The sequence below is a fragment of the Silene latifolia genome, chromosome X (assembly GCF_048544455.1).
Source record: "Silene latifolia isolate original U9 population chromosome X, ASM4854445v1, whole genome shotgun sequence".
NCBI lineage: Eukaryota > Viridiplantae > Streptophyta > Magnoliopsida > Caryophyllales > Caryophyllaceae > Silene > Silene latifolia.
In genome coordinates, this window is record NC_133537.1 from 3403752 (window position 1) to 3673629 (window position 269878).

The 269878-nt window shown below is 39.8% G+C and overlaps 18 protein-coding genes and 1 long non-coding RNA gene across 29 annotated transcripts; 11 read left to right on the forward strand and 8 right to left on the reverse strand.

Annotated features, from left to right (window-relative positions):
* The first annotated feature begins 15844 nt into the window (after positions 1-15844).
* On the forward strand, positions 15845-19482 carry LOC141622291 (protein DETOXIFICATION 27-like). The gene is made up of 7 exons (XM_074438339.1): positions 15845-16228; positions 16698-17239; positions 17562-17648; positions 17739-17795; positions 18065-18422; positions 18902-18991; positions 19098-19482. Exons 1-7 carry the CDS (start codon positions 15926-15928, stop codon positions 19143-19145), a joined length of 1485 nt encoding a protein of 494 aa, XP_074294440.1. The 5' UTR covers positions 15845-15925; the 3' UTR covers positions 19146-19482.
* Positions 19483-26852: 7370 nt separating this feature from the next.
* Positions 26853-27560, forward strand: LOC141623101 (protein MIZU-KUSSEI 1-like). Its single transcript, XM_074439164.1, has one exon. It carries the CDS (start codon positions 26889-26891, stop codon positions 27558-27560), a length of 672 nt encoding a protein of 223 aa, XP_074295265.1. The 5' UTR covers positions 26853-26888.
* A 3035-nt stretch (positions 27561-30595) lies between these two features.
* LOC141622294 (RING-H2 finger protein ATL1-like) lies at positions 30596-32461 on the reverse strand. Its single transcript, XM_074438342.1, has one exon. It carries the CDS (start codon positions 32288-32290, stop codon positions 31052-31054), a length of 1239 nt encoding a protein of 412 aa, XP_074294443.1. The 5' UTR covers positions 32291-32461; the 3' UTR covers positions 30596-31051.
* Positions 32462-38331: 5870 nt separating this feature from the next.
* Positions 38332-52679, forward strand: LOC141622297 (homeobox-leucine zipper protein ATHB-5-like). Of its 4 annotated transcripts, XM_074438348.1 has the most exons (7): positions 38332-38468; positions 42070-42163; positions 44719-44785; positions 44874-44912; positions 45827-45864; positions 50937-51283; positions 51873-52679. In XM_074438348.1, the coding sequence occupies exons 6-7, from the start codon at positions 50945-50947 to the stop codon at positions 52377-52379; spliced, it is 846 nt and encodes a 281-aa protein (XP_074294449.1). In that variant the 5' UTR covers positions 38332-38468; positions 42070-42163; positions 44719-44785; positions 44874-44912; positions 45827-45864; positions 50937-50944; the 3' UTR covers positions 52380-52679. The 4 variants fall into 4 exon arrangements, with proteins under 4 accessions (XP_074294449.1, XP_074294448.1, XP_074294450.1 ...); XM_074438347.1 differs by lacking the exons at positions 44874-44912; positions 45827-45864 and having other exon boundaries at positions 44719-44815; positions 50900-51283; XM_074438349.1 differs by lacking the exons at positions 38332-38468; positions 42070-42163; positions 44719-44785; positions 44874-44912 and having other exon boundaries at positions 45821-45864.
* LOC141622299 (uncharacterized) lies at positions 39636-41245 on the reverse strand. Its single transcript, XR_012532926.1, has 3 exons — positions 40595-41245; positions 40155-40211; positions 39636-40037 (listed from the first exon to the last, which is right to left on the reverse strand). It is a non-coding gene; the product is annotated as an uncharacterized LOC141622299 (long non-coding RNA).
* A 4122-nt stretch (positions 52680-56801) lies between the features above and the next one.
* Positions 56802-57656, reverse strand: LOC141623119 (uncharacterized). Its single transcript, XM_074439188.1, has one exon. It carries the CDS (start codon positions 57654-57656, stop codon positions 56802-56804), a length of 855 nt encoding a protein of 284 aa, XP_074295289.1.
* Positions 57657-77637: 19981 nt separating this feature from the next.
* On the reverse strand, positions 77638-83308 carry LOC141622300 (uncharacterized). The gene is made up of 15 exons (XM_074438350.1): positions 82937-83308; positions 82069-82145; positions 81739-81897; positions 81424-81637; positions 81259-81345; positions 81011-81150; positions 80838-80918; positions 80433-80497; positions 79982-80157; positions 79765-79895; positions 79578-79665; positions 79250-79463; positions 79084-79175; positions 78496-78893; positions 77638-78004 (listed from the first exon to the last, which is right to left on the reverse strand). The coding sequence occupies exons 1-14, from the start codon at positions 83102-83104 to the stop codon at positions 78513-78515; spliced, it is 2073 nt and encodes a 690-aa protein (XP_074294451.1). The 5' UTR covers positions 83105-83308; the 3' UTR covers positions 77638-78004; positions 78496-78512.
* Positions 83309-86057: 2749 nt separating this feature from the next.
* On the forward strand, positions 86058-87815 carry LOC141622301 (histone H3.3). The gene is made up of 3 exons (XM_074438351.1): positions 86058-86160; positions 87034-87105; positions 87219-87815. Exons 2-3 carry the CDS (start codon positions 87034-87036, stop codon positions 87555-87557), a joined length of 411 nt encoding a protein of 136 aa, XP_074294452.1. The 5' UTR covers positions 86058-86160; the 3' UTR covers positions 87558-87815.
* A 1903-nt stretch (positions 87816-89718) lies between these two features.
* LOC141622302 (uncharacterized) lies at positions 89719-99842 on the forward strand. 2 transcript variants are annotated; one of them, XM_074438352.1, is made up of 15 exons: positions 89719-89997; positions 90112-90200; positions 91659-91725; positions 91844-91959; positions 92465-92531; positions 92618-92666; positions 93164-93249; positions 93424-93689; positions 93860-93915; positions 96159-96244; positions 96977-97069; positions 97158-97518; positions 97887-98404; positions 99013-99247; positions 99431-99842. In XM_074438352.1, exons 1-15 carry the CDS (start codon positions 89797-89799, stop codon positions 99685-99687), a joined length of 2547 nt encoding a protein of 848 aa, XP_074294453.1. In that variant the 5' UTR covers positions 89719-89796; the 3' UTR covers positions 99688-99842. The 2 variants fall into 2 exon arrangements, with proteins under 2 accessions (XP_074294453.1, XP_074294454.1); XM_074438353.1 differs by having other exon boundaries at positions 89739-89997; positions 97956-98404.
* Positions 99843-103947: 4105 nt separating this feature from the next.
* On the forward strand, positions 103948-106984 carry LOC141623137 (B3 domain-containing protein REM6-like). The gene is made up of 7 exons (XM_074439204.1): positions 103948-104124; positions 104198-104617; positions 104710-104975; positions 105729-105852; positions 105914-105994; positions 106084-106536; positions 106635-106984. Exons 1-7 carry the CDS (start codon positions 104026-104028, stop codon positions 106887-106889), a joined length of 1698 nt encoding a protein of 565 aa, XP_074295305.1. The 5' UTR covers positions 103948-104025; the 3' UTR covers positions 106890-106984.
* Positions 106985-107623: 639 nt separating this feature from the next.
* LOC141622303 (protein root UVB sensitive 4-like) lies at positions 107624-112594 on the forward strand. Of its 5 annotated transcripts, XM_074438355.1 has the most exons (12): positions 107717-108259; positions 109127-109273; positions 109463-109609; positions 110453-110515; positions 110594-110670; positions 110917-111022; positions 111111-111213; positions 111313-111467; positions 111562-111624; positions 111723-112064; positions 112151-112330; positions 112396-112594. In XM_074438355.1, exons 1-10 carry the CDS (start codon positions 107822-107824, stop codon positions 111963-111965), a joined length of 1542 nt encoding a protein of 513 aa, XP_074294456.1. In that variant the 5' UTR covers positions 107717-107821; the 3' UTR covers positions 111966-112064; positions 112151-112330; positions 112396-112594. The 5 variants fall into 5 exon arrangements, with proteins under 5 accessions (XP_074294457.1, XP_074294456.1, XP_074294455.1 ...); XM_074438356.1 differs by having other exon boundaries at positions 107624-108259; positions 111111-111207; positions 112151-112594; XM_074438354.1 differs by having other exon boundaries at positions 112151-112594.
* A 4253-nt stretch (positions 112595-116847) lies between these two features.
* On the forward strand, positions 116848-121974 carry LOC141622306 (uncharacterized). The gene is made up of 14 exons (XM_074438359.1): positions 116848-117126; positions 118102-118144; positions 118452-118573; positions 118662-118718; positions 118813-118947; positions 119019-119138; positions 119220-119355; positions 119427-119597; positions 119681-120034; positions 120117-120258; positions 120342-120501; positions 121048-121164; positions 121252-121378; positions 121556-121974. Exons 1-14 carry the CDS (start codon positions 117062-117064, stop codon positions 121796-121798), a joined length of 1992 nt encoding a protein of 663 aa, XP_074294460.1. The 5' UTR covers positions 116848-117061; the 3' UTR covers positions 121799-121974.
* Positions 121975-134612: 12638 nt separating this feature from the next.
* Positions 134613-138472, forward strand: LOC141622308 (putative F-box/kelch-repeat protein At4g22430). Its single transcript, XM_074438361.1, has 3 exons — positions 134613-136043; positions 137277-137629; positions 138173-138472. The coding sequence occupies exons 1-3, from the start codon at positions 134753-134755 to the stop codon at positions 138245-138247; spliced, it is 1719 nt and encodes a 572-aa protein (XP_074294462.1). The 5' UTR covers positions 134613-134752; the 3' UTR covers positions 138248-138472.
* A 1257-nt stretch (positions 138473-139729) lies between these two features.
* On the reverse strand, positions 139730-142079 carry LOC141622307 (NEP1-interacting protein-like 1). Its single transcript, XM_074438360.1, has 5 exons — positions 141646-142079; positions 140923-141101; positions 140436-140519; positions 140144-140311; positions 139730-140044 (listed from the first exon to the last, which is right to left on the reverse strand). The coding sequence occupies exons 1-5, from the start codon at positions 141797-141799 to the stop codon at positions 139922-139924; spliced, it is 708 nt and encodes a 235-aa protein (XP_074294461.1). The 5' UTR covers positions 141800-142079; the 3' UTR covers positions 139730-139921.
* Positions 142080-148520: 6441 nt separating this feature from the next.
* Positions 148521-156833, forward strand: LOC141622310 (DNA-directed RNA polymerase II subunit RPB1-like). The gene is made up of 14 exons (XM_074438362.1): positions 148521-148871; positions 148966-149229; positions 150175-150474; positions 150571-150729; positions 150819-150980; positions 151083-151303; positions 151387-151528; positions 151630-151965; positions 152068-152354; positions 152464-152722; positions 152810-155865; positions 156033-156104; positions 156305-156358; positions 156463-156833. Exons 1-14 carry the CDS (start codon positions 148788-148790, stop codon positions 156551-156553), a joined length of 5487 nt encoding a protein of 1828 aa, XP_074294463.1. The 5' UTR covers positions 148521-148787; the 3' UTR covers positions 156554-156833.
* A 641-nt stretch (positions 156834-157474) lies between these two features.
* Positions 157475-159694, reverse strand: LOC141622311 (thiosulfate sulfurtransferase 16, chloroplastic-like). Its single transcript, XM_074438363.1, has 6 exons — positions 159322-159694; positions 158681-158806; positions 158521-158594; positions 158167-158237; positions 157782-157835; positions 157475-157689 (listed from the first exon to the last, which is right to left on the reverse strand). Exons 1-6 carry the CDS (start codon positions 159561-159563, stop codon positions 157615-157617), a joined length of 642 nt encoding a protein of 213 aa, XP_074294464.1. The 5' UTR covers positions 159564-159694; the 3' UTR covers positions 157475-157614.
* Positions 159695-160635: 941 nt separating this feature from the next.
* LOC141622313 (serine/threonine-protein kinase STY8-like) lies at positions 160636-169490 on the reverse strand. 2 transcript variants are annotated; one of them, XM_074438367.1, is made up of 16 exons: positions 169077-169490; positions 168710-168827; positions 167175-167272; positions 166933-167058; positions 166746-166800; positions 166204-166314; positions 165569-165619; positions 165012-165175; positions 164814-164921; positions 164510-164583; positions 163623-163798; positions 162233-162328; positions 161428-161508; positions 161283-161336; positions 161061-161195; positions 160636-160976 (listed from the first exon to the last, which is right to left on the reverse strand). In XM_074438367.1, the coding sequence occupies exons 1-16, from the start codon at positions 169217-169219 to the stop codon at positions 160935-160937; spliced, it is 1632 nt and encodes a 543-aa protein (XP_074294468.1). In that variant the 5' UTR covers positions 169220-169490; the 3' UTR covers positions 160636-160934. The 2 variants fall into 2 exon arrangements, with proteins under 2 accessions (XP_074294468.1, XP_074294467.1); XM_074438366.1 differs by having other exon boundaries at positions 169002-169486.
* Positions 169491-170973: 1483 nt separating this feature from the next.
* LOC141622312 (ATP-dependent RNA helicase DEAH12, chloroplastic-like) lies at positions 170974-183254 on the forward strand. Of its 2 annotated transcripts, XM_074438364.1 has the most exons (4): positions 170974-171211; positions 171292-172206; positions 176113-179317; positions 181780-183254. In XM_074438364.1, exons 2-4 carry the CDS (start codon positions 171304-171306, stop codon positions 183009-183011), a joined length of 5340 nt encoding a protein of 1779 aa, XP_074294465.1. In that variant the 5' UTR covers positions 170974-171211; positions 171292-171303; the 3' UTR covers positions 183012-183254. The 2 variants fall into 2 exon arrangements, with proteins under 2 accessions (XP_074294465.1, XP_074294466.1); XM_074438365.1 differs by lacking the exons at positions 170974-171211; positions 171292-172206 and adding an exon at positions 175823-175887.
* A 1856-nt stretch (positions 183255-185110) lies between these two features.
* LOC141621152 (uncharacterized) lies at positions 185111-185920 on the reverse strand. Its single transcript, XM_074437844.1, has one exon. The coding sequence runs from the start codon at positions 185912-185914 to the stop codon at positions 185123-185125; it is 792 nt and encodes a 263-aa protein (XP_074293945.1). The 5' UTR covers positions 185915-185920; the 3' UTR covers positions 185111-185122.
* Between the last annotated feature and the right edge of the window lie 83958 nt (positions 185921-269878).

Here is a 269878-nt window from a genome sequence, read left to right on the forward strand (position 1 = left end):
CGGGCCTAGCCACGTCTTGTGATAGTCTTCTACCTTGATGGCTTGGTCGGCCTTCTTCTGGCGGCATCAAGCCAGGGCCTCCGCACTTGATGAGCTCATTTTCAAATCTCCCCTTGGGAGGCCTTTCATCGGCGCGAAGGCCGCCGAGTTCGGGATTAATCTCCCGAATCTGTTGGACCTTTCCGTCGAACCTCTTCATGTAGCTTCGTAGAGACTCGCCCCCTTCTTGTTTGATAGTTAGGAGGTCCGATGTCTCCACGGCCCTCCTCTTGTTGCAAGAGTCTTTGGGCTAGAAAGGCGTCCCTTAGGTCGGCGTAGTAGTACACCGAGCCGTCGGGGAGCCCCTTGTACCAACTTTGAGCCATCCCATGCAATGTCGTTGGGAAGACTCGGCACCATACTTCATCGGGCTGCTCCCATACTGACATGTGAGACTCGAAAGCCTCGGCGTGGTCGGGCTGGATCACCCTCCCCTTTGTATGATATGGGTGGCAACTTGAGCTTAGTTGGCACCTGGACTTCTAGGACGTAGGCGCCGAGGGGGCTGTCCGATCATATCGGACGACACGTGGCGATCGGCTCCTCGCATTCCTAGCCCGACTCCTCTCCTCGTAGCGGGAGGGACTCCTTTCCGACTCGGCGAGTCGGGCTTCTTCTTCTCCGACTCGATGGGTCGGACTTCTTTCATTCCTCGGAGTGGGCCTCGTGGGCTCTTTGTGGTGACGCGGTCCCCCGCGAGTGCGGTCGGGACTTATGTCCATCACCAACATTCAGGTTCCTCCGGTGTTTCAACGGGCCAACCTCTTCCGGTGCTCCGTTCAAGTCTCTTGGAGTCACGTTCGGGCCCTGGTCTCCTGGACGGGTCCCGCCGCTCTTGTCGGTGTGACAGTGTGAGTCGACGTCCTACCGATGAGGTCCAGGATTTGCTTTAGCAATGCCACGTCGACCACATGTCCCATGAGGGTGACTTGGTTGGTGGGCAGCGTCGCATCTGGTGTTATTGGCATCCCGGACTTCGGTTGGATTACTCCGCCGGCGGAGGGCTGTATGACTCCAGAATTGTTGAAGGTATCATCTGGGTGGAGGGGCTCGTCGGTTACGAACACCTCTTGTTCTTTTGACATCTTCTTAGCTTTTTGGGTGGGTTTTTGTTGTTTTTTTTTTTGTTTTGGGAATGAATGTGACTAGCTTCTAGTGTCTTCCCCACAGACGGCGCCAATTGTTCCGGGTGTAATTCCAGAGCAAGTATCGTTACCACCCGTGGCTTGTAGAATGATGTCTTGAGTTAGATTCTCCTTTGGTCTTATTCGTTCCTCTCGGCCTCTCCTGCAACAATGAACGAACTGAGGGCTTGGCTTTGTGCCAAGCGCACTCACTCCGACGCCCAAGTCAGTAAACTTAAATGTATATGTTGTATGCTAATTGGCTAGGAATATATTGTAGAGAGATAAGGAAGATTATACCGGATGAATAGTGTATTTAGGTTAAGTTGTGTATTTCTGGATTGGATCCCATCCTCAATGAAGGTTGAGTATTTATAGACTTCACCTTTTGTCACGTAGTGGCCAAGTGGCCAAGTGGCTAGCAGGTGGAAAGACTGATCTACCCCTCGGCCGAGGTTTCTATGGCGGGCCGGCGGGCCCTGCTGACTCACCGCCGAGGGGTCTTGGATGTGAGTACGCGAGTATGTGTCCCGGCTGGAAGGTTGTCATGCCGAGACCGGCCGACAGTGATGATTCTCATCGGCTAAATTTGTCTAGGTCGTTGACTTGCTGTGGACATCTTTGACCTTGCTCAATATGTTGACTTGGTCAGCGGTGCAGAATATGCCCCATCACATGTTATTATTAAAACATGTTAATTTTGATTGTATCATCGACATTTAATACAAGTTTTTCCATCATACTTTGCATAGTTGCACTTGTTATGTTAATGATTTCCAAATGCATTCTTTCAACAAAGCGTAGATTAATTATGTCGATTTTTCCATGCATGGCTATTTTAGTGGGTATTCACTTGTTTATTTGAATGGTTGATGGTGAAAAAATAGTACAAAGTAGTGGTTGGTTTCGTAAACACACTTTACTATATCATGCACGTAGTTTCTGATTTCGCGCTTCTCATTTTCATCACACAAACACAACACTTATTTAAAAAAGAAGAGAGAAATCACTCTGCCCACCAGTCCCCATCAGCCCCGCACACAAGCCCCACCATCGTGATCTCCACCCACCCACCCACGACCACACTACACCAACGACTCAACGACCACCCTTACTAACGTTTCCCCCATACATCCTTACATACAACCACTGTTGTAATACTCCATGTTAACCGAAGATTTTATTCGGGTGGGGTACCTCCTTGAATAGGTCCATTGATAGGCTTAAATGACTAGTGCTTATTAAAAGTATTGAAAATACTACCCATATCAACAAAATGCACTTTTTTTTTCTTGGTTATCCATGCGAAAGAACTCCACAGTTAAGCGTACTTGGGTAGGAGTAGTATTAGGATTGGTGACCTGTTGGAAAGATTCCTCGGATGCGCATGAGTGGGGACAAAATGCGTTGGAAAAGACCCGTGTTGATCCGTAGGCCAAGTACGTAGCTTGACGAGCTATCATAAGTAACCGCTCCCGAGACAGGGTATGGGACGAGGTGTTACAAGTGGTATCAGAGCAACTTTGCAGGCTGCGACCATGTGGTGAGCATGTGGTCAGGAGTACCCAGGTCACCCACATAGAGGGGAGGATTCTTGGCTTGGCTGCGGTCAGATGTTTCCAGGCACAACGATGACGTGGATGATTCAAGTGGGGGTGTGTAATATTACATGTTAACCGAAAACGTTATTCGGGTGGAGTACCCCCTTGAATGGTCCATTGATAGACTTAAATGACTAATGCTTAAAAGGATTGAAAGTACTACTGGGTGACCTCCTAGGAAAATTCCCGGGATGCGCATGAGCGAGGATAAAAAGGATTGTAAAAGACCGGTATTGATCTGTGGGCCAAGTACATAGCCTAATGAGCTATTATGAGTATCGCTTCCGACCTACGGTTTGGGCAGGGGTATTACAACGGTCATCACCACACTCACAAACCCTACACCACGTTACTACGAGCCCTGGATCCATGACCACCGTGACCGCCCCACCACCACTAACAAAAACCCCTGGCTTAAGCACCCCCGTCTACGTCCACCTTGTGCCCTATGTTCTCTACCTATCTACCCTACCACCACACTTTCACCGAACCACCACAAACTATAAAGAAACACAAATTACCCTAATCAAAGCAAATAAACCATAAAAATATCATACTTCAATTAGTAACACAAATTTAAACAAAATATAAGCCAAATTAGATTAATTACTTGCTTAATATGCGAATTAGGTTCGACTATTGAGAATTAGAGTAATTTGGCTAAACTTTGATTGGGGAAAAAAAAAAAAGAGAATTGTTGTGAATGGAAGGGGTAGTTTGGGAAAACAAATGGTAAAATGAGGGAGATTTAGTACAATGTATTTCAAATAGGAATTGCAAAAATATTACTTATGTCTCTAATTAATAAGAAAATGTAAATTTCATATCCCACTCTTTGTTTTTTGAGTGATGAGGAACCTGTAGTCGTTACCTTCAATACGCACTGGGTAAACCTCGGGTATATGTAATAGCTTGCAAACTACGTATACCAGGTAAGCCACCCGATGATGACAGACTCGAAGTTTAGAATGTATAGACTCAGGTGAAATGCTCCACAAAATTGCTCTTAGAAGGCTTGAACTTAGGTCCCTTGAAAATTTCACCCAAGTTTTAAGCACTAACCTCCTCCCTTGCGTACATCTCCTACTCTTTACTACTCTGTAGCATAGAAATTTGAAATTTGAAGGGTAATAATTTTACGATATAGGTTCTATTCTTTTCGGTTGAAAAGAGTTTAGTTGAAATGAATTTAATGGAGATGAAATGAACAGAGCTGAACTAAATAAAGTTGTCGAGCTCAAGTGAATGGAGTTAAAATAAGAGTTAATTTAAATACAGTTGAGCTGGATCGCACTAAACACGACCTAGTGTTTCAAGATTTAACTGGAAATCATTTGATCGTACAATGATGTGCACTGTAATACGTAGAGAAGCTTTGTTGCTAATCCGGGTTACGAAACGTCGTCGACATTTTTATAAAAAAAGACCATCACTATCCTTCTCATTCTCTCTACTCTATTCTCTCATTCTCTTTCCTCTTTCAACCCAACAGCAGCCAAACTACCACACCCACCGCACTACCGCCTCTGACCACCACTACCACAGACCACCACCACCACACTAACTCGCCGCACTCGCCACCCAGTCCCTCATGCCCTCTCTTTCAATCACTCAAATCGGTTCCTTTTCAACCTACGACCACCACCAACGAACAGCACCGCAGCACCAATACCGACCACCACAACACCAACACAAGTAAGTAATACACATCCATATCTTTTGTTTATTATGAAATAGTTTATGAAGAATTTGGTTTTATAAATTTAATTGGTTAATTTTAATTAATATTATTGTTGAATTCGATTGTATTGTTGTCGTCGTTGCTGGCTGGTTGTGTTGTCATTGCGTTTCTTGTTGCTGCTGTTGTTGTTGAAGGTCGTATTTGGTGGTTGTTATGGAGGGGTGATGGACGCTGAAAATCAAGGCAAGGTAAGGAGAGGGACGTTGACATTCATTGTCGTTGAGGGAGGGGGACGTTTAAATTCAAAGTCGTGGTGGGTGATGGACGTTGATATCCAACATCCAGGCCCTTAAGGGACGCCTAGAGTCCACGTCCATCCCTACTAATGACGCCCAGAAGAAACGTCCCAGGCGTAATAGACGTCCAGATTCATCGTCTATGGCCAGCCCAGACGTGGACACTCATTGTCTATTTCCATTGGAGACGTGCACATTCAACGTCTTTGTCCAATGAGTTCGTTCATATTCAACGTTTGTGTCCATTGGGGACGTGCAGATTCAATGTCCCATTCATACGAGAAAAAAAAATTACAATTCGATTCATTCTAATTTCAACGTCCACATTTTTAATCGATCCATACTAAGCAATGTACGATTCAACGATTCATACTAAGCAATGTCCGATTCAAACGAAAAAAACTACAATTCCATAGATTGTCGATGATTTAGATGGTTCGTTGTTTGACATTGAATTCGATTAACAAAGTCTTGATTTTTTTTTTTAAAGTTTGTACTTTGGGAGGATTTGTGAGAGAATAGAGTAGAGAGAGAGAGAGAGAGAGAGAGAGAGAGAGAACAAGGATAGTGATGATCTTTTTTTAAAAAACGTCGACGATTTTATTAGTAAATATTTATGTATATCCTTTAGTTATTGTATATATCTTCTAGGTATATTGTTTACATAGTTAGAGAGATTATCTCCTTGTATTTAGGCAATAGACTAGCATCTTGTACCATATATATTGCATAATGAAATGAATCCCAAAATCAGTATGCCCGCGATATCTTGAGCTGTGCTTCAATGTCTTCCTGTAACCCCGTATCGACACCTGTTGAAGCCGGATTGAAACTGAGTTCAACCGCGGGTCCCTTGCTGGCTGATTCCACGCTCTATCGGAGCCTAGCCGGGGCTTTGCAATATCTTACGATAACTCGACCTGACATCACCTATGCGGTCCAACAGGTTTGTTTATTTATGCACGCCCCTCGTGAGCCTCATTTTCAGTTTCTTAAACGCATACTACGTTATGTTAAGGAGACACTTGAATATGGTCTTACTCTTACAAAGTCCGTCACCCATAAACTCACTGCATACTTCGACGCTGATTGGGGTGGGTGTCCCGACTCACGAAGGTCTACTTCCGGGTACTGCGTATTTCTTGGTGATAACTTGTTATCTTGGTCCGCCAAGCGTCAAGCTACAGTGTCTAAATCCAGCGCCGAAGCAGAATACAGGGGTGTTGCTAATGCGGTTGCCGAAACTAGTTGGCTACGGAATTTGCTTTTAGAACTTCATGCTCCCATTTCCAAAGCTAGCTTAATTTACTGTGATAATGTCTCCGCTGTCTACATGTCCGGCAACCCTGTTCAGCATCAGCGAACCAAACATATTGAAATTGACATCCACTTTGTTCGCGATCAGGTACGCTTTGGGAAAGTCCATGTTCTCCATGTTCCGGTTGAATATCAATATGCCGATATTTTCACCAAAGGTCTTCCCAAGCATCTCTTTACAAGGTTCCGCTCTAGCCTTAGCGTCCGTCCTTCTCCCGCTTAGACTACGGGGGAGTATTAGTAAATATTTATGTATATCTTTTAGTTATTGTATATATCTTCTAGGTATATTGTTTACATAGTTAGAGAGATTATCTCCTTATATTTAAGCAATAGACTAGCATCTTGTACCATATATATTGCATAATGAAATGAATCCCAAATCAGGGAATTACATAATTTACATTATTTATCATGTGTATGGAAATTCTCTCTCGGCAACTTCAGGCAGCTGAGTCCAGACATCAAATAGTTGGCCTCAAGATTTCTCGGTATGCTCCGCCTTTATCACATCTGTTTTATGCTGACGATGCTTTTATTTCTTTGTAAGGCGGACGCCTGCTTCCTTTGACTCCATTCGGGATATTTTCCATGATTTTGAAGCTGCCTCGGGTCAGATGATTAATCTTCAAAAGTCTTTTATTAAATTCAGTCCAAATTCGCCAGCTGATTTCAAATCCCACATGACATCCATTTTGCGTATGAAAGCTGCTGATTCCTTTGGTACTTACTTGGGTGTTCCGGTGGACCTTCCTAAATGTAAGAAGAATGCTTTTCATGATCTATTGGACAAGATTACTACACGTATTTCGTCATGGGCATCTCTTCATTTATCTCAGCCTAGCAAGTTGGTTATCATTAACTCTATTTTGATTGGTTCGTTGGTCCATATTCTTGCCGCTGTTCCTCTACCTCTTTCAGTCTCTAAAAAACTTGACTCTTTAATTGCGGCCTTCTGGTGGAGTATGAGCTCATCTCAACGATCAATTCACTGGCTCTCTCAGTCACACTTACATACTCCACAGGATACGGGTGGTCTTGGTATCAAATCCGTGACCGTTCTGAGTCAGGCTTATCTCTTGAAGAACTTTTGGCGCATCCATCATCGACCTAGTGGTATTCTTGCTAAATATCTCGCACCCAGATATCGGAAGGATCTCCCTATTCCATCTCAGAAGTCCAAGATCTCACAACCCTCTTTGTCTGGCAAGGTCTTTGTAAAGTTGTTGCAACTTGCTCTGAAGCTATGGCATGGAAAGCTGGTAATGGCACTTTAATTAATCTTCTCACTAGTCAATGGGTACAAGGTCATAAACCAGGTGTTCGGCAAGATCAGAACTGTCAATCTATTGCAATCTCAGATTTGATTGACGCGAATGGCTTATGGCGAACATCTTTTATCTTTCGTATCTTTGACACTTTAACTGCTAAGGCCATTCTGGCCATGGAACCGCCCCTTCTTGAAATTGATGACTTTCTGTATTGGAAATACACTGAGGATGGCACCTATAATATACAGTCGGGCTACAAGTACCTTTTACCTAGACTATCACCGCAACCACCGCAGCGATGTGTCTTCCCTTGGAAATTGATTTGGCTCGTCCCGTTCTCAAACAAATTTCCCCTTTTTATTTGGCGCCTTGCCCATCTCATCATCCCAACGAAGACTGTTCTCGCCCATAGAGGTTTTAGCCTTGATACTTCCTGCCCTTTCTGTCAATCGGGTATGGAGACCCCTGAGCATTTATTCCGTTCCTGCGATGTGATTCAGCATGTCTGGAGGGCTTCGTTGCTTGGGATTCGATCTATGGCTAACTCAAATGTCTCTTTTATTAAATGGCTTGCTGATCACCTGTTGTATCTTTATCGTGCTTCATCCCCGGGGTTTGATGGTCTTTTGTATTTCTTTTGTGTCTTGCGATCCATTTGGCTCACCCGAAACTCCATTGTTTTTGAGAATGCTGTACTTTCGCCTATACGCATACTTCGGCTGGCAGAGACCTTGCACCGGTCCCACTTAAGTTTAGCTTCTCTCTACCATGAAGAATTTCAACCATGGCGAATTTCCAGCTTGGTACGTTTGTCTCCACCAAATTTGAATGCTACGTTCTCTTATGAGCTATTCATTTGCAGGAGTCCTGTTCAGAATGGATATGTGGCTTCCGTTGTCTCTGACTCTTGCTTGCCTAAGTTCTTCCACTTGCGTGCTTCCTCTCTATTCGCGGCGACCTCGTATGCTTTGCACCAGTTTATGATAAGTCAAGCGTCTTCCTTTGCTGATACCGCTTTTATCGTTTCCTCACAAAAATTATGTTCAGTTCTGGCTTCTCAAAAGCCCAGTCCCAATTGATGTGCGTAATTCCCTGCGTGGAATTCGTACTCTCCTTCGATCTCGGCGTAATTGGTCAGTTAGTTTAGCTACTGGTTAGTTTCATGTTGTATTTCTTTGCTCTGGACCTTTTATGTTTTCTTTCTTTCTTTAAATATATGGTTTACTTTTGTCGAAAAAAAAAAAAAAAAAATTTACAGATTTGTTACAAAACGTCGCAACCCCTTGCTAATTTTGTTCGGCCGTTCTAACAGATATGATTAATAACTGAAGCACTAATGCTATCCAGCTTTTGACAGATTTTATATTTAGCTTTTTATTCAATTTGGTGGTCAAGTATTAAAGCTTAATTATGTTTGGCAATCAACGCGAATGATAGAAATTAGAAACTACTCGTATGCAACAATTTTACCATATGTTTCAAATTTTCAATGACTTCTAATTGTACTGAATTTATGAATAAATCCATATATTTTGATAAATTTTCGAAGTTTAATTATGTGTTTTCAATCCCTCCTATTTCGTAATGTTAGAATATAAATCTCGAAATAGGCTAGATATATTGTTTCCCATTATCGATGGAAAAATGACATAGCGCACATCTCAATAGTGTTGGGTTTCAATATCACCCTTTGATGGTGGTCCTATCAAATTTCTTTCTATGGGGTAAACATAATCAATAAGTTTTCCTTGTGACAGTCACAAACTCTTTTTCACTTGTTGTCCCACTCGTATTATGTGAGAGGTCACAAGCTTATGACGAAAAGTGACCGTGACAAATGAGAACTTGTGGAACATAATACATGTAAGATAGTGATATTAAAACTCAATTTCACTCGACAACGCCATATCATTAGCCGCTTTCAAATATCAGAAATATAACTGAACTGAAGAGATGAGCTCATTACGCATGTGATTGCGCCTTTCAATTGTGAGCTGTGACGCCAACACTATACAATTAGAACGTACTTCTTCCAATAAAAGCCACTTCGTCCTTTACGCAAAGGAAAGGTAAAATCAAATGCGAGATGATACTGACGCTTTATTTCCACTTACAGCAATACTTGTAAGTTTAGGCCGCAAAATTTCACGACGCATTTTCCTTTATAGTATTGACAGTCTGACAGCTGTTAAGATGCATGTACGTAAAAGTTAACCCAAGTTATAAATTAAAACGATTTTATATCGTGAGATGGTCCATTTTCGTAAAAAAAAAAACTACTCTTTTAATGTTAAAAAAATTAGTTGTCATTTTTATAAAATAAAACAGTCTCGACTCTCGAAATGTAAAACCGTGTCAAATAACAAAGTAGGGAGTAGTATGTTAGCTTCGAAATAACAAGAAATTGCGTGGATAATGCTTCAACTTCTTTTTAATTTTTATTTATGCGTGTATGATTCTTCCAAATTAGAAGACTTCAAAGCGTCGATAAAGGAACAAGTGAACTACCTTTTGCCTTTTCCTTGAATTTTCATTTTATTTTTTTGGTAGTGAATAGTCTCGAAGTTTCCTACGCAAGTTTTGACGCGGTTAAGTTAGTTCTAGTATCATAAATTAATCAATTATGCGACCCATGCAAGCATGCAACTATGTAAAAATACGTCATATTATTGCTGGTAGTTGTACGTTTTGAGGGTAAGATGTCACCCTCGAAAAAGAGGTTAACGTGTTAAACCATTGTTTCGTAGTGCTTTCTTAGCTAAACACAATTGTCTTTTAACTTGTTGGATTTTACACTCATAGGGTAAGAAAAATGTTTGTAATATATGTTCTGTTTCGATATAATTATGTAGATAAAAGAAAGGAGCGTTAAAAAGAGACGGAATAAGTCATCTATATTATAGTTTGGAAGTAATTTTTGATCAAAATGTATTTAAAGTGGGTTTTAGAAAAAAAATTTAAAGAAGTAATTTTAGAAAACTGCATTTTAAAAGGAAACACATTAAAAATCTAAATACAGAAAGAATCAAAAGATTATTTCATTAAGACAAAATTATGTTTTACCACCTAATATGTTCCATTTTTTACAAATTACCACCTATTTTGTTCAACTTTACAAATAACCACCTAACTTTCATATTTATCCACACCAATCTTACTTATTTACATTCTTGTGACGGTTTTGCGTAATTATCAACTCGATTTCATTTTAATGACTTCCGATCAATTTTTCATGACCAAACTACCCTTACTAATACTAGTTACATATAATCCCTACTTAATTTCATACTCACTCACTCACATTAACCCAATTGAAACAAAACCCCAAACTTATCCAAAAAAACGTTATCTTGAATTATCACCATCATCTATCTTTTGACTCGATTATTACATTATTTTGTGGTGCTATTGGACATTTGGTGGCATTTTGATGGATAAAGTTGGATTAAAACGGCATTAACTTGCATCCTGTAAAATTAAGCAAAATCATTTTTTGATTGCTTTTAGAAAAACAGAAATGGTCACTCACTTTGAAATGAGGTTAGATTAGTGAAACCAATTTTTACATGCTTGGACAACTAATAAGCTGCTTGCTTAATGACTTATTTCATAGTGGTGCAATTGCTCAGAAAATTAGGAAATTAAATAAATCCTAGCTTGAATTGTACTCTTTCATCAACATTGAGACAACAATCTTGAACCATCTGAGCAAGCAGAACCATGCGGTAAGGTAGCCGAGGAGGTAGAATAAGCAGTTTCGGATGCACGAATAATGACTACAAAATCCAGAAATGTCGATGCAAACTACCAGTAGCCCAGAATAATACAAAAAGAGGATTAATGGTGATGAAATAGTATTTCACCCGGAAATCTAGGTTTGAGTGATAAAGATGAAGAAAAGGGGATAAATGAAGGAATCCCTAAATTGATTTCTAGTCATATGAGTGTATGTAATTGGGAATTGGGTGAGGAAGTGAAGTATATCTAATTAGTAAGGGTGGTTTGGTCATTTAAATAATCGGAAGTCGTTAAAATAAAATCGAGTCGATAATTACGCAAAACCGTCACAAGAATATGGAATAAATGAAAATGGTGTGGATATATATGAAAAGTAGGTGGTTATTTGTAAAGTCGAATATATTAGGTGGTAATTTGTAAAAAATGGAACATATTAGGTGGTAAATCATAATTTTTCCTTTCATTAAATATGAAATAAATTAGTTGATACTTTTAGTTTTTTCTTGATATATTTTTTCTTACTTAGACTTTTTTTTCCCCTTTAGGACACACGTTAGAAAAATCGTTATAAATATAGCAAATCACTCCCATAAGTTTGATACCATGTGCAATTAAACCCTTTATTAACTTATAAATGTAGCAAATAAGCCCCATAAATTTCTCTTAATGTACAATTCACCACATATCTTATTTTTAATAATGAAATTAATGAATTTTACTAAATTAAATATATTTACCATTATTAAAACTCAAAATTATTGATCACATATTAATCCTAAAATTCCTAATTATTAGATAGCATAATCAACTTTTTTTTTTTTTTTGGTGAAAAAATATTCATAATATGAGAATTTTTATTTTTTAGTGAAGTTACATGGCCAACTTTTTTCTAATCTTAAATTTGGTTCACATTTTTTTTGTGAATATGTAAATATTCTATTTAATTTTTAATAGATATATTTAAAATGATTTTTGTAATAGAAAATAATAAGTTTTAGTTAAAAACAATGATAGAAAAATTGATTTGGGCTTAATTGCACATTTTTGAAAACTTATGGGAATAATTTGCTACAAGTAAAACTTAGGGGGTTGAATTGCACATAGTACCTATATATATGTCACATTGAAATGTTTATAAAAGGAATGAAATAAAATTAATCGTATATGGAAGTTGGATATCAGCACAAAAGTCACTCACAGATCATTAAATAATAAATTTCCAAAATAAACAAGAAAACAACCAACCTCCAAGGCTCCAACTCATTACAGCGCCATTTGCCACGCTAAAAGTCGCACCATATTCTTCTAAATTTCTAATTAAGTTAAGTAATCACTTAATTATATATTCACATAAATAAATCATATACGTAATATATTTCTATACTCTCTCATTTTCTTTGCTATATAAACAATCACCTTCTTTTCCATACTCCCTCATCAAAACTCACAAACTCTCCTGAACACCAACCTTCAAAATTCAACCCAGTACGAGAGGAACCGCTAATCCACGCAAACTCGAAACCAAAATCATACAAATGGCATTCATAAAATCTCAAGTATTCATCATGATCATGGCATTGTTGGTTGCCACGTGTATCGCTCAAGCTCCGTCACCAACCCCCACCGCTACCCCGTCCACCAAAACCCCATCACCCGCACCCGCACCCGCAACACCCGCTCCAGTAACCGCACCCACACCCGCTCCGGTAACCGCACCCACACCCGCTCCAGTAACCGCACCCACACCCGCTCCGGTAACCGCACCCACACCCGCTCCAGTAACCGCACCCACACCCGCTCCAGTAACCGCACCCACATCCGCTCCAGTCACCGCACCAACCACGGCTCCAGTCACCGCACCCATCGTGGCTCCAGTTACCGCACCAACCCCGGCTCCTATGGGCCCAGCTGCGGAACCCGCGGCGGATACTACAACTAATTCCGCTGTAACAACCGCATTCGGTGGCGCAATTCTTTTCGGTGGGTTCGTTGCGGCTTTGTTGGTGTAGATTTTATATTTATTTATTTGTTGAGGTGTTATTTTCGGTATTCAATTTGATTTATTGTTTTTATTTTGTGGAGATTCTTGATTATACTAGAGTTTAATTAATGGTACTGACGCGTTATTTGTATTCGTTCTTTTAATGGATGGATTTTATTATATTCTTACGTATATGAGTTACTTTTACTAATAAAAAATAAAAATGATTGATTATTTCTCATTTTATAATTCTTAATGTATATCGCAGTATCGCACGGGGTTTAACAGTAGTTATAATTAAATTGTGGCTTATGTTTGTTTAGGAGATGTAAAGGTTTTGTTATCCGGGGCGGAACTAGAATTTGATGGTAGGGTCTAAACTATGATGCGGAAAATTTTAGGAAGCAAACTAACTCCTTCTAAATCTCTCCCCTTTCGTTCCCTTGAGATATACATACGGAATACACAATTAGGCGTTGTTCCATGTTTTACCTACGAATATTATCATGATGGTGTTAAATTCACCAAGGCAATACATGGTAAAAATGTAAAATGTATTATCAATGAGATACATGTTTAGTATTAATGAATTATACGGAGTACTATTTAGAGTGACCATTCGATGAATTAGTTTGATGAATTAGTTACATGATGAAGGGTTTTCTGATTGTTACCTCAACATGGTTATAGAGAGGATTCAAATTTGTAGGATGGTACTATACAAAAGACACTAGCTAGTCTATAGTGATGGGTCAATTTGGATAGTGAGTTCATCACTATATCACTATTTTGGAGGGTTCCATTTCACCGTCAAGCGGGTTGTGTTTGAGCCACCATTTCATTCACCAGCACGACACGAAGCCTTTCTCCTCTAGGCACGGTGGATCGACACGAGGCATGATCCACTTCCATCTTTAGGTTTGACTTTTTTTTTTTTCCTTTTAGCCGATACCTTTGGTGCCTATTGAATAAATCCTGGCTATATGTGATAGTCTGCAAACTACAACGTACACCAGATCAGCCATCCACATTAGGGGGCGACTTGAAGTCTAGAAGACATAACACAAACCATTTTGACCACGAGACTCCAAATTTTCAGACACATTGTTGATTTTCATTATCTAAATCTTTTATGATTTACTTGTCGATTTATTATTTCCGTTTCATTTTTAATTTCCCAAATATGAAGATTGGCCGGTTATCAGTCTAACTTGAGATTAGGGCCATTTTGCTATTACTATATTGGATTGGGCCGTTGAGAGATGTTCCAAAGTTTACCAATCCATGCAGCGACGAACACTAACTGGATAGGTCATACTTCACAACATGAAATTTGAGATTTGATTAGGGATTAGGGATGTCATTGGACAAGACAGGTACACAGTGAGTGTCCATATCCGCACCCACCCGCTACTCGCGAATGGGTGAAAGTGTGAAACTTTTAGAACCTCTCTACTCGTACCGTGGTAGACTATGTGAGTATCCATTTGCCTGCCCCACCTCATAGCAATTCTCATTTACTCGCCCATTTAGACCCAAGTAGGAAGCCCGTTTTAACTATCAGGTACGCAATGATTACCATACTCGCCCCGTCACCCCAACTTGGATGACACCCCTTTACCTGCTCCAATGTCCTAGTTTTGATGTATTTCCTATGCATTTCTTATTCTTTGCAGTTGTCCCACTTAAAGTTCCTCATCAAATTTTAGAAAATGACCATTTCAAAAAGTCGGACAAAATCACTTGTAAATTTCCTAATATAAGTTTTGTTTGATATGGCCAATGCTTTATACTTGCACTCCAAGTTGACTAGTGACGGCTGGTGACTAATTGACTATTATTTCTCCAATTTTTTTTAGTAAGCAAAACCTAACTTCTCTTCAAAAAATTGTAGAAAATCCCAAGATGCAACGAATATAGTACACACAAAACAACCATCCATCAAACATTAGAAACAAAAAAGGGATTAAACCAGGACACATTAATATTGTATCAATATTTTAATCGGTAAGTCTTTCTTAAGACGTGAACTATCAATCTTAAATCTAAGACGAGTCAAATATTACCCGTGATTGTAATAGCTATAAGTAATAACAACAAAACATTTGATATTTCTTAGGCCACATACCATATGATTTGGTATATACTTGACCCGTTTTAAATAAAAATTTATTTATTTTAATTTTAGTTTTGATTTCCACCGCATCTCAAATTGTACATATGGACCATATCTAGGCACCTTATTAATGACAAAAACTTTAAAAAATATGAAACATTAACATCAATGACCAAAGACAGTAACAAACAATTGCCGAACACAAACTTACCTTATTAACGTGCACCACGAGTCCACTTTTTCTCATGACCGCCCAATTTTATTTTTAGCTCTGTTTGACAAGACATTTAAAATAACTTATTTGTCTATAACATCTGAGAAATAACTTACTTGTCGCTTACTTGATCAAATTAACTTATTTTTACCAATATTAGTTACCTTCTGATTTGCCAAATATTTTTAATATAATTAGTTACCTTCGGCTCTAAATTTTAAACTGTTATTGAGCTTTTCAGGTTTCATTTATCTATTTAGGCTTCAGTATCACATCTTATATCGTATTGGTCCATTATTATGGTTCACATAATTGTCTTTATGACTAATAATGATTTGGCGATACAAAAGGTAGTGAGATATAAGATAAAACGCGTAAATGGGACAGAAAATACGCCATACTTCCAAGCACCTCTGCATCATGCATTGCGTAAGTTCATATCTTGTACTCTTACTACTATAAATAAACAACTCACTCCAATCACACATTTGTTTCTACTCTTTCTTCTTAAATTCTTACGAGTGCCAACGTAATTACTGAAGAAAGTATGTCTCCAAAACTAGATGACCAAAAAATTCCCTTGTTAAAAAACTATGACGATGATTCAGATAAACCTCTTCAACTGAAGCAATCATTAGAATATGATGACTTTAACGAAGGTGTTGTAAGAAAAGTATGGGTGGAATCCAAAAAACTATGGCATATAGTCGGACCGTCTATCGTCAGTCGTATCGCTTCTTACAGTATGTTTGTTATTACACAAGCCTTTGCTGGTCACCTTGGTGATCTTGAGCTTGCTGCTATCTCCATTGGGTGCAGTGTCATCGTCGGCTTTGACTACGGTCTTATGGTATTGTACATTCATTATTACTCCCTACATTTTCCCCAGTAGTCGAGTCAGAGTTATTTTGTGAAGAAAAATTTCAAATATAAAACTTTTAGTTTAAATTTTCGATTTTTGAAACAAGTTAATATGCTTTTTGTTTCAATTATTTGTTAACAATTAATTAAAATACTAGAAAAAAAAAGTAAACAAATAACCGAGAGATATGTAATTTGTTCAGCCCTATATCTTAATATGGGCTCAATGAATTCTTAGTTGTGCATTCATATTTCGAGCATGTTTGGTCTAACTTGTGAAAAATGAGTTTTTGTTTTTCAAGCTTAATTTTCTAAAAGTGGTTTTCAAAAGCAGAAGCACCAAATTGCTGCTTCTATTTTTATGGGCAAAAATGGTTTTTTGACCTAAACACACACTTCATATGTTACGTTTGAATTGGATTGGAGGGAGTATCTAATATACGAGTTGTTATGAGCAGCTAGGGATGGCGAGTGCACTAGAGACGCTATGCGGCCAAGCATACGGAGCAAAGAAATACCACATGTTAGGAGTATATATGCAACGATCATGGATTGTACTATTTGCATGTTCTATACTTCTATTACCATTGTACCTATTCGCGACCCCTTTGTTAAAACTGTTCGGTCAACCAGATGATGTGGCAGAGTTAGCAGGGGTGGTGGCTTTGTGGTTATTACCGTTGCATTTCAGCTTTGCGTTTCAATTCCCGCTTCAAAGATTCTTACAGTGTCAGCTCAAGGCCGGCGTGGTGGCGTGGGTGTCAGTGGTGGCATTCATGGTTCATATATTCGTGTCTTGGTTGTTTGTTTCGGTGCTCCAGTGTGGAATTGTTGGGGTAGCCATTACTCAAAACTTTGCCTGGTGGGTCTTGGTTTTCGGCCTGTTTGGTTATTGTGTTTGGGGAGGTTGTCCCCTTACTTGGACCGGGTTTTCTATGGAAGCGTTTACAGGGCTTTGGGAATTTGTCAAGCTCTCTGCTGCTTCCGGTGTCATGCTTTGGTACGCATCCCTTTTCCCTTTTCCCTTTTCTCCCGTTTATTAAGCCAGTCAATAGTTTACATTTACTTTATTTTCCCCTCAACAAAAGAAAGCAAACGTAAACTATTCACTGGGACAGGGGGAGTTTATGACGTCAAATCATCCAAAGTCAGGTGAATTCCCGATCATGGGACTCCAGCCATCAGCTTAAGCTTTTGGTTTTGGTTGAGATGGTTTTTGACAGTTTAAACATTTGATCTACCTCGGGGAGTCTGTATAGTTTTGGTAGTATGTTCATAATCATACGACATTCTAATCAGTTGCGGTTATTATGAGCATACAGCTTGGAGAATTGGTACTACAAAATACTGATACTGATGACAGGAAATCTGAAGAATGCCGAGATTGCATTGGATGCTTTATCTATTTGGTAAGGATTTGGTCTAGTACTCAAGTAATAACACATAAATCATCTCCCGGCATAACGCCTTTAATGTCTGAACGCGTCACTGTTTTGTAGTATGAGTATCAATGGATGGGAGCTGATGATCCCTTTTGCATTCTTCGCTGGTGCGGGGTAAGTGCTGTTATACTCCGTACTAGCCTAACTTATACATACATGTATAAGTTTTTCACTGGTCCATTACACTGTCTCTTCACTATCCATAATAAATTTAGACGCGACTTCTGAGTTGGCCTGACCTAAACAAAATCAGACTATCCTATTATTAAGGAACCAGAAATGACTCAAACCTGAAACGACAAAATGACCTGCACGGATAGATAGGTGACATACCGATGAATTAATGATGTTAAATTGACACACGCTGATATACTGATGTACAGAGTACGGGTAGCTAATGAACTAGGAGCAGGAAACGGTAAAGGAGCCAAGTTTGCTACAATGGTAGCGGTGGGCACATCAGTTGTAATCGGGCTCTTCTTCTTTCTGTTAGTTCTAATTCTACACGACGACTTTACATTCATTTTCTCCACCAGTCCGCCAGTAATTGATGCTGTTAGCCAACTGTCAGTTCTCTTGGCCTTCACCATCCTTCTTAACAGCATTCAGCCTGTCCTTTCTGGTGTTGCTGTCGGATCAGGGTGGCAAAGTGTAGTAGCGTACATAAATCTCGGCTGCTACTACCTGTTAGGCGTCCCTCTCGGAATCTTGATGGGTTGGCAATTCGATCTTGGAGTTATGGTAAACCTTATTCCACAGTACCCTCGTTTTTTCACAAAAAGCTTTGACCGACAATAATTCTCTGTTACGAGTTCAGAAAACGGTAATTTTTTTTTTTTTCAAACCAATTATCTCGTCAAGGCCCTGAATTTGAAAAAAAAAAAATCACTATTTTTTGAACTCGTAGCCGGTAGTTATGGTTGGTCAAAGCTTTTTTAACGAATAAACTTTGACCGACCATAATTCCCGACTATGAGTTGAGACGTCGGTGAATTCTTTTTCAAACTGAAGACCTCTTAAAGAGGGTCAATTTGAAAAAAAAAATTATTGTATTCTGAACTTGTACCCAAGAGAGATATTGACGGTCCAGGTTTTTTTTTTTGCAAGAAAAGATGAGTATATTTCATAAAATGAAAAAGTTGAAGGGTATACGAGAGAATATTCCTACGTCTTTTAAATGTTCAATTGTACATCTCCATTAATCTCGTGTACCGACACAGGGTATATGGGCCGGCATGATTTTCGGAGGCACTCTTGTTCAAACTCTTATACTTGGAATCATCACATATAGGTGTGATTGGGATAAAGAGGTACGAAATGAAAAATTTCTCAGAAAATACTTATATCTTGGCCGAAACTGATATTAATTTGAACTAACTAACTAACTATGATTGATTATTGGTTTACGCTTTGCAGGCTTCTAAATCGAGTTTACACGTACAGAAATGGACGGAAACTATCTAAAACTTAAAGTTGTCTTGGAGCAAAAGTTCAGAGTTTAAACACAAAAGTTAAAGGCACGTATGCACGATCAAGTGAATCCGAGACGGTCTCTTAAGAGACTTGTGGCAACAGTAAAAGGGCCGATTTCATCATTTCGAACATACGTTGTGTTATTCTGAATCCCAATTGAACTGGAATATGTGTAATACTCCGTATCATTCAATCTATATGTGCACAATATGAAGCCAAAGTTTTGTCTTACAAACTATCTGTCTTCTAAAGTGTAGTACAACCTAAATGTCAAATCGATTGAATGTTATTACTCTCTCATTTAAGTGATATGTTTACACTTCTTTTATTTCCCTTCACAAAATAAAAAAGGTGTAACCATATCACTGAGACAGAGACACATGAAGTAGTAAATTTGACTTAAAAATATATCAGATAAATAAATGACTATGATGATAAAAGAGAGTAATCCATCATAAAATGAGTTATCCATTTTGTAAAATATGATAAAAGTGACTAATCCATCATAAAAGTGAGTTATCCATCATAAATAAATGACCATGATAAAGTGAGTAATCCATCATAATATGAGTTATTAATTTCGTGAGAGGCATACTATTTTATAACTTAGATGTGTAGTATCCGTCTAAACTGAGATTTTGTATGAGAGCTTGATGCGATCCAAGGTAGTAATTCGGAGTTAATTGATGGGCTGGTTGTGAACACTCACGGTGATAGTCTGATTGTGGATCGTTGTTTTCAGCCTATGAGCTTCAATTATCCTTCCTATGTGAATTTGCTAAGTATGGTGCAAGAGAGCTGATTGTGGCACGTATTCCAAGGGAAGGACGGTCCAAGCTTCACGTTTTTATTAGTATTTTCAGATTATGTTGTTAGAATAAAATCTTAAGCTTATTTAGTAGTTGCCTTGATACATTGAACTTGCAGCATTAATGCTTGTAATCAAGTGAAGAGTGATTGCTCAACTCTTCACATTTTGGCTGCTCATTTCGGTTTATTTGAGGCTATATAAAGCCTTGAAGATTATCAATAAAATGATCTCAGAATTTTCAGAAAAACACTTGTGTTAAACTCGTTTCTTGCTTAGAAACAAAACTGATTTTGATTGGAACGCGATTCTAATTAAAATTCCCGAGTTGTTGATCAATAGGTCTTGGTCTCACTCACTTTGATCAAGTAATAGGTCTTACTTGTTCAAACACTGTCCCTTTTATTCACAAAAACCAGAACTGGTCGTACCTAGTACGTTTAGTTCACCAAAAACAGTCCGCTATTTTAATAGTTCTTGTTGTCTAAATCAAACAGTCCGCTATTTTAATAGTTCGGTAGGAGGGTATAATGTAAAGCCTAAGTATGAAGTGCTTCTTGGCGATATTCTTTCCAAATATGGAGACATAGGTGTTAATTGCTCTCAAACACGCATATTTCGATCCTATGGCGTGGAGCTAGTCTGTGAAATTACTCAGATGTTGATGGATACTAACTTTGTAGCTATCAAAGATAATGATGTTGAACAAATGATGAGCTATGTCGAGGATTTAGAGAAAGAAAATCTCGATATTGTGTGGCTTAAAGAGAGATTGAATGTAATACGCGAGGCAAAGCAGGCGTTTCAGATTTTGAAGTCAGCTAAAGAGAAAAAATGCGACGCTGAATTGAAAGCTGAATTTAAGAAGAGGGGTCAGCAATTGGAAGACTACAAGAGAGTATTGGCTGTCAAAGAAGTAGAAGTCGAAGACCTTAAAAAGAAAGTATTGGATGCTGAACGCGACTTTGTTACAATGAAGGATATGGTCGCCAAAGTGGACAAGCTGAAATCGGAAAATAGAGCTAAGCTTAGACATGCTCTGAATTTGGGATCATTAGGCCACGGTTTGATATAGACTTGAATCTCTAGTTCAGCTCCTAGGTCTAGCTCTTTAAATTAATTTGGTTAGCGTTGTTAACAATCGTAGGTGAAGATTGTTTTTGCATATTATTTTCGAATTGTGTTGATGAATTATTTGTTGAGTTTCATGAAAAGTTTCGACTTCTGGAGTTTTTATCCACCGTTTTGAGCCATTGTTATCTGGGTGTGATAAATTTGTAAATCTATCAATGGCTCAAAACAGTGGATAAAAACTCCAGAAGTCGAAACTTTTCATGAAACTCAACAAATAATTCATCAACACAATTCGAAAATAATATGGAAAAACAATCTTCACCTACGATTGTTAACAACGCCAACCAAATTAATTTAAAGAGCTAGACCTAGGAGCTGAACTAGAGATTCAAATCTATATCAAACCGTGGCCTAATGATCCCAAATTCAGAGCATGTCTAAGCTTAGCTCTATTTTCTGATTTCAGCTTTTCCACTTTAGTGACCATATCCTTCATTGTAACAAAGTCGCGTTCAGCATCTAATACTTTCTTTTTAAGGTCTTCGACTTCTACTTCTTTGACAGCCAATACTCTCTTGTATTGAGGTTGTGTATTGATACGAAATTTAAATATATATATAGATTTGCTATGAAAAAAAATTACATAAAATGTTTTTTTTTTGATAAATGCGCGGTTTTCTAGATAGATATATTAAAGAATCTAACTATTAGTAATAGTATTAACTTCAATCAAAATTTAATTATAAAATTTACTATTAATAGTGTTTAGTATTAAGAGGTAGAAAAAAGAAGGTTTAACACTTTTAATACTTGTCGCTTTTTATCAAAAAAATAACATTTTATGTAATTTTTTTTCATAGCAAATCTATATATATATTTAAATTTCGGCTATCAAAATTTTATACTTTAGATAGTATTCATAGTCAAAAATTGTGAAGTTGGACTCCGAAAAGAGAATGTAAGCTTTGGTTTGGAACTTTGAATGAGGGGGGAGTAAATGAAATTAAAAAACATGGCCCAATTATAGATAATTACATAATGAAGCCCAATTGTAGAGTAATTTTCATTTAAGCGGGAAAAATTGGAGATCTCTTATTCTTTTAGTATAAGGGGGATTAGTGTTTTCTGGGCTTAAGTGAGGAGGCGTAGTGTTGGGTTGAATGAAAAGTGTTACAAGTCATGTGCGGAATGAAAATGGGTCCAAAATCAATAAATGAAGAAGCCCGAAAGACTAGCAAGAGTAGCAACGGAGACCGTGGCGGATTTAGGTGGTTAGTTGAACTCTATTTACAACTTCTAGCTTTGGAGACTTGTTTATCCTTATTTTGAACTTAGGGCTTACTTGAAATTCAAACTTTGTAGAATAATTCCGTCCGGATGGTGATAGGGCGCCTTTGGGTGGCACCCAATTTAGGTGTCACTCTCTCACATGCATTCTTAATTAAAGGGATCCCCACCCACTTCATGTGAGAGGGCAGCGCCCAAATTGAGTGTCACCTGGTGGCGCCCTTTCATTTTCCATTCCGTAATACTTCGAAAAATTTAGTTCAGAGATAAATCATGCTCCGTATTAGGAAAGTTAGTTGCGGGGTAATAAATCCCTTGATTGAGACAACAAAAAAAAAAAAAAAAAGGAAATTCGTATTGTGATTGAGACGTTGGAGAAACTTGTTAGAGAGTACTTTATCTTCCCATTTTTCAATATATGTGAGGAGTATTTTATTGAAAAGGAAAGATAAAAGTTGAATGGAGGGAACTACTGCTTAAGACGAATGAGTGTCAAGTCATCGGGTCATGTGATATGCAAATATAAAAACTTATATATTCAGTATTTCACAAATTCTTGTACAAAGTCGTCTAACGTAATGTTCATTGCCTCTTGCAAGTTGATTGTAATGTTATTTGCACCCCACACGGCCACACAACAATTTTTTTTTTTTTTTTTTGACAAGTAAACACACAACAAGTTGATTGTAATGTTATTTCCTATTCAAGATCTTTTACATGCTAATATATATACGATTTTCATTCTCGACCACATAGTATATATTGATTTTTCTCCCTAAAAAGCAAGTAATACGTCGCCAAAAAATGTTGGACATTTGTATAGATACCTGACATATACATAAAGTTAATCATGTATAGAGGAAAAGTTGGTGGAGCCATGTGAAAGATTAAATTAAACGATGAAGCAAAACAACACTAGTGGAGAAATCCAGGCTAGAAAGCCAAAAGACATACAAATGATGGAATACTGTTTATGTTTTTTGGACATTTGTCATAATAATTTTATGTTTAACATTTGTTTGGTTTTTTTCCCGTATATGTTATGTAAAATGAGTCGCTTTTAAGATGACCGTACCTGACTGCCGACTACTTTTTTTTCTTCTAAAACAATGTATGCAATCGCGTAATGTCAGATCAAAAGCGACTCATTTACATGATATTTGTTGTCATTTATTGAAAATGAAGTTTTGAAATTCTTATGATATTTCAGTTTTATGATAAATTTCTCTTTAGTCCATCATTTAAGAATTTATTTCATAGAAATTTTCATTGACCTTCTTCCTCTATTATGTGGTCGTAGAGAATTATTCATATTAATTCTAAAACAGTAGATTGACCATTGAATATGCTCTTTTAGTGCGTTTGATAAATAATACATCACGACGACACATTGGGCGCAATCTACTATTTTTCATTATACTGCTAAGAGTACCACATTGTAATAGTAGATTCACTTATGCCGTCATTAACTCAACAAATTAAATTATGTGAACACTTTAATGATTAATCTGCTAACGACATTTATTAGTCAAACATGCATTTTAGATTTGTTAACCATATTCTGCTAATGTTATCTAATATTTAAAATCTGCTTCTGTTATTGTTAAACAAACCCTAATTGAATGAACTTTCAAGTCATAATCGACTTAATAGTAGTTTAACTTTTGTTGAAAAGCCTTTAAAATTAGAGAATTCTCAAGATCATTTCAATTTACAAGGGAGATTTATTTGCCAAACTTTCTCGTACTCCATACAAATCATAAAAACGACAAATAATTAAATTCTATGATACTGATTTTCCAAATTGTGAGCCGAACATGTTTAAAAAATTCTCATAAATTAAACATTACTCCGTACTTTATATTAGAGAACTTATACGGAGTATCATATTAATTGCTAAATAGTAAATAATCCGGATTAATGAACTTAGATTTCATACTGTATATCGTAATGTCTACATCGCACTGCGTCCAAACAAAAAACCTGATTATATATTTTCTTCCACAAGTTTACCATATTAGCATGAAGCCAAAATAACTTTAGAAAACTATTTTGCCTTTTATAATAGTCATTTTTCTCCTATTGTCGTTTTCAGTATGAAAAATGATAAGAGTATCTTCTCCGGGAACTGTGCATAAATTTGGAGAGTAGCTTAAGCTTGTTGGACAATAAAATGCCTGCATAATAAAAGCACGCAAAGTTGAAACACCAACAGACAAATGTTTTTGGAATTTGAGTGGCATATAATTATTTGCTACGCGCTTTAATTATTTTGCTACGTATTAGTTATTGTGTACAATCGATATAAGCATCCAGTGACAGATAAAATTGATTATTTTATGATACATAGTGATCATTTTATATTAAAAAGTGATTATTTTATTATAATAATAATAATAATAATAATATAAAAAAGTGGTTATTTTTTAATATAAAATTACCATTGTTTAACTGGTCGCATCGTACAACGGTCTTATGTACTCTGTATAATTTATAGTAATTTAATTAAGACATAGTTTGTTTGTATGGTTTTGGTCTCTTCTCTCCCTGTATTGCTTTCTTTTGATATTTATAAACATTGTGTGACCCTTTTTAAAGGGGAAAATCTAGGACTAAATTAAGCCACAACAGTACAGTTCAATGCATGTTAGGCTGTGTGTCATGGATTATAAATACTTAGACAGTATTTTAAGTTAATCTAATTGATACAAATGAATACAAGTGGTAGTAATGTGGTATTGTAAACTTTAGTAACTTTAATTTGTGGCATCAATTAGCCATTTGATTTCAATTTGAGATAACTCTTAATCGTACAAATATTTTTCATTTTTCTTAGATCGAAGTGGCAAAATCAACCTGATTTGAATGGTCGAATTGCAGAACCCAAATGTGATAATATGAAACCTGAAATGACATATCATATACGAGTACCATCCAATTTGTAAATGCCCTGATCAAATGTCTGATGTAAACCAGGTTTGCAATACGTTATTTAAAAACATGCTTAGTGTTCTGTATTAAAATAAAGGATCAATTGCCAGACAGACTTTTATAAATAAGTAATTATGTAAAACATTCTTTTTTTGGTCAATCTTACGGATAAAATCTCCTTAAACATTCACTTGATAACGACCCCAAAATAAGTGACTCATAGACAATCTGATCGAATGACCGGATAATCATAAACCCGAAACAAACTAGAAATCTCGAGCATTTATCCGCAAGATTGACTAAAAAAGAATGTTTTCCATAATTAATAAAGGACTATTTGATGACTGATCATATTTGTTTCCCCCTTTTTGTGAGGCTATGTCAAAATAAGGCTATTCTACGAGTAGAGTGATATATATAACCCGACTCAATTTGACTGAATTAATTAACCTGTGACAAATCCGATATGATTGACTCGTTTAATCACCGCTCTTCTTTTCCTATATATTAAAATTTCACCTACACTATTTATTTATTTATTTATTTATAATAATTTGTAAAAAAAGGTCAACAAAGTTGGAGCTAATAGAATTCATGTTTTAGGTTTTGCATGCCTTTGTTGTTAACAAAATATGGACATTAAAGACAATAATGATGGAAGTCATACTAGGAGAACTATGAATTGAAAGAGCTTTCCATTACACAAAGCAAACCTCCACTTTGAATAACTTAATTAATACCAAACCTAATAAAAGCAAGCAAAAGATGAATTAAGTACCATGATTTAAATAATCAACAATAATAAATAATACTAATAATCATCATTATTTGAATCATCATAATACAAGTGATTAATTAGTGTCAAAGATAAACTAATTTATTCTCATTAGTGGTCTAAGTAGATTTTCCTTTCATAAACACAACCAAGCACTATTACTTTAGTCTGACACGTCATAATAATGTTATTAAACATCACTTGGTCTTTTTTAAGCACTTATATCCGTTTTAAGTGCAAAAACAGTTAAATAATACCCTATATTGATGGATGGAACAAAAATTTATCAAGACATTTTATTTTATTTTGGTCATGTCTGGTAAACAGCATATTGAACGAAATTAGTAAATTCCGGCCTAATTAGTAGTTTGACCAAACAATCTACTATTTTAATATGTTTGGTAAACGGCATATTCTGATAGCATATTGGTCGGAATCTATTGTTTTTGAATAGCAGCATATTGCATTAGCATATTCACTTTATTCAAGAAATCATTCTAATTATCTTAAAATCTGCTAATTACCAAACACCCTTTTCCAATTCTGCTGATTTATTTGATAGGTAAACTTGCTACCGAAATCTGCTAACCGTATTCTGCTATCGTTATCCGCTATCATGAATCTGCTTATATTATTTGCCAAACAGGGCTTTTCTCATTTATTTATTTTACCCGTTTTATTGCTTACGACAAATATATCTGTCTTAAACCGTTAAACAAGAATTTGTGTAATAATATCTTAAATATTTTAAACTTGCACGTACAAACTCCCTATATATACATCACCCTCACTCCCTACTCCAAAGTACACCGTACACCATAACACCAACCTCCATAGTCCATAATACCTACTTACCCGGATGATGAGATCCACCCGTATCACCACCGATGTCACCACCGTCGAATGCCACAACCAAGTCCGGTCATGGCGGCTCCTCCGAACCATCATGGAACTCCTCATCCCCACTTGTAATTGCACCTTCGTACACGAAACCAACCATAATAAATCCTCAATAAGTCCAAACTACTCACCAACATCTCCGTCTTCCACAATTTTCACCGGAACAATCTTCGGTTGTAAACAAGGTAAAGTGAAATTCTGTGTACAACAATCAAACAATTCAGTCCTCCTCCTAGAATTAGCGGTCCCTACATCCGCCCTGGCACGAGAAATGCGAGGGGGGTTGTTAAGGATCGCGCTTGAGTGCACTAATGGAGCTGAGTCTCAACCCCTCCTCGACACCCCGGTGTGGAGGATGTATTGCAATGGGAGGAAAGTTGGTTATGCAGTCAAAAGGCGGCCATCAAAAGCAGACATTGAGGTGCTTAGGAGGATGAGTGGGGTAGTGGTGGGTGCAGGGGTGGTTCGTGGGGCCGACATTGGTTGTCAAGAAGATGATGATGATATTATGTACTTAAGAGGGAATTTTGAGAGGGTTAAGGGATCTTCTAATGCTGAATCTTTCCATTTTATTGATCCTGATGGTAATACTAATCAAGATCTTAGCATCTTTTTTCTTCGTTCTACGTAAGTTCTTTTGGAACCGGGCCTCTCAAATTCATTTGACAGCTCTGGTAATTATCAACATTTTTATTGACTCCTCTGGAAATTCATTATTAATTAAGGAAGGAGGAATAGTCAATTCGTCATCATTATTGCCACCTCATGTATGCATATATACATGACAACATGCAAACCACGTAACCAGGTTAGACAGATTGATGACGGGTGAAGTGAAGGTAAAATTTTCTCGATATTGTTTCGAGTGATGATCATATGTATAATTGTATATCAAATTTTTTGTGTATTTTTAGTCCATTTTAGTGAGCCGGATTGGGTTTGAATGGAGTAGCTATAGCTACAAAGTACAAACTCTTGTTTTAGTGTACTTTCTTTAGTACATACAACAATTATCTTCATTCTTTTTTGCTACCAAGGGAATTTTTATGTCCTTGTTTGGTAGTTTTCATTTTGGAGATAATTTGTGTATACTTAAAAAGGTTGCACACATGTTGTTGGCTTATGTATATATGGTCTACTATCCACATTTTGTATTTGTATATTGTTGGTTATTGACTGATTGTCAATGTGAAATCTCATTAAATTTTGACGATACCATATGAAAATGTTATATACTCTGTATAATCATTAACAAAAGGAAAACAATTTGTTATATTGAGGGTTACCCAATTCGCTCAAACAAGCTGCTAATTGCGAGTTCATTTGCGCGAATTACGAATTCGAATTACAACGAATTATGGTGTTTGGTTATAATTTTCTTTTAAGTGTACTTGATATATGTCCAAAAAGGATAGATCTTACAAAATTGACCCAACCTGAATAACTCCACCCGACATCCGAACAGAGGACCTGAATTTGTTCTGAACTCAAATTGATCTAACACTATATGACCCGACCTAAATGTTTATTGTTGAAAACTGATCGTTATCCCTAAATAACTTGATAATAACCAACCCGAGAATGATCCAAACCCAAATTGACCCGACCGACCCGAATTTTGTTATACTCGAAGATAAGTCGACCCAAACGGAGCCAACTCGAATCTGATCAACCCATCTGCCAGGTTTACTAAAGGATGCATGTTAGAAAAACGGTAATGATTATTTGAGAGTAGGGGTAATAACGAGCTGAGTCGAGCTCAAGCCTGGCCTTGCTTGGCTTCTGCTCGTAAAGTAAAACTCAGGCTTGAGTCGATCTCGAGCTTAATCAAGCTTAAAAAAATTGTGCTCGTTATCAAGCTTGTGAGTTTTAACGCGAGCCCGAGCTCAAATCGAGACTATATATAATTGTTGAATTTTCGTTTTTTTTTTCTTTCGATATTTTTAATAAGTCTCGAAAGTTATATATACAAATATATGGAAAATAAATAAGACATTTGATAAATGTGATATAAATATATATATAATCGTGACAAAATAAAGATATAAATGAGACATTTGATAAGTAGTATTATCTAATTATACAAGTTCGAGCTGCTCGCGAGCTGGCTTTAGCTCGGCTTGACTTGTTAAGCTCTGGAGTTAAGCCCAAGCCTGAGCCGAGCATTGACTGAGCTTTGAATTAACCGAGCTTACATTACACGCGAACAGTCTCGTCTCATTATCAACCGTACTTGAGACTTTGAGAGTATATTAAGAACACGCCTTTGAATCTTGTAGAGTAGGAGAACTTTCAGCTATGAAATAGCTAGTCTCAGCTTTGGAAAAAGAAACACCCTCAACTCTAAGTCTCAACCAATCCAACAACCACTCCAAAAACAGGATACTCTTTAATTACAACCTAACACATGATGTTTTAAGGTTGCCTATTATTGATCAACATAGCCGTTTAACAGGGTGTTCCATATATACAAGGCTCTAAATATTGTTGCAACATACAAATACAAAGTAGTAATCAAAGTTGTTGTACATTTAATCTTTGGTGAGTTGTTGAGAGGTTTTACATTTTGACATATAGAAAAACTGATTAGGGTTGTAATAAATTGGTTTACCGAACCCTTAGAATCGGTTCTGTCAAAGCTCTACCCAGACTAGGTTAAACAAGCTCAAAACAAACTTGACCAAATTTAAGCCAAACTCGACTAAATTGGAGACGGTGCCAAGCACAAGAAGACTTGAATTCAAAGTCGATCCGAACTCAGGTTTTAATTTTATAGGCTTAACGAGCTGAGCCTGAGCTCGAGATCAGAATTCAAAGCCTAACAAAGCTCGAGCTCTTATCGACTCAAATTAACGAGCTGAGCCTGAGCTCGAGATCAGAATTCAAAGCCTAACAAAGCTCGAGCTCTTATCGACTCAAATTACACACCTAGTTTTCCGTGCAATAACTTATAAACATGCAAGCAAGAATGGAGAACATTTTAGATTCCTTTTTAATGTTCAGTGAAGAAATGGGGAATAATTAGAATATCTGAGAGACAATTGAAATAAAAGATCAAGCAATGATGAACAAATAACGCGTATTAACAAGTCCGCATGGCTAACTGCTTCTGTGACGACTGATGAGAAATTGGATAGTAAAATCCAAAATTGGATCACCAAACAATATCTTGGTCATTCCTAAATCGCCTTACTTTGCAAGATTATCGGCCTCCTCATCGACACTGCTGCTAGTATTAGCAAAAGATTTTGAAGAAGCTTACCCTTGTTTGGTTAACAAGTTAAATCCAAGAAATTTTGGTTGCGTCTTGCGCAGGCTGATCGATAGAAGTATATGCACAAGACCGATCTACAAGCGAGTGGAGAGAATGTCCAGCACACACGTGGGAAGAGACCTCAACCAATTAAGAGGACGGAGAAATGAAGGGGGTTCAATTTCTTCCCTTCGCATTTCCATCGTCCTCCGTATGTATCTAGAAGGTAAAATGACAAACACAAACATACCAATTTGAGCAATCTGCAGTGCACGGACACTAACTGTCACTCGGGAATGCAAGAGCATGTTTCTGGCACTGATGACCTGCAAAGCTTGACAGAGGCATGTACAGCTGTTTGCATTCGGAACAGATAAATACAGTAGGCAAAATGTAATAAACTTCACATGAAGTGAAATTTGGATAATCCTCCAGCAGTTTTATACAATGTTTGATTTCTACTACAAGGTGATGCAAATTCGACTAATCTCACGAGAACTGGAACATGTAGGTATATTGGCAAAACTAAGCTGCAGCAATCAAAAACGAAACAACAGCTCAATAACAGTAAAACTGGTGGCTGACACCATCCTATTTTCATCCTTATACTGTGCCAAATTTCTGGCAACTCTATTTCGTACAAAACCTGCTTCATTCCATGTAAACTATACTTCCTTACATACCCCTACACATATCATAATGGGGTCGTAAGTCGTAACACACCCCTTGCTTCCTATATATGATGCACTGCCCTTTTCAGCCTTCGGCATTAGGCGTTGGACCAATTACCTATCAATATACTTATTGAAAGGAATTGAAGCATGCCTCCGTTATTATTACAAAAACACTAAAACCCAAGATCCCTGTATTCACAAGGGAAGTATTGACGCTTGGCTTTTCGTCCTTCTAAACGAAAATAACTTGCCACCAGAAGACATTGATCTCATCATAGAAACCGACCCCTTCTGCAACGAACTACCAATAGAAAAGCTTTTGTTCGTCAACAACTCCGACACATTACTCCCTTCCTTCACCACATTCTCTATGTCGAATTTCCCCTCTTGCACAACTGCACTACCACTACCTCCACTACTAGAACACCATTTCCCTTCATTGAGTTCATTCTCTTTACCAACCACCTCACGAATAGCAGTCGTAACAGCCAAAGCATTGAACGAAAACGACCTTTTAATAGGCTCCAAACCACCCTCCTCTTGCCCTTCCCCATTGACCTCATCCCCCTCGCCCACAACCCAACTAAACCGATAATTCACACCTAAATCACTCAAAACCCGAAGCTCTCGATTCTTCTTCAATATCTCAGCAATTCTAATCCCCTCCATAGGCATTTCCCCAACATCATCACCGCTTCTATACACATCACTACCACTACTCTCGCCCTCGTTTTCCGAACCACCTAGCTGATTCTCCTGTCTATAACTCAACCTCTCCGACCTCACCGCAAGATTACTCCCAATAAAACTCTCATTTACAACCGGAGCACGACAAACGGGGCAATTCTTATGCGATCGCAACCACGTATCAATACAATTCAAATGAAACGCGTGACTACACTTAGGTAAAAGCCGTAAATCATCACCTTCCTCAAATTCCGTTAAACAAACACTACAATCACTCCCTTCTGTTAACAAATTATCAATTTTCTTATACTTAAATGCGGTAATTGAATCAATTACCGATTGCTGTAACCCTACCGTCGTAATATGCCAAATCGGATGATCAACACCGACGGCAACGTCACCACCACCGTCACTCCCGCCGTTGTTGATCGAAGAGTTACCACTACGGCGGTTGCGACGGCGGCGCGTGAAGCGCCACCGTAGAATAATAGTACACGTGGTTAAAAGAAGGAAAGAGACACCGAGGATACATACAGCAGCGATGAGGAAGGGCGCCATGTGACTTTGCGACGAGGCGGCACGTGGATACGGCGGAGGCGGCGGTGGTTGTGACGGTGGTAAAGGTGGAGAGTAGTCGGAGAAGATACAAGTGTAGACACATGAGTTGGTGGTTCTGTCGCAGTCAGTCTTGATGCAGGACACAGTTGCGGTTTCCGAGGCCGCGGTTGTCGGTTTCGTTGTCGTCATTTTGGAATGGATCGGAATGGATTTGATTCGAGTTTTGAAACGTTATTTGACCGAGTAAATAATAAGAGAGTGGAATTCGGACAAAAGAAAAGAGAGGTGTCGTAACGAGTGAGGTGTGACGGAGTGTGTGGTTAGAATCAAGAGTTTAGTGCTTATTTTGTGTTTCTTAGGTATTTGCCGGTGGGGGTGGTTCCTTTTTTTGGATTTTACTATGTTTTTAATGTTGACTATTAAGCAACTAACTTATTAGGACAATTCCATAATTTGAATCATGATTTGAGTCTAATTAGTTAGGTATTTAATGATTGTTTAAACTATGCCAAGATCTACTTCCTCAAATTCCTTGTATTTGGAACTCGACATCTAAGATGGACGTCATTTAAGATAAACCTGACCTCAAATATGTTTTTTTTTTTTTTTTTGGTAAAATAGAGGGGGTTGAATCATGAATAAAACACTAGGTAACTAATGAACCAGCGGTAACAATCCCTTGAATGTCTTCCTTAAGATAACCCTAAGATGAGGAGGGATAGCATCAAAAATGATGGAATTGGATGAAGACTGGACAACCTCTTCAGAAATTCACGAAGAGAGATATAATAATCTAACAAAAACTAACCGAGTAAGAGCTGGTAATATGGAATTGGACCATACTGATGTTGGTATTGCGACCGATAATTAGGGTTGTGGTGCTTTTGGTGGAGATCCCGAAGTGAAAATTGTGAAACAGCGATTGGTTGCATCTCAGGTCAGCTACATTGTCATCCTTGTTTTGAACTCTGAATGTTTGAAAATAATAAGTAGCGAACACCATCCTATTATATATTAGTATTAAATGAATAATCTTAAATAAAAAAAGTCTATCTAACAATATAATAACGTCTTACCCAATAATTTGTTTTAAAAAGAAGTGTACCTTATAATTGATGTTAAAAAATTGTAGTTCATTTCAATTTGTTAGATACGACGAACAAGGCCTTATACAAAATCAATTTTGTGATTTAATAGGTAATACCAATTTGTCTCGCACGTTTTAGTATTGAAAGGTCCTAAAGAAGATATAACCAACCAAAAGCAATAAAATGAGTACAAAAACTATAAAATGATATACTAATAAATAAGTATGATAATTATGAAAAACATGTGCCAAATGAAAAAGACACTTTGAACCACAGTCAATAATAAGAAGGGTACGAAAAAGCACATAAGTAGGTACAAAAAAAGTGGTCTCTCAATAATTAGTGATATACCGTTTCTCCAAAGTTTTACCGTATGTGGCCCAATTTCTACAAATTTTTGATAGAATGTCAACTTATAGATAGAGATGGCAACGAGTAGGATCTGGACCGGATCTTATAGGATCCAGTTCCAGATCCATTTTACCATCGCGTATCCATATCCTACCCTTTTCCTTAGGGTCCGAAATTTCTTGATCCATATCCGGATCCTAAGGATTCGGATAATATCCATATCCGTCAATTTTCAGCAATACACTAAAGTACAAGTACACATTATACAGTACAACACTACTACTTGTCAATGAGAGACCATGTTTCACTCAAAGTGACTTTCCATTAGCTTCACTGGTTTAAAAACTATAGTCCAAAAGAAACAAAAAGTCTTAGAAAAATGGACGGAGGAGTAAGAAGCAACCGTTGAAGAAGAGACGTCGGAGATGGACGAAGTATATTGTGCCACAGTGGGAGAATACTAGAGTGATAGAGATTGAAAATTAAGGTTTTTAATTTTGAGGAACAAATGAACGATAGACGAGTTATATTAGCTATATAAGGAATGAGCTTGAGCCTAAAATTAGACTTAGAACAATTAGAAAAGGGTCCAAGGGTCGGATCCGGATCTCAGTGGTGGGATCCAGATCCGTACCCTCATACTCGTAGAAGGATCTGGGTCCGACCCGGATCCTAAGAATTCAAAATAATGGGATCCAGATCCGACCCTATGGTATCGGGTCTGGCGGATTCGGGTAGGATCTGCATCCAATTGCCATCTCTACCTATAGAGGTCCATTTACTTGCTTGAAAAGTTGAGCGGAAAATCTTTTAGTTGGCTTACACTTTTAGTTATAGGGGATGAACCACTTACACTACAAATGCTAATATATACTCTGCAGCTATGTATTTTCATGAGTTAAGAGTAGACCTGAAAAAATTGACCTGTCCTGAATGATCCCTCGAATAAGTCGATCAGAATCCGAATTGAAGACTCGATTATGATTCTAAACCTGAATTGACTTGACCCTATTCAACCTGACCTGAATGTTTATTGTCGTATATTTACTGTTATCCCATTATAATTTGGTAGCATCCCACCTAAAAATGACCCAATCTGAAATGACCTGGTACGACCTAAATTCTTGCTAACCCAAACCGTACCCGGGTTGACCTGATCCAACCCAAACCGGGTGACCTGTTTACAAATCTAGACTCAAAATGCTCTCTATTTCTTTCTTTCCTTATCCTCTCAAGTCTCAATTACAACTAATTACTAATGTGGATTTAAATTTAGGTAAATTTTAACTCTCTCTAGATTTCCTCTCTTCATTATCTAATTTATTCTGACTCGTTAATTTTAGTAGGGAAATTTCATTTCTCTAAAGAAACACAAAATCTCACTTTTATAGATGGGTCAAATATGTCAGCACTTTCATAATAAGATAAACAATAAGTAAGATAGTAAAGGTTATCTTATTATAAAAGTGGTGACATATTTAACACGTCTATATTCTTAGAGCATATACCGTTAAAAATGAGACTAATTGAGAAAGAAATTCCCCGATGCATAGCGCAATCAATATCTGACAAAATGGATCACAGTACTAGACTAAGTCAAACGTCAGTAAAGTCAAAATTCACCAACCCTTATGATATGAGTTGACTTCCTTATAATAATTGTTGATTCATTCGCAAAAAGTTAAAAGTAATTTACTGCTAATATTTAAGCATTTTTTTTATATTATTTAATGCGTCTTAAATTTAAAACGAATATTTATATTTTAAACAATAATTTATGAAAGTAAATAGCTTCTTACTGGCCTATTCCCTTGTTCTAGAAAGAAGTTAAATGAAGGTAAACAACAATTGAGGGAGTAATTACCAAAATTAAACTATGTTGGAACAAAGGCTGAACCAGTTTATGAAATTTCATATACGGAATTAGTCTGTAAATTTCAGTCCAAGTGTTGGTGATGTTTTATCAAAAATCTTCATAGCCTATCACTAAGACACTAACTCATTATGGAGTACATTTTATCTATAAAAATAAAGGAATATGTAGTTATGTTACTTATGTACTATAGAAATATGTGTTACAAAACTTACAATAACAAATTAAGGATATAAACAACAATTATTTTTAAAAATCGTATATTTAACTAATCTAGGGATAAAGTAATAGACAGTAATTTCGAAATGGACCAGAAACCAGAATCCTAAGAAGTAAGAACAAGTTGACAGTGATCGAACTAGAATTTTTTAAATTCCGATTCCATTCTAGTCCAATTTTCCGGCTTAGATCGACAAATGAACACCTCTACTTCGTAGTTTATTGTACAACTTGAAATAGTAAACAAATGGGTTATTTTATGAACATAATTCAGACTTCAGAGCATACAAATAAGAAGACTATACTTTAACTACATTCCCAAGTTTTTCATCAAGTGGACTTATTTCATTCTTGTAAGTTACAAAGTTGCTACGTATTTGTCAGCATATCCCAAACACGCAAGAAAAGTATTTCCTCTCAGCAAAAAATTCCTTCCTATGTGCGCCATTTCTTGCGTTACCCGTTTCCTTCCTAACCATTCCTTAACTCCATCAACCTCATCATAACACAACCAACATAATCAAACCCGAAATTCGATAAACAAACCAGAAAGGCGAAAACGACTTCAACACAATGTCGTTTGATGAGGGCTATGATATGTTATTAACCAAAGTTATACATTCGAATAAGGCCGGATTTGATCTAATACAGAATTGTGATTTACCACCTCCTATGAAAATATTGTCAAAATCCCCTGGCAATACACCAGTAATGAGTAACATGAGAAATCGCCATCAGAGAAATGAAGAAGGGGGAAATAGTATAGGAGTTATGAAAGCATTAAGGTTATCGCAAACGCGAGCGCGAGAGGCCGAAGCCAAGTATGCGTCCATAGCAAAAGAAATGGACTCGCTTGTGGTGGCGCTTATTGAAGATTCTATGAAGGTTTTTGGGTATAGACAGTTGTTAAGGTTGCTTGAGTTTCAAGTTTCTCAGTTGGAACAGAGGACGCAGTGCGGTTGCTGTGATTGTGAAAAGATAGCGGAAAATGAGGTGGATGGTGACGGAGATGATGGTAATAGTGGAAGTAATGGTGTGATTTGGGTGATGGGCTTGGCCTTTTGTTTTGGGGTAGCTGGGTTTGGATTGGCCATTGGTTGTAAATATTGTTTTAAGTCCCATTTTTAGATATGTGACTCGGAATGTAAATGACTTTTTTTTAACTATCATCGATAACAGTGAGAAATCTAAATATAAATGACTATAATATTGTAAAATTGTAGATGTATATTATTTATAAGTTTTTTTTTTTTTATATATATAATGTGATTAGTTTTCGCTAAACATTGTATCAATTACAGTGAGAATCCAAATATGAATAACTACGGTAGTGTATGTGGTGGTTTAGTTTTGGTGCTTATGCTAGAAATTATAAGAGCCAACTTTGCCTTAAAATGCGTACTAATAATATTGTGTTATAGCATACTAAAAACTGTACACGTATACAACTATGCATTTAAATATCTAATGATTGAATTGGAGTTAATTTAAGCGTTAAACCTAAGCATATGCTATTCACTAAAATTATTCGAGTAAATGTTGACCAAATGGTAGGGATGATAAAGTGTCAGTCTCTTACAACGATTTAAAATATTACCGAAAAATCTATGATTAAAGATATTTGTAATATTTATATGACAAACTAGCAGTCTCAATTCTCAAGTAAAGAATAGTATGAACTGAAAACTATATTCTAATTGTAATATGAATTGATTTTTACATATTATGGGAACTACCACTAGTAGTGATTAAAAATAATAATTCACTTCACAACGTTAATTGTACATGCAATTAATCAAGGCAAATGGATAAAATCAAATATACTAGCGAAAGCAAGTGACATCTAAAAAGAGGTAGTAGTACAAAACGACGTTACCGTTTGATAACTCTCTATTGTGTAAGATCGTAGACCATGTTTTTTTGGACTTAATTTCAGTTTAGTTCAATCTAACTCTATTCAGTTCAGTTCAGCTCACCTTTTCATAAATTAACTCTTACTTCAGTTTAGTTCAGCTCCATTAAATTCAGTTCAACTTTTTTCAGCCGAAAAGAACATAACCTTAAGATCTATACTAGAGCATACAAGAGGTTAATATTAAGGCGTTGTTTGGTAAACGGCATATTGGCTAATTTTTAGCATATTCAAGGATTTTAGCATGTTTGACCAATCAATATGCTAATTTTAGTGTTTGGTAAACAGCATATTGAAACAACATATTTGGGGTCAATATCTTTGTTTTACAATATCTTGCTTACCTAGCATATTGGTTAGCATATTGTAAAATAGGAAATTTTTCTCCATTTTACAAAGAAAACTAACAATCTACTAATCGTAATCTGCCAATTACCAAACACTCAAATTAATTCTGCTAGTTATAATATGCTAGTCAAACCTTCTGATAGAATTTGCCATTTATAATCTGCTTTTACAATCTACTTATGCTGAAATTAATCCGCTATTTACCAAACAGGGCATAAATCTCAATACCACCCACGATTCAGATAGGAAATTCATCTAACAAATCATCACCCATCCATCAATACAAATCCATTTATTTCGACTATTGACTGTCGAGATCCCCAAAGCCCAAAACAGTAACGAAGAATTTAGGCCCAAAACATCATACCCGCTTCAAATTCCCCCGCCTATTCAAATTTTTTACTCAAAATCAAAACGACGCTCGCCCTCCTCCCGGTGCCGCTGTCTTCCGTCCCGTAGTCTACAACAACTACATTTCCCGAAGCGTCTCAATGGCTCTCGCAAATTACCGGATAAGGGGGTCGGATATACGCAATCATGCTAATTGCCTTCCTAACTTCCTCCTTTTTCTATGAGGTTATCTCTTGACTCTTATTCTCTTCATTCCCTAGTATTTCCTTTTCTATCATTAGTTTATTACCATTGCAATTGCTAATTTGTTGTATCATTGTACGCAATTTCTTATCGGAAATGTGGAATATAGTTTATACTTTATAGTTGTTGCGTAACGGGAATTGATCGCAGTTTATTTTATTTATTTTTGAAAAAATTAAAGAGTAATATTTTGTGATACTGATTAAGGTATAATCTGATTGCATATTATTCATGTTTCGATCGTTTAGTACAGAGTATTGGTTTGATTTCGCTGTTCGTGCGGAATTTGTTGTATTAATCCCTTTGGAACAGTCTAGGGTTTTGTTAGTTTGTTTTAATTTGGTTTAGTGAATTACAGTAGAGCGTTCAATTGGTACCGTCATGGAAATTGGAATATAGATTACGGTGCTTTTGAACATATTTGATTTTCGATACTGTATAGAATCAAAACTATAGAGCTTATGACGAATTGATGATGTACGGCCTTGGTGATTAAGGTTATCCATATGTGTGATCTTAGTTATTGCATTAGGGAATCCGAGTTGTCTTTTTGTCGGAGTAAGTTTCAAGAGTGTAATCGGATATGGAGTGATGGTTAGGTTTGTTTGTGATCCAGACGAAGTGAGCACATAAATGAGCTACTGAGTTTCATTGAAAAACCAGCAGAGAGAGTTGTATAACTTGTTCATGATGGGGTAGTAGTTGATGCAGGTTGATATGGTGTGAAATCTTTGGCCTGCAAATAACGTGAGCAACAACGACAACATTACCCCATTGCCTTAATGGCTTTGGCAAATTACGGGGTAATGGTGGTTCGGAAGTACGCAACCTTACTCTTGTGCTAGCAACACAACTGACCCATGATGAAAATTGCGTCTAGAATTGCATCTAAGGCCTGGTACTTCACAAATAAAAGAAGTGCGTCCACTTTGGTGAGTTATTTGGCTTTATTCCATCATAATCTAGACCAAAGAATAATGAGTCTTTGACTCCCCCAAATAATGTGAGCATAGCTTGTTGTCAATGAAGTAACTCATAGCTCACATATGTGCTCGAGGCTTTATTTTAATGCACTTGATCTCAATTTAACTTTGGTCATTAATTAATTCGAATATAGGTAGTGTTGGAAACTAAAATTGATCCAGAGTAATATGGCATAGTTAAAACTTAAAATAATATCAAGTTGATTTGAATGCTTTCTTTAATATGACAAAATATTTGTCAAAGTTGACAGTATTTGGCCACTTAACACAGATTCAGCCAGTGTTGACTCATTACTTGAATACATAGATGAAAACTTAGCTAAGTATGTAACACACTAACACCAGAGATTCTATTTTACAATTGTGTGTGCTAGAGTTTCATTCCTCTTGAAACTTGAAAGGTTGATGACGGAGTCCTCAATTGCTGAGGTATTCTGATGCTAGAGCCTCGAATCTTTATGACAGTTTTTCAGGGAGGGGTTATAGGAAAACATAGCCCGGCAAGGTTTAGCACCGGTTAGTAGACCTTGTAGGCAGCTAGCTGTGAAGATTTATAATTTGTTTTCGCCTGCATTGACAGATTCAGGTAACATGTGTTTAGGATAAATCTTAGTAGAAAATGAACAGATTAAGTATTTCCTTATAGTTTTAAGTGTTTAACCTGAGCTAGTTGACTCTCACTTACCTAATACAAGTAGATCTGGGTTCCTTTCTCTCTTTGCGCTTGCGCTTTCTCACATACCTAATACAAATACAAATAGATAAGGAAACATTATAATTGAAGTCTGGTTACGGAATACATACTAATTGGCACAAAATAATATTAGCTTACATTTTAACATGGCTTCAAAACTTTACTCTTTAAACTCATAAATGAGAGACACTGAACCTAATAATTTTAAAATAATCTTGCTTGTTTTCTTAACTTCGTCATGACATGTGAATATGTGATGACTATTTCTGATGACTCTTAAAAGTTAAAACAGGAGCCTGAAAACCTTTACTAGCTCTCTGATCGGGTTGATATGCTGATTAAATATATTTTTGAAATTGGGTATATTTTTTTTCTCTGTTGTATTTTCAATCTTGACGGGTTAAAACTTAAAAGCTTTCAGAAGTACTTACGGATTTTAGATGACTTCACTTTCGGATGACACCATGCAGTCATGGATGGGAAGATACATTTTTTTTTCAAGTTTTCTGGAATGGAGAAGTGGTTATTGTTAAGAGTAATCCTTTATAAGATCGATAGTATTGTCTCATATGTGCAGTAGACTACAATACCATCTCAAGTGACTCGTGAGCTATGCTGAACTTGTTGCTCCAGCATCAGTGACATATTTAGATTTGATTGGACGAAGCTTATAGATTAATATATGCTCCTATGGACTTATGGTATATAGTGAAGTAGAGATGCTTATGGCATATAGATACGTCATCAAAGAAGCTTAGTTGATATACTACTGTTTCAGTGCATTGTGCCTTGAGAGGAGTCTAGCTCCACGAACTATTTCGGAATATGTTGCAATTATTCAGTTTGACTCAAGGATGGCTTATATTAGTGTCTTAGTTCATTAGCCCTTGAGGAGAGTCGAGTTCCATGAACTATTTATGGATTCAGGAAAATGTTTCACTTTATCAGTTTGATTATTCAGCTCCGTGGACCTGTTTGTCACGAAACACATTCCTCTATAAGTTAGCTCTCTCCTGTGGGGGATGATAGGGATATTTCAAGGCTGATTAAAAGTTGATTTATACTTGAAAAAGATTTGACAAAAGGCGGTCTGGCAAGATTCTGCTTTATTTATCTTTTATCCTGGCCTTTAGACAGCACTCACCAAATATAAAAAAAAAAAGTGAAAAGAGAAAGCTACCGTCATTGACGGGGTCGATTGTCTGTAAAGCTCAACACCTACCATAGCATTTTCTCACTTTGTATTCTTATTACTCTGTATTATTATTATTATTGTTGTTGTTGTTGTTTTGGTTGCTTTGGTTTACCTCACAAAGAAAGCCTGTATGTTTTATGTACAGTAACAGGTCCTGGTAGTCGACCACCGATAAAAATTAACAAACAGCTATCAGAACCTCTGAAATCATGAACTAGAACTGGGTTCTCTGAAAATCACTTGAGTCTTTATAAGCCGTATGAAGTAGCCGTTTTTTATCCCTCTATACCGTTCTTGATCCAATGTCGAGATAGGGTATGTTCGTTGTACCTTTCATGACTCGTTTAGGAATAACCAATTCATGAGGCGGTTGGAGTATCACAGGAGGACTATAATGTGTTCGGGTATTTGGAGTTCTTTCATGCCTCACTATCAGAATTTATGGTTTGGTCATTTGTTGCTTAATTTCAGTTTTTGCCACTTTATATACTTTTAGTAAGCTAATTAATGGGATTTTGGATCTTACTATAAGGGCCATGACAGATACCCACATGCATGTTGCTTGATGTACTTTAAAGAGTAATTGATCATGATACTTACCTAATCTTGTTTCCCATATTTGCCACATTTCCATTCGTGCATGGTCCTTACTAAAAGGTCTGATAGTACATGAACTTCTTAAAGAATACGTACTCTTTTGTTTTTGTGCAGGGCTACTTGCCTAATCAACTTGCACCTGCTGTCAGTTACCAGACTTACCACATTGTACTGGATGTGATTCTAATTACTAATTACTGCCTGGAAGGTATGAATCTATGACTTTTATGCATTTTGATAATATAAGATTACCCATGAGTCATGAGAGCTAAAGAGTCTAAGCATGTTGCTTGGGTATACGGTTGTCACCTCGTAGGTGCTTTTTTGTATTAGTCGATATTGTCTACGGAGTACTATTTAAAAAAAACAATAAGCAAGTTAAGCTTGAAAGGGAATGGAGTTAATGGGAGTAGTATCTCTTTTAAAAAAGACAATGCCAATATTTTGTTTTATTTTTTTCCGTTTGAACTGAAAGACGCCGAATCAAGTTGAAATATTTCATTCTTGTCGGTCTCGCTTTCAGCTAATGTTGCCTTTATGCTCACTTTCACACTGGTAAAAGTTATAGTAGCTGTTATGTGCCTTTGTTTATTGATGAATCAACGCCAAATCGACATCTTACCTGCTCATTATCTGGCAATATTCTACTTTCCCTTTTCCCCAAGATCATGGGCTAGCTCAAAGTTTCTTTTATATCTATTTATATGGAGGTGGTTGGATTGTTTACTTGATGATAACAAGTGTTACGTAGACTGTTTGCAATGTGTATAGTTGTCTATGTATACTCTCTTCTCGGATAAAGCTAATGATTATATGTGGGCTCGGTTTGGAGGTTTTTTTCATTACTAAATTATTGCTTATCTGTAAAAGATTTGGTTCTACTATAATCATTTTCGTCGGGAGATAAATGTTGCTCCATATCCTTTTCAATTACTCAAAAGGAGGGATGCAAGAAAAGATGGGGTATTGTTTAATATTGTGGATAGATTTCCTGCTTTAGTCAGATGTCAGATCTCATTTATTTTTTTTCCATACCGCCAAATTATGGTGCGGTTGGATGACCAATCCGTCACTCAATTGCAACCTTGTGATCAGTATTTGACAGACCGCAAAATACAATTATGTTTTAATGTCGTTGGTTATGGATTATAATGGAATAAATCAAAATTACCACTAAAGTGGTTACCGCTTCTTTTTTGTGAAGAATGATCCGACGATTTTGAAAATAATTTTTCATCTTGGGTCATTCGGAAAACAGCCTCTTTGTGTTGCTAACGCAAGGGTAAGGCTGCGTACATCCGACCCCCCTTTACCCCGCAATTTGCGGGAGCCATTGAGGCACTGGGATAATGTTGTTGTTGTCGTTTACCTCCATTACCATGGTACTTTTGGTCATTCTTTCATATTGTGACTGCATTTTGATGGTTTTGAATCTAGACTTAGCTTATCTTCACCGGCATCACCGCTGCAAATTTCTCTTTGTTACTCTTACCTGCAAAAGTCGTTCCTGAAACCATAACCACGACATGATACCTTAATCAATTATTGATTACATCCATTGACATCGATCAATTTTTCTCTTTTTGTAACTTTTTCCAAAGTACCCTTTTGAATTATTTCTCAATGAAGCTCATTTTTGTTTACAATACGTAATACCATTTTAAGTGGGGTGCTTTGATGTTTGTGAACTTCCTACTTCTTGTATGTAAGACTTAAGCGAGAATGATTCTTCATGTCTCCGACTCTTCTCTAGCAAGTTAATACTCCGTATTCAGTGTCATTATGCAAAGGGTAGAAGTTATCCCCTGCTCTCTGTACTAATCTTATTCATTACCATGTGGACTTGATTGTAGGACAAGATTGTGGGACCCCGATTTTTTGTTTGTTGCGAAGGGTGAATTTGTCTGTAGATGCAATGCTGAATAGAAAGGGATTTCTCAAGATGCCTTTCGCTTCTGACCCTACCGGAGTAATTAGGAGTATATGAAGCGCTGATATAATGTTGCGTAATTTTTTCTGTTCTCTTGATTACACATAGTAGGAGAGTATCTGTATTCCACATGCTCACAACACAGGAGTTCCTCTTTCAGTGAGCAGTAGACCAGTAGTTAGGCATTAACTTCCACGAACCCAGTTCACACGTGTCGCTGTCAGTTTTAAATGGCTGATTAGGGTCCTTTTGTTTTTCCAATTAGAAGTAAATTTTGGTGGAGGTCTACATGTTATGACCCACACCTGCATAAAATCCATTACTGGGCAGATCACCAACTTTCGAAATGCTTGCTGGTTTTCCTTATCGGCTCACTGATGGTGATTTGAGTTGCAAGCAGTTTGTGTAGACTCGATTGCAGATTTTGATCTATAACTTGAACCCAGAGCCTTTGAATCCTTTTAAGTTGGATTTGACCTACAAATCTGTTGTCTCTTTAATTTTGACGAGCTGAGACTTTTATTACAGTAGCATTAACTAGTTGCAAGCAGTTAGTACTAGCTTCTTCTTCTTAGTACAATTTGTTTATAGAGGAATTTATGACTAGTAATGGTAGTGTATGTCATTGTTGATGGGATTGTTGGTTTGTCCTGCTTATAATTATCAGTTTTTTGAGAGTGTACTACTTGTATTAAAGTCACTTAAATTAGAGATTAATACTCCGTGAATTTATTCAGGTTTTCGTTTTCGAATTTTCTCTTTCATATACTATTTCAGATACACCATCTGAGTTTTGTAATTACACAGGCTATATTTTTGTTACCATTGTGCAGAAATGGTCGGTGCTCGTAATATGGGGTTGCTAAGTTGAGATTTGCATAATACTCGTTCAGACAATAGGTATGATGAACTTTGTGTTAAGGTCTTGAAGTGAGATGATTCTTTTGCGATTATAACTACCATCAAAATTTTGGTTTTTTCCCTGTAGGTGATTGGAACATTCTCGTAATGCCAGACTCATCTTAAGGTGAGCCAACTAATCTCGGTCACGTTGACTTTGATTATTCCACTGCTACTGGTCAAGCTTAAAGTTTTGAGTTTCTAGATGAGGGTGGACTTGGGTGTGCTACCAGTCTACCACCTCACAATCCGTTAAAACAGCCTTTTGCGACTAGTGAGCATTCGCTAACCTTTCAGTATTTAGCTAGCCAATTGATATGTCGTGGATGCTCTCGTTTAATCAAGGATCACAACGAAATATATCAATTGGCTAGCTATCTACACATTACCCATGGTGACCGAAACTTCATGAATCTAAGTGAATTGTGATACGAGCATCAACTGTCTTACGTCTGAAATTGTGGGAAAAAAGATCAGGAGGTGGTCTTACTGAATGAGAAAAGGGTTTGTGGTTGATCTCTTACCACGTTTTAGCATCAGACGGTTTTATTTGAAATCTGTCGGTATGTATGGATAGTTATCGTTGTTAATGGTGTGGTTTAGTATTTGCTTATGTAGTCGAAATCTGGATCTTATCACATTCATTTACTAATTTAACACATCAGATATTGAACTTTTCTCATTACAGACTTCTCACACATCTCTTTCCGACTTAAATTGTCTTTGTATACCCAATACCTCATTGCCCGTCGTATTCTACATTGTCTCCCCTACCTCTTTTCGCACTGGTCCCGACTATCTAACCACAAGATAAATAGACTTTTCGTTAACATGGGGTCTCAATATTGAAGATTTGCTTCAACTTTTCTTGTTAATGGAGGATTCCTCTAAAATAAAAATGTGATGCATTGTACAAACATATAGAGTAGTTGTAGACTTGTAGGCTTGTAGCCTCGTGTCTCTCGTTTTCATCGCATTTTCTACATTAGGCTGAGCAAACTGACCTTTATCTGATGGGTTGAATTTTGCTTATTTGACCAGGACCTGCTTGCGTGCTTGTAGACAACCTTTCTTGACAGGTAAGCTCAAGCTATAGTTAACGCACTACCCACTCCATTGTCCTTGCACATCACGTTGATTTCCTTTAAGACGGATAGACATCAGTTTGTCATTTTTTAACCAGCAATTCTCCCTTGTGGTCACAATTTACGACGAGTAAATGTGACCACTTTTTTGATAAAATGTAGCCACTCAAGTACTGTTCATAAAATGTACCCTAAAAAAAATGGTCACATTTTATCAAAAAGTGGTCACATTTGGCCCGTCACAAATGTGAACATTGTTTGTGACGGAATAGTACCCGTCACAAGGGAGAATTTGCGTTTTTTAACCATTCTGATTTTTGTCTCATCCATTTGCTTGACCCGTTCTATTATAAAAGACGGATATACTAGTCTTAAACAATAATTTGAGATGTTTTTTATGCAGTTTTTGATTTGTATGTAATGATTTTTTCAAGATCAGCAGTTGAACTCTCTTAAGATAGACATATACGTCTTAAGTTTAAAATGGGTTTAATAACATCTCATTTAGATAGATGAGATAATTTTTTTTCTAGGCCATCTGCATCATTCTTTTGTTTCATCTGTTGTATATAACCCGTGGTTTAAGATGAATATACGTGTCTTAAATAAGAATTTGTGCAAAATAAAAGTTTTGAGTAGAAATTTGTTAAAGTAATGATAGTGTGAGACTTATATTAGACTAAATATATTCTGAAAAGCTAAATAATTATTGATACATAGGTTGTTTCCTGTATGTAATAATTTAGCTGATAAAAAAATGTTTAAAACTTTTAGGTAACTTTAATTCGTGTAAGGATCATTTCCGAGTTCATTTTATGCCTCTATTTTATAAGGAGTATAATATTTCTCCTCGACATCATACTTCATTATTTAAAAGTAAGAATATTAGATCGTTTTTTATAAAATTTGAACCGTTAGAGAAGAAATAAAGAGAAGAGGAAACGAAAAGGGCCTAAATTGTTTTAATTCTTCATAGACTAGGGATTATGTCATTTGGTTGATAGTGTAGGAATTTTATTTAATTTAAATTGTCAATTACTTAGAAGGAAGCAGGAGGACGTTGAAATTTCTTTGGAATTTAGAACGCTTACATTTTGCAATAAATATGACAACTACATAATTGTTGTTAAATTTTAAATTCGTTGGATTTATGAATTCCCACGTTTTATTGCAATGGATGTGAGAGAAGTTGTTTGATAACAATGGTGATTGATATTTGGCTTCATTAATCCGACTGTACCTTAAATTTCGGGTTAGGCATGTAGTGGGTCAAGTTTACATAGTAAACTTTGGAATAAGACTTTCAAAATTACGGAGTAATAATTTTTGTGTTAGATGGATTTATGAAATATATTGTGAAATCATTTTTTCCTCCGGGTTGTGTTCTGTTTTTTTAATTTTTTTTTTTTTTTATATTGATAGTGACTATTTTATCTAATACTTCCTCTATTCAACTCTACTCTACCTATTTCACTTTTGTACACTATTCACAATCGTGTGTTCAATTTCGATTTTCTCTCGATACGTAAGTGAAAATATATTTATGTGGGATCTTGTTTGATTCGTCTTTACGAGTATATTAAAAATATCTAACTTTTATATTTTTTGCAAATACGTAGCTAACGATATTTAACGCGTAAAATACGCGTTGGCAAACGTGAAAAAAAAAGTGGTAGAGTGGAGTTGAATGGAGGAAGTAACCCATTGTCATATGTTGGGCATTGTTCTTTCGACCTTAGGTGGACTATACCGGACAATACTGAACCATTAAAAAAATAATGAGTGTCCTTTGTGTCGGGTATATCAGTCCCAAACTTGTGACGGTCAAGTATCACCTACATGGGTAGATAAGACAAATATTAAAGTGCCTAGAAAATTACAAATGATTTGTCTTATTTATCCATGTGGGTTTTACTTGACCCGTCACAAGCTTGTGACGGATATCGGCCGTCACAAATGAGAATTTATGAGAATTTGTGTTAAAAAAAAAAAATTGAACTTAGCTAATTTAATTTGGGGAGTAATAAAGTGAACTGAAAGTGAAAATAAAAAATCTTATGAAAAAGATGCCGTTATTAACTTTTAATAATGTTAATTTCAAATTTATTATACTTCAAATCATGTGAAATCGTCTTACTCGATATGAGTATTTTCTTACAAATGGCCTGCCACCGTCCGCCGTTTGTTTACTATCAGGATACGCTGACGAACCCAAATCTTTGATTCTGTGGCTTTAGCCTAGTCATGTTAGCCGTTTCAACTGCTCAATTTTCTTTCATTTCCCATGTCTTCCTTAATTTTTTTTCTTTTCTTTTTTTTTTTTTTTTTTAATAAGGAGTATTTCTACTGATAGCCGGGGCAATCTCCTTCAGGGTACTGAAGACAATTTAATGGGTTGACCCCTCTCAAGTTTGCCTTTTTCATTCGCAAAAGTCAGGAATCGAACCCTTAACCACTTATTTAAGAGATAAGAGCCCTTACCACTCACACCGGCCAAAACACCGGCAAACTTTGGTCCCATGTCTTATGAATCTGAATTACCCCTACTATTCAAATATTAACCCAAAAAATACTAGGTCTCACGGAAAACCGTCTTAAATCAAAACCTCTGATAAACCCTATTACTTACTTTCTCTCATCCAAACCAAAGGTAACCCTTGCTTTTTGGCACTATTCATAGTTGTAGGGAAACTTTGATACTCCCTCTCAATCACTATAATGTTTCCACTTTCCCGAAACGGATTATTCAACTAATGTTCTCATTTCCTTTTTTGGTAACTTTTACTCTTATTTTATTCATTCTTCTCCCCTATCACCAAACCCCACACAACTCTTTTATTCCTATTTTATTACTTTCCTTTATGTTTTGGCCCCACAATTCTTTATTTAACTACTAATAATTCATCCCTCTCTCATATCACCAACCCCACACAACTCTTTTACTCCTATTTTAATACTTTTCCTTAAGTATTGTGTCCATATCAAATGGGAACAATATAGTGACTGGGAGGGAGTATTATTCTTAATTTATAAGACAAAATATAGTCATGTGAGATCTTGTTTGATTGAATGCTATAAGAATATCAATTTTTTATAATTTTTAATAATGTGTAACTAAAGATATTCACGTTGCAAAACGTGTCAAGTGTGATAAAACAACTGCTACCTTTGATTTGGATAGGATAAAGTATTTCTTATTTAAATCAAATATCAATACGTATGAACTTAAAACGATCTTAACCAAAAACTTATACCCAAAAAATATCTTCTGTTCTCACCTAAACACGCAGCTCCCAGTCTCCCACCTGCTATAGCCAGTCATACAAATTGCATTTAACTCCAATTTGAATCACATTTCATTTCCAAAAACCCATACCACCTAACCCTAGTAAAATTCTAACCATTCTCACTAACCCTAGTTGGGTTTATTTTATGACACTGATCTGTCTCTTAGACCATGTTTATCAGCTGTTCTTGCAGCCCTACTTAGACCTAGTTCTAACATTAAAATATTAATATATATTACTTAACCTACTTGCAAGACCTTGTTCTTGATTTTGCTATTTTATCAAGACCTCCCTTAACCTACTTAACATCACATATATTTTATTATAAAATCCTTACATCATAAATTTATTTTGATAATAGTGATAAAAAATATTTACGATTAGTATGAATTAAGTTTTCTAGAGAAAAAAATACGAAAAATAAACATATAAATTATATCCAAAAAATATCAAATTTGGTCTCTTTTTATAGGGGGTGAAAAAATATAACTGTTGGTAAACTTTTTTTTTTTAATATAAATTACTTGTGTAAAATATAGTCGTTATTATAAATTAAGAAGAAAATACTCGTTTAAAATTACAGCTACTCCTAGTCTCCTACTCATTACTCCTACCCATCTACTCTTGCCTGCAAAAACTACTCCTACACATTTACTCTACTCCTGCGTGTCATAATTCTATTGGTTTTCATTTTTTTTTTGTCTACTTCAAACAAGGTCTTCAAAGTGGTCTAGGAGGTCCAAATTAGACCACTTGGACCGTGTTTCTTCAAAGGTGTTCCAAAATTTTAATTTCTTTCTCCTTTTTTTATTTGTTATTTATTTGTCCTTATTCAAGACCTAGACCTACTTAGCCCAACCTATAAACATAGTCTTAGTAGGTTATAAACTTGGTCTTCTGCATTATTTTTGGCAACCCTCTCTTTTCTCCAACCTAAAGAAACAAACTTTTTAGAAATATTTTCTCCTACATTTTTTTTTTTTAGAATTAGAATTTTATAGAGTAATATTTTCTTTTACCTTGTGTTGAAGTAGCAAGATAACTCCTATAGTACATTACACTAGCTGTAATTTCTTACTTGGGACTTTTACTACTTCCATGTCTTCCAAGTAAGAACCTTTTGAAAAACAAGAAAAAATTTAACTTAAAAGGGACTGTAAACTCAAATGTTTTAACAAAAAACTTTGACGAACAAAAAGAGAGATTATTGTAGAATAATGAAGAGACTTTGTAGTTCAGATTCTCTTGGTGCCCTCATCTCCATGTGCCCTGCATCAGGTTTCCATCTTTGTAAATCATGCACTCATACATAAAGTCTTCAACTTTCTTCTTATAAAGTTTCATTTTTGTTTCACGGTTTCACCCGTTGGTCTGGCTTAATACCGTCTTAACTTAAAGAGCTTTCACAACCTTCTTTTATTTCCACCTCTATTTTAATCGAATGTGAGAGCCGGCTTAAGTTAAGACGGTCTTAAACAAGAAATTTTGTTGGTTCACTTGTACTATATTATTGATAGAATAAAGCAAAATGACTCGCTAAAGTAGTTGCGTGTCTTTCAATTGCAAAATAGCCGTCTTTCAATGCACTTCTTGACACAATTTACATCTTGGCCTCTTGGGTCATTCAAAGAAAATCGCTTTGTAATGTTAACACAGTGTCCAGTGATAAGACTGTATACATCCGACACCCTTTATTGGGGAGTTATTAAGGCACTAGTGGGGAATGTCGTTATTGTTGTTAGACTGTGTGATTGAATTATGGTTTGATGAATGATGCAGAGGAACATATGTACAGCAGAGAGTACCAATCAATGCTGGATGGTCTTGACGAAGAAGGGTGCTTAGAAGAATCCGGGAACAAAAAGCGACGGCTAAGCGTCGAACAAGTTAAGGCTTTAGAGAAGAATTTTGAAGTGGAAAACAAGCTTGAGCCAGAGAGGAAGGTCAAGCTCGCTCAAGAGTTGGGTTTGCAGCCTAGACAAGTTGCTGTTTGGTTCCAAAACCGGCGAGCCCGGTGGAAGACTAAACAGTTGGAAAGAGATTATGGTGTTCTTAAGGCCAACTTTGATTGTCTTAAGCATAATTATGAGTCATTACAGCATGACAGAGATTCCCTTCTTAAGGAGGTAAGCTTGCTCTTACTATCATAACTTTTGTTTTGGAAGAAATCAGAGTCTATAATGCCTTGTTCTTTTGGACTTATTTCTGTTGGGTTCATTTTATTCAGTAATTCAGTTTAATTTAGACGATTTCCGTCTAAAAGAACGAGCCCTAAATGGGTTTACGATGAGCTATTAGCTTGGAACTTACAGTAGTACCAGTCATTCGAGACACTTGAGTTTACTTGGCTTTTTATGAAAGAACACAAAATATCATTGAAGACGGCACGTATCCGTCAATTTGGAGTGACGTATACCATTTTCTCTCATAAATGACCCAAATAGAGGGGAGAGAGGGAAGCACATGGGGGTGCTCCCACCTTGTTCCCCCTATCCGTTTTATGAGTGGCATTACCCGTCACTTGCTCTGACCCGTCTTCAGCAAGACTTGCACATGAAAGAAATCCTTCTGTTTTTCAATTTTTCTTTTCTATTTTTTTCGCTTTTTGAGGTGTGCGTTTACTCTTTGACGGTTCTAAAGGATGATTTATGTCAGCCGACCCCAAATTATTTTGGGATTAAGGCTCTGATGTTGTATACTGTGATATTGATACAGATCAAAGAGCTAAATTCAAAACTGAATGAAGAGAACACAGAGAGCAACAAATGTGTCGAAGAAGAAGCTCCGATGAACAATACCAAAGGAATAGAACCAATTTCCCCGCGACCATCTTTAAGTGCAGGATCAGATGATGCACTGGTGTACACGAACCAAGAAGGGGTAGAAGATTTCAAAGACGGACCATCAGAAAGCGATTCAAGTGCAATCTTGAACGAAGACAGTCACAGGCTAAATGCATCCTCATTTGGTAGCGAGTTTGGCCAGAATGCACAGCAGCTATTACTGATGTCTCCGAAATCAACATCAACCGAATGCTTTAGCATCACAGACTCGAGATCAGAACGTTTAGGAAGTACCCGTAATGATACAAGTAATTTATATCATCCTCAATTTGTGAAATTGGAGGAACACAATTTTTTCAGTGGAGAAGAAACATGCAACTTCTTCTCTGATGAAGCAGCTCCTACACTCCACTGGGATTGCCCTGATCAGTGGACTTGATGTTAACCTATCGTTGCTGAAATTTACGATATTGCGGATTTCGAGGAATTCAATGAGACAGAAGACAAAACACAAACATCCTGAAGTGTAGTTCCCAAGGAAAATGGAGGTTCTTGGAGTTTGAGCAGTATCAGATGATGCACTTTGGTCTGTAGACAATGCTCTGCCATCCATACTGCTGATCACAAATTATAAAATTAGGGCGTCTTACCGTGGGAGACGGTTCTCTTGTTGGTTAAACACTCGTTTAGTATCTCTCGTGCATAACAGAAGTAACATCATAATATTCGACTATTTGAACTTCTCGAGGTTAAATAACGTGAAATGTTAAACTCATAATACGCGACTATTTGAACTCCAGAAGGTTTAACACAGTGATTCATTACTAATTTGGGACATGCACCGGAATTCGCACTAGATAGGCTCTTAGCCTCTTAATCTTTCTAACTTGTTTTTTCACATGGACGTCAATAATATATACGAGTAACAAAATAATGAAAAGTCGAGTTGAATTGGATTGAGCTTGTTGAAGGTGGATACCAGGGTATAATGGTTAATGTAGCAAATTCCCCTATAAAAGGTGTGACATTAAGACAATATAAAAGGAAAATGATGATTAAAGAAGAAGAGAGCTTTAAAAGACGAGCTGAAATGATTGAATATTCTCCATACATAAAAGCTCTCCCACATCACCACATGTATCAATGTTGCAATGTATGTGTGTGTGACACCAATTTTGTGTTTTGTGTTAACGCTGCTTCCAAAATACCCACAACTTACATGTTCGCTTTATTCCTCCGTTTTTACTCCATTTTTCTAATATATAAGGAATTACGGAGTATTTTATTAAAATGGGGTGAAAACAGTTGCGGAGGGAGTACAAGTGCTGCTCCAATTTCGTGCTAGGAGTATTTTTGTCTAAACATGGCGGTGTCGCGCAATCAATACTAACAGAGTCAATATTTTAACTCAACAGGGTAATACATTTCAATAAAGGCGAACAGGTTATGATATAAGGAAAATTCAAAAAGACTTTAAAAATTTCAATCTTTTTTCTAGTTTAGTCTTACGGAGTACGTTATAGTAAGTTCATGGCCCCTTTACTACTACAAAGCGTCTTGCTTGTGACGGGCTAATCCCGTCACAAGCTGAAGACCTCTCACAAAAAAGGAGAGGGGATAAGATGGGGCACCCCCCATGTGCTTCCCACTCACCTTTCAATGGGTATTTTGTGAGAAGAAACGGTCTTCAATGAGATTTAGTGTTACTACTATCTCGCCCCCCCTTAATCGTGACTCTGCCATTTCATTTACTACTCCTAGGCCCTAGCTCGGAGTATTTCGTTGACAACTAAATACATTCATCTAATAATAACTATTGCATAAGATCGTTATACTTTATATAACCAATCAAAGAACCGTCTTACTACGCTTATATTATTCTATAGTTTGTGTTAATAATGATACGACGCCACCTTCCCATATCCACCCATTATTATTGGGGTTCCCATATATTACGTGTGATGCACCCATTATTATTGGGATCCCCACTTATTACATGTAAGAGGGTGGCGCCTAATTCCAAATTCAGTTCGTCTCATTGAAGACGCCACTATCCGTCACAAGCTGAAGACGGATAGTGGCTCTCTCACAAAATGCAAGTGGGAGGGTAAGTGGGGGTATCCATTTCCTCTTCACTTGCACTATCCATTTGCATTTTGTGAGAGGGACACTATCCGTTTTCACGTCTTCAATATGAGATTTTGTGTTCCAAATTAGGCGCCAGACTAACTCATTTTCCTTCTAATAATACAGTTAGTCTTGCTGAAAACGGGTCGGAGTAAGTGACGGATAATGCCACTTACAAAACGGATAGGGAGGACAAGGTGGGGGCACCCCATGTGCTTCCCTCTCTCCTCTATTTGGGTCATTTGTGAGGGAAAATGGTATCCGTCACTTCAAAGTGACGGATACATGCCGTCACAAATGAGATTTTGTGCTAATAATATCAAAGGGTTGGATGGAGTGCCCGGTAATCTAGGGAGTACACTAAAAACTTATAAAAGCTGTCACTACCAATAATTTACACCATTTATTTGATTCCTTCTTTCACCTTCTTTACAAAAAAAAAATGGTGATTGTGATTGGTGAGAGGGGCATGTGTTGTGGGCCCTGCTTTGAAAAATGGGTATCCACTCGTCGTTGTCTTTGGGTCACTAGTCTACTATAGTTGGCTTCCGGCGTTTGCAGCCGGGAGCTTGTTTCCGACGGTGATGTTGATTTACGCTCTCTAATTCAACACATTAATTTATGTTTTTTCTTAGGAAAATATATAAAGGACCATTTAAGCTGATAAGAGTAATTCATTTTGATATATATAATTCCGTGATTTTGGACACATTTTTGGTAATATGAATTATAAGCATCGGTTATGAATATTTGTACGAAAAAAGATTAAAAAAAAAAAAAAAAAAAAAAAAAAAAAAAAAACTTACAAGACTAATGATAATATCATCCAATCTCAATATTGGGTCTTTAACCTTAAAGATGTGTGACAAGATACAATTTAACTTTGCAGATAATGTGTATACATACTTGCATTAAAACTAAATTAGACAAAGTTCCACTCACTTTCTTCATATAAACGTAATTTCTCTTTCTTATTCAGTATTTCAATTAAAATAAACAATTAATTATTGTAGTATAAAAGAGGCGCATACATAAGGTACACTCTTGTTTGTGATGGAGGTATTCGTTTTAGATACCGAACAGATCAAATAGATACCAAATGACAAGATAAATTTTCTCAGAAATACCAAAAATATTACCATGTGATAATATTTCAATCCATTGCGCAGAAAAAACTAATATCTCTATCTTAAACAAGACATATTCCATCGGTAATACAAGTATTACTTAAAAAGGCCAATTTGTGATTCAAACCTATCCATCATGAAAAAACAAATGGTTGCAATAACTTCACGAATCAACACAAGGATATTCGCACATAGTATAAATTACAAGATTTGGTTACATTGTTTTAATTGTTTATTCACAAATCCTCACTTTAAACGGATACTATCCGTCTAAAATTGTAGACGGATCAAATATGTTACCACAAGACTTCTTAATAAGACAGACAACAAGTGGGATGATGGGAGTTATCTTATTATGAAAGTGGTGACATATTTGACCCGTTTACATTTTTACACAGATATATCCGTCTACAATAAGACTAATTGTTATTGATTATGCAAGTTGGAAAACTTGATCACAAAGATTCTTTAAGCTTGCCTTGCGTAATTGTCCAATCACATACATCACGTAACGTTATTATAATAAGTATAAACTTTGGCCTGTGACACTGTCACACTGTCATTATTGTCCCTAATATTTTGTCAATTAATCATTGTTTAGCTAGCTTATTGGTTAACTCATAAGACCACCCCCAAGCAAGGTCAATTGGGGGGGTCAATTGGTGAAAGGTCACCTTAATCCACATTTAAGCAAAAGATTAAGATGACCCAAGGGTTGAAAAGGTGAGAAGAGGTCAATTGGTGACCTTTACTTGCTCAAATTGACCCAACAATTGACCTTACATGTGTCAAATTGTAATTGGTTACAATATTTAAAATTCAATAAAAAAAAGAAAATTAGTATATTAACATTAAAAGTACAAAGAGTATGCGGTTTTTTTAATGTATGCGGCTTTTTTAATTATGTATGCGGTTTTTTTAATTATGTATACGGTTTTTTTAATGTATGCGGCTTTTTTTAATTGCTCAAATTATGTATGCGGTTTTTTTAATTATATATGCGGTTTTTTTATTGTCAATGAAATCAGCTTTTCGATTATTAAATTTTAACTTTGTTATTTAATAATTTTTTTCCGAAGTGTACGTTATTAAATTAATGTTTAATATATTGGAGTACTTTTATTTTTTTTAAATTACAATAAAAATTTGTGTATAATTAGTTAGTAAATAATAATTGAAAAAAAGTAAGAGAGAGGTTTTAGTGGGGTAGATGGTAGAAAATGATTGGAAATGTTAGAAAGTGGAAAATGATTGGATTAATTGACCCAGGTAGTGACCTTTTGCTTGGGAGGGTGAACATGGGTCAAGTTAATAAGGAGTGATTAAGAGTAAAATTCTAATTGACCCGATTAAGTCGACCTTTTGCTTGGGGATGGTCTAAGTGTATTATAAAGTCATTAACTCACTACATTATTACTATATTAATTACTTTGTAAATACTTTGATACTAAGGTAGTTGGCATATGGGGTAGCATGCTTCTGTTTTTTCACGCAGCATTTTCATTGTTCATTTTCGGTCACAAGGTTTATATGTCGTTTATGAAGAATGGTACTCATAATCAGAGTTACAATTTTTTTTTTTTTTTGACAACAACAAATAGTATAGCTTACATAAGAGCTTCCTGAGCAAGATTATGAGCTATCCTATTCACTCCCCTAGGACAGAAACTAAGAGAGCAACAATGAAAATGAGACGCAATAGACTTAATGTCATGGATAATACAGTTGATAGATGCAATTGGCTTCTCTGCTCCCGCAGCCTGCAAAACCAAGTTAAGACAATCCGTAACAAGTCGAACATGAAGGTACCCCTCGTCCAAGGCCCATTTAAGCGCCATGATAGCTGCATATCCTTCGGCCTGCAGGGCAGAAGAGGCAAACGAACGAGCGTGAGCAGTATTCCTTAAGATCCCATTACCATCCAATAAACACCACCCCAAGCCAGCACTTCTATCATCCTTCCAAGCAGCATCACACTTGACGGTCCAAACATTTCCGCACCCAGGTCCACCAACAATCCAAAAGGGGAAGGAGTTTCTAATCCTCTTAGCTAACCCAAAATCAGTGGAGGAGTCCATCAAGGACGCTCTAAGGAGGCTAGCATCCTTATTGCACACAACCTCCTTCATACACTGAATGTCACCAAGAATAGAGAGAAGAACACTCATAGGCCAAGGGCGACGATTCTTGAAGACCATATCATTCCTGCTACACCATATTCTCCATAGGGTAGCGATTAGGGGGAAAATGAGGGAGTTAGGATCTGGGCCACTTAGGAAATAAGTAACCCAGTTAATGACCCAAACCCTAGCATCAATGTCCACTCCTCCCGTGATTTTAAGACCTAAAGGGCAGCCAAACCATAGAGCCTTTGCAAAGCTACAATCTCTAAAAAGGTGAGAAATAGATTCCACACAAGGAGACGAGCTATCACAAAGAGAGCAGGAGGATCGCCAATTCATTTTTCGTCTAAGGAATTTAACCCACTTTGGAAGGGCATTAGCCATAAATTTCCATAAGAACACCTTTAGTTTGTTAGAGATAGGCAACTTCCGAGCTTAGATCCGCAAAAAGCCACAATAGTTGCGGACATTCTAGAAAGATCGCAATGAGGTAGGACCATTGGTTAAGGCCATAAAGCGACATAGTATCCCGACTTGACGGTGAAAGCACCATGTTTAGAGAATTTCCAATAGAAGGAGTCATCCGAGGGTTGACACGGGATATAAGTTGCGAGGATTTTCTTTGCAACTCCCTCACCCGGATCGAAACCAAGAGAAGAGAGGTCCCACCTCCTATGACTATCATGAAGGTCACCAACCAATAACGCAGATCGTAGGAGCATCACAAAGCTCCCCACAAAGATCATGAAGACTATCACCCTCTATCCATTTGCTCTTCCAAGCATTAAGACGAGAAGAAGATCCAATAGTCCAAGCAATATTATTGTAGATAAGATCGGATCCCCAAACAAGGCTTTTAAGAGCCCAAGACGATGCTTGGGGAGCCTTCCAACGTGTCTGGAATAACATATCATCTTGAACACCAAGCTTGGGACCAATAACTTTACCGATAAGGCTTCCTGGAACACATAAGATTCTCCACGCAGATTTGGCAAGAAGAGCTTGGTTAAAGCAACCAATATTACGAAGTCCAAGGCCCCCTTCTCCCACAGGCCTACTAAGGAAATCTTTACTACACCAATGAACAGACTTATTAATTCTAGTTCCACTCCACCAAAAATGCACCATCAGAGACTGAAGTTTTGATGTTACACTTACCGGTATACGAAATACCGATAGAGAGAAAAGAGATAGCGAAGACAGTAATGTAACTAATAAGAGTCAATTTACCAGCCGAAGAGAGAAGAATGTTATTCCAGGAGGATAGCCTTCGCTTAGTCTTATCAACAAGAAATTTAAATAAATCCCTTTTCGAAGACCCAATACTCGTAGGAAGGCCAAGATAATTGCCAAGATCAAGCTTAGGAGCAAATTTAAACTCAGTCAAACACTTCTTAACCGTCAAAAGTGAGCAATTTGGACTAAAAAGAATAGATGACTTATCTTTATTAAGACATTGCCCAGATGCAGCACAGTATTCATCAATAATATTCATAAGAAAATCCAAATTCTCATAGTCACCACGGATAAAGAAGAGTGAATCATCCGCAAACAATAAATGGGAGATTTCCGGCCCGTGCTTGCAAATTTTAATACCCTTAATGAGATAGCTATCTTGGGCATAGATAATCATTTGAGATAGGACTTCCGTGCAAAGCGCGAAAATATAAGGGGATAAAGGATCACCTTGCCTAATCCCACATCCGGGCTCAACTCTATCCATAGGAGCACCATTCATCAGAATTTCGTAAGAGACAGATTCAATAGTACTCATAATAAGCTGAACCATAGAGCCCGGTAAATTTAAGTAGGAGAGCACCCCTCTTATGAAATTCCAGTTTAACCTATCATAGGCTTTACTCATATCAGCCTTTAGAGCCATCATACCCATCTTGCCATAACTCCTATGATTTATGACGTGAAGAACTTCTTGGGCAATGACAATATTATCTGCAATGCTTCTATTAGGGACAAAGGCACTCTGAAAAGGACTGACAAGATCATCCATAACCCCTTTTAATCTATTAGCAATACACTTTGTGACAACTTTCATAATAACATTGCAGAGGCTAATCTACGAAAATCCCCAACTCTCTCCAGGGCGAGTCATTTTTCGGAATAAGAACAATAAAGGTTTTATTAAAATCCTTAAGCACAGTACCAGAATTTAGGATATTGAGAGCTCCTTTAATAACATCATTCTTAACAATAGCCCAATACTTTTGATAAAAAGCTGCCGGAATGCCGTCAGGACCCGGAGATTTTAGAGGTCCCAATTGGAACACAGCCGCACGAACTTCATTATTCGAATAAACACGACCCAATTTGGCCCTCTCCTCCGTACCCACTTTGCGCTTAAGATTATCAAATAAGTAACCATACTTATTTAAGTAATCTTCAAAACACTCAGGCTCAGAATCAGAATTAAAGATAGTGGAGAAATGTTTATGAAACAAACCACCAATCTCTTTCATATCAAAGGTCCATTCATTAGATTCCTTCTTAATGCCTAAGATAAGATTAGCACCAGATCGTCCTTTAACCCAATTGAAGAAGTACTTTGTGCACGTGTCACCCTCACAATTCCATTTCAATTTGGTACGTTGACGCCAATAAGTGCCAGCAGCAAGAGAGAATTCCATAAGTTTTTTGTGGCATGATTCGTAATTAACAGAATCACCACCCTTCTCAATATCAAAAAGATAGGACTCGAGATTCTGATCAAATTCACTCCACTTTAGTCCCCATTCGTCCTTTTTGTTACAAGCCCAAACTCTAAAAGCGGTATTTATACGACGAAGTTTTTCCAAAAGAACATGAGGAGCATCACCCTTAACATATCTTTCCGACTTTCTTTAACCAGCCCATCGCATTCGGCATGATCAAAACACCAAGTCTCAAGCCTGTACACTTTCTTCTTAGTGTTCATAACCATATTTGTATCAAGGATTATAGGCGCGTGATCCGATATTTGAATAGGAAAGTGTTTGATGAAAGTATTTGGGAAGAGAGAAAGCCAATCATTGGAAGCAAACCCCTTATCAAGCCTTTCATAAATTCGATGTGGACTATCCCTATTATTGCACCAAGTGAATCTAGGTCCCTTAAAGGGGATATCCATTAGACAATGTAAATTCTTCCAATAAGTGAACAAGTTTGCCCCTCGAATCAATTTGTCACTGCCACCTAACTTATCAGAAGAGAACTCAACTTGGTTGAAATCACCTATAAGCAAAAAGGGTTTGTCGAGCGAATTAAGATGATGGGTAAAATTATCCCACACAAAGACCCTCTTAGAATGATCAGGTTCACCATAGACGCAGCAAAGATACCACATGCTACCCTTACACTGATTCACCAAGAGGATAATAAGATTACAACTGATAAATACACATTCTAATTTACAACTACTTTTCCAACCGACCCAAAGCCCCCCTTTTAAGCCATCAGCATCACATCCAACAGACTGAAGGAAACCCATAGGTCGCAGAAGAACATCAACTGAGAGTACATCACACTTAGTTTCAGAAAGGAAAACGAAATCTAAATTATTATGAAAAGACCTACAAATAGCTCTAATTTTAGGAATAGCAGGGGCGAACGGGTCCTTAAGACCCCTACAATTCCAAGCCAAACCTTTCATGGGGAACAATGAGGTTGAGACCACCGCACCCATGCCACCCAACAACATTGCCACACCCCGACTTCACCCTACCAAGCACATCTCATACACAAACCCCGACACCCGAAAAACACCCGTAAACTCCCGTAAACTGACTCAAGCAGGAACACCATTCTCAAACCATCCAATCCAACCGAGGCACCCAAACAAGACCACTCGTGTACAAAAGAGCCACTACTCCCAGATTAGCCAATCCGAAAAAAAGGAGGAAGGACCCGACGACCACCAAGACAACCAGCAGAGAAACCAGTCCAAAACACCATCAACAATCACCCACACCAAAACGGTCAAACACCCGAGTCTCGAAACTCAAAAGACACAGAAACAATAAGGACCCACATTGAAGCAGCAGGAGAAGGAGCAAGCGATGAAGACCCATCAACAAGACAACAAGGTGTACCAAGACACCACAGGGACACCCGAATCACCAGAGGACACCTCCCAGGACCACCGCCAAAACAAACAAAACGACCAAACGAACGGACGACACAGATCAACACAAGGGAAAGAGAGAAGGGAGCGAAAGGTGGGGGGAATGGGGGGATCACCTTATCAGACCCAAAAGACATCCGCTTGGGAGATCAGCAGAACCAACATAAGAGAGAACTTCATCAACAGGGCAAACAAACCAGGGATGGGGGAAATGGGGGGATCACCCCTGGAATGAGAACGAAAAGCGGCGGTGACAGGACAAGGTACCGGAAGAAACGGACAAACCACACTTAAACTTTAATCAGGAACATGGCAAAACCATCTTTTAAGATGGAAACCACAAGAGGACTCTCACTTAAAAAAGTCCCATAACTTTAAAAACGGAGACAATACTGCATTTGAAACCGATCATTTTAACCATCATTTTTACTTAACAAAGCCATTACTTTAAATCATCATTTTTACTTTATCAACACCACAACCCAACTCCGCCAACAACCGAACAAAGGATCCGACAAAACCCACAACAAACCGACCAACAAGGAGGTTAAAATCTTCAAGCAAAGAGGAACTCGAGACAAGACGCAAACGTAACCAAGGCAAAAACTGCCGCCATAAGAACAGAAAACAAGACCGTCGGAGGAACAACAAGGTGATGAAGGAGCTTCATAAAACGCATAAAAACAGGCTGGTTCTCAGAGGGGGCCAAAGACAAACGGTAAACCAAAGGATCGGACCAAACAATGACCCACAAGAGGCGGGTCAACAGAACAACCCGAAAAAGATGGATCAAACCTTCAAACCAGAAAAGCGGAAGGCCAGAAATCCGGTAATAAACAATAGAGCATGAAGAACAGGCCGTCAACGAAGAGAGAACAGGCCGAGCCGTCCCCGGCGACATAGCACAGGCCAAAGAAACAGTAACAGGAAAGGGAGAAACGGGAAGGTAAAAAAGAGAAAAGGGGGTTATGGGGGTATGAGATGTGACGAATCGCCGGAGATAGGCTAAGGAACCAACCTATCTCCGGCGATTAGGTAGGGGAAGCAGAAGGAGGGCAAGTGCGGATGATGGAGGCGGCGGAGCAGCGAGAGCTAGGTTAGGGTTGTTGATTTGGGGATTTATTTCGCTTTCTCTCTCTTCTCTCTCTCTACGGCTCGAAACTTCATAATCAGAGTTACAATTAATCCATCAATATTAAGAGTTAGATATCAAAGTTGGTTGGTGTGACTGGTAAGGCTCTCATCTCTTAAACAAGTGATCGGGGGTTCGATTCCTGACTCTTGCGAATGAAAAAATCAAACTTGGGAGGGATCAACCTATTAAATTGACTTCAGTACCTCGAAGGAGATTGCTCCAGCTGTCGGTAGGGGATACTCCTAGTCAACAAACATGATGGGGCATATTCTGCACCCGCTGACCAGTCAACATATTGAGCAAGGTCAAAGATATCCACAGCAAGTCAACGGCTTAGGCAGCCTAACCGACGAGGCCTGTCGGCCTGTCAGATGGGTCCCGGCCGGGGCAATCAGCCAGCCGGGGGCACACATCTGCGAACTCATATCCAAGACCCCTCGGCGGTGAGTCAACAGGGCCCGCCGGCCTGCCATAGGTCCCTCGGCCGAGGGGTAGATCAGTCTTTCCACCTGCTAGCCACTTGGCCACTTGGCCACTACGTGACAAAAAGTGAAAGTCTATAAATACTCCTCTACTCTCATTGAGTAAAGGATCCACAATTTAACCTAAGAATCACTATTCATCTGGTAATATCTTCCTTATCTCTCTACAATATATACTTCACCAAGTAACAACAACTTATCTTTCTAAGTTTACTGACTTGGGCGTCGGAGTGAGTTCGCTCGGCCCAAAGCCGAGCCCTCAGTTTGCTCATTGTTTCAGGAGACCGCAAGGAGGAGTTAACAAAAGACTTCATTCTACAAGCACGGGTGGTGACAAATAACTGCTCTGGAATTACACCCGGAATAATTGGCGCCGTCTGTGGGGATAGATACTAGAAGCTAGTCACATTCATTCCCAAACAAAAAAAAAAAAACAAAACAAAAACCCACCCAAAAAGCTAAGAAGATGTCAAAACAACAAGAGATATTCGTAACTGACGAAAACGAGTTCTGCCAAGATGATACCGTCCACAACTCTGGAGTTGCGCAGCCCTCCACCGGCCGGGTAATTCAGCCGGAGTACGGGATGCCAATAATGCCGGATACGCCGTTGCCCGCCAACCAGGTCACCATCATGGGACATGTGGTTGATGTAGCGAAACCGAAGCTACTCCGGACCTCATTAGTAGACGTCGGCTCACACCCGCCACACCGACAAGAGCGGCGGAACCCGTCCAGAGACCAGGGCCCTTAACGTGACTCCAAGAGACTTGAATGGAGCACTGGAAGAAGCTGGCCCCGTCAAGACGCCGGAGGAGCCCGGCGTGCGGTGGTAGACCGAGTCCTTCCCGCACCCGCGGAGGACAGCGTCGCCGCCGGCGGCACCGACGAGGCGCCTCGAGAAGTGAAAGAAGTCCGACTCGTCGAGTCGGAGAAGAAGCCCGACTTACCATAGTCGGAGGAGAAGCCCCACCCAGGACGAGGAGAGGAGCCGGACTAGGAATGCGAGGAGCCGATCGCCGCGTGTCATTCGACACGTGGTCGACACCCCTCGGTGCCTATGTCCTTGACACCGTCGTGCCAACCAAACTGAAATTGCCGGCGTTCACATATAAAGGGGATAGCGACCCCACCGACCATGCCGAGGCCTTTGAGTCGTACATGTCGGTGTGGGAACAACCCGATGAAGTCTGGTGCCGAGTCTTCCCAACGACCTTGCATGGGATGGCTCGGAGTTGGTACAAAGGGCTGCCCGACGGCTCGATATCTTGTTACGCCGACCTAAGGGACGCCTTCCTAGCCCAAAGACTCTTGCAATAAGAGGAGGGTCGTGGAGACATCGGACCTCCTAACTATTAGGCAGGAGGGGGCGAGTCTCTACGAAGCTATGTGAAGAGGTTCGATGCCAAGGTTCAACAGATTCGAGAGATTAATCCCGAGTTGGCAGCCTTCGCGGCGATGAAAGGCCTCCCAAGGGGAGACTTAAAAAACGAGCTCATCAAGTCCGGAGGCCTGGGCTTAGACGCCGCCAGGAAGATGGCCGACCAAGCCATCAGGGTAGAGGACTATCACAAGACTGGGTCACCACGCCGAGGTGGGCACCCTGTGAGAAGAAGAGCCACGGGAGGACAACCCGGATGAAAGACGCCGTGACAATAATAGGTCACGGTGCCCGATAGATCCGCCGGGTAGCGTAGCTCGGTGGGCGCCGGGAGGAGTTCGGGAACGTACCACCAAAGGCGGCATGTGATCACACCCCCCGGTTGTATCCGCCGCCGAGGTCTTCGCCCGAGCAAGGGCGAGGGCGGAAATGGGAAAGGCCCCCAAGCCGAAGGGAGACGGTGACACGAGCCAAGATCTTTGTGAGTACCACGGCCACACCGGCCACCTTATCGACAACCGCCGCATCTCGAAGAATGCCATTGAAGAGCTAATCCGGAAGGGGAGCCTCGGCAAGTATGTTGCCAAAGGCCAAAAGACTGAGGCCAGCGGATCAAATAAGAAATCCATCTTTGAACGGATAGGAGTGATCCATGTTGTCATCGGGGGCAACGAGAATGGAGGGTCCGCTCATGGGCACAAACGGCAGACCGAACGAGCCGTATCGGGCCATCAACTTTGTGCCCAAAACAGCGGTCCCCGCTTCCAACATCCCCGATATAACTATCGGAAAGAAGGACTACGAGGGGGTCATCGCCCCTCACAACGACCCACTCATAGTCCACTTGGACATATCCAACCACCTGGTCAAGAGGTGCCTCGATGACACAGCGCCACACGAACATCATGTTCGGGAGTGCTTCCTCAACCTCGGTCGAAAGTCAAGGACCTAAGCCCTTGCACGGTCCACCGTACGACTTCTCCGGGGCCGGCCTAGTACCCCTGGGGTCAACCAGACTGCCGGTGATGTTCGGCGAAGGGAGTGCGGCTAAGAATGTCCTAGCTGAGTTCGTGGTCATTGACGGCTCGTCCGCCTACAACGTTCTTATCGGCCGAGTCACCCTGAGCGAGGCCGACGCAGTGATGTCCATACGGGCCCTGACACTGATGTAGGTCTCGGACCGGGGGGAAGCGCATAAGCTCGTCTCCAAGGACGAGAAGGACGAGGTGGTCAACGTCTAGATATCTGCCAGAGGATGCAACATGCAATCCCTCAAAGCGGCAAAGAAGTCAGAGAAGGGGAAAAGCCCATCCTTACAACAGGAGGACGACCTCATGGATGCAACTGACGGTTAACTAGGAAGGTGTGCCTTTAATAAGCCGTTAGAACACTGACGATCTCAGAGAGTACCTTGTAAAATGCCGGAGGTGCCCAAGACAACTGTGGGTACCCCGACACATGTTTATATCTAATGAGGAATCGTCCAAGTTCTCCATCAAAGTGTTCATTTCCCAAATAGTCACTATCAGAAACAGGTACCGGCTCACACTGTCATACCGACAAGAGCGGCGATCATCATCAAGAAGCGTGCGCCGTCGCGGTCACCCCAAGTATTAGACGCTACGGCATCACCCCAAGAGGTAGACGCCGCAAAGCCAGCCACTCCAGTGGTAGACGCCACGAGTCATCATCAAGAAGCAGTGCACCGTCGCAGTCACCCCAAGTAGTAGACGCTACTAATCACCCCAAGAGGTAGACACCGCAGCAGATCACTCCAAGTGGTAGACGCCACGATACCATCATCAAGAAATAGGCGCCGCCGTTAGATCACCCCAAGAGGTAGACGCCACGGCGATCACTACCAAAGACGGTGATACTCGCCAAAGCGATCAACATTCCTTAGGAACATTAAACAGTTGAGATACGCATTTCTAGATCGCCTCGGCCAGCCCGAGGCGAAAACAAAAGAGGCGCTCAATTAATAACGTAAGAAGACAACCAGGCACGAAGACGAGAAAAGACCTCGGCCAAGCCGAGACAAAGTGAAAACGTTTACAGTTAAGATGCTCAACTACTAGCGCAAGAAGACAACTCAGAAAAATGGGGTAAAGACCTCGGCCAAGCCGGAGGCAAAAGAAACGAGCTCTTATTAAAAATGTTCAACAGATTACAAGAAATGCAGACGACGGCCGTCCCCATAAGGATAAGCCAAAAGACAACCTACCAAAGTTGTACAGAATACAAGGAAAAGAAAGGCAAAAGGTTACAGATATCAGTTAAGCGCCAAAAGATGGCAGGGAGGAAAGGCTTAATAATTTGCCCCCGAACAACTAAAGCTATCCGAGACGCCGGTGAGCTCGGTGACGACCGCCCGTCTCCCTATGCTGCTGTTCTTCGCTTGCCATCGGCGCGTTAGCAGCATCATCCTTAATTGGCGACCCGAGGTCGTCTCAAATATCTCGGCCTTCTCGTGACCTCGCCTTCATCCTCTCGGCTTCCTCCTTGGCCGCCTTAGCCTCCTCAGCAAGGGCCGCTCTCTCCGCGGCCACCTCTTCCTCCTTCTTCACCCTTAGCTCCTCCTTGGCCTTCTCCTTCGCGGCTTCCTCTTTAGCTTCGAGCTTGTCATCAAACAGCTCGTCAAATTTGTCCCACGGAAAGGAGCCATCCAGAGGAAAGAGCTCCTCAATCACTTTCTCCGGGCTTCTTCGGCGGATCCGTGATTGGCGCACATGTTAGGGAGGAGCACGGTTTAAAGTGTCTTAATGTCCTCCTCCCTTTGGGCGATAATAGCATCCTTGTTCCGGACCACCTTCCCCGGACTCGGAACAAGTCCCTAAATCGTTCCTCTGCGTGAAGTAAAGGTCGGCGTGCTTCGAACGAGGTCACGCATCTCCGCAGCCTTAGCGGCTTGGCCCGCCGCAGCCTCGGCTACGGCTCTCACAAAGAAGGACCTCCTTTTCGGCGTCCTCCCCGAGTTTCCTCTCGCAAGGATCGCCTCTTGACCCTCGCCCTTGGCCCTCTTCGCCTCCTTGTTACCCGCGTCGAGTTCCAGCCTTAGCCGCTCGAGCGTGGGGCGCCGCCATGGTCTCCTCTTGCTCCATAATGTGGGAGCCGGCTAGCTGAGCCCATTTCGCCAGCCTCTTACTTATTCTCATCCCCTCTGTCACAAGCTCGGTGGGGGGAACCTTCCGAAGTGGGAGATCGACGGTGACATTTCTATCACCCGTCTTCTCAGGCAGCTTCTCCAATTGCCGCACCGTGAGAACGGCGGCTGCCGACGGTTGATCTACAAAAAGTCAATTAAAACACCCGTGTCGGTATATATGGACGTATCGGAGAACTGTCATCGGGAACGCCTAATGAACCTGGGCTAAGTCTGGGCCACAGGATATATCCGTACCATGCTTGGCCTTCTTACTCGGAGGACGCATCTCCTCGCCAGCGATTAGCGGCGCATAGCAGAGCAGTATCGGCATCGCAGCAGGGTGGGCTCTTTCCTCTTACGGATAAGGGGAGATCCCTCCGCATCGGAGTCCCCCCCATCGGTAATGTCAACGATCTCCACCGTCTCCTTCTGGACTAAAGGGACGGAGGGTGGAACGTATGTCGACGCCATCGTCGTCGAAGATTTTGTTTTCCGCGTTCGGCGCGGCATGTTACTAGCAACCCTTGCCTGGGCCGCCTCCACATTCAGGCCTTTCGATTCCGATCCATCGATCATTCGGCGACGTCCTGCGATCACGGGCCAGAGCCTTAGGGTGCAAATCAGCAACTTTCTTATCCTTGTGCAGCCCCATCCTCCGAAGGATATCCTCAGACAGGTCCGGTCCAAAGTGATCTGCAAAGGAAGCAAAGCAAGAGTTAAGTAGAAATAAGTCAAAATTCAAGAAACAGAAACATTGAGAGCAGAGATGGGCCTCACGCCGACCCCACTCACCCTGTGCCAGGGCCGGTATGAGGCCGACATGGCAGAGCAGCTCATCCTGAAGGATGATCTGCGTCGGGGGGATCCATCTTTTCGACACCCCACTCTTGTCCGTCTCAAAGAGCCTCATCGCCAGCCTCTCATCCTCATTAAGAGGGACCTTGTCGGCGTCCATCTTAAGCTTTTTACGTTTAACCTATCTGTCATGCTCCGCCTTAGTCTCGCACCGCAAATTAACTTGGTGCTGGAAAGACCGGGGCAGCGGATAGTCATCCGGCACCTCAATGTACACCCACCGATCTTTCCAGTCTTTGCAAGAAGACAGCTTATCAACGGAGACGTAACCCGGCTCCATTTGCACGCTGTACCATCCGACGCGACCAGAAAATGACGGCCGCAGGTGGTGAAGCCGACGGAATAAATTAACCGTTGGGACCTCCCCCTTAAAGAGACAGAGCGACAAAGCCGACTATGGTCCTAATAGCCAACGGGTGCGGTGGGCATGGGCCGACGTTCATGGCCCTAATGATGGCCATAACGTAATCATTCAGCGGAAATCGGAGCCCGTACTCCAAGTGCCGGATGTATACACCGGTGCAGCCCGGTGGAGGACAACAGATGGCCTGACCCTCCTCAGGGATAACAATTTTGTACCCCCTGCCAAAGTGAAAGTGGCCCTCGAAAAATGTCTCGTCGGAACAACTGGCGAACTTATGGGTCCAGACACGGTCAAGGCGGACCTTACAAGCCTCGCCGTGATCCATAACGCATCCTCCCTCATCGGGATGAGCCCTTTCAAAGATCATCACCGAAATCGTCTCCGTCGTCATCATCATCATCATCCTCCCATTCCTCCAAAATTTGAGGATCAACTTCAGGAGAAGGAGACCTAGGGCCCCTGGACCTTAGCGGGATGGCGTCTAGCATCTCCTCCTCATCAAGACGCGACGCGGAATCCCCCGGCGTCGGTTTACTAGTTCCGAGCATCGCCAGAAGACATGTTTACACAAAACTCACAAGTTGAAAAGAGAAATTTGTTGGTTTACCTTGAAGAAAAGTACTAATAGGAGTAGTGACACTTTGAAAAATAGAAGAGAAAAGCCCTTGAAAGTCTAAAGAAAATTTTTGAGAAAATGAAATTGGTGCCCAATTTCAGGGATTAATTGCCCTATTTATAGGGGAAAGCCCATGAAGAAGGACCAATCGGGCTCACCCATGAAACGTCACCAATCAACAAAAGACACGTGTCGAACATGCAACCACGTGAATGTCAATCGTTGCAACGGTTGAATGTCAATCAATGCAACGGTGACAAGCGTCTTCAACACGCCCTTCATTTCTCTCTCGCCCTGTTCATCTTCCTCAACAAATTCCTAAGTATCGATCTCTCTCCGCCGGCCACATGATCAACCAAGCCGAAAGCACCGGCCTGGGGCAATCGAAACAACCTAAGCACTCTCAACCCCTGGTCTCGGCCGGCGTCGTTGCCTTTTCCACATCGGATGTCCATTACACAACCATGTGGAGGGGGGATATGGTACGGCATAAGCAGAGCCACGCCGAGGTAGAAGAAGCCGGGGCAGAAAATTTCGTCTTACGCAGAATATACGCTCAACGTACATCGGAGCCCATACCACGGCATAGACTACGCTGGGGCAAATTGATGGGGCATATTTCGCACCCGCCGACTACCAACATATTGAGCAAGGTCAAAGATATCCACAAGAAGTCAACGGCTTAGGCGGCCCTAACCGACGAGGCTCGTTTACTGTGTCGGATGGGTCCCGGCCGGGCAATCCCACAATGGGGCACACATCTCGCGAACTCATATCCAAGACCCCTCGGCGGTGAGTCACAGGCCCGCCGGCCCGCCATAGGTCCCTCGGCCGAGGGGTAGATCGATCTTTCCACCCGCTAGCCACTTGGCCACTTGGCCACTACGTGACAAAAAGTGAAAGTCTATAAATACTCCTCTACTCTCATTGAGTAAAGGATCCACAATTTAACCTAAGAATCACTATTCATCTGGTAATATCTTCCTTATCTCTCTACAATATATACTTCACCAAGTAACAACAACTTATCTTTCTAAGTTTACTGACTTGGGCGTCGGAGTGAGTTCGCTCGGCCCAAAGCCGAGCCCTCGGTTGCTCATTGTTGAGAGACCGCAAGGAGGAGTTAACAAAAGACTTCATTCTACAAGCACGGGTGGTGACAAATAACTGCTCTGGAATTACACCCGGAACAAAACAAAAAAAGAGTAAAAAAAAAAAAGAGTTAGATCGTGTTCTTTCTAACTTAATTTCAACTTAGTCCTGCTTTACTCAAATTAACTCTTACTTCAGTTTTATTTTGTACAACTCAAAAAATTAAATTCATTTCAATTCAGCTCAGCTCCATTCAGTTTATCCAAAAAGAGTAGGGCCTTAGTATTAAAGCTACATTTTAAACCCAAATAACGTTATCAAAAATTAAATGACTAGGATAAAAAAAACCTGATCAACGTTTAACTGTGTAAATAATTGATAAACTATATCCTTAATAAGTAACGATCTATGCAATGAAATGTGAACCATGAAACTTGAGTTAAAAGTATAGAGCTAAACAATTGATCATGTCAAAAGTTTGTATTGGTAAAAACATCAATTTAGTTACTTAGAGTAATACTAATAAACACGAATCACACATTTAAATTAGCGTAATATCACCCAATAATATTATATATTCTTTGTTTTTATTCACTCTGTTTCAATTAATAGTTTACATTTGTGTTGTTGTCTCCTTATAAAATAAAATAAATGTAAATTATTTAGTGGAACAGAGGGAATACAGTAATAACCTTTGAATACCATTTGGTGGATCTTGGTCCATCTTGCAATCGTTTAAGTCGTTTGAAATTTGAGCTAGGCTTCTACGGAGTATTTTGGATTTGCACCAAAAAAAAAAAAGTGAGCCAATCTTAACAAACATATTGGAAAAATATTGCAATTGGGCTGAGCAGGAGTAAAATTTCAAGCCCATCCAAACTCAAATATATATGGACTCCAGAGGAAAGATCAATTACTGGGCTCAACCGCACAAGTTCTTGTACTTCGGCCATGTTCTTTTGGACTTAATTTCAATTCATTTTAGTTCAGTTTAATTCTATTCAGGTTAATTCAGCTTCATTCAATTCAGTTTAATTCAGCTCATCTTTTCACAAATTAACTCTTACTTCAGTTCAGTTCAGCTTCATTAAGTTCAGTTCAGTTCAGGCTCCATTAAGTTCGGTTCAGTTCAGACAATTTCAGTTCAAAATAACATGGCCGAACCCTCTCAAAAACTACTACTCTGTACGAAATACTATGGATATAGTACAACTGTTGGTGTAATTTCTAAGCTTTATAACTAAATGTAATTCAAAGATAATACGTATAAACTCAGTTAAATTTGAGCATTAACGTCCAACAATTAAAATATACTCCCTCCGAATAAGTGTTTGCCCCATTTCTCTATTATATTAGTCTTGTATTTTAATGAAATGGAGTCAATGCTTTAATTCGGAGGGAGTAACTTATAAACCTTAAAATGTTTGAAAAAAATATACATTTGCTCAATTAAATTTAATATAATTGTACAAGGATAACGTATGTACGTCTGAATGAATAACCCCTTTTTTATTCCTAATCATTGTTTTTGCCATGATAATCCTATCGAGTCTTTTCGAAGAACGATCCTCAATCAACAAAGCGAACTAAAATGTTATAGATTTAGGGCTAGGAACACGATTGACATGAACTAAGCAAATTTTTCGTTATCTTTCAAGTTATTTTTACATTAACTTTTCTAAAAGGTATTTCGGATATTATATATATTTTTTTTGTTACGAATTAAATCACAAAGTTGATTAAGAGTTAGCTTAGATGGTAAGATCTCTTTTACTTCAATCATGATGCATGCGGTTATCTCGGCAGCCCCAATTGGGGTGGTTTACATGGTCCACGTGGTGACGCTGGAATGCCTGGGCCCGGGGGGAATAAACCCCTCGTCACCAAAAAAAAAAAAAGAAGTTAGGGGTTCGTTTTTTACCCACGACATAGTGCGCTCATTTGAATCACAAAGTTAATTAATGAAGACAATACTCGAATACAACACGATCCTAGGATTGCATCATTTTCCAAATTAAAATTTATAATGACTTTTAAACATTACTCCCTCCGTCTCGGTCATTGTTTTAACTATTCTTTTTTTGAATATCTCAGTCATTTGTTTACATTTTTATATTAGAAATATTTTTAATGGATAATTCGTCACTCAACAACACTCCCAAATGGTTCCTCTCCAATCTTCTCTTCGTTCTTTGTGTCACAATTAAAAATAAACAAATGAGCAGGACAAAGACGAGTATTTCGTAATCTACATTCATGTATGTGCTCTTTTGGACTGCATCCAAGCTGGCTGGAGCAAGATCAAGATTAAGAAGAATGTAGGCATGCTCGAACATGATAGCACGCTTCTTAATTGATTTCTTCTACATAACTTTTTTAATGCTTCAAACCAACAAATTCAACTCCTCTTATTGTATGTCCACATATATTCAGCTGGATTATTTTCGAGCTTATTTTAAAATTTATTTAAAATCGAGAGTACTCCATATTATGTTAAATTCAATTTCTTCTCACATTAACTAAATTTCCTTGCATTTGACAAATTAGTCAATATATTCAGCTGGATTATTTACGAGCTTATTTTAAAATTTATTTAGAATACGGAGACACGGAGTACTCCCTCTGTTTCAGTGATATGATTATACTTTTTTTTTATTTTGTGAGGGAAAAATAAAGCAAATTTTAACATATCACTGGAACGAAGAGAGTATATATTATGTTAAATTCAATTTCTCCTCACATCAACTAAATTTCCTTGCATTTGACAAAAAAAGGGCAGAAAGAAATCAAAGAATCCTAGATCTTATATACGACGGCGTTTCTTGCTTTAGCCAATTAATTAGTATTAGTAAATCTGTATTAGATTTCTTGATTTGTATACTCGTACCTTATATACGACGGCATTTCTTGTATATTCGAAAGAATATTTTCTTGATGGACGTCATAACTCATAATTTAACCTTATTATTTTATGGTCTATATACTTTATGGGTTTTTCTAATGTATGTTCTTAGAGTACACATTAATAATCTATATGCGGAAATAATAACAAGATAATCTCATTAATTATGGTAAAAATGAGTTTATTGTTGGATTATCTTGTTATTATTTCCACATATAGGTTAATATTAACGTGTGCCCTAAGGGCACACATTAGAAAAAACTCTTACTTTATACGCACTTCGCATTATAATTAGGAATTCAAATATTTAGGAACACAAAGTTAGCTAGCGTGTAGTAAAAGCTCGCATCTCTTAAATAAGTGGTCAGAAATTCGATTCATGACTCTTGCGAATGAAAAAGCCAAACATGAGAGGGGTTACCCATTAAATTACTTCCAATACATTGAAGGAGATTACCCCAGCTGTCGGTAAGGATAGTCCTGGTCAACACCAAAAAAAAAAACATATATGCATATTAGTATGATTTACTGATGATTTAAATACATCTGACCACAAGTAGGGTTAACTCAACCTGACCTAACACATTCTTAGTAGTTTTTATTTCGGCAGGCTAAGTGTGTCGGTCTTCATATGGGGGACCCGGGCTTGGTCGATTATTGGGACGGGCTTCTAGGCGGTTGGGAAAGCCTTTGGATTGTTGGCGTGACAGCACGAGTGAGCTGTGATGGCAAATCTAAGCCAAGTCTTTACAAACTTGGATCTAATTTGAGTCCATCCTTAGTCTAACCCGCTAAGATTTTTTACCCCTATTAAAATTAATTCGTGACTCCGCCACTATTCGAATCCACTACAAAGTAATTTCTTAGGTCATAACTTATAATTAACCCATTAATTTTTGCAACTTATACAACCATTTTGAGTCTATGACCCCCATAAAATAAAGAAGATCCAATGTTGGCAGTTGGCACCCTTTTGGATGATTTGCTTTCTTCAAATCCCAACACTCGTGGAGCAACAGAAGCAATGGCCCATCAACACGTGGACATCAACATCAAAGTTGGGCCCACAAAATTAAATACTCCGTAGTTTGTCTGAGTCAATATTATAAATGTAAAAACAGGTCTGACATGAACCACAATGCCAACCCGTTTAGGTCATATTTTGGGACTCTTGATTCTACATGACTATAACAACTCATTCTTTACTTTCCAACATTGTTGTCAACTCCTCAAAAATGTCCAAACAAATTGATGTACCCTTTCCAACAAATGATGTGTGACAAATAACTTTGGAGAAAAGTTTTTTCACATGTGTCGTTGCGTGGCGGATAGTAGCGGAAATACGGCCTTTTTTTCGGGGTCTCAGGACACTCGAAATAATTTTTTGAGTAGTTTGGTGCAGTTTTTAGATAAAATTAGAATGAATTTATATTTTCATGTAAAAATAGGTGTTCAATTTTTCTTAGGACCCTAAAAAGAAACTTTTTTTTTTGGACCTGATACTGTGGCAGAGTTATATGTTCGAGCTTTAAAATGAGAAAATTTTGAAACTTTTAGGTAAAATTTACGATTTTTTTTTATTTTACCTTATTGTATTCTTCGTTCACCCCTCATTATGTTTTTTGTCTCCCTAACTACAAATCCAGACTCCGTAGTATTGAAAGTTCAAAGTACCGTTTAATAATATTGTCACTTCTAATTCGTGGATATTTGTACGCCTCTTAAATAACGCATGAGATTTAGAATGGTAAAGCAAAAAAATTAATGTAATCTACTCATTTATTAATTAAATTAAGTTGGCTTTTTATTACATGATCAAATATATATGCACTTCGTAATATGTTAGATGCCAAGAGCATTTAGATCAATTGATCATAACCATAAGTCTTGGATTAAAGCCCTAAAAATACTACAATGTTAAAACTTGCTCCAATTCAGTTTACACTAAATGATTTACACTAAAAATCAAGTATGTTAGATTGTTAGGTCACTCATAAGTCATAAGACTCATAATTATGTTAGTTTGTAGTTTTGTGCTTTGTATTATTAAGTGTAAACAAACCATTTTTTAAACCTTTATTTAAAGTACTAATAACTTAACTAAAAAAAACTTTTTACTTTTGTTTTCAATAAATGGTTGTAGTCTTGTAGATGGTGCACCCCTTATTATTGAGATGCTGCTCAATCTTGGCGCCACCCTCTCACATACACCTCTTATTATTAGGGCTCCTTACTTATTGCATGTAATGCACCCATTATTATTGAAGTCTCCACTTATTATATGTGAGAGAGTGACGTCGAGATTGAACGTCACACGACGGCGCTAACTCATTTTCCATGGTTTATACTAGTATGCATTGTGTTGGTGGGGGTAAGCAACTAATGAGATAGATATACCTTATTATTATTATGACCATTCAAACAACCTTCATGGAACCACGTTCATAAATCACAATAATCCTCTTCTTTTTATAAAAGCCTCATTTACCAACCATAATTCTTCCTTTCCTACGTTCAAACACCACCATCTTTTTCACATTTTCTTCCTACAACAAAAACATCATAGCAAAACAAAAACATCATCATGGGTTATTCGGAAACAGACTCGTCAAATTGTCGACGACACCCAAATCATAGACAATCCCCTGGAGTTTGCTCATCATGCCTAAGAGAAAAGTTATCTAAACTCAACACTTCTTCATCTTCCTTCAATCCCAAGAAACCTTATATCATTTCTGACTCGACTTCACTTTCATCAACTCCTCCATACTCAGACACTTCCTCCACCACCACCACTACCACCACCGCTGTGACTGCAACGACTATCGGTACACGTAGATCACTGGGGAGTCGACACCGGAGAAACGGGTCTGAAACTTATGTTTCAGTAGGGCTGGTGTTGAATAATGGGTTGAAAAAGAGTAGGTCAGTGAGTTGTGCTCCTTTGTCATCAAGAAGTAATAAATTAGGAGCTAATGATGTAACTAATGAGAAATTTAAGAGTTGTGTTAATGGATGTGGTGAAGTAGATAAAGAAGGGATCAAGAAGAAAAATAATGGATTTTTGAAGAAATTAATTCATTCAACAAGTAAGAAGACAAAAGGAGTTTTGATGCATTCTAAGACCATGAAAGAAAGGTCTAATCTTTCTACATATAATAATAATAATAATACTAGTAATGCTACAAATAAATAATAATTTGAATTTTCATAATTTTAATTTGTTTGATAACTAGTTATTATATGCACTTTTGATGTATATCTAAAGAAAATGAGTGAGTAATATGATTGTGATTTCAATATTTTTAAGTGCTTTTTTTTAAAAAAAAAATCATTATTATTTATAATTAGTGGTGTAAAAGAACACCAACAATATCATGTATGCATGTATGGTTGCGGTCCAATCAATTATGATATGTATCAGCATCTGAGAGAACAATGTCAACTAAATTTTAACTGATGATTGTGACTCGATAATTGGTTTTATGTCTTAATTAGTATGTTAGCTAACATGGGAATTCACTCGTCGCCATCTATTACCTTGATTTATTAGGAGTCGTTTTTCCTCGTTGAATTCTTAGTTTATTTCGGGGCTTTGCCACTCATGTGCACGAAAAAAAAAAATGTAATAGTAATATATATGAAACATTTCATTTTAATTAGGCTTACATGTAGAAGTGCATTTATCTACATTGTGAATTTGTGATAAGGGCGTGTGATAAGATATCATATAAAACCATATTTTTAAGAGATTTTAAATATATTTTCTTAAATGGTTTCTTATCATATCCCCTTAAACACACGTTAGTAAAACTGATATATAAATGTGGAACAACAGCAAGTACACCGTATTTCAGTACTTCACAAGTACAAGGGATCATAATAACACACACGAGTACACTACATCCTCTTCAATCTTCATATATAGTACGATTTGCTGATGAACTAATATTCTTATGACCAATTAAATTCGCCAAAATTAAACTTAAATGATGATTGGACTCGAACATGTCCATTTCGATCTAATTGTTTGAGGGCCAAATCACATTAATAAACATAACCGAAATAATTGGACCCGTACGATGGACACGGTTTCTTGTGTCGATTCCAATTGCCTTTAATTTGGATCAAGTTGTTGCTTGTCGGGTGTCAACATTGTGAACCTAATTGTAGTAGGCCTAGTTCATGTGGTAGACCCACATGCACCTTTGTTTGGTCTCGAGTGAATGCATTCGACAATAACGACATATTTCCTCATTTCAAGTCATTTTCATACGTTTGTTCAAATAGCTGCACAATTACAATGTTGCAGTAGATTTGTTACAATATGATGCTCTCTCTTTTCAAATCGCTGCACAATTACAATGTTGCAGCAATTGATCTCCTATGGCCTATAGTGTAGAATCGGAAATTCGGAATAGATCATAAACCTTACTCATTAAAGGGTGATTGACCCTCTCAGAACTCCAGAGACCGGAGCTATACAATCTGATAGATAAACCATCTCAACCAAAACCTTAAGGTGATGGTTAAGGCCCAACAATTATATTTATTTCCTATTACAATCGTCTAATATACATTTGTCTCTAAGAACATGTCATCTTGGAATCCATTTTTGAAATAATGGTCAAAAATAAAAAATTTATCGTTTTGGGTCGGTTTTGAAAATATTTGTCAAAATGGTGTTCACGTAGGCTCGGGAATTCTGGACCTAAAACACGCCACTCCAATGGCGTGTTTATAATGAGTACGGAAAGAAACTTCATTAAAAAATGGACTAAAACAAACACGTCATTGGGAATGGCGGGTTTCGGGGGGAAACACGCCACCCCTAATGGCGTGTCTTATGTAATTTTTTTTTTATTTTTTTTTTTTCAAGTTCAGTCAGGTGAAGAAAAAAATTGTTGTAAAGACACGCCACTACTAATGGCGTGTTTCCTTCACAAAACACGCCATTAGTAGTGGCGTGTTTCAGGTCTAGAAATCCCGAGCCTAAGTGGACACCATTTTGACAAATATTTTCAAAACCGACCCAAAACGACAAATATTTTATTTTTGACCATTATTTCAAAAATGGACTCGTCATCTTGACATCTTGTTGCTACCACGTTACTGTTCATCATGTCGGTCATCACTGTATACATCGCTATCCACTGTTGGGCGTTTCAGTCTTTGGAATATTTCATCGAGAGAGTTGGAAGAGGACGCTTGTGAAAGACGCTCACTTTCTTGGGATTGTCGTAAAGGAAGAAATTTGTTGGAACCAAAGTTTGTCTTAATATTCTGGATGCCTGACTTCATCGTCTGCCATGGAGTGAACAAACCAGACGGTGTAGCAGTGCTATTATCTGCGAGTTTTGAGCTCAAGGGTTGTCGACTCTCTTCTCTGTACTTATTGCGGATAACCTCCCCGCTCCCTCTATTTTGACGAGCCTCTGAATTTAAATTTTTCAGCAGAGTTGTATCCACACCATCGGCTATAGTGTCGTCCTGAATTGTTTGCAGTTAGTTGAGAAATCTACTAGCCCTGTTCTTTTAGACTGAAACTGTTCTGATGTGAACTGAACTGAACTTATAGGATCTGAAGTGAACTTAAATTAAGTGACTTTTAAGTCCAAAAGAACAGGGCCAAGTACCGAGTACTAAACAAGACTGCAAATGAAACATGTTTACGGTTTACCTTCTCATTCGACCCAGACTCCACGTCTAAGCTTATATTGTCGACAATTCTAGCCAACGGTGCTCTTTTGCCTTGTTCAAGCCAAGAACGCTCTGCACATCAGTTTCAGAAATGAATTTTTGCGACATTACACGTAAAGATTAAAAATTTGGAGCAACAGTACTACCTTTTTGTAAGATAATCACTCCAGATGCATCAAAACCATCCATATCATTTTGTTCACGGCCAAACCTGAATCTCATCCAGCTCCCAAAATAACTGATCACTCGATCAAAGAAGTTGCTTGCAACCAGAAGTGTGTATATAACCATAATAAGGGGGTAAATTCTGTTGAACTTTTTCCCGAAAAAAGGGACCACGTCGTCTATATTTCCCATTCTCTAAAACATCAATTTCAAACGCGATTAAGGTCTGTCATAATATTTGACACTGAACAGCTCAGAATTATGTAATCCTATAAACGTGCAGCATCTGTCAGAAAATCTACGATTTACCTCCTCAAATACTGTTTTAGCATTCTGATCAAGGCAGATGAGGTTTAGAAAGTTGTAAGAGATTGGAGGGGCATATCGAGCAACCATCCTATCAAAAGGAAGCGATTATAGCTGACGTCAGGTCAATTCTTAACGCAGGTGACAGAATATTCATTTTCCGGAAATAGAGACTGAAGAAATGACTTACGAACAAATCATAAGTAGGCTGACAGAGCTTGTTTGTCTTGGTGTCAATGAATAGAACATCAGCATTCCAATTTTGAACAATGAATAATATGTACATATGCACATGTACATTAGCGGTATAAACGCCAACACCTGGCAAGCAAAGGCGTATAGTATTACGATAATTACTGAAGTGCTGACAAAGACGGTAAAAACGAGTACAGCTTTCTGAAAAATACCTGGACATAGAACTCCTGTCTTCTGACAGATTTGATGAGAATAGAAAAAAGAGAGAGATCAACTCCACTGGGCAGCAATGTCGCCTCCGCCAGAAGAACTGCAACTGACATGCAACCAAGAACGACTGCCAGAACTCTTTGCAATTGATTCCTCATGAAACAGCGCCATAATAGCTCTGAAAGAAGCAATCATTTCTCGGTTATATATATATCCTTTGAACAGTTGAAATTATTGTAAATGCTCTGTTAGTACAAGGAAAAACAAGAAACTCTTAAGAATTCATCAAAACAGTTTCATGAAAGGATCTTAATGAAAAAGGGGGACGAAGAACTCCATATTTCGGACAGCAAATCAGTACACCACAATCATTGCCAGCTAACAAAAAAAACCTGAAGATCAAAACCTCGAGTTAATTTCACCCTCTAGAGACATAGAGTAGACATTACTTACCAATAGTATCTAAGATAGACCCAACTGAGCCGGAATGACTGCCTCTCAAACTTGAAACGTACTTCCTGAAGGGATGGCACGAGATATTGTGAGTTGTGACGAATGTTAAACAAAAAGTAGTTAACGCGTGATTGTCATGTGCCAGACCAGCGCGATAGTACGAGTGACAGACATTAAAGAACTTAAACCAGTAAATTGGAAAATCTAGTCAGAGCATCCCTATACAAGTATCTAAAGACAAACCAAACTTTTCAACATAAAATATTGTTCACTACCATTTGATTTTAGCTATGATCCTCCCAAATGACTAAGAATTTCTCCAAAAAAATCGCGTGTAGGATGCAAAGTGAATAAATTATAGTGGCAAGCCAAATGAATGGAAAGCAAGCAGAAAAAGAAACAAACCATCCAGTTACATCACGGAGCTCATAATTTTTTATGGTGTCTTCCAGTTCAAGAGCCGCCAAGACATGCGTCATATATTCACTGCAAAATGAGAAAACAGTTAGAAAACTCAGATTGTAAACCGATCCTGGAGCACTAGAACAACATCTATCATTTTAAGAATGAGATCTAACCTCTTGTACCGATAATAATCCTCATGCGCTAGTCTAAGCTGACGCCTAAGGGTAGCCATTGATTTATCATCTTCATCATAGTCCATGTCGTTTTCTCCCAATCGGCCACCTTGTGGCTTGAATGATGGATCTTCTTTGAACTGATGTATAGAAGAGTCAGGAATAATCAAGCACAGAAGCACCGAGTTGGACTTATAATATGTAGACCAAAAAGAGGTTTAAGAAACGAAATTACAAATTTCCCATACCATCTCAGCTAACATTCCGTCAATGATTTCCATGTACGGCCTTAAAGGATCACGCTTTGACATTTGGTTCGATGTTGCTTGAGCAACCTAACAGAGGACAGCACGATGAAAAATCAAAACTTGAAAGATAGAACCAAATAGCTGACACAATCAGGCTGTACTCACCACAATTGCATCTGAATAGTTCTGATGAGCTTCATCCAGTTTTGCCGCCATTTTAGCGATCTTATGGGAAAATACTTTCTGCTGAAAAGTCCAATCAGCATTTTTCCAGAGGCTTTGTGGAATTTCACTTAAACCAAAACCAAGCAGAAATGCTCCGGTAACAAGTCCAAACGTATTTGAGCAAGCCATCGCAAAAACCAGAACACCACCATTCCTGTTTCAGACGAAAAACGTCCAGAGGGATCATGACTTGATCATGTTAGACAATAATTACTCCGTATTTAAACAGCAAATCATGAAAAAATTATGACGCACCAATCCCTGCGCATAGTAACAAGTAGAACGAGTCCAACAAGACCAATCAATCCAAGAGCTAGATAATACACCAGGTTCACATGCAAGCTTGTTTTAAGTCGTTCTGTCCACGTGAAGTCTCCAGCGTCTTCATAACCCTGGATAAGGGGGACGACAGCCCTGCTTAGAAAAATCACATAGTCTAAATACTCTGTACATAAGACTATCAACAACACTGAGATGCAATATTTTGCAAAACATACAGCTACAGTTTCTGCGCCAGCCACAACCGAAAATCTAGAATAGTGCGTAACACACTGAGACGTAATGTATACAAGCGTGACAACGTACCAAGTCAGGAAAAATGTGCTCCAATATGACAAGCCCCAAGATACAGAAATTACGTGATTGTCATGCCCACCAATCGTCTGCAAGAACATCAAAATTAAAATATTACTTCCTCCGTCCAGGTCATTTGTTGTCCTTTGGTTTTGACACAAAGACCAAGGAAAGGGGAGGAGGCCAATTATTAAATGACAAGTGGAATTAATTGAGTGTGAATGATCAAATTACTCATCAAATTCATTCTTAAAATAGAAAGGACAACAAATGACTGAGACACCCCAAAATGGAAAAGGACAACAAATGACCGGGACAGAGGGAGTACCATCTATGTTACTCCGACACTTCACTTAACTGTCGTGTCGCGTGTCAGACACATGTCGGTGTCCAACACGACACGACACATCGACACTTCAATTTAGACCACTAAACAGGAAAAATCACCCAAAATAGCCGTGTCCGACACGCCGACACGTGTCTACGTGTTTGAGTAACACAGGTTTTACCATCATTTTCAGGGTAAAATGTGACAACTTAACTTCGTAACATTTTGTTATTAAATAGTTACATTTGGTCCGTCTTATTTCAGACCGTCTAAAACAAGACTTTTTTTTTTTTTGGTGTAAACCGGGGTGTCCACCGTCGACAATAGTGTATAATCCTCTCGCTGCGGGTGCTCTCACGAAGAGGTAAACCGGAGTTTGCTTCATTCCCATAGACAGGGATCGAACCCTTGACCTCGTGGTTAAGGGATGAGGTGAGCAACCACCACACTAAACCCATTTGGTTTCTGAAGCAAGACTTAATGAACTATAAATACTGGTTCCGCAATTCCACGAGAGAAAAATACATTAACAAGAGAAGGGTAGTGACGTACCGTCCAAATATCGGCAGGGACGAGGATGATGATGGAAAGCGAAGAGAACCAAGCGTATCCGACGGTGAGGTAGACATAGAACGGCACGCGTGGGCCTGCAAAGTATTTGAGGGTTACAACGACCATCCCAATTGTCATCGGCAACGATAACAAATAGAACACCCACATCTTCGCCTATAATACCGAAGATGTTTTAGCCTAGTGGTTAAGACGGAGATTAATACACAAAGTTGGTGTGATCGCTGCAAAGATTGTGAGAAGAGAAAACAAAGAAGTCGTCTGAATAAAATGATAAATAAAGAAAGTGGCGGGAGAGAGGGAGGGAGGAAAGTCGTTTTGTAATACTGATTTCGTCACGCTATTGATTATTTTAACCCAAGTTACCGTAAATCTGACCCCCTATAACGCCGCCCGTACCGATTAACTAGACCCAGTCTTGCTGCCTATCTCACATTCTCACCTCACTATTTGTCTTTTGACTTGGTTTGGGTTAGTTGTTGTCCAAGGTTAATGAGTTAATTAATGACTGACTTCGGCGTGTCTTTTTTCAGTTAGTAGATTATACATCTGATGTACTACATCAGATGATATAGTTTTTGAGTGTTAAGATAAAGGTGTTGTTTGGCCTCGCTTATGGAAAATGACTTTTCCTTTTTAAAAAGAGTTTATTCACAAGTTACTTTTCGGAAAAGTTTTAGTTGTTTGGCCATACTTTTGTAAAAGCGGTTTCTCACAAAATTTACATGTTTGGCCTAATTACTTTAATACACCTTTTGTTTGCTTATTTGGTTCTTTATGTAAAAAGTAGAAGTAGAAGTAGTAAATATCTACTTCTCCTTTTGGAGGTGAATAATAAGTTTTTGACTTCTCAAAATCACTTTTAAAACTCTCTAATTTACCATGTTTGGCCAAGCTACTACTTTTTCAATTAAACACTTTTTAAGCTTGGCCAAACAGTAAGTTTTTGAGTTTTAATCTAAAAATTTTGAGTTTTATTTTAATTTTTTTGAGTTTATTTACTTAAATTTTAATCTCAAAAAGTTACATTATAACTCAAAAAAATTACATATAAGCTCAAAAAAATTTGATTTTTGACATTACAAAACTAAAATGTAATTTATACACTCTATATTACTCGAAAAAAATACACAAAAACTCAAAAAATCATTAAGTATGATGTAGTACATCCGATGTACAATCCTTTTTCTCGTCTTTTTTCCCGTTGATTTAGTCCGGGGAATGAGTTTTATTGAGGTTTAGTTAGTGTACTTTGACTCAACTCGGTTAAAGAGACGTTTAACTTGTATTGGGGAAAGAAAGTTAAGAAATTAAATTATTTAATCGAGCTCGAACTGATTCCGAGCTTTAACTTTCTAAGCTCGAAGAGTTCTCAACCGATTCTGAGCTCAAACTCAAACTTTAGAGCAAATGCCAAACTCACTCGAGTTCAAATTCAAATCGACTCAATTACATCCCAAAAATTAGTTGATTTTGTACCATATAAACACATAATCACTAAAAATGTACTTGAAGATGACCTGCAATTTGCATAAATTTAGGTATTTATCTTAGTTTGGAGTCTTGATGCTCTAACATTGAGCACAAATTCTCATTTTAGACGATAAATTCCGCTTAAAGCCTTCAGACGGGTTTTGTCACAATTTTTTATGGTAAAATGTGACCACTTAAACTGGGTCACATTTTGTATCATAAAAATGTTTACCATTTAAACAAAGTCACATTTGACTGTAAACGAATTATATATAACGGTCTGAAACCTTCAGACGAAAATGATCGCATGAAGGAAGACCGGTTGATTCATTGAGAACTGGGCTACCGTTTCTCCTAGGACATGATGGGCTCATGCTATATCAATATGCGAGCGCAACACAGTCAAGTTGTTCTTAATCATGGCCCAGTTTCAATATGCCTAATTGATTAACATTTTACAACCCGGAAAGCTGAACAGGTTACTGCAAAACATACCATTTCACGCAAGAAATATATGAAAACGTAGAACTCGTTTCACATAAAACCTGTCAATTGCAAACTAAAATTAAGAAACAAGATGTTCATCCATATAGCATGACTCAGTTACTTACTATACGTGTGCTTTTTTTTATTTATATATAGGATATAGAAATAGAAAAATAACGTAATATTATTAATCAAATTACGCAATTATAGATAAGTAGTGTAGTTTTTTAAAAACGAGACTCTTCTATGTAGATGGGTTTGATCGGTTTCATCAAGATGTTCTTTTATTTGCTCCTTGGTATGCCTTTATTCCTCGTAAAAAGGGTTTATAGGCGCTTCCAATTGTTGGTTCTCGAGAGTGAGTTGGAGAGTATTGATCGTAGTTATGTTATCCCGGACAAATTTACAAATTGTGATACGTTTATGTAAAAACATACCCCGTTATGCTGCATTTTTGTTCCTTTTATGTAATCATGATTATGTATGTGGAGCACTCCTTTTCTTCCTATACCGTATGTCTAACTCTTTGTAACTTTAATTTCTCAAATAAAAAAGTGATCGGATGATGAACAACGGCAATAGTACCACATTTGAGATTAATTCTACTCGTTTAAGAGAGAAACATGTGAAACGTATGTTTCTATGATGTAGCTAATTTATTTTGTCTTAACCCTTGAATTAGGCCAAAGTGTGTCAATGGGCAAGATCAGGTATCGTTTGATGGATCAAAAACCAGATAATATGATCCATTCACCATTTTCATTCACAGATGGTAAAATCGAATGCATACAAAATATTAAATTGATAAATGAAATCATCAAACTATCAAAGTATCAACGATGTAGTCGACAAATTTCATCGTCACAACTCACCACATTCATATTTCATACAAATATTATTATCCCATATATAAGACCGTCTCAGTCTCTCAAATAAGAATTACGAGTATAATTAAATTAAATTAAATTAAATTATGAATCTTAAAAACAGTGAACCACGATCCGCACAGAAGTTGCAACAACAAATCTGATCCGTCCACTTCATTATAAAAGAAACAACTTTCACTAATAATCACCGTCCAATCACACGATTAAGAAGCACACGGATCACTAATACCAACCGTCAGATTACCACCCTTTAGCCCTATATAATCTCTCCCAACCCCAACTAATCCAAATTTTTCGCATTCCCTCAACTTTAATTCTACACACAAAAAAAAACCTCTTTACCTTTCAAGATTTGTCCAGGTATATCTATCTACTACTACTATGTTTTTGTTAGTCTCTGTATCTCCATCTCGATCATTTGTTTACCTTTTTCAGAACGAAACGAGACTGAGGGAGTATATCTATTTTTTTCGTTCGGTCCAATTCACGATATTTAGTATAAGGTTGTGAATTGGACCGGACGGAGATTTGTGATTAGGTTTAAATTGATGTTTAGTTAATTTGTTGAATTAAATTGCTTTGTTTGAGTAGTTAGCTGTTTTAATCACTGATTAATTTAATTATTAGCTAGAAATATGTTGGAAATCCAGATTTTTGTCTGTAGTATTTTGAGATTGTTTGATTTCAGTGATGATTCCGATTTTTATAGCTCAATCAGTGTTTAAGATAATCGGTGTGATGCTTTCTTCGTTTCTCCGTTTCATTGAATTTTATACATTTTTAAATTATGCGATGAATTTTGAAAAATGTAAACAGTTCAATGGGAGGAGGAAAACCTAGTTTTTGCTGTATTTAAGTCCTTGTGGTGGGACCCTTGGCGCACTAGTTAAGGTGTTGCTTTGTGACCGTGAGGTCACGGGTTCAAGTCCTTGGAGCGGCCTCTTGCCAAAAAGGCAAGGGAAGGCTTGCCCCTATAACACCCTTGTGGTGGGACCCTTCCCCGAACCCTCCCCTAGCGGGGACGCCATCGTGCACCGGGCTGTCCTTTAAGCGGTATTTAATCAAAGTTAAACAACAGATTGAAGACGGTATTTTAATTGAAAAACAAATGATTGAGACAGAAAGAGGAAATTGTCAATAGTTAAATCTTTTACCTAATTTGGCGTGGTTTAATCGTATTTGTGCTGTGAAATGTAATTGAATGATTGTACATTTTATGTATTATTATTGTAGATGGCTCGTACTAAGCAAACTGCGCGTAAGAGTACTGGAGGCAAGGCCCCTAGGAAGCAATTGGCTACCAAGGTAATGCTCCGTTGCCTCCCTAACTTAATTATTCAGTGAAACTTACTCTGTGTAAGTTTGCGATTTGCGAATGCTGTTGTATTGATGATTCTTTTATGAAATTGCAAATGTAGGCTGCTCGGAAGTCAGCCCCAACCACTGGTGGAGTGAAGAAGCCCCACAGGTACCGTCCTGGTACAGTGGCACTGCGTGAAATCCGTAAGTACCAGAAGAGTACTGAGCTTTTGATTAGGAAGCTGCCATTCCAGAGGCTGGTACGTGAGATAGCGCAGGATTTCAAGACTGATCTGCGTTTCCAGAGCCACGCTGTGTTGGCCCTCCAGGAAGCGGCTGAGGCGTACTTAGTTGGTCTGTTTGAGGACACTAACCTCTGTGCCATCCATGCCAAGCGCGTCACTATTATGCCCAAGGATATCCAGCTTGCCAGGAGGATCAGGGGTGAACGTGCTTAAGCTAGCACTCGCTGTCTGCTAGTGTTTCTTACATGGACTAATATAGCAGTACTTTAATGTTGGGATTTAGGAATGGTGTAGTTGAATGATGGCGGCGGTGGTGTTTAATTGCAACTTTAATATGGGTGTAGTTGTTTCTGATTAATTGTGTTTTGGGATGTCACACTTATTCTGTGTCGAACGTTCTTTCTAAATTTCAATGTAAGCTCGACATTATTTCCGTTTTTAAGTCGATCAACTGTTGGTTTTGTAGTTTGATCTCGATGTCTTTCAGATTAGGTCTTGTTTGGATCCCTCTTCCCATTCAAGCTTCTAGTGTGAAACAGCAAACTCCTTCGCTTGGATCAGTTCAATTTGATACCATTGTACGAGTCAGAGACGGTAAGTTGGTAACCTAACCGTGGTGGTTCTTGGCCCATTTGGAACAACCATAATCGTGCTGCTGGTATTTCTAGTTGCCCTCTTCGTGTTCTTGTAATCCCCGCTGGTTATTATCCAACACTCTTTGGTTGATGCAGGAGATTCAAATAAAACCATCCTAAAAAGGATAAAAATAGAATTGAATTTGAATTCAAAAGAAACGGAGATCACCAAGCTATTTCATATAGGGAGTACTCATGAAGTGAAAGGCTAGGTCCTAAAAGTAAGACGGGTGTAAGATACTATTGCAGTTAGATTAGATGGTTGCTTATTGGATTGGATGGACTAGAGTCTAGAGTTACTCAAAACATTAACACAAAATCTCATTGAAGACGGCATATATCCGGAGTGATGGATACCATTTCCTCTTACAAATGACCCAAATAGAGGAGTTAGGGAAGCACATGGGGTGCCCCCACCTTGTTCCCCTATCCGTTTTATGAGTGACATTACCCGTCACTTGCTCCGACCCGTTTTCAGCCAGACTAACTAATTAATTAAATAGGTGGAGATCCGGATGTCCCAAAGATTTGAAATTTGATGAAAACTCACTTCTTGTACCTACTCGTATACAAGTAGAGGTGGCTTTGGTCATGACTCTTGAGTGCTTGGGCGAGCTGGACGTGTCATTATGCGCCTCGCTAGACCTGGACATGTCTCGTTGACGGGTTGGAGGCAAGTCGGGCTAGGTTGGATTCAGCGGTTTAGACGAACGTATATCAATTTATTTTATGTAGCATTCATTGATTTGGAAGGCTAAATAAAATTTAGGCTTTAGGGCCTTTTTAAAAAAAAAAAAATAATAACAGGTGAGAGGCTTGTCGACTTATAGGCTATATAGATTTAATTAGGATAAACGATTTGAAAAGGGGGAAAAAAACCCATCCCAATTCGGACAAATGACCACCTAAGTTATGACGGTCAATGTTCCAACTTAAAATTTGATTTCGAGGTTGCTTGTTACTTGTAACTTGTTAAGTTTATATAGTACCCCGCAACTATTAGGGTGGTCATGGATAGTTGCAAACTTGCCATGGTTAACGATTTAATTGTGCAAGTTCATTTTTTTCCTTTTTGGTTTTCTTTTCTTAAAACAACTTGTCTTAAAGTTAATTAATAGATTTATAATTTTTTATTTTATTTTAATAAGCTTATATTTTATATTAATGATTTGCATATTTAAAAATGCCAGTATTCATCTTAAAATGTTTGGTTATCAAAATAAAAATATATATTAAATGTTAACATCGAGGTACTCTTCTTTTGGGCTAATTCTATGTCATAGGACGGTTCAATAAAAGAGTATCCATTTTGTTATGTAGCCAGTAGATTTCAAATCCAAAAATAATTGTTGGTAGAGCTGTGAAACGTGGCGGGGTAGCCCGGGTGCGTGGTCGAAAAATGCAAAACCGGCCAGCCCAGCCCTCTCAGCCACTAGTGCCGGGCTAGTGCCACGATTTCTCCTGCCCTTTCCGGTCCAAACACAAATAAAAAAAAAAATATATAAGGCGGAGCTTAGCCCGACACTGGCCCGCTACTAAGTGAGCTGGACAAAACTGGAACCGCCATGGGCCCTGTCCAGCGCGGTCCTCATTTAGTGTCGTGCCCGGGCTCCACTTCCCCAGCCCGACCTGCCCTATAGCTCGGCCAAGCCCGCACCGGCCCGGCCCACCGCACACCCCTAATTGCTGGGTTGCAAATGTGTTATGGGCTATTATGAATGAATAATGAAGAGCCCATCATACATAACCAACCATTAACCTTCCCACTGTAATTTTTCCAACTGCATCCTCCCTCCATTTCCCAATTGACGGCGACGATGGGCGGACGAGGACGCAGCCGGACGCAGCGCAAACACTTCAAACAAGACCGCGAAAATGTCTGGAAATACTCCTCCAACTCCAATGCCGATAAAACTACCGACAACAATACCGCTGATAATAACACTAACAATTCTGAAAACAAAGTTAGATGGGACCCCTTCACTACTCACAACGCTGCTTTCGAGGTCTACTACAAGGTATACACTTATTCCGTTGTTTACTTATCGTCTATTCTCTCCGTCTCAATTATTTATTTACTCCCTCCCGGCTCAATCATTTGTTTACTTTTCTATTTTATTCCGAGTTTGCAGGAGCAAGGAATTGTTGCTCCTGAAGAATGGGATACGTTTATGGAGTTTTTACGCAAGCCTTTACCTTCTGCTTTCCGTATCAATTCTAGGTTTATTGTTCTTCCTTGCTTTGGTTTCGTTTGTTTCCTTTTGTTGTTTAGGGTTTAATAGTTTTCGATCATTTGTTTACATTTGTTCAAATTCTGTCCCACATAAACAAATGAATGAGACAGCTGATTTATATTTGATGTCTAAGGTAAGTTTCTTACATAGGCTGATAGGCTTATAGATCTCAGGTTTTATGGGAGGTTTTAATCTTAGAGCTATTTCATTAATTTATCGGAGGTTTTAAGCACGAATAAGCTTACGGGTTGTTGTTTTATAGCCAATGTTATGTGGCGGTAATGATGGTGATTTTTAGAGTGATGACCGGATAACTTTTAACCATTGGTTTCGATGAGGACATTTGAAAGGAAAAGAAAGGATGGAACGATTTCTTTTGTGTAGTTAATTGGGTGGGAGGAAAATGGAGGGATTCATTTTTTTTTTTCCCGTATGTGAAGTGAATTCAAAGTCCTTTCAACATAGGCGAAGATATGGAGGAAGCATGACATCGTTTCATTTTTCTTAACCCTCCCTCCTACAGTATCTGAAACAAAAACTTGCGTTTATTTGTCACGGGCTTGGGGTGGTACAATTTGGGGATGCCACAGGCCCATTGGTAGGTTATCACCATGGCTATAGGTGATTTTGTGAATGGATTACACATTCTGAGATGAACCATATGACTTATTTAGTCCTTGGTAATATATTGCGGTAATTGTAATGGGTTTGTTGGTAGCAAACTCTATTAAATCTTTATCTCTTATGACTAGTTTATTAATACTAAGATCTATGGTTGCCACTGGTTGGCAGTAGGCTGTCACCATAGGGTTAGCGATTTCGACATTTCTGATTTCTGATGGAATTTGTAGAGATTAGGCTGCTTGACCAGCAACATGGTTTTACGAATTTATGCAGTTACTTCTCCACTTTTAGAATCTCTACTAGTTTATCCGTGTGATTTTGGTATTGTCAGTCAATTTAATTTGATTTGAGCCTGACTACAACTATGACTACACACCTTTGTTAGTCAAAGACAGAGTGGAAAAACTGGGCTCATAATAAGTGTACTAGACATTTATGAATGTGAATTTGTGATATCGTCTGCCTAAAATATAGGGGAGGAAGTTACATAGAAACAGTTTAACTCATTGTTTTGTTTAATTGCGACTCTTTTGAGTGTTTTTTTTTCCTGAATTGTGCATAAGTTTACAAACAACCTTTCGTCAATTAGGACAATATAAATTAAGAGTTATGAACTCTTTCCTATATTTCTCAACCAGGGTGGCAACCTTTTCTTTTCAATCATTAATGAGAAAGGCCATTAAGCAGAGCGAAGCCATCTTATTTCGTAAATAAAGAATATGTCTGAAATATGATGCGTTCTAGACAATTATTTCCCCTTGCACATCTTATGTTATATCCTTCTTTTTACTGATTCTCTGTTCTATGCCTGGATTTTGCAGTAGCCAATTCTGCTCGGATATCCGCTCACAACTAGAAAATGACTTTGTCAAATCCCTTCAGACTGAGGTTGCTCAATAATGTTTTGTATTTGTTTCCAATTATCATAAGCATTACTCCAAACTGTTATTTCATGTAGTGTCTATGATACTTTAATTCCTGAACTTTGCTTGTTATTTTGTACCAGTTCTCTGGGGAAGATGAAGCTGCAGCCATTAGGCCACTTCCTTGGTACCCAGAAAATCTTGCATGGCATTCTAATTTTTCACGTAATCAGCTGAGGAAAAACCAAACACTCGAGAGGTGAGGCTGCCTTTTTTCTTTAAATCCATTAAAACCCTTCTAAAAATTGAGTCACAGGCAAAAGTGACTGAAATTGTTGGAGCGATACAATTGATTATGATATTATAGTTAAGCATTCTTTGAATTGTACTCCCTCTGTCCTGGTCATTTGTTGTCCTTTTTCATTTTGGGGTGTCTCAGTCCTTTGTTGTCCTTTCTATTTTAAGAATGAACTTGAGGAGTAATTTGATCATTCACACTCAATTTGTTCCACTTGTCATTTAGTAATTGACCCTCTTCTCTTTCCTTGGTCTTTGTGCCAAAATCAAAGGACAACAAATGACCGGGACAGAGGGACTATATTGTTATGAGAACTGTGGTGGATTGAAGTTTTGAACCAATTAAGGGAGTGTTCTGTGAAGTGTGAACAGAACAGGGTCTAAAAGCTATATTAACTTGCTGTATTGTCCTTTTTTTTGCTGATAGGATACTTTAGTATTTATGCCATGCGGTGGTGTATTTTCAGGTTCCATGAGTTTTTGAAGCTAGCTAATGAAATAGGGAACATAACACGGCAAGAGGCTGTCAGCATGGTGGGTTATTTAGCATGTCAGATCACGAGTGTTCTTTTTTGAAATATTTTGAAGTATTACACTGATTGGTAATTTTTATTAAACAGGTACCACCTCTATTTCTGGATGTACACCCAGATCATTATGTACTAGACAGTAAGCATGTCCTTCCTTACTACTAGTATGACCCCCAACTTATGTGGTTTTAAAGCGACCTCACCTTTTATTTCTCTTTTGTAATTTTTTGCATCTTTATGTTGCTAACACAAGGGTAAGGCTGCATACATCTAACCCCCCTTACCCCGCAATTTGCGGGAGCCATTTAGGCACTGAAGGGCAATATGGTGTAGCGAAATGTTTACTCGACGTTTACGAGTATCAATCCATTAGTTTAGGGAATTGACAAACTTAACTAATGAAGGGTCAAAGCATAATTAATGGTGTAGCAGTAAACTCAATTCTCACATGTTTCTTCAACAACGTGCTACACCATTTGATATGGTGAACTCACCCCTGGTTGTGGTGGTGGTTGTAATTTCTTGCCTCACGTGTCTTTGGTTATCTAAAACTCTTAACACAATCGGCTAATTGCAGTGAACCATTCCTATTGACGTCAGACATTTCACCTCTCCTATTTAACTTCTTATGTGCAGTGTGTGCAGCGCCGGGATCAAAAACATTTCAGCTACTTGAGATTATTCATCGCACAAATGAATCTGGCTCATTGCCAAATGGAATGGTATTGTTCTTTTATTTTTCGTTTCTTATCTTTCCTACTTGTGGACATTCTTAGCCTTTGTTGTACCATTATTTTGAAAGAGGTATTTTTTATGAATATATTTTTTTGGCGAGTTCCTGGATTTTGTGGTGGCAATACTTTAATGATTTTAGTTAAAATTCGCTTGTGCACCAGGTTGTTGCAAATGATGTTGATATTCAAAGAAGTAACCTTCTTATCCATCAGACAAAGAGAATGTGCACTGCCAATTTAATAGTTACCAATCATGAAGCACAAAATTTCCCTGGCTGCCGTCTCAGCAAATTTCACCACGATTCTTCCATCGTTGAAGCTGAAAATGGCCTAAGCATCAACCAGCTTATGTTTGACCGTGTCTTATGCGATGTGCCGTGCAGTGGTGATGGTACTCTCCGAAAGGCCCCAGACATTTGGAGAAAATGGTATATTTGATTTCAATGTTCTTTTTTGAATGTTTTTTCATAGTCAAACCAATAAATTTACATTTATTTTACCAAGAATTTGCATCTATGTAAAATTGCCACAACGGTTTGTCTTACTGGTTAATGTTCACATTTCGTTCATTTCCTTTCTTTGTTTGCCTATCTTACAGGAATGCAGGAATGGGCAATGGGCTACATTGTCTGCAGCTAAAGATTGCCATGCGAGGTAGCTTTTGTTGAGAATTTTAATTAAAATTGCATTAAGTCATTACTAAGAAAGGAAACGAATGAGTACAACGGAATGTGATTTTTTTTATTGAGTTTTTCGTCAAACACTATCTTAAGATTTACCCTAGTTTGCCGAGAACTATGTAACATTTTATTTGTTGTCAAACACTACCTATTGCTTACATAAGTTTGTTAAACACTGCCAGAAGTAGATTTCCGTCAAAAAAGTGCCAAACTTTGTTTATTGACTAATGGAATTACTTGCCATTGTAAATGACATTTAATTGCCCTCATTTTCTATCCATTATTATCAAATTTCTCCAAGTTTTACTATTAATACATTGTTTCCTTTTTTTTAACGCAATTGTCACCATAGCTATTTGCCTATTTATACCCTCAATTTCATTCTTTCTTTCTATATTTGTCCATCCTCACCTAGTACAAACCCTTTGTAACCAGTCATTACCAACTCCTCACAATAGCAATGTCAAGTCGCCCCTCCAAAGGCGGAAATGTGAACTGTGAAATAGCATTGTCCCTGAAATGGCATACCAACTAAGGAGATAATGTGAACTGTGAAGAACGAAAGAAGAGATTCTACTTCATTGGTCAACTCACTGATGGCGATTGTGAATTAATATAGGAGTTAAATTAGCCTTTACTAAATAGAAATTAAGAGTTGTGAGGAAAGAAGGGGAAAGAGATAAGAGACCAAAAGAAGATCTCAATTGTCACGTGATTCCGTTAGTTAATGACAGAAATTTGACTATTTTTAACGAAATCTACTTGTGGTAGTGTTTAACAAACTTTGGTAAATAGTAGCTGGTATTTAACAAAAAATAAAACTTTAGGTAGCTATTTGCAAACTGGGGTAAATTTTAGGCAGTGTCTTATAATTTATCACTAGTAAGACTAGTAGATTGTTTATAGCAAAACCATGGAAGGGTTTATTTCTTTTACTCCCTCCCTCTCTTACTGTATGGATTTTGAAACTAGTACCTCACCATCATCATGTATCCAGGCTCCATAAAGAGCCCTTTGAAGATCTGTTATTATATTTCATTTTTGCCTAGCTCAATAGAGTTCACTTTGATGGAGTTGATAATTTGCATTGTATCTCACATATACGCGCACACATACACATCAAAATATTACACACACACACGCAGTATTCATGCGCTTGCGCGCGCACACACAGTATACACTCGAATCCAGGAATAAACGATTCAACCTGAAAGGCTCCTGCCATAATATTAATGTCCTCAAGGATAAACAGTTAAAATATATTCTTTGGAGAAAAATGCTTAGGTTACTACAATATCACTCAACTGAGTCAAACTCTTAAGGGGGTGTTTGGTTCACTTGAAAAAGGTATGAGGTATGGGTTTAGAATGAGCTAAACCCATACTATGTGTTTGGTTGGCAAATGTGAGGGTTTCATACCCATACCTCAAACCCATGAGGTATGGGTTTCTCATACCCGAGGAGGGGGGTGGGTATGAGATTGATACCCATGGTATTGAAATTAAAATAAGCAAAAATGTGAAATAAAAATTATGGCATAATGTAAATCAAATCTTCTATATACTTATTTGATTGAATTTTTATTTTCATTATTTTATAATACTAAAATTTTCGATTAAAATATTTTATTTTACTGATTTTAACTTTTAATTGAACTCCAAACCCATACCGCTCAGAATTGAAACAAACGCATGGTATGAGGAATCAAGTTCCAACCCCATACCACCCAGGTATGATTTTTTATACCAAACCCATACCCATGCACGAAACAAACACTCCCTAAAGGCTCTTGCTGTCCTGTATATGACCAGGTAGAGGGTGGGGGAAGATTTGTGCTACCTTTCTCCTTTGTTGAATACACACGAACAGTATTTCTTGATGACTTGTAAGTCTGACAAGCCTCTGTCGGTTGGCTTCTACTCAACAATATAAAAACCGACGTACTTCATTTTTCTCTGTTATATCATACTCCAAAGACATATAACTGTGAACCGTTGGCTTTTTTTTCACTAAAAAAACCATTGGCATTATTGGAAACTGCCAAATGTTCCTATGCAAAAATGCCATGATAATATTTTTTCTGATCAAGATCTGTAAATGTTGCTGTCGTGGTTGACTTGTTTAGGCCTCCTAACAATTAAGAAGAATTCTTATTTACTTGGTGGTAAGTTTTTTGAGTTTGGTCTTAAGCAAAGGGTTTGTGGTCTCCTGAGACAGGTATCTCTCTGCTTAAAGTTGGGGGAAGAATGATTTACTCAACATGTTCCATGAATCCAGTGGAAAATGAAGCTGTAGTCGCTGAGGTAAATGCTCCTCCAAAAAACTTCTTTTGGTACTTTCTTCTCCTCTGAATTAAAATGATGACCTTAAATCATTTTAGGACTAAGGTTTTGCTGTTAATGTTGTAATGAATTTATTGAAGCTAGGTTTAACTCCTTCAAAGATGAAGTGACCCCATTGTCTTCTTTCCCTCATATTAGTCATATATCCATACAAGCACTATCAACAAGCATAACATTAAGTGTAACTCCGAGTTTGGTGAGAGGGACTCGGTCAGTGTTGGCCGTGAGTTAGTATGATACATAATAATTGGTAAGAGTCATATAGACAATCAAGTGTAGGGTATTTGATGTGAGGCTTTGTCCACCTTATTTTTCTTTGTGTGAGCGCGTAGTTGTTTATCTTTTTGGGGGCGAAGAAATGAGGAATAGATTTGTTGCCTTTCTGCTACCTCGTTCTTTTCCCAATGGAAGAAGTTTGTAGATGAAATTGTCTAGTGATCTCTTGGCAATAATTCTGAACTCTGATGATGATATATTATAAACGATTGTATATTTCCTATGTTACCTTTCCTTGTGTAGCTGATGCTTTTTACCTATCAGAAATCGTAAATGTAGCATTCAGCTCTTTAAGTTTCTCTCTATCAAAAGTACAAAAGGGGGAGATTGTTTGTAGTTGGTGGTGCTAAATTGATATAAAGTGATCTTCTGTTGTTTGTCCTTTGTGTACAAATATGTCATATTTTTTTTCTTCAGATCCTTCGAAGGTGTGGGGACTCTGTTGAACTTATTGACGTCTCTAGCGAGCTCCCTCAGCTTGTTCGTCGTCCTGGTCTTAAAAAATGGAAGGTAATCCTAAAAATCACGCTTCTCTGCTCCCATGATTACGTTAGTTGGATGATCAAGGCTATAAGGCATTGTTATCATGGACATGCAGGTCAGGGACAAAGGTCTTTGGCTATCTTCATATAAAACTGTGCCAAAATATCGAAGGCCCGGTATCCTTTGTAGCATGTTCCCTTCAGGGAGAAATGATGTTGATTCGTCTGAAGTTCTTGATGGTCCTGTGGTTGAAACATGTATTGGAAATGATGGGGAGATGGCTAATGATTCTGCTTTGAATCCAGCTAAAACAGATGCCGTTTCACCTTCTGAAGCTGATTCTCTGCCATCTTGTGATGTTGATGATGATGATGTTTCAAGTCTCCCTCTTGAGCGTTGCATGCGAATTGTGCCTCATGACCAGAACACTGGATCCTTTTTTATCGCAGTCTTTCACAAGCATTCTCCTTTTCCAGGTACATTTCCATGTCCATTTCCAATGGAGCCAAAGATCCACTTTTTTTTGGCTTTTGTGTATGATGAAAGAAAACATAATGGGCCAATAAAGTGTCCAATGTAGCTATTGGTCGATGCTGTTCCCAATAAAATTTTATTGTGAGTCATCTTGAAACAACTTCTTTTGTTTCCAACACAGGGTAATGTTGCGTACGTCTGACCCACCTGGCCACTTACGCTACCATAGGTGAACCTTTGATAGCTCCTCTGTGTTTCCAACACGGGTTTAAGTTGCTTATATCTGACCTATGTACCTTGCCATAGGCGGGAATGTTTGATGGCTTGAGGCATGAGGTAATGTTGTTGCAACTATTTTAAACTCCTGCAGTATTTCAAGAGAACGATGCAGGTGCCATTGAACCCATGGTTAATGACAATGAAGAACTTACTAAATTAGGTGTGGAAGATGCAAGTAAGGTGGATGATCTTTTAGAGACAAAATTATGCGAAACAGCCCCGGCAGATGATGCAGAAACAGATGCAACTTCCTTAGACAATGAAGCTCTGAAACTGGGTGATGATGGATCAGATGATCAAGGAGCTTCTGATAATAAGGAACCTAGCCCTGCAAAAGTTGGAATAAAGAGAAAGTTACAGGTCCAGGGCAAATGGAAAGGCGTCGACCCTGTGTTATTGTTTAAAGAGGAAACGGTTGTGAACAATATCAAACAATTCTATGGAATAGACGACTCTTTTCCGTTGTATGGTCATCTTGTGTCGAGAAATAGTGATACTGAGAGGGTGAAGAGGATATACTACATATCTAAACCAGTGAAAGATGTTCTGGAGTTGAATCTTTTAGCAGGACAACAACTTAAGATTGCCTCTGTTGGCCTGAAGATGTTTGTAAGTTCTCTTTTGCTTACTGTTCAGCATTTTCAATATTTAAGCTTCTATAGTTGTTGCTGTAATTAGAAACAGTATATCTTTCCTATATTTGTGAAGTATATATGAATCCCTGTACTGTAGTCGATTGGAACTTATAGAGGTATGAATTGGAATGGGTAGAGTCGGTCTGTAAATGATAACAAAGCTGAACTTGTTGAGATACATATAGAAAAGCCAAATATATACTTTAGTAGCTTGTCAGTGTATTTTCAGCTGAAAGAATTCTCCCACACGAGCTTTTTCATGCTGCCTTTCTGTTTATGGAATTAAAGGTGGCAAAACAGTCATACGTCATTGCACCCAAAAAAAACAGTCATACGTCAAATGAGGATGGTGATTTTTTAAGGTTCATTCAGTAAAATCAAACAGATGACCTGTCCTACTGTATGACCATTGTACCCAAGATCAAATGATCTTTTAGTGCTTTAGGGAGCATTTAAAGACCTAAAAATAAGAAATTAGAAGATGTGGAATTCTGGATAAATACAATGTCCTGTTTTGGTGGCAGAAACCGGCTGTAGGCGAATTCTGTCAATCTCGTATCTAATCAATTTGTAACGTTGCAGGAACGGCAGACATCGAAAGATGGCAACTCCTCAGCATGTAGATATCGCATATCATCAGAAGGATTGCCAGTGTTGCTCCCCTACATAACCAAGCAAATATTAGTTGCATCGCTTGTTGATTTCAAGCATCTCTTGCAGTACAAATCTATCAAGTTCGGTGATTTTGTTGATGCTGAATTGGGGGAGAGGGCTACCAAACTAGAATTAGGAAGTTGCGTTGTGGTGCTAAAAGAAGGTTAGTTGCTTCTTAATATTGTTTGTCTTTGTGGTTTTGTTGTCACTTGGTGAACCTGAGGATTGACATCCGCATCCATCTTTTTTTAATACTCAAGGGCAAACTTTAGCCTACAGATATTCATCATAACTAAGTAGAGGATTCTATTTTGTATAATCGCTAATTTTTCATCACTTGCTGCAGCTCACCAGGAAGTGTCTAGTCCTCCGAAAATGGATTCGTCAACAATAGCAATTGGGTGTTGGAAGGGAAGGTCCAACATCAATGTTATGGTCACAGCACTAGATTGCCAAGATTTGCTTGAAAGACTCGACACACGCATGGGAACCCCAAATGACCGTCAAACTGAATCCCACAATGTGGAAGCAAATGGAGTTGCTGCCACGAACGACATTGAGATGAAAGACGAAGGTACTACCCAGACCGACATGAATGAATAAAAAAGAGCTATGGTAGGAGCATAGAGTTGGATTTGAGCAATTGAGGAATTCATAAATTTTGTTGTGCAACTTGTACCATGCTGTAGATGTAGCAAACTAATTTATGCATGATGTTGCATTTTTATTTGGTAAAAGAATCTTCCTTTTCATGTGCATTTTGATGACGACCTTCTGAATCCCTTTGAATTAAACCTCTCCGACAGCAGTACTATCGGTAGCTATAAGTGAAATTAGGGTAAAAAATTCTACTCTCTTGAAATTTACAGCAAGTCTTGCTGATGGCAGACATATTTGGTCTTCAGCTGAAGACGGGCAAAATGTCACCCATTTAAGATGAAAATGTAACCATTTTAAGGTAAATAATTTTTAAAGCTATAATAGTTTGTCATTAAAATGGTAACATTTTGTAGTTAAAATGGCGACATTTGGCCCGTCTTCAGCTGAAGACCAAATATGGCTGCCATCAATGAGAATTTGTGTGAAATTTATGATGTTGGAGACGAATGTTCAACTAGGTTTTTAAAAACTGCAAGTCATAACTCTTAAGGAAAAAATTATTGGTAGTCCTGAGACAAGACTTACTCAAGACTACCAATAATCTACCCTAGTCTTGACAAAGTCTTAAGTTGAGTCTTGGAAATCCAAGACTTAACTTAAGATTTTGGGTGAGTCTCGACCCCACCTTAAATCGAAATTAACCAATGAGTGAATCTCATGTGTCATTTCTTTTTTGTGAAAAAAAGGAGTAAAGTGAAAAAGTAGAGTCTGAGGTGAGTCTGACGGATAATGTATAAAGTCTGAGGTGAGCGTGAACAATAAACAAATAAAAGTTAGTGGAAAGCTGATATGGCAGAGTCTTAAGACTTGTGAGAGTCTTACTGATAATCTCACCCTAAGTGTAGATGACAAATTAGTGCTCAATACTAATCGGGTAAACGGTAGATGACTTGTTTTAGACCCGTTTTACGCTTAAAAAGTTGATCTGTTAAACGGGTTGGACAGGCTGGTTACGGGTTTGGGTTGAAAAGAACGGGTTGGTTTTGGGCTAGGGTTTAAAAGAGTGGGTTATTTTCGGGCGGATTTCGGTGTGTGTTTCGGATTGGGTTATCTTTTGACATGTCTACTTATAACCATCTATAATAACAATTTGTATTTCAGTCAATAAAATGGATGTGCAAGTAGAACATGGATCATAAACTCATTCAGCATATTCTCATTTAAGACGTGCATATCCGTCTTAAGCTTAAGACCAGTTAGGTATACTCATGTGGGAGGAATAAGGCAAAAGCGGAATACATCGGGAATCACAAAATATTTATACTACTAGTTTGAAAGCCCGTACCTCGTACGAGTTAATATAATTGTGAAACCACCAAAATCAAAAGTATAATACAAATAAATTTCACTATTGTGGAGGTATTAATACAAACTCTTATAAGAGCTATCTAAGACAATCAGTGGTGGAGCCAGGGAGGGGCTAGCAGGGGCGGTCGCCCCCGCTGGCGTTCGAAAATTTCGAAATTTTTAGTTAAAATTTTCGATTTTTTTTGAAGCCCCCTTATTATATTACCGTTTCGCCCCCGCTGACTTATATTCTCGGCTCCGTCACTGAAGACAATACTTAAGACCCGAGGTAATAATGTCCTCTGTTGATTCTGAAAATTTGTGACACTGCTTTATCTGACCCGAGGAACTGTCTATATGATTTCCAGACAATTTTGTTCCGGGGCCCTGAAATCCCGAAAACCGTATATTATACACTTAAATTTGAGTCGTTTGGGAGGTCGTACTGGGTCATGTTTCTTTTCCTACCACTTTTTCTACCACGTGTCTAGGGTCGCTTCATGAGTTATTGTATTCGATTTTTAGCCCTAAATAAAAAGTATTCATCTAATTTTAAGGAAAACCCGATTTTTGTCCAAGACTCGTTTATCGCGTACCGGCACCCTCAAATGTCCTCCGTTGTTTCTGAAAATTTGTGTAGCTGCTTTATCTAACTCGAGGAACCGTCTATATGATTTACAGACATTTTTGTTCCGGGACCTTGCAATTCCGAAAACCGTGTATTATACACTTAGATTTGAGCCGTTTAGGAGGTCGTATCGAGTCATATTTCTTTTCCTACCACTTTTTCAACCACGCGACTGAGGTCGCTTCATGAGTCACCGTATTCGATTTTCAGCCCTAAATAAGAAGTATTCAGCTATTTTTAAGGAATACCCGATTTTCATTCGAGACTCGTTTATGGCGTACCGGCACCCTCAAATGTCCTCTGTTGCTTCTCAAATTTTGTGTGGTTGCTTTATCTGGCTCGAGGAACGTCTGTATGATTTATAAACATTTTTGTTCCGCGACTCAAAAATCCTGAAAACCGTGTATTATACACTTAAATTTGAGCCGTTTGGGAGGTCGTACCGGGTTATGTTTCTTTTACTCATAGTTTTTCTACCACGGGTCAAGGGTCGCTTCATGAGTTACCGTATTCGATTTCCAGCCCTAAATAAAAAGTATTCATTTATTTTTAAGGAGTACCTGATTTTCGTCCTATAATTGTTTATCGCGTACCGGCAACCATAAATGTCTTCTGTTGCTTCTTAAAATTTGTGTGGCTGCTTTATCTGACCTAAGGAACCGGCAGTATGATTTCCAGACAATTTTGTTCCGGGACCCTGAAATCCCAAAAACCGTGTATTATACACACTTAAATTTGATTCATTTGGGAGGTCGTATCGGGTCGTGTTTCTTTTCCTACCACTTTTCTACCACATGTCTAGGGTCAGTTCATAAATTACTGTATTTGATTTTCAGCCTAAATAAGAATTATTCATCTATTTTTAAGGAATACTCGATTTTCGTCCGAGACATGTTTATCGCGTACCCCGGCACTCTCAAATGTTCTCTGTTCCTTCTCAAAATTAGTATGGCTGCTTTATCTGACCCGAGAAACTGTCTGTATGATTTACATACATTTTTGTTCCGGGATCCTGAAATCCAGAAAACCGTGTATGACCTCGGACACGTGATAAAAAAACCGTGAGAAAAACAAACAGGGTCCGGTACGACCTCCCGAATGGCTCAATTGAAGTGTATAATACACGGTTTTTCGGGATTCCAGGGTACCGGAACAAAATTATCCGGAAATCGCCCAGAAAGTTCCTCGGGTCAGATAAAGCGGCCACGCAAAATTTGAGTATCAAAGGAAGACATTTGGGGGGGTGCCGGTATGCCATAAACCAGCATTCGTCGAACCTCGGATAATCGTGAAAAATGTATTAATACTCGTTATCCTAGGCTGAAATCGAAACGTTAACTCCTGAAATGACCTCGGACGTGTGATAAAAAAGACCGGGAGAAAAAGAAACAGGGTCCGGTACGACCTCCCGAACGGCTCAAATTGGAGTGTATAATACACGGTTTTTCGGGATTCCAGGGTACCGGAATAAAATTCTCCGGAAATCGCGCAGAAAGTTCCTCGGGTCGGATAAAGCGGCCACGCAAAATTTGAGTAGCAACGGAAGACATTTGGGGGTGCCGGTATGCTATAAACCAGCATTCGTCGAACCTCGGATAATCGTGAAAAATGTATTAATACTCGTTATCCGTGTATTATACACTTCACTTGTAAATATGCGGGTTATTCTCGGATGCGGTCATTTTCGGGTTAGGGTTGACAAGAGCGGGTTTTCAATTTATTTTCAGACAGGATTGGGTCGAATTTTTTAGATTGGGTCATCTTTTGACCAAATTTTGTACTATTTCTTAAATGAGTTGCCTCTTCTACTGGTAAATTTCAGTAGAAAGTTAACCTGCAGGATGCCTGAAATTCATGCAAACATTGTCACGTTTTCCCTTTTATAGAAGATCATTTTAATTGTGGAATCTTCATCTGATGATCACACTGCTTTCTAATTACTCCAACAGTCCCTCAGTAAGACCCATATACAGCCATACACAGGAGGGTAATACAGTAATTTCACTCTATGATACTCTTTCCTAGAGCAACACGTCTTGCCTACCTACATTCTGCTTTTATTTACAGACTACAATACACCACTGTACAGTGTACACTACTAATACAGTAATACATACTCTATCCGACTAGTCAATAGTTTACGTTTACTTTGTCGATAATTTACGTTTACTGTATTTTTTATCTTGCACTCTTACCCGCTTCCTTCCTGTAAAACATCACCTGAGGTATGTTACACAAATCGTCGTCATTTGTTTGCTTCATTTGTATGCTTGCGTTTTATACTCCTTCGATCCCAGTCGATAATTCACCTTCGTAACAAATAATTGTGACAGAGCGAGTATAATATTTACGTCTTTTGCTAGGAAATGGCAAGTTCATCTAACAAGGCACCCGAGTTCTTCACTGTTTTTCTCCCCGAGTTTTGCTCTCATCAATTGGTAATGATTTCCATCTCACTCCGTCTCAATCGTTTGTTCACTTTTGATTTAAATGACGAGTATTTGAATATTTCTAATTGATTGAATTCCTTTTAAGTAGAAGATAACTTCAGCGTTCAAGGCAAATTTGGAAAAAGAAGTAACAGGTGAAGCGATCATCGAAAGGTCCGATACCAACATGGTTTGGAAGGTTGATTTAGTCAAGGAAGGTGAAGATTTCTTATTCAAGAACGGGTGGAATGAGTTTGTGACCGAGAATGGTGTCACAATCGGCGAGTTCATGGTTTTTCAATATCACGGAAATTCCTGGTTTACTGTCGATATCTTTGGTACTGATGGATTGGAAAAACTCACCCCAGGAAAGCGGGCCCTGGTAAATGATGACGATGATGATGACGAGGACTATGATGTCGTAGATGAGACAGCTAAGGCAGTGGGCGGTATGAAGATAGTTGAGTCGAAGAACCGCTTTTCATTCATTGTGCCGATGATGAAGACTTATTTTGTAAGGAAAAGCATGGTTCGTATCATCGTCTTTACTCTTAGGTTTGTTAATGATGATTTTCGACATTTTTGAAGTACGAATAAATAAGCATTCTTGTTTACTTGCAGCACTTGCCAAATGAGTTTTCAGATCGGTACATTAAGGGAAAGGATGTACAGCGAGTAGAACTCAGGACCCCGGAGAAAAAATGGAGTGTGGATGTATCGAGTTATGTTGCTGGCAGATACGGAAAAGCTTATTACTTGTTCAGAGGGGAAGCCTTTGTGGATTTTCTACATCATAACCGTATTCAAGTTGGAGATGTCTGCGTCTTTGAGGCTCTTGATTTATCCTGTACCACTCTCTCAGTCTCCGTCCTCCAGACCAGTGGCCAGTAATATCTAGCACTAGCATCAACTGCGTGTTTGCAACTTCACATTTTATTATGGACTCCGTCTCAAGACTTAAGTTTCCTGTTGATTCCCTGCTGACGGCGGGATTAGTTAGAAACTGTAAAAGATGCCCAACAACATTAACTAACAACTACGAGATCAAACTTTCATGCATCATTTTGATTTCATTTTGATATTGGAATCTGTACGGATGATCTCCCTGCTTTATAATTACTCCTACTGTCCATTAGTAAAACCCATATACAGGCATACAGCAGGGTCAATGCTGTAATTTCAGTCGATTTATCATAGTCTTCCACATAGGCCTGCAATTATTTACAGACCACAGTATCACTGTAGCATTACTACTACATACTCCATCGGTTTACTCAATTACTCAATATAGTTTACATTTACTTTATTTCACGAGCGGAAATTAAAATAAAATAAACGTAAAGTATTTATTGTGACGACAGGGTACAAAAACCCTTGCTAGTCCATCTTAAACAAGAATTTGTCTACAAAGATATCTGCACTAGCTACAAAAACCAGTTTCACAAAAATAAATTTTCGACAAAAGATTAAAAATATATAAATAAATGTAAAGAATGACAGTCAAAGTGTGATTTCATATTTGATATTGTGTGCTGATTTACTGACAATTAAGTACAAATAGTACTGTGCAAAAACTGAATTTAGTTGTTCCTCTATATATACTGCATGTTTGTTATGCTCTCTTTTTATGTTTTCTGTAGTTCCTTGTCAAGTAAACTCCGAGCCGCACAAAACGTGTTAGCTACTGAATCATACTCCTTCCATCCCAGTCGATATGGAAATGACTGTAATAGAGCGAGTATAATCTTTACATCTTTTGAACAAGTTTGCTACGCCAACGCTGATTTTTTTTTTCTTTTTTCTGTTTCGACATTTTTTTTTGCAGATAAAAAAAATGGCAGGTTCGTCTAACAAGGCACCCGAGTTCTTCACTGTTTTTCTCCCTGAATTTTGCTCTCGTCAACTGGTAATGATTTTCAACTCGTTTTCTTTGTATATGAGTATATTTAAAGTATATATTCGAGTATTTATAATTGATTAATTCCTTTCAAGTAGAAGATAACTTCAAGCTTTGAGACACATTTGGAAAAAGAAGTAACGGGTGAAGCGATCATCAAAAGGTCGGCTACCAATGAGGTTTGGAAGGTGGATCTAGTCAAGGAAGGTGAACAATTCTTATTCAAGAAAGGGTGGAAAGAGTTTGTTAGCGAGAATGGTGTCATAATCGGGGAGTTCATGGTGTTTCAATACCATGGAAATTCTAGGTTTACTGTCGATATCTTTGGTACAGATGGATTGGAAAAGCTTAAGCTCGCCCCAGGAAAGCAGACCGTGATTTTACTGGAGGAATATGGCAAAGGCGATAATACAGATGATGAGGACTCTGATAATTTAGGTGGTACAACTAAGGCGGTGGGCCGTATGAAGATAAGTGAAAAGAGGGAGTCGACGAAGCCTTCTTCATTCAGGGTGCGCATGACTACGAGTTATGTTGCCAATTGCAGCATGGTCAGTATCCTCATCTTTATTCTTAAGCTTCCTAATGATGCTGAATGCTCTTCGACATTTTAAAGTACATATTAATTAGCATTTCTGTTGACTTGCAGCACTTGCCACGAGCATTTTCAAATCGGTACATGAGTAAAAAAGACGTACAGCGAGTAGAAATTGGGACCTCGGAGAAAATATGGAGTGTGGATGTGTTGAGTTATAAAGAAGATTATTATATGTTCAGAGGAGAAGGCTTTGGTGATTTTCTACGTTATAACCGCATTCAAGATGGAGACGTCTGCGTCTTTGAGGCTCTTGATTTACCCTGTACCACTCTCTCAGTCTCCTTTCTCCGCACCAGAGGCGACTAATATTTAGCACTAGCATCAACTGTGTGCTTGCAACTTTGCCATCTTATTATGCATCACAATTTCCTTGTAATTTCCACAAGCAGTTCTTTCTACAAGCAGTTTCCTTGTAATTTGAATTAACGAATGCAAAATTTCGCCTTCTGATTTTAAGCTGAAACAGTGAAAAGCCAGTAGAGTATATACAAGTTTGGTTCCTTGTAATTTGAATTAACGAATGCAGTTTGCTATGACCTAAGGACTCTATTAGGCTCGTGATAATTTGGCAAGGTATCAATAAATTTTCCGTCAAAATTTTTTAGCCCATATATATCAATAAATATTAGGATCGAGATGGATATTGAGCCTAATAGAGTCCATATATCTCATGGGATAATAAATAATAAGTTTGGTTACGCGTCCAAGTCATTACCTAATGCCTAAAACTGAGTTTAATTGATGGAAAATAAAGTTTAGGGTACACTTAGTGATAATAACAACAATTAGGGTACCAGGTATGTTTTATAAAGTGTAGGGGTACCATGTAGAAGTCGAAAAATTGCACAAATAACATTATACCTCCAGTGGTACAATAACATCATACAACCAAGTTATATCTTATCGAGCTTATGTGTAATTTTTTTGAGCTTTCTTAAAGTTAAGTTTTTTATGTTTATGTGAGCGAGTTCAGAAATTTTATTATTTAAAACAAAACTCGAAAATTTATTATATAGCTCATGTTACCCCGAAATTTTTACGGGTGGCGCCAAAATTAAGTGCCTCAGCTCATTTTCCATTGAATATTACCACAAATCAAACCGTTTAAACCCTAAACCCTAATTGCTCTTCACTGGAACTTCTATCTTGCAAGCATCTTAATTTCCTGAACTTTCCCTTCTTTATCAATCCCCTAAATCACAATCAAACCCAATATTGCAATTTCAATTCCAATTCCGATGCCATCATCAATATCAATACCCTCATCACCATCCCGATTCCTTCAATTTCCATCAAAACCCAGAAAAAATTCCAATTATTCATCCAAATTCAAAGTCTTTTCCTTCTCTCTAACCTCCTCTAACCCTGAATTCCAATTACCCTTTAGTAAGTTAAACAATTCTTCCCCAAAATCAATTCTTCCAATTGTTATTAAAAGAAATGGAAAAGATTATAAATATTATTATGATAATAACTCTTTGGAATTAGTTTGTGATGATTACCCAGATGGTTCAATTTCATTATTTCATGGTTTTGAAAATGGGTTTAGAAAATTTGTTGGGATTGTTGCAGATTTTTTTATACCAAAGAATGTTAGTCACAATTATATTGATTATGTTAAGTGGAAGTTCTTGCATCGTGTTTTTAGTTCTGCTCTTCAGGTTCTTGCCACTCAGGTATTTTTTTTGTACTTGATTTCAGTTCGGTTTAGTTTAGTTTAGTTTGATTCATTTTTATTCTTAGTTAAGTTTAGTTCAGTTTAGTTTAGGTCCTGTTCTTTTGGACTTAATTTTAGTTCACATCAGCTTAGTTTAGCTTAGTTCATTTTTGTTCTCAGTTTAGTTTAGGCCCCGTTCTTTTTTTAGTTAATTTTTGCTCCTTTATGTTCTAAGTTAAGTTAGTTTAATTCAGATAGTTTCAGTCCAAAAGAACATGACCTAATTGATAGTATTCCTAGTATTCTCTAATAGTAATTTTGGATGGGAGTAGTAATTAATGTTGTATTCTACTAAAGGAGTAGAAAATAGTTCAGTGATTGAGAGGGTGTTGTGGATTATGGAGGATCCATGTTTGTAATTTGCAGTGAGGTTTGTACTGCAAAATGTAGTCTTTAGTATTTGGTCAAGATCATTCATATACTGATGAATGTATGGTGTGGTACTAAGTGTTACATGAGCGTCTTTTATGATATTGATGAAATTAATCAAATAGGTATTGTTCTGTAGTACTGGATGCTATTCAAATTCTTGAATGTTGTTCCAAGTGTAATTGTAGGAACTTGGGTGACATAGAGGAACTTTGGTTTTTGCAAAAGTTATTCTTTGGCATGTTTTTATGCTGTAGTTTATAGATGTATATGTAATGTAGGTTTTTATGTTGGATTTGGTACCGCCAAATGACGTTGAGGGCGTCTATTGGAGATATTTAATTTTTAGTGAAGTTTGAATGTATGAGTTGTTAGGTTTTGTGCTCAAAGCTCTTTTATCGGTTTGAGTTTGCAATTCGGATTTATACCTGCATGCTCTGATCAGTTTGGTGAATAGGCGATGTTTCGGGCGATTGGAGTTGGGTATGCTCAGTCCCTTCCCTCTGCTGCTGCGCTGAACTGGGTATTGAAGGACGGTTTAGGAAGGCTAAGCAGGTGTATCTACACGGCTTGTGTTGGTTCTGCTTTTGATACAAATTTGAAGGTATGCCAAGTTTCTGTCTATGTATCCTATACGCCAAGTTTTCTGTCTATGTATCCTATGCATTTTTGAAAGAAAGAAAAAGGATATGTCGTCATTGAAGTAAAAATACAACGTAAAGGAAGAGTATTCCTCGTTTGATTTCATTTGAAGCTTATTACTTTTGTGGTCTTGTTTCTTAATATGTGGAAGAGAGTCAGGTTCGCAACTTCAGTTATGTTCAGCTTAAGCATTGGAGTAGAATTGATGACACCAGCTTTTCCAAACTGCTTCCTGCTGCTTGCATCTGTAGCTAATGTTGCTAAACAGATCAGCTTGGCGTGCTACTTGGCAACTGGTGTAATATTTCTCCCTCAACATCCTCCTGTCCTGTTATTTATATACAGTAAAAAAAAAATTCCTGTTATTTATATACAGTAATTTTTTTTTTCACGTTATTTCAAGATGTACATGGTTTAAGTTCTTTTTTGGATAGTTACAATTGTGCTTCAGAGCCTATTTTTTGAATTCACGTAATGCTAAATATGAAGATTTTCTTATTAGATTTTGCTGTTTACCACGATTTGCGACATAATTTTCCATGGTTTTTAAATTCTTGCTTAGAGCCTTTGCCTGCCTTTGACATATTCTATTGCTGAAACTAACTGTGATGCAAACACATTCGCTGAAATAACCTTAACTTTCTGGAAAATATGTGAAGTTCTTTGGCCCTTGTAATTGTAAGTTGTGCGTCTGAATTAACACCCTTCAATTAATGACTTCGATGTGAGTTTGATCCCTTTAGTTTGAACCTTCAAACATTTCACTCACAATCACTAGTCATTAAGAACTTTTCAAAAGTTTGTTTTACGAATCATCAGCTGCCTAACTTCCTGAGATTTGTCTAATGTTTTTGTCTTAAAACCCCAATTTACTTGATTATGTAGCAAAGCTTTTGCAACTGTTTAGCTCTCGGTAACCCAATTCAATTGCATTTATCTTTTTAACTGCATTGGCCTGCCCTTACCCCTCTGTTTAGAGGGAAAGCGAGGGGTACAAATTCCCTATTTTGGTAAACAAGTTGGTAGGTGTCCTTACTTTGTATCTTGAGTAGTTAAATATATGTATATCTTGCTGCTGTTTCAGACATATCCTCGTCATACTTTAGACTATAGAGTCATAACTCATTTAGTGCATTCACAGACTGCGGTTCATCGAAGTTTTGCACTAGCTGATAACGTGGGAGAGGTTTCAGCAAAGGCCCAGGTTGACTGTCAACTAGAATATGAAGTACTCTTTTTTGTTTACGCCCATATGTATGTTGATCGATCTTTTGCTTTTCAGATCCAAACAGTGTGCTTTGATACCCTGGGTCTTCTTCTTGCCGCATCTTTAAATCTAATATCCCGAAATAATCAAAGGTTTGGTTCCTATTCCGAGTCCTTTTTAGTTTTTCACCATGTGTTTCTTTTTCAATTTCCCTTGAAAGTGTCTTGTCATGATCAATCCAATATACATATTTTTTATGACTAAAGGATTACCTGGATTTGCCTCTGTGATTTGATCACGTGTATGGCGGCCTGCATTTAACTATATAAGGAGTAACTTCTCCTAAAATTTATGCACTACAAAATATGTTCGTAACTAGCTTACTGATGCGTATCCAGATTACAAGTTGGCTTGCCGTTTGTGGTATATCCCATATTCTCAGCTATTGACCTATGTGGAATCTACCAATCCCTGAAGCACGTGCATCTGCAGACACTGACCAAGGTTTACCTTTCAACTCATTCTAGTCTAACAATTTTATCTGTCTGCTTACCGAAGAGTTAGAAATTTTCTAACGAAACGTTATTTTCAGGATAGGCTTGAGATAATTCTCAATACATGGATTCAGTGTAGATATGTTCCATCGCCCGCTGAAGTAAGTAAGCTGGAAGGAATCAATCTTTTTGAAGGTAATGGTGAGTTAGACACTTTGCCGCCAGACACTCCTCTGCTTGGTTATGCCCAAAAGACTAAAATGTAGCTTTACTATTTTAATATTCACGAGATTATAACAGGCAGAAAGAAACGGACATGGCCGGTTAGAATTGGTTGTTTGGATCCAAAGAGACAGGTACCATTCTTGAGCATGTTGACAATGACATCTTTGAGTGCGGAGGATTACTATTTCATCTGCTTGGAGCCCTGTAGTGGACTAAGAAAATCTCAATATGTATGGTTCCGTTTATCATATATTACTTGGCATTATCGTGCATATATTTCCTATTCTTATGTTCTCGCACTTACAATTTGAGTACTTCTAGCAGGGGATTCTTCTCGCTCTAAGAGAAGGTGCTGGTATGAAGGATGTCATTATGGGAATGCTGCAGGTGGATATTCAACAGAGTACTCTATATTAGCTTAATTTCGTAGTCTTAGCATTCAGCAGATAGAGAGAGATCTGGTTCTCATCTGTTTGCCATGACAGGCTTGTTATATTCGCAAAGCGATCCTTTCACGTGGTGAAACATGGGCAAACATTGCTGAAGCATCTGATGTCTCTCACACAATTTCTAGACAATGGTTTGATTTGCTTCGAAATAGCAAGCATTCCGTCCAGAACGACCTAAATTTATTGCAGGATCAGATAATGAGTTCGAGTTGGGCTGCCAAGAATGTTTTGCTGAGCACCCAGGAACAAACTCGATTTGATTTTGTGGATGATAGATAACATGTAGGATTGATACACTCTTTCTGCTTACTCTCCCGAGATTTGCAGGCCGAACGCACCCACACAATTTGGCAAAATTCATGTCATTTGCAAATATAGGTGAGCTTAGCCCTTTTCACCTTTATTTAGAATGGTATGGAAATATCAAATATAGTGACAACAGTTGGTTACATTGATTTCTCCAGCAAAACGCCGCTGCAGTTGGAATGGAAAGAAAGAGGTGGAAGCCAGGGATTATATCCTCAAAACCTGCATAAGTGGCTTGGCATATACAATTACAAGAAGCATTCAAAGCGTTTAAGACAGTGTACAGCAGTACAGATAGGCAGAATTATGCCGAAGTAGCTCAGACATCAGAATCAGATGTATTCCCTGTGTCAATGTACTGCTGTGCTGTGCAGACCCTTCAAGATTTGAAATGTGAAGAAAGGTGATTCAGTGACGCCGATGATTACAGAAAGTCTTGTGTTTGTGTCGACTGTCGACGACTATTTCAGGTATAAACTCGTGTAAACATTTGTTTGTATTCATGTCAAATGTATATGATGCTTGATTAACATAGATACACATTCCGGGTTTCCTGCTGCAAACTAATCCAGCATCAAATACAGTTTTTTCATAACTAGCTAGTTTTGGTGTTTCCGAAATTGTTTCTCAAGGAGACAAGGAATAGGTTAGAGTGGCGCGACCATAGTTACCAAGAAGCATGGTTAGAAGGTAGGATGAAATTGGTGAATGAAACAGATAGATGTCAAACATATTTGGCAAATAGGCCTTTTCAAGGTAGATATACATACCTCTTACCCTAACCAAATTTATACTTACCCTTTGATCTCTCATTCCTCTTCTCCCTTAAAGAACTAAATTATCAACGTACTTAGCTAACTATGGAGTAATATTATAGTACTCCATATTAGCGTGCCAAGTTTTATACAGTTAATCTTAACCAACCTAATCATATATTTCCCTGTCTCTATCATTTGTTTACCTCTGATGAAAATAATTGGAACAGAAAGAGCAACTCCATTGAAATAAATAAGCTCTGCAAACACATGTTTTCATGTTGAGCTTAAGCGCTTTATTTCGATAACTATTTTTATTAGTGAACCATTTTGAGAGTATTTGTGACCAGTTTACTAGGAGCATCTCCTACAAACAGGCCTAGACCTGACAAAACGGGTCACTCGGGTTGGGTACGGGTCGGGTCATTTCGGATCTGACACACATTTCGGACCTCGTTGGGTTAGGTCGGGTCGCTTTTGAGTTTCGGGTCAATTGCGAGTGACCTGTTGTCGGGTTATTTTGGGTCAGGTTGCTTTTGAGTGAATGGCTAAGCACTTAAGTTAGTACTATTTTGATTAGGAAATACTATTTCGCAAAGTTAACTATTTATTAGGGATTGTTGTAACCAATGAAACTTTATTTTGATATATATTTTATTAATATGACTTAGTACTAGTCGTTTCGGGTCATTTTGGACCACTTCAAGTCATTTGGGATTGGGTCAATTATAACTTTATAAGTCGGGTCTTTTCGGGTCGGGTCAACATTGGGTCTGACAATGTTCGAGTCAGGTCTGGGCCGGGCCGGGCCGGGTCAATTTGGGTTCCGGGTCGTCTTCGGGTCAGGTCCGACCCATTTTGCCAGGACTACAAATAGCTAGAACCGTGCCTCCGGTTTGGTCACCGAATTTACAAGCTTTATTGATGGAATTCAATACAAACATCAAAGTATAGTATACTTGTCCATTCATATTTAGGGTCTTATTTTTTGCGAAGTGCGCACATGTTACCTGCCTCCAGTTTACTAAGCACTAGTTGGAAAACCCGTGCGATGCACGAGACTCTCATTATGATCATCTTTAAAATGTATGCTTAAGTTGATAAAAAAAAAGGTCTAACTATATTGAATCATTTGATGAAACAAATGTTCGTGGTTTGTTGTAGTTGATCACCTATGTTGCTTTTAGCACGAAAGGTTTGCTGTTTAATTAGTAGTAATCATATTATTTGTAAAACATCAAGCGACATAGTTATAGTACGTCGCTACTACAGGTACCATCAGTTTTTAATTAAATACAAAAACATGTCCATAAACATGGTGCAAATTACCTAAATGAACCCTATATAACTGAAACATACCTTTATGAATTTTCCAAATTATTTTAACCTTCAACAACTAAGTAAAACTAAACGGTGTTATGTAAAACAATAGGTATCATAATTATACTCCTTGTATCTATCATATGTGACAACATTAGTTATTAGTTTATAACTTCATTAAATCGTTGGGTGATTGAATAATTATAGTGTTACCGTTCTTATCGCACTCACTATCTGTTTTTAAGCGAAGTAGCCTTTAATTATTTACAATAAGACTATTATCCTTAAAAACTCTACGCAAAATATATAATATGAAATATATAGTTTAATAAATTTGTGAATTTTTTTTTTTGTAAATAATGTTTTTCGTGTGGCTTTGATACATGGGCAAAAAACATTAAAATGAAATAAATTTGATATTAGAAAGGTTAGGGGATCATGAAAAAATCTAATATTTAAGCCTTGTTTGCAAAACAAATAAGCTTAAGCTCATTCTTACCAAAAAAAATCATTTACTTTATTTTTTTATAAGTATTTGTCATTTGGTAAGTAACTTATTTACCAGAATAAAAGTAGCATGTGAGAAGAAATAAACTTACCTGTCTTTTTTTTTTTTTTTCTACCCTTCAATTTATAATATTCCTTTAATTATTTCTTTATTTAGACTCCTAATGTGTGCCCTTAGGGAAGACATTAGAAAAATCGATATTAAATATGGAGTACTTATTATGTCTTTCTATGCTATTTACCAATAATCAGCTACCTGTTAGTTTGCCAAACATTTTTTAGTGAACCGGCTAATTTATCAGATCCTAATTTTCAGTTCCTTATAAACTACTCACTTTGTTCCGATCATTTGTTTACCTTTTTCATTTATGGGCGTTGTCTCATTCATTGTTTTACCTTTCTAAACTGGGACTATTTTTTAAGGGTAATTTCATCATCTACATAACCTATTGTCCACTTGTAGATGTGAAATGTATTTTTGAGTGAATTACGGTCAAACTTTTCAAACTTTGATCTAGAAAAAGCAAATGAGGAGTTTTGTGTGTATTGTAGGGAGTAGGATATTAGGAATTTAGGATACTACTCTTAAACTCGATTAGTTTAAGATTAATTTTATTAAAATTATAACTTAATTTTGTTTATTTGAAATGTCATTTATTAACAAAATCAAGTTTCATTATCTTACATTGTTATTCAGCTCTTTATTTATAATAACAAAATGAGCAAATCCTCAGAAAAGAGTTTCAATTTTAAGAAACTGACTTCAAATTACTAAATATATATGTACAATCGTTTCACTTCTTAACCAATATATATGCAATTAGTTGTTTTTATCGTAACGTCAAACTTATAAGTTTGACCTAATTTATTACACTAAGGAGTACCTTATATTCAACTAATTAAATCCATATGAGATACCTCATGGTTAACCATTTACAAAAAAGATGTATTTCCACTTTGGTGGCCTGAGTTTTAGCCTAATTCCACTTTAGTGCATCGAGGTTTGCATAACTCCACTTTGGTGCCCTGATATTTTGACAATCCACTTTAGTGACCTTTACATAACATTCTTAGTATTTTATATGGAATACTTAAAAAATATGTTGAAATAACAAATTAACCATTTTTTTTTTCAATATTATGTTGATTATTCTATTTTGTATGTAGTTTAATCTCCAATTTTGCACTTTATTGCACTGAAAATATAATTAATTAAGATTAAAGTTGACTATTAAATATTTTAGGTCACCAGAATGTGATTAATTAAGATTAAACTTGACTATTAAATGGTCGTTCAATTGGTTTTTAATCTTATGTGAATATTATTGGTAATCTAATCATACACATTTGATACGTCATAGAAAGTCGGATTTAAACTATTTATGCCATCGTTGTAGTTGTTTATTTCTAATATAGTCATTATAGAAATTATTCTCATTCCACCGCCATTGTATAAGCCAAATGCTAAGTAAATGTCATTCTTTACTTCTTTTTTCTAATATGACATGTTACTATTTCCTGAATTATTTTTTTAAAATAAAAATTAGTTTTTTTTTAAAGTTTTTGTAAAAGATAATTACGTGTTTGGTTATAATTAACAACTCGAATCTTTATAAATCATTTAAATATTCAAAAAAGTTTTAAAATATAATTATCTTTATTACAACACGGGTTTCCCTAAGTAGTTAAAATCGAACAACTTAGATTTTTGACAATATTTTATATTTGTTAAAAATTAGGATTTTTTTTTTTCTCACAAAGAGTAATTCTATGTTTATAAAATGTAGGCAATTTTAACACTTTTATACGTTTATTAAATGACATTTTGCCTTATAAATATTTCTAAAATAAATATTCTTTATAAAGTTATTTTCCTATTATTAGATCTAGTTCTATTAGTATTATTTTTCTCATAAATAACGGATCTATTTCTAGTAGGATTATTTTCTCATAAATTATTAGATCTACTCCGATTAGGATAATTTTCTCATAAATTATTAAGAGAAAAAAGCTAGATCTACACTTATTAGGATAATGATAATAATTTTATATAAAACTTATTTTATATATAGGAATTCTAAAAAAGTTGGACTCTCTAATATCGCTCGAAAATTTTCTGCTTTATATATATGTATTGATTTGGGTAAACTTAAACAACAGGAAAGAAGGTATAATCGGGAATTTACCAAATACGAGTATTATTATATTATTACCAAAGTCCCAAGATATATGGCAGCAGCACTATAAAAGCCAAGTAAATGCATGCAAGTTCTGAACGTATATAAACATACATACATAAAACTGCTTCTGTTACTCTGTTATTCTTTCAAACTTTAATTTAATTTCATTATCTGTTACTCTGTTATTGTTTCAAACTTTAATTTAATTTCATTCTTCCATCATATCGAGTATCGACCTTCATACATTAACATCGTGGAGAGCGAGGTGATTATACATATTGCTGTCGACGGTGTGAAATTTGAGAATATGAAAAGTCTAACTTTCCTTGCTCTTCAGTTCTCCTTGCTTTGTTATTGTTTTGCAAATGTCCAGTAAGTTTTTATGTCTTCTTCATTTTTCGTATTATGAGATTGGTTTGGTGTACGATGACATAATAATTTACCAAGCCGAGAACTTGTGTTATACACAAACAAGTCCGTAGCAAGGGCGCTCACCTTCCTAGGCAATTGTTTAAAACAACGTAATTAGAATGCTCGAATTTTTCTCAATTTACAAATTACACATACATTACCCTGAAATTTTCGACTCTCAACTATAAACTCGAATGTGATACAAACCCGTATTAGTTTGTTTCCAGTAACTTGACAAAGCACAATCAGTAAGATAGTTGTGCAGTCCGATTATTCGATCTTTATGGTGAAAAGAGAGTATTTGAGGCGTCATAACAACTATTGATAGTTACATAACACACACACACAAAAAAAATAATAATAAAAAAACGAGCTCTTAAAAAAACTACTCCGTACGAAACTTTTTTCACAATACAGTGTATACTTTTTTTGGCAATTAGATTATTCCATTAATAAAAAGTCGTACAACATCTAGACAACTTATCTAGTGTATTAGATATGGAGACGGGAGTGTACTACTCCGTATTTAATATTAGATAAACTGTTTTTAATTAAATCGAAAAGTGAATTTCGACTTATTGATTTCTAATGTATACGATAGCTGTAATCGGACTTTGTACAGTAGTAGTATTAAAGATCGGTGCAAAAAATGAGGTGGACTAAATACGTTGGCATAATTCCAATGATCTCTTTGTTACTTCCCTCGGTAGGTGCAAGATTTACGGTCTCATCGACTTCTTTACGTTTTCATGCATTTGTAAAGTGTGTGTATTTTGATCAAACGTAAAGAACCAGTTTAATTTTCATCCATTCAAGATTGTGTCATTTAATTCTTATGTTTAGTCTGTTTTCCCCAACTTTTTAGAATTTCACTAATTATTATTATATGAGACGGTTTCATGATTACTGATTATCTAGTGTACGTTGGAAATGCAGGGAAAACGCACCTGCTGTCACATTGCATATAAGACACAAACAAGTGAGTAATAAATCTGTAGTATGATTTCTGAACTGTGTTATGACGGATGCAAGAAAGATATAATTAAGAACGTAATTAAAGAATACAGATTTAAAATGGTTCACTAACAAGTGAGTAAATCTGTATGATTTCGGATATGTGTGATTGTTCATTCAGTTAGGAATACATCACACATGTTAGAAAACAGACAGTCAGTCAATTTCGGAAAGATTGCGTCTTCTTTCAAGTTAGTCAGTCAGTTATGTTTTACTTTACTGTTTCTAGTGATCATCCCATGTGTTGAAGTCTGAATATTTTCGAGTTTCAGGTGGTAATAGACAATGGTATTCTCCAACTCACTATTTCAAATCCGGAGGGTTATCTCACTGCCATTTCTTACGCTGGTCTCGACAATTTACTTGAAACTCGTAACAAACCATCAAATAGAGGGTATACATTACACATTACACACTTCTCTTCTTTCACATGGCATTTTATCTCTTCGTAACGTCTTCTGTCAATGATTTTAATTACTTAGGTACTGGGACGTAGTCTGGGACGATACATCACATGGTTACGGAAGTATAACTGACTGGTACTGTATGCTGTTGATCAGCTTTCTGTTTCTCAGCTTTGGAAACCAATGTTATGCCTTATGTAACCGGCCTTCTCGTATGTATTAAGTACAGGATACTAGGAACGGACTTTGAAGTCATCGTAAATAATGAGGATCAAGTTGAGGTTTCATTTACAAGTAAATGGGGTTCAACCGCGTGGACTACATCAGATGGTAACCGCAGGCTTCCTATAAATGTCGATCGCAGGTATAATGCATTGCTGCCAGTAATCTGGTTTCAAATTTAGCTTGGGATGGATAACAATGATGTAATTTCAGGTATATTGTACTTCGCGGATCCTCTGGATTCTATGCCTACGCTATTTTAGAGCGTGAAGAAGGGTATCCTGCATCAAATATCTACCAAATAAGAACTGTTTATAAACTCGACAAAGACAAGTATGATTCGATTTCATCGAGATTTTATTTATAAGGCTGTGATAGAGGTGAAACTTAATAATTTCCGAAAAATATGGTCAGGTTTCATTACATGGCTATTTCAGACGACAGGCAGCGAATCATGCCTATGCCAGAAGATCGGGTGTCTGGTCTGCCTCTTGCCTATAGAGAAGCCGTGCTTTTGACTAATCCAATGGATTCAGATCTCAGAGGAGAGGTAGCGTTTTCTCTCCGTCAGCGTCCCTAGTAGTTAAGCCCTACACTGTGTCATGGACTCGTGTTTGACAGGTGGATGACAAATACGAGTACTCATCCGAATATAAAGACAATTATGTGCATGGGTGGATATCATTTGAATCAAAGATAGGTTTCTGGATCATAACACCTAGCAACGAGTTTCGTTCTGCAGGACCTGTCAAGCAAGATCTCACATCCCATGTCGGTCCAACTGCGTTAGCTGTGAGTGACTTTACAGCAAATTACATGCATTTTTATATTGGAAAAGTGAGTTTCTTCTATTAAAATTAAACTGTTGTGAATAGATGTTCCACAGTAATCACTATGCTGGATTAGACGTAACAATGCGATTTCAAGAAGGCGAACCTTGGAAAAAGGTGTTCGGCCCATATCATGTCTACCTTAATACAGCATCAGAAGGCATAGATGTACATACACTCTGGGATGATGCAAAACAGCAGACGGCGCAAGAATTAGGACACTGGCCTTCAGAATTCCCGATGTCAGACGACTTTGCTAAGTCTGCGCAGCGTGGTTCTGTATTTGGTCAGCTGCTAATGAGTCACAGGTACAGCTGGAAGACGCCAAGGGCTGCCAGTTCAGCTTGGATTGGACTGGCAGCACCTGGTGATGCGGGATCCTGGCAGACCGAGACTAAGGTTAGCTTTGAAGACGTGAAAATAGAAACTTATTAGCTTCGTTGATGACTTGATTTACTCGAATATGTTTTGATGTTGTCAGGGATATCAATTTTGGAGTCAATCTGACGAAAATGGACGTTTCCTGATAAAAGAAATACGTGCTGGTGTTTACAACTTGTACGCTTGGGTTCCAGGCATCATTGGCGATTACATATACGCTGAAAAAATCACAGTTACTCCAGGTTAATTATATTTCTATCTTCTGAATTCATATTCAGTAAAACATCAATGCGGATACAGAAAAATTTAACGGTCTGCTTGCTAGGATCTGCGATCAATTTGGGTGATGTTGAATTCGAGGCTCTTAGAAATGGACCGACATTGTGGGAAATAGGTTATCCAGACCGGTCAGCTCAGGAATTCTATGTACCTACGCCAAGTAGCATATTTGTAAACAAACTCTACACGGATAGTGATGTGAACCGGTAATGATCAACTCCGATGCCAAACCAAGTCACTCGTAAATATGCAATTGGGATATTCTCTCGTGTACCCCTCAACTTTTTCATTTTTTAAGATGTACCCGTCTTTTTTTGCAAAAAAAACTTTGACCGTCAATAACTCTTGGCTACAAGTTCAGAATACGATAAACTTTTTTTTCAAATTGACCGTATTTAAGTCTTGACTACAAGTTCAGAATACGATAAACTTTTTTTTCAAATTGACCGTATTTAAGAGGTCTTCAGTTTGAAAGAGAATTCACCGTCTCAACTCGTAGTCGGGAATTATGGTCTGTCAAAGTTTATTCGGTAAAAACGGTGATTTTTTTTTCAAATTCAAGGCCTTAACGAGATAATTGGTTTGAAAAAAAAAATTACCGTTTTCTGAACTCGTAACAGAAAATTATTGTCAGTCATAGTTCTTTTGTAAAAAACGAGGGGTACACCTTAGAAAACGAAAAAGTTCAGGGGTACACGAGAAAATATCCCTATACAATTTCAATTCTGAAGACACTGTTAATTGATAAACAGGTTCAGACAGTATGGTCTCTGGGAACGGTATGCTGAGCTTTACCCTGACGAAGATCTTGTATACACCGTTGGTGCTAGTGACTATCGTACAGACTGGTTTTTCGCTCATGTTACTAGGTAAGCCCCTATAGTCCTATACTAAGCTTAAATGACAGATTGACAGCGTGCATCTACGATTTGATCATCGCTATTCTTAAATTACAGGAAGCTTGACAAGGGTATATATGTACCAACAACTTGGCAGATTATTTTTCATCTCGACGACATAATACCTTCTTCAACCTACACTTTGCGAATTGCCTTGGCATCTGCTTCTAGGTCTGAACTGCAAGTAAGGACTTTCTATTTTAATTTATCCGTTCATTCAAATTTATTTGATGCTGACGGGATTTGAACCCAGGTCATGAGCACCACCTCTCATGATTTTACCAACTAAATCCTTTCTGTATTGTCGACAAATGGTGCGTACATTTAATCCCATTATAACCAATTTGATTGATTTGCTTAGGTTCGATTCAACGATCCGGAATTGAGCGTACCTCATTTCACAACAAAGCTAATAGGATCAGATAATGTAATTGCAAGACATGGTATTCACGGGTTATACAGGTTGTTCAGCATTGATGTTCGTAGTGACTGGCTTAGTATCGGAAAAAATACAATATTTCTCAAGCAATCGAGACATATAGGTCCGTTTGAAGGGGTAATGTACGATTATATTCGGTTAGAAGGGCCGCCACCAACAAAATGACCGTTTTTTAGACGGGTGATCCTCTTAGTCGTCATGTTGTTATGTACTTCTATTTATATTGTATGTACCTTTTTATTCTAATTGAATTATAGACTTTCGAGAAATGCATATAATTTAATGAAACACGTTCATATATATAAATGGAGACGAACCAGAAAAACGTTCAATCTTATAAATAGAACTTGCATAAATTGATACCTAGAGTAACTTACTCCCTCCGTATCGGAGCAGTAATGAGCTTACTAACATGATGACTACATAAATCCCCTCGTAGTAAATCCAATTTTAATAATTATAAGTTAATTAATGTTTTTTTTGTTTTAATAAATGCGTAATTGAAAAAATCAATCTATTTATAACTTAAAGGGTGTAAGATTCGGAACAAATTAAAATGCAGCAAATTATTTCGATTATTAATTTATAAAGCTCCATATACTAAAAAAAAAAAAAGTTGATCTTGATCATAATTTATTGTTCTATATTATTATGAGCTCTTGCAATACACTCGAGTAGAAAAAAAGTTGTATTGCTTGCGGAATTTTTGTTACAATAAATTATGTACAACAGTACAGGTATGTTTTTTTTAGACTTTCCACGCCTTCAAAATGTGAGTGATAGTTTTGAATCGTAAATAGCTTATATGGCAAGTTTTACGAGTCGCTTTTACTTATTTCCGATAGTTTTATAAGTATGATTATGAACGAATTTTGTATTCTGATAGTGTTCATATTATGAGCATAGAATCACTAAGGGAGTAAAATTGTCCTTATGAGTTTTAACAGAGCTGCATTTTTAGTGCTCAAACATGAGATATCTATGATATTCTGATTAAGTTAGAACATTCTCTTATTATTCGATTTAAGTGTTCATAGGTACAAGAAGATCGAGTTTATGATTTGACCTTAAGCTGATGATTGGGGTCTAATCAATATTTTAATATTACGTGTTTAATAAATGACATATTGAAACAGTAGATTGAGCTCTAATCTATTGTTTTCCAATATGTTACTCCCCCAGCATATTTACTTTAGTAGATTGTAAAAAAATAAATATGTCTATAATTTACACATGTATACAACAATCTATTAACCTAAACCCGCTAATTATCAAACACTTCTACTACTCAGTTAATTGTAATATACGGAGTACTAGTCAAGCATGCCAATCAAATCTGTCATTTGTAATTCATTTGACCAGCCTGCTTCTACTAATTATAATCTGTTGAATTTTTTGCTAATCTAAATTTGTAACGTTACCTAAAAGTTATTGATCAATACTCCAATCTGATATTTAAGACATCTAAATTTGTAACGTTATCTAAGTTATTGATCAATACTAATGGAGGAAACTAAACAAAATTAAAAAATGTCACAACAACAACAACAAAATTACAAGTGTACTCGTACAACTTGACAAGGAGGTATCTCAAATTCTAAGAAAAATGGTTAAAATTAGTCTAAATATTTGCTACCTTGAAATTTCTGAACATTAGTTCTTAATAAAGATGTTAAACTACAAGAAAAAATTTCACTATTCCAAAATTTCGTTTTTGATCCGGTGATTTATCTCTAACTGCACGTTGCACTCGTTTGATCATAAATAAAATTAAGGCCTCGTTCTTTTGGACTTAATTTTCAGTTCTGTTCAGCTCTCTTCGATCAGTCTAGTTCAGCTTCATTCAATTCAATTCAATTCAGTTCAGTTAAGTTATTCTCTTCACAAATTAACTTTTACTTCAGTTAAGTTAAGTTCAATTCACCTCCATAAGTTAAGTTTAATTCAGTTCAAACAGTTTCGGTCCAAAAGAACACGACCAGAGAGATATATATTTAGTAGTACTATGTATATAACAAAATAAAAATAAAAAATCAAATAAAATGGTACTCGTACAAGGAACTAAATTAACAAAGATTTATATTAATAAAGTAGGAAATTTGAAAATTTAAAACTTATGGTATGGAATTAACTTTTTGAGTTTTTGGTAAATTAAATATATATGTTTTGGTTGATTTTTCTTCCATGAATCCATTCATAGTAACGTAAAACTCAAATTTAGGGAGGTGGTTTCATGACCCATGTTTCCAAACTTTTTGTGCATTAATTACGTGCATGAATGCTTTCCTTTTTTTTCTATCTTTACACTTATAGAAACAAATACCATATCATAAAATTATATTGGCAATCATATAAGATTTCCTTCTAATGATCCCATAAATAAATATATTAATTTCACCTACCACCTTCCTTTTGATATATATGCACTTAAAACAAATAATCAAAAAAGCTATTTTAATTGATTATATTATATTATATTATATAAGTGTAATTCCTTGTTGTAAGATTGGAGGTCGAATTCTTACATACATGTGACTTTGTATGCTTCTTATAAAACCTTAAAATCTATGTCTTGATGTTTTTATTCTTTGTTTTCAATAAGGTGTTTGAAAGTGTAATCCTTCTCTTTTAATATTTATTTTATCTCGTATTTTATTTATTATCAGGGTTCGAGCTCAAAAAAAATTTCAAGTATAAAGATATGGATTATTGGAGGGGCCTTGGTACAATACTTTTGATTGTATATCAAGTTCATATACTCCTTGTTGGAGGTTGTCATGGTATACCCTAGTAAGTGTTTCATATTTACAAACATTATTTATTTAGCATGATAAGAAAACATTCAAATTGTATACCAATTTAATCATATAATTCTTATCGGAAAGATCTTACTTAATGTTTAAGATGGAGGTACATTAAACAATATATATATGTCTAAGTTCGAATTCTTACACCCCTAATATTATCTTGTCCTTGTGGCTCTTTTGACAACAATTACTTAAATGAGATAAACTCGAATTTCATATAATCGTTGCGTGGCAATCCTATTAAATTGAGCTAATACCATGTGATGTAACATGGCAGCGAGACGCAAAGTGAAGCTCCGGCGGAATCGGAATTAGGACACTCTCCGGTCCGGCTTGAAGTTAACTCACGAAACGTTTGTCCCTCTTACTCAACACTTGCATATTTCAATTAGTCTATCTTAAAACGAAGGTCTTAAAATTAAAACGGGTTACATGACATTCTACTTAAGACAAGCTTTTTTTATATATATTTTAGATATTTTGCTTTTTTTTAGCTGATATTTAGGTTTTGTTTTGGCAAAATAATTCAGATAGCTTATTTGACCAATATTTCAGCTACCTAATTTTTTAGTAAGTGTTTGGTCAAATAAGATACCTGAAATGAAATATTTATCTAGATTAGCATCTGAGATTTCAGATACCTAAAATAAGTTATTTTTCAGTTTTTACCCGTTCAATCTATAAAAATAAATAATTATTATATCCTTTTACGTCATTTTACCAAAAAATCAGCTATATTTTCAGCTAGTTTGTCAAACATTTTTTATATAATCAGTCACCTTATGGGCTACTAATTTTCAGTTACCTTATCAGCTACCTTTTCAGTTTTCAGTTAGCTTTTCAGTTTTCAGCTATATTTTCAGATTGTTTTACCAAACACAACCTTAAATATTTTGCTTTTGCCTTATCTACGATAATCCCCTCTTAAACAAAAATTTGTGCTTAATTTCACACTCACTAAAACTTTTCGTTTTTGAGTCTATATTTATTCAAAATCATCCCAAATATATAAGGTAGAAAATCAACCCAAATATATAATATATAATACTACCATATAATAAAAGTAGATACATATGAACTATGTTTACAAATAAAATGGGTAGGCTTATGGCTTATTACGAATACATGCATGGAATTTATTTGTCATTTTGTGTCACAATCAACAATGAAAAAATCACTGAAAACACATAAAATATACGAAAGAGTGATCTCTTAATAAGTCAGTGAGAAACCGTCTCTTTAATTTCAAGTTTGTGGTTACGATTGTCTTGATGGAATCACATTTCAAACTTGTCTCATCTATCCAAGTAAAGTGTTACTTCACCCATTTTAATCTTAAAAATGAACATATCAGTTTACAAGAGACCAACTTTCTTTAGTTGAAATTAAATGCATTTGTGAAAGATTTTTGTATAACAAATGCGAATATTTTTAAATATCTAAAAATTTTGTCAACATATTTACGTTCGTTTGTAAAGGTGGACTTCGTTCTATTTTAATTTTTAGTATTACACATTAACAATTCCAGATAATTAAAAATAAAATTCAAAGTTCATTTATATATTATTATTAGGTCTAATTGTTAAGTTTTTCATACATGACAATCTAAAATACCGTGCATTTGCACAACATCTACACTAATAATCACAATTAAGAAGAAGTAAATTTAAAATGCAGGTAGTGTTGGACAATGGAATACTCCAAGTAAGTTTTTCAAATCCAGAAGGTTTCGTGAGTGGTATACGTTACGGTGGTCTTGATAATGTCCTTGACACATCTCACAAGCCATCTCATAGAGGGTACGTTATTTCTATTCTTATTTGATCGGTTTTTCTAATATATGCATGTACATTTTAGAAAATAAAACCAATTATCGATTAATTAAATATACAGGTACTGGGATATTGCCTCAAGCGTTAAACTAGACGACGATGGTTCTGCTGAATTTGTGTAATTTATCCGCCTTTTAATCTGTTTTATTTACAAGCCAGTTAGTTACTGGGACGGAGTGAGTACGTATTATATTTAAAATGACGCATTTTATTGGATAATATTGTCACAATATTATGACGATATCGTGACGATATTATTACGACCTCCGGTGTATAATATCTAGACTAATTTAGTAGCATATTATCTTGTGATATTGTTACCATAATAGTAGGCTAACAATTAGGTAGAATATATATGGAGTTTTGTATATAAGCATGTGTATCGTATCAGTTTGATCATCAATACATACACAATCCTTTTTCATTTTCTTCTCCGTTCGTCGCTCTTCATGGCATCAGAGCATAAGTGAATTGATCTTGGTTCTTTAAAAAAAAAAAAAAAAAAAAAAAGGCAAAACAAAACAGAGTACTCTTTTTGCGATGACAGGAGGAGATGCAGGAAAGCAGGAATTCACCGCGGCTGAAATTCTTCAATTGCGGACTCTCTTGAACAATAAGGCAAAAGGTAGTCAGACACCCGTAGCAGGTACGAATAATAAAACTGTTAAGTGGTTACTCGATAGCGGAGCATCGCACCACATGACAGGTAGACGTGATCTGCTAGAAAATTTATGGAGTGGGAAAGCAGCTACTATTAGTCTGCCGGATGGGTCACATATGGTGACAAAGGAACACGGAAGTATACAGTTAAATGACAACTTTATACTTAAGGATGTCCTTTATGTTCAAGGGTTAAATTGTGATTTAATTTCCGTTCAACAGTTGATTAAAGAAAATAATTGTGTCGTGACGTTTTATGATAATCATTGTGTAATACAGGACCAATCTACGAGGATGAAGATTGGACGAGGTGAGCACAATGATGGGGTCTATTACTTCAATGGTGGACGAGAGCATACTGTGGCACGAGCAAGTGTGCGTGATGATACAAGGCTTTGGCACAACAGGCTTGGACATCCATCCGCTAGTATTTTACCTCTTTTCTCAAATTTAGTCGGTTTTAATTTATCATGGAATGATGGTGACATTTGTGACCCCTGTTGTCGGGCCAAACAAACTCGTTCGGTTTTTAAGTCTAATAATAAGAGAAGTGTCGAATTATTTGCTCTCATACATTGTGATATTTGGGGACCATACCATACCCCAAGTCTATCGGGAGCACATTATTTTCTTACTATTGTTGATGACCGAAGTAGAGGTGTTTGGGTTTACCTTATGCGAGATAAAGGGGAAGTAAGCCATTTAATGATTAATTTTTGTAATATGACAAAAACTCAATTTGGGAAGGGAGTAAAAATTGTGCAAAGCGATAATGGTACGGAATTTCTTTCCGGGATAATGAAAGATTACTACAATGAACATGGTATGCTTTTTCGAACTAGCCAAGTGGATACCCCACAACAAAATGGTAGGGTGGAAAGAAAACACAGGCACATCTTAGAAAAGGCGAGAGCCCTTCGTTTTCAAGGAAATTTACCGCTTGAATTTTGGGGGGAATGTGTCCTAACTGCTGCGTACTTAATCAATAGGACACCTACTCGTTTACTTAATGGCCTCACACCTTATGAGATTTTGTATGGGGAGCGACCTTGCCTTGACAACATACGAGTCTTTGGTAGTATTTGTTATGTCCATAATAAAGATAAACCAAAAGACAAATTTAATGAGCGAGGCAAGAGGTGCGTATTCTTAGGATACCCGCATAGCAAGAAAGGTTGGAAGGTTTACGATTTAAAGAAAAAGCAATTATTTGAGTCAAGGGATGTCATTTTTTACGAGCATGTTTTTCCATTTGCCAATGCTACTATAACGGATCAACATGAGTCTCAACAAAGAAACACCTCTACACCCCATGTATCCATTGTGGACCAACCCCACTTGTTTGATGACCCATATAATAGTCACGAAAATGAAGAAGAGGAACCTGCAAATGAGAAAGACACGAATGAAAGGGCAGGGACTAGTAATGAACAAGAATATGAAACAAATGAAATGGCTAGGGACATAGAACCACGGGATATAGAGCATGTACCAGGTGAACAGATTGGTCGAGGAGCCCGTGAAAAATTCGAGCCATATTGGAAGAAAGATTACATTTGCAAATCGGCCCGAATTATAGACCCCGCTGCAAGTGCTCACTCACTCCAATCGACATCGACAAGGAAAGGTACTCGTTATCCTATGGTTAATTACGTCACTACCAATTGTTTTTCTAACAATCACAGGAGTTACTTGGCGAAAATAGATGCGATTGAGGAGCCACGTAACTACAAGGAAGCTGCAAAACAGGCCGAGTGGCAGCTAGCCATGTCGAAGGAATTTGCTGCTTTGGAAGCAAATAAAACTTGGACAATTGTTGATCTCCCAAAAGGCAAAAGACCCATTGGATGCCGATGGGTTTATAAGGTGAAGTATAAGGCGGATGGATCTATTGAACGATACAAAGCAAGGTTAGTGGCTCAAGGTTACACACAAATAGAAGGTGTAGATTATCACGAAACTTTTGCTCCGGTTGCAAAAATGACGAGTGTTCGTTGCCTACTCGCTGTAGCCGTCTCAAAGGGGTGGTCCATTGCCCAATTAGATGTCAATAATGCCTTTCTTCATGGGGACTTGAATGAAGAGGTATATATGAAGATGCCGCCTGGTTTCGAGGTAAGGGGATCAAATAAAGTTTGCAAGTTAATGAAGTCATTATATGGGCTCAAGCAAGCTTCGCGAAATTGGTTTGCAAAATTAACGGAGTCATTAGGGAGGTATGGTTTTGTTCAATCTATGGCCGACTACTCATTATTTACTTACAACAAAGACAATATTTTCCTTGGAATTTTAGTATATGTTGATGACATGATAATTGTGAGTAATAATGAAGAAGCAAGCAACCGTCTCAAGGCTTTTCTTGACCGTAGTTTTGGCATTAAGGACCTCGGAAGGCTCAAATATTTTTTGGGTATCGAGGTTGCAACCGGGTCAAGTGGTCTATTTCTTTGTCAAAGAAAGTATGCGATGGATATTCTAAAGGAGGCGGGGTTAGAGGGAGCAAAACCAGTCGATGTGCCTATTCAACCAAACCACCAACTAGCTTTGGCCGAAGGTGAGCTTCTCCACGACCCAATGAAGTATCGACGCCTGGTAGGAAAGCTCATTTATTTGACAATAACGAGACCGGACTTGGTATATGCGGTCCACATACTCTCGCAGTTTGTTCATGCTCCTCGAAAAGAGCACCTAGACGCTATATTTCGAGTGATACGGTATATCAAGGGAAGTCCGGGAAAGGGAATTATCATTGAACAAGATGGTGATTTAACGCTGCGTGGCTACTCGGATTCCGACTATGCGAAATGCCCATTAACAAGGCGATCGATAACCGGTTATTTCGTGTCATTAGGAAAGTCTCCTATCTCATGGAAGGCACGGAAACAAACAACGGTGGCAAAATCGACGGCCGAGGCAGAATACCGAGCTCTAGGAGCTGTGACCAGTGAAGTCATTTGGTTGAAGTCGTTTCTCCACTCACTCGGAATAAGCTGTGACAAGCCGATTGAATTATTTTGTGACAATCAGGCAGCCTTGAGTATAGCAAAAAATCCGGTTTTTCATGACAGAACGAAGCACATAGAGGTCGATTGTCATTTCATCCGGCACCATATCATCAATAAAACCATCTCAACATCATATATACGAAGCAAAGAGCAAATCGCAGACATCTTTACGAAAGCGTTAGGAGGAGCTGCCTTTCGTTTTCTTCAGTCCAAGTTGGGCATTGGTTTACCAAGTGCTCCAACTTGAGGGGGAGTATTGGATAATATTGTCACAATATTATGACGATATCGTGACGATATTATTACGACCTCCGGTGTATAATATCTAGACTAATTTAGTAGCATATTATCTTGTGATATTGTTACCATAATAGTAGGCTAACAATTAGGTAGAATATATATGGAGTTTTGTATATAAGCATGTGTATCGTATCAGTTTGATCATCAATACATACACAATCCTTTTTCATTTTCTTCTCCGTTCGTCGCTCTTCACATTTTTATGAGCCTTATTTTACGAATGTATGTATTATTATGTGCAGGCTCGTGGGAGAGAGCTTTAGTATCGTAAGCTATACTTCCGAAAAGGTGGAGATTTCTTTCGTAGTTCCTCCGACTAAATCTGTTCCATTGCAAGTCGATAACAGGTATGCATCGTAGGCTCGTAGGCTCGTAGGCTCGTAGCACATGTTGATCAATATTTTCGCTTAGGGATTAATAATCAAATAATCAATAAACGTTTGCTTCAAATGTGTAGGTATGTAATGCTCCGCGGCAGCTCTGGATTTTACTCGTATGCCATATTTGAGCGGAAACAAGGATGGCCGTCTCTACAGATTGATCAAATACGAGCTGTTTATAAGCTTGAAAGCCGCAAGTAAGTTCTCTGTTATATTCCTGATCAATTCATGGAATATAACACCAGATGTACCAGTTGTACGGTGTAGAATCTGAGTTTTGTAATAAAGTATCTGAGTTCTATTTTAAAGAATACGAGCTTTATTAGATAATATCTAATTTCATCCATTTACACAATAAAAATATAACTTTGAATAAGCTCAGAAAAAATACACATAAGCTCAATTTCTTTTACCTTGGTTGTATAATCCTATTTATGCTGATATTACATTGTAAGAAAGAAACAATGTTTAACTTTGGAGAAATGGTCAGGTTCCGATACATGGCTATATCGGACAGGATACAGCGCATTATGCCATTGCCACAAGACCGCGAATCTGGTCGACCATTGGCCTTTAAAGAAGCTGTTCTGTTGACTAATCCCACTAATCGGAAGCTCAAAGGAGAGGTTATTCCCTTCTGCTTGCTCTTGGTTACCTCTATGATGCTACATTTCGATATCTGTGACAGTGAATAAAAGCTTATGTTGGGTTTGTGCCTTGATTCTGTTAGTCGCCACTTCGAACGACTATGTGGGAGTCTTGCTCGGTATCCGTATCTGTTATTGGGCTAGGGTCTGTCTTGGGACTTATTAGGTCATTCTGTATTAGGTTTTAGACAGTGTTATATAAACTCTCTAAACCTCTCCCTCGCAGTCATGCTTATCATACGTCTGAATTGTAATCTAAAAACTCCTCACATATCAATAAAACTCTCTCCCTTCTGCCCTGTGGACGTAGCTAACACACCGTTAGTGAACCACGTAAATCTGTGCGTTGCTTTCTTTATTGTTTTTTATTTGTCTTTCTTGTTTCTGTTATAACAGCATATATGGTGAATGTAGGTGGACGATAAGTACCAGTACTCGACTGAAAACAAGGATAATAAGGTACATGGGTGGATTTCCTTTGATCCTCCAGTCGGAATTTGGATTATCACACCTAGTAACGAATTTCGGATGGGTGGTCCTCATAAACAAGACCTTACTGCTCACGTTGGCCCCAATCTACTCGCTGTATGCACTTCGCTTCTAACTCCTCATAATTCTGCCTTATATTTTATTGAATAATTATAATAGTTGGGCATCAACCATCACCTTAAGGCTTTGGTTGAGATGGTATCAAGGCCACTGTGACCAAGAGGTCACGGGTTCAAATCCTGGCTGAAATTCAGCATATGGTACGAGGGGGCCTGTGCACTAACCACTCGAGTGAGGGGGCGTAATAGGAATATCTTCAATATATTTCCCTGATGTACAGTCAATGATCTGTAAAATACACTACAGATGTTTCACAGCATTCATTATGCCGGTAAGAACTTGAGCATGAGTTTCGCGGATGGAGAGCCATGGAAGAAGGTCTTCGGCCCATACTTTGTGCATTTAAATTCCATGCCTGGTGAGGCAGACCCTCGTACACTCTGGGAAGGCGCGAAAAATCAGGTAAATAAATAAATAAATCATATCCTTTCCATCCCTTGACGAGCAAACCAGATTACTTAATCATTATAAATATCTGTTTTGCTGTAAATCAGATGCTCCAGGAAGTCGAAAAATGGCCTTATGATTTCCCAGGGTCAATAGATTTTCCCAAGGCTGAAGATCGTGGATCGGTTATGGGTAGGTTGCTAGTCGACGATAGGTATGTATGTCCTTAAATCATTTTGATTTATACACAGGTATTATTAGTTTATTACCATCCTCATTTACTATATTGTTTTTAATCTATGTATTGTTCATGATTACATACAGTTATCGAGTAGCAATGCCTGCGGCTTTTGCTTGGGTCGGTTTGGGTCCACCTGGAGAGGTTGGCTCATGGCAACATCAAGTCAAGGTCTGTACGAATTTGAAGCGCGTGCACTACTCGATCTCATTTAGGTTCAAACAATTGACGACCACAAAAAAAAAAAAAAAAAAAAAAAAGAACTAATTAGGAGTTTCTCTTTTCGGATACTTGCAGGGTTATCAGTTCTGGACTCAGGCCGATGCTCAAGGACAGTTCGTGATTAAAAATGTTCGTGCAGGCAACTACAGCCTCTTTGCTTGGGCTCCTGGTTTTATAGGGGACTTCAAATTTTCGCAAGACCTTATCATCACACCAGGTATGTCTCTGTGCGCAACTTCATTGTCGACAGTCAATTGACACGGAGGTTGGATTGACTTTTGAATAACGGGTGTGAGTATTTCAGGGAAGCAAATAGAGATGAGGGATATTGTGTATAAGCCTCGGAGAAATGGTGCTACATTGTGGGAAATTGGTGTCCCTGACCGCACTGCAGCAGAGTTCTTTATCCCTGATCCATATCCAAACCTCGTCAACAGACTTTATGTACGAGATAACCAGGACAAGTACAGGCAATACGGTTTGTGGGACCGTTACACAGATCTGTATCCCAAACAAGATCTGATATACACAGTAGGAGTAAGTGATTTTCGTAAGGATTGGTTCTTTGCTCATGTGCTTAGGTATGTACACCCGAGTCGTCCTCAATTTTTTTCAAGGTAAAGTCGAATTCAATTCATGAAGTCGTGATTAAGCATTAATGTTTATTGTAGGAGGAACGGATATAGTTATGAGCCAACCACATGGGAGATCAGATTTCCCTTAACACGAGTAGCTCCTAATACTACTTACACTCTACAAATCGCTCTTGCTGCAGCTGCGCAGGCTGAATTACAGGTCAGACACCACTGCATCCTACCTTGGCAGCGTACAGAGATTAATGTGTGACGATACTAATAAATGATATGCAGGTTAGGATAAATAACCCGGACCTGAGATATCTTCCTGTTTTTAGAACGTTGCTGATAGGAAGGGATAATGCAATAGCAAGACACGGAATCCATGGATTGTATATTTTGTACAGCATACCGGTAAAAAGTTCATTACTTAAGACTGGAGATAACAGCATCTTCCTGACTCAATCTAGAGGCACTGATTTTACGCGTGGGTTCATGTACGACTACTTGCGTCTGGAAGCTCCGTCTGAAAATATCTAATCATTTTACACGACTTGAACTAATTATACTAGCTAGTCAGAAGGAAGCCGTGTTAACTGCTTCTTGTTTTTGATGGTATATGATTTATAATTATCATTAGCAGCACTAGCATACATACTCCCCGTGTTCATTCTAAGTAACATGCGAGGAGCTTCAGGAGAACGACGACATTTTGCAGTGTTTTGTAACTGCTCTTTAGTTAAGATGTGCCATGTGTGTGAGGATGTCCATATTCGACCCTTTATCAGGACGGACTCGTGGGAACTTTCGAGTCGCTGTCCGAAAATTTTGTAAATGCTGAATTATAAACGACATTAAACTTGTTTTTCCCGTTTCAAGCAGTATTGATTATCTCACTGGTTTTGGAAAGACAACAAAGTTAACTGACATTATGGCCAATATAGGTCATTTGTATTTTTGGTTGATCACATCCGTCTCTTTCGAGATGGTTTGAAAACAATCCGTAAGGATGAGATAGGTTTCGAGTTGCTAGACATGGCTCTATTGGATAATGTAAGAAAGTCTGTGCCTTTTCACAATATAAACAGCATAGTTATGTTTATCGAGCGTCAACCGGGTCGGGTCAATTTCGGGTTTACAGACTTCCGGTCAGGTTCGAGTCGGCTTATTTCGGGTTCAAGTTGTTTTCGAGTCAGCTATTATCAAGTTTTTTATGGATAATAATCGATGTGCAAGAATAAACATTCGAATTGCTTCACATTTTACGAGTTAAGCTAACCGATATCTGCAAAAGGGACCCAATTTAACATGTTACTACTTTCATCCCTCCCCAAGTTCACACAACTTGAAATTTACAAATTCACACTCTATAAAACCCTACTCAAACTCAAAACCCTAACCCTAACCCTGGACTAAAAAAATCCCCAAATCTTATCCAACAAAATTCACCTGAAAAAATGTCTTCTTACCACACCGAATCACCTAAATCTGTATTTGATAAACTATCCGACGAATTAATTACCGAAATCCTAACCCGTATCCCCTCGAAACCTTTATGCCGTTTCAAATCCGTTTCGAAACGTTTCAATTCCATAATTTCACAGCCCAGTTTCCTTCCCTTGTACGTTTCCCGCGCATTTTCCCCTTCCTGGATCATCCTTGACCGATTACCCGAACTCGCTCCCGAGTCGACTCACCCAGTTCGGTTTCAACTCGTTGATTGCCCAAAAATCTCGACTTCTGCAATAAACCCTAGCAAATTGACGTCCGACCTGGTTACCGACCTGGCCCGGTCCAAGTACCCGGCTGTAATACTCCATTCTAGTAACGGGTTGATCTTGATTAGCTTGACAATTAATCGTGACCCGCATAAGGAGCGTGAGAAGGATCCGACTAGTTTTTCGTGGCGATTCGAACAGGAAGCGTTGTATGTGGTTAACCCGATTACGAGTGAATGGATTGGGCTTCCGAAGCCTATTGCTGACCGGACACATGCTGGGTTTACTGCCCGGGTTGACCCGGAAACTGGGGTAGTGGGTAGGTTTATGGTGGTGGAGTATCAACCTGTGATCGGGTCGGAGTATGGGTGGTTGTTGTGTTTTGTGTCGGATACGGGTAAATGGGTCAAAAAGACCGCAAATTATATGTTGGATAGGCATTTTTGGAGGTCGGAAGGGGCGTTTGAGTTTGATGGGAAGTTGTTTTGGATTGATTTGAGTGTTGGGTTGATTACTTGGGATGTGAAGAATAATGATTATTTTAAGTGTGTAGAGAATGATGAGACGGCTGTGTGTCGGTTTATTCCATTACCAAAGGGGAGGTTGAAGCCGTTTAATGCGCCTGGGTTGCAAGATGAGAGGTGGGTTGGTGGTGGAGGCGGGTTTGTGCAATTTATGGAGGTGTTTAAGGAGGGACATTGTGTTTTGAAGTTGTGGAGGTTGAAGGATTTTGAGGTTGGTGGTGAGTGGAGTTTGATGTATAAGGTGTCGAGGGAGAATGTCGAAAGGTTTTTGACTTGTGATGGTGATTGTGGTGGTGGTGGTGATGGTGATGGTAGTAGTAAGATGCCTAAACCTTGTTTTGTTCATCCTTTTGAGGCGGATGTTGTGTATTTTGAGACGGGTGATTGTATTCTTTCGTTTAATCTTCGTACTCAAAAGGTTGGGAATGTTGATGTGTTTACTCCACATCAATATGTATTTCCATTTGTTCTGCCGAAGTGGCCTTCTCCCATCCCAAAACGTCTGTGTATGTGCCCATCTAGTATCTCTTAAACTTTTTTATCATTTGCTCAATGATTTTGACATTGTAATTGTTTGGTTGATGAAAAATAACTATACTTGGATCATCTCAAATTCTCAAGTGGTTTCTTAACTCTGTTGTTATGCCTACTTGGATGAAAATGTCGGACATGAAATCTTAGACAGGCCTTTTTTTTTGTGGAAAGGTGTATGGTTTCGTCTTAAGTAAAATATCTAGGCATTGTTTTGTGTATGGCATGTTGGCAATGTCAAGTGTTGAGCCTAACATAGGCTATACCGCTATAGTTGATTAGTTGGTGTTCTGAATTCATATTTTAAAGGATGATGGATGTACTCATGTACCCATGCTAGATGTTAAATTTGGAGCTTATAGTATAGAAATTGCTCTAAAATTGTTTTATTCTGCTTTAATACTTGTATTCCTGATTCGGCCGATCATAGGTTCGAAACTTCAAGTTCTGCCACCCATTCTGGTTTTTGCTTCTTATTCTGTACATTTGTGGCAATTGAACATTATTCTATAATGCTGATGGTTACATGTCCACGATTTTGTCTTAAGCTACATTGTCATGAATCATGATGTTTGCCTGTTTGGTAATGTGCATAGGTTGCCAATTAAACTTTTTTACTGAACAACACGGCGAATTATATCTCCTTGTGTGCATTATGTAGCCATTTCTTGAATTAGGTATATAGAGGGTGATTTATTGGCGTCAGGGACAGGTATTTGAAGCGATAGCCTTTTCTTTTAACAAGTATCTCAATGTTCATCAGGAAAAAGCTAGGTGATTATTGTGACTAGCCATACAAGTGTTTCGTAAATAATGTTAGAAGGAAATCAAGGAATGGATATTAATCTCAACTTTTTAAAATATGAATTTTTTTGTGTGCGTGTTACTTTCCTGTTGTTTTTCCTTAGATACCTTGGTTGGTTCAACCGAGATCTTTTATTCAATAGTTAAGTGAGAGCCTTTATCTTATTGTGGTATACTTTTGCTCCGACCCCACTCTTTGCTCCACTGACTGTGCTCGGATTGCTGGAGCGGAAACTCGAAATATAATGCCGGGTATAGGAGTAGGAAAAGTGGATTTTTGGTTAGCTTAGCACAGGAGGGTGATCATAGATCAGGAAGCAAGTCTGACCTTCACCTTGGGAAGGGACTGGTATCGTATCTTGATTATGAGTATGCCCTCATGTTCACATTATTGGTTCTTGCAGATGCGGCTTGTGCGAAAGAACAGGGGAATGAATGTTTCAAGAGCCGGGACTTCACCGAAGCCATAGAATGCTACTCTAAGAGCATTGATCTGTCACCAAATACAGCAACTTTTGCAAATAGGGCTATGGCGTATCTCAAGGTTAACAAATATGAAGAGGCGGAGAATGACTGTACGGAGTCCTTGAAGCTTGATGCCAACTATTTCAAGGTGTATTGGCGCCGTGCACTGGCTAGAAAAGAGCTTGGCAATCTCAAAGGAGCTTTGGAGGATGTCGAACTTGGGCTGAAGCTGGAACCGGAAAATGGAGAAGTCAAGAAGCTACAAGCTGAGCTCAAGTCCATGCTTGAGAAGGTTTGGCTTCTGCCTTTACACAGTACTCGTTCGCGGTTGTTCTTGAAAAGTTCAACATGGTTTTGAAACATGACTTTTTATCATTGGATTAGCCTTTTTAGAGTTTTTTAAACATGACTTTTTATCGAAATTTTTTTCTCTTAGTCTCCACGCGTGCATCGTAAACATGATGCTGATTGGCTAGCCTAATTTCTAACGTTTCTTTTTCAGAATTCTCTAAACATATTCTACGTCTATGAGTTATGACCTCTCACCCTCTTTTGTCTCCCTTTATCACTTTCATGGTCACCATAGCGATACTAATTGTCTGTTTGATTTTCTTTCATTGATAGTTAGGTCGACGTTACTAACTGGTGAAGTTCCCCACTTCATAATAGGAATTGGATTTTCGGTGTTATTGTTTGGATTCCCAAGGAAGTGAATGTCTTTGTTGCCAAGTTATTGTCGGACGCAAATAATTGTTAATTACATTAATACGCTTGGTTTGAGACTTTGAGCCAAATCCATTTTACCTGACTAGACCCCCACTTGTACTTTTGTCAGGTGTCCAGTGCAGGATCTGATTCTGGTACGGAAGTTTCTGCGTGTGGCATGGATGTGAAGGCCGAGGGTAACTAGGATGCGCTTGATGATTTCGATGGTGTCATTGCTTCAGCTTCACGATTGTCATGTAAGCAGCATGTATAAATGCTTTTTAAACAAATTAGGAATATGTCTGTGCTAATATTATGTACTTCGTCATCTCGTTTCTGGAGCTGTGTTTTGATGCAAGGCGAATGTTGCTAATTATGTGCGTCTTATGAACGATGGGTAGTGTTGCAATCCAAAGTTAACTTTGCATCAGTGTTTGTTTTTGTGTAACTCAGCGATAGTTCACCATTTTGAGTTGTTTGAAGAAGCCAAAGACTCATCGTGATTCTTTTGCTTTGGCATATGTTGGGGTAAAGCGAAATAACTCGTTTTGCCATATGCACTTCTCAGAGCGTGAAGTAACAGTCGGTTAATACTTCATACAATTCTTGACACAGCATCCATTAGGGCCTTAGTTAGGTGTGATCCGAAAGCAATTTTTCTGTTTTCAGTTTAGAGTTAAAATTGCATGTACACCTGAACTTTGCTCACTCCGAAGGCAGGTATATTCTCCCTTCCGGGGCACTCAGATGATGTGTTTGCTTCTTTGGAGCTGTCACCTTGTCGTTTCAAGCAGTATCGATTATCTCACTGGTTTTGTATTTTGTATTTTGTATTTTGTATTTTTGGTACATATCCGTCTCTTCAATATGGTCTGAAAGCAATCCGCAAGGACGAGATAGGTTTCGACTCAGGATTCTCACTGAAAATTCGAGCGCAAGGGAGTAGAGCCATACCCTAATTATTAGAGGTACATTGTTTGCAGGAAAAACAGGACATGCCTGTGGGCTGTGCCCTTACATCTGATTTTGTTATCCGCCAACATTCAACTCGGTATTAAATGCAATCCAGTATGGAGATGTGATGCACTGATGCCCATATCTGTTCTTTCTATTCCCATTTAAATCATTAATTCTTCAACCATATAAACCTATTTAAAAATCTGTTTGTCTGACAACATTATTTATTTTCTAATTTATTTATATTTATATTCATACCAATCTTGGTATCTACAATGAGGAACCTAAGATATTTTCCTTTATCCTTTCTTATTAAATTGGCTGAAGTGAAGTGCTCCATATTGTCATCTTGGAAAACCTAGCAAACAGGTCAATCGGATTGAGTTCAGATCAGGTCAATTTCTTTGCAAGAATTCGAGTCAGGCCAGGTCATTTTTGAGTCAACTGTTATCAAGTTATCAGGGGTAATGATCGGTGTGCAACAATAAACACTCGAGTCGGGTCAATTCATGTTACGGGTCAAGCTCAGGTCTAGTGTCGGGTACGGGTCGGACAAGGTCAGTTTTGCCAGATCTCCGCCTTCCTCTCGCTTGGCCTCGTTTACAATGTGGAAGAGATTTCGGACTCAGTTCAAAGTCTGTTCACGAACATCACTCATTGAGACGTCTCTCAAGTCTTGGCACATTAACAGATCTAGTAAGCAAAACATTTAAACAGAAACAGTGTCTGGTTTAGGACAATGCAAAACGAGGAGCATGATCCACTCTAATTTTTATATATGAACATAAAATCGAAGTACAAAGAGAACAAGCTATAAATTAATCTACATGGGGCTGTTATATAGGTATAATGAACAGAAACAGCACTCCAATTGGGTCAAGTAATGAAAAACGGGTCAAAAATTGTACAAGAAATGATTACATTACAGATCTCGTCTGCATAACGGACAGGAACCATGCTTCAATAGCCATTTGTCGATGCAAGGAAGGTGAAACATATGGTGACAATGGGGCAGACTTCGAATCGTCTCACCAATTTGGAAATCCTGAATTGCATCCAAGGCCAAAATAACATCGGTTAAACAGTCTCAGCACACGCGAAAAAAATTCCTTCAAGATAACATACAGTTAGTAAATAAGCAAACCTGCAGGCAAACGGAACAAGACACTTTCTCTCCCGAAGCATCCATGTTGTTCTCCGTTGTAATTTTGATCTTAGGTATCTTATCAACAAAATCACACGATAAACCTTTCGCACCACCCGTGTCAAAGATATTGGTTACTTCCTCAAAATTTGTTTCAACAGCGCCCATCTAACCCATTCAAAAATCACAAACAACAAACCAATCATAATCAGTATGTGCCCACATCTGATCTATGTGTATGTATTAGTCATATAATTTCCATGACTTAGCAAACATCGGAAATAAATGCTACCTGACTTTGTACTGCACTTAACATGGCCGGCCCAATTCGCTCACGTACAAGTCTACCACTCAATAAGCTTGCAATGACATCAATCTGCAAAGTCCACAAATTACATTCTAATTCACACAACCAAAAATTCTAACTAATAACCAGGAAAAGAATCAATGAATTCACACGAAGTTCATTCTTCGACACAAAGTCAGAATTGGATGGATCACCATACTGAAAATCTGAAATTACATTGTTCTTTCTAGCAGGGCACACAAAGTTGACAAAATAAAAACAACAAAGCGTCTCATTATAGACGGCGCATATCCGTCTATAGCTATAGACGGACCAAATATCCACCCACTTTAAGCAAACGGCGCATATCCATTTGGCCCGTTTTGCTTAAAGTGGGTGGATATTTGGCCCGTCTATAGCTATAGACGGATATGCGCCATCTATAATGAGAATTTGTGTAAAAACAAAGGCAGGACTCAAAAGTATGGAATACCAGGTAGAGAAGACAGCCAATGCCAGATTCATCGGATCGCCAGAGGACAACAGATGATTCAAAGACCTCAATGGAGAAAACAGCACCAGAGATAGCTCCAATAGCAGCTCCTCTTACGAAACCACTCTCCGTTTCTTGACCTATCAATGCTCCTGTCATTGCTCCTAACAGTGTCCCAACTGCATTCACACATCCCACAATTTCCTCTTCTTAGAATCATCAAATTATATTCTTAATTTCTCATTTCACAATCGAAAACAAACAACATCTAGGTAGCACAACACAATTATCTGTCAAAAAAAGCTATATCAACCTCTATAAGACCAACAAACCACTCTACCTCCGTCTCATTCATTTGTTTACCTTTTTTATTCTTTGTGAGCGATATTTTAATCAAAGGTAAACAAATGAATGGGACGAAGGGAGTATAAAGCAGTGGCGGAACTAAGGGGCTAGCAGGGGTGGTGACCTCCAAAATCGAAAATTTTGAAACTTTTAGTTTACCTTATTCAATTCAATTAATAATTTTCGCCACTAACTACAAATCCTGATTCCGCGACAAAATAACAATTACACTAATAAATTCCATGTACCCCACAAAAAAATATCTAAAGAACATGAGATTTAAGCATAACCCAGATCATAATTATGTTCTAACAAGCTAAAAATTAACATAAAACATAAAAAAGATTAAAACTTTGAATCAAGAACAAGGGATCAAACCTAGAGCAAAGCAGAATGTGAAGAAAGCAGAGAAAAGATTCCCAAGAATTGCTGAAACTGCAAAATTAAGAATTCCTTTAATTTTATCAGCCAAATTTGATAAAATTGAGGGAGAATTTGCAATTGATTGAGATGGGTATGCATAAAATTCCATCTTTTAAAATACCCAAATCAAAATAAATGGATTAAAAATAAAAAAAGTTGGGATTTAATTGAAAATAAATGGTGGGATTTTTAGATTGAAATGAAAGAGATTTATAGGAATTATGGAGGAAAGAGTAGAAGAAAATGAAAGAAAGAAAACTTAGTTGCTAAGAGAAAACTATGTACACCAACTAGAATTTATATGAATGTTAATTGTTGATTTTTTGTTGTTGTTATTCAATAATGATGTACGATTTGTAATTTGGTGTGTATTAAGGAAAGTATTGAATGAACAAAATCCCGTACTCCCTCTATTCATATCCCCATAAATAGGATTATACATCCAGTTGTACCATAAGAATCCGAGCTTACGTGTGTTCTTTCTGAGTTAATTTAAATTTCATGTTTTTAATGTGTAAATGAATGAACTCAATACTTTCTAATAAAGCTCATATTCTTTAATATAAAGCTCGGATACTTTGACACAAAGCTCAGATTCTACACCGTACAACATATACAACTGGTTGTATAGTCCATGAATTGTTCATATCCGAACCTATCATTCACATTTTTTGACATTATTTATTAATGAAGAGAAATTTCGATATTACTTGTAATATATAACAGAAAGTATAGTAAGTATAGTCATGCGCAATTTAGTTCGATTCGTTTGAGTAAGTATGGTAAGAATATCAAACTTTTATGATGTAAAATTAAGTCATGTGCGATCTGGTTCGATTCATTTAACTAAGTATAATAAGAACATCAAATTTTTATAATATAAATAATAAATTGTTTACGTCAGTATGTGATCATTGGTACGTTATAAAAGGGGAATGATGTGTTTCGATTCGAAGGGACTTGGTTAAGTAATCAATCAATGAATTAATTTTTGATTTGGTTGTCATTTAATGCTAATTTGGAGACAAGGGGATTACGTTTGGACTAATTTAAGTGTATGAGTTTTTTGGGTTAAGGACAAATGTTATCCTACAAAAATGTAGGATTTGTCATACCAAAAAAAAAATAAAAAAAAATTGTTTAGGTTGTGGGGTGAGCAAATAAAAATTTTGATTGGTTTTTTTTGGATATAATCAATGTCGTTTTGAAAGTTGGTTCAGAAGGTATGGATAATACTATAAGAGTTTTTATAAATTTTAAAATAAAAAACGAACAAAATGTTTTAAAGACGTAATTTATAGAGTTGGTTTAAGAGGTTGAAATGGGTTGCATGTTATGGTAGAGTATATATTCGTTCCCGTTAGAAGTAAAAATAAATTAGACTTTAGGATATGATCATATGATCAATGTCGTCATTTAGTTTTTAAAGTTAGTTCAAATGTATGGATAAGACTACAAGAGTGTTAACGAAGGTAAATTATAGAGTTGGCTTGAGAGGTTGATATGTTTTGAGAGTGTTATCGGTAACTGTGTGTTCATGTAAGAGAGAATTAAGAAATAAGATATTTTAATTTAATTTCTTTTATAAGAAAAATGAATCGTAATAACCCTCGTGACCAGCACTTTTAATCCTAAATTGCAATTATGCCTAAATAATCAAAAGTATTGTTCGTCAATTTTCCATTAAGAAAAAATGGTTTTTTTGAAAGTGAATTATCATAAAATTACGATAAAACTTGATATTGTTTAGATTATTTCTTTAAAAGGGAGAATGAGGGAAGTGTAAATAAAGTCGTTTCTTCAAATTTCTTAAATTTTTTATTGACATATATTCTTTCGTTTTCAAAAAAAAATATTGACACATTTTTTTAGTATTTTTTCAATTTATTTGTTGGAAAATTTACGGCACCAAAAATCATTGACAATTTAGAATTATTTCCAAAAAAATTACAACTTGATATTATTAAAAAATAGATGATAAACACGTAAGGTGATTTGGATATAAATGTGTAATGATTCTCCATACAAGGTGGCTCAAAAATATCTCCACATAAACAATATAAAATTCAAACTACATGATCTCACTCACCTAAAGCACATTTGTATAATGGTTTTATTATTCTTGCTTTCTCATCAAACAATGTCCAAATGCAAATCTTGACACCAGTTAGTCTTGCTGAAGACAGATCGGAATAAGTGATGGATACTACCACTCACAAAACGGATAGGGGGACAAGATGGGGGCACCCCCATGTGCTTCCCTCTCTCTTCTATTTGGGTCATTTGTGAGAGGAAATGGTATCCGTCACTCTAAAGTAACGGATACATGCCGTCTTCAATGAAATTTTGTGTCTTAACACATGCACAATGGAACTTGACCCGTGATCATCGTTGTACAATTTACTATTACATATTTACATTCTTCCCCTTATATTCCCCGACTCAACTAATTCTTTACATTTTATTTTATTAAAATACTCTTTATAAAAGATAGAAATGTACAGAACTTGTTGAGTTGGAAGGAATAATTGAAACGAAGGAGGTTTAAACTAAGAAGGTATTCGCCTTTGCGCTAACAAATTAAATAAAGCTCAAGCAAACAATTATAGAGTACATATTTTTGGTTCGGAATACTCACAGGTCACAACACAAGTTTTTACATTAGACAGTTAAAAACTAAAAATGTAGAGTATGGGTTTTGTATTTTTTTTCTCAAATTACTACGTATTTACAAATTTAAAACTGGAAACCAACAACTCGATAAATAAATCGTGTAAAAAGAAGAATAGTCCTCAATTAACTAAACTAGTTATCAGGAGTTGGCATTCTCTCCATTTTCCAAAAGAGGGTTTTATAAATGCTTTTCACATTCTATTTTATTTTCCCGTTATTTTTCAAGATGAAACTTGAATCGTTAGATCACTGCAAAATGAAATCGAGATCGTTGAGAGAAAATGAATCACTCAATTTTTTTTTTAGAAAATGGAGAGAATTCTAATTGGGCTTTCAGCGGCTTAAATCGAGTGGCTTGGAAATGAAATGAAGACGTAAGCATGGAGATGTAGAAGACACTACATGTCTCCAAACTCTGTTCCTCCACCTAATACACTTTTTTTCTTATTTTTTTTTATTTTTTCTCTTACTCTTTTGTCTTCTTCTACTGTGGGTTGAAATGAAAGGAAACCCAAATGTCCAAAAAAGGAAAAATGCATGGAAACCCAAATGTCTCAAAAACCAAATGTCCCACAAATTTCATAAACAAGTTGCTAATAAAAAAGGTTAGATCCAAATTAACAAAAGAAATTTGTAATTTTCGTCATGACTCATGAATATCACGTTTAAAAACGTCAACTAAGTCAGCTGATATGTGCCAAGTAATCTAGAACATGATCTTTCTCCTTCACCATTTCGACTCATCGAGAAAAGCAATCGATAAATTTAAGTTAAGATGTTAAAAGGGATTAATTACATGATGGTGAAAATGGATTGAGAAGTATAGGGTAACTAACTCGAAAACGAGGACTTTAAAACCCACAGAAGACTCATTTTCGGTGAAGGTAGGAAGGTTCTCTCTAGGAAAGTATGAGTATGACAATAAGGACTTTAATCCAGAAACTTTACCAAACACAATGAAAAGTTTTAAGTCTTTCTTTAGTTCCACATTTGGCTTACCCTATTTAATTTACAAGTTGACATTTCTCAATTTATATAAATAAATAAATATTCTAGATTTCGAGATATTTGATTTCACAGGTGGGTGACCTACCAAATCAAAACCTGGTGAGTTAGTGAATAAGTAGGAGATACCTGTCTCTAATTGTAGTCTGTATCTGATAGTAGAGCACTGCAGTGGGCTTCAGAGTCAAATGAGACAGTTGGGTGTCTGAATTATTGTCGATATCACAGGATCGACTTCCTACTCCTGCAAAGCTGTCATCTGCATGCTGAATGTGGATGCACAACATAGTTCAGAAGCAAATGAAAGAACAAAATGTCGAAACAATGAACCTGAAAAGAGAGCGGTGCAGTCATACGAAACATATACAGATTCAGAATGTTACCGATATGTTAGTTGAATTATCTACCCAAAAAATCTTCTGCCTTCTGATTTACATTATATAACTGAGAACTATTGAAGTTTGAGTATCCAACAAGAATTATGCGCGAAATCAACAAATACAGTAACATCAAAATTGTACGGTTTTAATGTTCTCAACTCCTGTCTCCTATTGGTTCACTACAAACAAAGAACCTTTTCCTTTTTACAATCAAAACAGACTCATAATTTATTGGGTGGTAGATACAACAGCTATTTGAATGAGAAGGAATTTGACCTGCAATCTGCAAGGGATGTGAAGAATGGTGAAGTAATTAACAAATATGATACATGAACATAAGTATCGATAAACATGGGCCGTGCTCTTTATCAGATTGCAATCAGGACTTCTTTAAACCAGAGAAGATGACATGACATTAGACATTAGGACTAATTTAAGCCAGAGAAGATGATCAGAGTTTAGTAATGTCGATCCTGAACAGAATGTCGTAAAACATAAGACTAGACTATTTCATCAATCAGTAACAAAACAAGCTTGATGGACACACGAAGCTATATCTCTAATAATATAAACTACGTATCTTTCTTGGAAATGTTCTCTTTTCAGTACCATTTAGGCCTCACTCAATTCTCGTAACTGACTTTTACACAGCAGAGAAATCCAACTTTTAAGGGGAAGGGGAAATAATACATGAAAAATTGAAGAAATAAGTGAATTCAGGAAAGAACGAGAGGGATACTCGTCTCTGTTGGATGACAGCAGCGCAAATGATAAGGCATCAAAACCCACGCAAGCAACGCCCATAAAACAGGCTGCGGTCATTTGGCACGTGATCCAACATGAGCCGTAAAATGCCAGACAACAATCAAATCAAATTCCCTCAATATTCCAAACATTCATTTACTGCAACTTATTTCTTACAATCATACACATTCAAGTCATGGGTAACTACTGGCTCATCCATGACTGGAAGTTAATGAACAATGATCAAAATTAAGAAACTTAATAGCTCAAAGGGCTAGCTACAGTAGGCATTGAGGTAATAGGCTCCTGAACAGATGTAAACAAGGTTCGATTATCAATCAAGCATCGCAAATTAACGAATAAGACCGTTGTACAGCGACCCTTTCATATGTTAAGCACCTCATTTATCTTAATCGATCGACCACAAATGAGGTGCTTAACATATGAAAGGGCTGCCGTACAAATACTCAGTAACATGAAATCAGCCTATGTCTGTCCTTTATAATAAGGACACCTCATTTAGTTCTGGCATGGTATTTGGGCTTTAATTAGTATTGGGCCTGTCTTATGATAAGAGACGGTCTTATCTAACAATTTGTGATCCAAATAATGTGTATCGTCCTTTTCTGTTTCATTTGTAAAGGAGGGAATGTATTTTAGTGCGTGCAAACAAGTCCTAGTTGATTTGGGCTTTAGTTCGTGTGTTTGAGCCTTTGAGGTATAGCTAGACCTGGTAAATGGGCCAGTCGGGTCGGGATTGGATTGGCTCATTTCTGGTATGTATACTCCGGATCACGTCATTTTCGAGATAATTATTATCAAGTTATTTTGGATAATAATCAGTATGCAACAATAAACATTCGAGTCGGTTTATATTGGGTCGGATCAATTCGGGTTCGAATCTTGAGTCCGAGTGTCGGGCCGGGCCATTCGTGTCGAGACAATTTTCTCAGGTCTACTTACAATCAGGTGTCGAGCCGGGTCAATTTTGTCAGGTGTAGGTATAGTTGTATAGGTGATAATTACCCAAGTCGAGATTAGGTCAAGTGATGTGAGGCATGTGACATAGAGTTTGAGATTTTCAATTTTTCTTTTCTTTTTTTTACAATGGGAAAAAATGTCACCAGGTAAACGTTAAGCAAAACTTATAATTATAATGATGAATATAAGAAATAAGGTGAACAATAAAAAAACAAGTATTACAATAAGTAAAGCTAACATAAGAATAATAATCTTCTTCATCTTGTGGGCAGCAATCGACGTCTCTACAATCTACACCTTTCTTCTAAAAACTCACAAGGCGTGTTGTGACTGCGATAATATAACAATATGAGATATATGGAATGTTTGACTCCGACAATCTATTCTTCCCATATTGACACTGACAAAAACAATCAACAATAAAATTCTCCAAGAAACTGTAAACTTTATATAAATTATTTCGACTCATCTAAATAAAAAGATATTTACTTTATAACAGGTTTTACAAACTTTCTTTTTAAAACCGTCTAATACGAAATTCTAAATCAAATGTATGCTTGGGTCTGGTTGACGTTGACGTTAAATTTTTTGGCACACAGACAAGTAGGTTAGCAAGTTTGGAATGCGTTAATAGGCCAGACTTTTGTAATATTTTAAAAAATGCCTACCCGTTTATTTTACGGGATGATATGGATTCGGTTTAATGGACGAGACGAACCATAAACACCCTGTAAAAATCAACTTTCAATTTAAGTTATGAGCTTATGTTTTCTCATTTAAATGACATTATAGTAATTTCAATTTATTTATTTTAAACGTAGCGAAGGGATTATATACTGTTGTTGACGGTAGACATCTCGGTTTACTCATTTTTTTTATTTTATTTTTTTAAACTTAATACAATGAAGATTAGTACAAATTGACAATGACATTTGACAATTGGATCGGGTCATCATTAATCGAGTGGAGGAGAATCAAAGTCGGTTTACCAAGGGTATTTTCGTCCAACTTTGTCTATAAATATACCACATACCCCCCTTCCTTCTCTTTGGTTTCTCATTCTTTCCAATTCTCATCCGCCGTCCTGATGAGAAAAAACTAGAGAGAAAAAAAAAACTAGAGAGAGAAAAAAACAGAGAGATTTCCGAGAACACAAATCCTTTCATTCTTTCTATTTCAATTAACTCACTATTAACACTAAAACCCCCAAAATTACAAAAAAAAATAAAAATAAAAAAATCTCAGAACTAATTACTTGAGATCATAACGAAGTTTTCGCTCGAATTAGATTAGATTAGATTAGATCGATAAACGATGGATACACGGTTTCCGTTTTCGCCGGCGGAGGTGACGAAAGTTCACATGATCCAGTTCGGTATCCTCAGCCCTGACGAAATTGTAATACGACCAAACCCTAGCTTTCACTTATTTAATTGCGAATTAATTTAATATAATTTATGATATATGATATGATATTGTGAATATTTTGCAGCGGCAAATGTCAGTGGTGCAAATCGAGTTTAGTGAAACGACGGAGCGAGGAAAGCCGAAACCTGGAGGACTTAGTGACTTAAGGCTTGGTACTATTGATCGTAAAATGAAGTGTGAGACATGTACCGCGAATATGGCGGAGTGTCCTGGTCATTTCGGTCATCTTGAGCTTGCTAAACCGATGTTTCATATCGGTTTTTTGAAGACGGTGCTTAGTATTATGCGTTGTGTTTGCTACAATTGCTCCAAACTGTTGGCTGATGAGGTTGCCTTTCTGTTTTTGCTTTTGTGTTTGTTATTACTCGTAATTACTACCTCCGTCCCAGTCAATTGTTTGCCATTCGTTAGTACTTGCTCCCCCTCCTGTCTCAGTCAATTGTTTACATTTGCTATTGAATTTACGCCTTCATTAATACTTGCTCCCTATGGCATAGTCACTTGTTTACCTTTGTTATTGAGTTTCCGGCTTTAGTAGCACTTACTCCCTTCATCCTGGTCAATTGTTTACCTTTGCCTTTGGACCTCCAACTTCATTGTTTGCCTTTGCTTTTGAATTCCGGCCTTCATTAATACTCACTCCGTTCCGGTCAATTGTTGTCCTTTGGTTTCGGCACAAAGACCAAGGAAAGGGGAGGGGGCCAATTACTAAATGACAAGTGGAACAAATTAAGTGTGAATGATCAAAATAGAAAGGATAACAATTGACTGAGAAAAATGGAATAGGACAACAAATGATCGGGGGGACAGAGGAAGTACTTGCTTCCCAAGTCTCAGTCATTAGGTTTACCTTGGTTATTGAGTTCCCGCCTTCGGTAATACCTACTTCCTTATTCCCAATCAATTGTTTACCATTGCTTTTGAATTCCGCCTTCAGTAATACTTGCTTCCCAAATCCCGATCAATTGTTTACCTTTGACATTGGATTTTCGGCTTCATTAGTACTTGTTTGCTCCGTCAATGTCAGTTGTTTTACCTTTGTTTTGTGTTTTTTTTTTTTTTTTTTTTTGCTTTCTATATAAAGGTAAATAAATGAATGGGGTGGTAAATTTGATTGTTTTTCCTCTTGTCGCAATCATTACAACTAATAAAAAGGTTAAACAAATGATGGAGGCATGTAGTATATTAGCTTATGGGAATATATTGGGAGTTGTTTGCTGTTTAATGTTGGATTCAGTGTTGATTGAATTGGTGTTATTACTAAATTTGGCAGGATGAGCACAAATTTAAGACAGCAATGAAAGTAAGAAATCCCAAAAACAGGTTAAAGAAAATATTGGAAGCGTCGAAAAGTAAAAGGAAATGTGAAGGAGGTGATGATATAAATATGGAAGGCGAGGATCGTGATGAGCCGGTGAAGAAAAGTCGGGGTGGGTGTGGTGCACAACAGCCGACATTCACTATTGAAGGGATGAAAATTATAGCAGAATATAAGATGACTAAGAAGAAAAGTGATGATCAGGAACAGCTTCCTGAGCCTGTCGAGCGAAAGCAGCAGCTTACTGCTGAAAAGGTTTGTTTAGAGGATGTTGACGTATTTTGAGAAATGTCGTGAAATGGGCTGAATGGTGGATGTACTAACGTAACTCACAATTTTTTTGCACTCCAGGTGCTTAGTGTTTTGAAGAGGATCAGTGACGAAGACTGTTCGCTGCTCGGTTTTAACCCCAAGTATGCACGCCCTGACTGGATGATTCTTCAAGTTCTTCCAATCCCTCCACCTCCTGTCAGACCTTCTGTCATGATGGACACTTCTTCTAGGAGTGAGGCAAGTGTCTGCTTGTCTTTCAATCGTTCTGCATCTTTGATTACATCATTGTGTGACTATGGTTTATTCTATCGTGTTTCTTTGTTTAGGACGATTTGACCCACCAGTTGGCGATGATCATTCGGCATAATGATAATTTGAGGAGACAAGAGCGGAATGGGGCTCCTGCTCATATTATATCGGAGTTTGCACAGTTGCTTCAGTTTCACATTGCTACATACTTTGATAATGAGCTACCGGGGCAGCCAAGGGTTGGTCCCTTCTTTTTGTGCCTCTTTTGCTAACTATTTGTAATAATTCTGTAGGGCCTTGTTTACGTGTAGAAGCAAGGCTGACTCTGTGTTTACTTTTAGGCTACGCAACGTTCAGGTAGGCCTATCAAATCAATATGTAGCCGACTGAAAGCTAAAGAGGGGCGTATTAGAGGCAATCTGATGGGAAAGCGTGTCGACTTTTCTGCCCGTACTGTAATTACGCCTGACCCAAATATCAACATTGATCAATTGGGGGTGCCGTGGAGTATAGCCTTGAATCTCACGTATCCTGAAACTGTAACACCATACAATATTGAGAGGTACCATCTTCTTCCTAGTTCCTTATATTTCTTTGTAGTTACATGCTCTTAGAACTCTCTTTTATACTTTCTTTCCCGAACAGGTTGAAAGAGCTTGTTGACTATGGTCCTCATCCGCCACCCGGTAAAACTGGTGCAAAATATATCATTAGGGACGATGGTCAGAGGCTTGATCTCCGTTATTTGAAGAAGAGTAGTGATCATCATCTGGAACTGGGATATAAGGTATGGATTTTGTACATGTGGTTGTGATGTTATCGGCTCAATCATTTTTTTTTTCCCCTTCTGTGTTTGAGATTAACCGACTTTTTTGCTGTTCAATGAAGGTGGAGCGGCATTTGAATGACGGGGACTTTGTGCTTTTCAACCGGCAGCCCAGCCTTCATAAAATGTCTATTATGGGGCACAGAATAAAGATTATGCCATATTCTACATTCCGTTTGAATCTGTCTGTCACTTCACCATACAATGCTGATTTTGATGGTGATGAAATGAACATGCACGTTCCCCAATCTTTTGAGACTCGAGCTGAAGTTCTTGAGCTGATGATGGTGCCTAAATGTATTGTATCCCCACAAGCCAACAAGCCTGTCATGGGTATTGTGCAGGATACCCTGTTGGGCTGCCGCAAAATCACGAAAAGAGACACCTTTATAGAGAAGGTAACATACTTTTGGACATTCTCTTTTATTCAGATATCATTGTACCGTAATTTAGTCTCCTTAATTAATTGCTTCCTTTTTGGTGTTTTTCCTGTTTCGCAGGACGTCTTCATGAATATTCTTATGTGGTGGGAAGATTTTGATGGTAAAGTTCCCCAGCCATCTATATTGAAGCCGAGGCCTATTTGGACAGGAAAACAAGTATTCAATCTTATTATACCAAAGCAGATAAATCTCGTGAGATTTGCAGCATGGCACCAGGAAACTGAAACAGGGCACCTGACTCCTGGTGATACCCGAGTTCTCATTGAGAGAGGAGAATTACTTGCAGGCACATTGTGTAAGAAGACTCTAGGGACTGGAGGTGGGAGTCTGATCCATGTAATCTGGTATGTAACCACTGCTTTCAAAATTTTGTTTTAAAAGAAATATGTTTCCTTTCTTGATGCTTATTATTTAAAATCATTTTAAGTCGTGGTTTGTTCGAATTGGATGCAGGGAAGAAGTTGGACCTGATGCAGCTCGCAAATTTTTAGGTCACACTCAGTGGCTTGTCAATTATTGGCTATTACAGAATGGTTTCAGTATTGGGATTGGTGATACCATTGCTGACGCTGCAACTATGGAAATTATTAATGAAACTATTTCTAAAGCCAAGAATGAAGTGAAAGGTCTGATCAGAGCTTTCCAGGAAAAACAGCTAGAGCCTGAACCTGGGCGTACAATGAAGGAGTCATTTGAAAACAGAGTTAACCAGGTATTTTGCATCATATGTTTTTGTGCTTGCGTGCTTGCTTCTCTAATCTGTCGTGCATATCTAAATACTGAAAAATCTTAATTATAGGTTTTAAATAAAGCTCGTGATGACGCTGGAAGTTTTGCACAAAAGAGTTTATCTGAGAGCAACAACTTGAAGGCTATGGTTACTGCAGGATCTAAAGGAAGTTTTATCAATATATCCCAAATGACTGCTTGTGTGGGTCAGCAGAATGTTGAAGGCAAGCGTATACCTTTCCATTTTATTGGTCGATCGCTGCCTCATTTCACAAAAGATGACTATGGGCCCGAGAGTCGTGGGTTTGTGGAGAACTCCTATTTAAGAGGTCTGACACCCCAAGAATTCTTTTTCCATGCTATGGGTGGTAGAGAAGGTCTAATTGATACTGCTGTCAAAACTTCTGAGACTGGGTACATTCAGCGGAGGCTGGTAAAGGCTATGGAAGATATCATGGTAAAATATGATGGGACTGTCAGAAATTCTCTTGGGGATGTTATACAGTTTCTTTATGGTGAAGATGGCATGGACTCTGTTTGGATAGAGTCCCAGAAGTTGGATTCATTGAAAATGAAGAAGTCAGAATTTGATGCAACTTACAGATATGAGTTTGATGCTGAGAACTGGGAGCCAGATTATATGTTGAAAGAACATGTGGATGATCTGAAAACAATTCGTGAGTTCCGCAATGTGTTCGATGCTGAAGTGCAAAAGCTTGAAGCTGATAGATTTCAACTTGCCACAGAGATTGCAGCCACTGGTGACAACTCTTGGCCACTTCCGGTTAATCTCAAAAGGCTCCTATGGAATGCCCAAAAAACATTCAAGGTTGATAACCGAGAAAAGTCTGATATGCACCCAATGGAAATCGTTGAAGCGGTTGATAAGCTTCAGGAGAGGCTGAAAGTTGTTCCTGGTGATGATTTTCTGAGTATAGAGGCTCAAAAGAATGCCACCCTCTTTTTTAATATCTTACTTCGAAGTACTCTGGCCAGCAAACGTGTCTTGAAGGAGTTTAAGCTAAATCGTGAAGCATTTGAGTGGGTTGTTGGTGAGATTGAGTCCCGATTTTTACAGTCTCTGGTAGCACCAGGAGAGATGATAGGTTGCGTTGCTGCTCAATCAATTGGTGAGCCTGCCACTCAAATGACTCTGAACACTTTCCATTATGCTGGTGTGAGTGCCAAGAATGTCACTCTGGGTGTTCCAAGGTTAAGGGAGATTATCAATGTGGCCAAGAAGATAAAAACCCCTTCTTTGTCGGTCTATTTGAAGCCTGAAGTAAGCAGCACAAAGGAGCGGGCCAAAAATGTCCAGTGTGCTTTGGAATACACTACTTTGCGTTGTGTGACACATGCCACTGAAGTGTGGTATGATCCAGATCCTATGAGCACAATAATTGAGGAGGATGTGGATTTTGTCAGGTCGTACTATGAGATGCCGGATGATGAGGTTTCACCTGACAAAATATCTCCCTGGTTGCTTCGTATCGAGCTGAACCGGGAGATGATGGTAGATAAAAAACTGAGCATGGCTGATATTGCGGAGAAGATAAACTTGGAGTTCAGTGATGACCTAACTTGTATCTTCAATGACGACAATGCAGAAAAGCTTATCCTTCGTATTCGTATAATGAACGATGAAGGTTCGAAGGGAGAAGTCCTAGATGAGTCTGCTGAGGATGATGTGTTTTTAAAGAAGGTCGCCGGTAACATGCTTACTGAGATGGCTCTGAAAGGCACTCTAGATATCAACAAGGTTTTTATTAAACAAGCCAAAGTCAATAAATTTGATGAGGGGAAGGGTTTCAAGTCTGAGACTGAGTGGATGTTGGATACTGAAGGTGTTAATCTTTTGTCTGTTATGTGCCATGAGGATGTTGATGCTTCAAGGACGACAAGCAATCACTTGATTGAAGTTATGGAAGTCCTTGGGATTGAGGCTGTCCGTAAGGCTTTGCTTGATGAATTGCGAGTTGTCATATCATTTGATGGATCATACGTAAACTATCGCCATTTGGCCATATTATGTGATACTATGACTTACAGGGGTCATTTGATGGCTATTACCCGTCATGGTATCAATCGAAATGATACCGGGCCTTTGATGCGGTGCTCCTTTGAAGAAACAGTCGATATCCTTCTTGATGCTGCTGTTTATGCAGAATCTGATTATTTGAGGGGAGTGACAGAAAATATCATGTTGGGCCAGCTTGCACCCATTGGGACTGGTGGTTGTTCGTTATATCTTAACGAGGAGATGTTGAGGCATGCTATTGAACTCCATCTCCCAAGCTATGTGGAAGGTTTGGAGTTTGGCATGACTCCTGCTCGGTCGCCCATCTCTGGGACTCCTTATCATGACAGCGGTATGATGTCTCCGAATTACTCGTATAGCCCCAATGCCCGCCTCTCACCATCGTCAGATGCCCAATTTTCACCTTATGTTGGTGGAATGGGTTTCTCTCCCGCTTTATCTCCTGGTTATCTCCCAGCTGCGTATAACCCGGGCTCCCCTAGCTATAGTCCATCGTCACCTGAATATAGCCCTGCCTCACCTAATTATAGCCCAACCTCCCCCAGTTATAGCCCTAGTTCTCCTAGCTATAGTCCCTCAAGTCCAGCATATTCACCAACCAGTCCATCATACAGCCCTACTTCACCGAGTTACAGCCCTACTTCACCGAGCTACAGCCCAACATCTCCAAGCTATAGCCCAACGTCGCCAAGCTATAGCCCAACTTCCCCGGCTTACAGTCCTACTTCTCCTGCTTACAGTCCCACTTCCCCGGCTTACAGCCCCACATCTCCATCATACAGCCCAACTTCCCCGTCTTATAGCCCAACATCCCCATCTTACAGCCCGACTTCCCCATCATACAGCCCTACGTCACCCTCGTACAGCCCCACATCTCCTTCATACAGTCCCACATCACCAGCTTACAGCCCGACGTCTCCAGGATACAGTCCCACTTCACCTAGCTACAGTCCCACTTCACCAAGTTACAGTCCTACGTCTCCAAGTTATAACCCATCAGCCAAATACAGTCCATCACTTGCCTACTCCCCAAGCAGCCCAAGAATTTCACCGTCGAGTCCATACAGTCCAACCTCTCCAAACTACAGGTATTCTTTGGTTCTGCTGGACTTCTATATCCCTTTGTTTGTTTTGTCAATGCTCTTACTGACCTACTATCCTGAAGTACATTTTCTGCAATTTTCTTAGCAGTAAATTTTTTCTAGGTTTTGTGGCTGTGTGTCCATCTTATTGTGCATTGTTACTTGTTTTTCAGCCCAACATCACCATCATACTCACCGACTTCACCGTCTTATTCCCCTTCAAGTCCAAGTTACAGTCCAAGCAGGTACTGTTTTAATGATCTGGCATTTCTTGTACTCTTTAGAACCTGGGTTATTTGTGATAAAAAAGCACGAGTTCTATAAACTGTCGGGAAATGACAGCAAGGTGGATGGATGCCTGTAATTTGGTGTATGACATTATATTTTTTTTAAAACACTGAAACGATTTTTGTTTTTAAAGTTATTGACATTGTTCTCCCTTCAGCCCATATAATGCAGGCTCAGTTCCGGATTATAGCCCAAGTTCTCCACAGTACAGGTAAAAATAGAGTTAATTATTCGAGTTTGTTGGTTGGTCACTTCTCACAATTCTTATGGCGCAATATTACGAGTCATTGACTATGCAATTTTTGATATGTGCAGTCCAAGCGCTGGGTACTCTCCAAGTGCTCCTGGCTACTCGCCGTCATCCACCAGCCAATACACTCCAAAGGATGATCAGAACAACCAGTGAAAAAATCGATAGATGGTTGGACAGGCACTGACCCAGTTGAACAAGGGTTTAGACTAGCCGAAGACTGATGCTTGTGTAATTGTCCTTTTTAGAGAAACTTGTATTTATTACTGAATCCCGGACTTTGTTTTCAAGTTTTTATTTTAAGTCCGTTGTGCAGCGATATTATGTCGCTGCCTATATTTGCTTTGGTAAAACTGGCTGGATCTGGAAATAAGAAATGTATAAGTGAATCATTTGCTGTTTCCATATTTATTGTAGAAAAACAATGATTCCGGAATCACTTTCCATTGTATCTCTAACTTTAGAGAATTACTTGACACGTTGAATAGGTTTTATAGGGATGACAACGAGTTAGGTTTATAGGACTGGGACTGAAACTTAGATTTGTGTCATTCATGTTAGATCTGGATCCGCATCCAAATGTGGATCCGGAAGAGTATTGGCTTGTAAGGGTTTATTTAAATCTTATTTATGGTGTTCGTTTCTTTAATTTTGTTAATATATTACTTTTTGTTTCCAAAATAAATTAAGAAAGACTCATGATAATCATTCGAGCCAATGAAATTAGCAAATCTATCCGTGGACGTATTGAAAATACAAAGCGTCTTGCTTGTGACGGGTACATTTTGTCACATGCCGAAGACAAGTTATTAGAACAATTTCTTAAGCTATAATAATTTGTCATTAAAATGGTCACATTTTGTTGTTAAAATGGCGACATTTGACCCGTCTTCAGCTTATGACGAAAAGTGTCCGTCTTCAATGAGAATTGGTGTTGAAAATATATCAAGAAGTAAAAACTGTAAATTCCGGTACTGTATTCAAGTGGGTAATGGTATTGCTCGCATTTACTGTCGGAGTGAGGCGGATTATGATGTTTGGGATTTAAGTGCTCACACCAGATGCATTTAAGTGTTCGGAAATGATTATTGAATAACTTAATTACAAGTGCGAGATATTTACATACTATTGCACGAATTTGAGAATGCTACTAATTTACACTTTTCGAGAAACTCTAGGCTTTCTCGTCGCTAATCTGATGACAGGAAGCTGTATAATCAAAGTTGTGCTGGTAACTGACTCTGTACCCAAGCATCAAAACCGCCTGCAATGTCCATGATGCCGGTATAACCCTGTCGCATTAAGTCATAAACTCATTAGCAGTCCGATAAGCTATACTAACAGTAACAGCAGAAAGACGAAACAGAAGAGAGGTTATACTAACAGCTGACAGAAGCTCATTGGCAGCCATGAGCGATCTCTTCCCGCTCTGACAACCCTGTTTGTAGAAGACATAATCAAGTCATGGACATTGCTTAATAAAATCCTTCATTGATTTTTTTTTTTGTTGACCAGAAGTATCCCTTCCGACAGCTGGGACAATCTCCTTCGGGGTATTGAAGACAATTTAATGGGTTAACCCTCCTAAGTTTAACCCTCCCAAGTTTAGCTTATTCATTCGTAAGAGTCAGGAATCGAACCCATAACCACTTGTTTAAGATATGAGAGCCCTTACCACTCACACCAGCCAACTTTGGTATCCTTACTTGATTAGAATGAACAAAATAAGAGAGACGAGAGCGAGTGCGAAAGAGAGAAGAAAGTCTCACAATTAAGATTTCATCATCTTTGTCAAACTGTGCAAACACCTGCTCTTTGAATTTAGAGTTCTTCGCCATCCCTGCATACCAAATCGTAGGATATATTAGAATGAATGAAATAAAAACCAGTCGAGTCGAGTCTGATCCAGTGGTGGAGCTAGGGGGGGCTAGTAGGGACAGTCGTCCCCCTAGCGGTTGAGTTTTTCGAAGTTTTTAGTTAGATTTTTTGATTTTTTTTCGAGTGTGCCTTATATTATTACCCATCAGTCCCCCTAAAATTTTTCGCACCCCTAAACTCAAATCCTGGCTCCGCCACTCTGGTCTAACCCAGAGATTACCTGCTCTGCAAATTAAGTAGATTACCTGAACCGACTTTGATCAAGTAAGGCACATTAACAGCACCGTACACATGCCCTGCGTTGTATTCTTCTGGGGTCCTACAGAGCCAGAAAATGGTATTACGCGGGATTGACAGGCTCGAAGTTTGGATACATAAGAGTATAATACAGAGAAGGTGGTGTACCGGACGTCCAAGTAGTGATGACCAGCCTGAAGAAGTTCGTGAGCTACACGCACTGGCACCGATGTGGGACCTCGAACGACTGTCGACTCCAAATGGGTTGCCGTGCCAGCTCTCTTCCAATTTCGACTACAGTCATAAATAATACATACATAGTTAAGACTAGCATTGGCGGAGCCAGAATCGTTTAACTGTGTTCTAATGTAATTGTTATTCATTTCTTATTACGGGGTCTTAATGACATAACATCTTCAAAAGAGAAATATTAAAGATAAAAAATGTCAATTGTCGAAAAGCTGTTGGGACCCTCTATGCCACTAGTTAAGAGTCAAGTAAAATTACATTCATCAAATAGTACAAATAATATCTTTCCACCAGTTGTATAATAGCATTATTTAACTGCATCAAAATTATCGAGCTCTCACACAAACTTATTGACTTATTTTACAAGTTATTGAGCTATTTTACGAAGTTATTGAACTTAATAATTATTATGTTAAGCTCAACAACTTTGTACCATAGCTCGATAATTTTATTAATAAAGCTCGACAACTTTGTAACAAAACTCAACAATATTGAATAAGTTGTATATATAACCAGTTGTATATTACATCAACTGATCAAATAGATAGATAGATAGATACCTGTTGGTGGAACGTCTGGCATCTCCTGGAGCAATGAAACGACATCGTACATAGAATTGAGATAGGTTCGGGTTGGGGTTGAGGCTTGATGGTACTGGTGTCACATTGGTACCGAAAGGTGTTGTTATTGCTGTCGCCGATGCTGCTGCCATTTTCAATGTTTTAATGTAGTTTTTGTGAAGGAGGAATGCTTGTAATTTTGTAAATTGAAATGTATAATACGCGGTAGTATTTAAAGGCATGGCTAGCAATTAAAAATGATCCAGAAAACTATAAGGCAGAAAATGAGAAAGATAGGGACAAATACAATATGAAAATGATTCATTGCCACGCCATGTACGTGTGTGGATATATTTTGTTGATCATTGTTAATAATGCAAGTGGACAACATTGACTGGACTCATACTAAGGCATCTAACCCTATTTTCTGGATAAGCATTCTTCACAATGATATTACGGTTGGTCTCTCTTGTAACGGGATACAAATTATGACCGAAAATATGTGTCTATTTTATCTACAAATTCTTACTTATCAGATAATCAGTGGCGGAGTCGGGATTTCCCAGGACGAAATAATTTAGCAATTTGAAAAAACTTTGGAAATTTAACTAAAAACTTCGGATTTTTCCATTTTCAGCGAGGACGAGCGCTCCTGCTAGCCCCCCACCCTTTAACTCCACCACTGCAAATAATAATTACTTTTCACATTTCCTCCGTCACAAATGAGAATTTGTCAAGATACGATAAAAGTGGCGTCGTGTTACACAAGGACACGATAGAGATGCGGTCATACGAAGTATATGAAGACACTCTAAATACGACGCTTCTATACATGCATAACAAGTCTTACTTGTAACGGTCACAAGATTGTGACGTCTCATAACCCCATTTCTTCAACATTATTTAAATCGGTTATGAGTTGTCATTTGTGATACATAATGAGAGGTGGATAAGTTTGGCTCTGAAGACTCAACCTGTCATCTGGATAAATATCTTGGAAGATGGGACTGCTCCCCATTTCTTCTCCATACCTTTTCTTATCATCAGAAAAGGCTTTAGGCCCATCTAATATACATGGGCTTCTGTCATTCACCATCTTTCTTCATTATCATCAGTTATTCAACAACTCTCATCTTGCATTTTATCAACTCACCTGGCAGCTCCTTACTAAATTCCAGACCGACGGACGCAGCCGCTGCATCATCTTCCTCTGCTTCATCTTCGCTTCAATCTTATTAGTTGCCTCGGTCAAATTCGAATGTGTCTAGGTTGATGACCGCAACATACATGACAGCTACAGACTCGGCATATTACTTGAAAAAAAATGGTGATGTTAATAGTTAATACTGAAATGACGATATTACAGAACAGAAATGGCGAAGCATTAATATACAGGTACATTCATACAGGGGAAAAAAAAAACAAAAAAAAAAAACTTTTTACAATCACTCTCACTCGCACTCTCTCTGCCTCTATTTGCACGGCAGGGGGGAGATTTCTTTAGCAGTTAGAACATCCAAGGAGGAAACCAGTTAAATTAGTCTCGTAAAATATGTACATGTCATACGAGAGAGACCTGCAGCAGTACTTGCGGGCCTACCTGAACAAGAGGTTCAATCTCGGCAGCTATCAGGTTCTTCTTTTACATCCTTCATCTGCAATGCGGAAAGCCAGGTCATGGAGGATAGGGTAAAATCTATGTAGGTGCGATTTCAAACTCGTCAATGCTTTATGCTTACCTCCTTGCATATTCCCTCTAGGATTTTGATGATCTCTGAGAATTCGGGCCTCAGATTGGGATCTTGGTGCCAGCATCTCCTTAACAATGCCGCTATCTTTGGATTAGTGTCATTGGGGATTGCAGGTCGGACTCCCTGCAGTTACATTCAACACTATATTATATTATCTAGTTATTTACCATATCTCCCTATTTTACATCACCGAGATGTTTGAGTCCCTACCTTTTGGACGACTCCTACCGCTGCTTGCAACGGGCTCCAGTTTGAATATGGTAGCTTATATTTTCAGATCACAAACATGTTAAAATTAACCAATGTCGCAATTTTCACATAATAAACATAGGAATTGTGAAACGCTCGTACTTACTTTTCCAGTGAGAAGCTCCCAGAGCACAATTCCAAAACTAAAGACATCGGCTTTATGGTCGTAAGGTTTATGACTGATGACCTGTATAGTGTATAAAATACAATCATATGAAGCATAGGACAGCAAGTAAATTATGGTTACTGACTACTTGGCATATAACATCTAATGCAAAGGAAGTTAAGGAACACAAGACCAAAAGAACAAAAAACCAGGGACCGATTTTCTCTTCAACAATTCAACATGATGGTGCCCCTCACTGCCACTAAACTTCTCTGCAGTCTCCGACTTACCTAGAACTCATCCAGAAGCCAAGCTCGAGAAGGAAGATAACATGGGAAGCATGATTTACATAAAATATCCATCTACAGCATATATACTCCTTTTTCCCTTCTGCGCATCTTAACTAAACCCCTGAAAAGTACAACCGACTTTACTCGGCCCAAAATCGACCCAAAACATAAAATGACTAACTTGTAACAAAAAGCTGACGGAGCCAAATGACTTTACCCAAAACGATTTGCCACCAACGACCCTCTATCATATACTTCGTATATGTTAGTACTTCACTAATCACTAATCTTCTTTGGCTACTAAATAAAATGATAGTGGTCGCTGATCAAGACTAAAATTGAAAATATATGAGAATCCGTTATGACAGTTGGACAACCAATCCACACCCAAATCAGATAGCTAGTACAATAAGGTTCTTCATGAAGCAATTAGGTAAGACTTCTGGTGCTTGAAACAAGATACTTCGGAAAAATGTGACTAAGGAAAATGTGAAAACTATATCAGTGATTAATACCTCTGGAGCCATCCATCTGTACGTTCCTGTCTCAGCCGTCATCACTCCAGGTTGCAATTGTACTCTAGCAATTCCAAAGTCAGCAACTTTGACAACCTATCAGAAATTCAGAAGCCACATTCAAAACAGAGTTAAGTACCTCACAAAGCTCACTTTTTTTATCGTCTTGATTCTTGAAAGTAGATAGATATACGACATACGTACAGTATGATCAAAATTGCAAAGGGTTAAAAATGCCCCCACTAATTCCTGAAATTGGCCATTTTTCCAGTCATGGCCTATTCTTAGAATTGCCTCATTTCTATATTGGGCATCTTTTCTGTTGATACAACTTAAATGCAGCATTTCCAGAGAAATAGAGATAGTCAATCCACCCGCATGGAATAAAGCACAAACTTAGCAAGCTTCAACACAATGGATTCAAGGAGAGCTTACCAGTTCTATACTAGCATGATATGATGATTATACAATACAACAATCAACAACATCCGAGCCTTAATCCCAAAATGATTTGGGGTCGGCTGACATGAATTATCCTTTAGAACCGTCCATGGGTGATCGATCGCACACCTCAAAATGCGAAAATATAAAAAAGTTTAATTCCGATTATACAATACTTTGTATAAATCACGTAATTCTAAGATGAACTACTAAAACTTCTTGAAACATCACCTATAGTAGACTTAAAAAGAATTCAGAACCAATAACTCAAGTCAATATAAGACATTCTGATAAAGGATATCGGAATTAAACTTTTGCCACAACTTTCTGCACCATATAGTGAACAGAAATCACTTTTTGTGGGGAATGGATGAGACATGCATGTCATAATCAACAACATACACAATTCCACATCTGAATCTCTAGTTCAGTATAAGACGATAAATTGAGAACACAGTTTTTCTTTCAGTCTGTAAATTGAGGGTAGCACACTGCAGACTCTCAATATGAAATTAAATTTCTTATTATTTTCCATGAAGCTCCGTCTAATACAGGTTCACGGCAGTTCCGGTTCATGTTAACCGACCCGGCAACCCCATACAATTTTGGCACTAAACTTTGGTGGCATTGTTGTTGCTCTACTGCTTCTATTAAATAAATTAATACAGATATGACATGCAGACATAGAGGCGTTGTTGTCTACTGTTTCTATTGAATAAATTAATACAGATGAGATATGACATGCAGAGATAGAGGGCTAACGCGTTGATTTTTGGAAAGGCAATACATTGAAATGGATTGAGTTCTACAAATATGATCTCTGTGTCACTCCATTCAAGACCAAATTGACAGTTACTTCCCCCTTTATAAATCTTTCTATTCTCCTCCAGACCCCGGTCGCACAAAAACAGCAAAAAGAAATCGGGGCGTACAGAGGGAGGTCACTTACTCCATTCTCGCCCATGAGCAGATTTGCACTTTTGAGGTCTCTGTGAATAATATTATTTTGGTGCAGGTAATCCATTCCTGAAGAGATATCTATTGCGGCTCTTAATAGCAACTGGAATTCGAGCACACGCTTTCTCTTATGCATAAAATCATATAAGTTTCCTTTTGGCATAAACTCTGAAACGAAACAAAGAAAACCGATGAGTCAGACAACAGCTGGGTTTCCAAATGGACGGAACTATATTTTGAACTCAATCCAACCTAGAAGCTTAAGCTAAAGTACTGCAAATCAACACTGGATAAATTTCAGTTAAGCAACCCCACACTTAAATTAAAGAAGTGCAAAGCTTGAGAAATTACACAATATTTGTCATTGCTTTAGCGTTTGACCATGACAGACAAGCGATAAGCATTCCTAATCTATTCAGTATATTATTTTCCATGTGTTTACATATTAGCATAGTAGCTACACCACTAGTGTGTAAAATTCACAGACGAGAATGCCCGCAATCAGGAAATGGGAGGTGACCTGAAGCGGGGTCCTAAGACTCGTGAGTGATGACAGTACTTTGAACTTTTGCATATAGAGGGCTGTGTGAAATGTGAGAAGCGCCAACACATGCATCCCGAGGCACAAACAACGACCATGAAGATATGACACATATATATCTGTCCAATGTAAGCCTGAAATAATTATTCCCATATTGGGTTTGACACAATTTACTTAAATCATTGGCCATCTGCCTTACGAGCAAGAAATGAAGATTAATTATGGTGATTAAGAGACACTCCAGCAAAAGAAAATGACCAAGCATTTTGGCCTACTCCAGCAAAAGAAAATGACCAAGCATTTTGGCAGGCCAAATAAATACTTTCAAAGTGTATTACCTGTTAGGAGAAACAAGTTGGGATGTTTTGTACATGCACCAATAAATCGCACGACATTCTTATGCTGAATTTTCCTACGGTAAACAAGGATTAATAAGAGATCTTCCTCAAAAAAAAGGAATTAGTAAGAGAGGCACCGACTAAGGAAATAACGGATATATGAGAACAGCACTCATATCAGAAGGGTAGATATGTTCATAAACAACAAGTTTTTGAGATTCGGAGAGCTCAGGAGGGTAGGCTTGGATAAGTATGGAATCTCTGGCTAGGGAAAGGTATAGAGAAACTTCATAAGACAATACACCTCATGATATTCACTTCCTGAAAGAACTCTTTAACCACATCGGCACTGACACGCTCGGGCTTCAGGAACTTGACTGCAACTTCCTGACCACAGTATGTTCCTTTGTAGCTGAAAAGTTTGACCATCAATAAGATGAAACTTGTTGCAAATCACAAATTTGTACATCACCTGCAAATTTTGCAATAAGAAGAAACTTACAGATCACCATGTGAGCCAGATGAAACTTTGCACCCAATTTTCAAGAGACTCTGATCAATATCAACATCATCATTTCTGTCTACTTCCTTCACATTTTTATGCAAGATAGTTCCTTGATGCTTCATACCAGCTCTAGCTGGTGAAATATATTGAGCTTGTGGTTGCTTCAGAAAGAAAAAGTTTCTAGATTAGCATAAAGAAACACCGAGATAAAGTAGATAGGACAATAGTAAGCTTCTGGCCTCTCAAAGAGAAATCTCTAGTACACATTACCCTGGCTATTTAGGACTCTGAGGTTATTGTATGTATGATGCCAAGAGCTCTATAATCTATAAATGTTTATACATTATGTTACTATACCTCCAAACTGCCATTATATTTCCTGCCAGTGTCATGTACTTGAGTCTTGATTAATCACAATGTTGCTCTACCAACAAAGCTACTAACATAGACTAAAAACACATGACAACATAATCCTTGCTCAATATCAAGAAGTAACAGTTACATGCACAACAAGACACCGATTAAATTAGAAAGAGAAACAACCAATAACTAACCTTCATGTTTTGTATTTCTTTTTCCAGTAAACTTTTTAGCGCCTCAGTCTCCTGTCAAAAACAAGCAAAATTTTTAATCAGATGAGACAACAGAAGAACTTTGCACCAGATCTTCCGATAGCTTTATGAAACTAAAGTTCCATATTCTATAGACACCCATAGACATTTAATCGTAAATTTAATGAGTTGCATTTTGAGAATCTAACATTCATAAAATACTTGTTTCAAGGTACAATGAGAACAAGAGCAAGAGAGTCTCAGTAATGTGAAGACTACATCTATACAAGTACAATTCTTGGCCACATAGCTATGTTAAGAAATCTGAAGAAGAATTGCAGCAAATGTTTAGCCTACAGTCTGACGCGCCCAAAGCTGAAATACAAGCAGTACCAACACTTGGCATTTGATGACAACTAAAACCCATTAACCATAGCTGTGAAGGATAAAATTAAAAATTCAGAGGCAACTAGGCAAGTTCTAAGTGTTTTGAATTATAATCAAGGTGTGAAACAGCAACCAAAAACATAACCCCGACCAGAACCATACAGACACTTAGTCGCATAAGGATATGTTCACAAAGCCATCCAATAACCATTTAGTATACCATTCCTATGAAGAGATGAACAGGATCATACCTCATGAGGCCAGCCATCAACAACGAAAACATCTAATGAGTAGCCATCAGTCGTGGAAAAGGCATGAGCCTCTAGAATGTTCAGGCTCATCTCAGACAGAAGTGAAGTCAGCTGGAGACAGGCCACATAATTAACTAACTAATACTTAAAAGAAAATCTAAAACAGAAAATAGAAGCATAATTTCATAAAATAAATTAGACCACTGAAAGTATAAAAAGGTGAGAAGCACCTTAGAGTCAACCACTCTATGCTCTAGAGATAAAAGTGAAAGAAGTACATAAAAGTCCACTAATTGTAACTCAAATAGGCCAAATAGCTCAAACTTGAATTAAAACAAGCTGCCCGACAATATGCAGCTGTTAAAGTTAAACAAGGTTTGGGTTGTTAAAATAACATCTAGCTAAATATGGGCAAGACAATTTATCACCCTATATTTAGTATAAGAAGGGTTACTAAACAAGCCTACAAAGGCAGATGGCAGATCATGCAAAATCCAAACACGCAGCAATAAAGAGAATCAGATTAACGAGTTGCCAATTACCTGCACTAGGAGTTTCGGCTTGTCAATGGTGGAAAAGGTGATTTCATGCATAGCCCTAAAGCACCACAATAAAAGAGCAATGATAGAATTGTGAAGTATATATCGGCAATATCGCAATATGCTGTATGACTGTGTCATGCTCTGTAGCCAAATGAGCACTAAATCCACCAGTTTAAGGGGCTATTACCTTGAGGATGATGAGGTGCAGTTATTTATGAAGCTATCTTGGTCTTCTGGGTTGGAACTTATGCCATGAACCTCAGGGTTTTGTGATGAACCAAAGGTCGGTGGAGGATGCAGGCTGGGTCCAACACTAAGAACAAACCAAGAAAAAAAAAACTCTATAGAATCCCGTACATAGTAAATAAAATCGAAAGAATAACATCAGTATCTAGAGCTAGAAAGTTAAGAAATAATCAAGATAAATACCCCAGGCTAGAGTTCTTGACAATACCCTGGCTACCTTCATCCGTAGAGGAATGAGAGTGAACAGTGTCATCAATTACCCTATTGGCGGTGGAATTTACCTGCAAAATTTGAAGAATCAACTCAGTTGGACACCCAAACCGAAACTTATACTTGACAAAACGTGTGTGTGTATCAAGGTGAGTCATGGCCTCATCATAAATTCTCTACAAACCTATAACAACAACACCATACCCGAAAATAGAAATCCTATAGCACTCTTCCACTTCAACAAACCCGACTTCAATAGAGGCAGTCCCAAAAATGTTGTTTTCATAGTATGTTTTTGCTTAAATGACGTAACTGGTTTTATGAGCAATCCAATGCCTCGTACAACACTCACAAACATCTCAATACAGAAGTTTTGTTGAAGCTAGTGAGCTAGTCACTTTGCAGAAGTATCAAGTGGAAAAGCAAACATGATCCAATTTTTTGAAAGGCTTAGGTGGTTTCCATCTAAAAGTTGCATTCACGTCAATTTTCAGATCAACTGGCGCAGTGACTGTGTATATTCAGTCTAAAAATCAACAAGCAACGTTTCTTCATTCCGGAAAATTTGCAAGCAGTTGTGTGACTCTTGAGTGTATTAAAAATGATACTATATGACTATTAAAAGTTGATTCCTGCTTAACCACTTTAGCATTGATAGCATAAATCTTTTGATTAAATAGTGAAGCCTTGTTTGGATTTAAGTCCCACTAAAGAGTAAAAGCTAGTCCTTGATTAGAACAGGATCATCCACTATTAAAAATGCTCTCTCCTTTATTCATCTACAAACAAAAAACGTGCTTACGAAATCAAAAATTGTCCGACAAACAGCACGATGCAGTTGAATCCCAAAAATTGATGGATTCCATTCCCAACATCAACCTGGTTACCTACTTTACCATATTCATCCTTAGTGGATAGTGACGCAGTTGCGGAAATTGCAACTGTCACTGTGCCACAGCTCAGAAATTAAAACGCATAGTTGAAAATATAATCAAAATGCAAATCAAGTCCGCTACTAAAATTAATACTCCCTCCGTCCCAACTCCCAAAGTCCCAATCAATTGTTTATTATTGGTGAGAGACACTTCAATCAAAGCTAAACAAATCATTGGGACGTAGGGAGTATAATCAACAATTACTCCAACAGACGAGTCGATCTTGAGACAACAGTGAATTATAATTAGTCAATGGAAACAAATGATTGAGACGTAGGGAGTATAATCAACAATTGCTCCAACAGACGAGTCGATATTGGGACAACAGTGAATTATAATTAGTCAATCGAATGATAGCTATTTCTTACGATAACAGTGAATTATAATTAGTCAACAGTGAATTATAATTAGTCAATCGAATTATAATTGCTTCTACAGTTCTAATCCTCCGTCTCAACCATTTCTTTACTTTTTTTTTACGTGACCGGTATTTTAATCAAAGATAAACAAATGATAGCTATTTCTTACGATAAATAGTCGAAAATTAATTACCGCGAAAAGAAAATTAATTACCTGAACAAGACGAAGGTCAAACGCAAGAAAATACGAAGGAAGTTGGTGAGCTTGCGACAATAATTTCATATGCGTCAACACAACTTCCGATCTCTCGACATTGACGTCCAATGCATATCTGTCGCCATAACATAACCGTAAATCAGACACAAACAAATAAATTTAAAAACCGATAAATTCTTAGGTACACCGGGTGTACCAGCTAACTATATTCAAACAAATAAATTTAAAAACCGATAAATTCTTAGGTACACCGAGTGTATTATTTACGGAAAATGCGATCAATCGAAACCTAGCAGGAAGACGGTTAAAGTGAAGCCAAAGGTGATCATGGAAGCCAGGGAGAGTGACGTCAGGAAAATCGGACCGTTGGAGACGATGAAGAACGTCATGGAAGACTTGCAGTTTAAGTCGTTGGTGTTGATTTTTGGTTTTCGAGGTTGAGGATGATTCCGGCATAGGCAGGATTCGACTGTTGTTACTACTGTTACTTTCATCGTCTTCCCCCATTTTTTTCCGTGTTTTTGGGGGATTAGACTTGAGTATTTGTATTTGTACCGACAGCTGGGACAGTCTTCTTGGGAATCGGAATGTTATTGTGGAGGGTGTGTATTAGTAGGGATTGTAGATGCTGGAATCATTTGGGATAGATTCTGGGGAGAGAGAAAGAGAGGAGGGAATCTGGGAAGAGGGTCTGCTGACGTGGTCTATGAATGATACTAGTGCTAAATTCAGTGTGTTTGTGTGTGGGCCCATTGTCCGCCCATGTCATCTCTTTTTGGCCTTTTTACCCGCCACCCGTTTCTTACGTTTGCATCATCTTCCACTTATGTTGTCGCTCAATGGATTGATTGACTAGACATATCTTCTGTTTAGAAACCGATCGGAAAAGGTAATTTAAACCTGAAGAGAGGTGAATAAAACCGAAAAGTGGCAATCAAACTCCGAAAAGGAAGGTGATAAGGGAATTGAAAATTAGAATCGATAAGGTAATTGATTATATAAAAAAATGTTTGCAAACTAACGAAAAGGAATCGATTTTGATGAAAAGCGTAAAAGGATATGATAATTATTTAATAGTATAGATTTGAAGGGTAAAAATGGAAAATCAAACCAAATCGTCGACTGAAATCTCAAATGCTACTCTAGGAAAGATTTCATTTCGCGTGAAAATTTTATTTGGTCAAATAAGCTACTTGCCAAACGCTTACAAAAAAATAAGGTACCTGAACTTTTGGTCAAATAAGCTACTTTGACCAAATCAGATACCTGAAATGTCTTGCCAAACGGAGCCATAATAAACGGTTCATTCAAGCTAAACTTGGTTTATTATTTTCTTATGTTGTCGCTCAAAGGAAAAGCCATGTTAGCACTTAACGATAAAATAGACGGTCTAGGGTAGATTGGCTACGGATGGGAATAACTAACTAAGTTTAAGGGTATAATTTGGAAAATGCCAGACGCAGGGGTACAGATGGGAAAAGTGAAAACTACAGGGACACATATGGGAAAACCTTTTTTTTTTTTTTTTGAGGTTTTCCCATATGTGTCCCTGTAGTTTTCATTTTTTTCAACTGTACCCCTGCGTCTGGCATTTTCCAAATTGTACCCTTAAACTTAGTTAGTTATTCCCATCCGTAGCCAATCTACCCTAGACCGTCTATTTTGTCGTTAAGTGCTAACATGGAATTGCCAACATGGCTTTTCCTTTCTTTTTTTTTTCTTTATTCCCCCCATTTTATTCAATATTTCCCTCCATAACTTTCCCCCATTACTTCCCATATATAATCTACTAATCCCTCAAATTTATTTCATTATTTCCCTTAATCCGGACAACAATTATGAATAATTAAGGAAAAAAAAAGGGTGAAGGATCCGGACAACAATTATGAATAATTAAAGGGGGAAAAGGAGGGTGGAGGATTTTGGAAGATTAATGAAATAAAATTGAGGGATTAGTAGATTATATAGGGGAAGTAATGGAGGGAAATATTGAATAAAATGGGGGGAATAAAGAAAAAAAAAAAAGGAAAAGTCATGTTGGCAATTCCATGTTGGCACTTAACGGCAAAACTGACGGTTTAGGGTAGATTGGCTACAGATGGGAATAACTAACTAAGTTTAAGGGTACAATTGGGAAAGTGCTAGACGCAGGGATATAGTTGGGAAAAGTAAAAATCATAGGAGCACAGATGAGAAAAACCCAAAAAAAAAAAATAAAAAAATCTCAACTTCCACAATCCCACCTATTCTTAACCTTTTTCGTCCCATTTAAAAAGGGTAAAACTCCTCATCATTACCCAATATACACTTAAAAAAAATTCCCCAAATTACTTTCCCATTTCATACAAAAATCGACTTCTCAACGCTTACAACTCATTGATTTACTCCGCTAGTAAATACTTCGTAGGCAACACTACACAATCAGACACAATTATCACCTGCCGAAGAAGACGACTACTCCGTCTCGGTATTCGTGTCCGTTTCAGTATCCGTATTTAGGTAAGCCACATTTTTCTCTTCCTTCTCCTACTATTTCCGTCACTATCTTACTCTTACTCTAACTCTCAACTATTTTGTAGGGTTTTGCAGTCATGTATGTCAGCAGACGCTATTCTAACGACACCTACGGTGACCGTCGTCCGGTCACCAACCGTCACAACTATAACCCGAACCCGCACCCGCACCCGCGTCCGCGCCCTCCGTATCGCCCCCAACAACGACCTCCTGACCCACTCCCACCCCCACCCCCACCCCCACCTATACCGGAACCCCCAAAAAACCAACCCGCCAATTTCACCATTGAACTTCGAGTCGGAGTCGGAGTCGGTTTTTCTCGTAGAAATGCAATTGTGTTGTTAATTAAACAATGCTGCACTACTCCACCTGACACATTTTGCTATAGGGAATCCGGTTCACTTGCTGGAAAGCTGTTTTTTACTGAATGGACCGCGGCTCTAAACGCTGTCGTTTTGATTTGGGAAACTCGTCTCGCTGGGTCACATAAGTTTACCCCTACCTTAGAATTCAATGTTACTGTCCCATCTGACGTGGATGAGCTTAATTCACGGCTTAGACCGGTTTTCTCCCGGTTTATTCAGGCTTCGCTTTCCTGTGAGGCGATGCTCAAGTTTGAGGCGAAAAAAAAGGGTTTGTGGGAGGAGATTAAGCGGATTTCCGAGGTTTTGAGGAAGCAACAGCCTATGAATGTCTATGAGGAGCTTGATTATAAGCGAAAGCGGTTGAAAGATGAAAAGGGTATGATTTTGAAGAGGATTGAGGAGTTTAAGGGTGCTATGGAGTGTATCAAGTGTTATATTCACGGTCATGAGCTTAATCTAGAGTTTGATGATCGGCCTCCTGCGTTTCGGTTTAAGCCGGGGTTGGATTGGGCCAAAATTTATAGCTTGGTCATGAGGGAGTGTCATAGATTTGAGGATGGTTTGCCTATCTATGTCGACCGTCGTGAACTTCTCAAACTTGTCCAACATCAGCAGGTATATTTACTACCTTTTCAGAGGCAATTTTACCTATCCAAAGTTGTTTCCTTTCTCTGACTTTATTACGCGATTATACTGCTACTGTTGCTGGTTTATAAATGCAGGCTGTAAATTTTCTAATGTAGTGCTATCTTGATGTCTTGCTTGTTCCACAATCGACACCGGGACCTATGTCTTAGCTATACAGTGTATCGTGTAAATTGAATTTATTTTTATGTTCTACTCTGTTGTAACGTCTAAGGCAAGCCTTTCTGTGGCTCGTTGTAATCAATTTGGGAAATTAGGAAGTATTGGAATGTAATTAGCTCATTAAACCTAAAAAACCGACCTTAGACACATGATTTTGTAATCGATTGGCTTAACGTTGGTATGTTGCTCCTCTTTAGTTTGTGCGCAAGTGGCACAAGGAAGAGAGAAGGTACACAGAAAGGAGAAGTTGGCTAGGTGGTGGGCGAGGATTAGATGGAGGTTGGATTGGTGGAATTGGTTGGATGAATAACAAAAGTTGAAAATGAGATGGCATGGGAATGTCAGGTAATTGACTGTCTGTCCTGCATCCAATACTTCCAAAAGTAAGAAGAAACGAGACTTGGGTTTAGGATGATTTATTCTCTCTTTATTTAACGAATTTGAAAAATTGCTAGATTTGCTGCTTCAGTAAAAATTTCAATTTTCATCACTGATAATTAAAATTCCACTGACATAGAGATTTACACTGTTTAATGCTTCCAAAAAGGTTGGTGTGAATCTTTTGTTAGTAACTACTCCTAGTATTGTTCTCTTTTATAGAAAGATATTAGCAATTCAGCAGCTGTTTAGGTTTTTGGGAGTTCTCATGAACATTAATTAGAATAGACTATGTCAAATGCTTATTCAAACCGCCACTTTATTTATTTGTAGTGTGTTGATATGGTTTTAAATTAATCAAAAATATATCAAAGGTTTAAGTACCTTATGTCAAATGAAGTATTTTGAAGCCTTTTCTCCGGATTTTTTTGGTGGTCTAGCTTAAATTAAACTATACATTTTGTATTCAAAACAAAAACAAGGCTCCTTTTCTTTTTGAGTAAATTAAAGTATCGCGAACGGGGTGTTGGGTTTGGGTTCACCGAATATATGTATGAAGTATGGATTTAGAATGAACTAAACCCATACCAAGTGTTGGTTTAACAAAAATGAGGTATTCATACCCATACCTCAAAGGCTCAAACCCATAACAAATGGATTTCTTATACCCAAGGAGGGGTGGGGGTATGCAATTGATACCCTTGGATATCAAATTACAAAATTAGAAAAAAACAAAAAAGTGAAAAAAAAAATTATGGCATACCGTAAATGACATCTTTTATGCATTTATTTGATTAAATTTTATCTACATGATTTTATAATATTGAAATTTTTTACTTAAAATTATATAATATTTTAACTTTGATTGAGTTTCAACCCCATACCACTTAGAAGTTAGACTTGATATAAACACAAGGTATGAAGAATCAAGCTCCAACCCCATACCACCGAGGTATGATTACAGTAAAAGGGGCATGGCCATTTGAGTCACAAAACAAACCTATGCCCACGCACGAAACAAACGCGCCCTAAGCTATGTGATTAGGAGTTACTTTTTCTGGTTACGGTAAAGGGGGAAAGGCCATTTAGGTCACAAAAGTGTTGACATACCCATTTGGTTCACTTTCTCTAAAATCTAATTATGGTATAGGTTTCAAAGGGCTATAAACTTGGACTGATTTGGATGGGTATATCAATATGGCATTGTGTATCATTCGAGAAACAAATTTAGGATGATTAATAGAACACAGGTGACTAAGATCGATTGAGAGGGGTGATAAACATTAGGCTGGACATGTTTGTATGAGTGAGTTGAAAGCAATGGAGTCTCCCGCTACCTGAGGGTGCATATTTACTCGAGATTTTCTAATTGGCAAAAATGAAAATGATACGAACAAATGTCAATAAGAATTGTAATCGTCTTACAAGTTCATGATTTGACGTTTATATTGCTTAAATATGATAAGCCAATAAGGTGGAATGGTGGATTAATGAAGGAATTATGTCAGCCTAACGCTAGTGGTGCAATTGATTTGTGGTTAGTATAATATGTTGTTCACACACCATTAACAAGTTTGCTCTATGTTGTACATCCGACCCGCTGCATCAGCCATATATGGGAGCATTTGGGCGATATTGTTGGCATTCTATAGTTTAACAATAAAGTGGATAAATGAAGAAATTGTGTTGCCCTGTGCTAGTAGGGAAATAGATTGTGCTTTATAATTATATGGCACAAATGCATAATGTTCAACTGTCAGGTATCTTTTAAATACTTGATCTAGCGAACTACTTTTATATTTAGTTTTGTGAACACCACATTTTGTTTTTAATTATTTTTTTATGTGTTCACACTTCCCAAGTTTTCTTCAAGGAAAAAAAATCAAGTTTTTGGCGTTAGGCGATTGATCCGATGTAGAATGGCACATGCCAATATGCCATTAACAAGCTTACGTGGAGATAGGAATTTCAAAATGAAGAGATTACTGATAGGATATACCGTTTCTAAAAAACTATTGATTTTTTTTTGGTGTGCTTACAAGATGTAATTCCATGACTAATTATCTGCATCGTTGTTAGTGGATATTTTTAGTTTTGGCGATAAGATGTGCAAGGGCTTTGATGATAAGTAGGTTTAGTGGATATTACCGTTTCTATAAAAATAAGATGTTGGCATACTATAGTCGGAGCAACATGAGTCTTAGAGAGAAAATCGTCATCGTTGGAATATTCTTTTCTTCAGATTTCTTAATGATTGTGAGGAACCCTTTCTGTTGAAATTTTTGAAGTTGCTTTTTCTCTTAAAATTGTGTAACAAGGGCGGATAAGATATCTTCGAACCACAATTCTTTGGGATCTTTCTTTGCTATGAATTTCTGCAATCTTTTTAAAAATCCACAAACAACAACTTCTCCGTATTTTCGCTTAGGCGGTAACTAAAGGGAATTACTTATAGAGGATATGCTCGAAAGGAAAAATTTTAGCTTTGCTAGTTGTGGTTCTTTCTGTGGTAATGTTTTCTGGAATTTATCCTTTTTGTTTGTTGAAAGTCAGTTGGGTACTTGGGTCCATCCTCGAAAGGCGAAAGATGTTATCTCTACTGAAAGGGTTTCTGAAGTTTGGAAGATGGTTTCTTTGGCTATTTTGTGGTGCACTTGGATTGAACGGAACGATCGTATTTTTGATGACGTAGCCTCTTTATTTCAAGAGTTCATATGTTTCACCCAGATTGAAACTTGTCTTTTCTTAGTGTTGATATGATCAGCCACGATAGCTTGAGAGCATCCTTTTCCATCTCTCATTTTGTATATGGGTGTCACATTTATGGTGGTTTTTGTATATGGGTGTAACTTTTAGGGCGACTTTATGTATATGGGCGTCACCTCTATGATATCTATTTTACATAGGCGTCATGTCTTTGATTTCTTTTTGTACACGGGCAATTGGGCATCACCCCCTTGGTGTCCCTTAGTAAGTACGGAGTATATTACAGTTATACAGTATATCTTACTTTAAAAAAAAATTGTTATTAAGAAAATGATTGATGGTGTAGAAGGGCTGATGATTTAATGGAGTAGAGTGAAGCATCCAAAGGCAGGCATCAGGAGTAAGGTGATATAAACCAGCTACACACACTATGTTGTTGGATATTTGAACCTAGACACTACAATGTATTCTTTCATTTTCTTGCAGTATGCTTTTACTTGTACTTTCATTTGCATAACAGCTAGAGCTTCTGTTGTTGATTCATTGGGATTCGTTTTTTTCTAGTGTAAACTTTTCGTTGTGTTTTATAAGTTCGAGTATCATTATGTAATTTTATGATCAATTGTGCAGATTATGGTATTGGTGGGAGAGACTGGATCAGGAAAGAGTACTCAGCTAGTGCAGTTTCTTGCTGACTCAGGTCTAGTTGGCGATGGTTCTATTGTCTGCACTCAGCCAAGAAAGATAGCTGCAATTTCACTACAACACAGAGTGCAAGAAGAAAGTCATGGGTGCTATGAAGAAAACTATATCACCTGTGTCCAATACTATTCCTCTGCTCAGCAGTTCGAGAGTAATCTAATATATATGACGGATCACTGTTTGCTGCAACACTGTATGAATGACGGGAAGCTCAAGGGGATTTCCTGTATTCTTGTGGATGAAGCTCATGAAAGAAGCTTAAATACTGACCTCCTTTTAGCAATGCTCAAGGGTTTGCTTCCTTACAGGCCTGACCTGAGGCTTATTATCATGTCTGCGACAGCTGATGCCTATAAACTTTCAAATTATTTCTTTGACTGTAAAATGGTTGAGGTGATTGGCAGAAAATTTCCAGTAGATGTGAAATATGTGCCGTGCTTTGAAGGTACATCTCAGTCTGTGAAGTCGTCTGGTGATATCGTAGCCCCTTATGTGTCTAGCACTGTGAAGATGGTTACTGAGATACATAGAACAGAGCAAGAAGGGACAATTCTGGCATTTTTGACTTCTCCAATAGAAGTTGAATGGGCTTGTGAAAGTCTTAAAGAGCCCAATGCTGAGCCTTTGGCTTTGCACGGCAAACTTCCGTATGAGGATCAGTTGCGTGTCTTCCAAAATTACCCTGGAAAAAGAAAAATCATATTTGCGACAAATGTAGCCGAAACTTCCTTGACAATCCCTGGGGTCAAATTTGTTGTTGATTCTGGCATGATGAAAGAGAGTAGGTTTGAGCCTGGCTCTGGGATGAATGTTTTGAGTGTCTGCCCGATCAGCAAGAGTTCTGCTATTCAACGAGCTGGCCGTGCTGGGAGAACTGAACCAGGGCGCTGTTATCGGCTGTATTCACAAGATAATTTTCGTAAGATGGATATGCAGCAGAAACCTGAGATCTGTAGAGTTCATCTTGGTGTTGCTGTCTTGAAAATTGTTGCAATGGGCGTAAAAAATGTAAGGGAGTTTAATTTTATTGATATCCCTGACCATGATGCAATTGATAAGGCTGTCCAGAATCTTCTACAGCTGGGAGCTGTTACTTTGAAAAATGGTGACCTGGAATTGACTGATGATGGGAGCAAGCTAGTGAAACTTGGCATTGAGCCTCGCTTGGGTAAATTGATACTTTGCTGCTTGAGTGAGCGCCTGGGCAGAGAAGGTCTTGTTCTTGCTGCTCTTATGCCAAACCATAGCAGCATATTTTGTCGGGTTGGTAATCAATCAGATAAGCTGAAGTCAGATTGCCTCAAGGTGCGTTTCTGTCATGCTGACGGTGACCTGTTTACTCTTCTCTCTGTTTTCAAAGCATGGGAGAGTGAGCGTCCAGATTGGAGGAATGGATGGTGTTGGGAGAACAGTATCAATGCCAAATCAATGCGCAGGTGCTATGATACTGTTTCTGAATTGGAGAACTGCCTCAAAAATGAACTCCACATTGTTGTACCAAGCTACTGGCATTGGACACCTGACGAAGCAACAGTGCATCACAAAAATCTGAAAAAGGCCATACTTGCTTCTCTTGCTGAAAATGTCGCAATGTTTTCTGGCTGCGATAGGCTCGGATATGTGGTGGCATTGACTGGAAAACACGTCCAGCTTCATCCTTCATGTTCTCTGCTAATGTTTAGTCATAAGGCTGATTGGGTTGTCTTTGGTGAAGTTTTAGATGCATCTTGTCAATATCTGGTATGCGTGACTGCGTTTGACCGAGAGTTCTTGTCTACAATTACTCCTCCTCCGCTGTTTGACCCCTGTGGAATCAAAAAGCAAAAGCTACAATTAAGTAAGTTGTCTGGTTTGGGGAAGACTATTCTTAAGAAGTTTTGTGGGCAGTCAAATAATGGTCTGCTTTGTCATGTGTCAAGAATCAGGGAAAACTGTGGGGATGACAGAATTAGAATAGAAGTTGATATTGACAATAATACAATCCAAGTATTCTCCGGTGCATATGATGTTGAAAAGGTTTCGAAACATGTCAAGGATGCTCTGGATTGTGAAAGAAGGTGGCTGTTGAATGAGTGCATGGAGAGATGCTTGTATCATGGCAGTCCTAGTGCAGTGCCACCTGTAGCATTATTTGGATCGGGAGCTGAAATAAAACATCTGGAGTTAGACAAGAGATGCTTGACTGTCGATGTATTTCATTCCAATGCAAGTGCAGTTGATGATAAGGAGCTTCTGTTACACATCGACCGTCATACCTCAGGGATTGATGTATTTCATCCTAATGTAAGTGCAGTTGATGATAAGGAACTTCTGTTACACACCGAACGTCATACCTCAGGGATTTGCTCTTTTCACAAATATAAAGGCCAAGAGAAATGGGGTAGCATAACATTTCTGACACCAGGTGCTGCTATTAAGGCGACGGAGTTGAATGATATTGAGTTTTATGGTGGTAAGATAAGAATAAATCTTTCAAGGGCTACCTTCGGAATGAATCGGGCATTTTCATTTCCTGTTGTCAGGGCAAAATTGTTTTGGCCACGTAGGCTCAGTAAAGGATTTGGGATTGTTAAATGCGATATTCACGATGTTGGATTCGTAATCAGAGACCTTTCTGATCTACTGATTGGCAAAAGGTACATTCGCTGTGAAGCTGGCAAAAAGTCTCCAGATTCCGTTGTCATAACTGGAATTGATCGGCTAGCTTCTGAAACTGAAATTTTACAAGCATTGAGGAGTGCTACAGATCGTACAATCCTGGATTTCTTTTTGGTCAGAGAAGATGCTGTTGATAATCCTCCTTGTCATGCTTGTGAAGAAGTTTTGTTTAAAGAATTATCTGCCTTTATGCCAAAAGGAAGCCCTCAGATAAATTTTTGCAGAGTCCGTGTCTTCTCTCCTGATCCCAAGCATGCTTTTATGAAAGCTTTAGTCACATTTGATGGAAGGCTTTATTTTGAGGCAGCAAAAGCACTGGAGCAGATTGAAGGAACAACTTTACCTGGTTTTCAACCCTGGCAGAAAATACAATGCCAGCGGTTATTTCATACATCAGTGTCCTGCCCTTCATTTGTCTACTCTGTGATAAAGAGTGAGCTTGATTTAATGGTTACCAGATTCAATCGTCAAAAAGGTAAGTGCTAGCAAATATAGATTAATTGCTTTACCAATTCATGATCTTCATGTTCTAATATTTGATTTCGTACTTAACCACTTCACCCCTCATTTCTGTTCATTTTTGGCGTGGCCAAAAACCACTGCGTTTCTGGCTTTGGGATATACAGAGTAATGAACAAGAAGGAATCTTAATTCCTATGTGCTTATCTCATGAAGTTGCAAATAGTTATCTGGTTTACAACTTTTGTGTACATCCGACTCCCCATTACCTCACTTGGAGCAGTCGCCTCTTTGGAGGTAGTAGAAAGTGGGTAGTTGTGTTGATTTTTTCTTTAAGTTGCCAATGCTTTTGATTTACTGCCCTTCGCTGATACATTTCTATTTGTGTTAATATTGGTAGTAGTGGTCATCATTTTCGTGAATTGCTCATGCTGCAAACTCAGTGTTTTAACGTCTAAGCTTTATTTAATTTGCCAATAGTTGCTTATGTTGTACTTCTTATTCTTTGGAAAATTCGAACTTTCCAGAGGAAGATTTCAAGAATCCATTAAATGTCTACTTAACCCTCACCCTCATCTGTGTCCCACACCTTCTGAATCTCTCTCTCATAGTCTGACCCTACATATCACCAGTGTCCACCAGTACTACCCCCGCCAAAAAATTGGCCCATCCACCACAGCTACCACACAAAACTCATCACCACCCACCTGTCGTCACCACCCACCTTTAGAATCCACCACCATCCGCATCACTACCCTATATGAGCTAGGAATCACCCTAGCTCACTTCAACCACCACTACCCCACCCCAAAGCCTCCACACCACAACCCCTCACGAGCCCAACCCACCTCATCACCAACCAGAATGCCACCTTGACCCCAGCCACCAACTTCCCCACACCAGATATGCCCTTCTCCCCTTTGAAACCCATCCGCCCACCACTTCATTCTCTGAAATCCCGTCACTACCACCAAGCCCGCATATTCTTCCCTGCTCTCTCGACACGCCCTTGCATCAGAACTGTCGCACCACAACCTCGAAACACCTAGTCTTAACCCTGATTTTCCCTCCTTCATCCTCAAAAACCCAAAATCTAGGGTTACCAATCCCCCATCTACTTCCCTTGCTCTCTCGACATTGATAGTGATAAAATGTTCTAGATTTCATGCAGGAACTTTGTCAACAAGTTGAGGTATACTGTATAAGCAGGATCTGGGATTGTCTTAATGTATTTACTGTAGCTTTAAGCCTTCGACCATTGAGAGAGGAGGAAGGGAGGGATTTTAGACAAGGGACGTGATTTTGACGTTGTCTAGCCCCGTGTTGATAAATAAAATGTGGTTGTGGTTGGGGAAACCGTAAGGAGAACAAGAACTTAGAGCTTTGATGAGTATCGACTTGATCGGGTTGGGCTGTTGAAGCATGCCACGCGGCTGGATGTGATAAATGATCATGATGTACCTCAAGTTAACTTTCACTGTCTAGGTTTTGTAGTTTGAATGGGTGATCAAATTTTGATACAACAAGTGCTTGCAAAAACTTTGCTGTTGATGTGACGCCTTGGATTCAAAATCTGTCTTGTGTTTCTTTCTAATATTTTTATTTCGTAATTTATTTTCGCAGTACATATTTTACTCATTTCAATACATTTTCCACCAAACTTTCCATTTCTCTACCCTTGACTAAAAACATCAAACATAATTCTCTCTACCTTATCTCTATTGTTAAATACTTCACTTTCTTCGACCTCCTTCAAATTATTCAATTATGAATGATTATTCGAATATAGAACGTGTATTTAATCCACTAGTCCATTACGGCATTACTAACAATCAAATTGACTCTTTGTTATAGTTTTAATTTGTACTCCGTATCTTTTTTAAATTAAGGTTTATGTTTCAAATTAATATTGTTAATTGGTGTGGAATAGTGTGTATATTGAGTGTAGCCGGATGTCGCTCGGCAACATAGGCAGGCGCCGTCGGCGAGTGTTGGCAGTGTGGCGGTGGTGAATGGAGTAGTATAAGCGTAATACTGGTACATAGTTTGATTGGGATTTTTTTCAATATAGTATATTGCTAGTCTGCTACTGTACGTAGTCGTGGTAATTGTTTTGATTTTTTTTTTCAATGTAGTACATAGCTCGTTTATGAATACAACAGTACAGTACGGGTAAAATTAGAGGAAAATGAAGATGTGAAATTAGAGAGAGTACATTAGAGAGAAGTTAGAAAGAGAAAATGGAAGGGAAAATGAGAGGGGTATAATTGTCAACTATGTACTGTGATGAGTAAAATGTGTACTCCGTAGTTATCATGCTGAAGTATACATATCCTATCTTCCAATTGCCACAAATTTTCTTCTTTCAACTTTTTACCTTCCTCTGTTTTAGGCCATTTCAATGGCAGTTGCATGCTAATTAATTTCTTGCCACATGCCTTTGCAATCAAGCTCATTGGTATAAGTTTTCTGTTTTAGGTGCAAAATGCATTATCAACAAAAATAACAACGGGTCTGTTTGGGTAAAGATATCAGCTACAGCGACAAAAACTGTTGCTGAGTTAAGATCATCTCTGGAAGAGCTGATGAAAGGGAGGACAATTTTGCATGCCAGTCTCACTCCAGATGTATTACAAGTTCTGTTTTCTAGAGATGGCATTGCATTGATGAGGGCACTTGAGCGAGCGATGGAAGTGTCAGTGTCTTTTGATAGGCAGAGACTAAATTTGACATTATTTGGGCCATCTGAGAAAGTACTATTGGCAGAAGAGAGGTTTATTCGGTCTATTGTTAACCTTCATGAAGAGAGGCGACAAGTGATCCATCTCCGTGGTGTTGGTTTACCCCATGACCTGATGAGAGAAGTTGTAAGGAGATTTGGGCATGACCTCCGTGGTTTGAAAGACAAGGTACCAGATGCAGAGTTCAGTTTAGACACACGACGTCATGTCATTTTCTCGAATGGTAGTGAAAAGGCAAAGCAGAAAGCTGAAGAGATCATAATTGAGATTGCTCAAGCAAGTGGACAATGTCCTGCAGCTAATAATGATAATAATAATAATGGTGCAGAGATGTGCCCAATATGCTTCTGTAAAGTGGAAAATGCGTATCGGCTAGAAAGCTGCTCGCATGTTTTCTGCAAATCATGCTTAGTGAAGCAATGTGAGTGTGCGATACGAAACAAAGACAGTTTCCCATTAAACTGTCTTCACGAAGGCTGCAAGCTTCCTATTTTGCTTGTAGACTTGAAGGAATTGCTGTCTAGTAAACAGCTGGATGAGCTGTTTGAGGCATCCCTGGCGGCCTTTGTTTCATCAAGTTGTGGGGCTTACAGATTCTGCCCTTCACCAGATTGCCCTAATGTTTATAAGGTGGCGGACGCTGATAAGCCTGCAGAGCCCTTTTCATGTGGGGCGTGTTACGCAGAGACTTGTACAAAGTGTCACCTAGAATACCACCCTAATTTATCATGCGACAAGTACAAGGAATACAAGGAAGATCCAGACGCATCCTTGAACGAATGGACACAAGGGAAGGATGAATTTGTGAAAAAATGCCCCGGCTGTGGGTATACAATAGAGAAAGCGGAGGGATGCAACCATGTCGAGTGCAAGTGCGGGAGGCATCTCTGTTGGGTCTGTTTGGAGCACTTCCTCACCAGTGAAGACTGTTACTCTCACTTGCGCACCCTTCATCAGGGGATCACATAGATTATACCGCTGTCCTGTTCTACTTGTCGATATATATGTAAATAGAGTATTTATTAGTATTCCGTGTTATATATATACACAGATATTCAGATGCTTATGTAGATATGGTGAGCTTGTCCCTGTAATGTGACCATCTAATGTCGATGCAATGTCTCGAGTTTGATCCTCTAATTCTGACCTCTAGAAGTTTGTAAGACTATGCTATGAAATATTCAATACCAGGGAGCCATCCTTTCGGCTTGATATTATCGTTAATATCCATGTCTTAGGCGTTTGACGGGTAATGACCTGGCCACCACCAAGAGGCCACCTTAATGTTCACCGTCATAATGTCCTCCATTTCCGTCCGGTTCTAGTAGCTGTGCGCTTGAAAGAAGCAGATGAGCTCTTCCCTATCAACTCACTGCTCACATATTAATGCGCCGTTCACCGCAAATAGGGCTTTTTTTTTTTTTTTTTTTTTACAATGATTAACTTTCATAAATAAATAAAATAAAAGGAGACTACATTAACATAAGGTTCGATTACATACTCACCAACTACAATCCAAATAGTGGGGAGCTAGAGTCCCTAAACTATTAGACATCCAACCTACTGAACTGAAATTAAAAACACGCGAGACACAAACAGAAAGACGGTCATTTTCTATAACTATGAGAATCTCCAATAATTACCGAAAGAAAAATTGGTAAGATTTGATTAACTAGTTAGTCTCTCTTAATACGTAAATTAAAACGGGTTAAGTATTATACCACTTGTGCATATAAGACAAATCTATTGCTTTTTCCTATGTGCCTTAATTTTGTCTTATTCGTACTAGTTAATTCATTAAACTTAAGACGGATATACCTGACTCAAAGAATAAAAATTTGTGTTATTAACTAGAGAATCATGTTCTCATGGTTGGTCTACAAAGAAAACCATTGTCCCCTTGTCTCATTTTCCATCACATGTGATTGATTGTAATCTATTGTCACAAAATTAATGCTCTTGCAGCCTTGCATGTTACCGTACAAATGTACAATACTTAGATTTGAACATGGTCCTTTAAAAAACAATGCATAAAAATCAACACAACAAAAGTCTATGTTTTGTCACCATTTGTTTTAACTTCCAAGTTGTAAATGAAAAAAAAAAGTGAAAAAATTGCACTAACCTTGTTTGATAAGTGAGTAATTTACTGATTGCTAGATAGATGGACGAGTTAAGCTAATTGATGAAACAAAGTCGTCATAAAAGTTTATATAGAGCGAATATGGAAATGAAAATAATAATATAAAAACTTTGGTAAAATACATAAACAAACTGCCATCATAAATCAACGAAAAAAAATCTATTTAGAACAATTGTAAGTAACGAAAACACCAAACATAGATATAAAACACCAAGAGGATTGCTATCGACCTTTTCTTTTCCACCTTCTCCTCTCACTGAATAATTAAACAGTACAAATTCTCAGTAGTTGATGGCACACCACCATTTAAAAAATATTTACTCTGTAATATGGTTAATCTCCTTTCCTTTCTTAGAAGTCACACCAATTGTAAACTTGATATCTAACTTTAAATACTCCATCTAATTACATACAATGACTAAGTAGTTTGTGTTAACATACAATGGTAACTTGTGTTTTAAGTTCATGTTGCAAATATTCTAATCACTCTTTACTCACATAATCTCACTAACTTATTTGTTACATCAAGCTAGAATTCCTCCAATGTAACTATCAAATCTCTACATGAATGAATTTAATTATAGAATTTGTATAAGACAGTCTTTTAATTGGTTAAACACTCATTTATTATGATCAATATATTATGAGGTATTTAATAGGAACCGTGGTAAATTATACAACTTTACTCAATAATTACTCGCATAGTCGTATTACATAATAAATAATGGACGCGTTCCCGTAATGGATGAAAGAATGAATATGGAGAGATGTGATGGAAGAGTAGAGGATGTAAACATAGAAAGGACCTTGAAATATATAATCTATAAATCATTGATTTAATTTCTATAAACTAGAAGTAGAAGCCATTGCCTAAATTTACATTTACAAATTAGAGTATAAAACAAAACAAAAAGTGATGATTCTACAAGAGAAAGATTCATGGAGTTAGAATGTTCAACAATGAAACTCGATTTCGGACTAAACATCTAGACAGACACTCTAATTCCCCTTCAAGTATTACAATGCTAGCATCGAGCGCTTCTATTCTTTCTCGTACCAGCGACACATCATGTACGCCATGAAGCGCTACATCAACGCTTGTAACCTCGTTGCATAACTCCTCAGGCTCAGACTTGGCTCGTTTCATGACTAATTGTGATATCACTGACCATTTACTTGTTTTGGTGGGAACAGACAAGTAAATGAAGACGGATTTGAAGACGCTGATGGTAACAGCATATACTTCTTTTAACAAAGCTAGAAAGGGATCGAGATCAGGCATTCCAAGTATTCCTTCTGCTTGTTTTACCTCTTTAACCCACCTCGCTACATCCCTGCCTAATTTTTTCCTCAAGCACATGTACGCTCTAATCTCGCTTTCAACGCTGAAGTGGCCCTTCCTACGCAGAGCAGACTGCAAGTCCCGAACCTGCTCTTTAAGCCGCAGGATCAGGTCTGTAATCCTGCTGCAACTGTCAATCAACCAACCGGAGATTTCCAAAGCCGCCTCCACAAATTCCCTTTCCGCATACTGGGACGAGGAAGGCAACAGCATAAGCTCTTGTACTTGACCATACAACTCCACAAGACACAACACACTCTCCTGAACTGCCGATACTCCTGAATCGCGGGATTTCAACTTGGTTAACGTCTCCTGAACTCTGAGAACATTAACATTTGATCTAGACGGAAAACTTACAGACCTAGTAGGATGGGAAGACGCGGCCATTTTACACAGTTTTTTTTTTTCTCGAAAGAAATGGAACGAAATAAATTTGTAGTTTGTTGATGAAAATGTAATCAGTAAATCGAGTATATATATATATATAATGAAATCAGCATGTGAAGGAGACATGGGTGTCCTTAAGGTCTTCACTAAATTATAAACAACAGATTTTCCGACATTTTGCCAACCCGAAATCTTTGTTTAATTCTATGCCTGAAAATCCAGTGACTTTAGTCATTTGGGTTACATTCTGCTACAGACTGTCAAATTTAAAATCCTGAATGTTGTCTGCTTTTTTCGATTGAATCCGAAACCAATCATTACTTTCGTATGACAAGATTGTCTTTATAGCTTTATGTCCCCTTTATATTTTATTTGTAACAATGTACATGAATTTAGTCATGTTGTGCAAAGAATAAGATGGCCACGATTTTGTGCCACACACAGTTGTGCATCTGTTCTCAATCGTAATTGTGGGTTTCGAGTCTAAGTTCGTTGTTATAGCTAGTAAACCCAGTAAAATTGTCCCAATCTGAATAACGTGACTCAAAACTGGCCTGCTTTTGAATAAAGGGTCCGTTTGGACCCACAACTAGAGCTGACAAGCCTGACCCGAACCCGAGCAAACCCGACCCGACCCGAACCCGGAAATATTGTGACCCGAAACCGACCCGACCCAATGACGACCCGTAACCCGACACGACCCGATTTTCAGTGACCCGAACCCGACCCAGACCCGACCCGATACTGACCCGATTAAATTGATGACCCGACAATTATTAAGCTTAATTTTGATCAAAATGAAAGTGATTTTTTGTTTACATTGATATGTTTGACTTAGTAATGGATTAATTAAACCAAATAATAGGTTAAAAACTAAATTTAATGGTAAAAAATTATAGTAATGCGATTAAGTTATCGGACCCGATAATGACCCGACCCAACCCGATACATCATTTGACCCGAAATGACCCGACTCGACCCGACCCGAAAGGGTATGCTGACCCGACATGACCCGAACCCGATATGACCCGACCCGACGTGACCCGACGTGACCCGACCCGACTGACCCGATTGCCATCTCTACCCACAACCCAAATTAAACCGACTCTTTCCGATGTGACCCCAAGTACATATGTTTATCGCCGCATACATGCCCTTATTTCCTAATAACTCGACGACAACACACCTAGAAATGGCCTGAATCCGAATAACCCGACGTGATTTGAATATTGCAAATTACGGAATAATGGCACACTGGTATCCTCAAATGTCCTCTGTTGCTTCTCAAATTTTGTAAGGCCACTTTGTCTGACACGAGAAATCATTTGTGTGAGTTACGGACATTTCTTTTCCGGGATCATAAAATCTCAAAGAACGTGTATTATACACTTCAATTTGAGCCGTTCAGGAGACTGTACAAGATCGTGTTTCTTTATCTCCTGATTTTCTACCCTGTGTCAAGGGTCGCTTCAGGAGTTACCCTATTCGATTTCAGCCTCGGATAACGAGTATTAATACATTTTTCACGATTATCCGAGGTTCGACGAATGCTGGTTTATGGCATACCGGCACCCCCAAATGTCTTCCGTTGCTACTCAAATTTTGCGTGGCCGCTTTATCTGACCCGAGAAACTTTCTGCGCGATTCCCGGAGATTTTTGTTCCGGTACCCTGGAATCCCGAAAAACCGTGTATTATATTATACATTTCAATTTGATCCGTTCGGGAGGTCGTATCGGACCCTGATTCTTTTTCTCCCGTTTTTTTTTATCATGCGTCCGAAGTCATTTGAGGAGTTAACCTATTCGATTTCGGCCTCGGATAACGAGTATGAACACATTTTTCACGATTATCCGAGGTTCGACGAATGATGGTTTATGGCATACCGGCGCTCCCAAATGTTTTCCGTTGCTACTCAAATTTTGCGTGGCCGCTTTATCTGACTCGAGGAACTTTCTGCGCGATTTCCGGAGAATTTTGTTCCGGTACCCTTGAATCCCGAAAAACCGTGTATTATACACTTCAATTTGAGCCGTTCGGGACGTCGTACCAAACCCTGTTTCATTTTCTCCCGGTTTTTTTTTTATCACGCATTCGAGGTCATTTGAGGAGTTAACCTATTCGATTTCAGCCACGGATAACGAGTATTAATACATTTTTCACGATTCTCCGAGGTTCGACGAATGCTGGTTTATGGCATACCAGCACCCCCAAATGTCTTCCGTTGTTACTCAGGTTTTGTGTGGCCGCTTTATCTGACCCGAGGAACATTCTGCGCGATTTCCGGAGAATTTTGTTCCGGTACCCTAGAATCCCGAAAAACCGTGTATTATACACTTCAATTTGAGCCGTTCGGGAGGTCGTACCGGACCCTGTTTCTTTTTCTCCCAATTTTTTTATCACGCACCCGAGATCATTTCAGGAGTTAACCTATTCGATTTCAGCCTCGGATAACGAGTATTAATACATTTTTCACGATTATCCGAGGTTCGACGAATGCTGGTTTATAGCATAACGGCACCCCCAAATGTCTTCCGTTGCTACTCAAATTTTGCGTGGCCGCTTTATCTGACCCGAGGAACTTTATGCGTGAATTCTGGAGAATTTTGTCCCGGTACCCTGGAATCCCGATAAACCGTGTATTATACACTTCAATTTGAGCCGTTCGGGAGGTCGTACCGACCTTGTTTCTTTTTCTCCGGTTTTTTTATCACGCGTCCGAGGTCATTTGAGTAGTTAACCTACTCGATTTCAGCCTCGGATAACGAGTATTAATACATTTTTCACGATTATCCGAGTGTAGTTTCCGGAGAATTTTATTCCAGGACCCCGGAATCCCGAAAAACCGTGTATTATACACTTCAATTTCAGCCGTTCGGAAGGTCGTACCGAAACCTGTTTCTTTTTCTCCCTATTTTTCAATCACGCGTCCGAGCTCATTTCAGGAATCAACCTGTTCGATTTCAGCTTCAAATAACGAGCTTTAACACATTTTTCACGATAATCCGAGTTTGTGAATCTTTGGTTTGTGGCACACCGGCACCCATAAATGTCTTCCGTTGGTGCTCAAACTTTGCGTGGCGCTTTTATCGACCCGATGAACTTTCAATGTGATTTCGGAGAATTTTATTAAGGGACAGGAATCCCAAAAACCGTGTATTATACACTTCAAATTCAAACTCGTTCGGAAGGTCGATCTGAACCTGTTTCTTTTTCTCCTGTTTTTTCAATCACGCGTCCGAGCTCATTTCGGGAATCAACCTGTTCGATTTCACCCTCAAATAACGAGCTTTAACACATTTTTCACGATAATCCGAGTTTGGCGAATGCTTTGGTTTTCAGGCACACCAAGCACCCCAAATGTCTTCCGTTGGTGCTCAAACTTTGTGTGGCCGCTTTATCGACCCGAGGAACTTTCAATGTGATTTCCGGAAAATTATATTCCGGGACCCCGGAATCCCGAAAACCGTGTATTATACACTTCAATTTCAACCGTTCGGAAGGTCGCATTTAACCTGTTTCTTTTTCTCCTGTTTTTCAATCACGCGTCGAGCTAATTTCAGGAATCAACTGCTCGATTTCAGCCTCAAATAACGAGTTTTAACACATTTTTCACGATAATCCGAGTTTCGGCGAATGCTTTGGTTTTGGCACACCGCACCCCCAAATGTCTTCCGTTGGTGCTCAAACTTTGCGTGGCCGATTTATCGACCGAGGAACTTTCAATGTGATTTCGGAAAATTTTATTCCGGGCCCAGGAATCCCCAAAAACGTGTATTATACACTTCAATTTCACCGTTCGGAAGGTCGTACCGGAACCTGTTTCTTTTTCTCCCTGTTTTTCAATCACGCGTCCGAGCTCATTTCAGGAATCAACCTGTTCGATTTCAGCCTCAAATAACGAGCTTTAACACATTTCTCATGATAATCCGAGTTTCGGCGAATGCTGGTTTGTGGCACATCGGCACCCCCTAGTGTCTTCCGTTTGTACTAAAACTTTGGGTGGCCGCTTTATCTGACCCGAGTAATTTTCTATGTGATTTCCGAAGAATTTTATTCCGGGACCCCGGAATCCCGAAAAACCGTGTATTATACACTTCAATTTCATTTGCGTTCGGAAGGTCGATCAGGAACCGTTTCTTTTTCTCCCTGTTTTACAATCACGCGTCCGAGCTCTTTTCAGGAATCAACCTGTTCGATTTCCGGAATCAACCTGTTCGATTTCAGCCTCAAATAACGAGCTTTAACACATTTTTCACGATAATCCGAGTTTCGGCGAATGCTGGTTTGTGGCACACCGGCACCCCCAAATGTCTTCCGTTGGTGCTCAAATTTTGCGTAGCCGATTTATCTAACCCGAGAAACTTTCAATGTGATTTCCGGAAAATTTTATTCCGGGACCCCGGAATCCCGAAAAACCGTGTATTATACACTTCAATTTCAGTCGTTCGGAAGGTCGTACCGGAACCTGTTTCTTTTTCTCCCTCTTTTTCAATCACGCGTCCGAGCTCATTTTAGGAATCAACCTGTTCGATTTCAACCTCAAATAACGAGCTTTAACACATTTCTCATGATAATCCGAGTCTCGGCGAATGCTGGTTTGTGGTACACCGGCACCCCCAAATGTCTTCCGTTTGTACTCAAACTTTGCGTGGCCGCTTTATCTGACCCGATGAACTTTCTATGTGATTTCCGAAGAATTTTATTCCGGGACACCGGAATCCCGAAAAACCGTGTATTATACACTTCAATTTCAGCCGTTCGGAAGGTCGTACCGGAACCTGTTTCTTTTTCTCCATGTTTTTCAATCACGCGTCCGAGCTCATTTCAGGAATCAACCTGTTCGATTTCAGCCTCAAATAACGAGCTTTAACACATTTTTCACGATAATCTGAGTTTCGGCGAATGCTGGTTTTTGGCACACCGGCACCCCCAAATGTCTTCCGTTGGTACTCAAACTTTGCGTGGCCGCTTTATCTGACCCGAGGATCTTTCTATGTGATTTCCTGAGAATTTTATTCGGGACCCCGGAATCCGAAAAACCGTGTATTATACATTTCAAATTCGGCCGTTCGGAAGGTCAAATGGAACTGTTTCTTTTTCTCCTGTTTTTCAATCACGCGTCCGAGCTCATTTCAGGAATCAACTTTGTTCGATTTCAGGAATCAAATAACGAGCTTTAACACATTTTTCACGATAATCCGAGTTTCGGCGAATGCTGGTTTGTGGCACACCGGCACCCCCAAATGTCTTCCGTTGGTGCTCAAACTTTGTGTGGCCGCTTTATCTAACCCGAGGAACTTTCAATGTGATTTCCGGAAAATTATATTCCGGGACCCCGGAATCCCGAAAAACCGTGTATTATACACTTCAATTTCAATTTATTCGGAAGGTCGTACTTAGGAACTGTTTCTTTTTTCTCCTGTTTTTCAATCACGCGTCGAGCTAATTTCAGGAATCAATATGTTCGATTTCACCTCAAATAACGAGTTTTAACACATTTTTCACGATAATCCGAGTTTCGGCGAATCTTTGGTTTTGGCACACCGGCACCCCCAAATGTCTTCCGTTGGTGCTCAAACTTTGCGTGGCCGATTTATCTGACCCGAGGAACTTTCAATGTGATTTCCGGAAAATTTTATTCGGGACCCGGAATCCCCAAAACCGTGTATTATACACTTCAATTTCATTTAGTTCGGAAGGTCAGGAACCTGTTTCTTTTTCTCCCTGTTTTTCAATCACGCGTCCGAGCTCATTTCAGGAATCAACCTGTTCGATTTCAGCCTCAAATAACGAGCTTTAACACATTTCTCACGATAATCCGAGTTTCGGCGAATGCTGGTTTGTGGCACATCGGCATCCCCTAGTGTCTTCCGTTTGTACTAAAACTTTGGGTGGCCGCTTTATCTGACCCGAGGAATTTTCTATGTGATTTCCGAAGAATTTTATTCCGGGACCCCGGAATCCCGAAAAACCGTGTATTATACACTTCAATTTCAAGTAGTTCGGAAGGTAAAATCGGAACTGTTTCTTTTTCTCCCTATTTTTCAATCACGCGTCCGAGCTCATTTCAGGAATCAACCTGTTCGATTTCAGCCTCAAATAACGAGGTTTAACACATTTTTCACGATAATCCGAGTTTCGGCGAATCCTGGTTTGTGGCACATCGGCACCCCCAAATGTCTTCCGTTGGTACTCAAACTTTGCGTGGCCGCTTTATCTGACCCGAGGAACTTTCTATATGATTTCCGGAGAATATTTATCTGGGACCCCGGAATCCCGAAAAACCGTGTATTATACACTTCAATTTCAGCCGTTCGGAAGGTCGTACCGGAACCTGTTTCTTTTTCTCCCTGTTTTTCAATCACGCGTCCGAGCTCATTTCAGGAATCAACCTGTTCGATTTCAGGAATCAACCTGTTCAATTTCAGCCTCAAATAACGAGCTTTAACACATTTTTCACGATAATCCGAGTTTCGGCGAATACTGGTTTGTGGCACACCGGCACCCACATATGTCTTCCGTTGGTACTCAAACTTTGTGTGGCTGCTTTATCTGACCCGAGGATCTTTCTATGTGATTTCCGGAGAATTTTATTCCGGGACCCTGGAATCCCGAAAACCGTGTATTATACACTTTAATTTCAGCCGTTTGGAAGGTCGTACCGGAACCTTTTTCTTTTTCTCCCTATTTTTCAATCATGCGTCCGAGCTCATTTCAGGAATCAACCTGTTCGATTTCAGCCCCAAATAACGAGCTTTAACACATTTTTCACGAAAATCCGAGTTTCGGCGAATGCTGGTTTGTGGCACACCGGCACCCCCAAATGCCTTCCGTTGGTGCTCAAACTTTGCGTGGCCGCTTTATCTGACCCGAGGAACTTTCTATGTGATTTCCGGAGAATATTTATCTGGGACCCCCGAATCCCGAAAAACCGTGTATTATACACTTCAATTTCAGCCGTTCGGAAGGTCGTACCGGAACCTGTTTCTTTTTCTCCCTGTTTTTCAATCACTCGTCCGAGCTCATTTCAGGAATCAACCTGTTCGATTTCAGGAATCAACCTGTTCAATTTCAGCGTCAAATAACGAGCTTTAACACATTTTTCACGATAATCCGAGTTTCGTCGAATGCTGGTCTATGGCACACCGGCACCCCCAAATGTCTTCCGTTGGTGCTCAAACTTTGCGTGGCCGCTTTATCTGACCCGAGGAACTTTTTATATGATTTCCGGAGAATTTTGTTCCGCGACCCCGGAATTCCGAAAAACCGTGTATTATACTCTTCAATTTCAGCCGTTCGGATGGTCGTACCGGAACCTGTTTCTTTTTCTCCCTGTTTTTCAATCACGCGTCCGAGCTCATTTCAGGAATCAACCTGTTCGATTTCAGCCTCAAATAACGAGCTTTAACACATTTTTCACGATAATCCAGCGGGTCTCCCCGCATGCGGCTCACGCCATTCGAGGTGGCCCAGCCCAGCATTCCTACGGACCTGTAGTCAAATTAATTGAAACTGCTCGCTGGAAGAAATACCGCATCAATTTCTTCTGATGACTCTGAATCCGTTGCCGAGTCAAATCTGCTCCCCCTTTTCCGTTGCAGAAAAGAGATCCCTTCCCCCCGCTTTCAAAAATGAGGTCTCGCTTCTACCTAAGATAAAGTCCGGGGGCGCGGCAGATAGTCTTCTCTTTCATCGAATCGTCCTCATGTCCTTTTTTTAACCTTTTTTTTCATATGCTGGTTTGTGGCACACCGGCACCCCCAAATGTCTTCCGTTGGTGCTCAAACTTTGCGTGACCGCTTTATCTGACCCGAGGATCTTTCTATGTGATTTCCGGAGAATTTTATTCAGGGACCCCAGAATCCCGAAAAACCGTGTATTATACACTTCAATTTCAGCCGTTCGAAGGTCGACGGAACTGTTTCTTTTTCTCCTGTTTTTCAATCATGCGTCCGAGCTCATTTCGGAATCAACCTTTGTTCGATTTCGACCTCAAATAACGAGCTTTAACACATTTTTCACGAAAATCCGAGTTTCGGCGAATGCTGGTTTGTGGCACACCGGCACCCCCAAATGTCTTCCGTTTGTACTCAAACTTTGCGTGGCCGCTTTATCTGACCCGAGAAACTTTCTATGTGATTTAGGAGAATTTTATTCGGGACCGGAATCCGAAACCGTGTATTATACACTTTAATTTCACCGTTCGGAAGGTCGTCCGAACTGTTTCTTTTTCTCCCTATTTTTCAATCACGCGTCCGAGCTCATTTCAGGAATCAACCTGTTCGATTTCAGCCCCAAATAACGAGCTTTAACACATTTTTCACGAAAATCCGAGTTTCGGCGAATGCTGGTTTGTGGCACACCGGCACCCCCAAATGCCTTCCGTTGGTGCTCAAACTTTGCGTGGCCGCTTTATCTGACCCGAGGAACTTTCTATGTGATTTCCGGAGAATATTTATCTGGGACCCCGGAATCCCGAAAAACCGTGTATTATACACTTCAATTTCAGCCGTTCGGAAGGTCGTACCGGAACCTGTTTCTTTTTCTCCCTGTTTTTCAATCACTCGTCCGAGCTCATTTAAGGAATCAACCTATTCGATTTCAGGAATCAACTTGTTCAATTTCAGCCTCAAATAACGAGCTTTAACACATTTTTCACGATAATCCGAGTTTCGTCGAATGCTGGTCTATGGCACACCGGCACCCCCAAATGTCTTCCGTTGGTGCTCAAACTTTGCGTGGCCGATTTATCGACCGAGGAACTTTCAATGTGATTACGGAAAATTTTATTCCGGGACCCGGAATCCCCAAAACCGTGTATTATACACTTCAATTTCGGTACCCGTTCGGAAGGTAAACGGAACCTGTTTCTTTTTCTCCTGTTTTTCAATCACGCGTCCGAGCTCATTTCAGGAATCAACCTGTTCGATTTCAGCCTCAAATAACGAGCTTTAACACATTTCTCACAATAATCCGAGTTTCGGCGAATGCTGGTTTGTGGCACATCGGCATCCCCTAATGTCTTCCGTTTGTACTAAAACTTTGGGTGGCCGCTTTATCTGACCCGAGGAATTTTCTATGTGATTTCCGAAGAATTTTATTCCGGAATCCCGAAAAACCGTGTATTATACACTTCAATTTCAGCCGTTCGGAAGGTCGTACCGGAACCTGTTTCTTTTTCTCCCTGTTTTTCAATCACGCGTCCGAGCTCATTTCAGGAATCAACCTGTTCGATTTCAGCCTCAAATAACGAGCTTTAACACATTTTTCACGATAATCCGAGTTTCGGCGAATGCTGGTTTGTCAGGCACACCTAAGCACCCCAAATGTCTTCCGTTGGTGCTCAAACTTTGCGTGGCCGCTTTATCGACCCGAGGAACTTTCTATGTGATTTCGGAGAATATTTATCCGGGACCCGGAATCCCGAAAAACCGTGTATTATACACTTCAATTTGTAGTTCGGAAGGTCGACGGAACTGTTTTTTCTCCTGTTTTTCAATCACGCGTCGAGCTCATTTCAGAAATCAACCTGTTCGATTTCAGGAATCAACTGTTCAATTTGACCTCAAATAACGAGCTTTAACACATTTTTCACGATAATCCGAGTTTCGGCGAATACTGGTTTGTGGCACACCGGCACCCACAAATGTCTTCCGTTGGTACTCAAACTTTGCGTGGCTGCTTTATCTGACCCGAGGATCTTTCAATGTGATTTCCGGAGAATTTTATTAGGGACCGGAATCCCGAAAGTGTATTATACACTTTAATTTGGCCGTTCGGAAGGTCGTACGTTTAACTGTTTCTTTTTCTCCCTATTTTTCAATCACGCGTCCGAGCTCATTTCAGGAATCAACCTGTTCGATTTCAGCCCCAAATAACGAGCTTTAACACATTTTTCACGAAAATCCGAGTTTCGGCGAATGCTGGTTTGTGGCACACCGACACTCCCAAATGCCTTCCGTTGGTGCTCAAACTTTGCGTGGCCGCTTTATCTGACCCGAGGAACTTTCTATGTGATTTCCGGAGAATATTTATCTGGGACCCCGGAATCCCGAAAAACCATGTATTATACACTTCAATTTCAGCCGTTCCGAAGGTCGTACCGGAACCTGTTTCTTTTTCTCCCTGTTTTTCAATCACTCGTCCGAGCTCATTTCAGGAATCAACCTGTTCAATTTCAGCCTCAAATAACGAGCTTTAACACATTTTTCACGATAATCCGAGTTTCGTCAAATGCTGGTCTATGGCACACCGGCACCCCCAAATGTCTTCCGTTGGTGCTCAAACTTTGCGTGGCCGCTTTATCTGACCCGAGGAACTTTCTATATGATTTCCGGAGAATTTTGTTCCGCGACCCCGGAATTCCGAAAAACCGTGTATTATACTCTTCAATTTTAGCCGTTCGGAAGGTCGTACCGGAACCTGTTTCTTTTTCTCCCTGTTTTTCAATCACGCGTCCGAGCTCATTTCAGGAATCAACCTGTTCGATTTCAGCCTCAAATAACGAGCTTTAACACATTTTTCACGATAATCCAAGTTTCAGCGAATGCTGGTTTGTGGCACACCGGGACCCCCAAATGTCTTCCGTTGGTGCTCAAACTTTGCGTAACCGCTTTATTTGACCCGAGGATCTTTCTATGTGATTTCCGGAGAATTTTATTATTAGGGACCCGAATCCCAAAAACCGTGTATTATACACTTCAATTTCAACCGTTCGAAGGTCGTCATCGGAACTGTTTCTTTTTCTCCTGTTTTTCAATCATGCGTCCGAGCTCATTTCAGAATCAACTTGTTCGATTTCAGCCTCAAATAACGAGCTTTAACACATTTTTCACGATAATCCGAGTTTCGGCGAATCTTGGTTTGTGGCACACCGCATTCCCCAAATGTCTTCCGTTTGTACTTAAACTTTGCGTGGCCGCTTTATCTGACCCGAGAAACTTTCTATGTGATTTCCGAAGAATTTTATTCTGGGACCCCGGAATACCGAAAAACCGTGTATTATACATTTCAATTTCAGCCGTTCGTAAGGTCGTACCGGAACCTGTTTCTTTTTCTCCCTGTTTTTCAATCACGCATCCGAGCTCTTTTCAGGAATCAACCTGTTCGATTTCCGGAATCAACCTGTTCGATTTCAGCCTCAAATAACGAGCTTTAACACAATTTTCACGATAATCCGAGTTTCGGCGAATGCTGGTTTGTGGCACACCGGCACCCCCAAATGTCTTCCGTTGGTGCTCAAACTTTGCGTGGCCGATTTATCTGACCCGAGGAACTTTCTATGTGACTTAGGAGAATTTTTTTCCGGAATTCAAAACCGTGTATTATACTCTTTAATTTCACCGTTCGGAAGGTAAATCGGAACTGTTTCTTTTTGTCCCTGTTTTTCAATCACGCGTTCGGGCTCATTTCAGAATCAACCATTCGATTTCAGAAATCAACCTGTTCGATTTCAGCCTCAAATAACGAGCTTTAACACATTTTTCACGATAATCCGAGTTTCGGCAAATGCTGGTTTGTGGCACACCGGCACCCCCAAATGTCTTCCGTTGGTGCTCAAACTTTGCGTGGCCGCTTTATCTGACCCGAGGAACTTTTTATGTGATTTCCGGAGAATTTTATTCCGGGACCCCGGAATCCCGAAAAACCGTGTATTATACACTTCAATTTCAGCCGTTCGGAAGGTCGTACCGGAACCTGTTTCTTTTTCTCCCTGTTATTCAATCACGCGTCCGAGCTCATTTCAGGAATCAACCTGTTCAATTTCAGCCTCAAATAACGAGCTTTAACACATTTTTCACGATAATCCGAGTTTGGCGAATCTTTTGGTTTGTGGCACACCAAGCACCCACAAATGTCTTCCGTTGGTACTCAAACTTTGCGTGGCTGCTTTATCTGACCCGAGGATCTTTCTATGTGATTTCCGGAGAATTTTATTCCGGGACCCGGAATCACGAAAAACCGTGTATTATACACTTTAATTTCAAATTGTTCGAAAGGTCGTATCAGGAACCTTTTTCTTTTTCTCCTATTTTTCAATCATGCGTCCGAGCTCATTTCAGAATCAACCTGTTCGATTTCAGCCCCAAATAACGAGCTTTAACACATTTTTCACGAAAATCCGAGTTTCGGCGAATCTTTGGTTTTCAGGCACACCGGCACCCCCAAATGCCTTCCGTTGGTGCTCAAACTTTGCGTGGCCGCTTTATCTGACCCGAGGAACTTTCTATGTGATTTCCGGAGAATATTTATCGGGACCCCGAATCCCGAAAAACCGTGTATTATACACTTCAATTTCACCGTTCGGAAGGTCGCACGGAACCTGTTTCTTTTTCTCCTGTTTTTCAATCACTCGTCCGAGCTCATTTCAGGAATCAACTGTTCGATTTCAGGAATCAACCTGTTCAATTTCAGTGTCAAATAACGAGCTTTAACACATTTTTCACGATAATCCGAGTTTCGTCGAATGCTGGTCTATGGCACACCGGCACCCCCAAATGTCTTCCGTTGGTGCTCAAACTTTGCGTGACCGCTTTATCTGACCCAATGATCTTTCTATATGATTTCCGGAGAATTTTATTCCGGGACCCCAGAATCCCGAAAAACCGTGTATTATACACTTCAATTTCGTACCGTTCGAAGGTCGCACGGAACCTGTTTCTTTTTCTCCTGTTTTTCAATCATGCGTCCGAGCTCATTTCAGGAATCAACCTGTTCGATTTCACCTCAAATAACGAGCTTTAACACATTTTTCACGATAATCCGAGTTTGGCGAATCTTTGGTTTAGGCACACCAAGCACCCCCAAATGTCTTCCGTTTGTACTCAAACTTTGCGTGGCCGCTTTATCTGACCCGAGAAACTTTCTATGTGATTTAGGAGAATTTTATTAGGGACCTGGAATCCAAAACCGTGTATTATACACTTTAATTTCGACCGTTCGGAAGGTCGTACTTAACCTATTTCTTTTTCTCCCTATTTTTCAATCACGCGTCCGAGCTCATTTCAGGAATCAACCTGTTCGATTTCAGCCCCAAATAACGAGCTTTAACACATTTTTCACGAAAATCCGAGTTTCGGCGAATGCTGGTTTGTGGCACACCGACACCCCCAAATGCCTTCCGTTGGTGCTCAAACTTTGCGTGGCCGCTTTATCTGACCCGAGGAACTTTCTATGTGATTTCCGGAGAATATTTATCTGGGACCCCGGAATCCCGAAAAACCGTGTATTATACACTTCAATTTCAGCCGTTCGGAAGGTCGTACCGGAACCTGTTTCTTTTTCTCCCTGTTTTTCAATCACGCGTCCGAGCTCATTTCAGGAATCAACCTGTTCGATTTCAGGAATCAACCTGTTCAATTTCAGCCTCAAATAACGAGCTTTAACACATTTTTCACGATAATCCGAGTTTCGGCGAATACTGGTTTGTGGCACACCGGCACCCACAAATGTCTTCCGTTGGTACTCAAACTTTGCGTGGCTGCTTTATCTGACCCGAGGATCTTTCTATGTGATTTCCGGAGAATTTTATTCCGGAATCCCGAAAACCGTGTATTATACACTTTAATTTCAGCCGTTCGGAAGGTCGTACTTAACTGTTTCTTTTTCTCCCTATTTTTCAATCACGCGTCCGAGCTCATTTCAGAATCAACTTTGTTCGATTTGCCCCAAATAACGAGCTTTAACACATTTTTCACGTAAAATCCGAGTTTTTGCGAATCTTTGGTTTGTGGCACACCGACACCCCCAAATGCCTTCCGTTGGTGCTCAAACTTTGCGTGGCCGCTTTATCTGACCCAGGGAACTTTCTATGTGATTTCCGAGAATATTTATCTGGGACCCCGGAATCCCGAAAAACCGTGTATTATACACTTCAATTTCAGCCGTTCGGAAGGTCGTACCGGAACCTGTTTCTTTTTCTCCCTGTTTTTCAATCACTCGTCCGAGCTCATTTAAGGAATCAACCTGTTCGATTTCAGGAATCAACTTGTTCAATTTCAGCCTCAAATAACGAGCTTTAACACATTTTTCACGATAATCCGAGTTTCGTCGAATGCTGGTCTATGGCACACCGGCACCCCCAAATGTCTTCCGTTGGTGCTCAAACTTTGCGTGGCCGATTTATCTGACCCGAGGAACTTTCAATGTGATTACCGGAAAATTTTATTCCGGGACCCCGGAATCCCCAAAAACCGTGTATTATACACTTCAATTTCAGCCGTTCGGAAGGTCGTACCGGAACCTGTTTCTTTTTCTCCCTGTTTTTCAATCACGCGTCCAAGCTCATTTCAGGAATCAACCTGTTCGATTTCAGCCTCAAATAACGAGCTTTAACACATTTCTCACAATAATCCGAGTTTCGGCGAATGCTGGTTTGTGGCACATCGACATCCCCTAGTGTCTTCCGTTTGTACTAAAACTTTGGGTGGCCGCTTTATCTGACCCGAGGAATTTTCTATGTGATTTCCGAAGAATTTTATTCCGGGACCCCGGAATCCCGAAAAACCGTGTATTATACACTTCAATTTCAGCCGTTCGGAAGGTCGTACAGAACCTGTTTCTTTTTCTCCCTGTTTTTCAATCACGCGTCCGAGCTCATTTCAGAATCAACTGTTCGATTTTGACCTCAAATAACGAGGTTTAACACATTTTTCACGATAATCCGAGTTTCGGCGAATCCTGGTTTGTGGCACACCGGCACCCCCAAATGTCTTCCGTTGGTGCTCAAACTTTGCGTGGCCGCTTTATCTGACCCGAGGAACTTTCTATGTGATTTCCGGAGAATATTTATCGGGACCCGGAATCCGAAAAACCGTGTATTATACACTTCAATTTCAGGCGTTCGGAAGGTCGCATCAGGAACCTGTTTCTTTTTCTCCCTGTTTTTCAATCACGCGTCCGAGCTCATTTCAGGAATCAACCTGTTCGATTTCAGGAATCAACCTGTTCAATTTCAGCCTCAAATAACGAGCTTTAACACATTTTTCACGATAATCCGAGTTTTTGCGAATCGGTTTTGGTTTGTGCACACCGGCACCCACAAATGTCTTCCGTTGGTACTCAAACTTTGCGTGGCTGCTTTATCTGACCCGAGGATCTTTCTATGTGATTTCCGGAGAATTTTATTCCGGGACCCCGGAATCCCGAAAACCGTGTATTATACACTTTAATTTCAGCCGTTCGGAAGGTCGTACCAGAACCTGTTTCTTTTTCTCCCTATTTTTCAATCACGCGTCCGAGCTCATTTCAGGAATCAACCTGTTCGATTTCAGCCCCAAATAACGAGCTTTAACACATTTTTCACTTAAAATCGAAGTTTCGGCGAATCTTGGTTTCAGGCACACCGACACCCCCAAATGCCTTCCGTTGGTGCTCAAACTTTGCGTGGCCGCTTTATCTGACCCGAGGAACTTTCTATGTGATTTCCGGAGAATATTTATCTGGGACCCGGAATCAAAAAACCGTGTATTATACACTTCAATTTCAAACTTAGTTCGGAAGGTCGTCGGAACTGTTTCTTTTTCTCCTGTTTTTCAATCACTCGTCCGAGCTCATTTCAGGAATCAACCTGTTCGATTTCAGGAATCAACCTGTTCAATTTCAGCCTCAAATAACGAGCTTTAACACATTTTTCACGATAATCCGAGTTTCGTCGAATGCTGGTCTATGGCACACCGGCACCCCCAAATGTCTTCCATTGGTGCTCAAACTTTGCGTGGCCGCTTTATCTGACCCGAGGAACTTTCTATATGATTTCCGGAGAATTTTGTTCCGCGACCGGAATTAGAAAAACCGTGTATTATACTCTTCAATTTTAGCCGTTCGGAAGGTCGTCCGGAACATTTGTTTCTTTTTCTCCCTGTTTTTCAATCACGCGTCCGAGTTCATTTCAGGAATCAACCTGTTCGATTTCAGCCTCAAATAACGAGCTTTAACACATTTTTCACGATAATCCAAGTTTAATGAATCTTTGGGGCACACCTCGGGACCCCAAATGTCTTCCGTTGGTGCTCAAACTTTGCGTAACCGCTTTATTTGACCCGAGGATCTTTCTATGTGATTTCCGGAGAATTTTATTCCGGGACCCCAGAATCCCGAAAAACCGTGTATTATACACTTCAATTTCGGCCGTTCGGAAGGTCAAATCGGAAACTGTTTCTTTTTCTCCATTTTTTCAATCATGCGTCCGAGCTCATTTCGGGAATCAACTTGTTCGATTTCAGCCTCAAATAACGAGCTTTAACACATTTTTCACGAAAATCCGAGTTTCGCGAATCTTTGGTTTGTGGCACACCGGCACCCCCAAATGTCTTCCGTTTGTACTTAAACTTTGCGTGGCCGCTTTATCGAATTCGAGAAACTTTCTATGTGATTTCCAAGAATTTTATTCTCGGGACCCGGAATACCGAAAAACCGAGTATTATACATTTCAATTTCAAAGTTGTTCGGAAGGTCGCACGGAACCTGTTTCTTTTTCTCCTGTTTTTCAATCACGCATCCGAGCTCATTTCAGAATCAACCTGTTCGATTTCCGAATCAACCTGTTCGATTTCAAACCTCAAATAACGAGCTTTAACACAATTTTCACGATAATCCGAGTTTCGGCGAATCTTTGGTTTGTCAGGCACACCGGCACCCCAAATGTCTTCCGTTGGTGCTCAAACTTTGCGTGGCCGATTTATCTGACCCGAGGAACTTTCTATGTGACTTCCGGAGAATTTTTTCCGAATTCGAAAAAACCGTGTATTATACTCTTTAATTTCGGTAGTTCGGAAGGTCGAGGAACCTGTTTCTTTTTGTCCCCTGTTTTTCAATCACGCGTTCAGGCTCATTTCAGAATCAACTGTTCGATTTGAGTAAATCAACCTGTTCGATTTCAAACCTCAAATAACGAGCTTTAACACATTTTTCACGATAATCGAGTTTCGCGAATCCTGGTTTTGGCACACCCGCACCCCAAATGTCTTCCGTTGGTGCTCAAACTTTGCGTGGCCGCTTTATCTCGACCCGAGGAACTTTCTATGTGATTTCCAGGGAATTTTATTCCGGGACCTCGGAATCCCGAAAAACCGTGTATTATACACTTCAATTTCGGCCGCTCGAAGGTCGCAGGAACCTGTTTCTTTTTCTCCCCGTTATTCAATCACGCGTCCGAGCTCATTTCAGGAATCAACTTGTTCGATTTCAAACTCAAATAACGAGCTTTAACACATTTTTCACGATAATCCAAGTTTTGCGAATCTTTGGTTTGTGGCACACCGGCACCCCTAAATGTCTTCCGTTGGTGCTCAAACTTTGCGTGACCTCTTTATCTGACCCGAGGATCTTTCTATGTGATTTCCGGAGAATTTTATTCCGGGACCCCGGAATCCCGAAAAACCGTGTATTATACACTTCAATTTCAAAGTAGATTCGGAAGGTCGCATCGTAACCTGTTTCTTTTTCTCCTCGTTTTTCAATCATGCGTCCGAGCCCATTTCAGAATCAACCTGTTCGATTTCACCTCAAATAACGAGCTTTAACACATTTTTCACGATAATCCGAGTTTCGGCGAATCTTTGGTTTCAGGCACACCAAGCACCCCAAATGTCTTCCGTTTGTACTCAAACTTTGCGTGGCCGCTTTATCTGACCCGAGAAACTTTCTATGTGATTTCCGAAGAATTTTATTCCGGAATCCCGAAAAACCGTGTATTATACACTTCAATTTCAGTAGTTCGGAAGGTCGCATAGGAACTGTTTCTTTTTCTCCTGTTTTTCAATCACGCGTCCGAGCTCATTTCAGAATCAACCTGTTCGATTTCAGGAATCAACCTGTTCGATTTCACCTCAAATAACGAGCTTTAACACATTTTTCACGATAATCCGAGTTTCGCGAATCTTGGTTTCAGGCACACCGGCACCCCCAAATGTCTTCCGTTGGTGCTCAAACTTTGCGTGGCCGATTTATCTGACCTGAGGAACTTTCTATGTGATTTCCGGAGAATTTTTTTCCGGAATTCCGAAAAACCGTGTATTATTTTCTTTAATTTCAGCCGTTCGGAAGGTAGTACCGGAACCTGTTTCTTTTTCTCCCTGTTTTTCAATCACGCGTCCGAGCTCATTTCAGGAATCAACCTGTTCGATTTCAGGAATCAACCTGTTCAATTTCAGCCTCAAATAACGAGCTTTAACACATTTTTCACGATAATCCGAGTTTCGGCGAATACTGGTTTGTGGCACACCGGCACCCACAAATGTCTTCCGTTGGTACTCAAACTTTGCGTGGCTGCTTTATCTGACCCGAGGATCTTTCTATGTGATTTCCGGAGAATTTTATTCCAGAATCCCGAAAACCGTGTATTATACACTTTAATTTCAGCCGTTCGGAAGGTCGTACCGGAACCTGTTTCTTTTTCTCCCTATTTTTCAATCACGCGTCCGAGCTCATTTCAGGAATCAACCTGTTCGATTTCAGCCCCAAATAACGAGCTTTAACACATTTTTCACGAAAATCCGAGTTTCGGCGAATCTTTGGTTTCAGGGCACACCGGCACCCCCAAATGCCTTCCGTTGGTGCTCAAACTTTGCGTGGCCGCTTTATCTGACCCGAGGAACTTTCTATGTGATTTCCGGAGAATATTTATCTGGGACCCCGGAATCCCGAAAAACCGTGTATTATACACTTCAATTTCAGCCGTTCGGAAGGTCGTACCGGAACCTGTTTCTTTTTCTCCCTGTTTTTTAATCACTCGTCCGAGCTCATTTCAGGAATCAACCTGTTCGATTTCAGGAATCAACCTGTTCAATTTCAGCCTCAAATAACGAGCTTTAACACATTTTTCACGATAATCCGAGTTTCGTCGAATGCTGGTCTATGGCACACCGGCACCCCCAAATGTCTTCCGTTGGTGCTCAAACTTTGCGTGGCCGATTTATCTGACCCGAGGAACTTTCAATGTGATTTCCGGAAAATTTTATTCGGGACCGGAATCCCCAAAACCGTGTATTATACACTTCAATTTCACCGTTCGGAAGGTCGCACCGGAACCGTTTCTTTTTCTCCCTGTTTTTCAATCACGCGTCCGAGCTCATTTCAGAATCAACCTGTTCGATTTCACCTCAAATAACGAGCTTTAACACATTTTTCACGATAATCCGAGTTTCGCGAATCTTTGGTTTGTGGCACATCGGCATCCCCTAGTGTCTTCCGTTTGTACTAAAACTTTGGGTGGCCGCTTTATCTGACCCGAGTAATTTTCTATGTGATTTCCGAAGAATTTTATTCCGGGACCCCGGAATCCCGAAAAACCGTGTATTATACACTTCAATTTCAAATTGGAAGGTCGACTAGGAACCGTTTCTTTTTCTCCCTGTTTTTCAATCACGCGTCCGAGCTCATTTCAGGAATCAACCTGTTCGATTTCAGCCTCAAATAACGAGCTTTAACACATTTTTCACGATAATCCGAGTTTCGGCGAATCCTGGTTTGTGGCACACCGGCACCCCCAAATGTCTTCCGTTGGTGCTCAAACTTTGCGTGGCCGCTTTATCTGACCCGAGGAACTTTCTATGTGATTTCCGGAGAATATTTATCTGGGACCCCGGAATCCCGAAAAACCGTGTATTATACACTTCAATTTCACTAGTTCGGAAGGTCGACTCGAACCTCGTTTCTTTCTCCTCGTTTTTCAATCACGCGTCCGAGCTCATTTCAGGAATCAACCTGTTCGATTTCAGAAATCAACCTGTTCAATTTCAGCCTCAAATAACGAGCTTTAACACATTTTTCACGATAATCCGAGTTTCGGCGAATACTGGTTTGTGGCACACCGGCACCCACAAATGTCTTCCGTTGGTCTTCAAACTTTGTGTGGCTGCTTTATCTGACCCGAGGATCTTTCTATGTGATTTCCGGAGAATTTTATTCCGGGACCCCGGAATCCCGAAAACCATGTATTATACACTTTAATTTCAGCCGTTCGGAAGGTCGTACCGGAACCTGTTTCTTTTTCTCCCTATTTTTCAATCACGCGTCCGAGCTCATTTCAGTAATCAACCTGTTCGATTTCAGCCCCAAATAACGAGCTTTAACACATTTTTCACGAAAATCCGAGTTTCGGCGAATGCTGGTTTGTGGCACACCGGCACCCCCAAATGCCTTCCGTTGGTGCTCAAACTTTGCGTGGCCGCTTTATCTGACCCGAGGAACTTTCTATGTGATTTCCGAAGAATATTTATCTGGGACCCCGGAATCCCGAAAAACCGTGTATTATACACTTCAATTTCACTAGTTCGGAAGGTCGGAACTGTTTCTTTTTCTCCCTGTTTTTCAATCACTCGTCCGAGCTCATTTCAGGAATCAACCTGTTCGATTTCAGGAATCAACCTGTTCAATTTCAGCCTCAAATAACGAGCTTTAACACATTTTTCACGATAATCCGAGTTTCGTCGAATGCTGGTCTATGGCACACCGGCACCCCCAAATGTCTTCCGTTGGTGCTCAAACTTTGCGTGGCCGCTTTATCTGACCCGAGGAACTTTCTATATGATTTCCGGAGAATTTTGTTCCGCGACTTTAAGAAAAACCGTGTATTATACTCTTCAATTTTAGCCGTTCGGAAGGTCGTACCGGAACCTGTTTCTTTTTCTCCCTGTTTTTCAATCACGCGTCCGAGCTCATTTCAGGAATCAACCTGTTCGATTTCAGCCTCAAATAACGAGCTTTAACACATTTTTCACGATAATCCAAGTTTCAGCGAATGCTGGTTTGTGGCACACCGGGACCCCCAAATGTCTTCCGTTGGTGCTCAAACTTTGCGTAACCGCTTTATTTGACCCGAGGATCTTTCTATGTGATTTCCGGAGAATTTTATTCCGGGACCCCAGAATCCCGAAAAACCGTGTATTATACACTTCAATTTCAGCCGTTCAGAAGGTCGTACCGGAACCTGTTTCTTTTTCTCCCTGTTTTTCAATCATGCGTCCGAGCTCATTTCAGGAATCAACTTGTTCGATTTCAGCCTCAAATAACGAGCTTTAACACATTTTTCACGAAAATCCGAGTTTCGGCGAATGCTGGTTTGTGGCACACCGGCACCCCCAAATGTCTTCCGTTTGTACTTAAACTTTGCGTGGCCGCTTTATCTGACCCGAGAAACTTTCTATGTGATTTCCGAAGAATTTTATTCTGGGACCCCGGAATACCGAAAAACCGTGTATTATACATTTCAATTTCACTAGTTCGGAAGGTAAATCGAACTGTTTTTTTCTCCTGTTTTTCAATCACGCATCCGAGCTCTTTTCAGAATCAACCTGTTCGATTTCCGGAATCAACCTGTTCGATTTCATCCTCAAATAACGAGCTTTAACACAATTTTCACGATAATCCGAGTTTCGGCGAATTTGGTTTAGGCACACCGGCACCCCCAAATGTCTTCCGTTGGTGCTCAAACTTTGCGTGGCCGATTTATCTGACCCGAGGAACTTTCTATGTGACTTCCGGAGAATTTTTTTCCGGAATTTCGAAAAACCGTGTATTATACTCTTTAATTTCAGCCGTTCGGAAGGTCGTGCCAGGAACCTCGTTTCTTTTTGTCCGTTTTTCAATCACGCGTTCGGGCTCATTTCAGGAATCAACTCCGTTCGATTTCGTAAATCAACCTGTTCGATTTCAGCCTCAAATAACGAGCTTTAACACATTTTTCACGATAATCCGAGTTTCGGCGAATGCTGGTTTGTGGCACACCGGCACCCCAAATGTCTTCCGTTGGTGCTCAAACTTTGCGTGGCCGCTTTATCTGACCCGAGGAACTTTCTATGTGATTTCCGGGGAATTTTATTCCAGGACCTCGGAATCCCGAAAAACCGTGTATTATACACTTCAATTTCAGCCGTTCGGAAGGTCGTACCGGAACCTGTTTCTTTTTCTCCCTGTTATTCAATCACGCGTCCGAGCTCATTTCAGGAATCAACCTGTTCGATTTCAGCCTCAAATAACGAGCTTTAACACATTTTTCACGATAATCCAAGTTTCGGCGAATGCTGGTTTGTGGCACACCGGCACCCCTAAATGTCTTCCGTTGGTGCTCAAACTTTGCGTGACCGCTTTATCTGACCCGAGGATCTTTCTATGTGATTTCCGGAGAATTTTATTCCGGGACCCCGGAATCCCGAAAAACCGTGTATTATACACTTCAATTTCAGCCGTTCAGAAGGTCGTACCAGAACCTGTTTCTTTTTCTCCCTGTTTTTCAATCATGCGTCCGAGCCCATTTCAGGAATCAACCTGTTCGATTTCAGCCTCAAATAACGAGCTTTAACACATTTTTCACGAAAATCCGAGTTTCGCGAATGCTGGTTTGTGGCACACCGGCACCCCCAAATGTCTTCCGTTTGTACTCAAACTTTGCGTGGCCGCTTTATCTGACCCGAGAAACTTTCTATGTGATTTCCGAAGAATTTTATTCCGGGACCCCGGAATCCCGAAAAACCGTGTATTATACACTTCAATTTATTAGTTCGGAAGGTCGATCGGAACTGTTTCTTTTTCTCCTGTTTTTCAATCACGCATCCGAGCTCTTTTCAGGAATCAACTTTGTTCGATTTCCGGAATCAACTGTTCGATTTCACCTCAAATAACGAGCTTTAACACATTTTTCACGATAATCCGAGTTTCGCGAATCTTTGGTTTGTGGCACACCGGCACCCCCAAATGTCTTCCGTTGGTGCTCAAACTTTGCGTGGCCGATTTATCTGACCTGAGGAACTTTCTATGTGATTTCCGGAGAATTTTTTTCCGGAATTCCGAAAAACCGTGTATTATTTTCTTTAATTTCACTAGTTCGGAAGGTAGTATCTGGAACTCGTTTCTTTTTCTCCCGTTTTTCAATCACGCGTCCGAGCTCATTTCAGAATCAACCTGTTCGATTTCAGGAATCAACCTGTTCGATTTCACCTCAAATAACGAGCTTTAACACATTTTTCACGATAATCCGAGTTTCGGCGAATACCGGTTTGTGGCACACCCAAGCACCCACAAATGTCTTTCGTTGGTACTCAAACTTTGCGTGGTGCTTTATCTCGACCGAGGATCTTTCTATGTGATTTCCGGAGAATTTTATTCCAGAATCCCGAAAACCGTGTATTATACACTTTAATTTCAGCCGTTCGGAAGGTCGTACCGGAACCTGTTTCTTTTTCTCCCTATTTTTCAATCACGCGTCCGAGCTCATTTCAGGAATCAACCTGTTCGATTTCAGCCCCAAATAACGAGCTTTAACACATTTTTCACGAAAATCCGAGTTTCGGCGAATGCTGGTTTGTGGCACACCGGCACCCCCAAATGCCTTCCGTTGGTGCTCAAACTTTGCGTGGCCGCTTTATCTGACCCGAGGAACTTTCTATGTGATTTCCGGAGAATATTTATCTGGGACCCCGGAATCCCGAAAAACCGTGTATTATACACTTCAATTTCGACCGTTCGGAAGGTCGTCTTTGGAACCTGTTTCTTTTTCTCCTGTTTTTCAATCACGCATCCGAGCTCTTTTCAGAATCAACCGTTCGATTTTCGGAATCAACCTGTTCGATTTCAGCCTCAAATAACGAGCTTTAACACAATTTTCACGATAATCGAGTTTCGCGAATCTTTGGTTTGTGGCACACCGGCACCCCCAAATGTCTTTCGTTGGTGCTCAAACTTTGCGTGGCCGATTTATCTGACCTGAGGAACTTTCTATGTGATTTCCGGAGAATTTTTTTCCCGAATTCCGAAAAACCGTGTATTATTTTCTTTAATTTCAGCCGTTCGGAAGGTCGTACCGGAACCTGTTTCTTTTTCTCCCGTTTTTCAATCACGCGTTCGGGCTCATTTCAGGGAATCAACTCGTTCGAGTTCGAAATCAACCTGTTCGATTTCAGCCTCAAATAACGAGCTTTAACACATTTTTCACGATAACGAGTTTCGCGAATCCTGGTTTCAGGCACCCGCACCCACAAATGTCTTCCGTTGGTGCTCAAACTTTGCGTGGCCGCTTTATTCGACCCGAGGAACTTTCTATGTGATTTCCGGAGAATTTTATTCCAGGACCTCGGAATCCCGAAAAACCGTGTATTATACACTTCAATTTTGGTACCTGTTCGGAAGATCGTACGGAACTCGTTTCTTTTCTCCCCGTTATTCAATCACGCGTCCGAGCTCATTTCAGGAATCAACTTGTTCGATTTGCCCCCAAATAACGAGCTTTAACACATTTTTCACTTAAAATCCGAGTTTCACGAATCGGTTTGTGGCACACCGCACCCCCAAATGTCTTCCGTTGGTGCTCAAACTTTGCGTGGCCGCTTTATCTGACCCGAGGATCTTTCAATGTGATTTCCGGAGAATTTTATTCCGGGACCCCGGAATCCCGAAAAACCGTGTATTATACACTTCAATTTCAGCCGTTCGGAAGGTCGTACCGGAACCTATTTCTTTTTCTACTTGTTTTTCAATCACGCGTCCGAGCTCATTTCAGAAATCAACTTGTTCGATTTCAGCCCCAAATAACGAGCTTTAACACATTTTTCACGAAAATCCGAGTTTCGGCGAATGCTGGTTTGTGGCACACCGGCACCCCCAAAGGTCTTCCGTTGGTGCTCAAACTTTGCGTGGCCGCTTTATCTGACCCGAGCAACTTTCAATGTGATTTCCGGAGAATTTTATTCCGGGACCCTGGAATCCCGAAAAACCGTGTATTATACACTTCAATTTCAGCCGTTCGGTAGGTCGTACCGGAACCTGTTGATTTTTCTCCCTGTTTTTCAATCACGCGTCCGAGCTAATTTCAGGAATCAACCTGTTCGATTTCAGCCCTAAATAACGAGCTTTAACACATTTTTCACGAAAATCCGAGTTTCGGCGAATGTTGGTTTGTGGCACACCGGCACCCCCAAATGTCTTCCGTTGGTGCTCAAACTTTGCGTGGCCGCTTTATCTGACCCGAGGAACTTTCTATGTGATTTCTGGAGAATTTTATTCTGGGACCCCGGAATCCCGAAAAACCGTGTATTATACACTTCAATTTCGATCGTTCATAAGGTCGCATCAGGAACCCTGTTTCTTTTTCTCCCTATTTTTCAATCACGCGTCCGAGCTCATTTCAGGAATCAACCTGTTCGATTTCAGGAATCAACCTGTTCAATTTCGGCCTAAAATAACGAGCTTTAACACATTTTTCACGATAATCCGAGTTTCGGCGAATGCTGGTTTGTGGCACACCGGCATCCCCAAATGTCTTCCGTTGGTGCTCAAACTTTGCGTGGCCACTTTATCTGACCCGAGGAACTTTCTATGTGATTTCCGGAGAATTTTGTTCCGCGACCCCGGAATTCCGAAAAACCGTGTATTATACTCTTCAATTTCAGCCGTTCGGAAGGTCATACCGGAACCTGTTTCTTTTTCTCCCTGTTTTCAATCACGCGTCCGAACTCATTTCAGGAATCAACCTGTTCGATTTCAGCCTCAAATAACGAGCTTTAACACATTTTTCACGATAATCCGAGTTTCGGCGAATCCTGGTTTGTGGCACACCGGCACCCCCAAATGTCTTCCGTTGGTGCTCAAACTTTGCGAGGCCGCTTTATCTGACCCGAGGAACTTTCTATGTGATTTCCGGAAAATTTTATTCCAGGACCTCGGAATCCCGAAAAACCGTGTATTATACACTTCAATTTCAGCCGTTTGGAAGGTCGTACCGGAACCTGTTTCTTTTTCTCCCTGTTTTTCAATCACGCGTCCGAGCTCATTTCAGGAATCAACCTGTTCGATTTCAGCCTCAAATAACGAGTTTTAACACATTTTTCACGATAATCCGAGTTTCGGCGAATGCTGGTATGTGGCACACCGGAACTCCCAAATGTCTTCCGTTGGTGCTCAAACTTTGCGTGGCCGCTTTATCTGACCCGAGGCACTTTCTATGTGATTTCCGGAGAATTTTGTTCCGCGACCCCGGAATTCCTAAAAACCGTGTATTATACTCTTCAATTTCAGCCGTTCGGAAGGTCGTACCGGAACCTGTTTCTTTTTCTCCCTGTTTTTCAATCACGCGTCCGAGCTCATTTCAGAAATCAACCTGTTCGATTTCAGCCTCAAATAACGAGGTTTAACACATTTTTCACGATAATCCGAGTTTCGGCGAATCCTGGTTTGTGGCACACCGGCACCCCCAAATGTCTTCCGTTGGTGCTCAAACTTTGCGTGGCCGCTTTATCTGACCCGAGGAATTTTCTATGTGATTTCCGGAGAATTTTAATCCGCGACCCCGGAATTCCGAAAAACCGTGTATTATACTCTTCAATTTCAGCCGTTCGGAAGGTCGTACCGGAACCTGTTGATTTTTCTCCCTGTTTTTCAATCACGCGTCCGAGCTAATTTCAGGAATCAACCTGTTCGATTTCAGCCCTAAATAACGAGCTTTAACACATTTTTCACGAAAATCCGAGTTTCGGCGAATGCTGGTTTGTGGCACACCGGCACCCCCAAATGTCTTCCGTTGGTGCTCAAACTTTGCGTGGCCGCTTTATCTGACCCGAGGAACTTTCTATGTGATTTCCGGAGAATTTTATTCTGGGACCCCGGAATCCCGAAAAACCGTGTATTATACACTTCAATTTCAGTCGTTCATAAGGTCGTACCGGAACCTGTTTCTTTTTCTCCCTATTTTTCAATCACGCGTCCGAGCTCATTTCAGGAATCAACCTGTTCGATTTCAGGAATCAACCTGTTCAATTTCGGCCTCAAATAACGAGCTTTAACACATTTTCCACGATAATCCGAGTTTCGGCGAATGCTGGTTTGTGGTACACCGGCATCGCCAAATGTCTTCCGTTGGTGCTCAAACTTTGCGTGGCCACTTTATCTGACCCGAGGAACTTTCTATGTGATTTCCGGAGAATTTTATTCCGGGACCCCGGAATCCCGAAAACCGTGTATTATACACTTTAATTTCAGCCGTTCGGTAGGTCGTACCGGAACCTGTTTCTTTTTCTCCCTATTTTTCAATCACGCGTCCGAGCTCATTTCAGGAATCAACCTGTTTGATTTCAGCCCCAAATAACGAGCTTTAACATATTTTTCACGAAAATCCGAGTTTCGGCGAATGCTGGTTTGTGGCACACCGACACCCCCAAATGTCTTCCGTTGGTGCTCAAACTTTGCGTGGCCGTTTTATCTGACCCGAGGAACTTTCTACGAGATTTCCGGAGAATATTATTCTGGGACCCCGGAATCCCGAAAACCGTGTATTATACACTTCAATTTCAGCCGTTCGGAAGGTCGTACCGGAACCTGTTTCTTTTTCTCCCTGTTTTTCAATCACTCGTCCGAGCTCATTTCAGGAATCAACCTGTTCGATTTCAGGAATCAACCTGTTCAATTTCAGTCTCAAATAACGAGCTTTAACACATTTTTCACGATAATCCGAGTTTCGGCGAATGCTGGTCTATGGCAAACCGGCACTCCCAAATGTCTTCCGTTGGTGCTCAAACTTTGCGTGGCCGCTTTATCTGACCCGAGGAACTTTCTATATGATTTCCGGAGAATTTTGTTCCGCGACCCCGGAATTCCGAAAAACCGTGTATTATACTCTTCAATTCCAGCCGTTCGGAAGGTCGATCGAACCTGTTTCTTTTTCTCCCTGTTTTTCAATCACGCGTCCGAGCTCATTTCAGGAATCAACCTGTTCGATTTCAGCCTCAAATAACGAGGTTTAACACATTTTTCACGATAATCCAAGTTTTAGCGAATGCTGGTTTGTGGCACACCGGCACCCCCAAATGTCTTCCGTTGGTGCTCAAACTTTGCGTGACCGCTTTATTTGACCCGAGGATCTTTCTATGTGATTTCCGGAGAATTTTATTCCGGGACCCCGGAATCTCGAAAAACCGTGTATTATACACTTCAATTTCAGCCGTTCGGAAGGTCGTACCGGAACCTGTTTCTTTTTCTCCCTGTTTTTCAATCACGCGTCCGAGCTCATTTCAGAAATCAACCTGTTCGATTTCAGCCTCAAATAACGAGCTTTAACACATTTTTCACGAAAATCCGAGTTTCGGCGAATCTTTGGTTTTCAGGCACACCGGCACCCCCAAATGTCTTCCGTTTGTACTCAAACTTTGCGTGGCCGCTTTATCTGACCCGAGAAACTTTCTATGTGATTTCCGAAGAATTTTATTCCGGGACCCCGGAATACCGAAAAACTGTGTATTATACATTTCAATTTCAGCCGTTCGGAAGGTCGTAGCGGAACCAGTTTCTTTTTCTCCCTGTTTTTCAATCACGCATCCGAGCTCTTTTCAGGAATCAACCTGTTCGATTTCCGGAATCAACCTGTTCGATTTCAGCCTCAAATAACGAGCTTTAACACAATTTTCACGATAATCCGAGTTTCGGCGAATGCTGGTTTGTGGCACACCGGCACCCCCAAATGTCTTCCGTTGTTGCTCAAACTTTGCGTGGCCGATTTATCTGACCCGAGGAACTTTCTATGTGATTTCCGGATAATTTTTTTCTGGAATTCCGAAAAACCGTGTATTATACTCTTTAATTTCAGCCATTCGGAAGGTCGTACCGGAACCTGTTTTTTTTCTCCCTGTTTTTCAATCACGCATTCGGGCTCATTTCAGGAATCAACCTGTTCGATTTCAGAAATTAACCTGTTCGATTTCAGCCTCAAATAACGAGCTTTAACACATTTTTCACGATAATCTGAGTTTCGGCGAATCCTGGTTTGTGGCACACCGGCACCCCCAAATGTCTTTCGTTGGTGCTCAAACTTTGCGTGGCCGCTTTATCTGACCCGAGGAACTTTCTATGTGATTTCCGGAGAATTTTATTCCAGGACCTCGGAATCCCGAAAAACCGTGTATTATACACTTCAATTTCAGCCGTTCGGAAGGTCGTACCGGAACCTGTTTCTTTTTCTCCCTGTTATTCAATCACGCGTCCGAGCTCATTTCAGGAATCAACCTGTTCGATTTCAGCCTCAAATAACGAGCTTTAACACATTTTTCACGATAATCCAAGTTTCGGCGAATGCTGGTTTGTGGCACACCGGCACCCTTAAATGTCTTCCGTTGGTGCTCAAACTTTGCGTGGCCGCTTTATCTGACCCGAGGATCTTTCTATGTGATTTCCGGAGAATTTTATTAGGGACCGGAATCCGAAAAACCGTGTATTATACACTTCAATTTCAGCCGTTCGGAAGGTCGTACCGGAACCTGTTTCTTTTTCTCCCTGTTTTTCAATCACGCGTCCGAGCTCATTTCAGGAATCAAGTTGTTCGATTTCAGCCTCAAATAACGAGCTTTAACACATTTTTCACGATAATCCGAGTTTCGCGAATCTTTGGTTTGTGGCACACCGCAACCCCAAATGTCTTCCGTTTGTACTCAAACTTTGCGTGGCCGCTTTATCTGACCCGAGAAACTTTCTATGTGATTTCCGAAGAATTTTATTCCGGGACCCCGGAATCCCGAAAAACCGTGTATTATACACTTCAATTTCAGCCGTTCGGAAGGTCGTACCGGAACCTGTTTCTTTTTCTCCCTGTTTTTCAATCACGCATCCGAGCTCTTTTCAGGAATCAACCTGTTCGATTTCCGGAATCAACCTGTTCGATTTCAGCCTCAAATAACGAGCTTTAACACATTTTTCACGATAATCTGAGTTTCGGCGAATCCTGGTTTGTGGCACACCGGCACCCTTAAATGTCTTCCGTTGGTGCTCAAACTTTGCGTGGCCGCTTTATCTGACCCGAGGATCTTTCTATGTGATTTCCGGAGAATTTTATTCCGGAATCCCGAAAAACCGTGTATTATACACTTCAATTTCAGCCGTTCGGAAGGTCGTACCGGAACCTGTTTCTTTTTCTCCCTGTTTTTCAATCACGCGTCCGAGCTCATTTCAGGAATCAAGCTGTTCGATTTCAGCCTCAAATAACGAGTTTTAACACATTTTTAACGAAAATCCGAGTTTCGGCGAATGCTGGTTTGTGGCACACCGGCAACCCCAAATGTCTTCCGTTTGTACTCAAACTTTGCGTGGCCGCTTTATCTGACCCGAGAAACTTTCTATGTGATTTCCGAAGAATTTTATTCCGGGACCCCGGAATCCCGAAAAACCGTGTATTATACACTTTAATTTCAGCCGTTCGGAAGGTCGTACCGCAACCTGTTTCTTTTTCTCCCTGTTTTTCAATCACGCATCCGAGCTCTTTTCAGGAATCAACCTGTTCGATTTCCGGAATCAACCTGTTCGATTTCAGCCTCAAATAACGAGCTTTAACACATTTTTCACGATAATCCGAGTTTCGGCGAATCCTGGTTTGTGGCACACCGGCACCCCCAAATGTCTTCCGTTGGTGCTCAAACTTTGCGTGGCCGCTTTATCTGACCCGAGGAACTTTCTATGTGATTTCCGGAGAATTTTATTCCAGGACCTCGGAATCCCGAAAAACCGTGTATTATACACTTCAATTTCAGCCGTTCGGAAGGTCGATGGAACTGTTTCTTTTTCTCCCTATTATTCAATCACGCGTCCGAGCTTATTTCAGGAATCAACTTGTTCGATTTCAGCCCCAAATAACGAGCTTTAACACATTTTTCACGAAAATCCGAGTTTCGGCGAATGCTGGTTTGTGGCACACCGGCACCCCCAAATGTCTTCCGTTGGTGCTCAAACTTTGCGTGGCCGCTTTATCTGACCCGAGGATCTTTCTATGTGATTTCTGGAGAATTTTATTCCGGGACCCCGGAATCCCGAAAAACCGTGTATTATACACTTCAATTTCAGCCGTTCGGAAGGTCGTACCGGAACCTGTTTCTTTTTCTCCCTGTTTTTCAATCACGCGTCCGAGCTCATTTCAGGAATCAAGCTGTTCGATTTCAGCCTCAAATAACGAGTTTTAACACATTTTTAACGAAAATCCGAGTTTCGGCGAATGCTGGTTTGTGGCACACCGGCAACCCCAAATGTCTTCCGTTTGTACTCAAACTTTGCGTGGCCGCTTTATCTGACCCGAGAAACTTTCTATGTGATTTCCGAAGAATTTTATTCCGGGACCCCGGAATCCCGAAAAACCGTGTATTATACACTTTAATTTCAGCCGTTCGGAAGGTCGTACCGCAACCTGTTTCTTTTTCTCCCTGTTTTTCAATCACGCATCCGAGCTCTTTTCAGGAATCAACCTGTTCGATTTCCGGAATCAACCTGTTCGATTTCAGCCTCAAATAACGAGCTTTAACACATTTTTCACGATAAACGAGTTTGGCGAATCCTGGTTTGTGGCACACCGGCACCCCCAAATGTCTTCCGTTGGTGCTCAAACTTTGCGTGGCCGCTTTATCTGACCCGAGGAACTTTCTATGTGATTTCCGGAGAATTTTATTCCAGGACCTCGGAATCCCGAAAAACCGTGTATTATACACTTCAATTTCAGCCGTTCGGAAGGTCGTACCGGAACCTGTTTCTTTTTCTCCCTATTATTCAATCACGCGTCCGAGCTTATTTCAGGAATCAACTTGTTCGATTTCAGCCCCAAATAACGAGCTTTAACACATTTTTCACGAAAATCCGAGTTTCGGCGAATGCTGGTTTGTGGCACACCGGCACCCCCAAATCTCTTCCGTTGGTGCTCAAACTTTGCGTGGCCGCTTTATCTGACCCGAGGATCTTTCTATGTGATTTCCGGAGAATTTTATTCGGGACCCCTAATCCGAAAAACCGTGTATTATACACTTCAATTTCAGCCGTTCGGAAGGTCGCATCGGAACCTTTTTCTTTTTCTCCTGTTTTTCAATCACGCGACGAGCTCATTTCAGAATCAACCCGTTCGATTTCAGCCCCAAATAACGAGATTTAACACATTTTTAACGAAAATCCGAGTTTTGGCGAATCTTTGGTTTGTGGCACACCGGCACCCCCAAATGTCTTCCGTTTGTACTCAAACTTTGCGTGGCCGCTTTATCTGACCCGAGGAACTTTCTATGTGATTTCCGAAGAATTTTATTCCGGGACCCCGGAATCCCGAAAAACCGTGTATTATACACTTCAATTTCGGTAGTTCGGAAGGTCGACGGAACCTGTTTCTTTTTCTCCCTGTTTTTCAATCACGGGTCCGAGCTCATTTCAGAAATCAACCTGTTCGATTTCGGAATCAACCTGTTCGATTTCAGCCTCAAATAACGAGCTTTAACACATTTTTCACGATAATCCGAGTTTCGGCGAATGCTGGTTTGTGGCACACCGGCACCCCCAAATGTCTTCCGTTGGAGCTCAAACTTTGCGTGGCCGATTTATCTGACCCGAGGAACTTTCTATGTGACTTCCGGAGAATTTTTTTCCGGAATTCCGAAAAACCGTGTATTATACTCTTTAATTTCAGCCGTTCGGAAGGTCGTACCGGAACCTGTTTCTTTTTGTCCCTGTTTTTCAATCACGCGTTCGGGCTCATTTCGTGAATCAACTGTTCGATTTCGAAATCAACTGTTCGATTTCAGCCTCAAATAACGAGCTTTAACACATTTTTCACGTTAATCTGAGTTTCGGCGAATCCTGGTTTGTGGCACACCGGCACCCCCAAATGTCTTCCGTTGGTGCTCAAACTTTGCGTGGCCGCTTTATCTTACCCGAGGAACTTTCTATGTGATTTCCGGCGAATTTTATTCCAGGACCTCGGAATCCCGAAAAACCCTGTATTATACACTTCAATTTCACCGTTCGGAAGGTCGTACTCGGAACTGTTTCTTTTTTTCTCCCGTTATTCAATCACGCGTCCGAGCTCATTTCAGAATCAATCGTTTCGATTTCAGCCTCAAATAACGAGTTTTAACACATTTTTAACGAAAATCCGAGTTTCGGCGAATTTTGGTTTGTGGCACACCGGCACCCCCAAATGTCTTCCGTTGGTGCTCAAACTTTGCGTGGCCGCTTTATCGACCCGAGGAACTTTCTATGTGATTTTCGGAGAATTTTGTTCCGCGACCTTAATTCGAAAAACCGTATATTATACTCTTCTATTTCAAACCGTTCGGAAGGTCGTGATCGAACTCGTTTCTTTTTCTCCTGTTTTTCAATCACGGGTTCGGGCTCATTTCAGGAATCAACTGTTCGATTTCGAAATCAACTGTTCGATTTCGACCTCAAATAACGAGCTTTAACACATTTTTCACGATAATCCGAGTTTCGGCGAATCATGGTTTCAGGCACACCGGCACCCACAAATGTCTTCCGTTGGTACTCAAACTTTGCGTGGCCGCTTTATCTGACCCGAGGATCTTTCTATGTGATTTCCGGAGAATTTTATTCCGGGACCCCGGAATCCCGAAAACCGTGTATTATACACTTTAATTTCAGCCGTTCGGAAGGTCGTACCGGAACCTGTTTCTTCTTCTCCCTATTTTTCAATCACGCGTCCGAGCTCATTTCAGGAATCAACCTGTTCGATTTCAGCCCCAAATAACGAGCTTTAACACATTTTTCACGAAAATCCGAGTTTCGGCGAATGCTGGTTTGTGGCACACCGGCACCCTCAAATGTCTTCCGTTGGTGCTCAAACTTTGCGTGGCCGCTTTATCTGACCCGAGAAACTTTCTATGTGATTTCCGGAGAATATTATTCTGGGACCCCGGAATCCCGAAAAACCGTGTATTATACACTTCAATTTCAAAGTTCGAAAGGTCGACGGAACCGTTTCTTTTTCTCCCTGTTTTTCAATCACTCGTCCGAGCTCATTTCAGGAATCAAGCTGTTCGATTTCAGGAATCAACCTGTTCAATTTCAGCCTCAAATAACGTGCTTTAACACATTTTTCACGATAATCCGAGTTTCGGCGAATGCTGGTCTATGGCACACCGGCACCCCCAAATGTCTTCCGTTGGTGCTCAAACTTTGCGTGGCCGCTTTATCTGACCCGAGGAACTTTCTATATGCTTTCCGGAGAATTTTGTTCCGCGACCCCGGAATTCCGAAAAACCGTGTATTATACTCTTCAATTTCAGCCGTTCGGAAGGTCGTACCGGAACCTGTTTCTTTTTCTCCCGTTTTTCAATCACGCGTCCGAGCTCATTTCAGAATCAACGTTTCGATTTCAGCTCCAAATAACGAGCTTTAACACATTTTTCACTTAAAATCCGAGTTTGGCGAATCTTTGGTTTCAGGCACACCGGCACCCCCAAATCTCTTCCGTTGGTGCTCAAACTTTACGTGGCCGCTTTATCTGACCCGAGGATATTTCTATGTGATTTCCGGAGAATTTTATTCCGGTACCCCAGAATCCCGAAAAACCGTGTATTATACACTTCAATTTCAGTCGTTCGGAAGGTCGAGGAAACTGTTTCTTTTTCCCCTGTTTTTCAATCACGCGTACGAGCTCATTTCAGGAATCAACCTGTTCGATTTCAGCCCCAAATAACGAGCTTTAACACATTTTTAACGAAAATCCGAGTTTCGGCGAATGCTGGTTTGTGGCACACCGGCACCCCCAAATGTCTTCCGTTGGTGCTCAAACTTTGCGTGGCCGCTTTATCTGACCCGAGGAACTTTCTATGTGATTTCGAAGAATTTTGTTCCGGGACCCGGAATCCCGAAAACCGTGTATTATACACTTCAATTTCAGCCGTTCGGAAGGTCGCACCGTTTCTTTTTCTCCCTGTTTTTCAATCACGCATCCTAGCTCTTTTCAGGAATCAACCTGTTCGATTTCCGGAATCAACCTATTCGATTTCAGCCTCAAATAACGAGCTTTAACACAATTTTCACGATAATCCGAGTTTCGACGAATGTTGGTTTGTGGCACACCGGCACTCCCAAATGTCTTCCGTTGGTGCTCAAACTTTGCGTGGCCGATTTATCTGACCCGAGGAACTTTCTATGTGATTTCCGGAGAATTTTTTTCCGGAATTCCGAAAAACCGTGTATTATACTCTTTTATTTCAGCCGTTCGGAAGGTCGAGGAACTGTTTCTTTTCTCCTTATTTTTCAATCACGCGTTCGGGCTCATTTCAGAATCAACTGTTCGATTTCAGAAATCAACTGTTCGATTTCACCTCAAATAATGAGCTTTAACACATTTTTCACGATAATCTGAGTTTCGGCGAATCCTGGTTTGTGGCACACCGGCACCCCCAAATGTCTTCCGTTGGTGCTCAAACTTTGCGTGGCCGCTTTATCTGACCCGAGGAATTTTCTATGTGATTTCCGGAGAATTATATTCCGGGACCCCGGAATCCCGAAAAACCGTGTATTATACACTTCAATTTCAGCCGTTCGGAAAGTCGTACCGGAACCTGTTTCTTTTTGTCCCTGTTATTCAATCACGCGTTCGAGCTCATTTCAGGAATCAACCTGTTCGATTTCAGCCTCAAATAACGAGCTTTAACACATTTTTCACGATAATCCGAGTTTCGCCATGAATCTTTGGTTTTAGGCACACCGCACCCCCAAATGTCCGCCGTTGGTACTCAAACTTTGCGTGGCCGCTTTATCCGACCCGAAAATCTTTCTATGTGATTTCCGGAGAATTTTATTCCGGGACCGGAATCACTTTAAAAACCGTGTATTATACACTTCAATTTCGGCCGTTCGGAAGGTCGCATCGGAACCGTTTCTTTTTCTCCTGTTTTTCAATCACGCGTCCGAGCTCATTTCAGGAATCAACCTGTTCGATTTCAGCCCCAAATAACGAGCTTTAACACATTTTTCACGAAAATCCGAGTTTCGGCGAATGCTGGTTTGTGGCACACCGGCACCCCCAAATCTCTTCCGTTGGTGTTCAAACTTTGCGTGGCCGCTTTATCTGACCCGAGGATCTTTCTATGTGATTTTTGGAGAATTTTATTCCGGTACCCCAGAATCCCGAAAAACCGTGTATTATACACTTCAATTTCAGCCGTTCGGAAGGTCGTGCATCGAACCTGTTTTTTCTCCTGTTTTTCAATCACGCGTACGAGCTCATTTTCAGAATCAACCCGTTCGATTTAGGAATCAACTTGTTCGATTTTCACCTCAAATAACGAGCTTTAACACAATTTTCACGATAATCCGAGTTTCGGCGAATCTTTGGTTTTTGGCACACCGGCACCCCCAAATGTCTTCCGTTGGTGCTCAAACTTTGCGTGGCCGATTTATCTGACCCGAGGAACTTTCTATGTGATTTCCGGAGAATTTTTTTCCGGAATTCCGAAAAACCGTGTATTATACTCTTTAATTTCAGTCGTTCGGAAGGTCGTACCGGAACCTGTTTCTTTTTCTCCCTGTTTTTCAATCACGCGTTCGGGCTCATTTCAGGAATCAACCTGCTCGATTTCAGAAATCAACCTGTTCGATTTCAGCCTCAAATAACGAGCTTTAACACATTTTTCACGATAATCTGAGTTTCGGCGATCCTGGTTTGTGGCACACCGGCACCCCCAAATGTCTTCCGTTGGTGCTCAAACTTTGCGTGGCCGCTTTATCTGACCCGAGGAACTTTCTATGTGATTTCCGGAGAATTTTATTCCAGGACCTCGGAATCCCGAAAAACCGTGTATTATACACTTCAATTTCAGCCGTTCGGAAGGTCGTACCGGAACCTGTTTCTTTTTCTCCCTGTTTTTCAATCACGCGTCCGAGCTCATTTCAGGAATCAACCTGTTCGATTTCAGCCTCAAATAACGAGCTTTAACACATTTTTCACGATAATCCGACTTTCGGCGAATGCTGGTTTGTGGCACACCGGCACCCCCAAATGTCTTCCGTTGGTACTTTAACTTTGCGTGGCCGCTTTATCTGACCCGAGGATCTTTCTATGTGATTTCCGGAGAATTTTATTCCGGGACCCCGGAATCCCGAAAAACCGTGTATTATACACTTCAATTTCAGCCGTTCGGAAGGTCGTACCGGAACCTGTTTCTTTTTCTCTCCGTTTTTCAATCACGCGTCCGAGCTCATTTCAGGAATCAACCTGTTCGATTTCAGCCCCAAATAACGAGCTTTAACACATTTTTCACGAAAATCCGAGTTCCGGCGAATGCTGGTTTGTGGCACACCGGCACTCCCAAATGTCTTCCGTTGGTGTTAAAACTTTGCGTGGCCGCTTTATCTGGCCCGAGGAACTTTCTTTGTGATTTCCGAAGAATTTTATTCTGGGACCCCGGAATCACGAAAAACCGTGTATTATACACTTCAATTTCAGCCGTTCGGAAGATCGTACCGGAACCTGTTTCTTTTTCTCCCTGTTTTTCAATCACTCGTCCGAGCTCCGTTCAGAAATCAACCTGTTCGATTTCAGGAATCAACCTGTTCAATTTCAGCCTCAAATAACGAGCTTTAACACATTTTTCACGATAATCCGAGTTTTGGCGAATCTTTGTTCAGGTAGGCACACCTAAGCACCCCAAATGTCTTCCGTTGGTGCTCAAACTTTGCATGGCCGCTTTATCCGACCCGAGGAACTTTCTATGTGATTTCCGGAGAATTTTGTTCCGCGACCCTAATTCGAAAAACCGTGTATTATACTCTTCAATTTCAAATTGCGTTCGGAAGGTCGTCGGAACCTGTTTCTTTTTCTCCCTGTTTTTCAATCACGCGTCCGAGCTCATTTTAGGAATCAACCTGTTAGATTTCAGCCTCAAATAACGAGCTTTAACACATTTTTCACGATAATCCAAGTTTCGGCGAATGCTGGTTTGTTGCACACCGGCACCCCTAAATGTCTTCCGTTGGTGCTCAAACTTTGCGTGGCCGCTTTATCTGACCCGAGGATCTTTCTATGTGATTTCCGGAGAATTTTATTCCGGGACCCCGGAATCCCAAAAAACCGTGTATTATACACTTCAATTTCAGCCGTTCGGAAGGTCGTACCGGAACCTGTTTCTTTTTCTCCCTGTTTTTCAATCACGCGTCCGAGCTCATTTCAGGAATCAACCTGTTCGATTTCAGCCCCAAATAACGAGCTTTAACACATTTTTCACGAAAATCCGAGTTTCGGCGAATGCTGGTTTGTGGCACACCGGCACCCCCAAATGTCTTCCGTTTGTACTCAAACTTTGCGTGGCCGCTTTATCTGACCCGAGGAACTTTCTATGTGATTTCCGAAGAATTTTATTCCGGGACCCCGGAATCCCGAAAAACCGTGTATTATATACACTTCAATTTCAGCCGTTCGGAAGGTCGTACCGGAACCTGTTTCTTTTTCTCCCTGTTTTTCAACCACGCATCCGAGCTCTTTTCAGGAATCAACCTGTTCGATTTCAGGAATCAACCTGTTCGATTTCAGCCTCAAATAACGAGCTTTAACACAATTTTCACGATAATCGGGTTTCGGCGAATCTTTGGTTTGGCACACCGGCACCCCAAATGTCTTCCGTTGGTGCTCAAACTTTGCGTGGCCGATTTATCTGACCCGAGGAACTTTCTATGTGATTTCCGGAGAATTTTTTCCGAATTCAAAACCGTGTATTATACTCTTCAATTTCGATCGTTCGGAAGGTCGTAGGAACTCGTTTCTTTTTCTCCTTTTTTTCAATCACGCGTTCGGGCTCATTTCAGAATCAACTCGCTCGATTTCAGAAATCAACCCGTTCGATTTCAGACCTCAAATAACGAGCTTTAACACATTTTTCACGATAACTGAGTTTTGCGATCTGGTTTGTGGCACACCGGCACCCCCAAATGTCTTCCGTTAGTGCTCAAACTTTGCGTGGCCGCTTTATCTCACCCGAGGAACTTCTATGTGATTTCCGGAGAATTTTATTCCAGGACCTCGGAATCCCGAAAAACCGTGTATTATACACTTCAATTTTGGCCGTTCGGAAGGTCGAGGAACCTGTTTCTTTTCTCCCCGTTATTCAATCACGCGTCCGAGCTCATTTCAGAATCAACCTGTTCGATTTCAACCTCAAATAACGAGCTTTAACACATTTTTCACGATAATCCGACTTTCGGCGAATCCTTGGTTTGTGGCACACCGGCACCCCCAAATGTCTTCCGTTGGTACTTTAACTTTGCGTGGCCGCTTTATCTGACCCGAGGATCTTTCTATGTGATTTCCGGAGAATTTTATTCGGAACCTTAATCCCGAAAAACCGTGTATTATACACTTCAATTTCAGCCGTTCGGAAGGTCGATCTGGGAACCTGTTTCTTTTTCTCCCTGTTTTTCAATCACGCGTCCGAGCTCATTTCAGGAATCAACCTGTTCGATTTCAGCCCCAAATAACGAGTTTTAACACATTTTTCACGAAAATCCGAGTTTCGGCGAATGCTGGTTTGTGGCACACCGGCACTCCCAAATGTCTTCCGTTGGTGCTCAAACTTTGCGTGGCCGCTTTATCTGACCCGAGGAACTTTCTATGTGATTTCCGAAGAATTTTATTCCGGGACCCCGGAATCCCGAAAAACCGTGTATTATACACTTCAATTTCATTTGTTCGGAAGGTCGTAAACGGAAACTCGTTTTTTTTTCTCCCCGTTTTTCAATCACGCGTTCGGGCTCATTTCAGAATCAACCCGCTTCGATTTCAGAAATCAACCTGTTCGATTTCAGCCTCAAATAACGAGCTTTAACACATTTTTCACGATAACGAGTTTGGCGATCCTGGTTTGTGGCACACCGGCACCCCCAAATGTCTTCCGTTGGTGCTCAAACTTTGCGTGGCCGCTTTATCTGACCCGAGGAACTTTCTATGTGATTTTCGGAGAATTTTATTCCAGACCCCGGAATCCAGAAAAATCGTGTATTATACACTTCAATTTCGTACGTTCGGAAGGTCGACGGAACTGTTTCTTTTTCTCCCCGTTATTCAATCACGCGTCCGAGCTCATTTCAGAATCAACCTGTTCGATTTCAACCTCAAATAACGAGCTTTAACACATTTTTCACGATAATCCGACTTTCGCGAATCTTGGTTTGTGGCACACCGGCACCCCCAAATGTCTTCCGTTGGTACTTTAACTTTGCGTGGCCGCTTTATCTGACCCGAGGATCTTTCTATGTGATTTCCGGAGAATTTTATTCCGGGACCCCGGAATCCCGAAAAACCGTGTATTATACACTTCAATTTCAGCCGTTCGTAAGGTCGCACCGGAACTGTTTCTTTTTCTCCCGTTTTTCAATCACGCGTCCGAGCTCATTTCAGGAATCAACTGTTCGATTTCAGCCTCAAATAACGAGCTTTAACACATTTTTCACGAAAATCCGAGTTTTGCGAATCTTTGGTTTGTGGCACACCGGCACTCCCAAATGTCTTCCGTTGTTGCTCAAACTTTGCGTGGCCGCTTTATCTGACCCGAGGAACTTTCTATGTGATTTCCGAAGAATTTTATTCTGGGACCCCGGAATCACGAAAAACCGTGTATTATACACTTCAATTTCAGCCGTTCGGAAGGTCGTACCGGAACCTGTTTCTTTTTCTCCCTGTTTTTCAATCACTCGTCCGAGCTCCTTTCAGGAATCAACCTGTTCGATTTCAGGAATCAACCTGTTCAATTTCAGCCTCAAATAACGAGCTTTAACACATTTTTCACGATAATCCGAGTTTTGGCGAATCTTTGATCAGGCACACCAAGCACCCCCAAATGTCTTCCGTTGGTGCTCAAACTTTGCGTGGCCGCTTTATCTGACCCGAGGAACTTTCTATGTGACTTCCGGAGAATTTTATTCCAGGACCTCGGAGTCCCGAAAAACCGTGTATTATACACTTCAATTTCAGCCGTTCGGAAGGTCGTACCGGAACCTGTTTCTTTTTCTCCCTGTTATTCAATCACGCGTCCGAGCTCATTTCAGGAATCAACCTGTTCGATTTCAGCCTCAAATAACGAGCTTTAACACATTTTTCACGATAATCCGACTTTCGGCGAATGCTGGTTTGTGGCACACCGGCACCCCCAAATGTCTTCCGTTGGTACTTTAACTTTGCGTGGCCGCTTTATCTGACCCGAGGATCTTTCTATGTGATTTCCGGAAAATTTTATTCCGGGACCCCGGAATCCCAAAAAACCGTGTATTATACACTTCAATTTCAGCCGTTCGGAAGGTCGTACCGGAACCTGTTTCTTTTTCTCCCTGTTTTTCAATCACGCGTTCGGGCTCATTTCAGGAATCAACCTGCTCGATTTCAGAAATCAACCTGTTCGATTTCAGCCTCAAATAACGAGGTTTAACACATTTTTCACGATAATCTGAGTTTCGGCGATCCTGGTTTGTGGCACAACGGCACCCCCAAATGTCTTCTGTTGGTGCTCAAACTTTGCGTGGCCGCTTTATCTGACCCGAGGATCTTTCTATGTGATTTCCGAAGAATTTTATTAGGGACCGGAATCCCGAAAAACCGTGTATTATACACTTCAATTTCACCGTTCGGAAGGTCGACGGAACTGTTACTTTTTCTCCCTGTTTTTCAATCACGCGTCCGAGCTCATTTCAGGAATCAACCTGTTCAATTTCAGCCTCAAATAACGAGCTTTAACACATTTTTCACGAAAATCCGAGTTTCGGCGAATGCTGGTTTGTGGCACACCGGCACCCCCAAATGTCTTCCGTTTGTACTCAAACTTTGCGTGGCCGCTTTATCTGACCCGAGGAACATTCTATGTGATTTCCGAAGAATTTTATTCCGGGACCCCGGAATCCCGAAAAACCGTGTATTATATACACTTCAATTTCAGCCGTTCGGAAGGTCGTACCGGAACCTGTTTCTTTTTCTCCCTGTTTTTCAACCACGCATCCGGCTCTTTTCAGGAATCAACCTGTTCGATTTCCGGAATCAACCTGTTTTATTTCAGCCTCAAATAACGAGCTTTAACACAATTTTCACGATAATCCGAATTTCGGCGAATCTTTGGTTTAGGCACACCGGCACCCCCAAATGTCTTCCGTTGGTGCTGAAACTTTGCGTGGCCGATTTATCTCACCCGAGGAACTTTTTATGTGATTTCCGGAGAATTTTTTTCCGAAATTCCGAAAAACCGTGTATTATACTCTTTAATTTCAGCCGTTCGGAAGGTCGTACCGGAACCTGTTTCTTTTTCTCCCTGTTTTTCAATCACGCGTTCGGGCTCATTTCAGGAATCAACCTGTTCGATTTCAGAAATCAACCTGTTCGATTTCAGCCTCAAATAACGAGCTTTAACACATTTTTCACGATAATCTGAGTTTCGGCGAATCCTGGTTTGTGGCACACCGGCACCCCCAAATGTCTTCCGTTGGTGCTCAAACTTTGCGTGGCCGCATTATCTGACCTGAAGAACTTTCTATGTGATTTCTGGAGAATTTTATTCCAGGACCTCGGAATCCCGAAAAACCGTGTATAATACACTTCAATTTTAGCCGTTCGGAAGGTCGTACCGGAACCTGTTTCTTTTTCTCCCTGTTTTTCAATCACGCGTTCGAGCTTATTTCAGGAATCAACCTGTTCAATTTCAGCCTCAAATAACGAGGTTTAACACATTTTTCACGATAATCCGAGTTTCGGCGAATGCTGGTTTCTGGCACACCGGCACCCCCAAATGTCTTCCGTTGGTACTTAAACTTTGTGTGGCCGCTTTATCTGACCCGAGGATCTTTCTATGTGGTTTCCGGAGAATTTTATTCCGGGATCCCGGAATGCCGAAAAACCGTGTATTATACACTTCAATTTCAGCCGTTCGGAAGGTCGTACCGGAACCTGTTTCTTTTTCTCCCTGTTTTTCAATCACGCGTCCGAGCTCATTTCAGGAATCAACCTGTTCGATTTCAGCCCCAAATAACGAGCTTTAACACATTTTTCACGAAAATCCGAGTTTCGGCGAATCTTTGGTTTGTCAGGCACACCGCACCCCCAAATGTCTTCCGTTGGTGCTCAAACTTTGCGTGGCCGCTTTATCTGACCCGAGGAACTTTCTAAGTGATTTCGGAGAATTTTGTTCGCGACCCGGAATTCGAAAAACGTGTATTATACTCTTCAATTCACCGTTCGGAAGGTCGAAAGGAACTGTTTCTTTTTCTCCTGTTTTTCAATCACGCGTCCGAGCTCATTTCAGAATCAACCTGTTCGATTTCAGCCTCAAATAACGAGCTTTAACACATTTTTCACGATAATCAAAGTTTTCGGCGAATCTTTGGTTTGTGGCACACGGCACCCCCAAATGTCTTCCGTTGGTGCTCAAATTTTGCGTGGCCGCTTTATCTGACCCGAGGATCTTTCTATGTGATTTCCGAAGAATTTTATTCGGGACTTTGAATCCCGAAAAACCGTGTATTATACACTTCAATTTCAGCCGTTCGGAAGGTCGATCGAACCTGTTTCTTTTTCTCCTTTTTTCAATCACGCGTCCGAGCTCATTTCGTAAATCAACCTGTTCGATTTCAGCCCCAAATAACGAGCTTTAACACATTTTTCACGATAATCTGAGTTTCGGCGATCCTGGTTTGTGGCACACCGGCACCCCCAAATGTCTTCCGTTGGTGCTCAAACTTTGCGTGGCCGCTTTATCTGACCCGAGGAACGTTCGATGTGATTTCCGGAGAATTTTATTCGGGATCCGGAATCCCCAAAACCGTGTATTATACACTTCAATTTCAGTAGTTCGGAAGGTCTTACCGGAACCTGTTTCTTTTTCTCCCTGTTTTTCAATCACGCGTCCGAGCTCATTTCAGGAATCAACCTGTTCGATTTCAGGAATCAACCTGTTCAATTTCAGCCTCAAATAACGAGCTTTAACACATTTTTCACGATAATCCGAGTTTCGGCGAATGCTGGTCTGTGGCACACCGGCACCCCCAAATGTCTTCCGTTGGTGCTCAAACTTTGCGTGGCCGCTTTATCTGACCCGAGGAACTTTCTATCTGATTTCCGAAGAATTTTGTTCCGCGATCCCGGAATTCAGAAAAACCGTGTATTATACTCGTCAATTTCGGCCCGTTCGGAAGGTAAACGGAACCTGTTTTTTTTTCTCCCTGTTTTTCAATCACGCGTCCGAGCTCATTTCAGGAATGTACCTGTTCGATTTCATCCCCAAATAACGAGCTTTAACACATTTTTCACGAAAATCCTAGTTTCGGCGAATGCTGGTTTGTGGCACACCGACACACCCAAATGTCTTCCGTTGGTGCTCAAACTTTGCGTGGCCGCTTTATCTGACCCGAGGAACTTTTTATGTGATTTCCGGAGAATATTATTCTGGGACCCCGGAATCCCGAAAAACCGTGTATTATACACTTCAATTTCAGCCGTTCGGAAGGTCGTACCGGAATCTGTTTCTTTTTCTCCCTGTTTTTCAATCACGCGTCCGAGCTCATTTCAGGAATCAACCTGTTCGATTTCAGCCCCAAATAACGAGCTTTAACACATTTTTAACGAAAATCCGAGTTTCGGCGAATCTTTGGTTTAGGGCACACGGCACCCCAAATGTCTTCCGTTGGTGCACAAACTTTGCGTGGCCGCTTTATCTAACCCGAGGAACTTTCTATGTGATTTCGGAGAATTTTATTCCGGACCCCGAATCCCAAAACCGTGTATTATACACTTCAATTTTGACCGTTCGGAAGGTCGACGGAACCTGTTTCTTTTTCTCCTGTTTTTCAATCACTCGTCCGAGCTCATTTCAGAATCAACTGTTCGATTTCGAAATCAACTGTTCAATTTCACCTCAAATAACGAGCTTTAACACATTTTTCACGATAATCCAGTTTCGCGAATCTTTGGTTCAGGCACACCGGCACCCCCAAATGTCTTCCGTTGGTGCTCAACCTTTGCGTGGCCGCTTTATCTGACCCGAGTAACTTTCTATGTGATTTCAGAGAATTTTATTCGGACTCGGAATCCCAAAACCGTGTATTATACACTTCAATTTCATTTAGTTCGGAAGGTAAATCGAACTTGTTTCTTTTTCTCCCTGTTTTTCAATCACGCGTCCGAGCTCATTTCAGGAATCAACCTGTTCGATTTCACGAATTAACCTGTTCAATTTCGGCCTCAAATAACGAGCTTTAACACATTTTTCACGATAATCCGAGTTTGGCGAATCTTTGATGCGGGCACACCGGCACCCCAAATGTCTTCCGTTGGTGCTCAAACTTTGCGTGGCCGCTTTATCTGACCCAAGGAACTTTCTATGTGATTTACGGAGAATTTTGTTCCGCGACCCCGGAATTCCGAAAAACCGTGTATTATACTCTTCAATTTAAGCCGTTCGGAAGGTCGACGGAACCTCGTTTCTTTTTCTCCGGTTTTTCAATCACGCGTCCGAGCTCATTTCAGGAATCAACCTGTTCGATTTCACGAATTAACCTGTTCAATTTCGGCCTCAAATAACGAGCTTTAACACATTTTTCACGATAATCCGAGTTTCGGCGAATCTTTGATGCGTGGCACACCGGCACCCCCAAATGTCTTCCGTTGGTGCTCAAACTTTGCGTGGCCGCTTTATCTGACCCAAGGAACTTTCTATGTGATTTCCGGAGAATTTTGTTCCGCGACCTAATTCGAAAACCGTGTATTATACTCTTCAATTTAAGCCGTTCGGAAGGTCGTACCGGAACCCGTTTCTTTTTCTCCCTATTTTTCAATCACGCGTCCGAGCTCATATCAGTAATCAACCTGTTCAATTTGAGCCCCAAATAACGAGCTTTAACACATTTTTCACGATAATCCGAGTTTCGGCGAATGCTGGTTTGTGGCACACCGGCACCCCCAAATGTCTTCCGTTGGTACTCAAACTTTGCGTGGCCACTTTATCTGACCCGAGGAACTTTCTATGTGATTTCCGGAGAATTTTATTCCGGGACCCCGGAATCCCGAAAAACCGTGTTTTTATACACTTTAATTTCAAACCGTTCGGAAGGTCGTTCGGAACTGTTTCTTTTTCTCCTGTTTTTCAATCACGGGTCCGAGCTCATTTTAAATCAACTGTTCGATTTCAGCCCCAAATAACGAGCTTTAACACATTTTTCACGAAAATCCGAGTTTGGCGAATCTTTGGCTTCAAGCCAGGCACACCGGCACCCCCAAATGCTTTCCGTTGGTGCTCAAACTTTGCGTGGCCGCTTTATCTGACCCGAGGAACTTTCTATGTGATTTCCGGAGAATTTTATCTTGGGACCCCGGAATCCCGAAAAACCGTGTATTATACACTTCAATTTCAATTTGCGTTCGAAGGTCGACTGGAACTGTTTCTTTTTCTCCTTGTTTTTCAATCACACGTCCGAGCTCATTTCAGGAATCAACCTGTTCGATTTCAGGAATCAACCTGTTCAATTTCAGCCTCAAATAACGAGCTTTAACACATTTTTCAAGATAATCCGAGTTTTGGCGAATCGCCGGTTCAGGCACACCGGCACCCCCAAATGTCTTCCGTTGGTGCTCAAACTTTGCGTGGCCGCTTTATCTCGACCCGAGGAACTTTCTATGTGATTTCGGAGAATTTTATTCCGGGACCCCGGAATCCCGAAAACCGTGTATTATACACTTCAATTTCAACCGTTCGGAAGGTCGTAAATGCGGAACTCGTTTATTTTTCTCCCGTTTTTTCAATCACGCGTCCGAGCTCATTTCAGGAATCAACTGTTCGATTTCAGCCTAAATAACGAGCTTTAACACATTTTTCACGATAATCCGAGTTTCGGCGAATCTTTGGTTTAGGCACACCGGCACCCCCAAATGTCTTCCGTTGGTACTCAAACTTTGCGTGGCCGCTTTATATGTCCCGAGGATCTTTCTATGTGATTTCCGGAGAATTTTATTCCGGGACCCCGGAATCCCGAAAAACCGTGTATTATAAACTTCAATTTCACCTGTTCGGAAGGTCGTACCGGAACCTGTTTCTTTTTCTCCCTGTCTTTCAATCACGCGTCCGAGCTCATTTCGGAATCAACTTTGTTCGAATTGACCTCAAATAACGAGCTTTAGCACATTTTTCACGATAATCCGAGTTTCGGCGAATGCTGGTTTGTGGCACACCGGCACCCCCAAATGTCTTCCGTTGGTGCTCAAACTTTGCGTGGCCGCTTTATCTGACCCGAGGAACTTTCTATGAGATTTCCGGAGAATTTTATTCCAGGACTTCGGAATCCCGAAAAACCGTGTATTATACACTTCAATTTCAGCCGTTCGGAAGTTCGTACTGGAACCTGTTTCTTTTTCACCCTGTTTTTCAATCACGCGTCCGAGCTCATTTCAGGAATCAACCTGTTCGATTTCAGCCTCAAATAACGAGCTTTAACACATTTTTCACGATAATCCGAAGTTTGGCGAATCTTTGGTTTTGGGCACACCGCACCCCAAATGTCTTCCGTTGGTGCTCAAACTTCGCGTGGCCGCTTTATCTGACCTGAGGAACTTTCTATATGATTTCCGGAGAATTTTATTCCGGAATCCCGAAAAACCGTGTATTATAAACTTCAATTTCAACCGTTCGGAAGGTCGTCTGGAAACTGTTTCTTTTTCTCCCCGTTTTTCAATCACGCGTCCGAGCTCATTTCAGGAATCAATCTCGATTTCGATTTCAGCCCCAATTAACGAGCTTTAACACATTTTTCACGAAAATCCGAGTTTCGGCGAATCTTTGGTTTGTGGCACACCGCACCCCCAAATGTCTTCCGTTGGTGCTCAAACTTTGCGTGGCCGCTTTATCTGACCCGAGAAACTTTCTATGTGATTTCGAAGAATTTTATTCGGGACCCCGGAATCCCAAAACCGTGTATTATACACTTCAATTTCGGCCTGTTCGGAAGGTCGTAAATCAGGAACTGTTTCTTTTTCTCCCGTTTTTCAATCACGCATCCGAGCACTTTTCAGGAATCAACACGTTCGATTTCGGAATCAACCGTTCGATTTGACCTCAAATAAGGAGTTTTAACACAATTTTCACTTAAAATCCGAGTTTCGGCGAATGCTTGTTTGTGGCACACCGGCACCCCCAAATGTCTTCCGTTGGTGCTCAAACTTTGCGTGGCCGCTTTATCTGACCCGAGGAACTTTCTATGTGATTTCCGAAGAATTTTATTCCGGGACCACGGAATCCCAAAAAACCGTGTATTATACACTTCAATTTCAACCGTTCGGAAGGTCGAGGAACATGTTTCTTTTTCTCCCTGTTTTTCAATCACTCGTCCGAGCTCATTTCAGGAATCAACCTGTTCGATTTCAGGAATCAACCTGTTCAATTTCAGCCTCAAATAACGAGCTTTAACACATTTTTCACGATAACACGAGTTTCGGCAAATGCTGGTCTGTGGCACACCGGCACCCCCAAATGTCTTCCGTTGGTGCTCAAACTTTGCGTGGCCGCTTTATCTGACCCGAGGACTTTCTATGTGATTTCCGGAGAATTTTATTCCAGGACCTCGGAATCCCGAAAAACCGTGTATTATACACTTCAATTTCAGCCGTTCGGAAGGTCGTACCGGAACCTGTTTCTTTTTCTCCTTGTTTTTCAATCACGCATCCGAGCTCTTTTTAGGAATCAACCTGTTCGATTTCCGGAATCAACCTGTTCGATTTCAGCCTCAAATAACGAGCTTTAACACATTTTTCACGAAAATCCGAGTTTCGGCGAATGCTGGTTTGTGGCACACCGGCACCCCCAAATGTCTTCCGTTGGTGCTCAAACTTTGCGTGGCCGCTTTATCTGACCCGAGGAACTTTCTATGTGATTTCCGAAGAATTTTGTTCCGGGACCCGGAATCCCGAAAAACCGTGTATTACACACTTCAATTTCACCGTTCGGAAGGTAAATCGGAACTGTTTCTTTTTCTCCTGTTTTCAACCACGCATCCGAGCTCTTTTTAGGAATCAACCTGTTCGATTTCGGAATCAACTGTTTTTTTATTTCACCTCAAATAACGAGCTTTAACACAATTTTCACGATAATCCGAATTTGGCGAATCTTTGGTTTTCAGGCACACCGGCACCCCCAAATGTCTTCCGTTGGTGCTGAAACTTTGCGTGGCCGATTTATCTCACCCGAGGAACTTTTTATGTGATTTCCGGAGAATTTTTTTCCGAAATTCCGAAAAACCGTGTATTATACTCTTTAATTTCAGCCGTTCGGAAGGTCGTACCGGAACCTGTTTCTTTTTCTCCCTGTTTTTCAATCACGCGTTCGCGCTCATTTCAGGAATCAACCTGTTCGATTTCAGAAATCAACCTGTTCGATTTCAGCCTCAAATAACGAGCTTTAACACATTTTTCACGATAATCGAGTTTTTGGCGAATCTGGTTCAGGGTACACGGCACCCCAAATGTCTTCCGTTGGTGCTCAAACTTTGCGTGGCCGCTTTATCTGACCCGAGGAACTTTCTATGAGATTTCCGGAGAATTTTATTCCAGGACTTCGGAATCCCGAAAAACCGTGTATTATACACTTCAATTTCAGCCGTTCGGAAGTTCGTACTGGAACCTGTTTCTTTTTCACCCTGTTTTTCAATCACGCGTCCGAGCTCATTTCAGGAATCAACCTGTTCGATTTCAGCCTCAAATAACGAGCTTTAACACATTTTTCACGATAATCCGAGTTTCGGCGAATCTTTGGTTCAGGCACACCAAGCACCCCAAATGTCTTCCGTTGGTGCTCAAACTTTGCGTGGCCGCTTTATCTCGACCCGAGGAACTTTCTATGTGATTTCCGGAGAATTTTATTCCGGTTTCCGAATCCCAAAAACCGTGTATTATAAACTTCAATTTGGCCCGTTCGGAAGGTCGACGGAACTCGTTTCTTTTTCTCCTGTTTTTCAATCACGCGTCCGAGCTCATTTCAGGAATCAATCTGTTCGATTTCAGCCCCAATTAACGAGCTTTAAACATTTTTCACTTAAAATCCGAGTTTTGCGAATCTTTGGTTCAGGCACACCGGCACCCCAAATGTCTTCCGTTGGTGCTCAAACTTTGCGTGGCCGCTAAATCTGACCCGAGAAACTTTCTATGTGATTTCCGAAGAATTTTATTCGGGACCGGAATCCCAAAAACCGTGTATTATACACTTCAATTTCAAATTGTTCGGAAGGTCGAAGGAACTGTTTCTTTTTCTCCTGTTTTTCAATCACGCATCCGAGCACTTTTCAGGAATCAACCTGTTCGATTTCCGGAATCAACCTGTTCGATTTCAGCCTCAAATAAGGAGTTTTAACACAATTTTCACGAAAATCCGAGTTTCGGCGAATGCTTGTTTGTGGCACACCGGCACCCCCAAATGTCTTCCGTTGGTGCTCAAACTTTGCGTGGCCGCTTTATCTGACCCGAGGAACTTTCTATGTGATTTCCGAAGAATTTTATTCCGGGACCACGGAATCCCAAAAAACCGTGTATTATACACTTCAATTTCAGCCGTTCGGAAGGTCGTACCGGAACATGTTTCTTTTTCTCCCTGTTTTTCAATCACTCGTCCGAGCTCATTTCAGGAATCAACCTGTTCGATTTCAGGAATCAACCTGTTCAATTTCAGCCTCAAATAACGAGCTTTAACACATTTTTCACGATAACACGAGTTTCGGCAAATGCTGGTCTGTGGCACACCGGCACCCCCAAATGTCTTCCGTTGGTGCTCAAACTTTGCGTGGCCGCTTTATCTGACCCGAGGACTTTCTATGTGATTTCCGGAGAATTTTATTCCAGACCTCGGAATCCCGAAAACCGTGTATTATACACTTCAATTTCAGCCGTTCGGAAGGTCAAGGTCGGAACCTGTTTCTTTTTCTCCTTGTTTTTCAATCACGCATCCGAGCTCTTTTTAGGAATCAACCTGTTCGATTTCCGGAATCAACCTGTTCGATTTCAGCCTCAAATAACGAGCTTTAACACATTTTTCACGAAAATCCGAGTTTCGGCGAATGCTGGTTTGTGGCACACCGGCACCCCCAAATGTCTTCCGTTGGTGCTCAAACTTTGCGTGGCCGCTTTATCTGACCCGAGGAACTTTCTATGTGATTTCCGAAGAATTTTATTCCGGGACCCCGGAATCCCGAAAAACCGTGTATTATATACACTTCAATTTCAGCCGTTCGGAAGGTCGTACCGGAACCTGTTTCTTTTTCTCCCTGTTTTTCAACCACGCATCCGAGCTCTTTTTAGGAATCAACCTGTTCGATTTCCGGAATCAACCTGTTTTATTTCAGCCTCAAATAACGAGCTTTAACACAATTTTCACGATAATCCGAATTTCGGCGAATGCTGGTTTGTGGCACACCGGCACCCCCAAATGTCTTCCGTTGGTGCTGAAACTTTGCGTGGCCGATTTATCTCACCCGAGGAACTTTTTATGTGATTTCCGGAGAATTTTTTTCCGAAATTCCGAAAAAACGTGTATTATACTCTTTAATTTCAGCCGTTCGGAAGGTCGTACCGGAACCTGTTTCTTTTTCTCCCTGTTTTTCAATCACGCGTTCGCGCTCATTTCAGGAATCAACCTGTTCGATTTCAGAAATCAACCTGTTCGATTTCAGCCTCAAATAACGAGCTTTAACACATTTTTCACGATAATCTGAGTTTCGGCGAATCCTGGTCTGTGGCACACCGGCACCCCCAAATGTCTTCCGTTGGTGCTCAAACTTTGCGTGGCCGCTTTATCTGACCCGAGAAACTTTCTATGTGATTTCCGGAGAATTTTGTTCCGCGACCCCGGAATCCCGAAAAACCGTGTATTATAATCTTCAATTTAAGCCGTTCGGAAGGTAAGGTCGGAACTGTTTCTTTTTCTCCTGTTTTTCAATCACGCGTCCGAGCTCATTTCAGGAATCAACCTGTTCGATTTCAGCCTTAAATAACGAGCTTTAACACATTTTTCACGATAATCCGAGTTTTGCGAATCTTTGGTTTTAGGCACACCAGCACCCCCAAATGTCTTCCGTTGGTACTCAAACTTTGCGTGGCCGCTTTATATGTCCCGAGGATCTTTCTATGTGATTTCCGGAGAATTTTATTCCGGGACCCCGGAATCCCGAAAAACCGTGTATTATAAACTTCAATTTCAGCTGTTCGGAAGGTCGTACCGGAACCTGTTTCTTTTTCTCCCTGTCTTTCAATCACGCGTCCGAGCTCATTTCAGGAATCAACCTGTTCGAATTCAGCCTCAAATAACGAGCTTTAGCACATTTTTCACGATAATCCGAGTTTCGGCGAATGCTGGTTTGTGGCACACCGGCACCGCCAAATGTCTTCCGTTGGTGCTCAAACTTTGCGTGGCCGCTTTATCTGACCCGAGGAACTTTCTATGAGATTTCCGGAGAATTTTATTCCAGGACTTCGGAATCCCGAAAAACCGTGTATTATACACTTCAATTTCAGCCGTTCGGAAGTTCGTACTGGAACCTGTTTCTTTTTCACCCTGTTTTTCAATCACGCGTCCGAGCTCATTTCAGGAATCAACCTGTTCGATTTCAGCCTCAAATAACGAGCTTTAACACATTTTTCACGATAATCCGAGTTTCGGCGAATGTTGGTTTGTGGCACACCGGCACCCCCAAATGTCTTCCGTTGGTGCTCAAACTTTGCGTGGCCGCTTTATCTGACCCGAGGAACTTTCTATGTGATTTCCGGAGAATTTTATTCCGGTTTCCCGGAATCCCGAAAAACCGTGTATTATAAACTTCAATTTCAGCCGTTCGGAAGGTCGTACCGGAACCTGTTTCTTTTTCTCCCTGTTTTTCAATCACGCGTCCGAGCTCATTTCAGGAATCAATCTGTTCGATTTCAGCCCCAATTAACGAGCTTTAACACATTTTTCACGAAAATCAGGAGTTTCGCGAATCTTTGGTTTTGGCACACCGGCACCCCCAAATGTCTTCCGTTGGTGCTCAAACTTTGCGTGGCCGCTAAATCTGACCCGAGGAACTTTCTATGTGATTTCCGAAGAATTTTATTCCGGGACCCCGGAATCCCAAAAAACCGTGTATTATACACTTCAATTTCAGCCGTTCGGAAGGTCGTACCGGAACCTGTTTCTTTTTCTCCCTGTTTTTCAATCACCCATCCGAGCACTTTTCAGGAATCAACCTGTTCGATTTCCGGAATCAACCTGTTCGATTTCAGCCTCAAATAAGGAGTTTTAACACAATTTTCACGAAAATCCGAGTTTCGGCGAATGCTTGTTTGTGGCACACCGGCACCCCCAAATGTCTTCCGTTGGTGCTCAAACTTTGCGTGGCCGTTTATCTGACCCGAGGAACTTTCTATGTGATTTCCGAAGAATTTTATTCCGGGACCACGGAATCCCAAAAAACCGTGTATTATACACTTCAATTTGCCTGTTCGGAAGGTCGTGACGGAACATGTTTCTTTTTCTCCCTGTTTTTCAATCACTCGTCCGAGCTCATTTCAGGAATCAACCTGTTCGATTTCAGGAATCAACCTGTTCAATTTCAGCCTCAAATAACGAGCTTTAACACATTTTTCACGATAACACGAGTTTCGGCAAATCTTTGATCAGGTGGCACCGGCACCCCCAAATGTCTTCCGTTGGTGCTCAAACTTTGCGTGGCCGCTTTATCTGACCCGAGGAACTTTCTATGTGATTTCGGAGAATTTTATTCCGGGACCCCGGAATCCCGAAAAACCGTGTATTATACACTTCAATTTTCAAACCGTTCGGAAGGTAAATCGGAACTGTTTCTTTTTCTCCTTGTTTTTCAATCACGCATCCGAGCTCTTTTTAGGAATCAACTTGTTCGATTTCCGGAATCAACCTGTTCGATTTCAGCCTCAAATAACGAGCTTTAACACATTTTTCACGAAAATCCGAGTTTCGCGAATCTTTGGTTTGGCACACCGCACCCCCAAATGTCTTCCGTTGGTGCTCAAACTTTGCGTGGCCGCTTTATCTGACCCGAGGAACTTTCTATGTGATTTCGAAGAATTTTATTAGGGACCCCGGAATCCGAAAAACCGTGTATTATATACACTTCAATTTCAAACCGTTCGGAAGGTCGCACGGAACCTGTTTTTTTTTCTCCTGTTTTTCAACCACGCATCCGAGCTCTTTTCAGGAATCAACCTGTTTGATTTCGGAATCAACTGTTTTATTTCAGCCTCAAATAACGAGCTTTAACACAATTTTCACGATAATCCGAATTTCGCGAATTTGGTTTGTACACCGGCACCCCCAAATGTCTTCCGTTGGTGCTGAAACTTTGCGTGGCCGATTTATCTCACCCGAGGAACTTTTTATGTGATTTCCGGAGAATTTTTTCCGAAATTCGAAAAACCGTGTATTATACTCTTTAATTTCGGTAGTTCGGAAGGTAAATTGGAACTCGTTTCTTTTTTCTCCTGTTTTTCAATCACGCGTTCGCGCTCATTTCAGAATCAACTGTTCGATTTCAGAAATCAACCTGTTCGATTTCAGCCTCAAATAACGAGCTTTAACACATTTTTCACGATAACCGAGTTTCGGCGAATCCTGGTTTTGCACACCGGCACCCCCAAATGTCTTCCGTTGGTGCTCAAACTTTGCGTGGCCGCATTATCGACTCAAGAACTTTCTATGTGATTTCGGAGAATTTTATTCAGGACCTCGGAATCCCGAAAAACCGTGTATAATACACTTCAATTTCAACCGTTCGGAAGGTCGATCAGGAACCTGTTTCTTTTTCTCCTGTTTTTCAATCACGCGTCCGAGCTTATTTCAGGAATCAACTGTTCGATTTCAGCCTCAAATAACGAGGTTTAACACATTTTTCACGATAATCCGAGTTTCGGCGAATCTTTGGTTTTTACACACCGGCACCCCAAATGTCTTCCGTTGGTACTCAAACTTTGTGTGGCCGCTTTATCTGACCCGAGGATCTTTCTATGTTGTTTCCGGAGAATTTTATTAGGGATCCCGAATCGAAAAAACCGTGTATTATACACTTCAATTTCAAATTGCCGTTCGGAAGGTTAAATCAGGAACTGTTTCTTTTTCTCCTGTTTTTCAATCACGCGTCCGAGCTCATTTCAGGAATCAACCTGTTCGATTTCAGGAATCAACCTGTTCAATTTCACCCTCAAATAACGAGCTTTAACACATTTTTCACGATAATCCGAGTTTGGCGAATCTTTGATCAGGCACACCGGCACCCCAAATGTCTTCCGTTGGTGCTCAAACTTTGCGTGGCCGCTTTATCAGACCCGAGGAACTTTCTATGTGATTTCCGAAGAATTTTGTTCCGCGTCCCCGAATTCAAAAAGTGTATTATACTCGTCAATTTCAACCGTTCGGAAGGTCGTAAATAGGAACCTCGTTTTTTTTTTCTCCTGTTTTTCAATCACGCGTCCGAGCTCATTTCAGGAATGAACCTGTTCGATTTCATCCCCAAATAACGAGCTTTAACACATTTTTCACGAAAATCCTAGTTTCGGCGAATCTTTGGTTTGTCAGGCACACCGACACCCCCAAATGTCTTCCGTTGGTGCTCAAACTTTGCGTGGCCGCTTTATCAGACCCGAGGAACTTTCTATGTGATTTCGGAGAATATTATTCGGGATCCGGAATCCCGAAAAACCGTGTATTATACACTTCAATTTCAAACGTTCGGAAGGTCGTCAGGAATCTGTTTCTTTTTCTCCTGTTTTTCAATCACGCGTCCGAGCTCATTTCGGGAATCAACCTGTTCGATTTCAGCCTCAAATAACGAGCTTTAACACATTTTTAACGAAAATCAGGAGTTTCGGCGAATCTTTGGTTTTTCAGGGCACACCGGCACCCCCAAATGTCTTCCGTTGGTGCACAAACTTTGCGTGGCCGCTTTATCTGACCCGAGGAACTTTCTATGTGATTTCCGGAGAATTTTATTCGGGACCCCGGAATCCCGAAAAACCGTGTATTATTATACACTTCAATTTCAAAGTAGTTCGGAAGGTAAAATAGGAACTCGTTTCTTTTTCTCCTGTTTTTCAATCACTCGTCCGAGCTCATTTCAGAATCAACCTGTTCGATTTGAGAAATCAACCTGTTCAATTTCACCTCAAATAACGAGCTTTAACACATTTTTCACGATAATCCGAGTTTCGGCGAATCTTTGATCAGGCACACCGGCACCCCCAAATGTCTTCCGTTGGTGCTCAAACTTTGCGTGGCCGCTTTATCTGACCCGAGTAACTTTCTATGTGATTTCCGGAGAATTTTGTTCCGCGACCCCGGAATTCCGAAAAACCGTGTATTATACTCATCAATTTCAACCGTTCGGAAGGTTGTACCGGAACCTGTTTCTTTTTCTCCCTGTTTTTCAATCACGCGTCCGAGCTCATTTCAGGAATCAACCTGTTCGATTTCAGCCTCAAATAACGAGCTTTAACACATTTTTCACGATAATCCAAATTTCGGCGAATGCTGGTTTGAGCACACCGGCACCCCCAAATGTCTTTCGTTGGTGCTCAAACTTTGCGTGGCCGCTTTATCTGACCCGAGGAACTTTCTATGTGATTTCCGGAGAATATTATTCTGGGACCCCTGAATCCCGAAAAACCGTGTATTATACACTTCAATTTTACCGGAAGGAAGGTCGACGGAACCTGTTTCTTTTTCTCCTGTTTTCAAATCACGCGTCCGAGCTCATTTCAGGAATCAACCTGTTCGATTTCAGCCTCAAATAACGAGCTTTAACACATTTTTCACGATAACGAGTTTCGGCGAATGCTGGTTTGTGGCACACCGGCACCCCCAAATGTCTTCCGTTGGTGCTCAAACTTTGCGTGGCCGCTTTATCGACCCGAGGAACTTTCTATGTGATTTCCAGGAGAATTGTATTCGGGACCGGAATCCCGAAAACCGTGTATTATACACTTCAATTTCAGCCGTTCGGAAGGTCGTCTAGGAACATATTTCTTTTTCTCCTGTTTTTCAATCACGCGTCCGAGCTCATTTCAGGAATAACCTGTTCGATTTCAGCCTCAAATAACGAGCTTTAACACATTTTTCACGAAAATCCAGGAGTTTCTGCGAATCTTTGGTTTGTGGCACACCGGCACCCCCAAATGTCTTCCGTTGGTGCTCAAATTTTGCGTGGTCGCTTTATCTGACCCGTGGATCTTTCTATGTGATTTCCGAAAAATTTTATTCAGGGACCTCGGAATCCAAAAACCGTGTATTATACACTTCAATTTGTAGTTCGGAAGGTAAACGGAACCTGTTTCTTTTTCTCCTGTTTTTCAATCACGCGTCCGAGCTCATTTCAGGAATCAACCGTTCGATTTCAGCCTCAAATAACGAGCTTTAACACATATTTCACAAAAATCCGAGTTTCGGCGAATGCTGGTTTGTGGCACACCGGCACCCCCAAATGTCTTCCGTTTGTACTCAAACTTTGCGTGGCCGCTTTATCTGACCCTAGGAAATTTCTATGTGATTTCCGAAGAATTTTATTCCGGGACCCCGGAATCCCGAAAAACCGTGTATTATACACTTCAATTTCAAATTGTTCGGAAGGTCGTACCGGAACCTGTTTCTTTTTCTCCCTGTTTTTCAATCACGCATCCGAGCACTTTTTAGGAATAAACCTGTTCGATTTCCGGAATCAACCTGTTCGATTTCAGCCTCAAATAACGAGCTTTAACACAATTTTCACGATAATCCGAGTTTCGGCGAATCTTTGATTTGTAGGCACACCGCACCCCAAATGTCTTCCGTTGGTGCTCAAACTTTGCGTGGCCGATTTATCTCACCCGAGGAACTTTCTATGTGATTTCCGGAGAATTTTTTTCCGGAATTCCGAAAAACCGTGTATTATACACTTTAATTTCAACCGTTCGGAAGGTCGTCACGGAACTCGTTTCTTTTTCTCCTGTTTTTCAATCACGCGTTCGGGCTCATTTCAGAATCAACCTGTTCGATTTCAGCCCCAAATAACGAGCTTTAACACATTTTTCACGAAAATCCGAGTTTCGCGAATCTTGGTTTTGCACACCGGCACCCCAAAAGTCTTCCGTTGGTACTCAAACTTTGCGTGGCCGCTTTATCGACCCGAGGATCTTTCTATGTGATTTCGGAGAATTTTATTAGGGACTCAGGAATCCCAAAACCGTGTATTATACACTTCATTTTCACCGTTCGGTAAGGTCGTCACTAGGAACTTGTTTCTTTTTCTCCCTGTTTTTCAATCACGCGTCCGAGCTCATTTCAGGAATCAACCTGTTCGATTTCACGAATTAACCTGTTCAATTTCGGCCTCAAATAACGAGCTTTAACACATTTTTCACGATAATCCGAGTTTCGGCGAATGCTGGTCTGTGGCACACCGGCACCCCCAAATGTCTTCCGTTGGTGCTCAAACTTTGCGTGGCCGCTTTATCTGACCCGAGGAACTTTCTATGTGATTTCCGGAGAATTTTATTCCAGGACCTCGGAATCCCGAAAAACCGTGTATTATACACTTCAATTTCAGCCGTTCGGAAGGTCGTACCGGAACCTGTTTCTTTTTCTCCTTGTTTTTCAATCACGCATCCGAGCTCTTTTTAGGAATCAACCTGTTCGATTTCCGGAATCAACCTGTTCGATTTCAGCCTCAAATAACGAGCTTTAACACATTTTTCACGAAAATCCGAGTTTCGCGAATCTTTGGTTTGGGCACACCGGCACCCCCAAATGTCTTCCGTTGGTGCTCAAACTTTGCGTGGCCGCTTTATCTGACCCGAGGAACTTTCTATGTGATTTCCGAAGAATTTTATTCCGGGACCCCGGAATCCCGAAAAACCGTGTATTATATACACTTCAATTTCAGCCGTTCGGAAGGTCGAGGAACTGTTTCTTTTTCTCCTGTTTTTCAACCACGCATCCGAGCTCTTTTCAGAATCAACCTGTTTGATTTCGGAATCAACCTGTTTTATTTCACCTCAAATAACGAGCTTTAACACAATTTTCACGATAATCCAATTTCGCGAATCTTTGGTTTTAGGCACACCGCACCCCAAATGTCTTCCGTTGGTGCTGAAACTTTGCGTGGCCGATTTATCTCACCCGAGGAACTTTTTATGTGATTTCCGGAGAATTTTTTCCGAAATTCGAAAAACCGTGTATTATACTCTTTAATTTCACTGTTCGGAAGGTCGTCGATAGGAACTGTTTCTTTTTCTCCCTCGTTTTTTCAATCACGCGTTCGCGCTCATTTCAGGAATCAACCTGTTCGATTTCAGAAATCAACTTGTTCGATTTCACCTCAAATAACGAGCTTTAACATATTTTTCACGATAACCGAGTTTCGCGAATCCTGGTTTGCTCAGGCACACCGGCACCCCCAAATGTCTTCCGTTGGTGCTCAAACTTTGCGTGGCCGCATTATCTGACCTGAAGAACTATCTATGTGATTTCTGGAGAATTTTATTCCAGGACCTCGGAATCCCGAAAAACCGTGTATAATACACTTCAATTTCAGCCGTTCGGAAGGTCGTACCGGAACCTGTTTCTTTTTCTCCCTGTTTTTCAATCACGCGTTCGAGCTTATTTCAGGAATCAACCTGTTCAATTTCAGCCTCAAATAACGAGGTTTAACACATTTTTCACGATAATCCGAGTTTTGCGAATTCGGTTTTCGCACACCGGCACCCCCAAATGTCTTCCGTTGGTACTCAAACTTTGTGTGGCCGCTTTATCTGACCCGAGGATCTTTCTATGTTGTTTCCGGAGAATTTTATTAGGGATCCCGAATGCTTAAAAAAACCGTGTATTATACACTTCAATTTCGGTAGTTCGGAAGGTCGCATCGGAACTCGTTTCTTTTTCCCTGTTTTTCAATCACGCGTCCGAGCTCATTTCGGGAATCAACCTGTTCGATTTCAGGAATCAACCTGTTCAATTTCGGCCTCAAATAACGAGCTTTAACACATTTTTCACGATAATCCGAGTTTCGGCGAATCTTTGGTTCAGGCACACCGGCACCCCCAAATGTCTTCCGTTGGTGCTCAAACTTTGCGTGGCCGCTTTATCTGACCCGAGGAACTTTCTATGTGATTTCCGAAGAATTTTGTTCCGCGTCCGGAATTCCGAAAAACCGTGTATTATACTCGTCAATTTCAGCCGTTCGGAAGGTCGTACCGGAACCTGTTTTTTTTTCTCCCTGTTTTTCAATCACGCGTCCGAGCTCATTTCAGGAATGAACCTGTTCGATTTCATCCCCAAATAACGAGCTTTAACACATTTTTCACGAAAATCCTAGTTTCGGCGAATGCTGGTTTGTGGCACACCGACACCCCCAAATGTCTTCCGTTGGTGCTCAAACTTTGCGTGGCCGCTTTATCTGACCCGAGGAACTTTCTATGTGATTTCTGGAGAATATTATTCTGGGATCCCGGAATCCCGAAAAACCGTGTATTATACACTTCAATTTCAGCCGTTCGGAAGGTAAATCTCAGGAATCTGTTTCTTTTTCTCCTGTTTTTCAATCACGCGTCCGAGCTCATTTCAGGAATCAACCTGTTCGATTTCAGCCCCAAATAACGAGCTTTAACACATTTTTAACGAAAATCCGAGTTTTTGCGAATCTTTGGTTTGTGGCACACAAGCACCCCCAAATGTCTTCCGTTGGTGCACAAACTTTGCGTGGCCGCTTTATCTGACCCGAGGAACTTTCTATGTGATTTCGGAGAATTTTATTCCGGGACCCCGGAATCCCGAAAAACCGTGTATTATACACTTCAATTTAGTCGTTCGGAAGGTCGTAAATCAGGAACTCGTTTCTTTTTCTCCTGTTTTTCAATCACTCGTCCGAGCTCATTTCAGAATCAACCTGTTCGATTTCAGAAATCAAACTGTTCAATTTCAAACCTCAAATAACGAGCTTTAACACATTTTTCACGATAATCCGAGTTTCGCGAATCTTTCATGGCACACCGGCACCCCCAAATGTCTTCCGTTGGTGCTCAAACTTTGCGTGGCCGCTTTATCTGACCCGAGTAACTTTCTATGTGATTTCCGGAGAATTTTGTTCCGCGACCCCGGAATTCCGAAAAACCGTGTATTATACTCATCAATTTCAACCGTTCGGAAGGTTGTACCGGAACCTGTTTCTTTTTCTCCCTGTTTTTCAATCACGCGTCCGAGCTCATTTCAGGAATCAACCTGTTCGATTTCAGCCTCAAATAACGAGCTTTAACACATTTTTCACGATAATCCAAATTTCGGCGAATGCTGGTTTGTAGCACACCGGCACCCCCAAATGTCTTTCGTTGGTGCTCAAACTTTGCGTGGCCGCTTTATCTGACCCGAGGAACTTTCTATGTGATTTCCGGAGAATATTATTCTGGGACCCCTGAATCCCGAAAAACCGTGTATTATACACTTCAATTTCAGCCGTTCGGAAGGTCGTACCGGAACTGTTTCTTTTTCTCCCTGTTTTCAAATCACGCGTCCGAGCTCATTTCAGGAATCAACCTGTTCGATTTCAGCCTTAAATAACGAGCTTTAACACATTTTTCACGATAATCTGAGTTTCGGCGAATCCTGGTTTGTGGCACACCGGCACCCCCAAATGTCTTCCGTTGGTGCTCAAACTTTGCGTGGCCGCTTTATCTGACCCGAGGAACTTTCTATGTGATTTCCGGAGAATTGTATTCTGGGACCCCGGAATCCCGAAAAACCGTGTATTATACACTTCAATTTGGTAGCCGTTCGGAAGGTCGTCATGCCGGAACATATTTCTTTTTCTCCTGTTTTTCAATCACGCGTCCGAGCTCATTTCAGGAATCAACTGTTCGATTTCAGCCCCAAATAACGAGCTTTAACACATTTTTCACGAAAATCCGAGTTTTGCGAATCTTTGGTTTTAGGCACACCGGCACCCCCAAATGTCTTCCGTTGGTGCTCAAATTTTGCGTGGTCGCTTTATCTGACCCGTGGATCTTTCTATGTGATTTCCGAAAAATTTTATTCCGGGACCTCGGAATCCCGAAAAACCGTGTATTATACACTTCAATTTCACCGTTCGGAAGGTCTAGGAACTGTTTCTTTTTCTCCCGTTTTTCAATCACGCGTCCGAGCTCATTTCAGGAATCAACCTGTTCGATTTCACCCACAAATAACGAGCTTTAACACATATTTCACAAAAATCCGAGTTTCGCGAATCTTTGGTTTGTGGCACACCAAGCACCCCCAAATGTCTTCCGTTTGTACTCAAACTTTGCGTGGCCGCTTTATCTGACCCTAGGAAATTTCTATGTGATTTCCGAAGAATTTTATTCAGGGACCGGAATCCCGAAAAACCGTGTATTATACACTTCAATTTGCGCCGTTCGGAAGGTCGACGGAACCTGTTTCTTTTTCTCCTGTTTTTCAATCACGCATCCGAGCTCTTTTTAGGAATAAACTTCGATTTCGATTTCGGAATCAACTGTTCGATTTCACCTCAAATAACGAGCTTTAACACAATTTTCACGATAATCCGAGTTTCGGCGAATGCTGATTTGTGGCACACCGGCACCCCCAAATGTCTTCCGTTGGTGCTCAAACTTTGCGTGGCCGATTTATCTGACCCGAGGAACTTTCTATGTGATTTCCGGAGAATTTTTTTCCGGAATTCCGAAAAACCGTGTATTATACACTTTAATTTCAACCGTTCGGAAGGTCGTACCGGAACCTGTTTCTTTTTCTCCCTGTTTTTCAATCACGCGTTCGGGCTCATTTCAGGAATCAACCTGTTCGATTTCAGCCCCAAATAACGAGCTTTAACACATTTTTCACGAAAATCCGAGTTTCGGCGAATGCTGGTTTCTGGCACACCGGCACCCCCAAAAGTCTTCCGTTGGTACTCAAACTTTGCGTGGCCGCTTTATCTGACCCGAGGATCTTTCTATGTGATTTCCGGAGAATTTTATTCCGGGACTCCGGAATCCCAAAAAACCGTGTATTATACACTTCATTTTCAGCCGTTCAGAAGGTCGTACCGGAACTTGTTTCTTTTTCTCCCTGTTTTTCAATCACGCGTCCGAGCTCATTTCAGGAATCAACCTGTTCGATTTCACGAATTAACCTGTTCAATTTCGGCCTCAAATAACGAGCTTTAACACATTTTTCACGATAATCCGAGTTTCGGCGAATCCGGTTCGGGCACACCGGCACCCCCAAATGTCTTCCGTTGGTGCTCAAACTTTGCGTGGCCGCTTTATCTGACCCAAGGAACTTTCTATGTGATTTCCGGAGAATTTTATTCCAGGACCTCGGAATCCCGAAAAACCGTGTATTATACACTTCAATTTCAGCCGTTCGGAAGGTCGTACCGGAACCTGTTTCTTTTTCTCCTTGTTTTTCAATCACGCATCCGAGCTCTTTTTAGGAATCAACCTGTTCGATTTCCGGAATCAACCTGTTCGATTTCAGCCTCAAATAACGAGCTTTAACACATTTTTCACGAAAATCCGAGTTTTGCGAATCTTTGGTTTGTGGCACACCGGCACCCCCAAATGTCTTCCGTTGGTGCTCAAACTTTGCGTGGCCGCTTTATCTCGACCCGAGGAACTTTCTATGTGATTTCCGAAGAATTTTATTCGGGACCGGAATCCAAAAACCGTGTATTATATACACTTCAATTTCAGCCGTTCGGAAGGTCGTACCGGAACCTGTTTCTTTTTCTCCCTGTTTTTCAACCACGCATCCGAGCTCTTTTCAGGAATCAACCTGTTTGATTTCCGGAATCAACCTGTTTTATTTCAGCCTCAAATAACGAGCTTTAACACAATTTTCACGATAATCCGAATTTCGGCGAATGCTGGTTTGTGGCACACCGGCACCCCCAAATGTCTTCCGTTGGTGCTGAAACTTTGCGTGGCCGATTTATCTCACCCGAGGAACTTTTTATGTGATTTCCGGAGAATTTTTTCCAAATTCAAAACCGTGTATTATACTCTTTAATTTCACTAGTTCGGAAGGTCGTCGACGGAACTCGTTTCTTTTTCTCCCTGTTTTTCAATCACGCGTTCGCGCTCATTTCAGGAATCAACCTGTTCGATTTCAGAAATCAACCTGTTCGATTTCAGCCTCAAATAACGAGCTTTAACACATTTTTCACGATAATCTGAGTTTCGGCGAATCCTGGTTTGTGGCACACCGGCACCCCCAAATGTCTTCCGTTGGTGCTCAAACTTTGCGTGGCCGCATTATCTGACCTGAAGAACTTTCTATGTGATTTCTGGAGAATTTTATTCCAGGACCTCGGAATCCCGAAAAACCGTGTATAATACACTTCAATTTCAGCCGTTCGGAAGGTCGTACCGGAACCTGTTTCTTTTTCTCCCTGTTTTTCAATCACGCGTTCGAGCTTATTTCAGGAATCAACCTGTTCAATTTCAGCCTCAAATAACGAGGTTTAACACATTTTTCACGATAATCCGAGTTTCGGCGAATGCTGGTTTCTGGCACACCGGCACCCCCAAATGTCTTCCGTTGGTACTCAAACTTTGTGTGGCCGCTTTATCTGACCCGAGGATCTTTCTATGTTGTTTCCGGAGAATTTTATTCCGGGATCCCGGAATGCCGAAAAACCGTGTATTATACACTTCAATTTCAGCCGTTCGGAAGGTCGTACCGGAACCTGTTTCTTTTTCTCCCTGTTTTTCAATCACGCGTCCGAGCTCATTTCAGGAATCAACCTGTTCGATTTCAGGAATCAACCTGTTCAATTTCAGCCTCAAATAACGAGCTTTAACACATTTTTCACGATAATCCGAGTTTCGGCGAATCTTTGGTTCAGGGCACACCGCACCCCCAAATGTCTTCCGTTGGTGCTCAAACTTTGCGTGGCCGCTTTATCTGACCCGAGGAACTTTCTATGTGATTTCGAAGAATTTTGTTCCGCGACCCGAATTCGAAAAACGTGTATTATACTCGTCAATTTTGACCGTTCGGAAGGTCGATAGGAACCCGTTTTTTTTTTCTCCCTGTTTTTCAATCACGCGTCCGAGCTCATTTCAGGAATGAACCTGTTCGATTTCATCCCCAAATAACGAGCTTTAACACATTTTTCACGAAAATCCTAGTTTCGGCGAATGCTGGTTTGTGGCACACCGACACCCCCAAATGTCTTCCGTTGGTGCTCAAACTTTGCGTGGCCGCTTTATCTGACCCGAGGAACTTTCTATGTGATTTCCGGAGAATATTATTCTGGGATCCCGGAATCCCGAAAAACCGTGTATTATACACTTCAATTTCAGCCGTTCGGAAGGTAAATCTAGGAAATTTCTTTTTCTCCCTGTTTTTCAATCACGCGTCCGAGCTCATTTCAGGAATCAACCTGTTCGATTTCAGCCCCAAATAACGAGCTTTAACACATTTTTAACGAAAATCCGAGTTTCGGCGAATGCTGGTTTGTGGCACACCGGCACCCCCAAATGTCTTCCGTTGGTGCACAAACTTTGCGTGGCCGCTTTATCTGACCCGAGGAACTTTCTATGTGATTTCTGGAGAATTTTATTCGGGACCCCGGAATCCCGAAAAACCGTGTATTATACACTTCAATTTCAGCCGTTCGGAAGGTAAATCTAGGAACTGTTTCTTTTTCTCCCTGTTTTTCAATCACTCGTCCGAGCTCATTTCAGGAATCAACCTGTTCGATTTCAGAAATCAACCTGTTCAATTTCAGCCTCAAATAACGAGCTTTAACACATTTTTCACGATAATCCGAGTTTCGGCGAATCTTTGATCTGGGCACACCGGCACCCCCAAATGTCTTCCGTTGGTGCTCAAACTTTGCGTGGCCGCTTTATCTGACCCGAGTAACTTTCTATGTGATTTCCGGAGAATTTTGTTCCGCGACCCCGGAATTCCGAAAAACCGTTTATTATACTCATCAATTTCAACCGTTCGGAAGGTCGTACCGGAACCTGTTTCTTTTTCTCCCTGTTTTTCAATCACGCGTCCGAGCTCATTTCAGGAATCAACCTGTTCGATTTCAGCCTCAAATAACGAGCTTTAACACATTTTTCACGATAATCCAAATTTTGGCGAATCTTTGGTTTGTAGCACACCAAGCACCCCCAAATGTCTTTCGTTGGTGCTCAAACTTTGCGTGGCCGCTTTATCCGACCCGGGGAACTTTCTATGTGATTTCGGAGAATATTATTCGGGACCCCTGAATCCCGAAAAACCGTGTATTATACAATTCAATTTCACTGTTCGGAAGGTCGTCGGAACTTGTTTCTTTTCTCCTGTTTTCAAATCACGCGTCCGAGCTCATTTCAGAATCAACCTGTTCGATTTCAACCTCAAATAACGAGCTTTAACACATTTTTCACGATAACACGAGTTTCGGCGAATCCTGGTTTGTGGCACACCGGCACCCCCAAATGTCTTCCGTTGGTGCTCAAACTTTGCGTGGCCGCTTTATCTGACCCGAGGAACTTTCTATGTGATTTCCGGAGAATTGTATTCTCGGACCCCGGAATCCCGAAAAACCGTGTATTATACACTTCAATTTCAGCCGTTCGGAAGGTCGTACCGGAACATATTTCTTTTTCTCCCTGTTTTTCAATCACGCGTCCGAGCTCATTTCAGGAATCAACCTGTTCGATTTCAGCCCCAAATAACGAGCTTTAACACATTTTTCACGAAAATCCGAGTTTCGGCGAATGCTGGTTTGTGGCACACCGGCACCCCCAAATGTCTTCCGTTGGTGCTCAAATTTTGCGTGGTCGCTTTATCTGACCCGTGGATCTTTCTATGTGATTTCCGAAGAATTTTATTCCGGGACCTCGGAATCCCGAAAAACCGTGTATTATACACTTCAATTTCAGCCGTTCGGAAGGTCGTACCGGAACCTGTTTCTTTTTCTCCCTGTTTTTCAATCACGCGTCCGAGCTCATTTCAGGAATCAACCTGTTCGATTTCAGCCCCAAATAACGAGCTTTAACACATATTTCACAAAAATCCGAGTTTCGGCGAATGCTGGTTTGTGGCACACCGGCACCCCCAAATGTCTTCCGTTTGTACTCAAACTTTGCGTGGCCGCTTTATCTGACCCTAGGAACTTTCTATGTGATTTCCGAAGAATTTTATTCCGGGACCCCGGAATCCCGAAAAACCGTGTATTATACACTTCAATTTCAGCCGTTCGGAAGGTCGTACCGGAACCTGTTTCTTTTTCTCCCTGTTTTTCAATCACGCATCCGAGCTCTTTTTAGGAATAAACCTGTTCGATTTCCGGAATCAACCTGTTCGATTTCAGCCTCAAATAACGAGCTTTAACACAATTTTCACGATAATCCGAGTTTCGGCGAATGCTGATTTGTGGCACACCGGCACCCCCAAATGTCTTCCGTTGGTGCTCAAACTTTGCGTGGCCGATTTATCTGACCCGAGGAACTTTCTATGTGATTTCGGAGAATTTTTTCCGAATTCAAAACCGTGTATTATACACTTTAATTTCAACCGTTCGGAAGGTCGTACCGGAACCTGTTTCTTTTTCTCCCTGTTTTTCAATCACGCGTTCGGGCTCATTTCAGGAATCAACCTGTTCGATTTCAGCCCCAAATAACGAGCTTTAACACATTTTTCACGAAAATCCGAGTTTCGGCGAATGCTGGTTTCTGGCACACAGGCACCCCCAAAAGTCTTCCGTTGGTACTCAAACTTTGCGTGGCCGCTTTATCTGACCCGAGGATCTTTCTATGTGATTTCCGGAGAATTTTATTCGGGACTCCGAATCCCAAAACCGTGTATTATACACTTCATTTTTAGTTGGAAGGTCGTCCGGAACTTGTTTCTTTTTCTCCCTGTTTTTCAATCACGCGTCCGAGCTCATTTCAGGAATCAACCTGTTCGATTTCACGAATTAACCTGTTCAATTTCGGCCTCAAATAACGAGCTTTAACACATTTTTCACGATAATCCGAGTTTCGGCGAATCTTCGGGATCGGGCACACCAAGCACCCCCAAATGTCTTCCGTTGGTGCTCAAACTTTGCGTGGCCGCTTTATCTGACCCAAGGAACTTTCTATGTGATTTACGGAGAATTTTGTTCCGCGACCCCGGAATTCCGAAAAACCGTGTATTATAATCTTCAATTTAAGCCGTTCGGAAGGTCGTACCGGAACCTGTTTCTTTTTCTCCCTGTTTTTCAATCACGCGTCCGAGCTCATTTCAGGAATCAACCTGTTCGATTTCACGAATTAACCTGTTCAATTTCGGCCTCAAATAACGAGCTTTAACACATTTTTCACGATAATCCGAGTTTGGCGAATCTTTGATCAGTGGGCACACCGGCACCCCCAAATGTCTTCCGTTGGTGCTCAAACTTTGCGTGGCCGCTTTATCTGACCCAAGGAACTTTCTATGTGATTTCCGGAGAATTTTGTTCCGCGACCCCGGAATTCCGAAAAACCGTGTATTATACTCTTCAATTTAAGCCGTTCGGAAGGTCGTACCGGAACCCGTTTCTTTTTCTCCCTATTTTTCAATCACGCGTCCGAGCTCATTTCAGTAATCAACCTGTTCAATTTGAGCCCCAAATAACGAGCTTTAACACATTTTTCACGATAATCAGAGTTTTGCGAATCTTTGGTTTGTGGCACACCAAGCACCCCCAAATGTCTTCCGTTGGTACTCAAACATTGCGTGGCCACTTTATCTGACCCGAGGAACTTTCTATGTGATTTCCGGAGAATTTTATTCCGGGACCCCGGAATCCCGAAAAACCGTGTATTTATACACTTTAATTTCAGCCGTTCGGAAGGTCGTACCGGAACCTGTTTCTTTTTATCCCTGTTTTTCAATCACGGGTCCGAGCTCATTTCAGAAATCAACCTGTTCGATTTCAGCCCCAAATAACGAGCTTTAACACATTTTTCACGAAAATCCGAGTTTCGGCGAATGCTGGCTTGTGGCACACCGGCACCCCCAAATGCTTTCCGTTGGTGCTCAAACTTTGCGTGGCCGCTTTATCTGACCCGAGGAACTTTCTATGTGATTTCCGGAGAATTTTATCTTGGGACCCCGGAATCCCGAAAAACCGTGTATTATACACTTCAATTTCAGCCGTTCAGAAGGTCGTACCGGAACCTGTTTCTTTTTCTCCTTGTTTTTCAATCACACGTCCGAGCTCATTTCAGGAATCAACCTGTTCGATTTCAGGAATCAACCTGTTCAATTTCAGCCTCAAATAACGAGCTTTAACACATTTTTCACGATAATCCGAGTTTCGCGAATCTTGGGTTGAGGGTACACCTAAGCACCCCCAAATGTCTTCCGTTGGTGCTCAAACTTTGCGTGGCCGCTTTATCCGACCCGAGGAACTTTCTATGTGATTTCCGGAGAATTTTATTCAGGAACCTCGGAATCCCGAAAAACCGTGTATTATACACTTCAATTTCAACCGTTCGGAAGGTCGTCATCGGAACTCGTTTATTTTTCTCCCTGTTTTTCAATCACGCGTCCGAGCTCATTTCAGGAATCAACCTGTTCGATTTCAGCCTCAAATAACGAGCTTTAACACATTTTTCACGATAATCCGAGTTTCGGCGAATGCTGGTTTGTGGCACACCGGCACCCCCAAATATCTTCCGTTGGTACTCAAACTTTGCGTGGCCGCTTTATATGTCCCGAGGATCTTTCTATGTGATTTCCGGAGAATTTTATTCCGGGACCCCGGAATCCCGAAAAACCGTGTATTATAAACTTCAATTTCAATTTACTTCGGAAGGTCGTCAGGAACCTCGTTTCTTTTTCCCCGTCTTTCAATCACGCGTCCGAGCTCATTTCAGAATCAACTTTGTTCAATTCAGCCTCAAATAACGAGCTTTAGCACATTTTTCACGATAATCCGAGTTTTTGGCGAATCTTTGGTTTGTGGCACACCCGCACCCCCAAATGTCTTCCGTTGGTGCTCAAACTTTGCGTGGCCGCTTTATCTGACCTGAGGAACTTTCTATGAGATTTCCGGAGAATTTTATTCCAGGACTTTGAATCCCGAAAAACCGTGTATTATACACTTCAATTTCAAACCGTTCGGAAGTTCAGACTGAACCTGTTTCTTTTTTCCCTGTTTTTCAATCACGCGTCCGAGCTCATTTCAGGAATCAACCTGTTCGATTTTTACCTCAAATAACGAGCTTTAACACATTTTTCACGATAATCCGAGTTTCGGCGAATGCTGGTTTGTGGCACACCGCACCCCCAAATGTCTTCCGTTGGTGCTCAAACTTTGCGTGGCCGCTTTATCGACCCGAGGAACTTTCTATGTGATTTCAGGAGAATTTTATTCCGGTTTTTTAATCCCGAAAAACCGTGTATTAAACTTCAATTTACCGTTCGGAAGGTCGCATCGGAACTCGTTTCTTTTTCCTGTTTTTCAATCACGCGTCCGAGCTCATTTCAGAATCAACTCATTCGATTTCAGCCCCAATTAACGAGCTTTAACACATTTTTCACGAAAATCCGAGTTTCGGCGAATCTTTGGTTTGGCACACCAAGCACCCTCAAATGTCTTCCGTTGGTGCTCAAACTTTGCGTGGCCGCTAAATCTGACCCGAGGAACTTTCTATGTGATTTCCGAAGAATTTTATTCCGGACCGGAATCCCAAAACCGTGTATTATACACTTCAATTTCACCGTTCGGAAGGTCGTGGGAACGAACTGTTTCTTTTTCTCCTCGTTTTTCAATCACGCATCCGAGCACTTTTCAGAATCAACTGTTCGATTTCCGGAATCAACCCGTTCGATTTCGACCTCAAATAAGGAGTTTTAACACAATTTTCACGAAAATCCGAGTTTCGGCGAATGCTTGTTTGTGGCACACCGACACCCCAAATGTCTTCCGTTGGTGCTCAAACTTTGCGTGGCCGCTTTATCTGACCCGAGAAACTTTCTATGTGATTTCCGAAGAATTTTATTAGGGACCACGGAATCCCAAAAACCGTGTATTATACACTTCAATTTTAGCCGTTCGGAAGGTAAATCGAACATGTTTCTTTTCTCCTCGTTTTTCAATCACTCGTCCGAGCTCATTTCAGGAATCAACCTGTTCGATTTCAGGAATCAACCTGTTCAATTTCACCCTCAAATAACGAGCTTTAACACATTTTTCACGATAATACGAGTTTCGGCAAATGCCGGTTCAGGTACACCGGCACCCCCAAATGTCTTTCGTTGGTGCTCAAACTTTGCGTGGCCGCTTTATCAGACCCGAGGAACTTTCTATGTGATTTCTGGAGAATTTTATTCCAGGACCTCGGAATCCCGAAAAACCGTGTATAATACACTTCAATTTCACTGCTCGGAAGGTCGACGGAACTGTGTTTCTTTTTCTCCTTGTTTTTCAATCACGCATCCGAGCTCTTTTTAGGAATCAACCTGTTCGATTTCCGGAATCAACCTGTTCGATTTCAGCCTCAAATAACGAGCTTTAACACATTTTTCACGAAAACAGAAGTTTCGCGAATCTTTGGTTTCAGGCACACCGCACCCCCAAATGTCTTCCGTTGGTGCTCAAACTTTGCGTGGCCGCTTTTTTGACCCGAGGAACTTTCTATGTGATTTCCGGAGAATTTTGTTCCGCGACCGATTCCAAAACCGTGTATTATACACTTCAATTTGATTGTTCGGAAGGTCGTACCGGAACCTGTTTCTTTTTCTCCCTGTTTTTCAATCACGCGTCCGAGCTCATTTCAGGAATCAACCTGTTCGATTTCAGCCCCAAATAACGAATAACGAGCTTTAACACATATTTCACAAAAATCCGAGTTTCGGCGAATGCTGGTTTGTGGCACACCGTCACCCCCAAATGTCTTCCGTTTGTACTCAAACTTTGCGTGGCCGCTTTATCTGACCCGAGGAACTTTCTATGTGATTTCCGAAGAATTTTATTCCGGGACCCCGGAATCCCAAAAAACCGTGTATTATACACTTCAATTTCAGCCGTTCGGAAGGTCGTACCGGAACCTGTTTCTTTTTCTCCCTGTTTTTCAATCACGCATCCGAGCACTTTTCAGGAATCAACCTGTTCGATTTCCGGAATCAACCTGTTCGATTTCAGCCTCAAATAAGGAGTTTTAACACAATTTTCACGAAAATCCGAGTTTCGGCGAATGCTGGTTTGTGGCACACCGGCACCCCCAAATGTCTTCCGTTGGTGCTCAAACTTTGCGTGGCCGCTTTATCTGACCCGAGGAACTTTCTATGTGATTTCCGGAGAATTTTATTCGGGACCCCGAATCCCAAAACCGTGTATTATACACTTCAATTTCACTAGTTTCGGAAGGTCGCATCTCGAACTGTTTCCTTTTCTCCTCGTTTTTCAATCACGCATCCGAGCACTTTTCGGAATCAACCTGTTCGATTTCGGAATCAACCGTTCGATTTCAAACCTCAAATAAGGAGTTTTAACACAATTTTCACGAAAATCCGAGTTTGCGAACTTGGTTTGTCAGGCACACCGGCACCCCCAAATGTCTTCCGTTGGTGCTCAAACTTTGCGTGGCCGCTTTATCGACCCGAGGAACTTTCTATGTGATTTTCGGAGAATTTTGTTCCGCGACTTGGATTAGAAAAACCGTGTATTATACACTTCAATTTTTCACGTTCGGAAGGTCGACAGGAACTCGTTTCTTTTTCTCCCTGTTTTTCAATCACGCGTCCGAGCTCATTTCAGGAATCAACCTGTTCGATTTCAGCCCCAAATAACGAGTTTTAACACATATTTCACAAAAATCCGAAGTTCTGCGAATCGCCGGTTTCAGGCACACCGGCACCCCCAAATGTCTTCCGTTGGTGCTCAAACTTTGCGTGGCCGCTTTATCTGACCCGAGGAACTTTCTATGTGATTTCGAAGAATTTTGTTCCGGGACCCCGAATCCCAAAACCGTGTATTATACACTTCAATTTCAAATGTTCGGAAGGTCGTCGATCAGGAACTCGTTTCCTTTTCTCCCGTTTTTCAATCACGCATCCGAGCACTTTTCAGAATCAACCTGTTCGATTTCCGGAATCAACCTGTTCGATTTCATCCTCAAATAACGAGCTTTAACACAATTTTCACGATAATCCGAGTTTCGCGAATCTTTGGTTTGTGGCACACCGGCACCCCCAAATGTCTTCCGTTGGTGCTCAAACTTTGCGTGGCCGCTTTATCTGACCCGAGGAACTTTCTATGTGATTTCCGGAGAATTTTGTTCCGCGACCCGGAATTCAAAACCGTGTATTATACACTTCAATTTCGGCCGTTCGGAAGGTCGAACTCGTTTCTTTTTCTCCCTGTTTTTCAATCACGCGTCCGAGCTCATTTCAGAATCAACCTGTTCGATTTCAGCCTCAAATAACGAGTTTTAACACATATTTCACAAAAATCCGAGTTTCGGCGAATCTTTGGTTTCAGGCACACCGCACCCCAAATGTCTTCCGTTGGTGCTCAAACTTTGCGTGGCCGCTTTATCTGGACCGAGGAACTTTCTATGTGATTTCCGAAGAATTTTATTCCGGGACCCCGGAATCCCGAAAACCGTGTATTATACACTTCAATTTCGGTAGTTCGGAAGGTCGTGAGGAACTCGTTTCCTTTTCTCCCTGTTTTTCAATCACGCATCCGAGCACTTTTCAGGAATCAACCTGTTCGATTTCCGGAATCAACCTGTTCGATTTCAGCCTCAAATAAGGAGTTTTAACACAATTTTCACGAAAATCCGAGTTTCGGCGAATGCTGGTTTGTGGCACACCGGCACCCCCAAATGTCTTCCGTTGGTGCTCAAACTTTGCGTGGCCGCTTTATCTGACCCGAGGAACTTTCTATGTGATTTCCGGAGAATTTTGTTCCGCGACCCCGGAATTCCGAAAAACCGTGTATTATACACTTCAATTTCAGCCGTTCGGAAGGTCGTACCGGAACCTGTTTCTTTTTCTCCCTGTTTTTCAATCACGCGTCCGAGCTCATTTCAGGAATCAACCTGTTCGATTTCAGCCCCAAATAACGAGTTTTAACACATATTTCACAAAAATCCGAGTTTCGGCGAATCTTTGGTTTGTGGCACACTAAGCACCCCCAAATGTCTTCCGTTGGTGCTCAAACTTTGCGTGGCCGCTTTATCCGACCCGAGGAACTTTCTATGTGATTTCCGAAGAATTTTTTTTCGGGACCCCGGAATCCCAAAAAACCGTGTATTATACACTTCAATTTACCGTTCGGAAGGTCGTCATCGAACCGTTTCCTTTTTCTCCTGTTTTTCAATCACGCATCCGAGCACTTTTCGGAATCAACCTGTTCGATTTAGGAATCAACCTGTTCGATTTGACCTCAAATAAGGAGTTTTAACACAATTTTCACGAAAATCCGAGTTTCGGCGAATCTTTGGTTTGTGGCACACCGCACCCCCAAATGTCTTCCGTTGGTGCTCAAACTTTGCGTGGCCGCTTTATCTGACCCGAGGAACTTTCTATGTGATTTCGGAGAATTTTGTTCGCGACTTAATTCGAAAAACCGTGTATTATACACTTCAATTTCACTGCCGTTCGGAAGGTCGTGACGGAACTGTTTCTTTTTCTCCTGTTTTTCAATCACGCGTCCGAGCTCATTTCAGGAATCAACTTTGTTCGATTTCAGCCCCAAATAACGAGTTTTAACACATATTTCACAAAAATCCGAGTTTCGGCGAATCTTTGGTTTAGGCACACCAAGCACCCCCAAATGTCTTCCGTTGGTGCTCAAACTTTGCGTGGCCGCTTATCTGACCCGAGGAACTTTCTATGTGATTTCCGGAGAATTTTATTTAGGGACTTTAATCCCAAAAACCGTGTATTATAAACTTCAATTTGGTAGTTCGGAAGGTCGATCGAACCTCGTTTCCTTTTCTCCTGTTTTTCAATCACGCATCCGAGCACTTTTCAGAATCAACCCGTTCGATTTCGGAATCAACCTGTTCGATTTCAAACCTCAAATAAGGAGTTTTAACACAATTTTCACGAAAATCCGAGTTTCGGCGAATGCTGGTTTGTGGCACACCGGCACCCCCAAATGTCTTCCGTTGGTGCTCAAACTTTGCGTGGCCGCTTTATCTGACCCGAGGAACTTTCTATGTGATTTCCGGAGAATTTTGTTCCGCGACCTGATTCCAAAAACCGTGTATTATACACTTCAATTTCAGCCGTTCGGAAGGTCGTACCGGAACCTGTTTCTTTTTCTCCCTGTTTTTCAATCACGCGTCCGAGCTCATTTCAGGAATCAACCTGTTCGATTTCAGCCCCAAATAACGAGTTTTAACACATATTTCACAAAAATCCGAGTTTCGGCGAATGCTGGTTTGTGGCACACCGGCACCCCCAAATGTCTTCCGTTGGTGCTCAAACTTTGCGTGGCCGCTTTATCTGACCCGAGGAACTTTCTATGTGATTTCCGAAGAATTTTATTCCGGGACCCCGGAATCCCAAAAAACCGTGTATTATACACTTCAATTTCAGCCGTTCGGAAGGTCGTACCGGAACCTGTTTCTTTTTCTCCCTGTTTTTCAATCACGCATCCGAGCACTTTTCAGGAATCAACCTGTTCGATTTCAGCCTCAAATAAGGAGTTTTAACACAATTTTCACGAAAATCCGAGTTTCGCGAATCTTTGGTTTGGCACACCAAGCACCCCAAATGTCTTCCGTTGGTGCTCAAACTTTGCGTGGCCGCTTTATCCGACCCGAGGAACTTTCTATGTGATTTCCGAAGAATTTTATTTCAGGGACCCCGGAATCCCAAAAAAACCGTGTATTATACACTTCAATTTCAGCCGTTCGGAAGGTAAATCTTAGGAACATGTTTCTTTTTCTCCTGTTTTTCAATCACTCGTTCGAGCTCATTTCAGAATCAACCTGTTCGATTTCAGAATCAACCTGTTCAATTTCAGCCTCAAATAAGGAGTTTTAACACATTTTTCACGATAACACGAGTTTGGCAAATCTTTGATGCAGGGCACACCAAGCACCCCCAAATGTCTTCCGTTGGTGCTCAAACTTTGCGTGGCCGCTTTATCGACCCGAGGAACTTTCTATGTGATTTTCGGAGAATTTTATTCCAGGACCTCGGAATCCCGAAAAACCGTGTATTATACACTACAATTTCGGCCGTTCGGAAGGTCGACGAAACTTTTCTTTTTCTCCTGTTTTTCAATCACGCATCCGAGCTCTTTTTAGGAATCAACCTGTTCGATTTCCGGAATCAACCTGTTCGATTTGACCTCAAATAATGAGCTTTAACACATTTTTCACTTAAAATCCGAGTTTCGGCGAATCTTTGGTTTGTGGCACACCGCACCCCCAAATGTCTTCCGTTGGTGCTCAAACTTTGCGTGGCCGCTTTATCTGACCTGAGGAACTTTCTATGTGATTTCCGGAGAATTTTGTTCCGCGACCGATTCGAAAAACCGTGTATTATACACTTCAATTTGCCGTTCGGAAGGTCGATCAGGAACTGTTTCTTTTTCTCCCTGTTTTTCAATCACGCGTCCGAGCTCATTTCAGGAATCAACCTGTTCGATTTCAGCCCCAAATAACGAGCTTTAACACATATTTCACAAAAATCCGAGTTTCGGCGAATCTTTGGTTTCAGGCACACCAAGCACCCCAAATGTCTTCCGTTTGTACTCAAACTTTGCGTGGCCGCTTTATCTGACCCGAGGAACTTTCTATGTGATTTCCGAAGAATTTTATTACGAGACCCCGGAATCCCAAAAAACCGTGTATTATACACTTCAATTTCAGCCGTTCGGAAGGTAAATCTGGGAACTGTTTCTTTTTCTCCTGTTTTTCAATCACGCATCCGAGCACTTTTCAGGAATCAACCTGTTCGATTTCCGGAATCAACCTGTTCGATTTCAGCCTCAAATAAGGAGTTTTAACACAATTTTCACGAAAATCCGAGTTTCGGCGAATGCTGGTTTGTGGCACACCGGCACCCCCAAATGTCTTCCGTTGGTGCTCAAACTTTGCGTGGCCGCTTTATCTGACCCGAGGAACTTTCTATGTGATTTCCGAAGAATTTTATTAGGGACCCGGAATCCCAAAACCGTGTATTATACACTTCAATTTCAGCCGTTCGGAAGGTCGTACCGGAACCTGTTTCTTTTTCTCCCTGTTTTTCAATCACGCATCCGAGCACTTTTCAGGAATCAACCTGTTCGATTTCACCTCAAATAAGGAGTTTTAACACAATTTTCACGAAAATCCGAAGTTTCGGCGAATGCTGGTTTGTGGCACACCGGCACCCCCAAATGTCTTCCGTTGGTGCTCAAACTTTGCGTGGCCGCTTTATCTGACCCGAGGAACTTTCTATGTGATTTCCGAAGAATTTTATTCCGGGACCCCGGAATCCCAAAAAACCGTGTATTATACACTTCAATTTTACTGTTCGGAAGGTAAACGGAACATGTTTCTTTTTCTCCCTGTTTTTCAATCACTCGTTCGAGCTCATTTCAGGAATCAACCTGTTCGATTTCAGGAATCAACCTGTTCAATTTCAGCCTCAAATAAGGAGTTTTAACACATTTTTCACGATAACACGAGTTTCGGCAAATGCTGGTCTGTGGCACACCGGCACCCCCAAATGTCTTCCGTTGGTGCTCAAACTTTGCGTGGCCGCTTTATCTGACCCGAGGAACTTTCTATGTGATTTCCGGAGAATTTTATTCCGGGACCCCGGAATCCCGAAAACCGTGTATTATACACTACAATTTCAGCCGTTCGGAAGGTCGTACCGGAAACTTTTTCTTTTTCTCCCTGTTTTTCAATCACGCATCCGAGCTCTTTTTAGGAATCAACCTGTTCGATTTCCGGAATCAACCTGTTCGATTTCAGCCTCAAATAATGAGCTTTAACACATTTTTCACGAAAATCCGAGTTTGGCGAATCTTTGGTTTGTGGCACACCGGCACCCCCAAATGTCTTCCGTTGGTGCTCAAACTTTGCGTGGCCGCTTTATCTGACCCGAGGAACTTTCTATGTGATTTCCGGAGAATTTTGTTCCGCGACCCGGAATTCGAAAAACCGTGTATTATACACTTCAATTTCAGCCGTTCGAAAGGTCGCATCGAACTCGTTTCTTTTTCTCCTGTTTTTCAATCACGCGTCCGAGCTCATTTCAGGAATCAACCTGTTCGATTTCAGCCCCAAATAACGAGCTTTAACACATATTTCACAAAAATCCGAGTTTTGAAATTTGGTTTCAGGGCACACCAAGCACCCCAAATGTCTTCCGTTTGTACTCAAACTTTGCGTGGCCGCTTTATCTGACCCGAGGAACTTTCTATGTGATTTCCGAAGAATTTTATTACGAGACCCGGAATCCCAAAACCGTGTATTATACACTTCAATTTCAAACCGTTCGGAAGGTCGAGGAACCCTGTTTCTTTTTCTCCTGTTTTTCAATCACGCATCCGAGCACTTTTCAGAATCAACCTGTTCGATTTCCGGAATCAACCTGTTCGATTTCAGCCTCAAATAAGGAGTTTTAACACAATTTTCACGAAATCAAGTTTCGGCGAATCTTTGGTTTTAGGCACACCGGCACCCCAAATGTCTTCCGTTGGTGCTCAAACTTTGCGTGGCCGCTTTATCAGACCCGAGGAACTTTCTATGTGATTTCCGAAGAATTTTATTAGGGACCCTGGAATCCCAAAAACCGTGTATTATACACTTCAATTTCAAACTGTTCGGAAGGTCGACTAGGAACATGTTTCTTTTTCTCCCTGTTTTTCAATCACTCGTCCGAGCTCATTTCAGGAATCAACCTGTTCGATTTCAGGAATCAACCTGTTCAATTTCAGCCTCAAATAACGAGCTTTAACACATTTTTCACGATAACACGAGTTTCGGCAAATGCTGGTCTGTGGCACACCGGCACCCCCAAATGTCTTCCGTTGGTGCTCAAACTTTGCGTGGCCGCTTTATCTGACTCGAGGAACTTTCTATGTCATTTCCGGAGAATTTTATTCCAGGACCTCGGAATCCCGAAAAACCGTGTATTATACACTTCAATGTCAGCCGTTCGGAAGGTCGTACCGGAACCTGTTTCTTTTTCTCCTTGTTTTTCAATCACGCATCCGAGCTCTTTTTAGGAATCAACCTGTTCGATTTCCGGAATCAACCTGTTCGATTTCAGCCTCAAATAACGAGCTTTAACACATTTTTCACGAAAATCCGAGTTTCGGCGAATGCTGGTTTGTGGCACACCGGCACCCCCAAATGTCTTCCGTTGGTGTTCAAACTTTGCGTGGCCGCTAAATCTGACCCGAGGAACTTTCTATGTGATTTCCGAAGAATTTTATTCCGGGACCCCGGAATCCCAAAAAACCGTGTATTATACACTTCAATTTCAGCCGTTCGGAAGGTAAATCAGGAACCTGTTTCTTTTTCTCCTTGTTTTTCAATCACGATCCGAGCTCTTTTTAGGAATCAACCTGTTCGATTTAGGAATCAACCTGTTCGATTTCAGCCTCAAATAACGAGCTTTAACACATTTTTCACGAAAATCCGAGTTTTTCGGCGAATCTTTGGTTTTGGCACACCGGCACCCAAATGTCTTCCGTTGGTGCTCAAACTTTGCGTGGCCGCTTTATCCGACCCGAGGAACTTTCTATGTGATTTCCGGAGAATTTTGTTCGCGACCCGATTCAAAAACCGTGTATTATACACTTCAATTTCGACCGTTCGGAAGGTAAACAGGAACCTGTTTTTTTCTCCTGTTTTTCAATCACGCGTCCGAGCTCATTTCAGGAATCAACCTGTTCGATTTCAGCCCCAAATAACGAGCTTTAACACATATTTCACAAAAATCCGAGTTTCGGCGAATGCTGGTTTGTGGCACACCGTCAGCCCCAAATGTCTTCCGTTTGTACTCAAACTTTGCGTGGCCGCTTTATCTGACCCGAGGAACTTTCTATGTGATTTCGAAGAATTTTATTCGGGACCCCGGAATCCCAAAACCGTGTATTATACACTTCAATTTCAACCCGTTCGGAAGGTAAACGGAACTGTTTCCTTTTCTCCTCGTTTTTCAATCACGCATCCGAGCACTTTTCAGGAATCAACCTGTTCGATTTCAGAAATCAACCTGTTCGATTTCACCTCAAATAAGGAGTTTTAACACAATTTTCAAAAATCAGGAGTTTCGGCGAATCTTTGGTTTGGCACACCGCACCCCCAAATGTCTTCCGTTGGTGCTCAAACTTTGCGTGGCCGCTTTATCTGACCCGAGGAACTTTCTATGTGATTTAGGGAGAATTTTGTTCCGCGACCGAATTCCAGAAAAACCGTGTATTATACACTTCAATTTCACCGTTCGGAAGGTTAAACTAGGAACTGTTTCTTTTTCTCCTGTTTTTCAATCACGCGTCCGAGCTCATTTCAGGAATCAACCTGTTCGATTTCAGCCCCAAATAACGAGTTTTAACACATATTTCACAAAAATCCGAGTTTAATGAATCTTTGGTTTTGGCACACCGGCACCCCCAAATGTCTTCCGTTGGTGCTCAAACTTTGCGTGGCCGCTTTATCTGAGCCGAGGAACTTTCTATGTGATTTCCGAAGAATTTTATTAGGGACCCTAATCCCAAAACCGTGTATTATACACTTCAATTTCACTGTTCGGAAGGTAAACAGGAACTGTTTCTTTTTCTCCCTGTTTTTCAATCACGCATCCGAGCACTTTTCAGGAATCAACCTGTTCGATTTCCGGAATCAACCTGTTCGATTTCAGCCTCAAATAAGGAGTTTTAACACAATTTTCACGAAAATCCGAGTTTCGGCGAATGCTGGTTTGTGACACACCGGCACCCCCAAATGTCTTCCGTTGGTGCTCAAACTTTGCGTGGACGCTTTATCTGACCCGAGGAACTTTCTATGTGATTTCCGAAGAATTTTATTCCGGGACCCCGGAATCCCAAAAAACCGTGTATTATACACTTCAATTTCAGCCGTTCGGAAGGTCGTACCGGAACATGTTTCTTTTTCTCCCTGTTTTTCAATCACTCGTTCGAGCTCATTTCAGGAATCAACCTGTTCGATTTCAGGACTCAACCTGTTCAATTTCAGCCTCAAATAAGGAGTTTTAACACATTTTTCACGATAACACGAGTTTCGGCAAATGCTGGTCTGTGGCACACCGGCACCCCCAAATGTCTTCCGTTGGTGCTCAAACTTTGCGTGGCCGCTTTATCTGACCCGAGGAACTTTCTATGTGATTTCCGGAGAATTTTATTCCAGGACCTCGGAATCCCGAAAAATCGTGTATTATACACTACAATTTCAGCCGTTCGGAAGGTCGTACCGGAACCTGTTTCTTTTTCTCCCTGTTTTTCAATCACGCATCCGAGCTCTTTTTAGGAATCAACCTGTTCGATTTCCGGAATCAACCTGTTCGATTTCAGCCTCAAATAATGAGCTTTAACACATTTTTCACGAAAATCCGAGTTTCGCGAATCTTTGGTTTCAGGCACACCGCACCCCCAAATGTCTTCCGTTGGTGCTCAAACTTTGCGTGGCCGCTTTATCTGACCCGAGGAACTTTCTATGTGATTTAGGAGAATTTTGTTCGCGACCCTGAATTCGAGAAAAACCGTGTATTATACACTTCAATTTCACCGTTCGGAAGGTCATGACCGGAACCTGTTTCTTTTTCTCCCTGTTTTTCAATCACGCGTCCGAGCTCATTTCAGGAATCAACCTGTTCGATTTCAGCCCCAAATAACGAGCTTTAACACATATTTCACAAAAATCCGAGTTTCGGCGAATGCTGGTTTGTGGCACACCGGCACCCCCAAATGTCTTCCGTTTGTACTCAAACTTTGCGTGGCCGCTTTATCTGACCCGAGGAACTTTCTATGTGATTTCCGAAGAATTTTATTCCGGGACCCCGGAATCCCAAAAAACCGTGTATTATACACTTCAATTTCAGCCGTTCGGAAGGTCGTACCGGAACCTGTTTCTTTTTCTCCCTGTTTTTCAATCACGCATCCGAGCACTTTTCAGAATCAACTGTTCGATTTCGGAATCAACCTGTTCGATTTGAGCCTCAAATAAGGAGTTTTAACACAATTTTCACGAAAATCCGAGTTTGCGAATCTTTGGTTTGTGGCACACAAGCACCCCCAAATGTCTTCCGTTGGTGCTCAAACTTTGCGTGGCCGCTTTATCTGACCCGAGGAACTTTCTATGTGATTTCGAAGAATTTTATTAGGGACCGGAATCCCAAAAACCGTGTATTATACACTTCAATTTCAAATGTTCGGAAGGTCGATGGGAACATGTTTCTTTCTCTCCTGTTTTTCAATCACTCGTCCGAGCTCATTTCAGGAATCAACCTGTTCGATTTCAGGAATCAACCTGTTCAATTTCACCCTCAAATAACGAGCTTTAACACATTTTTCACGATAATACGAGTTTCGGCAAATCTTTGATGGGCACACCGCACCCCAAATGTCTTCCGTTGGTGCTCAAACTTTGCGTGGCCGCTTTATCTGACCCGAGGAACTTTCTATGTGATTTCGGAGAATTTTATTCCGGGACTCGGAATCCCAAAACCGTGTATTATACACTTCAATTTCAAACCGTTCGGAAGGTAAACTGGAACTGTTTCTTTTTCTCCTTGTTTTTCAATCACGCATCCGAGCTCTTTTTAGGAATCAACCTGTTCGATTTCCGGAATCAACCTGTTCGATTTCAGCCTCAAATAAAGAGTTTTAACACAATTTTCACGAAAATCCGAGTTTCGGCGAATGCTGGTTTGTGGCACACCGGCACCCCCAAATGTCTTCCGTTGGTGCTCAAACTTTGCGTGGCCGCTTTATCTGACCCGAGGAACTTTCTATGTGATTTCCGAAGAATTTTATTCCGGGACCCCGGAATCCCAAAAAACCGTGTATTATACACTTCAATTTGTAGTTCGGAAGGTAAATGCGGAACATGTTTCTTTTTCTCCCTGTTTTTCAATCACTCGTCCGAGCTCATTTCAGGAATCAACCCGTTCGATTTCAGGAATCAACGTGTTCGATTTCAGCCTCAAATAACGAGCTTTAACACATTTTTCACGAAAATCCGAGTTTCGCGAATCTTGGTTTTTTCAGGGCACACCGGCACCCCCAAATGTCTTCCGTTGGTGCTCAAACTTTGCGTGGCCACTTTATCTGACCCGAGGAACTTTCTATGTGATTTCCGGTGAATTTTGTTCCGCGACTCCGGAATTCCGAAAAACCGTGTATTATTCACTTCAATTTCAGTCGTTCGGAAGGTCGTACCGGAACCTGTTTCTTTTTCTCCCTGTTTTCAATCACGCGTCCGAGCTCATTTCAGGAATCAACCTGTTCGATTTCAGCCCCAAATAACGAGCTTTAACACATTTTTCACGAAAATCGAGTTTCGCGAATCTTTGGTTTGTGGCACACCGGCACCCCCAAATGTCTTCCGTTGGTGCTCAAACTTTGCGTGGCCGCTTTATCTCGACCGAGGAACTTTCTATGTGATTTCCGGAGAATTTTATTCGGGACCGGAATCCCAAAAACCGTGTATTATACACCTCAATTTACTGTTCGGAAGGTCGTCGGAACCTGTTTCTTTTTCTCCCTTTTTTTTTTCAATCACGCGTCCGAGCTCATTTCAGGAATCAACCTGTTCGATTTCAGCCCCAAATAACGAGCTTTAACACATTTTTCACGAAAATCCGAGTTTTCGCGAATCTTTGGTTTTAGGCGAGACCGGCACCCCCAAATGTCTTCCGTTTATACTCAAACTTTGCGTGGCCGCTTTATCTGACCCGAGGAACTTTCTATGTGATTTCGAAGAATTTTATTCCGGGACCCTTAATCCCAAAACCGTGTATTATACACTTCAATTTCAAATTTCGGAAGGTCGTCTGCAGGAACTCGTTTCTTTTTCTCCTGTTTTTCAATCATGCATCCGAGCACTTTTCAGAATCAACTTTGTTCGATTTAGGAATCAACCTGTTCGATTTCAAACCTCAAATAAGGAGTTTTAACACAATTTTCACGAAAATCCGAGTTTCGGCGAATGTTGGTTTGTGGCACACCGGTACCCCCAAATGTCTTCCGTTGGTGCTCAAACTTTGCGTGGCCGCTTTATATGACCCGAGTTTCAGAAGCA

What these genes read in the sequence shown, in the direction of transcription:
- LOC141623101 (XM_074439164.1), top strand. Translation starts at nt 26,889, where the DNA reads ATGATGAGATCCACCCGTATCACCACCGATGTCACCACCGTCGAATGC.
- LOC141622297 (XM_074438346.1), top strand. Translation starts at nt 50,375, where the DNA reads ATGAAGAGACTTTGTAGTTCAGATTCTCTTGGTGCCCTCATCTCCATG. An exon ending in CTCCATGTGCCCTGCATCAG is followed by an intron (nt 50,436 to 50,936) that starts GTTTCCATCTTT and finishes TGAATGATGCAG; the next exon opens with AGGAACATATGTACAGCAGA. An exon ending in GAGATTCCCTTCTTAAGGAG is followed by an intron (nt 51,284 to 51,872) that starts GTAAGCTTGCTC and finishes ATATTGATACAG; the next exon opens with ATCAAAGAGCTAAATTCAAA.
- LOC141622291 (XM_074438339.1), top strand. Translation starts at nt 15,926, where the DNA reads ATGTCTCCAAAACTAGATGACCAAAAAATTCCCTTGTTAAAAAACTAT. An exon ending in GCTTTGACTACGGTCTTATG is followed by an intron (nt 16,229 to 16,697) that starts GTATTGTACATT and finishes TGTTATGAGCAG; the next exon opens with CTAGGGATGGCGAGTGCACT. An exon ending in GCTTCCGGTGTCATGCTTTG is followed by an intron (nt 17,240 to 17,561) that starts GTACGCATCCCT and finishes ATGAGCATACAG; the next exon opens with CTTGGAGAATTGGTACTACA.
- LOC141622294 (XM_074438342.1), bottom strand. Translation starts at nt 32,290, where the DNA reads ATGACGACAACGAAACCGACAACCGCGGCCTCGGAAACCGCAACTGTG.
- LOC141622310 (XM_074438362.1), top strand. Translation starts at nt 148,788, where the DNA reads ATGGATACACGGTTTCCGTTTTCGCCGGCGGAGGTGACGAAAGTTCAC. An exon ending in AGTCTGATCCATGTAATCTG is followed by an intron (nt 152,355 to 152,463) that starts GTATGTAACCAC and finishes AATTGGATGCAG; the next exon opens with GGAAGAAGTTGGACCTGATG. An exon ending in CCAAGTTCTCCACAGTACAG is followed by an intron (nt 156,359 to 156,462) that starts GTAAAAATAGAG and finishes TGATATGTGCAG; the next exon opens with TCCAAGCGCTGGGTACTCTC.
- LOC141622306 (XM_074438359.1), top strand. Translation starts at nt 117,062, where the DNA reads ATGAAAAGTCTAACTTTCCTTGCTCTTCAGTTCTCCTTGCTTTGTTAT. An exon ending in TGCATATAAGACACAAACAA is followed by an intron (nt 118,145 to 118,451) that starts GTGAGTAATAAA and finishes TTCGAGTTTCAG; the next exon opens with GTGGTAATAGACAATGGTAT. An exon ending in AAAAATCACAGTTACTCCAG is followed by an intron (nt 120,259 to 120,341) that starts GTTAATTATATT and finishes TCTGCTTGCTAG; the next exon opens with GATCTGCGATCAATTTGGGT.
- LOC141622307 (XM_074438360.1), bottom strand. Translation starts at nt 141,799, where the DNA reads ATGGAATTTTATGCATACCCATCTCAATCAATTGCAAATTCTCCCTCA. An exon ending in CACATTCTGCTTTGCTCTAG is followed by an intron (nt 141,102 to 141,645) that starts GTTTGATCCCTT and finishes GTGTGAATGCAG; the next exon opens with TTGGGACACTGTTAGGAGCA. An exon ending in TAAGTGCAGTACAAAGTCAG is followed by an intron (nt 140,312 to 140,435) that starts GTAGCATTTATT and finishes TGAATGGGTTAG; the next exon opens with ATGGGCGCTGTTGAAACAAA.
- LOC141622303 (XM_074438354.1), top strand. Translation starts at nt 107,822, where the DNA reads ATGCCATCATCAATATCAATACCCTCATCACCATCCCGATTCCTTCAA. An exon ending in CTTTTGATACAAATTTGAAG is followed by an intron (nt 109,274 to 109,462) that starts GTATGCCAAGTT and finishes AATATGTGGAAG; the next exon opens with AGAGTCAGGTTCGCAACTTC. An exon ending in GACTAAGAAAATCTCAATAT is followed by an intron (nt 111,468 to 111,561) that starts GTATGGTTCCGT and finishes TACTTCTAGCAG; the next exon opens with GGGATTCTTCTCGCTCTAAG.
- LOC141622308 (XM_074438361.1), top strand. Translation starts at nt 134,753, where the DNA reads ATGTCTTCTTACCACACCGAATCACCTAAATCTGTATTTGATAAACTA. An exon ending in TCCCATCCCAAAACGTCTGT is followed by an intron (nt 136,044 to 137,276) that starts GTATGTGCCCAT and finishes TGGTTCTTGCAG; the next exon opens with ATGCGGCTTGTGCGAAAGAA. An exon ending in TCAAGTCCATGCTTGAGAAG is followed by an intron (nt 137,630 to 138,172) that starts GTTTGGCTTCTG and finishes TACTTTTGTCAG; the next exon opens with GTGTCCAGTGCAGGATCTGA.
- LOC141622302 (XM_074438352.1), top strand. Translation starts at nt 89,797, where the DNA reads ATGGGCGGACGAGGACGCAGCCGGACGCAGCGCAAACACTTCAAACAA. An exon ending in ATGAAGCTGTAGTCGCTGAG is followed by an intron (nt 96,245 to 96,976) that starts GTAAATGCTCCT and finishes TTTTTTCTTCAG; the next exon opens with ATCCTTCGAAGGTGTGGGGA. An exon ending in CTGTTGGCCTGAAGATGTTT is followed by an intron (nt 98,405 to 99,012) that starts GTAAGTTCTCTT and finishes GTAACGTTGCAG; the next exon opens with GAACGGCAGACATCGAAAGA.
- LOC141622300 (XM_074438350.1), bottom strand. Translation starts at nt 83,104, where the DNA reads ATGTGGGTGTTCTATTTGTTATCGTTGCCGATGACAATTGGGATGGTC. An exon ending in CTAAAACAGTATTTGAGGAG is followed by an intron (nt 79,464 to 79,577) that starts GTAAATCGTAGA and finishes TTGATGTTTTAG; the next exon opens with AGAATGGGAAATATAGACGA. An exon ending in AGTCTGGGTCGAATGAGAAG is followed by an intron (nt 78,894 to 79,083) that starts GTAAACCGTAAA and finishes CAAACAATTCAG; the next exon opens with GACGACACTATAGCCGATGG.
- LOC141623137 (XM_074439204.1), top strand. Translation starts at nt 104,026, where the DNA reads ATGGCAAGTTCATCTAACAAGGCACCCGAGTTCTTCACTGTTTTTCTC. An exon ending in TCTTTACATCTTTTGAACAA is followed by an intron (nt 105,853 to 105,913) that starts GTTTGCTACGCC and finishes TTTTTTTTGCAG; the next exon opens with ATAAAAAAAATGGCAGGTTC. An exon ending in ATGTTGCCAATTGCAGCATG is followed by an intron (nt 106,537 to 106,634) that starts GTCAGTATCCTC and finishes GTTGACTTGCAG; the next exon opens with CACTTGCCACGAGCATTTTC.
- LOC141622301 (XM_074438351.1), top strand. Translation starts at nt 87,034, where the DNA reads ATGGCTCGTACTAAGCAAACTGCGCGTAAGAGTACTGGAGGCAAGGCC. An exon ending in GGAAGCAATTGGCTACCAAG is followed by an intron (nt 87,106 to 87,218) that starts GTAATGCTCCGT and finishes TTGCAAATGTAG; the next exon opens with GCTGCTCGGAAGTCAGCCCC.
- LOC141622313 (XM_074438366.1), bottom strand. Translation starts at nt 169,219, where the DNA reads ATGGGGGAAGACGATGAAAGTAACAGTAGTAACAACAGTCGAATCCTG. An exon ending in TGCACCTCATCATCCTCAAG is followed by an intron (nt 166,801 to 166,932) that starts GTAATAGCCCCT and finishes GTGGTGCTTTAG; the next exon opens with GGCTATGCATGAAATCACCT. An exon ending in TAGAGGGAATATGCAAGGAG is followed by an intron (nt 160,977 to 161,060) that starts GTAAGCATAAAG and finishes TCCGCATTGCAG; the next exon opens with ATGAAGGATGTAAAAGAAGA.
- LOC141623119 (XM_074439188.1), bottom strand. Translation starts at nt 57,656, where the DNA reads ATGAATTGGCGATCCTCCTGCTCTCTTTGTGATAGCTCGTCTCCTTGT.
- LOC141622312 (XM_074438364.1), top strand. Translation starts at nt 171,304, where the DNA reads ATGTATGTCAGCAGACGCTATTCTAACGACACCTACGGTGACCGTCGT. An exon ending in AACTTGTCCAACATCAGCAG is followed by an intron (nt 172,207 to 176,112) that starts GTATATTTACTA and finishes TCAATTGTGCAG; the next exon opens with ATTATGGTATTGGTGGGAGA. An exon ending in CAGATTCAATCGTCAAAAAG is followed by an intron (nt 179,318 to 181,779) that starts GTAAGTGCTAGC and finishes TTTCTGTTTTAG; the next exon opens with GTGCAAAATGCATTATCAAC.
- LOC141621152 (XM_074437844.1), bottom strand. Translation starts at nt 185,914, where the DNA reads ATGGCCGCGTCTTCCCATCCTACTAGGTCTGTAAGTTTTCCGTCTAGA.
- LOC141622311 (XM_074438363.1), bottom strand. Translation starts at nt 159,563, where the DNA reads ATGCCTTTAAATACTACCGCGTATTATACATTTCAATTTACAAAATTA. An exon ending in CATCACTACTTGGACGTCCG is followed by an intron (nt 158,595 to 158,680) that starts GTACACCACCTT and finishes CTGGCTCTGTAG; the next exon opens with GACCCCAGAAGAATACAACG. An exon ending in AAGATGATGAAATCTTAATT is followed by an intron (nt 157,836 to 158,166) that starts GTGAGACTTTCT and finishes TTCTACAAACAG; the next exon opens with GGTTGTCAGAGCGGGAAGAG.